Source organism: Dermacentor albipictus, chromosome 3 (assembly GCF_038994185.2).
Source record: "Dermacentor albipictus isolate Rhodes 1998 colony chromosome 3, USDA_Dalb.pri_finalv2, whole genome shotgun sequence".
Taxonomy (NCBI): domain Eukaryota; kingdom Metazoa; phylum Arthropoda; class Arachnida; order Ixodida; family Ixodidae; genus Dermacentor; species Dermacentor albipictus.
The window spans coordinates 6,165,020-6,453,377 of record NC_091823.1 but is presented as its reverse complement, the minus strand read 5'-3'; the positions used below and the strand labels follow the sequence as shown (position 1 = coordinate 6,453,377).

General features: G+C 46.3%; 7 protein-coding genes and 2 long non-coding RNA genes across 18 annotated transcripts in view; 3 read left to right on the top strand and 6 right to left on the bottom strand.

Annotated features, from left to right (window-relative positions):
* The window catches only part of LOC139057194 (glutamate receptor 1-like), a 235,920-nt gene extending 113,421 nt beyond the window's left edge, over window positions 1–122,499 (bottom strand). Inside the window, exon 1 of one of the 2 annotated variants that reach the window (XM_070535006.1) lies at window positions 122,416–122,499. The gene's annotated coding sequence lies outside the window, so the exon portion shown is untranslated. Of the gene's footprint in view, window positions 1–121,831; window positions 122,372–122,415 lie in introns of those variants that run through there. The other variant, XM_070535005.1, reaches the window with a different exon arrangement.
* LOC135920171 (uncharacterized) lies at window positions 6,515–8,374 on the top strand. The gene is made up of 2 exons (XR_010570186.2): window positions 6,515–6,578; window positions 7,693–8,374. It is a non-coding gene; the product is annotated as an uncharacterized lncRNA (long non-coding RNA).
* A 10,228-nt stretch (window positions 122,500–132,727) lies between the features above and the next one.
* Window positions 132,728–137,535, top strand: LOC135920195 (cilia- and flagella-associated protein 97-like). The gene is made up of 2 exons (XM_065454355.2): window positions 132,728–134,085; window positions 137,130–137,535. Exons 1-2 carry the CDS (start codon window positions 133,021–133,023, stop codon window positions 137,334–137,336), a joined length of 1,272 nt encoding a protein of 423 aa, XP_065310427.2. The 5' UTR covers window positions 132,728–133,020; the 3' UTR covers window positions 137,337–137,535.
* Window positions 137,536–144,493: 6,958 nt separating this feature from the next.
* Prps (phosphoribosyl pyrophosphate synthetase) lies at window positions 144,494–169,297 on the bottom strand. Of its 2 annotated transcripts, none has more exons than XM_065454356.2 (7): window positions 168,762–169,297; window positions 165,373–165,556; window positions 163,510–163,608; window positions 162,114–162,238; window positions 147,921–148,094; window positions 146,886–147,045; window positions 144,494–144,749 (listed from the first exon to the last, which is right to left on the bottom strand). In XM_065454356.2, exons 1-7 carry the CDS (start codon window positions 169,181–169,183, stop codon window positions 144,654–144,656), a joined length of 1,260 nt encoding a protein of 419 aa, XP_065310428.1. In that variant the 5' UTR covers window positions 169,184–169,297; the 3' UTR covers window positions 144,494–144,653. The 2 variants fall into 2 exon arrangements, with proteins under 2 accessions (XP_065310428.1, XP_065310429.1); XM_065454357.2 differs by having other exon boundaries at window positions 144,494–145,849; window positions 168,762–169,295.
* A 784-nt stretch (window positions 169,298–170,081) lies between these two features.
* Ubc4 (ubiquitin conjugating enzyme 4) lies at window positions 170,082–199,760 on the bottom strand. 2 transcript variants are annotated; one of them, XM_065454359.1, is made up of 6 exons: window positions 199,575–199,760; window positions 197,666–197,818; window positions 190,089–190,171; window positions 185,399–185,562; window positions 183,478–183,542; window positions 170,082–170,789 (listed from the first exon to the last, which is right to left on the bottom strand). In XM_065454359.1, the coding sequence occupies exons 1-6, from the start codon at window positions 199,635–199,637 to the stop codon at window positions 170,718–170,720; spliced, it is 600 nt and encodes a 199-aa protein (XP_065310431.1). In that variant the 5' UTR covers window positions 199,638–199,760; the 3' UTR covers window positions 170,082–170,717. The 2 variants fall into 2 exon arrangements, with proteins under 2 accessions (XP_065310431.1, XP_065310432.1); XM_065454360.1 differs by lacking the exon at window positions 199,575–199,760 and adding an exon at window positions 199,005–199,123.
* A 963-nt stretch (window positions 199,761–200,723) lies between these two features.
* On the top strand, window positions 200,724–236,045 carry LOC135920192 (uncharacterized). 7 transcript variants are annotated; one of them, XM_065454347.2, is made up of 9 exons: window positions 200,725–201,305; window positions 209,741–209,811; window positions 217,672–217,772; window positions 223,723–223,761; window positions 227,391–227,414; window positions 227,505–227,537; window positions 231,778–232,045; window positions 234,919–234,963; window positions 235,846–236,045. In XM_065454347.2, the coding sequence occupies exons 1-9, from the start codon at window positions 201,246–201,248 to the stop codon at window positions 235,883–235,885; spliced, it is 681 nt and encodes a 226-aa protein (XP_065310419.1). In that variant the 5' UTR covers window positions 200,725–201,245; the 3' UTR covers window positions 235,886–236,045. The 7 variants fall into 7 exon arrangements, with proteins under 7 accessions (XP_065310421.1, XP_065310419.1, XP_065310420.1 ...); XM_065454345.2 differs by having other exon boundaries at window positions 200,730–201,305; window positions 231,778–232,062; XM_065454349.2 differs by lacking the exon at window positions 227,505–227,537 and having other exon boundaries at window positions 200,724–201,305; window positions 227,391–227,415; window positions 231,766–232,045.
* Window positions 236,046–237,633: 1,588 nt separating this feature from the next.
* beag (IC cytokine homolog beag) lies at window positions 237,634–263,349 on the bottom strand. The gene is made up of 17 exons (XM_065454344.2): window positions 263,189–263,349; window positions 262,737–262,800; window positions 262,546–262,644; window positions 260,631–260,684; window positions 260,489–260,558; window positions 258,792–258,889; window positions 258,060–258,174; window positions 257,865–257,932; window positions 257,744–257,790; window positions 256,763–256,926; window positions 251,732–251,886; window positions 248,125–248,442; window positions 243,495–243,561; window positions 242,297–242,385; window positions 241,032–241,143; window positions 240,364–240,407; window positions 237,634–237,757 (listed from the first exon to the last, which is right to left on the bottom strand). Exons 1-17 carry the CDS (start codon window positions 263,205–263,207, stop codon window positions 237,724–237,726), a joined length of 1,617 nt encoding a protein of 538 aa, XP_065310416.2. The 5' UTR covers window positions 263,208–263,349; the 3' UTR covers window positions 237,634–237,723.
* Window positions 263,350–264,587: 1,238 nt separating this feature from the next.
* On the bottom strand, window positions 264,588–266,334 carry LOC139057802 (uncharacterized). The gene is made up of 3 exons (XR_011513002.1): window positions 266,211–266,334; window positions 265,637–265,657; window positions 264,588–264,625 (listed from the first exon to the last, which is right to left on the bottom strand). It is a non-coding gene; the product is annotated as an uncharacterized lncRNA (long non-coding RNA).
* Window positions 266,335–267,687: 1,353 nt separating this feature from the next.
* On the bottom strand, window positions 267,688–286,774 carry Tango4 (transport and golgi organization 4). Its single transcript, XM_065454310.2, has 12 exons — window positions 286,616–286,774; window positions 286,350–286,456; window positions 286,072–286,211; window positions 284,674–284,810; window positions 283,604–283,702; window positions 280,995–281,087; window positions 280,298–280,447; window positions 276,987–277,088; window positions 273,566–273,777; window positions 270,680–270,819; window positions 269,307–269,500; window positions 267,688–267,854 (listed from the first exon to the last, which is right to left on the bottom strand). Exons 1-12 carry the CDS (start codon window positions 286,619–286,621, stop codon window positions 267,795–267,797), a joined length of 1,440 nt encoding a protein of 479 aa, XP_065310382.2. The 5' UTR covers window positions 286,622–286,774; the 3' UTR covers window positions 267,688–267,794.
* Window positions 286,775–288,358: the final 1,584 nt, after the last annotated feature.

Below are 288,358 nucleotides of genomic sequence, written 5' to 3'. Positions count from 1 at the left end.
TGTTGAGTACCAAGTATTCTGCCGACGGTTGGGGATATGCTCCCTGTTCCGAAGGACAGAATTGCCCTCTTATAGTCGCAGTACGCCAAGTTCTTACCGTCTTCTGGGAGTGCAAGACTGATGGCCGCCTGCTCGGCCATCTCAGTACTATCAGTGTGAACCGTGCACGCATTGATGACCATGCCATCTGTGTTGACCACCGCTGCTACATAGGCTCGTCTGCGAGGCTCGTCTGCTAACACCCGTCCTCAGGTCGGGTGTTAGCCCGTAGCTGTTACACTCGATTTCTGGAGGCGCGACGCTGATTTCTCGTAGGATCCATCTGCACGCAAGTGTGCCGGACAGCCTGGTGATATGTGTCCGTTCCTGTGCCTCCGCAATCTCGCTCAGCGTGCTGTACATGCTTCCTCCGTGCTGGTGTGCGTGGGTAGACCCATGGCTCTCTTGGCGACCTTACGCAGGAGTGTTTCCAGCTTCTCTCTCTCCACTTTCGACCAATTGTGCATGGCCGCGATATACACGAAGTCACTTATTACGAAGGCCGGTGGCAGGCTAAGCAGGCTGTCCTCCTTGAGCCCGTGATGCCGGTTGGTCACTCGTCTCAGTAGGCGTGTGGTGTTCTCGGCCTTTGTGATGAGCTTAGCGACTGTGATGGTGTTCGAGCCGTTCGCCTCTACTGTCCTGCCCAAAATCTTGATGTGACCGACCACCGGAATCATGTTGCCCTAAGCAGTGTGTAGGCGGACGCATAGGTCGGCGCCTGTGTCCCATCCCTTCCGTTTGGCCCTCGTCTCTTGGTTCTGTATAGCAGCAGTTCAGACTTGCTCGGCGAGCAGCGCAGGCCTGTTGGTTTGAGGTACTGCTCAGTGGTTCGGATCGCATTTTGTAAAGTGTGCTCGATTTCAATACTTCAATAGAATTTTTTCATTAGAACCGGCTGTTTAATACCACGCGCTAGTCACTTCTTGTTCGCTATGTTTCTTCTAAATGGCAATGTCTTCTTTCCGTCATCGACCTTGCCGCACTCAGGAAGTGGCATTTTCCTCCCTTTCGAAGCGTGCATCATTTCAATGTGAAATTTCAGTGCGTGCATGCACAAAACATTAAAATACGAACTACTTAGGTAAGTATGGCTTTATACGCATCCCGATATGTGACTGCAATACAAAGTGAGCACGTATCAACGCTATGCGGTGCGTCTGTGACATCGCGTGACACCTCGCACGCTAGGCGATAGCTGCGATGGAGACCAGAAACCGGCGGTGGAGGAGGAGGCATCATCGCCAGCCGAAAGGGCTATTAGAATGAGCCCATAACAGCTTACGCTGTCAAATTTGATGTGCTGACTTTTGCGCCTTGAGAAGTATTCACAGAGGTCTTGTATACACATTCGCAGCATATGCGTGAACTTCTACGTGTGTGTGTGTGTGTGTGTGTGTGTGTGTGTGTGTGTGTGTGTGTGTGTGTGTGTGTGTGTGTGTGTGTGTGTGCGTGTGTGCGTGTGTGCGTGCGTGTGTGTGTGTGTGTGTGTGTGTGTGTGTGTGTGTGTGTGTGTGTGTGTGTGTGTGTGTGCACAGCACACGCACCGCGATGGACGAACCAGGCTAGCACCAAAGTTGAATTTCAAAGTTTTTTTCACGTACAGTTCATTTGAGGCTTACTTCAGGGTGTTGCGTACTCCAGGATAGCGTATCGTACTGCTGCCGACTTGTAGCGACGCCTGTTTATCGAAGCCCGACCGACGTTACTATTTGGTAGCGTGGCATTGTCGGCGGGCTGTAGGCATCCGGTAGACCATGGCGACCGGGCAAGGATGAGACGATTTCTAGTGCGAAATTTGCACGGTTTATTCAAAGGTTGGTGAAAGATGACGGGAAGAGAATGAAGTGTTAAAAAAGTACATTTAGGAGCCCCTTAAATAGGCTCTCTACAATCGTGGGAGCGATCTTGCTTCCGTCGACATCACGTGACAGGCACAGAGTCTGATTCGCGGAAAGAGGGCCCCGCCTCCGGTTATACCAAGCCTCTGCTTATACGAAGCCTCCTGTTATACCAAGCCTCTGGTTACATCAAGCCTCCGGGAATTGTAGACGCTTGTCCTTCTCTTTTGCGCATTGCTGGTTCGTGGAAGTTTTCCTTTAGAGTTTGACAGTTCGAGGAAAGCGTCCCTCTAAAGTCGCACACACACACAAAAGAGGCCTGTAAACACTGCAGGGCCCCCGCCAGACCGGCAAACACTCGAGATGACCATGGCGAAATAGGAAGTCACACTTCGTTTCGACGAGGCATAACGGGTGAAAATCCTTTTTGCACGGCGTGCTAGACGCCAACCGTAACAAGGGGAGGACGTGGGCCTTCGGGTCGGTGCATGTTGCTGCGTTTGGTGCAAGAATATGGCTAGGAGTAGGCACTGCATATGCGCAATCACTAGCAATATACGCAAATCATTTCTCCAAAAGCTGACGCTGAGCACGGGTAGCGCGAGTATCTCGTTGCGCTGACACGACGACTTCACTGCAGCCGGATTCCGAATACTGCGTGTGCGGTGAAGACAAATATATAGGCTTATTGATAGGCCATCTTTCACTTTATTTTAGCGGAGGCAGGATGACACGGACACAGAAGGCCCATGAGAGAATAGACAGCGCTAAGCAACCAGCTGCGAACTGCTGTGAACGTGCGCCATGCAATGTGCCATGCCTCATCGCATTAAACTTCACGAACCGCTGTTGCGACTCCAACGCAAATATAAATTTCAAAACGTTTTTAAATTACAAAACACGCGTATTATTTGCTGCTAATAATGACCTTCATCTAGGGCCTTTCTTCTCCTTCTCCCTGAAGAGTAGCATGTCGACAAAAATACGCCGGCTAAACACTCTGCATTTTCAATAAAGAGATTTCTATCTCTCTCTCTAATAATGGCAAGTCAATAATATTAAACTAACAGGCTTTATTTATTATATTAAAGAATTATTTGGCGCGTGCCACAAAACCAGCCAGCAATCAACCCTGGGCATCACGCCAGCCACATTGTTGAAAACGCAATAGTGTGATGAGATCGAAATGAGCCCCCAAACAATCACATTGTGACGCGCACAACTGCACCCATTTATGCCACTCCGCTTAAGTCTAAAGGTTGTTTCATATGCTAATGTGAAAGAGCCTTTATACTTAAACCAGCCCTGATCTGCCCCTCCGGTTTGGTGAAAACACACAGTCCGCGGATAGCTTACGCTGCTGTGAACATCTCAGCCAAATTTGGGACTCGTCTACAGCACGGGAAACTCCCAAGGCGAACGCGAAGTCAGTGAGGAGCAGAGACTCGCTCCTCACTCTTTTCTGCACGCTTTATTTCGTAATGGAGCAGATTCCCGTAAAAAGCTGTTATTGGCCAATAGCTCACATCAACCAAGAAGGGTGTTTAGATCAGTGCGCTTTTTCCTAGAATTAGTGTATATTTATTGACGCAGTTTAACAAACAAGATGAAGTAAGCGACCATCTACTTTCGACTATCGATAAAGACTACGTACTTAGGGAAGAAGCCGACTATCGTCCGCTCACCCTCAGCCGCGGCCGCCCGCGTAGGAACTAAACTTTGGCCACCCTGATTATCGGTATCGTAGCTATCGGGTTTCGCTAATCCTGACTAGTTTTGAATAATCAACTAGCCTGGACAAACGTGAAACTTAAGGTCAGACCACACGCACGCTTGCCAGCGCGCGCTCAATTGTCGCCGCTTCTGGTTAGACGTGTTGGCAGTCTTAGCTTAGACAAAACAAATCGAAACATCACTGCCTGACACCAGTCAGATGACCACACCAGACTCATAATAGAAACAGCGGCAATTGAAACGAACAATGCGGCAAGCAAGCATTCAATATCCCTATCGACCAAGGAGCTATCATATTCGGGATGCGCAAGAAAAGATGCGCCCGCTCCTTGATAATGACTGGTGTCGGGCACTGAGGTTTCGATTTGTTTTGTCATAGATACGAGCCAGCGCTGGTGTAAAATCGTGTACGTGCACCCCCTATATTGTTTTTTTTTTTCTTGAATAAAAATTCAGTCGGAAGTACCAGCGCTTGTCTATGTCTGCCTCTTTCGCCGTCCTTTGTCCAAGTTCGCGTCCAAGTTCATGGTCGACTTTCGTTACCACACACGCGCACAGACACACGCCCACACAGATGCCCACACGCACGCACATGCCCACACGCACACACATGTGTGCACAAACGCGCACACACGCGCATGCACACGCACATTCGCGTGCATGCACATGCACATTCGCGCACATGCACACACGCACCTACATGCCTAAGACATGTGGTCGCTTAATGTGTGGCGCGGTGTTTTTGAAGGCAACATCATCGGAACCACCTTTTTTTACAACACACTAACGGCGCAAAGCTACGTCAACGACATCCTCGATCGCTCCCTGAACCACGTCTCTTTCAACGTTCCACTAGCGCACCTTCGGAACATCTGGTTTCAGCACGATGGTGCTCCTGCGCGTAGTATATAGTAGTAAGTCTCGAGCGTGGCTCGACATGCTTTTTCCTGGACAATGGACTGGCCGGCGCGGACCTGCACCCTGGCCTGCAAGGTCGCCGGGCATGACACTGCTGGTCTTATTCTTGTGGGGCTATAGGTGAAAGATGGTGTGTACACCAGCGAAACTACCACACCGGCCGCCCTAAAGGAAAACGTAAGCAGAGTCTGCCGCGAGATTCCAATGTCGTTGATCAAAGCTGTAACCGCACTAGTGTTGCAAAGAAGAAAGTACCGTATAGCTTCAGACGGTGAGCTCTTTGAGTACGTGCTATAAGTGGCACTGGAAGATAATGGCTCAAAATCGGTGTAAAACATGACTGTTTAACACACCTTCATGATGTTACCGTATTTTTACGTTAAAAGAGCTTGCAACAAAGATAGAGATAGGTAAAGTCTGCTTTGTTATGCCTCTTTTCCGGAGGATACAGAAAGGCTAAGACGCCTTGCGTGCTTTTGGTTTATTTTTTATTGAAATAAACTCCTGGCTAGCCCTTTTCTGTTCTTCCGAGAGCTGCCTTTCTTATATTGTCGTGCTCTTTTGCACACTGTTTTTTTTTAACACTGGTTGAATTTCTTTCGTAGCTTTGTTTCATGATGCGCGAAGGTTAAAGCTATTTGGAGTGCCTCATGATCGAGCACAACATTCTTGCGTCCGCGGACGCTGACGCTTATCGCACCACGCTAGTTAGGTCGCGAAACCTCTCGAGCCATCCTACATGACGAAGCCTTGTACGATGCGGCGATGAAAGAATGCAGCCGTATATCTTTCAATGGTTGCTCGGAGGCGCTTGAGTAGCGGCGCGCGAGCACGCATCCATTTGATATTTCGCGTATTTTGCCCGGCTTCTGTTCTTTCTTGGAAAAAACAAGCAGGCACACTACAGCGCGAAATAAATGCTTGATTCGGAGGTTATTTAAGGTGCCCTACAGCTTTGTAATTGACATGTTTGCGATTCAAACAATAATTAAAATATTCACTAATTAGAAGCAATTAATTCGTACTTTGTGATTAGAAAATACTGGCTGTAAGTACACACGACTGCCGCTACGATGCAGTCGGTAAGATTTCTCTAGAGCTCCTGGTTTTCTTTTTTTAATATCTTGGTCTATGTTAACGGGGACATGCGGTATATATATATATATATATATATATATATATATATATATATATATATATATATATATATATATATATATATATATATATATGTATATGTATATATATGTATATATATATATATATATTCTTTTTTTTCTGTGTCGCACAAATATACCAGGGAGCATTCCGCGTTTTCTGAGCGACGTTGTTGCATTAGGATTGGTTCCATAAAAAATGTAATAAGTATTATGACTTCATTGACATATCTCAAAGTTCATTTCTTGTATTTTGTCTATATGTATTTAATCATGTGGTGTGACTAACTCTTTTTTACGCCGCTGCCTCGTTGTCTGGTTCCCTGATTGTTTCTCTATCTCACATTGTTTTGTCTGCCACATTTTCCTTCTCTGTAGTATTTTTCTCGCGTATTTCTTTTTAGGTGCAACGGTACGAAGGCTCCGTAGCTGTTCGTGGGCACTATAATAAACATTTCATTGATTGATTGATTGATTGATTGATTGATTGATTGATTGATTGATCAATTATTTGCTTTTCTTTTGTAATCGCGAGTCCATCGGAAGCTCGTCTGATCGGGATGAAACATGACGAAGAAAGACGTATGCCGACTAAATGCTTTTAATGTTTTATTTGGTCGGCGTAAGTCTTTCTTTGTCATGCATCATTTGTTTTTTGTGCGTTTCCCCGTATGATTATTGATTCTTACTGTTGTTCGTCTAGCTTAGCACATAATTTCACCTTTCAACCGCATTTACTCTATAGCGGCACTGGAAATTCGGTTTTGATTATAATTTTAAATAATCCACCCATGTTGTGGCTGACCATCTACAGTGGGTACGGGCCACATTACAAGAGCCAGTCGGGTGCGGCGCCAGCGCGACTCCGTGTCGTCGACTCCCGCAGCAGGTGAGAGGCCTCGCGACCCCGTCGCCGCAGGGAACGGCGAGCGGTGTTCCCGAGGATCCCTGGCTAAGTCCGGCCTCGAACACGGCAGTAGTTTGTGCTGGCAAATTAAGTAGGGCTGCAAAGGGCAACAACGTATGAGCACACATAGAGCGGAGAACACGCAACGGTAGCTTCCAGTAGTTTATGTCGAGGAGTGTAACGTTTCTGTGTGGACGACCTTGCGCATGGCAGGAAAACGGGACGTCCCGCCGAAGGTTGCGCACATTATCAAGTATGCACCAGCAAATGTTGACGCTCACAGCGTGTAAACACTCCCCGCGCATTGTTACAAAGCGCCGTTTCCTGGCCCGAAGCAAGAAGCAGCTCAGTGCCGACTAAAGGACGCGCTGTGTCAAAGGACTCGCGCGCTATCCATCCGAATATTGTGACAAATTTCCATATATGAAGTATTATCTTACTTACACGGATCGTGTATTTGTGTATTATGGGATATGCATTCCATAAATCTCGCAATGAGTCAAATATGGGTAAGCTTGGTGACGTGCACTAAAGCATGCAAGTGCGGAAGCGGCCAAGCGTCTTAGGAAACACATTCTTTGGTACTTCGATATAAGAGAGCAAGGTATTCCCAATAAACTGACGCTCACTGAGTATGTCTCGTATACAACCGCCGTCAAAGATGCTGACTTGGAAATTAACGATAGATAATCTTCATTAATGGCAGATCGTGCAAACAGCCGGTCTTAGTGAGAGCTGCAGATCCACGAAAACTACAACCGCCTGCACTGCACTAACCTTGCTGCACCACGCAGGACGCCACAAAGCCGAGTGCAACAACATAATGGCAGCTCAACACTGGAGCTAGGCCTCTAAAGCTGCGTTAGAAATCGGCAAATAAAATAAACGCCTTTTCAGCGCGCTAACTTTCCTTCAGCATGACGGCGCTGCCAGGTGCAAGCCAGACAAACGTATTTTTTGTCAGGTGGTTGTTCTGCGACAAACGTGTAGCACGTGCTAGTTGAGCCTGAGATAGCGTTACATAGCCCGCTACTTTGCAAACTGTGCGATCGCCAGGGCCGCGCGACGATACTGACCACGAGAGCTGGTGTTGCAGGAGGGCCGGGTGCCTCCCCTCCCCCCCCCCCCCCAGAACCCCACCCGCCCAGTGATGACCGCAGCGAGGCACTGGCTTCCCAAGCGGCTGCGGGCCTGCGCGCATCCTTTGCTGTTTTAGCCGAACGGAGAGAAAAGGTCCGGAGGTGATGGATCGCATCAAGGCGCGGGCATCGCACCGGTTGATCTTCAGACCCCAGGCGTTCGGCCAACCAGCAGTGGCATCGCCACAGTGGAACAACGCGCCTCAGAGCAACGACGTCGAGATGAGGGACTTGGAAGGCAGTCGCGAGGACGCCGTTATGGCGTCCGTAAGTGACAGCGACGTCGAGATGGAGGACGTCTCGGCTCAGCCGGTGCAACTCAACAGCAACAACAAAGTGGCAGTGGCGTCAGCGTCTCCGTGGTGTCGCCTGTGCGCCATCCTGGCGACGAGCAGGAACGAGACACACGGTGCTGGTCCTCCCGGCGTCCTCCATAACGGCTCGACGACCGGCACGAATGTGGCCACTATGGGACGGCGCCTAGGTGGCCGCGGTGCGCATTGAGACCGCACGTCTTCGGCGGTCGCGGCGTCGCTAAGATCCACAGTCGAGTTCAAAAATTGCGATTAAGCACGGCGCGCCATCCCAAAGGCTAAATTTCAATACAACCACGCTATGAACCTAAATATGTGCGCTGTATATGTCTTAGCTATCATTAACTTAAAGGTCACGTTTCGTATTCCACTACGTTGTAGTGGTAAGCTGTCCCAAAATTTGCCTTTTTCTTCATCGATCATTTCACAAGTTCATCCAGGTACCCGAAAATCATTATCAAGCCGCTGCGTTGCGTAGGAGTGCATCAGGGGCGCTAAAAGCGCGAATGTGCTCCTTATGTAAACGAATAAGAACGTCAGACTGCTATAGCCAAATATGGGCGTGCGAATGGCAGCTTTTGAGGCCCAATCGAATACCAATTGAATAATTCCAGAAGTGAATCGAGTACGAATCAAATAGCGCCAGGGGGAAGTCAAATTTAATGGAATATCGAAGATTTCTCCAACAATTGGCTAATAGCGTACAGCCTTCTCACCATTAATGTCAAACAATTTTCACATCCTGGTACTCGTAACATTAGAAAGTATCATTACACTGTCCATTACAAAGCATCCGTTATTGAAAGTTCAAGGAAATCATTAGGAGCAATTAACTAAGCAGTTCGCAAATTCAGGCTGTGCGGAGCATACGCCGTCATGAATTTTATACAGTTTATAAAGGAAGCCTTGCTCGCGAATTATAATACCTGTGCACTGATAACCTGCCGACCAAATCAGAAATGCGTCCCGCTTGCGGCGATGGCAGTGCGAGAAAGAAAGCTCTCTATTTTTCGAAGGGTCGTGGCAGATGCTGTCACTATTGTACAAATTATATTGGAATGAAACGTCTTAAGATTTAATAAAGTGATAGATCACAAAATCGGCTTCTATAAATAGTACCAAACATTACCCAGTGCCGAATAGCGCGTCTAACGAACATTTTATTGCGAGTGACTGTGTTTAGACGTAAATCTCTGGCTGTCCGAGCAACACAGCACGCCGTTTTCAGAGCAAGCGTGAAATGGTCCATTGAGCGAAAAAGCGAAAAGAGCGAAAAACGCCCGTGTATTTAGATTTAGGTGCACGTTAAAGAACCCCAGGTGGTCAAAATTTCCGGAGTCCTCCACTACGGCGTGCCTCATAATCAGAAAGTGGTTTTGGCACATAAAGCCCCGTAATTTTTAACCTGTAAGACTCTATACATCTGCTACAACCCTGCTGTGCCAGCGAACGTAAGCAAAATATTGCCAATGTGCAGCTATTTGCTGCTTCTACCTTTATTCTGAGAAAACCCCTTTGTGGCTTTGTGCCACATACACGGATGGTCATAATTTTTCCCTTTCGTAAACCTTCCTCCGCAGAACTGCTCTGCCTTATTCACTGTCCGTGTGCTTCCAGTTGTCGTTAATTTAGAATTCACACTTCAATCTGCTCTCCTCCTGGCTAGCTCAGGTGGTACAGCCACGTCCACGGAAAGGCGTTGGTGCCAGGCTCGATCCCCACACCAGGGCGAATTTTTCTTCAAAGGAAGCCGTACAGGTTTTCTTTGTAACGTCCTGCTACTTGCGGGTAGACGGTAATTTTCCCTTTCGTGAACTTTCGACCAAGCTTTCTTTGTATTAGTGCACGGGAATGACCACTAGGTGGTGGCGTTCTCCGCCGAAAATGTGGCTCATACCCGCTATACAGGGTGCTTCACGTAGCTTGGCTAGTGCCATGGATTTTAAGAAAGTGGTTAGCCGCAGCTGAATTAAACCAACAGTATATGGTTTGCCATCATGTGGTGCTCCTTAGAGATTTTTTTTATATTCCGCCTAATTAGTTAATTAACCAAGCCGAATTACGCAATATTTTCACTATGCAGGGCCAAGCGCGTTTCGTTGCGTTGTAAAGGGGCTTCAGAAACGACCTATCCATATTTTTGTGGCAACGTACATGCTCCGTGGTGATATTTTTCGGCGTTTAAAGAAAACCCCCGAAATGTGAAATAAGAAAATTCGCAGTTCCTCCCGAAAGGCGATGCACCGATCGCGATCGCAAATTAGTAGGTAGCTGTACGAAGTAAGGATAGTAGTTTCATCGGCCGTATAAACTTGTAAGCATTCGCTTACTAACTAAATTAACAATTATAGAATGTGTAAGCGTGACTGAACGAGGATGTACAAAGAAACACATACACAGAGAGACAGCGCTGTCTTAGTGCGTTTGCTTCTTTCTACGTCCTTCTTCAGTCGCACTTACACATTCTATCATGGATCAAACCAACTAGCCCGTCAGCGTGTTTTAACTTAGTTAACCAACACGGTGTCACGCGCGCACAGGTAAACATGAACACACCTCGCTCGATGAGCGCGGAAACTCCTTGTGAAAATTCTGGAGTTAGGAATCACGGCAGCAGCAGCAGCAGCAGCAGCAGCAGGCGGCATTAAAATATAATACACTTGTTAACCGATATTCAGTGCAGGAAAGGGCTCCGAAGAAGTGCAACACATATTCAGAGTGAAGTGAGGGAAGTTTCAGCGTGTGCACGAAAAGTAGAATGCCACGTGGAAGCTGAAAAAGACAGGGCAACGCATTTTGCGTTAGTCCGCGTTGTCCTTCATGGTCCCCAGATGTCCGCAAACTAATTTTGTAGCTTTTTTGACTGGGACCCACTCCCTAACTGAGTGGGGTGAATAAAAAAACATTCATGAAATTTCGTTCGATCTCTTTCGTCCATTCATGGCCGCTTCCGAGCGAGGCTCCCTTAAGGCACCCGTGCGCAGCGGCATGGCGATCAACGGCAGCCGCCCGCCGACGACAAAGTGCAGTGCGCGCCATTGCCGCGTGCCGCCCTGGCCCGATCCGCGGCGCAGCGCGTGGTGGTTTGGAAGCTTCGGTGCCAAGATGGCCTGGCTCCAGCCGGACCCAGTCTAGCACCAAAGGTCCTAGACGCCACAAGGTGAGCGACTTCCCGCTGTCATGGCCGCGCTGCACGAGCCACCCTTCGCGGAGCGCATGCGGTCGCGAGAGGCGGTTACGCAACGTCGTTGTACGTGCTTGTCTCTGTGGCGAAGCGTGGCAAGCTTTAATTACAAAGCTGAGCGTGTGAGCGCACGACTGCGTAGTTCCACTAAATCGTGGCGCTTGTCGCTGTTCGGAGCTTGTGTTTGCTTTCGGGGCATGTGGGCCTATAGTTAACCGGGAGATTAGCAATTTTCTCCGACGGATTACAAGTTGTGAAGCTTACGCTTGCGCGCAGAAGCCTCCGGAGAAAACAAAGCAACGTGCAGAGCATAACTCCGCGGTTAACTTGCATGTCCCCAACGGTAACGCCCAGCTTACTAAAGCAACTCCGATGCTTTGAGCGTATTCGTTTGTGTTGGCCGAATTCCTATACGGAGCATGGTTATAAAGGTTGCGTGACAGTCGACAGCTTGCGCGAGTACTTTCTCATCTAGCGTATTGCGCAGATGGAAAGCATAGTGCTTACCCATATGATCAGGTGTATTTATAGCATTGTCCAGTCGTATGCAACGAAACCCCGGCCATATAGCCGTTGTGCGGTTGCCCCGTCCCCTCTGGCGTATGAACGCAAGGTTGCTGCAGTTTTCATTAGCCCACTTGCCACCACGCCGCAACCTAACCTAATCTAACTTGGTATCATGGCGGCATAACGTGACGGCATAAAAGTGATCCCGCTGTAGTGTAGGGACGACGCCGGCGGAGAAGGAGACATACGGGGCCTAACAGCTGGAACGCGAAGCGCCGCAGAGAGAACGACGACTTCCCCGTTCGATGGCCGAACTCTTGCTGTATTGCTGCCTTCCAAAGGGTCTGGTCATCGCCCTCTAAGGATTCCCCGATGGAATGATCGACTCTTTTACTACACCTTTGACACAGAGTACTGCAGCGGCAACCATAACGTCATAGTCGATGCGTTGTCGTGCCTTCCTGTTCCTCCTGAGAGTGAGCCAAACCGAGATGATGAAATACGTCTTTTGTCAGTACATGCATCACTAAAGAGGAGTTTCAAACAGCTGCCCTTGCTGATCTAGTTGGTCAGGCCTTACAAGACAAAATAGTCAATGGGAGGAGAAATGCTGCTGATCTTTCGTCACAATTACAACCATGCACGCCACTGAAGTCGTTGGTTGGTCCCCGAACAAGAAAGTCGTCATTCTTCCTGCGGCGCTCTCTGGCCCCGGCCGTTAGGCCCCCTCCGTTAGCTTCCCCCTCGGCCGGCGTCGTCCCGACGCCCTACACTACAGCGGCCCAGTCACGTGATCATGTCACGGTAACCTTAAATGTCTCCCATCCCCGCACTGGCTGCGCTAGTTCCACGCTCTTCCGAAGAGTGGATTGCTGGTGCGAGAGGCAGTACTCGAACGTTGCAGCAAATACGATATACGTATAGACACTTTACAGCTGTTTGTTTGCGGAGGAGAGGACGCTACCGACGCCATACGATGCCCTCTGGGCGTCCCAATTGCCGCGACAGAGGAATGTGCCTACTCTCTTATCGTCTCCAACAGAAGACGGCAGTATATTACTGAAACCAGGCTTGCTTTCATTGCGATGTGCACGGACGTGCGCGGACTCGCGGTATCGACGCGGGTGTCCCAGTACGCTGGTCATCTCCAGGGACGCGCAGTGCGCTTGGCTGCAAACGCGGCGAAGCCAAGTGGACGCGCTGCTCTAACTAAGCCGGAGCGCGCTGGCTGGCATGAGCGCGCACGCGTTCCTGCTGAGCTGCTGTGCGCAAACCACACCGTGCTGCACGCGCTGGTCTGAGCCAAGTGGAAGACGCCGGTGGTTCGGTCATCGAGGTGCGACGCCTGCAATGCTGCAACATCACGACGTTTCCGAGACGCGCAACGCCTAGCTTGCTTGCTGTCGCTTTCGATGCTTCTGATGAAACTGCCAATTTCTCAATGGGCCTAACAGCGTACCGTTCGTTTAATTGAAGAGCCTGTTTTGTCGATGGCGTATCGTGCCTTCATTTCTTAGCAACATAATATTTGCGGCAGGCAATAGGTATCTATGCGATAAGCACTTCTTTGGACAGCTCTTCTAATGTGACGTGTAGGCGAGCTTGTAAATATATTCGCTGATTATTTAATAAAATTCCCTATGACTCGTCGTCTACAATAATGTGAATCCATCAAGAAAGTTGCCAAGAAATGCACTGCCGCTGCCCCTCTTTCTCACTCATTCTTCGAAGCACAATGCGAAAGAATACGACATGGCACCAATGTACTTCTGACATATATTTGGCAGCTAAATCTCCAAACTGATGCTTGTCTCGTAATACCAGCTAAGTAGGCATGCCTTGCACCCTGACCAGCTCCGAAACAACTTGTGCCATGAGTGAAATAGTTATAAATTTGTTCCGCTTGAATTCTATGCTTGCAACGCGCCATCATTGCTATATGTACTGTAGGACGAAGGCGCCTACCTCCAGTTACGCCCTGTTTAGCGTCAGCGGATGCGGTCATAGAATATATGTACCCGTCACGTTACCAAACCGAATCTTTTACCTTCACCAATTGCATTCCCCTTCCATTCTGTTTCTGTACCATAGACCTCCACAATTAACGCATTGCATGACCTTCGCAATGCCCCTTCTTTTCTCATAATCCTAACTGGAATACCAGGTCCACGCGGTTGCTATCCAACTCGTACCGCTGACTTGGTCTCAGAAAACAAAGCTTTACAATTTGGAAATTATTTGTCGCGTATTAGAAGTATTCGGTATTTAGTAATCATTACACGTTTCCTTATGTTTTTCACTAATAATGCGTTGGCTAAGGAAGGGTATTAGCACTGCAAAGTTTAGTTCAAGAAAATCGAAACACTTACCTATGCAACTAGTTTTCATATTTTCATAGACCACTAATGAATGTGAGCTCATTTGTGCGGTGCTTTATCTCTCTAGTAATGAAGTGCGTTAAGGGAGAACAATAAGTCGAGCCGAGGGCCTTCTTCCGAGGGCCACGTGAGCCGCCCAATTGGCTGCTCGTGGCCAAGGCGGCGGATGTATTGTTCCACGTATTGTACGCAGGCTTATAAGAGCGGACAACTTGGCAGCAAACCCTCCTATGTAGCCTTGCTGCGTCAAGGCTTCGAGGCCCTCACTATGCAGTGGGGAAGAAGAACAAAGAGACCGGAGGAGCTTGATTTTTTTTTTTTTGTTCGTCACGGGTGACAATGAAGCCACGGGAGAAGATAATTAATTTTACTTAAAGCGTAGAAAGAACGAGGGAGATGAAAGCACGCGAATAGACAACTTCTCGCAGGTGTGCGATCAACCAATATCGCCTCCGTCACGCGTTACGTCTTACTGCATAGCGTATCTGTGGGTATACTATTACAGAGATTAAAACGTGTTTGAGACAAAATATTGCTTGCAATAAGCTTTTCCTGTATCCACAAGTTTTCAATTACTTGCTGCTACCGTAAGCCGCAATGAAAGAACATGACCACGGTGGCACGGTTCTCGCGAAAATGTTGGACCGTCGAAGTGCTGATGATTGGATTACTGCAGCCGGTGGTCATTCCATGCTGGCTAGTCAGCATGGCATGTCTAAGCCGGACGGCGACGTTTGATCCCAGGGCAAGTTAACAAGCCACCGCCATGCCATTTCCGCACGTGCACATCCTTCACTTGTATGCTACACGGGCGATACACGGCTACACTGTGGTCATTGGAAGGCATCGCACTACGGCAGAGCTTGTGCGGCACGGTCAGCCGGCGACCGGCACAGAACAGCGTGGCCGAGATCAGTTAAGAGGAAGCTTTAGCTCGGGGGCTCCTATCTAAATACATGGAAAAGGAGAAATCGTTTTTCTCGGTAAATACTTCGTAAAATTTGACGAGGTTTGTTACAACTAAAATAAAAGGTTAAAATCGAGAAACTGTTGCTAGCGCATGTTTTATTTAGGCCCTCAGGTTTTTAATAAGAATTGCTCAAAATCGCAAATTTTCTGAAGACGCAAACTATCAAGTTTACAACTCTAACTCAGCAATGAAAAAAAAAATCACTGGCAGAAGAAAAAACTTCACTGGCAGTTGTCTGAGTATGCGTAAGCATTGTGCCACTTGCTCATCTCCACGCAGCCTGCTGTCACGATGTCATTATCAATGTTACGGAACATGACCCGACCAGTTTAAACCCTTATCCACCCTCATCGGCCGTTCGCTTCATGTTCCATAGCGAACTTGATAAGGCAGGTTTAATTAGGGTAGAGTTTATTACGGCACTCGAGCCCACGACCATTGGTGTTAAGATGAAGATAATTAGGCATAGTCAATTAAGATAGTGTTAATTAAGGCACTCGAACCCCCGACCATCAGTGGGAGTCAAACCCACGATTTGGTGTTAACTACGGTGAACTAGGGTTAATTTAGCGAAGCTGTTGCAAAACCACCCCTACGTTTGCTGAGGGGGATGTGTAATGTTGTTCTCTGAGTTGTCGGGCGACGGCGTATTGTTCCCGGTGACGCTGGGTATCGGGCGCTTGTATTTCCTTCGTTTGTTTTGCGTTGCGGCCTTCCCTGGAACGTCGTTGTCGGGCGGCAGCGGCACGGCGTCTTTGCTCTTATTGCTCGGCGCAGAGCCGTTGTCTCTGGCGTTCTCTGTGCATCGCTGCGTTTCTGTTCTTCATCAGTGGGTGGCTGCGTTCGTATTGGCGTCATTACGGTAAATGAGACAGTGCCCCGGCGGCACCAACTGCTGCGGAGCGACACTCAGTCATGTCCAAGCAGCCCAATGTCATTATCAACCTTATGAAACATGATTCGACCTTTGTATATTATGCAACGCTTCAGTGATGGTTCGGAGGCTTGTTTAGAGCTTGTTCTTTATTCAAGCGTGTGCTGTTGTGTTTTGTATGGTTGATTTAAATTAACTTGCCTGCTTGCGGGGGCATGAGCCACTGCGTTCGTCCTACGTGATGGACAGGTTTCTGGTTGGGTAGGCATAGAAATGCTTAAGCATTTAACGAGATATCACAATTCTTTCAATTGCATCTAATAGTACATCTAAAACGGACAAAAGAAATGTATTAATACTACTCTCCAATACACTTTTCCTACATGAGTATGATTTTTTGCAAAACCATTGTAAATATTGTGACAAATTCACGTGAACTAAATTTGTACATCAAATTTGTCCGCTTTAGATGTTCTAACGGATACGATTTACACTATGGAGACTTTTTTTTTCTGCAGAGGGCGGAATTTGCAAACTTCTGGCTCCCATTTCTTTAAAACTTGTAACGAGAATCCTTGTAAGAAATCCATGCCCTAAGTGAATATTTCACTTCGCACACTGCAACTCAACTTTCCATCGAAAATGCAATGAATGTAATTAAAATTGGCCCCCGGGGTTATCCAAGAAAAGCGTTTCCGCGTTTTGCATATATTTCAATATAGGCGGCTGGGCTCAAGATTCCTCTCAAGCGCTATTGTTCATTGATCTTTCTAACGTGCCGTCACTCGCTGACTGCTGCATACTGTGGGACAATGGTGGCGTGATGGGACTTTGAGGCTCGCTGTTTAAAGAAACGTGGCAGTTTCGTCCGAAAGCAAAGCAATGAAGCGACAACGAGATGAAGCGTTGCGCTCGCAAACTCTTCGGACGGTGTTCAAACAAACCGTGGAGTCAGCACGTTGACGCGATGTCGCACGCGAGACAACAACTGCGCAGCGTCTCGTCAGCGTCTCAAGACGCTGGCGTGATGAGGACGCCGCCAGCGGTGTTCCTGGCACCGCACCTCAATGTCACGTAATGAGGCCGACGCGAAACCATCGACGTTCGCCTGCGCTCAGTGAAAGGATCCGACGGCATTAGCTTGACGTTCCGTCTAGACTATAGTGTACGTGCACCGTGCTGCAGACAGCTGTTCAGCAGCAACGCTAGTGCGGGGACAGCACTCGTGCCAGCAGCAGAAGCCCTGACATGCAGAGCCGAACGAGCTTCGTCGTTTTTTCCAACCACACGCACTGCGAGTCTCTGAACACTCTGCAGGCGCGAACCGGACGTGTGCCGTCGACACAGCCCGACGGCTGCGCCTTGGGTGTCCCCGTACACTTGCTATACCTCGATGAAACAGCCTCCGCGCAGCCGTCGCGGCGCGGCTGTGCAAGAGCAGCAAAGCGTGCGAGCTAATCGATTTGTCGCAGCGGGCGCGCGGCCGCCGCCATGGCGTCGTCGCTGTCCAGCGGCGGCGGCGGCGGGCGAAACGGCCTGGTCGTGTTCGTCGAGGGCCATGCGTTCCACGTCGACCGCCCGTTGCTCACCAAGCACAGTCAGTTCTTCAGGAAGACCCTCGAGAAGCTGGAGAACCGGAACAAGCACAAGGTGCGATGCCGCGGTTGCGAAAGCTTCGACGAAACCACCGCCGCACACTCGCTGCATGCGTACCTGGCGAATTGCGAGCGAGGAAACCGTAGCTGGCCTTCCTCGCGCTAAAGAAATCCCCAGCTTTGCTGACCGGCCGCGGCTGCCTTCGCTGTCGTGCCGAGCGGCTCATGCGCAACACAGCAAATCCTCTTAATGCAGCCACTTGTTGCGCCTCTGCATACCGGACCTCCGCACTGCGGATGTGCGCGGTCATGTGCTCACTGAAACAAATACGCATAAGAACAGAGACGGACCAACTAGCCCAATGGCTCGCGCTTCTACCGGATAGCAAGGAACGTTGCCGCTTAGATTAGCGAAATTTTTAATAACGTGCGGATTATTATATACATACTTTTATTTTTCACCGCCAAGTTCTAGTGATAAAGTTTGTGTGCTGGTATGACATTAAAACGACCAAGCGGTTCTTCCATATGTGCGCGATAAGCAAGTCCGCTGTAGAGCCAAAAGCCCCGTTTTGCAACATGAGTGTTGCCACGTGGTACCGCAACATCTGACATAACGTTAATGACTAGTTTAGCATACTTATTGAGTAAGGTCAGCAAAATGTATGATAATTTTCCTTTAGAATATTTTTTTAGTAAAACGTACTTTCCATGCTTTATCGAGTGCTCTGCCGAGGGCTGAGGCTTAAGTCAGATATTAGATTAAAAATGACAGTTTTTTTTTATCTGACGGCTAATGACGACACCTAGCTCATACTCGTAAAGTTTAAATACAGGTAAAAATTGTAGCTTTAAGAAAGTATTTATTGGCATGTGAATCACGCAGAAGATTAAACGGTTGTCTCGAACTTCATTTGAAGGATGTGCAATTTTCCCAAATTTGTGAAAGCTTGCGCTGCCCGTAAGAATGTTAGGGATAAAACATCGATCAGATCGAAGTTAATGTTCAAATGGTTACATTGTATTACACCGATATGGCATACCAACGACGCTTGATAACTGGTGTAAAACACTGTCTATATGGCCATTCTAAATCATACATTTTATGTGTTACTTACAATATTTTAATGTTAGGAACAATTTTCATTTCAATGTTGCTATATAACAGACTCAAACTTTCCTCTTACTTATCGGCCGAGAAAGAACAGCTTTGCTTGTTTTTGTCTTTACCTCGAGTTGTTTAAAAAGGGTCCAGATTCTCAGCTTAGAAAGGAGTTGGTATATTATTTTTCATGTCGTAGATATGTTATATGCTGATGATTCTGACATCATCAGCATATAACACATATTTAGCATTATGGTGAACACGTGTTAGGCCATTTATATAAGCAATTGAAAGAAGAGACCCTGAAATACATCCCTGTACAACACCTTTCAGATTTGAAAACTTTTCATCGTTTAAACCATTCTTTTCGAATAACTTCGAAGTTCGTAACATTATAGTTTTTTGAGCAGCACGGAATGTCGAATTTTGTAGAATGATTTCTTAAAGTCGAGGTACACACCAAACACAAGATCTGTGTTATCAAATTTTGACAAAATAAATTTATTTTGTTCCAGCACTGCGTTTTCGTAGATTTACAGTTCCTGACCCCGAATGAAGGGGAAGCTTTAGCTGGAGGGCTCCTATATATATACATGAGATAGGAGAAATCGTTTTTCCCGGCAACCACTGCACTGAATTTGATTAGGTTTGTTGCATTTAAAAGAAAAGTTTGACTGCTAGTAGCGCATTCTTTATTTAGGTCGTCAATATGTTTATAAATATTGTTAAAAAGTGCAAGATTTCAGAGAACGAAACTAAAGTTTACAACTCAATAGCTCAGCAATTAAAAACGATGCCACATTTCTGTAAGTTGCAACTAATAGTACATGTAAAGGGGTCCGAATTGATGCATTATATATGGCTCCCAAACAAACTACTAATATTTGAGTAGGACTTTTGCAGAACCATTGCAAACAGTGTAGCAAATTCACGTAAGATGTAAATTGATAAATCAGATTTTTCCGCTTTAGACGCTTTCTAACGTATGCAGTTTACAGAACTGCGATATCTGTTCTTAGTGCAGAGATACGAATTTGTAAACTACGTGTTCCCAATGTTTTTTTTTTTCAGACTTGTCAGTTCTTGAAAGCTCCTTTTTAAAAAATTCGGGCCCTGAATGAAAATTCTGCTTCGAACAGTCGCTATAACTTAACATTCTCTCGCAAATTCAACAAAATTAATTAACATTGGCCCAGTGGTAATCCCAAAAAAACGTTTCAGCGTTTTACATGTATCTGAATAGGCGGCATTGGAGTTGGGCCCGAGCTAAAGTTTCCTCTTAAGTCTGTGAAATCGCCTTATGTTTCTGTATATGAGATCAGTACAGTTGGCGCATAATTTTTATTGTGAAACGCTAAACACAGGAAACACCCAACCGCTCTCGCCCTCTAGTAAGAATATAACTATAACCAATTTTGATGGTGCACGTTGATTCTTTTAATTATACAAAGATTTTTCAATGGTCGCATCGTAACCGTTCTTAACCTGATTATTAGAAAGTGGGGAAAGTGACTACACTACAGTCATAAATGAGGTAACAAGCTTACCCCGCTCATTAGCGATTTGATTTCTTCTGCATCAGTAAATTACCTTTCTACAACACCAAAAACACCATCCTTACCACGCTAAGGCGCTTGGTAAGGCAGAAAATGCGGCAGAACGAAAGACGGGTGGCGACGCCTCCTTGAAGTTCCCGCACCTGGTCGCTGTGACGTCATGGATTTTCATGGCATCTTCTAGGGCCTGCTTACATATATAGCGGTACAGATTGACTACATTGTGTTCTGAAGGAACCAACTATTAAACATGGCGAGTTTCGGGCACCTTTACTGAGCCAACGCGGCCCAAATGCGAAAACGTACTTTGGAATCCCTGACGTCACACTGACGTACCGGCGTCGAGGTTTCGGCGCGAAATTCAAATACTAATACTTCGACCTTCATTTTCTCGTCTAATAATCAAACTGTTATTTTGAAATGACTGCCCGCAGGGTTCCCAAACAATGGTTTATTACTCTAAACTGATTTATTGTTTCGCTTTAGTTTCCCTTTAAAAGGAAGCCTTAGCTCAGGTGCTCCTATCTAAATACATGTAAAAGGAGAATACGTTTTTCTCGACAACCACCGCACCAAATTTGACGAGGTTTGTTGCATTTAAAAGGAACCCTTAAAATCTAGTGACTAGTGGCTTCGAATTTTCGATTTAGCTTGTCAATTTCTTATTAAAAATTGGCGAAATATGAAAATTTTTAGAAACAAAACTATCACGTTAAGACTCTGTAACTCGGCAATGAAACATGAGATAACAATTCTGTGAATTGTAGCTAATAGTACATCTAAAGCGGACAAAATTGATATGACACACATGAATGTCAAAAAATTTAGTAATATGGAAATAAAGCCTTTGCTGAACCCTTGTACACGACGTAACAAATTTACGTAAGATATAAAATGGCATATTAAATTTGTCCGCTCTTAATGATCTAATGGGTGCCGTTTACAGAACCGCGATATCCTTTTTTTCATGCAGAGCTATTAATTTGCAAACTTCGTGCTTTTACTGTTTTCAAACTTGTGAATGTTTGAAAATCATTGTAACAAAATTCAGGCCCTAAATCGAAATTCAGCTTCCAACATTCACTACAATTTAACTTTCTCCCTCAAATGCAACAGATTTAATTAAAATCAGTCAAGGGGTTATCTCAGAAAAATGTTTTTGCGTTTCACATGTATTTGAATAGGCCGTGTCAGAGTTGGGCCCGAGCTAAGGCTTCCTCTTAAAGGGCCCCCTCACCAGGCCCCATAGCAAATTTTGGTTATACACTGGAAGTTGTTACGTGTCCTCTAGGGAGCGTTCTGCCGCAAAATTTTTCACATCGGCTCATTAATAGCCGAGATAGAAATATTTCAGTGCCGCGAACCCATCATTTCAGCAGGCGGGCTCCACTGCCAAGCAAGACGCTCTCTCCACTGGCCCCATCTAGCCTACGCAAGCGAAATTCCTTCCCTGCGTTCTCCCATACCGGACCTCGACGATCGCGTGACGAATACGTCACAGGCCCCACCTTCATTTTTTTTTTCTGCTCTTTTTTTTTTCCTGCGCTACGCATTTCCGCCGACGGCGTCAGACGCGAGCTCTTGTCTCGTTCACGCAGCGCACGATTTTGCGTGCTGTGAACAAGGAAACATGACTAGCGGTGTAATTCCGTGCTACACGAATACTGAGGCAGCACAAGCGGATCGCAGAGCGTGATCACACGCTGGAACAGGGTAGAAAATGGCATAGTTTCGGTACCTGCGCACGTCACCGCACGGGAACAAGCAGACTAAACGGAAGTAAATTGCTTCGGTGCGAAGTAAAACAATAAACATGCAGACGTTCAATTTTTGTGTTTTATTATTTCTCTAAACTTAAATTTGTCAATTCAAGCAACACATCGCACACATAATAGATGTCTTGAGTAATTCTCGAAGTCACGTGTCACCGCGAGCAACGTCACACCGCGGACACGATTACGTAGGCGCAGGAGCCCGACTACGTCACCGTCCCTCTCCGGGCGGATTCGCTACGAGTGAAAAGGGAAACGGAGTTCGGATTGAAATTTCAGGCCTTTCCGCGGCGCGTAGCGATGTACTACTTTGCAGACACGATTGTTGTCGCGCAATGTATGCTCTTCGCTTGTCATCTCAACATGGCCAGACCTGGTGAGGGGCTCTTTAAGGAAATCTTGTTTCCGAGTCTGATCAACTTTCTTGAATTCTAATTTTGATGCGCAACATCCTTTGGCGAGTACCCGAGCAACTTTGCTAGCGAAATCGTGCAAAACCGTGTCTGTAAGGCAAAAAGCGTGACACCTTTCCCATAGGAATACATAGGGCTCGATAGGAAATACGTGTGGTTGGGGTGGGCCAACTTGAACTTGGGAGAGAGTGGACATAAATTTGGGAGTGATATGGGCGTGGGCCAAGCTGAATTTGAGGGTGGGCTAACCAAAATTTGGGGGTAGGCCAACCTGAAGTTTGGCGGTGGGTCAACCCAAATTTGGCGGTAGACCAACTTGAAATTTGAGGTGGGTCAACAGTGAAAGAGAAACAGAAAGTAAGCTAAACACGGGGGGAAAAAATACGAGCCGAGCCAGAGAATGCTACGCATTAGGAGACAATTATCTGAATTTCTGTAATCTTTCACCCGTTTAGAACACAGCTTTCACAAAACCTATTCAGGTGAAACACAGTTCATACTATTCACGCACAAACTAACATGAGTTTGACCGTGGTTCCATCGCTGATTGTATATTCTTTAGATTTTTCGAAAGTGCGGCCGTGAGAGATTATTACTGTACAAATTGCATTTGCTTAGCCTAATCTTAAACTGTTTTTTTTTTTCGGCAACAACTTGGATCGTATGTTCACCAGAATTCGAGGATACAGAAATATACAACTAAAGTTTGTTTTTGCGTGTGTCTTGAAGCGAATTTTCAGCGTCATAACTACTTGACGATACACGCAAGCCGCGTATAACAGAGGAAGAACGTTAGTTCCAAGGTACAAGGACGACAAATCTATGCGAGCTGATGTTGTTTCTGCTCTTCGCTTCCAGCTCAAATTGTCGGGCGTTTCCGCAGCGACATTTGCCGTGCTACTCAAGTACATGAACACGGGTGAATTGCAAGTAACACCAGAAAATGTGGACGACGTGTTTAACGCGGCCTTCCGTCTTCACATGTCTGATGTTGTCAAGCATTGCATTCAGGTGAGTCTTATAGTGCCAAACACGCAAGCAGTGAAGTCGGGTTAACCCGCTGTCTCATGGTCCCTTTTTAATATCTCGGCCTGTATTCAATGTATGGTATAAGTCTTACACTACATTTACGTACGTGTAACTCGAACAATGAAAAGAGACGTATGAAGGAACAAAACTTCAATATCATATTAAAGCATGCATTACGATCATCCCAAAACCCTGCCTTTGTACGGGTTACTATATGTAAAACAGTGTAGAGGTGTCAAATGTTGGTAACAAGATTGTTACTGCCTCTCAAACGTTCTCCTCTGAAGCAGTACATCTGTGTTTTCTGCCAACGTTACACGTAGGCTCCTCGGCTCTGTCGTTACCGGCCTAGCCTGCTGTATATTCGATGACCGTATTTGACAGTTCAAGTCCACGCATCTCAGAAGTACAGCTGCGTTTGAGAGAGGTGCGCTAAAAAGTAGCGGGATGCGCTTGCTGCGGGCCAGTCTTCAAGACAATAATGATGGCTATACTAAACGACGACCATTTCGTGTCGTCATCGTGGGCGATGCTGATAGCGAGATATTTATCGAAACCCTAGCGAAAATGACGGGCGATCATTACGCTGATGTCAATACGGAGAATGTCCACGTCCGGCTAGCTTCGTCCTCGCCACTTCGCAACGGTTGCAGGAATCCAAAGAGGAGTCGCATAATTCGTCACACCCGGTGTGTGCACGAACAGAACGAAGCGTCCTTTCTCGACTCGTGGAACGACTGGTTCGCTGAAATACCAGTTTGAATGAACAAACTCGGGTGTAAGAACAGTGAACAGTTTAGGTTTGACCGCTCGCCACGGCGCTCACAGCTTCCCAGCTGCCTCATGCTGCAGCGCCTCCGCTGTCGCCGCGGTCGGCGGCTGTACCACGCAACGGCGTACCGTGACCTCCGAGATTGCGCTGGCGCACCTTTCGCTCAAGTGCGCTCAGGTTCTGCAGTGCGCTAGTGTCATCGTCGAGGTAACGCGTCGAACGCATCGAAGCGGCGGTTTCGGCTTGCGGTGACGTTTGGAGCTGTTTTGCCTGTGTTTTGTGTTTCCATAGTGCCTGTCAGTGGATAAACGTTAGATTTTCGCCATCTGCTTTGTCATGGGCTTGGTTTTACAGCGCAGCTTTTTGGCGCCCGTTTCCGCATTTCGCGTCGCCATCGGCCTCGCCGTAACTGAGGTCATCATCCATGCGCTCCTGCTGCCATATCGCGCGCGGTGCGAGTCTTGCTCTCCCCTTGTCCTCCAAAGCCGGATCACGTGTTCTCGCCTATCCTCTCGCCCAATTCCTCCGCGCAGCGCCGTTGCGGTGACTCTCGCTGCTACTGTCCATTCCGCCTTTACCGTCCCTTCTCCCGCTGTCGCGGCACTGCCGCGGTACCGGCGGCGGGCGCTCCTCCGTCTCCGCGTCGCGTGGCTGGACGGCTCTCAGCCGTGTCGCTCGCGTCCCCGTTTACGGGACGTATTCCCCAGTGGCATTTGGCTCCTCTGGCAGTGCTTGTGCCTGGCTGTCCTTCTCCCGCCTATACCTCCCCTTACCTAGAGCAGTGCCGTTGCGGTGATCCGAAATACAGTTATAGCGTTTCTTCCCCTTACTTCTACTTCCCACCTCAACCTTATGCGGCCATTGAGGCCTGTCTGTGAGTGAATGAGTGTGTGGCCTCTCCTCAATACCCCTGTTTTCCACCCTTTTCCTCATTCCACCTCAGAAGAAAAATTAAATAATAATTCCTAATCTCCTCCCCCTCTCTGCGGCGGTGACCGACTATATGATGGCGCGATGGCGCGTCGCCGGAGTGCCGGCTCGATAGCGGCGGATCGCGGTGTGTGCTGCTCAATGCAAAGCGCAGAACCGCTTCCGTTCGGCACTGCGTGTTCTGTATGCGGTTGCTTGTTGTTGAAATAAGGCAGAAGCTGCACTCAAAGATCGCATTACCAAGAAGCGTAATTGTCGGCCAATTTTTTATTTCTTTAATTTTTCTCTTGCGCTCGGTGGCGAGTGTAACCACCTAAATTGTCCCGTGCACCAAACACTCCATCACGGCACGCCGAAAGAAGTTGTGTGCGTTTCACTCCTTCCTCGAAACCATTGGTTCGCAAATGCCAGAGAGCTGCCACAGCATGTCGAATGCCGAGAGTAACCGTGCCATTTTCGTAGTACTGGCATGGCAGATAATCTACGATGAAATAGAACGACTTTTGTAACACCGTTACGAGCTATTAAAATGCGACAACTATACTAACGACGTTTCGGGAACCGCAGCAACTTCGACTCACTGCGTCAGATTACAAATCCTCAACAGAACGTAGCTACATGCTCCATAGGACCAAGTGGACCAAAGGCTCAGCTATAGTATAGGTATACCCCGACAGGTTTGAACTAATTTCACGTCGAGAGCTTGCTACAACAGAAACCGGCCCGTTATAAACGGCATCCAGAATTGATAGCATGAAGTCATGTGCACTTTGAGGACGCTCACACATGCGTTACATCTAAATCTGGGCCGGTATAATGTAATAATTCCTGTAACTCGTTTCTATGACTTATCATACACCGGTTTTGTCTGGTCGACCCGGGTGATAACAGAGGCAGGAGAACACTCTGACGACTGACGAAGCGCAAGAAGGAGTAGCATTGAAAGAGAATCTTTACAATATCACGGTCCTGTCTGCAACTCTTTCATGGCATTACGTTGCCCATATGTCCGGACGTTGTGTCATCGTGGCACGTAGTCCAGAACAGCATCTAGGGGCCCACCGCTATTAAATCAATTTGAGCCATATACACAGCTGAAAGCCAGCGCCACACTTCCCACACAAAAATTCAGCGCCTTGGAGGTCATTGTTCTTCGGAAGCGACAAGCTGACTTTCCTGTCAATGTTCCCAACTGTAAACACATTTTCGTCATCGATATCCTACTCCCAGTTCCTATAAACGTATAGCCTACTGGGGTATTATCACAGCTGAAATGATGCAATGATGACTGACTATTTATTGCCATGCGGTGACGGCTTTATATGGGGGCGTATATACAGCAGAAATCGTAATAACGATGAAGAACACGTCTTAGCACGCCACCGCATGGCGGCACCCGCGAACCGGCATGTCTTACTACACTTTCTTGACTCTACATTTAGCACATGCTTAGCCACTCACAGTGTCGTTGGCAACTTTCGTCACCACCAATGCTTTTTCAAGATGCGTGTCCGCACACCACCTGCCACAGCAGTCAGCCGGCGCTCAGCACAACTTCCGGACAGCCGGACTATGCTCTGCTCGCCTTCCCTTCGGTCTTGACGAAAAGTCATTGAACCTGCTAGATTTCTGTTTGGCAAAAACTCCAGATCATTATAAGTTGTCACTCATCATTCGAACCTATCGATGTCCGATGTCTACGGCAGGAGGAGCCCCACAGAGCAATCTGCAATATCCCTGCATTCCATCTTACCTGCAAATTATCTCATTTCATCACATCACCTAATTATCTGCCGTACTCGATTGCGCTTCCTTTCTCATGACACTCATTCTGTAACTCTTAATAGACCACCGGTTATCCGCCCTGCCCAGCTGTATTTTTCCTCTTAATAGCAGCCACAACATCGGCTAGCACCATTTACGCTCTCATCCACCAATCCTTAATGATACGCTATCATTTCTTTTTCTTCCATCTCTTGTTGAGCGGCCCTTCTCAATTTTTATTGCGAAAGCAATACTACGCCAGGTCTAACCGCTCGTCGCGTATACCGTGATCCCCCCCCCCCCCCCCCCCGGAGCCGGCGCTGCTCTTAGGAGGTTATGTGGCGTCAGCTCTCTCCGTTGCTATGACGACGCGTGATGTCAGCTTGCTCCCAGCCGCAGCTAGAACGGAGCAGTTCGTCGCGTGTGCCGTGGCCCCCGCGCCTAACAGGTGGTCTCTCCGTTGCTATGACGACCTCCTTACCTTGCGCTCGCTCCGTGGCGGCTTCACTGGCATATATAGCGGTGCGCTACGCGTTGATTGATCAGTCTCGCAATGGAAGTTACCGACGAAGAGTCTTATATCTGAATCTAGTTGCTCTACTGCTTCGGAACAGTTAAATTCTCAGGCGAAAGCTAAGCAAGCTAGGAAGAATGAGAGAAAGAGGTTTCAACGTAAGTCTTTGTCTTTAATAGAGCACATAGATTAACATCAGTATAATCGAATTAAACAAAACAAGTCCAAGCTAAACCAAGTCCAACATCAAGTTACATGACAGGCAGAACTACAAGCGTAGCCATACAGATATTGCAATTCAACCAGGTTTAACCAGAGCTAAACCACGGCCATTTTTTTTTGTTAATCTTCTTTATAAGGTTTACTATAGGCGTTAACTAAACAAGAAAAGACAAATTTGCAAGAAAGATATTGGATCTGGCCAGTCGGAAAATTCTTGCTGAGCGTGACCCGTATTCTAAATTTATTGACGGTTAGCTGAAGCGCATGTTGTTTACAATAGCACTACTGTAGTTTATTTAACTTATGACTTACCTACGAGTGTACGCTTGAACACAGGCTCGTCACGTTACGGAAGTGTAGTACTCAATTGGTTTGTTTGTTATTTTGTTTGTTTGTTTTCTTTTTTTAATTCAGACCGGCACCGGCGTATCCGGTCCTGCTGCGAAATGATTCACAAAGCTAGCACCTGCCACTATGCCTCCTTAACGTTCTTCTGTTGACCACGAGGTGCCGCAGGTTGGATTCTCGGCAGCGTTAGAATGTCGGCGAAATGCGAGAACGCTAATAATAATAATATTTTGGGTTTTACGTGCCAAAACCACTTTCTGATTATGAGGCACGCCGTAGTGGAGGACTCCGGAAATTTTGACCACCTGGGGTTCTTTAACGTGCAAATGCGAGAACGCTCTCCCGTATCGTTACTTAAGTGCAGTTTAAGGAACCTGAGGAGGCCGAAGTTATTCTGCAATCCTCCACTACGACGCATGTTGCAGCCTTTCTTTCGCTTTAAGATAAACGCCATCAGTCAATATAGGACTGCCGAGAACGCATAGAAATATTGGAGGACGCTTAAGCTTCGCCTTCAAGAGTGGAACGCGATAGCGTTATCGCATCCCGTTCGCACCGCCTCAAACGCTCAAACTCAAACGCGCTACGCCAGCCAAACGTCGCGATCGGCAGAGATAGCCGGGCCTCGACGCGCCATGAATGCGGACGCGGTCATGGGGCGAGTGGCGCGCCACGTGTCGGGGCAGCGCCCTACATTGCGAGGAGGGGGTCTTCTGTGTTTGCCGCAAGATGGCTCTGCGTGTGCGCAGAGCGCTGAAGAAATTTAGCGGAAACGTTCTTCGCTTCTCGTGAAACTGCGGCTTCTGTAAGTTACATAGTCATAGTTACCGATATACACCGCAGTATAACTTTCTACGGCACGTTTCTAAGGCAACACCGCATTCACTAGAGGCGATTTTGTCCCGTTTTGAAGGAACGAACTCGTGGCTGAGTGGTAGCGTCTCCGTCTCACACTCCGGAGACCCTGGTTCGATTCCCACCAGCCCATCTTGCAAGATGTTTTATATTTATGAAGTGCCTTCTGGGATTTATCGCTCACGGCCAACGCCGCTGGCGCCGACACCAACGACACCGGCTTTTCTGCGACGCGAGCTCCTTAACGCTGTCGCGTTAAAACTGCTTCATATCGTGCGGCTGGCTCGCCGCAGGATATACACAGAGGGCAGCAGAGTGGCGCGCCCTATGAAGTAACTTGGGTGGGGCACATCCTCCGTCAGAACTCTACGCACGCAACTATAGTGTATGTGAGTGCCCTTAATAAGCTATCGTAGCTTACGACCGAGCGCTCCAGTACAGCGAATTCTCGAAGTGTATCTGCTGGTCTCGCTCGGCGCCGCAGATGGAGACGGAGACAACGCCGACGGGCCAGCAGATCCTCATGTTCTCCGCGGCCCGGCGCCTGAACATGGCTGAGGAGGAGCTGCGCGCCTACCAGTTCCTCACGGCGCACTTCATGTCGGTGGTGGCCACCCGCGAGTTCCTCGAACTGGACGCCGATGACGTCGTCCGGCTGCTGTCCGCCGACACTCTGGGATGTCACTGGTGGGCGGGGCCTTTCGCAGAGGCCGCTGTGTAGTAGACGACGCACTGTGCGTCATTGCCAATCAATGTGATGACGTTTTTGACGTTCTGCGCAAGTACTGAGTGTTCTCAGACATAGCAGACCGATGCAGTATCATACCGGTTCTGACGAAAAGTGCACGTAAAGGAACACTATAATGGCGCTGCCTATCCATATATTTTTACCTGTCGATGATAAAATATAGACAACTTTCTCATTTCCACAGTTCCTCCAAGCTGACCGCATCCTGCTTATATGTGCTTAAGATGCGTTACCATCTAGAAAGATTTCACCGAACTACTCGTACCTCGCAAGCAATGACAAACATTTGGCAAATACAAATGTCACCAATAGAATTGCAAAGTCTCGAGTTCCGATCTAAATCAGAAAAAAAGGTAAATGATTACAAGTACAATTACTTCATTCAAAAATGTAATTGATTACAGTTACCAGTTGCTCCCCTAGAAAAGTAAATGATCAATTACACAGTGGTAATCGATTACCTTTACGTTACTTTGCTCTGAACCTTTCATAGCACCGCATTGATAAAGCAAACATAACGAGCTGGCCTGTGCTTTGTAGCCCTTCATACGTTGCTTATCTGCGCTAACAATAGCTTTTACAAAATTTCGTTCGTCCCTCCTCTTCGTTGTGAAGGCATCGACAGCGACACTGACTACGTGCTCGAGGAGGAAAAAGAGGGAAAGACACGGGGCCTAGCCAGTTCGCTCGGTGTGTGCGCTAAGGGTTAGGACGGTGGTGCAACGTATACGGATCTTGCGCCACAAGTCTGTGGTTACTCAGCGTCGGGGTCCTCTATGACGCGCAGCGCTTCATCGTTGCTGGGACTCGGAGAACACGCTCGCGGGTGGGCCAATGAAAAGCTGAAAAAATGGCCCACATTTCATTTGCTCCATAACGTCCCAAATGACATACGCCATCGAGACTTATCATCACTTGCCCAATTTGTGGGCCAACACCTGGTGGAGCGTGAATAAGATGAGGAAGCGGATACCGGGGTTTGACCGCCTCGAACGTGCGAGGCGGCTGCGTGGCACGATCCAGGGTCGAAGCTCTCGAAGCTGTGTCGTTTGTTACAGCTGGTCTCGTCAATAAAGTAACTATAGTTACATGCCATTGGCCAATGAAAAAGCAATTGAATTACAGTGAGCCTTAACGAATAAACAAAGTAACCGTTAAATTACAAAATTACTGAAATATGCAATTGATTACGAGCAATTAATTACATGTAGTTTATTACATGCAAGCCTGATCAAGAGGGACACGAGGTCAATGGTTGAGAGGACCGCCGCTGCTGGCAGCCGCCGTTGAGCTTTGACTGATTTTTTAAAAAGACGCTGTCTTGTCGTTTCTTCGAAGTTGAGGTATTTCAGCAAAGCTTTAACGGCCTTTTCAACCCGTTGCATACAATTGAAGGGCATGCTTCGAAGCGATATACAGTGTTTGCCACGTAACTTGTGTCAAAATTTAAAGATATGTAAGTACCACGTAGCTGGAAAGAACCAAGGTAATGTTGCTTGCAGTCGCTTGAGGCAAGTCAGATTATTTTTTTGCCTAATTGCATCGTTAGTTAATAATAATTCTTTAACAACTCAAATATTATAATCAGGGCAAAAATTCTCTGTCAGAAAATTGACGGCCATCGCGAAAAATTTCCGATCCATCTTTCTGTTGCTCGGTACGGGCTACAGAATTTTTTTTCAAGCGTTAAAGAAAGCCCGCAATATACGACAGTGTGAATTAATTCTGAGATATTCCCTGCCGAAACCACGATTTCATCATGAGTTACGCCGTACATGGGGACTGACCACCGGGACATCCTTAACGTGTCCCCTGTGCACAGACGTGAAAGAGTGCCACGCGGCTTGTCGAGCGGCACTTCTCGTTGTGTTACATAAAGGCCACAATCGCAGGTGAAAAGGAGCACATGACGGAGAGGCACATACCGGCACTGTCAGGGAATAAGTGTCACTTGAGGACGTTTGTCGAGGGAGAAGGACTTAGGACCAAGTCGCCTCGTGGTAACATAGCAACGTGACATATCAGTTTCTCCTATCTCCTCTAATAATGAACCGATTTGAAAAATTTTCTCTAAACGGTGCCCTACATCTCCCAGTGCATATTCAGACTTTGCGCTGGAGCCTGGTGATAATGGCCCTTCACCAACGTAGGCAATACTCGCACTTGATAATACCTTTGTTTCACGTCGATGAAGCGCCAGAAGCAATGCTAAGACGGTGACGTGAATACTAAAGATAGAAGCAGCTGGCAGCACGTATTTTTCCTTAAGCAGAGGTGCTATAGTAGGAGCAGCACTTTTGGCGTGTCAGTCTGAGCGACTCTCGCCTGGCAGCGCATTGCCTCTTACAACGCATGACATGCGGCTGCAAATGGTGAAAGCAACGTTGCCAATCATGGGGGCTCTGTAGACGTCACGTCAAGCTTGCCTCGTTCTGCACGTCAATAATGAAAATAACGCGTGCGTTACTAGCTCTGTTATACACACCCAGAACGCTAACAACAGACATTCTCGAGGAAGCAGTGTTTTCTTGTCATGGGGGCATCGCAATGTAACGACAACTGGTCAACGTAGCCAGTCTTTACGCCCAAAGTGCGCTTTCAGGCTAATCGTCAACGCCTTCTGTCTGTCCGCGTAGCGAAGAAGAAGTGTTTGAGGCGGCGATGCGCTGGCTCAACCACATTCCCGAAGAGCGGTCTCCCCACAGCGAGAAGCTCATGGCCGCAGTGCGCTTCAACCACATGAACCTGAGCGAGCTACACCGCTGCCTCGAGTATCCTGGCGTTGCCGAGATGGAGCCCGTCAAAAAGGCCGTCCTCGACGCCATCTAGTGAGTAACGTACGAGCCCGTCACCATGCCGGCTCGTACGGACCTGCGTTCTCCCCTAAAATTTTTGATAAATTATAATAATAGAGAGGGACCTTGCGCTTACGGCTGCTCTGTTCTTCCTCAAGTTTCGCATAATGATCGCATTTTATGATCGGTAAAACGAAATATAACACTTAGTATTGCTTCCCTGCGTTGTCTAGTGGCAAGATGGCAAAGTGGCCCTTAGTTACCTTAGTGACCAAAATAAAAAATGGCTGTGGCTTAGCTAAGGTTAAGCCCAGGATGCGAAGCATACTAGCCTTTATTTTAACGTGACAGCGTTAAGGAGCTCGTGTCGCAGAAAAGCCGGTGTCGTCGGCGTCGGCTCAGGCGTGCGGCGCTTGCTCAGGCGCACATTTCGTTGTCGCGCCGAACGCTGCGTTGCTCGACGCTCACCGCGTCCGATGCGGGGCGCGTAGTCGCTGCGCCGTAGCAAAGCCACCTAGAAACAGTCTCTGTAGCACGCCGCAACCTTCGCTTCTCATTCCAACGAGCAGCTCTGTCTCCAGGAGGCATCTCACCTCGTGAGTGTCTAGCAGAGGCAAGCGCAGCTGCTTATATACCGCCGCGACGCCGCGAGCGACGGCGCGAATTGGAGCCCCGTTTCTCCTCTGTCGTGACGTCACGGTGTCACGTGGTATTAAAGGCGACACCGCCGCGCCTGAGGAGCTGGGTTGAGCTCTAGTAATATGCTTCGCATAAAAATACAGTTGTAGTTCTTTTTTGTTAGAGCTTCTTTGTAAAAACGAGTAATAGTTTCTTTTTATTTCTATAAAGACTAACTATCCTCGCGAACAAACAGAATTATACTTAAAAACGCTCTTCATGCGGTCTACTGTTCTGCTTATGCTACTCCACGGGCTTCTTTCGAGCTCGGAAAAACACCTTTATATAGCACGTATTGAGCAATAGAAAGCTGTATCGGGAGTTTTTCATGTTTCTCTACAATTTTCTCGATGACACTTTTCATCTAAATATAATAATTGAGAAGTTGATTAAATAGGTAAGACTAATGTCCTAATTAGCCGAAATGCAAAAGATAATCTGAGCATCTGCAAGCGATGGCAAACAACATTAGCTTGGCTCTGTCCAGCCACGTGGCATTTGTATATTTTTAATGTTTGGCTCGAGTTACCTGAAACACCCTGTATTTAGGCCGAGATGACTTTGCTGCTTTTAATGTAGACGACGCCGTGGGATATGAAATAGGTTTTATTATTGACGCTGCTACGAAATGTATTAGACAGACTAACGGACTGTGGCTAATAAGCATGGCATCCTATGGTGGAACGAAGAATGTCAGAAAGCACGCAAAAATCAGAACAAGGCTTGGGGATTGCTTCACGATTCTCCAACCGCCAAAACTCTTATTAATTTCAAACAGGCAAAGTCGCAAGGCAAAAGAACACGTTGACGGGCAAAGCGAGTTCATCTCTGGTGTAAATGCTTACGCAGACGAGCCGAAAGTGTGGAATAGGGTGAATAAATTGGAAGGCCAGGAGTCAAGCCCCCTGCCCTTAGTAAGTACCCAATGTGATAGCCTGGAAGATCAGGCAGATTTTTTGGATGAACACTTGGAATATTTTTTGAGTGCATCGCATTACGCACACCTTCGTCCAATTCAACAAACGCGCAGAGCGCTAGCCCCTTGAACGTGCGGGAAATGACGCAGACAATTGTCAATTTACCCACATAAACTTGAGCTAGTTGGTGGGGATTCATCGTAAAAGAATGTAAGGCGTGCAGACACAGACACAAGAGAAGAACTTAATCTAGCTCAACTCCAGGCATCTCTGAAATGGTGCAATGAGTCCGCACCAAGTGGCGACCGCATTAGGTATGAAATGGTCAAGTGCCTTCATCTAGAAACACTGAAAGTACTCCTCTCTTCTTGCAATAGCATGGGGACGGCTAGGTATACGTCGTCTTGGAAAGAAGCAATTGTAATAACCAATACTTAAACAAGGCAATTAAGGACCTTGCTTTAACTAGCTGTGACAGACCAACGGTTTTGACAAGTTATCTGTGCAAGCTCAATAAAAAAAATGGTGAACCGGGGCCTAATTCATGTTTTTAGAAAGCAACAAAATACTACACCAATGTGGCTTCAGGGAAGGGTGGACGACTTAAGCCAATCTTGTCCGCATCGAGGCATACATTAGGGATGTTTTCATACACAAGGAGTTCTTTCTTTCTGTATTTCTCAATTTAGAAGAAGGCATATGACGCGACATGCATTATCAAATATCTGCCCGCCATGGGTGTCCATGGCAACATGCTAAATATAATCGAAAGCTTCCTGTCGAACCTTACCCTCCATGTAAGGGTTGACCAGGCCTTCTCCAGGTCTTCCACCCAACAAACTAGCGTTCCGCAAGGCGGCGTTCTTAGCTTTTCGTTGTGAAAATGAATTCTCTGCTGTTTATTTCACGTACTATGTTATACTCCATCTGCGTAGATGACGTGCAGATTGGCTTCAAATCATGCAACCTTGCTATTTGCGAAGAACATGTCCATGTTGGCCTAAATAACGAGGATAACCGAGTTAATGAAAATGGTTTTAGCTCGAACCCACAGAAGAGTACATGGATACTTTTCTCAAATAAGAGAGGCATCATTCTAGACCCTAATCTTGAGCTTTCTGGAAGTAGACGACCGAAAGTAGAGAACAAAAATTTCTTGGCATCGTTATAGACTAAATGCTCACGTTCATGCCTCATATTAAATATTTGGAGGCGAAATTCCTGATGGCACTGAACTTATTGAAGCTTCTCTCAGATACAACGTGGAATAACAGGAAGTGGCTCGTGAACCTGCACAAGAGCTTTGTAAGATCACGATTAGACTACGGCGCCGCAGCTTACAACTCTATTACACTCAATGCACTGATAATTCTCGGTCCAGTTCACCACTTAGGTATACGACTGGCGACCACTGCAATCACAAGAAGCCCGACACGAAGCTTCTGCGTATAATGAAATGGGGGGTAGTTTCATTTACACAGGGTATGTTTGAGTTATACATACCTCTTGAAAGTCACTTCTAAGTGTGAGCATCCGTGCTATTCTACAATAAACGATATGACCTCTGCCACACCATTTCGCAATCGACCGTCAGTGTGAGAGCCCTTTACACTTCGTGTGACGAGGCTGTGAGAAGAAATTGATGTTCCACTTCTTTAACGTCGTCGAATGTCTCAAGCGGAGATGCGAAGAAAGATGCAGAAACACCCTTGTTGGAGATGTTACAAATCAGTATACCAGTCTTGTTCAGCTCAAAGTACGTGAAAAATTCTAAGAACCTCATTTATCCAACCCAAGCAGTGATTAGTGTGCTTATAGAAGGTAAGGATCACTTTAAAACTTTTGCAGATATGAAGGAAATCATGGTACTCAAAACTCCATTTGAAAGCATTCTGAATGCCTTGTGCAAGGCTGTAAAAATGAATTTAGGTTGCTGTGAAACACACCGTGCTCAGGCAGGGAACATCCTCCTGGCAAAGTATGTAAGGGCAAGATTGAGGAACCATCTTCGACAGCAGCACGCCCAGTTGGTGGATGGAATGTCTAGTAAAACATGCGCCGCAACAAACATGGTCTGAACGTAGTAACATCATGTTTACATGCATTCAGTGAGCTGATTAATCATATGGCCTTGCATTCGTTATGTGTTTCTCTGTAGTCCAATACAACGCAACAGATAGTGGTAGGTGCCCCTCAAAGAAAACCTCGAGCCAATGGCGCGGACAGATTTTCATGACACCACAGTTAATCTCATTAAGCCATGGTCAACTGCTTTTCATTTGCCACCCCCGACGATGCCACACCTTGGCATTAACCGCAGTGTAATCAAAATCGGTCGAGCCAATTGGATGAAGGGCCTTCTTTGACTTCTTTGACGGGCACCTGCCACTTTTTTCTTGAATTGTATCTGACTGTAGCACTATGCCACATCAACTGTGTGTGCCATGCGTATTTTACTCGCCTGTAAATTGTTCATGTCTTTCAATATACTTCGTTTTATGTCACCTCTGCGTAGCATGCTGTTGCTTGCAAAGTGTGTGCACTGAGCAATGAAGCTGCTTTGCTTGCGTCAGCATTTAAATATAGCCAACTGGTTTGCAGTGTACACCACTAGTGTGTTCATCACAGGTAATGTTTTACAAGAGCAAGTGTTGGGGTCGGATGCAAATGTGTAAACCACTGGTTCCTGTCTGTTGCAAGAATGCATTTGGAGATGACCATTGAATTACAAGTCTGATGTAATAGTAGTTGTTGTCTTTGTCTGGCTAAAGCTATAGGCCATCATCACTTGCACTATTTTGAAGCTGTAAAGCATGCACTCCCACAGAGAGTTGCCGTGATGTTTGTTATTGTCATTTGGGTTGTTTGCATTACCAGTCCTCCTAATTTAGCTCATTTATTGTGTCCTTCGTAGTGCACTCATGTGCAATTTGTTCACGGCTATCAGTACGTTTTGTTTCATGCAGAAGTGTGCATTGAGCAATGAAGCTGCTTTACTTCAGTCCGAAAATGAAAATGAAAATGGTTTGCAGTGCCACTAGTGTGTTCACCAGATGTAAAGTTTTGCAGGAGTCTGTGTTGGAAATGGATGCAAATGTGTAAACCACTGGTTCAAGTCTTTTGACGAGGCAAGAGTGTGTTGGGAAGTGAGCAATGTATTGCAAGTCACATGTAACCACAGTTGTCTTCTTTGTATGGCTTGAGACGTAAGCCATCACCACCATTCCTTGCAGTACTTAAGAGCTGTAAAGCATACGCTCTCACGAAGAGTTGCTGTGATGTTTCTTGTTGTCATTTAGGTCGTTTGCATTACTAGTACTCCTAACTTATCCCATTTATTTTCCTTCGTAGTGCATTCATGTGCAATTTTTTTCACAGCTCTCAGTATCTTCTGTTTCATGCAGAAGTATGCACTGAGCAATGTAACTGCTTTACTTCAGTGTTTAAAAATAGTTAACTTGTTCGCAGTTACATCACTAGTGTGTGCACCAGCTATGTTTTACAGGAGTGACTCTGAGCCGTGTACAAATGTTTCTCTGCTTTCAAAAATGTTGATGATGGAAAGACGTATATTCAGATCCACTTTAGCTAGCTACTGGATGCTTCCATATTGTGTCAGTCAGTTTGCTTGATAAACGAAACGAGCGCCTCCCCATTGATTGAGAGTAGGCAATGGAAATGAATAAATGAAGCTTCTTGTGTGTTGACACGAAGGAGCTTGAAAATGTCATTTTATTTCTTGATTTTAGGTCTTCTCGCTTACTGGTGCCCTTGTTTGCATTGCTCCTTTTTCTTCAATATCATTCCACTAAACCTGATGCAACATTTGAGCATACTATGGAAGACCCTATGCAAGTTATTTTCTTAACACACATGTGAAAAGTAATAATATGCACTGAAACACTGCTTTAGTTAACTCAGTAGCAATCTGTGCAAAACTAAGATTCTTACAACACTTGTTCTTAACGTGTTAGATTCCCTAAAGTTTTCAAGTGCGTTAAGACCTTTTGCTCGAGTTAGGTGCGCTTGTTGACCATTACGTAGCTCACTGCATCGAGCGTGCGTAATCGCTCACAGAAAAGAAAAATGCAGGAACTAATGAAACATAATGAAATGCCATTGCGGTGTCGGTAAAAAGTTGGTTTTGTAATCACTCGATTACCGTCATACAGTGGCGTAGTAACGGGGGGGGGGGGGCGGATACGTGGGCCCCGGGTGCAAGAGACCAGTGGGGGGTGTCATATACGTCTGAAGACACCAGGAAATTGATATCCTTGCCTTCCTCGACTACACTCGGGAGGGGGGAGGGGGGCGACAGAAGACCTATGGGCCCCGGGTGCCAGACGACCTAGCTACGCCACTGCCGTCATAACACTAAATTCTGGACGCACGACGTCAAAGCTTGGGTGGTGCTTATCGTGACGAGGAACCCTTTCGCGGTTTCTTGAGTAATTAATAAACGCGGCCTCTTGGCGTCAAAACGCGCGCAGACATGACACGCGTGTCGAAACGACGTATTCAATGTAAAGCCCTATCACTGACAAACTGCTCTATAGCGTCGGAACAGCGTTTTCGGGCGGTACTTACTTCGACAGAAGCGTCGAAAAACGAGATCAGGAACTAATGTTGAAGCGCAGCCCTGCGACCCGGGATATGGTAGCTAGAAGGCGGGGTGCTTCCTATCTGGGGAACAAGATAGCTGTAGGTCAAGCTTAGCGGCCGTTTTAGGCAACATTGGGAGAGATGTCACCACCCTAAGCCGGGCGAAATGTAAGCTTCCTACAGGGCCGGCCTGTCGTGCGCTCTACACAGCAGTGGACGGGACTGTACCTATTCTCGCCGCTATACTTCGGCGGCACGACAGTCACTGAAAAGTACTTGGACAGCGCCACAAGCCGAGACGTTAGAACGATTTAAAGGTCTCGAAGAGCCTCTGTGCCTAATCGTGATCACCATAACACTGTCTTCTGGTTCTGTGTTGGTACCATGGATCGCTCGTTGTAGTAAAGTAGGTCGCGAAGTGATAAGCAAGCAAAGCGTTTCTATAAGCACTGTCATAACATTGCTGAGACAAAGTTCTGGACGGAGATTCTAATAATTGTCCTTTTTGCGCTTCGGCCGGTCATGAGCCGTGGATGACAAGCAATAAACATTGTCACGTGGTAGTGATTGTGCCGAACACAGTAGCAAAACTGTAAATGGCGAAACTAAATCTTTATTGGGCGAACTTGTGCCCTCAAAAGCATGTTACACTTAAAGCACAACAATAGCGGCAAACACAGTCGGCGATCGTCGGAAATTTGATCAGCGGGTCAAGAGCGTCGGCTTTTATACATCAGTCGTCGAATGTTCCAGAGTAACCGCTGGGACCCGCGCGTCTTCCACAAAGTTCTACACCATTCGCGTCGCGCATGCATGCAATCAAATTACACAAGGTTTGGTGACAGAGAGCTGATGAAACCATCGATAGCATTCCAGAAACATCCGATACATGCAGGCGCGTGCTGCGCAGCAGGATGTTCTCGACGAAGAATTTCGCCACTTCGGCTGCCCTACCTTACGGCATAGCTTTCGTTTCAGTGAAGCGGGTGAGGCAGTCCGTCGCCACGACGATCCACTTATTTCCGGTTGTTGACGTCTGAAAGGGTCCCAACAAATTCGTCCCGATCTGCTGAAATGATCGGGAAGGAGGCTCGATCGGCTGTAGTAATCCCGCTGGCCTTGTCGGTGGTGTCTTGCGTCGCTGACAGTCTCGGCATGTCTTGACGTAACGGGCAACGTCGGGGATCAGGGGCGGCCAGTAATACCGTTCCTGTACCCTCGGTAGCGTCCGGGAGAATCCGAGGTGCCCAGCGGTTGGATCGTCATGCAGGGCGTGCAGTACTTCTGGACGCAGCGCTGAGGGAACAAAATAGTTGGCGCGGACTGGTGAGAAGTTCTTCATCTCTAGTAGGTTGTTTTAAAGCGAGAACGAAGGCAATCCTCGCTTAAATGCCCTAGGGACAACGTCTGTAGGCCCTTCCAAATACTCGACGAGGCTTTTGAGCTCCGGGTCTGCTCGTTGCTGTTCAGCGAAGTCTTCCGCGCTTATTATTCCAAGAAACGCGTCGTCATCCACGTCATCTTGCTGCGGCGGGTCAACGGCGGCGCGTAATAGGCGATCGGCATCGAGTGTTTCATAGCGACAGCGTTAAGGAGCTCGTGTCGCAGAAAATCCGGTGTCGTCGGCGTCGGCGGCGCTGGCCGTGAGCGAGAAATGGCGGAAGGCAATTCATAAATAAAGACAACATGCAAGACCGGCTGGATGGGAATCGAACCAGGGTCTCCGGAGTGTGAGGCGGAGACGTTACCACTCAGCCATGAGTTCGATGGTTCAAAGCGCACACACACAATCAGATTATACAAGGTTCGGTGACAGACATCGGATGGAACCATCGATAACATTCCAGAAACTTTCGTTACATGCAGGCGCGTCCTGCGCTGTGCCATAACATTAGTTAGGTGGTCAAACGCGGTCACCTGATAAATATAAACAATTACACGTGTCGATGTGATCGAGCGGAAAAATTCTTACGTTATGCTGGCTATGCATGTGCATCAGTTTTTCATGGCCTCTGAGATCGCAGTGGTAATCTGGAAGACCATGAGGATGCCATTCTGCGTACGATGTCGCCGCTCGTCCTCGGGCAAGCGGCACGCGCTGCACAAAAGCCGAAATGAACAAAAAGCCGACTTCGTTATTTCTACTTCAATTTAGAGCATCAAAGACAGGCAGTCGCCTAATGCGCCTCTGAAGTTCCCGAGCGTTGGGTTCCAGACCTGTTGGACCGCCAGCCATGAGCCAACTGCTCGTATCAGCTCGACAGGGCATCGAAAGTTTACAGTCACTTTACCACATGCTAAAGAGGGTGGCGGCGGAAGCCTGTGCGCTCACGAGACATTCGTTAAATTACTTTACTGTTGTTACTTCCTATTACTTGTTTCCTCTTTACTTGCTCTCTTCTTCGGTTGCCTAGACATGGCAACGTGAGCACGAGGTCGCGGGATCGAATCCCGGCCACGGCGGCCGCATTTCGATGGGGGCGAAATGCGAAAACACCCGTGTGCTTTGATTTAGGTGCACGTTAAAGAACCCCAGGTGGTCAAAATTTCCGGAGTCCTCCACTACGGCGTGCCTCATAATCAGAAAGTGGTTTTGGCACGTAAAACCCCAAATATTATTATTATTATTAGACATGGCAACTGGTTCTGGGTGGTTAATGGCACGCTAGAACGGTCGTGACAAGTCCTTGAAGACCATTAAGGCACATACGCAGGTTCACTGCATGCATTCTATTACGATAGCAATTCTATAGACACTCGATCCAGGTGCATTTCTGCCGTCGGCGTCGCCGTGAGTTTCCGTATAAAGTCCAAGTGCGATAAAACCGTAGCCGCGCGCCGTATGCTGCGTGTGCGAGTGAGAGCATGTGAGGGTGAGCGGGCGAACGCGGTTCAGTCCAACTGTTCAGTCTCGCGTGCGCGAGGGAGAAACGCTTCGTGCCCTCTCCGGTCGCGCGCGAGGCACGGGGTCAGGCGAGGGAGGAGGGACGTTCTTCTCCGGCGGCTGCGACGTCCTACTCGCCCGCCGCTCCGTACAGAGTGGATACAACAGCGGCGTCTACTACAGCGTTGGACACGCGAATCGCGGACGCAGTAGTAGACGCCTATGGCAGACGCCGGAGGGACGGGTCGCCGGCGCTCGTGTTTCTTGAAAACGATTTGCGACGTGGGAAAAGCGCGCGCCCGCGCTGGCCTCATCTTTAAAGCGGTCTGCGATTTTTTTCAGAGTGCGCGTAGTGCCGGTAGCTTAGTATGCGCTGTGCTTTCGACGTTTCGTTCGCGTTCAAGTGAGAGACGCAAGAAGGGCAATACGCTTGCTGCTTCCGCGATTCCTCACTCCAGAATTCTGACAGCGAGTTTCCGTGCTCATCGAGCGAGACGTGTTCATGTTTCTCTGTGCGCGCGTGACGCCGTGCTAGCTAATTTAGTTAAAACACGTTGGCGGCCTAGTTGGCTTGAATCCATGATAGAATGTGTAAGCGCGGCTGAAGAAGGGCGTGGCAAGAAGCGAGACACAGAAAAACAGCGCTGTCTCTGTGTGTCTGTTTCTTCCTATACGCCCTCGTTCAGTCCCGCTTACACATTCAAACATTACTAATTTAGTTAGTAAGCGAATGTTTACAAGCTTATGCGACCTCTAAATCTGCTATCCTTACTTCTTACAGTTATCCACTAATTTGATATATCGTAATCGGTGCTTCACCTTTTGGGCGAAACTGCGACTTTTTTTTTTATTTTAACACTTCAATCGACCAAGGACATAGGCTAGTGTATATATGGTGCCTTATACTTTCTCGTAGCGCAGTCACAATGAGAAGGACATGTAAAGGCAAATTTGACAAACACCACAGCGCTAACTTTCAACAACATAATCATTCCCATTTCTCGCAGGCATTGCTAGGCAAAGAACAAAGCCGAAAAGCCACCGGCCACACTGATCATTTAGGACGGTGTCCGTTCAACGCGAACCTAGATAATCAAGCTCTGTTTTTCTTTTTAATACGAAAGCATTATATGCCCCATCACGCGAAAATCCGGCGCTGTAGTCGGCGGCGTAACCTTATGATGGTACCAAAAGCTGCCTATGGAAATTAGTAAAACACATCGAAAAACACTCTAATTGACGTCAAATTTCTCAGGGAGGTTCCAGTAAATAAATTGCTTTCGGGAGCATATTAAGTAAATCTCGGTCTGGGTGGGAATCGAACCCGGGCCTGCGGGGTGCGAGACGAGCATGCTGTCCCGACGCCATGACGGCGTTGACTAAATGCGCGCCTAGTGAGTGCGTCATTGCGTACGTCACGTCGCGGTTTGACTAAACGTGTGGCCTACTGCGTGCGGTCATCGGGCAGGCGACGGCTCAGCCAATTGGTAGGAGGTGGCGTCACGTCATCATCATCATCAGCCTTGTTACGCCCACTGCAGGGCAAAGCCTCTCCCATACTTCTCCAACTACTCCGATCCTGTACTTATTGTGGCCATGTTGTCCCTGCAAACTTCTTAATCTCTTCCGCCCACATCACTTTCTGCCACCCCCTGCTACGCTTCCCTTCCTTTGGAATCCAGTCCGTAACCCTTAATGACCATCCGTTATCTTCCCTCCTCATTACACATCCTGCCCATGCCGATTTATTTTTCTTGATTTCAGCTAAGAGGTCATTAACTCGCGTTTGTTCCCTCACCCAATCTGCTCCTTTCTTATTCCTGAAAGTTACACCTATCATTCTTCTTTCCATAGCTCATTGCGTCGTCCTGAATTTAAGTAGAACCCTTTTCGTAAGCCTCCAGGTTTCTGCCCCGCACGTGAGTACTGGTAAGACACAGCTGCTATACACTTTTCTCTTGAGGGTTAATGGCAACCTGCTGTTCATGATCTGAGAATGCCTGCCAAACGCACGCCAGCCCATTCTTATTCTTCTGATTATTTCACTCTCATGATCCGGATCCGCGGTCACTACCTGCCTTAAATAGATGTATTCCCTTACCACTTCCAGTGCCTCGCTACCTATCGTAAACTGCTGTTCTCTTTCGAGACTGTTAATCATTGCTTTAGTTTTCAGCAGATTAATTTTTAGACCCACCCTTCTGCTTTGCCTCTCCAGGTCAGTGAGCGTGCATTGCAATTGGTCCCTTGAGTTACTGAGCAAGGCAATGTCATCAGCCAATCGCAAGTTACTAAGGTGTTCTTCATTAACTCTTATCCCCAATCGTAACTCTTATCGCAACTCCCTGACTGACGCCTTTTTTTATCGGGATTTTGTTGCTTTCTTTATGGAGGACTGTGGTGGCTGTGAAGCCGCTATAGATATCTTTCAGTATTTTTACATACGGCTCGTCAACACCCTGATTCCCTTATGCCTCCATGACTGCTGAGGTTTCGACTGAATCACACGCTTTCTCGTAATCAATGAAAGCTATATATAAGGGTTGGTTATATTCCGCACATTTCTCCATCACCTGATTGATAGTGTGAATACGGTCTATTGTTGAGTAGTCTTTACGGAATCCTGCCTGGTCCTTTGGTTGACAGAAGTCTAAGGTGTTCCTGATTCCATTTGCGATTGCCTTAGTAAATACTTTGTAGGCAACTGACCGTAAGCTGATCGGTCTATAATTTTTCAAGTCTTTGGCGGCCCCTTTCTTATGGATTAGGATTATGTTAGCGTTCTTCCAAGATTCCGGTACGCTCGAAGTCATGAGGCATTGCGTATACAGGGTGGCCCGTTTTTCTAGAACAATCTGCCCACCATCCTTCAACAAATCTGCTGTTACTTGATCCTCCCCAGCGGCCTTCCCCCTTTGCATAGCTCTCAAGGCTTTCCTTACTTCTTCCGGCATTACCTGTGGGATTTCAATTTCTGCGCCACGTCATGAGTGTATAAAATGAGTCTACAAAATAAAAGCACAATTGTCTCATTGAAAGCCGTTGGGTGGTCTTTCGAGTCATTAACTCCTCGCGGGCAAGCGAGTGCGTTGAGACGCTTGGCGCGTTTTCATTTGGCCTTACCGAGGCGCAGTTCAAAACGCTGGCGAGAGCTTGTGCGGACAAGGAATGCGCAGAAAAAAAAAACATTTCACCAAAGCGACTGTAATGCTTTCGCATTCCCACACGTAAGCAGTCTGAAGTTGCCGAATTTTTCTGACTGATAAAAAACTGGCGCATGCGCTTGAATTTTGGTGCCTTAACGCCGGACGGTCCATTTTTCGACCCACTAGTACATTGTACCATGAGGCACCTAAGGCTTTTGCCTCAACACGAGGTAGCAGGTGCTGGAAGCAATAGACAATGAACCGTTCGAGGTGTTTTGAGAAACGTTAAATGGGTGTCGTAGCAGTAGGTTCTTGGCCATACCGGACGACCACAAAAGAAGTACACATGGAAGCAGCACCACTTGTCGCAAGAGACCATACTCATTCAATGTACTGTCATGTAACAACTTGCCTAGCAACGTGATACGTGCCTTGAGTACTACGCCACTGGCAGTGATGTGTAATTCCTCTGGAATAACTCAAGCTGCCCCGCCTTTCAGCTCCTGCGTCGCCAGTGAAAATGCTTCCAAGGACTTCGACAAGAGGAACGTGCGGCACTACACACCGCTGCAGGAATGCTCCAACGTGAGTGCCACTGTCGCCATGTCGTCCCATGTGCCGTGAAACCCTCGCTGCTCTATGATAAGCCACTGGAAGTTCTTGAAAGATGGGCCTCTCGTTTTACTACTGGCAAGGGCAATCGTCCCTGAAAGACAGGACTTAACATACCGTAAAGTACGTAAGTTAACGCAATACTTATTTCGCCAACTTTGAGTTGTCGTACGTGCTAATGGAAGGGGACCCGGGGATAAGATTTGAAACGAGGATAGTCTAAAAATGTGAATTGCAAGTTTTCAAGGACGTCAGGCGTTCGTGATTTTCAAAATTAAGTGTCAAAGATACAGTAATTGGGGGTACTATAATCGAATGACGTTCATACAGGTTACATGAGAGACGATAGGCAGAGTAAAGAGAAAGCTTGTACAGCAGTAGCAGTGAGGATCGTACGAAAACATGTTAACTGCCGCTAATGGCTAACAGCTACAAAGGACGCAATGAGCGCGTCATTTTAGTGTGAGGCACTCTTTGGCTCATGCCAGACACGTTGACGCAGACAGGTAAGTTGGTTCCTGTTTCGCTTCGTTCCTTCAATAAAAATAATTCAAGTGTCCGATAGAGAGATTGAACCTCAGCGGAACAGCCCGATGCTCTGACCACTAGGCAACAATTTTTTAAGGACAAGGTCCTTGTTGTCGAGTTCATATCAATTTAGGATCGGTGGAATTTGGGTATGTAGTCACTTTCGTCTCGCAAATTAGATGATTTGAGGCCTAGGTCACGTGGGACAAAAATATAGCTTTACAATTAAGCTTTAAACGAAAAAAAAAAACGCACGATGAGAGCTATGCAGCGCGTCAGTAATGCATAACTAGCGAAAAAAAGTCCGAAATGAAACCTTGATGCGCTAGCTCAAACTTTGTGCGTAAAACCGTAACGGAAGTGTGCTTTACTCAACGAAAAATTTGGGCCTATCTCGAAGGTATTGCAGCCTAAAATGCGAGGAAAGCATAAAAAGTAAAGGAGTGTAAGAGTGATACTAAAGCACGGTAAGAAGGCGCGGGTGAAGACAAGGAGACCCAACAGCGGTTGACATCAAAGAAAGAAGTCTTCCCTGTCTACACTTACGAAAAACAAAAATAGAAAAACATGAGACAACACCACAACCTAGACTAATGCGCCCCAGAAGAGCTTGTCTCCCTTCGATGCCAACCACTGTTGACATGCCTTTTCTGCTTATTACATGTACATTTTAATGCGTTAGCACTCGGAGTGTCAACATCGAAAAAAGTGTTAGTCTGCGAAGTATGAAGTGTGAGAAGCCGGTCACCTGGCAGAGAGGGGATGCGAGAACTTAGAAGAGCGTGTGTATGCGTGTGTATGCGTATGTATGTATGTGAATTGCAAATTTTCAAGGACTTCAGGTGGTCGTCATTTGCAAAAGCAAGCGTCGAAAATACAGTATATAGTGCAGCCGACGGTGGTCTGCTCCGGACCACGGTTAGTTGCACTTCGCTTTTCGTATGTGTGTCGAGCTAGTTCCTGAACAAGCTTGCAACGGGGTGAACGCGGTTTAAATCGGGCATCCGGGACCTCAAAGAGGTACGACGTAATCCTAATGCATTTCTCTCGCGTTCACCGCTAAATCGCAAATTCTTCTTTTATTTCGTGCCAATGCGAACTGGCACTTTCAGGCGTCTTGTACGTAGAGGCATAGCGCGAACGAGTGTGCGTGTCAGCGCCAGTTTAAATTCGACCACGGAATGAGAAAATTTCTACGACGCTTAAGCTTCGCCTTTAAGACTGTAACGCGATAGCATTAAAAAATCTGTGACTGCTTGTCATACCTCCCGGCAACTGGAGCGTATGTGACTGTAATGTTTACCGGGAAACGCTGGCCGCGAATGCTATGCAAGTAGGCGGGCTTTCTGGTAGAAACGCGGCCTCTTGCGTGGGCTGCGGTGCGATGAAGGCAAGCGCCAGCTGGAGGTTGTTGCGTGTGCCGAGGTATGCGTGGCCGGCAGGAGGTCTGGACCCCACTTCACGCAGAGTCAGAGACGAGGAGAGCTTTCTCGGCGAAGAATTCTTTATACAGTATGTACAAGTTTGCGTGGTTATGAGGAGAGACCAACCGAGCAGCTCCAAGCTGCTTAAATAACACTTCCCGTCCCCAGATTCCCCAGATAGTCCCTAAGGACGAACAAGTTCGAGAGAGAGAGGGTCCGGGCAGCCTCCGTGGTCCCAACGCCGCTTTCAGTGGCCGGCGCCTCCGGGCACTGCGCTGCGCCGTCAGGCTAATCTGGCGGTCGGTCGGTATGGGGCGCCGAGCAAGTTCAATGGCCCGGCATACGACAAAGGGAACGAACGACCTGCAAGGCAAGGTGTCGAAACATAGTCCATGGGTGGTCGGTAAAAGGGTTGCCCCTGGCGCCGCCGCACGAAGGAAGGGGTGGGGTGCACTGCTGTCCGCACGAGGAGGGGCCGAAAAGCAGTCGGTGGGCCGACGGCCGTTTCCGTCGTTGACGCCGTGCAGCCGCGAGGACACCCACGTCGTCACGTGCCCGAAGCGGGCACCATGTGGGGATTAACGCTGCCTCCACGGTCGACACACCACAGCACTGGCCTCCCGTCAGGCAAATCCCAAGGCACAAACATAACAGCTCCTCCGCCGACGGGGAAGATCTCGTACGGTGAGAAGTCTCAGCTGCTCGACGGAAGAGATCTGCTTCGCCTCCTGTCTCTTGATTTTCTCCTAAATCACGTAGGACGAAACCACTGGCTCGGCAGTGCAAGCCGTACTCGCCAAGCGACCAAGCTGACATTGAAAGTGAAAACTCCTAAACATGTACTTCGTTAACTTCTGGCAGTCACACAAGTGTTCTCGCTTCTTCACAATGCAAATAAACAAAACTATACAGTTGCAGTCAAAAGAAATCTAGTACAAGCTGGCAAGATAAACTAAAAGGCGCGGCTTAAACCATCAGCATTGGCGTTGGCCGCTCCCTTTCGATAGCGCACGCTGAAATTCAGCTCCTGAAGTGCTAGACTCCACCTTAACAATCGGGGGTTCTTGCCTGACATTTGAGCCAACCACTTTAGCGGGCAATGATCGGTCACAAAGACAAATGTCGTTCCGTAAAGGTAGCAGGCTAGTTTTTGAGATGCTCAAACAAGGCATGCACCTGCTTTTTCCCATGAGCTATAGGCCTCCTCTCGTACTGTGAGCTTTCGGCTCGCGCATAACACTGGGTGCTCTTCACCATTGTCACCCTCCTGACACAACACAACCCTTAACCCACGATTGCCTGCATCGCACTGTACAATGGAGGGTCGGTCGTAGTTCGGTGCACGCAGCACGGGAGAAGCCGAGACAGCCGCTTTTAGCCCCTGAAACGCGTCCCCCTTCGCGTCATCCCAAATTACTCTTTCAAGAGCCGATTTCCTTAGGGCATCGGTCAGTGGAGCCGCTTGTTCTGAATATTGGGGAATGGGACACATCTGATCTTCGGTTGTCGCATTCAGCTTCCTATATTCAATGCTAGGCGGTGGGTCTTTACCCGGGACCTCTACAAGAATGAGCGGAGAAGCATAGAAGCTCTCGCAAGGCTCGATTATTCTAAGTTCCAGCATCCGCTCAATTTCTCTTTTTAACATTTCCTGCTGTCTCGGTGCCGTCCTGTAAGCTCGTGACTTCACTGGAGTCTCGGATGCGAGTTCTATGTCGTGAGCCATCAGTTCCGTCTTTCCTGGATTTTGAGAAAACAAATCCATGTTCTCTTCTACCAAGTTATTTGGATCAGCCAATCGCAGGTCTGTCAAAGCTTCCCAAGACGCAGCGACCCTCTTCACATCTTTCGCACCCGTAATTTCCTTCATTTCGCTTAGACGCGGAATTTCTGTCGCCACTTCCTCCGTCATGTTGAGAGCCAAATTAACTGTTTGCTCCTTCATGAGAACCTCTCTCGTCACTTTTGCTAGCATGCTATCTAGTGAAATAGAGCACGGCAGGACAAACAGCCCGTCGACACATTCGACGTCCTTCATCAATGCGCTCTCGAACTTGGTTTGTCCGCCTGATTGCCCAAGAGCCTTCACCGCTGCATTTTCTGCAATCTCTCTCTCATGCTTAACAGTCTCTCCCTCGTTACTCACAGATACTGAAGGGTTCTCTGGCTCAATTTCGCACTCATCGCCGAGTGGATTGCTTACTTCCACGTCGGTATCCCGTTCTTTCATTTCCAGCTTAGCAGCCAAGGCACGCGCTTTAGATGTCGTTAAAGCCGGAACGCTACCCTCTACCCAATCTTTACCCTGGTCCCTCAGTAGGCGATCGGTGCGGTTAGAGAACAAGTAAGTGTACTGCGGCGGCAGCTTGTTAGAAACAGCCGCCTCAGTACACACTTCACCGAACGGCCCGCTGAGCACCACATCTGCGACCGGAAGGCAGACACTCGTGTCCTTTAACACATGCTTTATCCAAGCGGATTTGCCATTGTACTGCTCCTGCTTCACATAATCTGGGTGCACCAAGTCAATGGTTGCTCCACTGTCCCGCAACACGTTGCAGCTTTTCCCATTCACCTGCAGTTTAGACAGGTGCGGTTTGAGCAGCTCATCATTAGTCTGCGAGTCAGAAACGTACGCAAACACAACCCTTGGTTTGCGGCAGCCGACAGCTATGTGACCGGTTTCGTTGCAGTTAAAGCACGTCACCGGCCTCCGTTCTCCGAACAAGCTCTTCTGTGAACGCTTCTCGCGAATCTCTCTCTCTTGTTCCCCTATCGGCTGCTCGTGAACCTTCGGCTCCACTTCTTTCCCAGCATCTTTCCCATTACTGGGCCTAGCTGTACCCTCCCAGCCTCTCTTTTCCCTGGCACTGGCGATCGTAGCCTCCTCTTTAATTCCTCTGCGTGAGGCATACTGATCCGCCAGGTCAGCGACTGCCTGCACCGACTCGACACGATCCCTGTCTTGGATCCAAAGTTTCATTGCCTCCGGCACCTTTGAATAGAACTGCTCCAAGGCAAACACTTCTAACGCCTTTTCGAAGCTGTCAAAAGCTTTGGCGCCCTTTAACCACTCGGCCAAATTTACCTTTAACTCATAAGCAAACTCAGCAAAAGTGGCGCCCTGCCTTTTGTTCAGACTTCGAAATCTCTGCCTGAATGCCTCTGCTGATAAATGAAACCGCTTCCATAGGCTCTCTTTTACCTGATCATAGTCGTCAGAATCATCCGCAGGCAACCTCGCAAGCACATCTGCTACCTCGCAGGGCAACAAACTAAGCAAGCGCCGCGCCCAAGTGCTGCGAACAAATTTTGACTTTTCGCAAGTTCTCTCGAAGTTTACTAGATACAGGCCTATGTCTTGTCCAACCTTGAAGGGCTGCATAAGTTTAGATAGATCATATAGGTCATGTCTACCTGCTCCCTCTGATTCCGGAACCACACTTGTCTTTCTCAACTCGACTTCAAGTCGAAGTTTCTCTATCTGAAGCTCTGTTAGCTTATGCTCGTCCGCCTTGCGCCTTAGGATTTCGTTCCACATTTCTACGATTTCCTCTTTCGCAAGATCCGTGCTCTCAATCGCTTCAATTATACTTGCTTTCGTCATTTGAAGCTGAACTTCAACGCCTAGCTCCTCGCAAAGGGATATGAGCTGAGTTCTAAGCAACCGTTTGAGATCCATCACGGAACACTGGTGTGACAATGCCTCGACCTCTACCCAGAAGTACCAAAACACACGATTCTGCGGCAGGTCCCTACCAGCGACTAGGATTACACCTCTATCCAGTCAGCCTGGTCACTCAAAAGGCCAAAGCCAACACTCACCAGCCCTAAGCTGTCCGTCCCCGTGATCTCGGTGTGCTGTCGTCCGTCATACTTCAGGCTCGATCCCACCGCTCGCCATCCAGCTGTTGCGTGTGCCGAGGTATGCGTGGCCGGCAGGAGGTCTGGACCCCACTTCACGCAGAGTCAGAGACGAGGAGAGCTTTCTCGGCGAAGAATTCTTTATACAGTATGTACAAGTTTGCGTGGTTATGAGGAGAGACCAACCGAGCAGCTCCAAGCTGCTTAAATAACACTTCCCGTCCCCAGATTCCCCAGATAGTCCCTAAGGACGAACAAGTTCGAGAGAGAGAGGGTCCGGGCAGCCTCCGTGGTCCCAACGCCGCTTTCAGTGGCCGGCGCCTCCGGGCACTGCGCTGCGCCGTCAGGCTAATCTGGCGGTCGGTCGGTATGGGGCGCCGAGCAAGTTCAATGGCCCGGCATACGACAAAGGGAACGAACGACCTGCAAGGCAAGGTGTCGAAACATAGTCCATGGGTGGTCGGTAAAAGGGTTGCCCCTGGCGCCGCCGCACGAAGGAAGGGGTGGGGTGCACTGCTGTCCGCACGAGGAGGGGCCGAAAAGCAGTCGGTGGGCCGACGGCCGTTTCCGTCGTTGACGCCGTGCAGCCGCGAGGACACCCATGTCGTCACGTGCCCGAAGCGGGCACCATGTGGGGATTAACGCTGCCTCCACGGTCGACACACCACAGCACTGGCCTCCCGTCAGGCAAATCCCAAGGCACAAACATAACAAGGTATACTGCATGCAAGAAACCGGCCGCGTGGTTCCATAGCCCCCGACAAACCCGCGCGCCGGCACGCGTAAATGGTGGACGCCGCGGCTAGCTTGCACATGGTAGAAACGCTGGAAAATGGTTTTTTTTTAGTTTTCGCGCAATAGAATTATGTTTTCTGCTGTAGTGAAAGTACAATCCGAGAGCTGTCATGTCTGTAGGTTGTGTGCAAGTCATAGTTTACGATTCTTCCACGTATTTTAGCTTGAGAAATTAAATAATTTCAGTAAACTCCTTGCGTCACGTGGAGGGCCTGGGCATCAGTGGTTCCAAAAATATTTCGCCGCAACAATGTCCGACGCCAACACCGGATTTTCTGCGACGCGGGCTCCTTAACGCTTATACCAGTCGTAAACAGCGCTAAACAAGAGGATGAAGTGAGGGACCGTTTGTCCCTTCTTCGTCCCGTTGTTTAGCGCTGCTTACTGCTAGTAATCATGAACCAACCAGCCCCAATGCGTACTCTTCTCCTTAACTCTATCGCGTTAATACGGAGGCAGTCGTACCACCGTCTGCCGCGTGAGTCACGACACATATAAAAATGCTGCTTAGAAAGAATTGTGCAGACATCATAGACGACGAATGTCAATCTAAGAGAATAGCCAAACGCTTTTAGAAACCTATTCATTTTATTAAAGGAACGACTTCCGTTGTCGGCTGTTGTCGGGTGCGAGCCCTTTCGGAGCGCCCCACCGGCGCCAAGGCGTATCCTAAATTTATCACGCAGTTACTTACGCACGACTGCCAGCTTTGCTTCACGAAGATTAGAGAGCTGCATGGCCAAAACATGCGAGTTTTTTTATACCTTAAGGCCAGATAAGGTCTCTTGAGCGAGAGCGCGGTACGGGGGTGATAAGCCTACTGTTAGGCGTAGCCTCATAACTAGTGCAAGTACGACATGACCACCAACGCCGATGGCTCACCACTACCGCCAGGGTCAGCGGCAGCCTCAAGTGCCCGCTGCAGCATCTCGAGTGCTTGAACCTAGCACGCCGCGGCTAGCGTGCGATTCCAATGCGCTTATCCCGTTAGAGGCGTGGTTAAGAGGAAGGTTTAGCTCGATCCCAACTCCGACGCGCCCTATTCGAATACATGCAAAACGCAAAACGCTTTTCTGAGATGACTCCTGGACCGATTGTAAAGGAACTTGTTGCATTTGAGAGAGAAAGTTCAATTTTAGTAACTGTCCGAAAAAGAATTTTGATTTAGGGCCTGAATTTGGTATATAATTTGAAAGAATCTGCATGTTCGAAAAAATATAGAAGCACGAAGTATATAAATTAATAGCTCTGCATCAAAAACAGATATCGCGGTTCTATAAAGGGCATCCATTAGATCATTCAAAGCGGACCAATTTAATATGTCCGTATATGTCCGTAATATGTCCGTAATATGTCCGTAATATGAAACGCAAAACGCTTTTCTGAGATGACTCCTGGACCGATTGTAAAGGAACTTGTTGCATTTGAGAGAGAAAGTTCAATTCTAGTAACTGTCCGAAAAAGAATTTTGATTTAGGGCCTGAATTTGGTATATAATTTGAAAGAATCTGCATGTTCGAAAAAATATAGAAGCACGAAGTATATAAATTAATAGCTCTGCATCAAAAACAGATATCGCGGTTCTATAAAGGGCATCCATTAGATCATTCAAAGCGGACCAATTTAATATGTCCGTTTGTATCTTATGGGAATTTGTTACGTTGTGTACGAGAGTTCTGCAAAAGCTTTATTCCCATATTACTGAATTTTCTTTTTTTTATTCATTTGTAAGACAGGAATTTTGTCCGCTTTAGATGTGATATCGATGTTATGATGTGATGAGAGATGTGATGAGAATTCTGATATCATTTTTTCTTGCTGAGTTAGAGAGCTCTAAACCTGATAGTTTTGTTTTCTGAAAATTTTTATTGTTGCCAATTTTTAATAAAAAATTGACGATCTAAATCAAATTTGAAAAAACAATCATTAGATGCTAAGTTTTTCTTTTGAATGCAACAAACCTCGTCAAATTTAGTGCAGTGGTTGCTGAGGAGGAGGAATAAACTTTATTAGTTGAAATGAGCCGACGGTAAAATCGTCCGAGGTGGGCGGCGTCCCTAGTCCAGGATGCCGTGGGCCTGAGCTGATAGCTTGGCCCTGCTCACCAGGCGATGCTGGTCTTCAGAGGTCGAGCTTGTCAGCTGTGCCTCCCACTGCTCGACGGTTGGTCCGGTGATGGGCGGTGTCGATGGGTTTTTTTTACATTCCCATACCATGTGGTAGAGGGTATTGGGCGTGGAGCAGAAGGCGCATTTGTGAGTATAGCTCGTGGGATACATGGCGTGTAGCAGGGTGCCGTGCGGGAATGTGCCGGTCTGTAGTCTTCGGAAGATCACCGCCTCTTCTCTCGTCAGCTGGGGATGCGGGGGTGGATAGATCCTTCTACCCAGTCTGTAGTGGCTCAGGATATCGGCGTATCTTTTCGGGACGCTATCTTGTTGGTCTACCGGAGCTTGTGAACCTGGTGGGATAGCCCGGAGAGTGTGATCTCGGGCAGCGGCATTAGCCGCTACATTACCCGCCAGGGACTCGTGTCCCGGGGCCCAAACAATGTACACTTCTGGAAAATTGTCTCGTTTTTCGAGGATGCTGAGGGCTTGTTTGGAAATGCGGCCCTTTTCATAATTTCTACATGCTGTTTGTGAGTCGGTGATAATTGTTAGTAGATCTTCCTCTCGCTGTCCCGTAGTGGCCGCCAGGGCTATCGCCTGAGAAAAACGAATTCTCCTTTTACATGTATTTAGATAGGAACCCCCGAGCTAAAGCTTGCTCTTAATGCAATTCGCAGCATTGCATTCTCCTCGGCAGCATCCGGAAAGTACGCTCAGGCTTACCAAGGGCGCAACCACAGATATACCGCAGCTTGCAGGATGCCGAAGCTTCAAGAAAAAATGTCGCAGTTTCACCCGGAAGGGGAAGCACCGGTTGTGATGGCAAATTATTTGATAGCTCTACGAAGTAAGGATATAGTTTTAGCGGCCGTGGAAACTGCGCCGCAGGGTAATGGCAATTTGTAGACAACTCCCCTGGCACAAGGATCGAACGGGCCTGTGTGCTTGATACTGCAATCATTTTATCTTCCTTCTGCCTGTGCACCCGCGAACAGATTGCTGTCAACTTTCGAGGGGCAGAAAACACTATCGCAATGTTGTAACGCCCTTCTACATACTTAAGGCCATGTGCCAGTCTGTGCACGTATGGTATAACGGCAACATTGCGACGGTCTGTTTCCTGTAGTTTATGTCGCGGCCCTGCCTTGATCCAACATGCCAGTCTCCCACAAGCTTCGACAATTACATGCTGAAGGCACCCACTCCCTTTCAGCCTTTTCAACTGGGACGCAACACTGATAGGGAGTTTCGGTTCTTGGCCAATTTTGTTTTATTGTGCCTTGTTTATTGTGTTTGTTTTATTGGGTTTCAGTTTTCCTACTTATTCGTGCATGTGTTTGGAATAAACTTGAGTTCTGAGTTAGCGCTCGTCCTTGTTTTTTTTCTCGGCTTGTCCTCGCTTCTCCGCGCAAACTTTTTCAGTGCGCATTTCAACCAACTAGCCCAACTATCTGCTCTCCTAAGTATTGTTTGGCAGGCTTCAAGTCGAAAACACGACGGCGCGTGAGCAATTGTTCTGGTACCTAGCTCAGGTTTCAAGCGCATGTCGCCGCGGAAAAGACGCTCGGCAGCGGTTTCGGCTTCAGAACTGTGCGCCTCATGAAAATGCCGTCGGCTGGAGGATGCAGAAACCAGCGGGCGTGGCTTCGCCGATTCGCGGGGGCGAGCCTTTCCTCCGCTGTAGCTTGTGCGAGCCTGTTTGAAGATGTTTCAGCCCGTCTTCACGATACTTACGTGAGGTCAGTTCACACAAGGTCGTCAAAGAACCACTATGCAGCCTTTCGGCGCAGCAGTAACTAGAGTATGCGGAAATTTCTCTTGGCTGCGCAAACATGTGACGCGCATCACATAGCCGCGGTGCGTGCGTGTGTGACTTATTTTGGCTGGTTTTCACTCGAAGAGAACCGGCATCTGTGAACAGTTCACAGAGGCTCATTCTATAACTGGCGACGAAGTTAGAAGGGCCTTGCAAGACATGAAAGGGGAAAAGCGGCAGGAGAAGATGGAATAACGGTCGATTTAATCCAAGATGGAGGAGACACAATGCTTCAAAAACTGGCGGCTCTCTGTCGGAAATGTCTATATGGACTTCAAGGTTCCCAGAGAACTGGATCGAATGCCAGCATTATACTAATCCACAAAACGGGAGACGTCAAAAAATGTTGTATAAAATATTCTCCAGGATAATTGCCAATAGAATAAGTGCAGCACTTCAGTCAACGAAGAGAACAGGCTGGCTTCAGTAAGGGATACTCTACATTGGATCGCATCAATATCATCAATCACGTTATCGAGAAATCTGCAATTACAATCAACCTCGATGCAGGGTGTCCCAGCTAACTTTAGTCAGAGTTCTCGGGCAAAAACCGCGTCCAACAAGCGAGATATTCGTATAATGCGTCTTCAGATAAGTTTGAAGGCATTTGCAAGTTACAGCTTAAGTTAATCCGCAGCAGAATGGTGGTACCCACGCTGTTAGGATCGTCGTATGTTTCGTAACTACTCATTGCTGCTAAACCACAGCTTAGAATTACAGTGATAATGCCGCAGTAAGATCACATTTCTGAAACATATTTTCGTAAATACACAACTGATCTCCGAGGGTAAGTGTATAGGCTCAATTAACCCGCGCGCACACATCGCGCTGGGTGCTCCCGTCCCCCTCAACGCCAGCAGAAACTCCGGCCATGCCGACCTGTATCACTTCAGCAAGTCTCACAGAACAGTTTACCACGTAGAAGACGCCACGTCATACTACATGCACCGCGCGAACGCGGCAACAAACAGAAACTGCCTCCGGGCATATGCCTGGCAAACACAGAGGTCTTGCTCAAGCCGCAGGCCGACTGCGCATAAATGGCGCCACCGGCTACGCAATATGGCGGCGCCCATTAAAAAGAGATTGAGATAGTACATAGACACTTTCCACGGCTATCCAGTGGGCACTGTCATGTTTGATCACGCGGTGACGTGTCCACTGCTTGCCTGCGCTGCCCCCGTTGCGTCCGTGTTTTCAAAGAATGTGCATGACGCCGGTGCGGCTCAGCAAACCTCGGTTTGCTGAGCCATAGGCTGCACGAAGGGTGGATGGCACGAAGCTTTGGCTGCAGCTTCAGAGGACATGTAAGTGTTTTCGGTGTTCATTACGCCTTGTCAAAACAGCGCGAGCTCCGTATACGGTGCTTGTACTTCCGGCGGGACAAGAAATTTATTCCTAGCTGTGCAAACTTTCTGCTTATGAAGTAAATAAGGATCTCTGTGTTTTACTCTTCGTTGTTTTGCTTTTTTGGCAAACACTTTAAAGCAGTGACTTGTCATGTTTCAGTCTCAGTAAGGTTCCTCGGTGCAGTCACTATCTGGTTAATTATTTTCTACCTAATCGCTCCCGGGTGTGCTCAGTTGCGATAGATTTGTTCGTGCTGCGCACAAGGCTTGGAACGTAACGCCATGTACGTTGTAGTAGGTTGTAGCAACGACTTATTGTCGCTAATCACTTTGCTACTCTGTGGACCATCTCGAAATGTTCATCTTCGAACATTCGTCTGTAGTCGGTCTAGTAGCCGTCACCCATACTTCGGCGCATTCATTCAAGTGTGCGCCCGTCCATTATTCCAGACACGTTGGAGATATAGCGAGCGTAACTTTGCGTGTGACTTGGGTTGGATGTGTGTATATAAAGTGCGAAAAACGTGCTATGCCAGGAAGCGACGATACTCTCTTTGTCACTCTGGAGCGAGCGGTACTGCCAGTATGCCAGTCACTATTTTTACTTTGAGCTACGCGCGCGCGCCTGTAGCCCCGTTCTAGGCGACGTTATGTTCTGTTAGGTTAGGTTAACGTTACGTTAGGCTGGGTTAGCGTAAAAGCCGTCAGGTTGGCGCGGCGTATTCTCGCAACAGTTATGTCGTGATTATTGTCTCCATTAGATTAGGTTAAAGTTAGGTTAGGTTGACGTAAAACGCGTTAGGGGGCGTGTGTGTGTGCGCGCGCGCTTGTGCGCATGCGTGCGTTCGTTTCGTGCGTGCGTGAGTGAGCGCTGTAAAACTGCACTAACCCGAACGGGGACGACAAACCGAAAGAGGGAGAGGCATTCAATGGTAATAAAGTCAGTGGGACTTTATTTACTCGGGTTCATCGAGAGAGACAGAGCGTATATAGTCACTCGCTGACCACCGATGCGTAACAACGTATGTGTCACTTATGCACAAATATCATTTGTTTCTTTAGAATCAATTTTTAGAGCTACGACGTGCTTCAGCTCCAGGAATCCGGATGCCAGAACTCGCATGGAGGCTTATGTTCTAAATTTCTTTTTTCTTAAGTGCAAGTACTTTACAGTAGTAGTTGTTTTGTAGATTCACTTGTGCAGAGAACGGAACACAATGTGGTGGCCCTGCAATCACCAGCACTCGTTTATTCTGAGATTACGAACAGCTTTTACCAAGCATAGGTACAGGCAAAGGTTTAACACGACCAATAATGTGTACGACAAGTCCTACTCGGTTCCTATAGACTGTTGATTGCTCATGACGTTGTTCAGGTCGTGTTACAAGCAGCTGTGAGCACACCGTGGGAGTCCCCTTTTACGCTGCCATGACCTCACAGTTACCTATACTGTAGCTTGCGTGTGTCTACGTACATATAACAAGTGCACGGCTTGCGCCTCAATTGATTGAGCCGTTACTTTGCGCTAATACTTTACGCGCCACCAACTATATGGCGCACGTGATTTCTGTACTTTGGCGCAGGTCTCCGTGACCGCAGAGAATGACGACCTACCTTCCAACTCAGCGATGCCCACTTCTCCGGACCCGACTAGTGGCACGTACACCGCGTCCGACCGGTCTCTTGCCGACAAGCCAGTGTACAGGGCGGGCGGCGCCTTCCTGGTCCCCAAAAACCCGGTCAAGTCCACCCCAAGTGCTAACACGCTGGGCGCCAGTCAAGGGGACGACCGGGACCACATGTCAGCCAGTTTCGTGGGTCCCATGTTTCGCGGCAGTAGCTCAAGCTTCCTGTATGGCCAAAGTGCTGGCGGCTCAGGGCACAACGTAACTAGCGGTCTGGGCGACAGCTCGGGCTCGTTCATAGAAGAGGAAACTCAGGAGCGCCGGGTCACTGAGTCTCGGACCGAGGAAACCCGCACCGTGCGTAGAATCCGCAGGACGCGGTCTCGAAACCAGGCCGCAACTGAGCTTCATCCTCTTGCGATCGAGGAGACTGTGTGGTACAGGACAGGAAGTGGCCACAAGGTGGCCCGGCCTGGAGGGCTGCCGCCTATCACTGATCGCGAGTCGGCCATCAGTCGGTCCATGATCAGTGGACCAGGGAGGACGGTGACCGAGAGCCGACAGTCTGCCGAGGAGCGCACCGATATAGACAATGTCAGCGAGCGCGCTATGAGTACGAGCTACGCATCGTCCCAGTACTCGTTCGGTGAGGTGGCGTCCGCCGACAGGATGAGGCTCATCGAGGGAACCACGCCCGTAGCCGAAGATTCCTCGCCTATCGCGTCGGCGCGACCTTCCACCGTGTCAGTGGGCGAGTTAGGTGCTTTCTCGGACAGAGCCGACTCGGCGGCAAAAGCGGTGAGCAGCACATCCTCCATGTACAGCCTACCGGCGGAAGAGCAGGACCTGAACGCGCTTGCTCCGTGGAAGCCGGCAGTCCCCGATAAGTCGGTGCGCAAGGAAAGCGGCGGATTCGAAAGCAGAGCCTCTGACAAAAGTGGATCTGAGAAGTCTTTTCCGGCCGCCTCAGTGGAAAGCATCGATATATCAGACTACAAGACCATTTACGGAAAGTCCCAGAGCGAAGAGAAGCAAGTGAAGGACGAGCTTGACACCATCGACGAGACACCATCGACGAAACAAAAGACACAGCCATTCACCAAGTTGATGCCACTAGATGAGCTCATGGATCTTGAAGAAATCGCACAGCTTTGCCCTGAACACGCGGCTGCTGAGGTGCATAGACTAATGTCTGCTGCTAGCCTCCGCGGCGAGAAACCTGAAGATAAGCCGCCAGCCAAAACGAAGACAACAGATCAGAGTGCAACGAAGAAACCGGGCGCAGAGCCTGTCACCGGGACTGACGACAGCACTCAAGCCAAAATAAAACTGGTGCCCCACACAGACACTCTGAGTAGTGTACAGCCTGAAAGAAGTAGCAAAGACGCTATAAGTCACCCAACAACAGACGCAATGTTGAGTATAGCCGGGCAAAAGGCCTTTATCGAACCGGGTCATGTGCAGCCTGAGCAGGCGCCGCCTTTATCAGTTCTAGAAATCAAAGAGGTCCAAGAATTTGCGTCCTTCGAGCAGAGAACACTTAAGCCCAAGAAAGCAAACCTGACCAACGCGGTCGTCAGCGAAGCCTTGACACAACCTACTGAAGGGGCAAGGACAGACGCCGGCGCTAACAAGACTACAGTGCCGGACAAACAGCTACATACAGCAGAAGGTCCAGAGCGCCCCACAACTTACGTTCCTCGCGAAGGTGAAACGAGCGGCCCCAGCGTACCGGGAGTGGAAAAGCCGCGTGCAGCTGAGGAAACCACGGATGACGGATACAAGCTCGCATTTTATCCGCCGAAGAGGCAGGATGTTGAACAGAAATCTGCAAGTGATAATGATAGCCAAGAAATCCCGTACCTAGAAGTCGAATCACCGGCAAGCACAGACAGCGGCAATGCCGATAGCTCCAACATTCCGCTGCAAGACGCAAACAATGTCGACCATGATAACATTTTGGAGGAAACTGTACCACATGCAGCTTTGAGCGACCAGTCCGAAGTGTCTGAAGGTAAACCTTCCAAGGCTGCCTCTGATGAAAAATTGGGACAGTTGGGAAATGCAGAGCGCCTGTCGCAAGCTCCGCTGGCTAGCGAGACGAATTACAAAAGTTCCCTGCTCGAGTACCATGAAAAAAGCCTGGCGTCGCGTGAAAACGCTGCCAAGTCACCATCAAAGCGCTCTTCTACCTCAAGTTCAGTGAGTAGCGTACGCGGAGAAAAGTGTGCATCAGACCACAGTGTGACGGAAAGGGGCACGACTCATGATGAGTACGCCGAAATGAGTAACGCGACCGACAAGAATGAAAGTTCTGATCTCGATATTGACAACAAACGGCTAAATGAGACAAGGGCTGACTCTCTGTACGAGGCGAGCGATATTGGGCCCCAAGAGACGTCTAGCGAACCCGCGCTTCACCGAGAAGAGACGGCTGAACTGCGAAAGAAGGTGGTCGATGCTGCTGACATAGATCAAGAAAAAATGCCATCAACTGCGTCGGCGCTTGTTCCTCGTGGTGAGCTGGCCTCAAACGGTAACCTGGTTGAGAAGAAATCAAGCACGGAGATAACTTCTGCTGACCGAAGCAGAATCTCATCCTTTGAAGGTGGCTTTCCGGCAGAAGATATCTACAGAGGTGTATTCGTCGGACTCAGCCAGGCCGCAAGTGAAGCGTTTTCTCCGGAGTCCAGCAAGCTCAATGCGAAAGTGACAACTAGTGAAGCCAGTCCCTCGAAATCACGCTTGCTCCCTGGAGAGAGAAGTGAACTGCCACACAGCCTTATAGGTGCTATCGACAAAGAACGTAAAGAAGTACGTTCACACGAGGCGCTCGTTCCACTTTTTGAACACGCCTCTAAGGGAGACTTGGTCGAGAAGAAATCAACTGCAGAGGCGACTTCTACTGACCGAAGCAGAATCCCCTCCTCTGAAGGCGGCTTTCTGGAAGACACGTACGGAGCTGTTCTTGGTGGATTTAGCGAGGCCGCAAATGAAGCATTTTCTCCGGACTACAGCAAGCACGACATGCGCGCGCTGGCTAATGAAGCCAGCGCGCACGCACCGCCGCCTTCCTATGATGTAGCCGACATACATGAAGAGGAAGAAATTAAATCAGGCATTGAGACAATAAATAAAAGAGAGCGGAGTCACAGCTGCTGGCACTGTCAAGTAGAAATGGCGCTATTGAAGTCCAGAAAAGCGATGTTGGCTCGAAGCCTGGAGAGCCTTTCAAAAAGTTCGGGGTCGACTGCAGCCGTCACAGAGGTGAATCTGCAAGGAATTTCTGGCGTATCCGACAGAACCATTGCGCCGGACCGAATGTTAGCTGTGAGTCCCGAGGCTCATTTGGCAGAGGCGATGACCGTTGTGACAGAGGTACCCAGAAAAGCCTCCGAGGGAGCTGCTTCCAAGGTAAAGTCTTCAGACGACTCTGCGGTGCCGGATAATATTTCACGGAAAAGTAGTTCTGAGCATCAGCAGATAGAAGACCTGCCTGAGGCGATCTCTGCTGTTGCAGTAGACCACCTAGAAGTATATAGTCCAGTTGAAGAGCCGGCACCGCCAGAGAGTGCATACAAAGCGGTCGAAGTTTTCACATACCCTGAGTGGGTCTCCCGTAAACTTGGCGAAGGGAAAAGTAGCTCGGTGTTCAGCTCGGATGCCGAAATGCAATCCGGATCATCCACAGTGCCTACAATCGGTTCTAACGGATTTTCACCACCTCCAGGAGACGTTCATTCCGACTCTGGCGAAAGCATGTCAACTGCTTACGGAAATACGGTACCTCAAGGTGTTGATAGTGGAATGGTCTGTGAAACAACGTACACTGCTGAGGACACCACAGCAACTAGGACTGCAGTACCTTCAGCAATGTCGACAGCCTCACTGGCGGGTAGTGCAGGCACTTCTGCATTTTTTCCTTCTGCAACCATCACCATTGACATGTCCAGCGCAGGAAGCGAATACAAAGCAGGAGTTGAAGTACCTTCAGGCGGGCTCGAAAAGAGCGCTTGTAAGTCTGCAGCGCTGACTTTTTCGAAAACTACCGAAAATGTCCCGTCTGACTCATATTTAGCTCACGGTGGAGCAACAGAGACGCCTTCAAGCCAGAAGCCAAGTATTCCTGCTGTGGTGACAGTAGCGGAACCAGAGACACTGTCGCGAAAGATGGCAGAGAGCAGCAAGCCTCATTACGTTTTACACAAAACGCGAATTTTTGCGACGACCCCCGCCCAGTCCCTTGAACTCGTCGAGGAAATTGTTACTCAGATCGCGTCCTCTGAGCTAACTGAGAATGCTACTATCACTAAGGATCACCCGGTAGAATCAAGACCACAAGAATGTGTGACAGCGCAGGCATCATCTGAGAGGCCAGTAAACCAGGCGTCAATGAACCCGTCACTAGCGAAGTGGGAAACATTGCTCAAGAAGCCATCATCAAACTTAGGAGGCGCCGAAGAAGGAAGCATAAAGGAGTCATTTGGCTCACAGACTCAACCGCTTAAAGAGCGCACGACAAAAGACAAAATAATACGCTCCCAAAGAAGTGCTGCCACAAAGCCGCCTTTAGTACAGCGTACTCGCATTTGCGCAGAGGGCTTGAGCCATTCCGTGGAACTAATATCTGAGCAGTCTTTAATGAAAGATCTCAACAACGATTCTAATACTAGCTATTACCGTGTTCAAACACCGTACCACGAAAGCGCTGGACATCTAAGCTTTCTTAGCCGGCTCCCAGGGCTCAAAGACGTCTTGGACATTAGTAGCGTAAGTGAAGAGGATGAAAAAGCCATCAGTGCCACTTCTAAGGTAGACGTGCCCAGGAAGATGGAAAAGATAGGTAAAAAGATATCTGAAGTCAATTTTAAGAGGGCGCTGCTTCAAGATGCCTTCGACATGGAAAAGAATCCAAAGCGGGTCGACAAAATCAAGATGATGGTTGACGCGCTCAACAAAGCAGAAAGTGCACTGCAGCGGAATTTAAGCACCTTGGCACACAAAAACGCTTCTTTTGCTGCATTTGGTAGCAGATCTGAGGAGGTTTTCAGTGCCACTAACCGAGACGACACAATAAAGGAGTCAGAGCCAATCCAGACTAGATTCCCTTCCGATGTATTCCGTGACAAAATGGACCCACTTCCGACAACAGTGAACACGCTAAAAGCGGGCAACATATACGAAGATACAGTCACGTCCTCACACGAAATAATGCGTGTCAAAACCGCTGCTCTAGGTCAGGGTCAGTTTGAGCAGGCCATAGAGGTCTTTCCTACAAAAGTGTATGCCGCTACGAATTACCTCACTGGCCCAGTCGGAGACAGAGCGAAGGCGCCTATTGGCAGCGGCACATGCGAAAACCAGAAGCCAGGGGAAGCTAGCAGTGATTCCGACGCATCAAGAGCCATTAAGGACATTCCAGAAAGGAAGACTGTGTCGGAACCAAGCTTTTCAAACTCCAAACAGCCGAATATGGATGGGGAAACTGAATCGCTGGGAAGTGCGGCAGGTCACGGACAGCCGAGTCAAAAAGCAGTAACTCCAGCTGCAATTAAGGAAGAGTCGTCGTTCACTGACAAGGAAGCCTTCAGAATGCACAACGGCACAGAGACGTCAACAGAGCGATCGTCTACGCATATCAAGGTCACAGACTCTGTTGTTAACTCCGAAGGTCCAAATGAGCAAAATCTCGCTACCGGGACCAACACGCGTCCACAGTGCAGTTTGAGTGGTTTCACGAGCGGTGCGGCACCGGTGGCCGTCCAGGTACCTCTTTCATCTCTGAGCCAGGTCTTATCTCAACAGCCTCTCAAGGTAGTGAAACGAAAGGTGGTGCTAGAGACGGTCACAAAGACAGTAACGGAAAAGAAGGAAAGTGTGAAGGCCGTTACGAACCAGAGTACGGGCATCGAGCACAAAGACTCACACCTGGCGTCCACCACCAAGGAAGAAGTGCAGAGCAAAAGAGAAGAGGAGACCATCGAGTCGTACGACTCAGTCGCAAATGTGGTAAGGGAAGGCACCGTTTCGAATCCGATCATAGCGTCCATGGTTGAAGACAAGCAGGCGAGTATTGTGAGCAGCCCACTATTAAGGAGTAGTCCGAAAGTGGTAGACTCTCCAAAGGAAAGCGCTGCCTCGCAGTCTGCGCCCGACATCAAGGGTGTCAAGGAACAGATTTGTCAAACGCCCGAGAGAGTCAAGCGAGCGAAGCAACCAGTGGCGATAAGAGTTCACGACGACACCTTGGCCGAGGATGAAGAGATCGCATCGCGCAAGGAAGAACACGGTCACGTGGATCTCGAACCAAAGTCTATACTGAAGCCGCTTAATCGGCCGGCAGCGCACGAAGCGCAGGATGCACCACCGGATAAGAAGCACTTGGGCTTCCACGAAGCTGAAAACGCTGAGAGCGCACCACCACCGTCAGTACTGCCAACAGCCAGCACAAAAAATGATGAAGACGATGCAGAGGAACCAGCTCTACCACCACCACGCTTCAAGTTCAATCGCAAGGATTCTATCGCAGTCACAAAGCTTCGTATGATGAAGCAAGCAGAAGAATTCTCGGAGGAAGAGGATGAGGACAAGAAAGATTCCGAGAGTTTTTTAGCCAGTAGCGCGGCTGCGGATGACAGGAGAGGTGAAAAGCATACCGTGTTCAAGCCACCGGTCGTGATTGGCATCGAGGAGCCGCAGCCGGCAAGTACTACAGACACGGCCCAAATCGACAACGAAGGAGTGAACGCCTCAATATCTAAGAGCACCATCACTACACAGCCATTGGTCGAGTTAACGGTTGTCAATGCGAAGGAGGGAGAAAGTAGTGCCAAAAATAAGACCGAGGAGAACAGCGCTGGAGTGGCTCGAATGAAGCTCAATGATGGAACAGCTACTGGTGGACGAGAAAGAAGCCCCAGTGACACTCGCAGCTCGTCAAAGGAAACGGAAGATCCAGGGAAAACTTCTGACAATACTCAGAGTCTCGAAAAAAGAGAGGAGGAAACAGAAAAAAGCTTCAATGACACCTTTGGCAGCACAGCAGGAGGTATAAGCACGTGCTCTATTAAAAGTCAGAAAAAGGCAGTACACGCGAAAGAGAGCTTTACCGAGACCCTAAAACATCAGAAGGCAGACCATGCGGAAATTAACCTCGCAGACAAGCATACAGAACGCAAAGAAGCCGTCGTTTTTGGAGCCCAGGACGAGGATCATAACAAGGGGGTATCTGAAACCAGTACTGAGCAGTCACGTCCGATGAATATGCTTCCCATCGTGCTGGACGCAAGTCAAACACAAACCCAAGCAACAGTGGCAGACGAGAAGGCAATCATGGAGCCTTGTATCAACAGATCCGTGAAAGAGGTGAAGAATGTTGAGAACTCTGTCGTTACATCCGAAACGGAAGAAGTATTCTACTACCCGAAAGAAAAGGTCACCAAGAAGCATATATCGGAAACAAAGGTTCTCACGGAGACGCGGTCTTACACAGAAATAGTAATAGAGCCGAACTACAGTGGATCGTCACTGATGCCCGCTATACCTGAAGAAAACGAGCAGCTGCCTATAGCAGCTGCTTCGTCTGGGGAAATCTTGGCTGGTGGAAGTAGCAGCTGCAGCCTTTCAACAGAAGCAAAGGAAACTGAAGGATTTCGGGGAGTGGCTTCGACTTCCAAAGCTTTGTACAGAGAGAAAGAAGCAAAAGACGCCGAAGGTCCGCTTGCGCTTCGGAACCAGCTTGCTCTCGATGACAGCTGTAGCCGCGTTGCTCGGAAGACTGATTCGTTCCAAACGCTGACTGACTTCGCCCCTTATGAACCAGAGCGGCTACTTTCCATTCAGTCTACGGCCATCCAGGAAACAACCAAGCCACTTGACCGTGTTGGAGATCAGACGATGGTGGAGCTTCCCTCGAGTGATTTTGACACATGCAAGGGAATTTTTGACATGCCTCATCACGAGCATCGAGAGCTGCGTTCTGTTAGCCGCAGTGGCACCAAAGACGACGATGCATTGTCCGGCCCCACAGAATTGCTTTCAACTGCAATGGACGACATGGCCATTAGCGCACTGGAAACGACGAGGGACATAGATAGCTCTATTAGGCGCCAACCAGACGTCAGATGCATTCAGACCCGTCAGCAGCCCAAGGAGATAACTGCGACATCGTCGTCCGAATTAACTAGCCGAACCAAAGATGTAGCGGTTGAAGAAACATCTGCGCCATACGGCACAGAATCAGAAAAACCATGGCGCACTTACGATTCTGAGAAAAGCGGAGGGTATATTGAACAAGATGCTTTCAAAAATTACGGGCGACTAGCTCCTCCAGAAGTCATTGCAAATACTGTGTTGGACACACACACAAAAGAGGTGACACCTGAACAGGTTGGACGCGCATCTCTTGATAACGAAGTCTCACAGGAACTTATTCCTCGAGAGGAAACCACGCACGCTGTTTCTAAATACCCAGAAGAAAAACGCCCTGCCACAGAACCAACATCCCAGCCGTTGTCAACGACGCCCATTTCCACAACCTCGGAAGCACCAACAGCATCTGCGTCTTCAAAGCTAGTCCTCTGCGAATCGGAGCCTCTAAAAACATCAGCAAAAATAGCCGAATCTGTTTCGGAACAAGTTAAAGAGGAGAAAGTTGTAGCTCATAGGAAAATATCATTGCCGGTGGACTCACTAAGTCGCCACTCAGACGCCATAGTGCCGGAATTTGGGGCACTGACAGCAGACGTCCGCAGTGTGCGTGCAACGGTGCGAGAAGGCACGATCAAAGCTGCAGAATCTTCGCCCGTCACGTATGATGATTCCTCAGCAAATGCTTTCGCAAGTGGCATTTCTGGCACCTCAGTGACCACTTACGAATCTGCTGCAGACTTACTCGGAGAAAGGCATGGTTCTCTCACTATGGAAGTGATATACGACGCAGACAAAAACCCAACCATTACTCAGGATGCGTTTCCCATGTCACCACAACGAAGTGAGCAATCTCACCGGACTGTTCAACTCCCTCAGTTCAAAGCAACAAGTGTCGGAGCAGAAGATCAAATAGAGAAGCTTTCGCCACCCGAGATAACGCCGAAATCTGAACAAAGTCAAGGTGAGATACAGTCTGTGATCCCCGTGCACTTCGTAGGTGGACTTCACATACCCTATGAAGTACCAGCCCATGCAACAGGCTATACGTCCGATAGAGTCCCCGCTACCTTTTCTGTAAATGCTGAAGAGAAAGATTCGTCTGAAAAATACTTCAGTAGCGGGTCTCGCGAATCGACAGCTGTCATCCCTACACAAGAAAAAGAACTCATAATTAAGAATTATGAAATTTCAGAAAACTCGAAAGAACGCGATGACGCGGAAACAAGATTGTCTGAAAGGACTGCGTCTGTATACACTCAGCACGAAGTGTTTAAAAACGCTACAGATAGCAGTGCTTCACAAAGTGCACTTGGTACACTTGCGCCCTTCACTGAGCAAAAGGCGTTGCTGTTGGCAGATTCTGACTCTGTTGCATTAAAAGGAATGGTTTTGGAGTCATTAGAACAAATGCCAGAATTGCTAACACCGGAGCAAAGACTCAGAGATAGCGTCTTGAAAAAGGGCGCAGTTACCACTTCTGCAATCACAGAAGCACAAGAGGTTTCTTGCCTGGCATATGTAGATGTTGTGCCAGCGGAAAACGCTGTCAACGGCGAGACTACAGTTCCCACTTCCATAATTTCAGCAGCAGCGACCGACTCGCAAGGCGCGCTGATGCAAATAAGTGCTAGAGGTTCCTTTAACAAAAGCGACGCTTCGCCTGTATTGACATCGACTGTGGATGAGTCGAACAAGGAGATTGCAACCAAGTTAAGCTCTCTAATTGAAACTGTGGAGCATACTTCAGCTTCGCAGATAACTGTTCCCGCATCGTGTACAATAGTTTCAAAACAACAAGCACCAAGCACTGAAGAAAGAAAAATAGAAATAACACATGAGTCAGCAATCATTGCTAAGCCGGACCATATTGTCGAGAGACCGTTGGTTCATGACAATAATCTAAAAGACACGGGGGAGTTTGTGGTTTCTACCGGGTCTTTAGTAAACCCAACGATAGTATCCACCACGACAGTTTCCAAGCCGACAGCTAGTGTTTTTGAAGGAAACAGAGAAACAAGTACTGCACCGTCAACATACATGTCTCAGCGATCAACTGCCGATCGTTCAAAAAGTAGTCATGATTGGAACTCCGTATCGGTGTCTGAGACTGCTGCCAATTTCACGGAAACTGATACAAGCCTTGTCAGTTACAAAACTCCGCTAGCCATAAGCGAAGCCGCTCCAACGCTTTCAGGCGAAGGCCGCTCACTACCCGATAAACTTAACGGTAAAGAAAGGCAAGTGGTAACACAAGTGCCCTGCATGACCTCTGAAGCTACATCTCCCACTGGTGAAACGCTCGGAAGTTCTACAGAGGCCAACCTGCCGTGTGTGAAAAGAGAGAGGACCATAGACTCGGCAAGCATACCAGACGTTAATGCGTCGTCGTTCATGTCACAAATACCAACCACGCCACAATCCACAGACACAACTTGCGAGAGCAAAGCACTAGTGTCCATAATCGAACATTCTTTGTCCGATGGCGTAAGGTCTCTCCAACTAACACTAAAGACCAGCAATCAAGGGTTTCAACAGCAGGCAGCCGAGGGACGAATAGTAGCTGTTCTCAAGAGCACGGAACCGACTAATGTCAACGGAGAAAGTACAGGTGCTCTTGAAAATATATCAACGTCTCTGGTAACAAGTCAGCTGAATGAAACCTCCCCCGCAACCCGCATAGAAAATAATGAAAAGCCGCTGATAAGTTTCGCAGAAAACATCGAGACAATGACTTCGAGTCTATCCACTATGCGTAAACGGCGGTCAGAATCGGATCAGAATCCCAGCGTCGCTAATGAAAACGAGCCAGTCGGACTCGTAGCATTGAAAAGGACTGACAGAGTCGCAGCGACAACTGGAAAGTTGACTTCCGGAAAGAGCAGCACTGCGAGTTCAGTAGTAGAAGAAGTATTGGATATAAGCATTGTACGAAGGCCCAGTGAATCTATAATAGAATTCCGTGACACAAGAACAGTAGCGACAAGTGGTCGGCCGAGTATTGAAACCATGGCATCCATTTCTGTAAAGACAGCAGCGGCTGCTGAAGTACCCAAAGCCAGTGGTGAAATTGTTCGCGCAGAGGATCATATTGCAGATTCAGTGGTGGACGTACGAAGTTCCGGTATCGTACGCAGAGCTAGTGCGCTCGCAGCTGGTAACACGGGAGCAATATGTACAAGGTTGCAGGCACATTTCACTGCCCCTGAATATGGTGGTCATGAAAGCCGCGAGACTGAGATCACGTCGAGCATGATTGTGGATTACCGCGAAAAGGCTGGCAACGATACGAGTGATATCGCGATCACCATCTCGCAGTCTCGGCCAGGTACGGCAGTGTCGAGATCAAGCGGTGAAATAAGGTTTTCGGGCGAGAGTAAAACAGAAGCAACCCTGGAATTTCAAGAAACAAGCATCACGCGAAAATCATCTGATGTTGGTACCAGCGTAGCTCACAAGTCGCATTCAATTTTGCAATCTTCGGCATCTGTTGTATCTCTACGTCCCTTAAGTGAATGTGTCAGAACAGAAAATAAGTCAACTACGCTTGTCGCAATGCCGGAAATGAGCGTTGTGAGGCAGCCAAGCTTTCCGGCAAGCATCGTGCAATACACGGCATCAGGAAGCTTGGCGCCAACAGAGGATGTTTCGCACGTTGTGGACGCCATCGAAGAAATCAGCACACTGAGACCACCTAGCAATCGTTATAGCGCATCAGTACCACCTGTTATCGAAGCGGCAACAGAAACCAACGTTTTGTGCATATTGGAAACAAAGCCTGTACTTACAGGAGTCCCTTCATCCCAAATACCAATCGTGAAGAGAAAAGAGTCTGAACAGAGGGCACTTGTTCCACTGAGCATTTTATCTAATCATTTGGTCGAACGAAGAAGAGAAACTGTACTAAACGATCCTGTACAGATATTGGAACGTACTACTATAGCCGGAACAGAAGCTCAAGGTGCGGTCGAAGCACTGAACAGAAATATTGATAGAACTGGCTCAGAGGCTTCGTTGTCGCTTGGGGCAGCTCCTGCATCACATTCCCTTGTACACAAAGTGTCTGAAACTGAGACCGCGGCTTCCGACGGCTTGGTGTATGGTGATGCAAAAGAGCGCTCTATTCATGACATATCACAAGAATTGGCTGTTGACGTAGTAAAGAAGAAGCTAAGGTCCGTAGTCGATGTCTCGGCTACACAGGACAAACTATTATCCGAGCATAATTTAAAATCTCATGAGCAGCCCTTTTTGGAAAGAAACGTCCATCCACAACAGGAATATGTTGTGGCAGAAGCTCAAGTTTACGAACTTGAACGTGCAGCCCACACAGTATCGAAAACCAGTTGTGAATTGAGCCACGCTAATGACAGCACATCAACGACAACCGGGAAGTTAATAGAAAATACTGGTGCACATATAGCCAGTGACGCTGTCGGCGCCGCAACTGACAACCAATCCAGCACTACTTTTCAAGGAGTCATGCTACCAAGCTCAGGGGACGCAACAAACCTTGCAGCTGAAAAAAGATTAATCGCTTCGATAGAGACTCCAGCAGCTGCGCTTATGGCTAATGCTCAGGCAAGCTCCAAAGCTGACGCTGTGGCAACCGGCAGCAAACCTGAGAGCAAAGTGGCACCAGCAAGTGAACGGAGCGTTGTAACCAAATCGGCGTCAAAAGCCCTATCGATTGGTCGTTCCCTCGCTGACGTATCACCTGCATTAGAACAACAGAAAGTCATTGCTGATCTTTCATTGCCCGCACTACAGCTAGACGTCAACATTGCGAGGCAAACAACTGCAGCCCATGAAGAGGTATCTACGGCGTTTGCACTTCAGCAGACAATCTCTTTCAAAGCTGAAACTATAGCTGACACAACCGAGACGCCAAGCATACGTAGAACTGACGACATGGCTACAGCACATTCGTCTTCGCTTGTCACCGCCAATGCCTCCGCATCTGTGGATGCTACAGGAGACTTGGTTGAACTTATCAGCCCTGAAGTCACCGAAGCTTTCGAACAGCTGCAGTATGCTTTCGGTGTGCATCTCGAATACACCAGTTATCAGTCGCCGTCAGCTGAGGTACACCCATTGCAAGTTCCACCAGAAGTTCCGCTCTCCCTTGAAGTTCTTGGTAGGCCACTCCCCGCAGATCCCATTGATATAAGGCGCCAGGAACCCGCACAAATTAGTACTTCGCCTTCGCCATATTCCGCAGTAGGCTATGCCTCCCCTGACGTTCCATCCGGAGAGATCATTGAAAGAAAGGTCTCGGTTGATGCTGAATCTATACAAACAGGCAGACCTAAAACAATGAAAGACCTAACGGCGTTGTTCGAAGCACCCAGGTCTATAGAGCAACCCTCTTCTAGAATGTCTACTGGGGACGAATCTGAGCGACGAAGAATTAATTATAAGCCGCTCAATAGGTTCCAAGAGGAAAGAACGGGAATGTTTGCGACTTGCAGGCAGGACACTACTTCAATCATGCTGTCACCAGGTACCTTCGGACCCCTGGTGCCAGGTCCTCAGAAGCAAGAGACACGCTCTGTTCCAGAAAGCACCTTCCCTTCTGCCTGTTCTGCGGATGTGCAGAGTGCCGATGGTAAACATGGAGACGCGACCCACCTGGTTAGGGATCGAACCGATGCACTTTTGTCCAGTCCTTTTGCATCGCCCACAGGCACGATGACAGGTGGTTCATCAATATTCGCGGCCAGCGAGAAGCTAGCGAGCATGTCAGAGACAGAGACTTTCAGGTCATTTAACACAGACCGAGACAAAAACAAAGTTGTCGCTGCTTTTCAGGGGACAGAACCATCGGCCCCGGAAGTGAGAACGCCGGTACAGTTGCGCAATGAAAGGGATCCTCGTGGCTTTATAGAGTGGATGCCAGTGGCGAAAGAGCAAATAATGACCATCACGGATGACCAAGATGTAGCGAGAACAGCTTCTCAGATGTACAGTGCTGCTCAGCAACAGCTTCTCACAAAGGGTACTTCTCAGGAACCATCTTCAAATGCTGCGGATCTTACTAGCGAGCCATCTACCAGCAAGGACTCCACGGAATGGTCACCGTCTTCGCTCAAACGCAAAAGCGCGAGTTACAATGCTCCTGACATTGAAGAAAATGTCCTTCACCATTCCTTACACATCCCTCATAGCACTTACTTACGGCGAGAAAGCGCAATGTCCGCAGCATCTGAATCGGCGGACAATGAACCACAAATAGCCGATGTCCGTGGTTTCATTCAGTTAGATACGATGTCCGCAGATGAAACTTTCGCTGCCCACAGCGAAAGGAGAAAATCCTCCCTATCGCCCATTGCAGATATTCGTGGCTTTGTTCCAGTCGAAAAGGTCTCTGCAGACTATACCACGAGTGAAAGCGAGAAAATAAAAATGTCGTTAGCACCAAAGGCTTCCGAAGACACAGTCGGTGAAAAATCGTCGGAGACAACTGTAGAGCCGGCAGTAGGTGATATTTGCTGTTCTTTACCAGTCGCTGACGTAGATTCTGCTGCTGAGACGCCGTCATCCACAAAACCTCAGAAAAAAGGGACCTCAGAGGAAACACTAAAGGAATGTGATGACGAGCTGCCAGAGCTACCGATTATCGGCGCACATGCAGCCTACGATTTAGGTAGCCGCCCACCTCCGACGACCCGACGCGAAACGTATTCAGCTCTGGACTCGAGCGAACCAGAGAGAAAAGTGTCTACTTCAGTAGTGCTGAAAGCAGCCCGCGAGAAGGTTGAAGCACTCTCCCAGTTCAGAAACGAGGATTCAGACAAGGTAGAGCAACATGCATTGCCGGCCGATGTCCCGATCAGCGTCCGTGCTTTGATTCGGCAGATGAATTCACAAAATCAGCCGCGCATAATTACTCCTGCTCCTAAGGATTTGTTGATTGCTCGTCAAAGGGAGGAAGTTTCGCAGTTAGTGGCTCCCGAATCTAGCCAAGAGACACTTACGTACGTCGAAGCGCCGCCGGTGCCACCAGATGCGCAAGCTGAAGCATTGCCAGCGGAGACGCCAGTAGAGACCACAACCATACCTGTTCCACCCCCAGAACCTAATTTTCAGACCTACGCAGTACCTCGATTTAAGCCGCTCGTAAAAGTGCCACAAGCTGACGTTGCTGATTTGGAAGGCTTGAAGAGTTCTGAGGACGCAAAGCCAGACGCAGGGCCTGCCATATCTAGTAAAAGAATGGAACATTTTCCAATGGTCGACGAGAAGTGGAAACTGATCGGCCTTCTCGCGTCTGAGGAGGCGAAAAAGAACGCGGGCGTGCGCAGGGCTTCAGATGGCGCCAGCAGCATTACCCCCTCCGAGACAGCTCATGCGAAGGACTCCGAAGGAATGCGCTCTCTATGGAAGCTCAAGCCTGCCCCCAAGAAGGGTTCAGAAGACGAGTATTTTGAGAGTCTCAAGACAAACAAAAAGGAGGCCATTCCATGGAGCACAAAGCCTTCCGAGAACAAAGCAAAGCAAAAGAAAGCACGAACAGCGGACCAAGCGTTGGCTCCGCCGGAACACCTCCCCAAGCCAGAAGACCACAAACAAGAAGAAATAGCATTGAAACCTGCGGCTAGCGAACAGCAAGCACACTATCAGGTGATGGAAGAGCCGAAACCGTCCGATAAAATACAGCTTGCGGCACTAGAAGCAATGCCGAGAGAATCTTTACTAAAAGGAGCTGCGCTTCAAGCGCCGTTGCTGCAGGACGCAAGAATACCCGGTTCATCATTACAACAGCATACAATGTCGCTTCACACAGAAGTTCGGCACTCAATGTTGAAAAAGCCTTTGATGCGATCATTGCTCCAGGAATCAGTTGCAACACCACCTAAAGAACCCTTGATTGCACCGCAACCCTTGCACAAAGAGGATGTTCCGACCAGGAAGGGCCTCGAAGCGTCCGTGTCCGATGTGAAACCTCCTACAGAAGTAACTAATGTTATGCGACCAAGGAATGCTACAATCGACAGCTCAGTTAGCGCTAAGGAATTTGCAGATGAAGACAGTCTTGAATGTTCTGTGAAATCTGTAAAGAGATTGATAAAAGCTAAAGACCGTCAGCTTATGATAATGAGGTCCAGCCAGGGACAAAGTGTAGGCCCCGACGACAGCTTCAAGGTTGTTTTAAATATTGATACTCCGAAGTCGGAACGCATTGTTTTCAAACATGAAATACCGCACAATTTCGGAAGTACTTCGACGCAGTCAGGTGCTCACAAGGTAGACTACTTTTGGGAAGCAACACCAAAACCCACCCCAGGTCCTTTTGTAGATTCTGACGATTACGATCTCACAAAAGAAGGAAGCGGTAAGCTTTCCATAGAACCCAGCAATGCCGAGACTGTGGTTGCTCGTTGGAGCTACTCGCGAAACCTGTCAAAATCAAGAAGTGCCGGCGAAGTGGACAAATCGAATACGTCACTATTTTATTTCGTAGCACCGAAACAGCAAAAACCCAAGACTGCAGCATCTGCAGAGGCTAACCAACAAATTCACTTTTCTCATTACGAACATCTGCCGTGCGCTTCATTCAAAGACAAGGCGATGAATACAGAAAGTCAGTCGTATAGCGTGGTTTCAAAGGTAAATACCGCTGTAAGGACAATTCCTGGAAGCGGAGTGGGGTGGTCTAATGAAGACGGCACACCACAAGGACAAGACCAGCCTGGTGGTCAAGAACATGGTAATGTCGGTAACGACAACGCGGACGCCAGTGCGGACTGCAACGCGGACGGCGAAATGGTCACAAAAGAAGAGTTGGAGCGCTATATGAAGATAGCAAAAGACCTCAAGCTCAGACGTGGTTCACTAATGCCACCCTCGGGGACACTGCAGTCGTCGGAACCAGTAGGCGTGGGAACAAAGAAAAAGCCCAGTCTCGTGATGGAAACAAGGATAGAGCTGTACGGCAAAGGCCACGTCACCTTCTCTTTCGACGCGGTGGCAGAAGAGGGAACTGTCACGGGTAGCATGTACCCGGATGACTCGCAAGGCAGTCTCGTCCGGCGCGGTGCACCCTCGATGACTCACACGCCGAAAAGGATGAGCATCGACGTGCGTGCGCCACCGGCCACACCAGCACCTTCGATGGAAGCCATCTCGAAGCGCTCTAAGTCAGTCGATTTCGGCTACAACAACGACGACGAGAGCATGCAGTACGAGCCTCAGGAGCCGCCGAACGCCGTCAGCCAGGCCGCCAGGAGGCGACACTCTGAGCACATCAAGGCTCAACCTGGAGAAGAGCTCAAAAAGCGGAGGCACTCGGAACCTGGTACTTTATCCATGTCGAAAGATACGGGGGAGGACACGTCTAAGGCCTTGTCTGCCACCGACTACCAGTCAGAGCCCACTGTGGTTGCTGAGGACTACCAGGCGCCTCATGCACCATGCGCACCATGCGCGCCCTGCGAAGTACTGCAAGAAGCAGAAGATATGGCCACCGCGGCAGTAGCACTGGCGGCTTTCGAATCTCAGATGCGCAAGGCACCGCTTGCCAGCGAAGAAACCATTTCGGTGCCCTCTCTTCTCGCCGAAGCGCCTGCGAAAACTGCATCTGAAATGAGTGCAGCGCCAAAAGAGCCAGCGCCGACTGCCAGTGAAGAAACCATTTCAGCGCTGTCTCTTCCCACCGAAGCACCCGCGAAACCTGAACTGACTGAAGCGCCAAAACAGCCAGTGCCTCTTGAAGAAACCGTTTCCGTGCAGTCTTTTCCCACTGAACCACCCGCCAAAACTGCGGCTATGCCGGAAGCAGTGTCAAGGCAGCAGCCTCTTGAGCTGGTGGAAAAAGCAGAAGAGAGGCCCGGCTCAGCGCTTTCCATGAGAACTACGTCACCAGGAGTGGTGAGCGACGAAGATCTGTCCGGCTACGCAACCTGCGAATCGCGCATGGGCGCAAAGTCTTCCGAGGCTCAGAGCACTGAAGACGTGCTGACGCAAGAGCACAAGATTGCAGAGTTTCCTGTGAAAGTTCAGATGGCGCCACCACAGCCTTTAGCGACAGGGTTCCCCGAGGAAGCTGAGCAAAAATACGAAGTGGAACCGGCACCTGCTGTAGAGGCTCCGATTCCAGTTGCGTTGGACACTCCAGTGGGACGTGAAGAAACTAAACAGGAGGTGGCCGAACCACCAGCTATGGAAGAAATTAAGCAGGTGTCAGAAGTTCCTGTCTTCGAGGAGCCGAAAGAAGCGGAGCAGGAGGTAACTTTAGCCCTGGCTGCAGAAAAACAGGAATCTGATGTACCAGAAAGGTTACCTATTGAAGTAAAACCACCAGTAGAAGCAGCACCGATGACTGAAGCAGCGCAGATATTAGAAGCTCCTACTGTAGAGACCTTTCAACATAAAACAACAGATTCGGCTATTCTAGAAGCTAAACCAGCCAGTCAAATAACCGCAGAAGAGGAGACAAAACAGGTACTTGAAGTTCCCCCAAAGGAGGAGCCATTCACAGAGCGAGAAAGAGATGAAATGTCAAAAGAGACAGCGGAATCAAAGGTGAATTTAGAAATACCGGAATTAGAATTTCAACCAACATCAGAAGCATCGACTGCAGAAGAAAAACCATTGTCGCACGCACTGGTAATGGAAGAAACGGCAGCAATTCCTGAACTGCTAACTGCAGAAGGAGCAAGACAGGCATCGGAAGCAGCAGCAGAAGGCGAACAGAAAATAGTAGGGCCATCGACAGAGGAAGAAAAGAAAACGTTATCAGAGATAGTGGCTCCGGAGGGAACAAAAGCGTTGTTGCAAGCATCACTCTCTGAAGGACTCAATATGGTATCAGAGGTTCCTTTTGCACCAGTCACGGAAAAAGTTACGCCTGAGATAGAGCCACCTGCTGCAGCTGCAGAGGAACAGATGTCAGATTCACAGAGTAGCGTTATCATGGAGTGGAAAGAGAAGCAGGTTGAAGCTCATCACTCTGAACAGCCCCAAGCAATGCCAAAGGCGACTACAGCAGAAGAACGAAAACTCGGGGAGACCCCGGCCGTGGAAACTGCCGCGGAGGAAACGCACGTAATAACGGAGGCACCAGGCATGGAACAGCCGGTACACATATTACAAGAGTCGAAACCTGCTCTGGAAAAAACAGAAGAGATAGCAGAGCCACCAGTAGCTGCAGAATTGATGCCTATATCAGAAGCAGCGGCACAGGCTGTGCAAGAGACAAAAGAAATAACAGAGGAACCAGTCTCTGGAGAATCGATGCCTACATCTGAAGTGCTCCAACTGGTTGCGGAAGAAACGAGAGAGTTAGACACAAGACCGGTCACGAGAGACTTGGAACCAGTGTTAGAAGCAGCGGTGCCTGCCGCGGAAGAAACAAAGAAGACAACAGAGGAAGCAGTCACGGGTCAATCGAAGCCCACATCTGAAACGCTGAAACCGGCTGCAGAAGAAACAAAGGAGTTCGAGGCAGCACTGGTTGGAAATGACTTTGCACCTGTGTCAGAAGGAGCCGTACCAGCTGTGGAACAAACCAAAGAGATAACGGAGGTAATGGAAGAAGAATCGAAATTCACATTAGAAGCGCCCACACAGGCTGCGGAAGAAGCAAAAGAGTTAGAAGCAGCGCAGGTCATTAAAAGCTTGGAACCAGGGCTACAAGCAGCGGTGCCGGCTGTGCAAGAAACAAAAGAAATAACAGAGGCACCAGTTGCGGGAGAATTAATGCCCACATCAGAAGCACTCGTGCCAGCTCTCGAAGAAACGAAAACGACAGCAGAGGCACCTGCTCCAGATGAGCTGCAACGTGTGTCTAGCTTACCGGGTGCGCAATTGCAAGATGTAACACCACCAGCTATATTAGAGCCATCAGCCACAGAAGAAACGAAAGCAAAAGTTGCCGTAACATCTCAACTAGAGGGGGAAGGTGTACCAGAAGTACCAGTCATGGGTGAAGCCACGCGCGAACTAACAGAAGCAGCTGCTGCAGAGATTAAGCCTTTGTTGGAGGCACCGACTGCGGAGCTTCAGCATGCCGAAGAATCAGTGTCAGAAAAGCCAGTCGTAGAAGAAACACGACTGCTGACAGAGGTGCCAAAGCTAGAAGCAACACAGGTACCAGAGCAACCAATCGCAGAGCCAGAACAGCGAGAAACTGCTAGAAAACCGGCGACGGAAGTGGCCAGAGATGAGCCTGGAGCAGTAGTCGAGCTAATGGAGACACAAGTTGGCATACCTGATACTACTACACTACAGCAGTCACCGCCAAATGATATTGTTGACCATAAACCGTGGTCCGAAGAAGTGGAAATACTAGAAGAGCAGATACCTGGTATGGATGCTGTCGAGCCTACTAAGAGTATGCAAGATATCAGGGCAAGTCATAAAGCAGACTCTTGCACTGAACCAGAAGAACAAGAACCAAGACGACGTTCATATACATACCTTGGCAGGTTCCCTCCAGCAACTTGTGTCATTGAAGACATTCGCGAGAAAGTACAAAAAGGTGGAGAGCAGGAAGAGCCTCGTCCAATAGTAGACACCACGGTGGCCACCGCAGTAGAATTGGGGCATCCCAACGAAGTTAGCCCGCTTACTACCGCAAGGGCACTACAGGAATCCAAACCTGAAGTTGCTGCCGTAGAGAAGCAACTAGAGCAAGCTGCTCCAAAAGACATGCTTGAGAAGACAGAGGAGGTGCTGAAAAAGCCGTCGGTGTATGCATCGTTGCCGAATTACGCGAAACTTACATCATCAGACATAACGGAAGCTGTAGCACACGAAACCACGAAGTCAGAGGAAAAACTGGAAGCTACCGCGCCCTCAACGGCATCCTTACCGATTCTGGAGACAAGACTGTTGCCTGACATTTCACGAGATACTTTTGTAATGCCAGTAGTTTCACAGCCAACCACTGAACGCCACGTAACCGAAACAGTACCAAAAGATGATGAGCTTACATCTACTATCGAAACAACTAAAGCTGATATTGAAGCACCATCAGGAAGAGCGGGAATTATCACAGCAGTAGAAAAGCTAGAAGGGGTGGCTTCAAAAAATGCATTGGTAGAAGCTTCAACACCTCCCTCACCAGTTGTGGATACAAGACTTGTCCCTAAAGATTCGCAAGAAGATTTTGCAATGGCACAACGATTACAGCAATACATAAGATTCCCAGTAAGCGAAAGGGCATTGGAAGACGAAGAAAAGGTTGATGAGGTTGTTCCCGAAATTGAAACAACAACAGCTCAAGTGGAAGAGCTATCAGAAAAAGCAGTAACTACAAAACAAGAAGAAAATCTCGCAGAGACAGCAGCGACAGAGGCAACTGAAGAGCCAGAAGTTCATACTGTAATTCCTGTGGAAACAAAGCCAACAGAGGAAGTAGAGGTTGGGGCTGTTTCACCTTTGATTCAACCTGCGCCTAAAGAACCATCAATAGAGCCTGGAGAACCAGCGGCGAAGGTAGAGACGCTGGTTCAAGAAGCAATACCCGTACGAGAAGAAAAGCTCGCAGAGACAGCTCCGACAAAAGCAACTGAAGAGCCAGAAGTTCATACTGTAATTCCTGTGGAAACAAAGCCAACAGAGGAAGTAGAGGTTGGGGCTGTTTCACCTTTGATTCAACCTGCGCCTAAAGAACCATCAATAGAGCCTGAAGAACCAGCGGCGAAGGTAGAGACGCTGGTTCAAGAAGCAATACCCGTACGAGAAGAAAAGCTCGCAGAGACAGCTCCGACAAAAGCAACGGAAGAGCCGGAAGTTCATGCTCATATTCCTGTGGAACCTACAGCAGAAAAAGAGACTGGGCCTGTTTCATCTTTGCTTGAATCGGCAGCTAAAGAACCTTCAATAGAAGCGGAAGAAGAATCAGCGGTGAAGGCAGAGAAACTGGCTGAGGAAGCAATACCTGTACAAGAAGAAAAACTCGCAGAGACAGCAACGACAATGGCAACGGGAGAGCCAGAAGTTCATGTTCCGGAGTCTGTGCAAATAAAAGATTCAGCAGAGAAAGAGACAGAGGCTGTTGCGCCAGTTCCGGAACTGGAGTCTAAAGAAACAACAAAGCAAGCCGAAAGACAGGTTCCAAGTAAAGAAAAAACAACCGACGAAAAGGAACAACTACCACAAACACTCGAGGTAGTTCCAGAAGTGCCCAAGGAAGAGGTCGTCGCTACATCTGTGCCATCTGAGCCAGTTGCGGGCGAAGAAGAGTCATCGGCTCCACCACCCCCGCAGGAGCCCGTAGCTTCTGTAACTGGGGAAGGCGTGTCAGTAGAGCCAGACAAGAAATCACCAGATTCCAGCCTGGAAGCCGTTGCAGCTCCCAAGATTAAAGAAACAGAAATTTCTGAAGGGCCTGCTCAAGAAATGCTTCAGCTGAATGTGATGATCGAAATAAGTCCAGCTTCATTGCAGGAGCCTGAAAAGAAAGAAGAGGGTGAAAAGCCAACTGCCACCGCAGCATCCGAGATTGAAGAGCACGCAACAAAGGAGGGCGAAAGTGCTGAGACAGCGCAAGCGAAAACTGAAGCGCCAGAAACACCCGAAGTTGTTCTCGACGAAGAAAAACGGGTTCGCGAGATACTGGAGTTTGAAACGAACCTCTGCCGAGCACGCAACCTCGGTAGCGCGCTGCCGAAAGCCGAAGAGCTCTTGCACGTTGGTACGCCAGTCAGTGAGCCTGCGGAGTCTGCGGAGCTGGCGCTCCTTGAGGAAAAGCTTTCTCAGCCTCCAGGAAAGTCGGCGGTGCCCACGGAATCTCCTAAAGCTGACACGCTGGCACCGTCTACACAAGAAGGTGGCCAAGCAGACACAGAACCGGCAGAGCCGATTCTCGACGCTTCGGATTTCAACAAAGGACCTATGTCGGACTGGGAAACGGAGCTGCAGCAACTCAGGGACTCCAGGCTTCATGGTGCGCCGTACAGGGCAGGCGAGCAAGGAAAAGCACTACCGGCTGACGTGGCCGTGGGGGCTCGAAAGTTCATTATTCCGGAAGGCGAGGGCAAGAGAGGTCCTGAGGAAAAGCAAGTTACCATTCCACCTGAGGCTGAGAGTGGCAGCCCAGGACCTGCCGCGCCGTCCCAGAGTGGCTTAACCCAGCGCGAGTCTGTCGTCATTGTCTACGAGAGCGACACGCTCGGAATGATTACGCCCGACTATGAAATTCGGCTGAAGAACGAGCGCGAGATTCGTGTTAGACCACCCGAACAGCCCGACACATCTGCGCAGCCACATGAAGGACCACCGAGATCATTCCTTCAACTGGACGCGGGTACTGAGGGAGGGTACCCCGAGTCCCCAGTTATCCACCACGTGAGTTTCACGAGAGAAGAGGGCGCTCCTCTTGGTGAAAAACCAGAGCCTGTGAAAGAAAAAGAAGTCAATCCTTCTATGCTAAGCCTTACCGAAGGAACGCTGGATACAGATCAAGTTGCAGAACCTGTGCCGTCAGCTTCATCCTTCGCTTTGGCAGCAGCTGCCGGGCCCGATGAAAAAAGGAAATTTCTTGGTGCAAAAGAACAGTCTGCTGACGAAGCGCACCCCCAAGACGACGGGCTTTCGAAGGTACCCATTAGTGCTGTGGAAAAAGAAAGTGAAGTCATGCCAGAGCATCGTGGTGTCGAAACTCCAGAAGAAAAAGGGAGCGCTGAGCCAAAACCAGAAGCCAATATTTCTTCACGTGTCTTTCTTCCAACACACAAGGCCTCGACGGAAGGCGAATCTGGGCCGACAGCAGAAGGCGAGGCTCCGGCACCTGACAAGGTGAAAGGAGAGGAAGCCCCCCGCACTTTCCTGTCAGCCAAGGAGCCATTGCCGCCGGAAGCCGGAATACAGCCGAACCTGGAAGACAATATCGCTCAGGAAGCACGCGAAGCCATGGTTTTACCAGAGCAGCAGCCCGAGGAGAAGGCGGAAAGACCCAAAGATCAAGACACACTGCTCTTACCAGGAGATGAGCTCCATCTCATGGTGGAGCGACAACCTGAGAAAGAAATCGAACCTTCGAAGATAGATGAAACAATGATGATTGTACCTAGAGAGGAGCACCCCAGTGGTGCGCGAGCGACACCGCCAAGCGACCTCGAGGCACCCCAGGGTGTGGCAGCCGAGGTAAAAACCACAAATGTAGCTGGAGAGGATGAAGGGAATGCACCGAGCGGAGTCCTCATTGAGTTTACTGAGTCCAGACAAATAGCACTGCCAACAGAAGAGAGCCAAGCGTCCGTTTCGAGGGCTCCTGTCGTAGAGCAAGTCGTGATTCCGGTGCACAAGAGACCCTCGGACACCGAAAAGCACGACGCCTCGGTCATCTACGCCATAGAGCGGGACCTGGTATCGGCGGCGGGCCCATCTGTGGAAGAGCCCAAAAGAAGCACCCCTATGTCCAAGGATGACTTGCACCATGTCGTCAGCTCTGACTGGGACGTCATGTCTAGGGAATCACTGCAGGGAAGGCCCGGCACCAGGACGGCCGACACACAGACTGAGCTGTCCACTGATCTCAGGAGCAAGGACGTGCGCGAGGCCTCGACGTACGCATTCCTTTCCGAAGAGACTGAGGAGGTCAGAAGGGCGCCAGACGACTACCTGCCGCTCTACTTGCACCGGGTGACGCTTAACGACAAGGTGAGCCGGCGCGCTGCGTGTGCCTCCACGTGCATTTAGCCAGCGCCATGTAAATGCGCATGCTCTGTCCGCCATCAGCCGCGAGGTCACACACCACAGCGTTTGCGATCGTATGGTAACAGCAGTAAGCGTGAAGCGGTGATTATCGTGTCTGTGTTCTGTCACGCCAGGCTTAGCGATGAGTGAACGTTGCGGCTCCAAGCACTCAGGCCCCGGGCTGTGCGTGTGGGGTCAGTGTGCTGCGGCTGTGCGCTTGAGCATGCAGTACTGTTGATCCGTCAGAAGCAGGAAAGCGAACATTTGGTAGACACTTTAGCATGCCTTAAATAGGATGAAGGCAAAAGCCTGCGCACTCACGATACATCCATTAAATTAATTTGACATTCTCATTCGAATGCATTGTTACTTCTTATTACTTGTTTTCTCTCTACTTTTTTTTCTCTTGTTCTCTTTTTCGGTCGCCTAGACATCGCCGCTGGTTCTGCTTGGTTAATGACACATTAGAACGGTCGTGGGCAAGTCTATAAAGATTATTAAGACACATACGCAGGTTCACTAAATGTTTTTTTATTATTATTATTGTAGCACTGTATTCAACGAGGGAAGCTACGTGGGATTGTATATACGGTGTCTTCTACTTTCTAGTAGGGCAGGCAAAATGAGAGCGACGTGAGGAGGCAAATTATACAAACACGCAGTGCTAACTTTCAGTAACAGATTTATTTCCAGTTCTGGCAGGTGCACTTATACTCCTCAAAACGCCATGTGTACATTTCTCGGCAAAGAACAAAACCGGAAAAAAAACCATACGCAGACACTTTTTTGGTCGCACTGGTCCACAAGGGTGTCCGTTCAATGCGAACAGAGATAATCGAGCTGTTTTTTATTATTATTGATAAAGAAATACGGGCGCATGCGCTTGAATTTCGGTGCCATAACGCCGGACGGTCGAATTTCCGACCCATGAGCCATTCAAGCCTTTCGCCTTAATAAAGGAAAGGCTGAGAGGCTAGCCACGCATTTTCCCGCACACGCCCACTTTCCTAAGCTACACAGGGATAAGGTTAAAGGAAGGAAGCAAACGCATAGAAGGAAAAGCAGCTGCGGAGATCGAAATGTCAATGAATGGTCACGCAAACCTATGAAGTCCAACACATTTTACGCTGCCTTGTGTGCCAGCGACACAGTGGTGATGGTCGAAGAGCTTTTACCACTGGAAGTTGTTTTGAAATAAGCAAACTTAGCCCGACCGGGCGATGCCGAACCCCCCCCCCCCCACACACACACATACCTAAACTGCCATTACCAGAGATTTGTCACCCACATCATTTTTTTTTTTTACGTTCATCGACCTTTTCACTTGCAGTTTTACTGGCGCTAATAGCTTACTGCATCATTGATGGCGCGGACGTGCACGGCTTTTAATTCATACTTTCGCTTCATTTCTACAAATCCTGACAGTATGAGGACAAGCGCATTCGAAGCACTAGCGGCGGCTGCCTCATCCATATTTTCTCACTTCAACATTGTTTCAAATTTCCACTGTAGACACCATGTACATACACAATACGCGTATATTTAAATATACACACACGATAGAGTTTATTATATTTTTGAATGAGATGTAGGTAGCCAGGTAAAAATTATTTCGAAAGGTATCAATAGCATATGCCTAGAGAATTAATGTGTTGCTGTATGTTCACCTCGCCTCAGATTGCGTTGCGTGCTTTTTCGACCATGAAAAATCCTACAGACTTCAGGGACCCTTCGGCAGAGACCTTTGTCAATGGCGCATAAAATGCACGTGAATGTTCTGAGGCTCAGTATTGCTACTCTTTCCAATAAACAATGCTAACGACTCATGAAAATAATAAACTTCTAATTATTTACAACATTTAGAGAAGATGGAAACATCGTCAGTTGCATGCAAAGGTAATAAATATATACAGGGTCTCCCAAATAATTGCCATGCGCCCAGATTTAAGATAGAGCAGTTGCGTTACTCGAAGAAAACCTAGTGCGTATTCTTTACAGTACAGTGGAGTAGCTGCCAGTAAATTTTTCGTTACTGAGATTAAATTAGGTAATTGTAATTAATTATCTATCTCGAGACGTACTATCATAATTATCAAGGTGTCAATGAGCATTTGAAGGCACAGCTAAGAGACATCTAACTGCGGTATCCTTAGCGATGTGCTAATTGCGAACTAATTTTTTTCCGACTGCTAAGTAAACCCAGCGAAATATAGAGAATACCACATGACTGCGCTGCCACACGGATCATAAAGCAGTGCCCTCGAACAGGCTGCGCCTGAGTTATCCAGAACGAAATAAAGGAAATAAAGAAAATCATCGTGACCGAGCAAGTGCCTTGTCTGCCGCGCCATGGCCGAAGTAACACGTCGCGTTTGGTGTTAGAAACAAGTTGTGACAGCTGTTGTCTTAGCGTAGATAAAGTGCACGGATGTTTGTTTGTTTTTTTTTTGCCACAAAACCTATCACCGCAAAAGCGAATTGACAACGTCAGCGCAAAGGTTTAAATGTGCGTTTTGTTTCGTCCCTGTCGCCATGTGTTTCTCGAATGAGCAGAAGGTAAACATGATCCTCGCCTTGGGGTCTCCAAATGGAGGGCCGCAAATATATATATATCAGTCATGGAAGTGTGGCGGTAGACCAAACGCATCGACTATCATCAGAAATTACGAAAACCTGAGACAAACCAGCAGCTTCAAGAAACAGCGGCGGAGGACTTCACCTTTGAGTCCTAGGCTACGCACGGATGTTCTAGCATTTATGGCCTCAAACCCTCACACTAGCGTGCGGAATGTGGCCGCCCAGGTACGAATTCCCAAGCTATCAGTTTGGAGGATTCCAAATGACGGCCTTTCACCCGTACCGCCTTAACCAACACCAATGCTTCTCCAATTGGGTCCTCACAGAAGCCGATGAGTCGCCGATTTTTTTTAGCATTATCATGTGCACAGATGAAGTCAATTTTCGCAGAAACGCCTAGGCATAAAGCATAATGCACACTATTGGAGGGACTCCAATCTACACTGGGTAAAGCGTAATCGCACCAGTACCAGCACCAGTACCAGCGAAGTCCCACTGCCACGTCTTTCACTTCTGTGGTATCAGCAAGAAGGGGCACCCGCACACAGCAGTTGTCGAGGACGAAACTGGCTGGATATGAGTTTTCATGCGCAATAGACTGGAAGGCGTGGACCTGTAAATTGGCCGGCTGGGTCACCTGACCTCTCTCCACTCGGTTTCTTTCTTTGGGGTTATGTGAAAGATCGTGCTTAACATGATCGAGACGGACGTCAGATTAGTTCAAGGCAAGGATAACGGATGTCTGCCCTAGAATTCGAGCGTCAGTCACCAAGAAAGCCACTGAAGATGCGACAAAACAGACACAGTACTGCGCAGTTGTTAAAAAGGAGACCTATTCGAACATGTTCTCTAGGCTGGTGTTCAATGGAGCTTACAAATTCCCAGGTAATAAGGACGCACTAAAATCTAACGGCGTCTTTCCTATTTTTTTTTTTTATCAGACATCCTGATGGCTAATTCGGCTCATTTAGAAGTGGTACATTTACTTCCTTGAAGGCATCGGTTTTGCCTTTTCTCTACGCGTTGGTCGCTTCCCGGTTTGTCTACTCCGCTTTAAGTTTTTGACACGAACCTTTTTTGCAGCACGTGTGCACTTTCATGAAAAATAAAACGGTCTCTTTAATTTGGCTTTGGTCCAAAGCAAGCTTCTGGCGCGAAATGCAGTTGCGCGGGCACGCGGTGGGAGCAGAGCCGGGATCTTGAAACATGCTAAGCCTATTACATTGCTTTTCGTGTTTCGTGCGTGGTTGAAGCGGCGCTTCGGCCGCATTATCAAGGGGCTTTTGTTGTCAATGTGATCAGCTGGCCTTTAAAGACGGATAATGGGTGTGGTGTAGAAAGGAGAGGAAGGCACAGCTGCAAAGCCGCGAAACCTGCTGTTTCTGCTCCTTCCATACCATTATCAAGGTGATGCGCTGTCTCTTCGGGCTTGCGACAGGCAACGTAGTTGCTTTCAATCAGCTTATTCGAGGGTGGCGCTTTATGGTGCAGGTGGGAGCGCACTCACGTGGTATTTTTCAGACGCCGTGAGGTTTCTTTGCGAGTCGGGAAAAAATGTACACAATTAGTACGTCGATGAAAAGACCGCAGTTAGATGTCATTTTGGCATGCTTACAAATGCCTCAGTCACACTTCGAAAATTGGTACAGTACTTCTCGAGATAGATAATTAATTGCAATTACCGAATTAAATCTCGGTAACGAAAGCATTACTGGCGGCTGCTAAACTGTACTGGAAACAATATGCACTAGGTTTTCTTCAAGTAACGCAACTACTCCTTTTTTAAGTCTTGGTGCATCATAGTTGGGGAACACTGCATAGTTCACTCATGAGGCCACGCCGCATTCGCTTGAAATCAGAATCAACGGCAGTCATGCGCAGCGGACTCACAGAAAAAAAAAAACGAGAGAGAGAGAGAGAGGCTGCAGCTTCTTCGGAAAGGCGAAGCAGTATTAGTGATAGCCAAGTATGCGACAATTACACGAAGGAAGATTACACCGCCGATAGGACTCCGGCTGTGAAATTGAACTGTCTCAGACTATGAGCTCTTGTATATACTCACATAACGCCGTCACTTCAGCGCTAAATTTTTCGACTATATATATATATATATATATATATATATATATATATATATATATATATATATATTGGTCCGGCCCCAGCCTCCCTCCCCCCCCCCCCCGGATAAATGAAACTTTTCCTCCTATGGGCTTTGCCGTCATCTAACATGGCTAACGAATCTTCTGGCTATGGTCATCCCAGCAGACTGGCATCCACGGATGTAGAATTCTCCACGTAGAATGCGGCACTTGATTCAAATTTTCCAGCGCTTACTGCGGAAAGCAGGAAGCAGGCCAAAGGGATAAAAAGCAACAGGAGAAAATTAAATTAAATTATGCGGTGTTGCGGGCCAAAACCACGATCTGATTATGAGGCACGCCGTAGTGGGGTACTCCGGAAATTTGGACCACCTGGAGTTCTTTAACGTGCATCTAAATCTAAGTACACGGGTGTTTTCGCATTCCGCCCCCATCGATATGCGGCATCCGTGGCCGGGATTCGATCACGCGACCTCGTGTTTCGTAGCCCGATAGCATAGCCATCAGCTATTACGGTGGGTCTAGCGCAGAAGTAACGCTGGCCTTCCCTCTCAACCCCGCGTTCATTCTGTCCGGTTGCTTTCTACCCTTCTGCCTTATTCCCTCTTTTCCTCTAAGCGCTGGAAGTGTTTTAATAATGTCACAGTTCCAACAAACTTCTGTACTTACTAGAGAGCGCGCGATGTTCTGGAAGAATGCGCACATAAAAAAGTCGGAGGACGCTGCTTTCGAATTGTTGTTCTTTCTTCCGTTGTTGCTTCAGGTTGGGTGATGCGAGGAAATTCCCTATCACATTCTAGTCCAATAATGAGCCTCTGCAAGAAACTGAATGTCTGAGATTGAATACGCAGCGAACGCGTCCACACAACGCCCAGAATTGCATGCGCGGCGCACGCGTAGACGTCGTGTGTTTGCCACGCACCCCTGTTCTCTGCGCAGCCTTCGATAGCGGAAATGATGCGCAAGCTGACGCCGGCGAGCGAGGAGTGGGAGGAAGCGGTGCCCATGAACTGGAAGGTCAACCCGGCCAAGGATCTCGAGAAGTGGCCGTCGCACTGCATGCAAGACGTGCGCGCTCCGACCATCGTCCTGCTCGGGGGCATCAACCTGTCGGCGCTGGGCGAAGTGCTCACGGGTGAGTCGTCGTGCCGGCGACGCCTCGGGTTGCGCAACGTGCAGTTGTGCACAGTGCCGCCACCGAACGTACTCTTCTTTAAACACAAGCAAAGCACTCGCTAAGTCATTAACAATCCCTGTTAATTCAAAGCAAAGATATGTTCCCTATATGGGGGTATATGAGGAGTGCTTGTTTCGCATTTGCGTCCGCAGCAGAAAGACGAACTGTTGGCAGAAGAGGCGACAAGCATCGCCTGAAATGTGTGCGTCTCTTCTTTCTGTAATCCGTTTCCTTTACGCAGCGGATATGAAGAGTTTCTAGCATTTGGATATAGTCTTTGTGCCAAGTTTTATTCCTTCAATCGCTAAACGTTGATAGATTGAAGAAAACAAAATCAGCATTACAACCACGAAAAATATTGGTCTGCAGAACGCAGCGGTAGTTTACGAAACATCGCAGGTTTACGTTTCCGCTTCCGAGAGGGGAGAGCGTGGCGGCTTGGGCGAGTTGCTATTCCACGACGTTTTCTCGACATTCGCGCGAAAATAGACAAGGTTTAAAGGAGCTAGGCGCTGTCCCTTAGCGCACCTCTGTCTCCGTTCTGATGCGTATTGGCTTGGTAAGGTGCCCGGTGTCATTTTCTGCTCCGTTGCGTTCGTCCTTCCGTTTCGCGCCCTAAAAAAGATCCATAGCGCCCTCTGGGCTTGAATAGGTGGATTTCTGTGAGTTTCCGTGCGCTTACCGCCGCCTTCTCTTCGACGCACGAGCCTCCGACGCGATATTTTGTCAGAAAACCTCCGGGTGCCGACACACGGTCCCGAAGGCCCAAATCGGAGAGTTTCGATACGGCAATCACCGGAGGGAACTCTGGCGCCCACGGGGTATAGTTCAGCCAGCATGGGATACACGATGGTTATAGCTTCATGTATTTGCCTAAACATCGCCCTTCTGGCTTCAAACAGCTTCGTGGCCATGGAAACTCATTATCTTAAACAAAGTAATGTTCTATAAATAAAGGCCATCGACATTCTCTGACGGCAGGATTCGAACACACGTCGTCTAGGCGCGGTGTTGCAGCCGTCACGCCACGGACGCGACAAGGGCACCCTTGTGGATTTCTCGCGCGCAAGGCTTGGCACCCAGGCGAGAGCGTGCGCGGCTAAGGTAGGCACCGAAAACGCAAGCAACCAGATAATTGCGTCTGCAGCGACAAGGTTCTATAGAAGCTTCTGAAGAGGACGCGTTGGAACGAAGGCGAGCATGTCGGCGGGCAAATTATGCGAGAGAAAAAGCACTACAACAACGTCCTTTCATTTACCAAACACACAACTCGTCGTAAAAAAAAATCACGAGCCATTCCACTCTGTGAAGGTGGATGACCGGCGAAGCCGTTTAGCGCACGACACACAGGTGACCCAGGATATTGAACAAAGGTACGAACATATTTATTGTCCTAATCTGTGGTCGTCGTGGTGACATAGCTACGCACGCACATTCGCGTATCACCTTTGTTATTAAATGTGTCCGTCACAAAAGACAATGAATGGCTCGCGCCATTTTGTGCAGCTCTCACGAAGAACCACATTGATAAAAAAGTGTATACGCACGTTCTCTGCGCATTGAGACTTTGTTCGATAGTTTTGCCAGCGAATGTTAACTTTATTTCTCTACGGTAGACCAACTTCAAGAAAATTTCATTCGCGTCAACTTTCAGTGACGCCTTGACAGAGCAACCTAATTTACGAGCCTACATGCAACACCGCATTATTGTGGTATAGACGTTAGCCAGATATCGGCTTAGCTTTTGCTACAAGCTGTTGTGATCGGCGTCCGTTGATTCCAATCTGCAGCCTTATAGTGACTAGCTATCACCCTCGCTTACATTTATCCTGCGCATGGTACTCCAGTGTTCAAAGGGACTGTGTGGTACGATCGATACGGACGGTAGGAAACGCTCGCGTTAGGGCTGTCATCGTTAACGGGAGCAACCCATTCGCAGGCTGCCTGATGCTGCGTTACAACCTGGAGGAAAACGAGTGGCGTCGTTGCAACATGATGCCGCTGCCTCGCTACGGCCACCGCTGCGTATTCCTCAACAATGAAATTTACGTAATCGGTGAGTGATACTGTTAGTGAGCACGGCAGTCGAATACACGCCGGCCGTATGTTGTAATACATCGGCGATGCGTGCACGGGTTCCGTTGCTTTGATTTCTATCAACGACGACGATGCGTCGTATTGAAACTAAATTCGCGGTAAATACCTGAAACTATTCATATGTGCGCTACAGCCAGTCGTGAAGTCAAGCAACTACTGGGTAATTATCGCTGGTCCGAAGTTTTAACGATCGTTGCTTGGAACTGCACGCGTGTGTGCTCTCCTTTGATCTTCCGGACAGCTGCAGCGAAATTGTCGCAAGGTATGATACGGGGATGATTGGTGTTTCATGTTATACTGTTGCTGATATCGCAAACCCCGGGCAAGGACAGGAAACGATGAAGAGCTCACTTCCGACTGTTCATTTTTTCATTTCTCACGAGTAACATATACAGGGTGCTTTTTGTCGTTGTTTTTTAGACAATACATATTTTTTTATATATATGTAAACAAGGTTATAAGAGCAGTGAGCGCGGAGTTTTTGCGGAGGAGTTCCTACTTGAGGCGGACATATTTTGCCGCTAATAACGTGAGCTTGGGAAGAATAATCAACAAAAATTTATGAACTTCTTTATTTGTGCTTTTGGGTTAGCTTAAATGGTGAACTTGAAGGCGGTCACGTTTTAAAGCACCCTCTTCTTTTTTTTTCCATCTGGAAAGTCACATCTAATTCGAGATAGCTATAATCGAATTTCAACGCTAAACCCGGGAAACATTGAAACCGAGCGCCGCGGGAGCGCATGGGAAGCTCAGCCCCGCGATCACTACGTCAGACCGAACCGCCCCGTGAGGACAAGCGCGAGGAAGTTTGCAACCGAACGCCTCGGGAAGTCGCAGCCGCTGCTGACGCGGCACGCCTGACCAGCACTTGCCGATGTGTGTCGGGTCAGGATTTGCCACGGATTTGCCATGGCATTCAAACTTGGCCCGACGCTTTTTTACGGGGCATTGCCGTCCGACGCGCACCGGTACGCGTTCAGTCTCGATATTGCCTCGATTGTGCTTTGGAATTTGATGCTGAATGTCTCGATTTATTTGCAACTCTCAAGATTATTAAAAGATGAGTGTGCATACAAATTTCACTGCCTCCAAAGTTGAACGAGAAGAAATTGAATGGAGGGACCCGATTTTTATTATTCATATCATAAGAAGCCAACGAACAAAGAAACCAGGGAAAACCTTGGTGTCATTGGCGTCTTTGGTCGATGGCCTTTTTTGTGTGTGTGTGTCTTGGTTTGTTGGTTTCTTACGATAGGCCTCCGAATTCGCCATTTAAACAACTGCCCACAAGGCAAAAATAAAGTGAATAATTAATGTTTCTTAATTAGTCTGAAGCTCACGTTATTAGCGGGAAAGTATGTCCACCTTGCCTAGGAACTCGTCCGCAAAAGCTCCGCGTTCGCTACTCTCATTAGACTTCTATAAAAAAAGCTGTATTTTCTAAAAAAAACACCCAGTATATGCAAACGTGAAACTCCAAGAAAGAGCTTCCAAAATACAGACGTCTCCAAGAACAGGAATTCTTCGTACTATAATGTTCGGATTGCAGATGCGCCCCTCGGTTTCAAAACAGCGCAGTAAGGCGCATGGACGACCAGACGATGATCATTGTCGAAGTCGCGGCCATTGCTGAGGGTGGTGATGTCAGCAAGCGTTCCACCGCTCTTCTGCAAAAAGAAGTGTCTTATTTAAGATGCACGGAAAGCGGTGCGCCCACTTAGGGTGTTTCACAGTCGACACATAGTCACGCTCCTGTTATCAGGATTTGGTTGCATCATTTCATTCATTACAAACTTAACGTGTGCACACATGAGTTACTGGCGGGGAGTAGAGAAACAGTTGGAAGCCAGCTCCTCGTCGTTTCCTGTTCGTGTCCCGGTGTGTGTTGCAAGTGTTACGGTCGGCCTGCAGGGGTACTGCTCTGCAAAGCTATTTCAGCCGGCTGCACGTGCTTAGATTGCCCCGCGGTGCTGGCGCCCGTCGGAGAACCATCGAGGACGACAGCGCTAACCAGCCATTTGCCTCGTTCGGAGAATCGGTGACGGCAGCAGGGCGGCCACGTTTGGTGCCCAACGTACTGTCGGTTGATTTGCCGGGTCTTCATGGTCTCTCTCGGCAGCAAGAAGAGCTTCCCTAACAAAATGGCGCTTTGCGGTACGGGGGCCCCAGGATTCGTCACAGTCTGCTGACACTCGTGGCGACTACAGGAGAAAGGCAGCTCTGGAATTAGAGGTGCGATACAATGGGCAATCGGCAGCTGCGCTGCGGGGGTCAGCTCGGGGAACCGACGCGCCTTTCAAGACTCAAGATAATGGACAACCGGCGGGTCAACTTCGATAACTGGTCGAATGGTTGTCTCACCTAGGGAACTAGGGACCAATGGAGTGTTTATAAGCGGCTGTTGTCGGCTGCTAGAGTGTGCTCATGCTCGTCTGTCATCGTGCTCGTTTGCTGTATGCTTCGTCTTGCGTGCTCCATTTGGGAGCCACGCTAGACTGTCAATGTATCTCTTGTTTAAAATGTAAATACTGTAAATAAACCCTGTACGCCTAGTTCCTCCCAAGTTCCTCTCTACGACCTTCAACCCTTACAAATTGTGGCAGCGGCGAGATCGTCCGACAACTCCTACAACTGTATGCCAGCGGTGGGATCGTCCGACAACTCTAATACAAGTCAGTCCCAAGGCGAGGTTGGCTGGTTTCCGCCGTAAAAGATTATATCGGTCGCTTCAATTCACGTGGTGTCAATCTGAGGAATTCTAAGCGTGCAAACGTTGTCCGCCTTTCGTTTGTGCGATTTCACAACATTGGCTACTCTTGCCAGGATCAAAATAGTTAGAGTGCGATACCCAATGCCAGCGTACACACAGTTCATGGTCATGATGCTGCCTAAATATGACACCGCGAGGGCACCTCACTCATACACAAGCTTTTCCTAGTTTTGTCTTCCTCTGGTTGAAGTAATTTGTCGGAAAAGGATGTGCCGCGAAAACGAAGATTTAAATAACAGAAAACTGTCCGACGATTACGATACTCCGCAAAGCGAAATTTCAGCGCAGCATTGCGTGTGTGTTTTTTTTTCGCGATGTATTAAGGCAAGGAATTTGACACAGAAATCACCGCACCGATTGGCAGTGGGCCAATGCCGGCAGTGCCTTCGCAGAGGGAGGTGCAGTATGGGAACGCTGGCATGTTGAGCGGCATCGTAGCCAGCTGTGGTAGAAGACGACGACGACGTACGCGCGAGCGAGCGAGCGAGCGGTGGCACGAGCGCGTTCGCGCGGTTACGCCGAGGGACGGTGACGCTTAACCGAGGATGGGGGCCCAAGAGCTGCGCTCCAAATGTGATTCCCAAATGGCAACGTGAAGAAGATGCGCTTTTCACATGTGCGTTCATATTTAACCCTTTCAAATCTAAACAGATGATAGTGATCTAAAGAACAAAAACTGGAGGACGCTTAAGCTTCGCCTTCAAGAGTGGAACGCGACAGCGTTCCCGTCGACCCGCCAAGGGATGTAAGACAATGGGCTACGGCGCAGCGACTACGCGCCCCGCATAGGACGCGGTGAGAGTCGAGCAACGCAGCGTTCGGCGCTGCAACGAAATGTGCGCCTGAGCAAGCGACGCACGCTATAGGAACAGCTCGTTTCTAAGGCAACACCGCATTCACTAGAGGCGCGTTTGTACCGCTTTGGAGCATCGAACTCGTGGCTCAGTAGTAGCGCCTCCGTCTCACACTCCGGAGACCCTGATTCGATTCCCACCCAGACCATCTTGCAAGTTGTTTTTATTCATGAAGTGCCTGCTGGGATTTATCGCTCACGGCCAACGCCGCCAACGCCGACGACACCGGCTTTTCTGCGACACGAGCTCCTTAACGCTATCGCGTTAAAATGACACTTCGTTTTGCAGCCCCTGAGGGAGCACGGCGAAGCGCCGTCAGGAGAGAGGGGAGTGGGAAATGAAAGTGAATAGTTGAATAGCGAGGGGACTCCACCATGTGCAAAAGAGGACAGGTGGTGGCCTTCAGCAAAGGGGCCAGTGTCGTAGCAGGTGCTCACAAGGTGGCGATCCCAATTGAATCGACAAACTACACGAAGCTTCGCAGCGCAGGGAGCTGGGGACGCAATGGGAATAGCAGGTCAGTCTCTGTGGGCGTTGGAAGTGCATGGCGTCTCCTGGATGGCGACGACTATGGAGAAGAAGAATCAACTTTATTGAACGAAGGAACTCCGTGTGGTTAATCTCGGGTGGAGCCCTCTTGTAGAGCCCCACTGGGCCTGGTCCAGGATCGCCAGTTGGCTTCCCAGTGCCCGCATGGAACGGAGCGTTCCCGCGCAAAGGATGGCCAGGCACAGAGAAGAATGCTCCAGTGCCTCGGCGTCCCCACGCTTCTTGCAGGCAGGTGACGTGGCGCGGCCCTTGGCGCATTGCTGCACGTGCAATGCAGTCCTTGGTGCACAGCCGGGCCGCATTGCACGTGCAGCAAGTAAACCCAGACAGAAGTATGTCGCTGCACGCGCGAAATGACATGCGAGATAGCACGTGTGATATGGCATGGTTTGCCTAGCGGATATTATCAGTGGATTTTTTCTGCAGGAGTCGAGAAGCAACGCTGCCTATTGGACATTGGTTGACACTTACAATTGGTGTTTGGCACCCAGTGCTAATATGATTATCGAAAAACCCTGCCGTGCCTAATCGGAAAGCGCAAGGCAGATCCCAAATTCCTATGAGGATCTCGGGTGGTTCCCGGTCGGACTGGCGCCCCGCAGTGATTACGAGCCCCTTTGTGTGCATGTGAGACAAGGGGGGCACGCCTTTCGCGAACTGTCGTAATTCAATGTGTCAATCACCCCGAAGAGCTTGATGACCCGGAGGGAGAACTGCACACACGGGTTACCGCCAGCGGAAGCAAGAAAGTGCAACGTCGCCTGAGAGAGAGAGAGAGAGAGAGAGAGAGAGAGAGAGAGCAGCCGCTAATCACCGACCGGACTCAGTACATACCACGTGACGTTGGCGTGAGCAGACGCCCGCCTACGATTTTAGCGGGCCTTTTTAAGCGGCCCCGCAATGTATCTTTTTGCATTCTCTCCTCTCCTACATCGTCACGATGAAATCTTCTCGCCCCTGGCTTGTCGCGATAGTCGCCCAGACGCCTGCCGACAACGCCACGCTGCCCAGAGGTAACGCCGGTAGAAGTCAACCGACGTTCTCGTAACCGGTGTCGCAACAACACTAAGGGACGCCCACTAGGCAATTTAGAAGCGCCGACCTGCTGTGCTTCACGCTGCTCACTTTTAAAGCAAATTCGGATTTTACGCCCGCTCTCGTGGTCTGTGGTTGGCGGTCAAGCGTTGTTGGATGGAGCGAAGGCGCCGACGCAAAGGGCTCGGGGTCGTGGAACGCCATTGTTCATTGAGACGCACATGGTGTCCACCTGTGCTACTACCAATGTGCAATGGCTCTGCTCTCTGTGGAATTACGCAATGATACAACAGACGCTACCTAAATATTTTTACTGTAACAAACATATGTCGCCAAGCGCAACATTCTTCGAATAAAGCGAATAGCCATGTTGAAGCGTTTGGCTATTCGCTTACATGACAATCATCATCGATGGTCTGCACAATTTTTTCAGAAGAGTTGTACTTATCCCAATCAGAGTGAGGCAATGGACTGTGGATAAAAACTACAATAAAGTAGCTACAATACAGCAGTAGTGTTTCAGAGCGACAAGTACTCTGCGGTCATCATACACAGCTTTACTTTGACAACGTACAGGCGGTAATGTGCCGGCTGCACACTAAACAGGAACCAGCTAAATTTGCTAGGTAACAAAAAAAATCAAGGGGGAATACTTTATATTAGCAATAAAGTGTAACTTAAAAAAAATGATGGTTACTCTAAAAATTTGTGCCGTGTTTGTTCGACACCGTACACGCAAACTGATGTGTGTGCTCAGTTTCTCATAAATAGTCCTCCCGTGCCGAATCACAAATCTGCAGTCCTTCTGGTAAAAACATTTATTATTACATATGAGATAAGTGTTTCCATGTATTCAGGGACAGAATACTTCGAAAATTAAAGAAAAAAAGTTGATGTGTATACGAACAGTAGATGAATACGGAGAACGTTATACACGAGAAAAGGAATACTTGGAGTGCGTCCTGTAACTGACTCCGGCAACAAGTCTAATTGATCGTTTTATTTTATGATTGAAGAGTGATCGCTATATCATGTTGTAAATTCAGTTTCACAAGAGAAAATTCATTGCATCTAGTAAAAGCTCGACTGAGCACTATATTTCCTTCGCAATATATCTTATATCTACCTTCCATCTCATAAATTCACCCAACACAGCGTCAGGATATTTGAAACTGTTGCGATCTCAATACTGTTAGGTATGGCCGGACGCCAAGGGCCATACGTCATCCCCTTCCCCTCTACTTGGCCGGACCCCACGGCGCCGGAGAGGTCATTCACCTGACCCTTTCCCCGGATTCGTCGAAAAGAGGATCGACATCCCCTTACCCTCTACTTGGTCGGGCACCGTAGGTGCTACGTCATCCCCTTCCCCTCTCATGGTCGGGCACCGTGGGTGCTGCGTCATCCCCTTACCCTCTCATGGCTGGACCCCACGGCGCCGGAGAGGTCATTCACCCGACCCTCTCCCCGGATTCGTCGAAAAGAGGATCGACATCCCCTTACCCTCTACTTGGTCGGGCACCGTGGGTGCTACGTCACCCCCTTCCCCTCTCATGGTCGGACACCGTGGGCGCTACGTCATCCCCTTACCCTCTCATGGCCGGACCCCACGGCGCCGGAGAGGTCACTCACCCGACCCTCTCCCCGGATTCGTCGAAAAGAGGATCGACTTCTCGTTCCCGTGCTCGGTATTGCAGGAGGAAGGGCCTTCTCTCTGTGCCTGTCACGTGTCATCGACGGAAGCAAGATCCCGCCCACACGATTGTAGAGAGCCTATTTAAGGGGCTCCGCAATGTACTTGTGATATACTTCATACTTGATACTTCATTCTCTTCTTATTTTCTTTCAACTACCTTTGAATAAACAGTGCAAGTTTCGCACTAGCAAATCGTCGTCTCGCCCTTGCTCGGTCGCCATGGTCTACCGGAGGCCTGCCGCTCGCCGACAACGCCACGCTACCCAATAAGGAAAGGTCGGTCGAGCTTCGAAAGGCAGGCGCCGCTACTTCTCGGCAGCAGTACGGTACGCTACCCTGGAGTACGCAAGAGACAGGTCGCTAGCAGTGGGATCGCCTACCAATGCAAACAAACTGGTTGCTAACGATGGGATCGCCCCTGATTTGCAACAATACCCGTCATGGAATCGTAATAATTGATTTACAGCTACTCTGTTAAGCACGCGAAATAATGCTGTTTTTTTTCTTTGTACTAACACGCAAGCCGTTTGGTCAAGACAAGTCTTTAAACGCACCAAGAACGGTAGTGCGGCAACTTACAAGATGAGCTACCGAAGAACCACTAAGAAAAGGGCTCGCGTCATACAAGTATAAAGCACTTTTTCTTGTCATACATGCATTGTTATTGGCGAACATATTAAAAAGAAATCACCCTAACAGACTACGCCGAGAAACCTGTCATTTTACAGGTTAGTCATATATCACATTCATAGTTAACAACACAAACATTTGTCTTCGATGGCCTAGGTAATATCGACGAGGAGGACTGCGAACACTATTTTTTTTTTAAGTTTACGAATTGAGATATTACGATTATTGAGATTAAGATTATTACGAGTTCGAACGACTTTTTAAAGAACAACATATACGGAGTGATGCTTATCTTAATTTTTTCTAAAGTAAGCTCTTTCTATGGCTGTACAGCTGATTGAGCTGATCTACTTTTAGTATATTCGAAATGACATTCCGTTATAAAATTCGTTTTCTAAAGATCTATTCCGTCGGTTACTTTTACGATTACTCCTTCAAAAACTTATCGAAAATACTTTAGAGAATATAGGTAGGACCAAAATACAGGGACAGTTGCCGCCTGCTCTAAGTAAAGCCCTCGTTTCTCCTTAGTACGCTTCTCGAAAGTCGTGCAATAAGAATGTGCCACAAACATTGTACTACATATAAGTGCTAAGGCGAGGTACTGCAGCCTGTCAAAGACGAGGATGTCACTAGAGCGTTCCAATGTCACCATAGCTAGATGCGCTGCTTAATCGCGCCACAGGAGGAAGCGCGCTGTTTTCCAGGTCGTAAAACCATTGTTGCGCCCTCAGACACTGCGCACGTGTAGGGATAATGTTTCACCGACTATTAGGCGTCGCAGCAAGCAAACCGTAGTGTCAGCCACAAACTTTGCCGCCCTAATTTGAAGGCCATTATAATCAGCACGGCATGTAGATTTGAAATTCATCATTACACTACCTCTCCCGCATCAGTTACTTAGGATTGTTCAACTGCATTGCCTACGAAGACAAATGCATGTGTGTGTCCGCTCGTAGCCCAATGTCCTTAAGCAATCCCAAGTGCGCCTTACCAATAAGGCCATACGTCAAAGCTTGTCAAACGCATTAATTAGGTGTGAAGCAAACAATTGAATTTATCTGTATTTACTAAGGCTGAGGACAGTGTCAGCGCAGTCTGCTTGTGAAAAGCTTGTAAAAGAAATCAATAAATATCTGCAATGCATTTCAGTCCCGAGTCATTACAAAGTTTAGGCGCTGTCTCACGCGGTGAGACAATACTTTAAATATCTTACGCCATCCATATCAGCAACGATGACTTAGAGGAAACACTATTTATTTATTTATTTATTTATTTATTTATTTATTTATTTATTTATTTATTTATTTAGAGGTGCCTCAGAGGCCCCTGGTGGCATTTTGTAAGGGGGGAGAGTACACTCAAAGATTATACAATAATTAGAATACATGTGTCAATACATATACAAAAAATATACAGTATAAGAGGTGCCCTAACATACAGTAATGTGGTGTTGTACAATGGACAAACCGATTACTTTTGAACGCGAGACGTCACAATATAATCAATAGAATTACGGAGCGAGCGGGACATATTTGGCTATAACAAAACAGTATTTAGGGGATAGTAGCACAATATTAACGAGAAAGGCAAGAAAAAATAACACGTTATGTTATGTTGAGTTTGAAAAATGCGTTGTTAGAAGATGCCGGAATTTTCTCTGGTCACTCTCATAAGCGATGGCGTTAAGATGGTTGTTCCGAAGGCGAATGGCTCTTGTAAGAGCGGAGCTGTTAAATGAATCAGTCTTTACGTAGATGCGCTTAAAATTGGAACAGATTGTACAACTGGTGCGACCTGTATAATGAGGAGCTTCAAGAGGCAGAACTGATGGCGCTGTATTATGGACATATTTATGAAATAATGATAGCAGGGCTATATGCAAGGGCTGTAGCGAGAGGTCGAGTTTAATTTGTGTTATGCGTTTGTTAAAGTCACAACAACGTGAAATAAAACGCGCAGCCCTATTCTGAATAGATTCGAGTTTTTCGATCAAGTGTTTCTGATGGGGAGACCAGACGGATGCGGCGTATGCATCTTGGTACCCGGGATCGCAATTGTGGGTTCGGCGTTCCGAAATTGCACAGTGTGCTATGAAGGACGCCGTAGTTCGGATCTCGAGAATAGTGTCGACCACCCGTGATTCTCCGGCGTGCGCCTAAGAACGCGAGCATCCCGTGACCACCGGATTAAGGCCGCCGGTAATCAAGCCCACCACCTCGTGCACGGATGACGACAGAGCGATTGCCCCTATTGCGACTAGCACTGTTTGCCTACTTGAGGCACTTTGTGCCTGTCTTGCCCCTTACACCGACACGGTGACCCAATTTGTCTGAGCCAGTGGGTAGGGATCGTAATGCCGCTCCATCGTAATTCGTTCCAGCTTTGTCGTCCGACTCTCGTCGTGTAATCGTCGCCGTCACGATGTCGTCGTGCCATCCCCATTTCAGAAACGCCATCTCATTGTAGTCGCACCGCCTTCGTCATTCTTTCTCTATCATCCCATCGTCGTTATTGCGTCGTCATCATACAGTCGTCGTTAGGTCATTATGGTCGTGGCCAACCATGACAAGCGAGTGTCATGTCAAAGTGGGCTGATCCCGGATGCAGTCTATGTTGCATATAGCCGACGCAATGAAAACCTCAGAATTACCACTAGAGATATTAAATAGAAGTGTTATTCAGCATTACGGTGTGTCGTCAGTGTCGTTACACTGCTTCATTGCTAATCGCATTAACGGCGACAGCCATCACGAGGTTCTGCCGAAATATTTCCTTGCAAACACACTGCTAGTGGCTTAAAACGAGCGTTCGGCGTTGGTCGTCGAAAGTGGCTAGCTGCACACCGTTAACGCCCAAAAACTGGCTGTATAAACTTGGCTACGAAATATCTTCCTTCGCAGGAGGCTTCGACAACCGAGACGCGACATACGGCTTGCGTATGTCGACCAGTTTCTGCTTTCGCTACCACACCCAGAGCGGCGAATGGAACGTCGTGGCGCCACTGAGGCACGCTCGGGGTTACCACAACGTAGCCGTGCTCAACAACGCCATTTATGCTGTCGGCGGAGTCGACGCCAATGACCTGTGAGCGGGGCTGTTTGCACGTAGTTCCTCCGAGCTTGTTCGCATGTTACGCACATTGTCTGGTAAAATCACCTTCAGCTCCTTTTGCCTAGGGAAATTGTTTATTTCTTCTTTTTTTTTATTCTCCCGATCTCCTGAAGATGAAAAAAAAAATTCACCGACGATTACGAAACTCTCTAGTCCAAAATTTGAGCGCCGCTCTATACGTGTTTTCATTTAGCGTGCCAACATTTTGCATTATGGTTATATGGGTGCACGGTTTATATTAGGAAGAGAACGCGGTGAGTAGCGTAGCTGGCACGTACAATCTGTCTCATGTGGCACATTGCAAATGAAGCGAAATCTGGCGCGACTGCCTCGCTAATCGGGAGATCGCGAGAGGCAGCGCGAGGGTGACGCGTGGACGCGATTCACAGTAGCCGCCGCAGACAGACCTCCGCTCGTGCAGCACTTTGTTTCCATACAGACGACGCACACTGCTCTGCCGCCATATCGTAGCCATCGTCTCCGCACAGCCCGCCTTGCGTGGCACTACGCTTTTCTTCTCACGCTTTCGTTCTAGCAACGACGAGAGCGGCCTTTCGCCGCGGGGAAATCGTGCCACCAGTGCCAGCGACGACAACATCTAAGAAAGCGTCACATCGAGGTACTCGTAGCCGCTCGCCATCGCCCCTTGCAGGTGCAGTGAACCCCGTCACGCACTCTGGTACCGCGGACTGACCTCAGTAGCTGACGCCACACCGAGCGTAGCTCGCCCCACCTGACGCCACCCTAGGCCCCTTCGGAAGCGCAGACCAGATTGCCCACGCGGCTGCGAATGCCGTGGCCGCCGGCAACTCAGCGCATGCGCAGGCCGTCTCCCCTCCGCGCCTCCTCCGCTTTCCGCCTCATGCTTTCACTGTAGCCTCCTCCTCCACTTACCTCCTCGCGCTTTCTTCTTTATCTCCCGCTGCGCTCCGCGTTCGTTTTCATTTTTCGCTGTGCTCGTTCGCTCGGTTACGAGGTACGACGCCGAGGCACACCGACGCTGAAAAATCAGACCCCGGCATAGGTTTATTGATTCGACACATCCACATTTTGCTGACCTGTGTTTATGTTGAAGACCAGATTATCTTGTCAACAGTAAATTTTCAGTCAAAGTTAGTTTCAGCGTTACGTAGCTGGAAAGCGAGAGGGCAACGGTGTACAAAAGGCACATGCCGTTTATCACGGTGGGCCACCAGGACTACACGTTGGCGGTGACGCTCATAGAAATCTTGCACCGCAGGCTCTTGTCGAGCGTCGAGCGCTACGACCGCGAGGAAGACGCTTGGGTGGTGCTGGAGAAGGGCCTGTACTGCGGTCGCATGGGCATGGGAGTGGCCGCCTTCCAGGGCTGCCTCTGGGTGGTCGGCGGCATCGTGCAGATCGCCGGTCTGCAGACCTGTTCCACGGCATACGTCGAGATCTACAACCCCGCGACAGACCAGTACGTCTGCACGCGCGATGCTGCATGACACACGCGCACTGATCACCACGAGCGCCACCTCATCTCCGACTGTGCGAGTTGGCATAATACGTGCATTGACGCGATCAAGTTGTCCGATCATCTGCTGCCCTTTCACGCCTTTCAGGCGTTGCGCATGCCTCTAAGCTTAATATATTGGCTAGTGCCGTCGACACAACTCATTTGCGCACTTGTGGTGTTGATAGTTTCGTGCGCCATTCTGCTAAACTTTCGTTTCTGCAGACAGAATAACAGCCAGCTAAATAAGGGGCTAGAGTATCCCGAACACACGGGCGATGCCTGTGTACAGCTGACATGAGGTGTAGCATGCTGTTCTGGGCATGCATGGCACGGTTGCACCTCTGCCCTTATCCGCCGTTGTGGCTCTCTGATTAGCTTTCTCTTTAGAGCAACGCTTTTCTTTCTTTTTTAGATTTTGTAGCGGGAAACGAAATTTTTAGAAAGGGTTACCACGATTTCGTCCAAAGGAATAAACGGGACGTGTGGCAGCGCACCCTTTCACGGCAAAAATTTCAACTGCTCACGGTGATGTTAGCACTGAAAAAGGAAAAATTTGGAGGACGCTTAAGCTTCGCCTTTAAAAGTGAAACCCGATAGCATTCAAAGATTCCTATCTGCTTCTCACGCTTCCCGGCAACTGGAGCGTATGTAACCGTAATGTTTACTGGGATACGCTGGCTGCGAACGCTATGCACCAAGGCGGGCTTTGTGGCAGAAACAGGGTTGCCAGATTGGGCTGTTAATAGCCAAATTGGGCTACTTTTTGTCCGAGTTGGCATCAGAATTTTTCTTTTGGCTGTGTGGCTATTTTTGGGCTACGTCTTTTTCTTGTGTAAAAAAAAAGTAAAAACAGTTAAGCAGAAATGAAAAGCACGCTGGAATCAAAATGCAGAGGACAGGTTAAAGAAATTGAGCGCGTCTGCTACAAAATCAAAATTTGCAAGTTCTATGTGAGAGAACACGCGCCAGCGAACATTGACTGTTGCTGCCTCCACACGTGAGCTTTTGGCGTCCTACGTTTTAATCATGAGATGCTTTTAGCTGCCGTTGACGGTGCGCCGCAGGTGATCTCGGCGCCAGAACGCAGGGAGAACACCGAGCTGGACATAACCGAAATTTGCCGAATTTTCTGCTTGCCTCATGGCGCCTACGTGGCGATTCGCTCGGACCCTTCCTGCCCAAATTGTCCCTGCTCCAACGCCAACGTAGACCATATCCTCTTCCGTTGCACCACAGCCATCCGCTCCCTACACAACTTCAGACCCTCTTCCTGTATTTGCTATCACTACCCATATCAAATGCCGCCGTCGAATGAGTGTTCAGCCAGGTTTCGATCATTAAAACCGTTCTTCGAAATAGATTGTCGAACGAGACATTGGTAGCACTCCTCCACGCGAAGTTTGGCCTGGCCAGGAACGGAGGCTGCTGCAAGGATTTTAAACCGGGCCAAGAATTTCTGTCCCGTTTGGACCAAGCAGTTCCACTTCGGAATATTCGCAATAAGCTCGTGATGCTTAATCATAGCATACTTTTTGTGTTTATATATCGCACTAGATTTTGTACCAACCGCCATCTATGTGTTTGACTTTGTCTTCAAATTTTTTGTAGTTTTTCGTTTAGTGCATTGTGTGGTGCTAAGCTAAATTATCATGTGCTGTAAGTAATACTGAACGCCTGAATGCATGCCATTGCTTAGCGTGTTTAGTGTGCGGGGCTATTTGTGTGTATTTCTTTTCGTGAATTTTTTGGTGCTCTGGGAAAAACAAAACAGTGCATTTGCAATGAAGATCGCATTTGCCTTATCATGACTTTGCCTGCATGCCAGCATTTCTGCACTTCTTGCACTTGTGCAGCATCTGTTTTCCGTGCCGCATGGCCTCCGTGACGATGCGCGCGGAGGTCATGCGTGGTCAAGCGTGGAAAAACTAATGTGTTGGTATTCTTGCCGAAAATTGAATTCAATATGCTTAAGAAATGACTTCACAAAAAAACAAAGCTTTTTGGCTACATTTCGGCTACCGAAAAGTTTCGCTTTTGTCTACATTTGGGCTACTGCGGAGGCCAATTTGGCTACCTGTAGTTGGAGCGACCTGGCAACCCTGGGTAGAAACACGGCCTCTTGCGTGTACCGCGATGCGACGCAGGCGCGCGAGCGCCAGCTGGAGGTGTACGTTGTTGCTAGCAGCCGGGCGCGCCGCGGCCGGGCATTGAATTGGAGAAACGCTGGAAAAGTGGTTTCTTTGAGTTTTCGCATAACGTAATTATGTTTTCTCGTATAGTCAAATTACAATCCGAGAGCTATCATGTCTTTAGGTTGTGTGTAAGCAGTAGTTTACGACTCCTCCACGCAGTGGCGTAGCTAGGTCGTCTGGAACCCGGGGCCCATAGGTCTTCTGTCACGCCCCCCCCCCCCCCGGCTGTAGTCCAGGAAGGCGAGGATATCAACAAGTTCCGGGTGTCTTCAGACGTATATGACACCCCCCACGGGCCCCTTGCACCCAGGGCCCACGGCCCCCCGCCCCCCCCCCCCCCCCCCCCTGTTGCTACGCCACTGCCTCCACGTATTTTAGCTTGAGAAATTCAATTAGTTCAGTAAATTTCTTGCGTCGCACGGAGAGCCTGACTACGCGTGGTCCGAAAATCTTTTTGCCGGAACGATTTCCAACGCCGACACCGGATTTTCTGCGACACGGGCTCCTTAACGCTATCGAGTTAAAATGTGAAAAAGACCATCCCCAATTTCGGCCTGACAAGCACGGCTCTCAATGTGCTCATTCAGCACTTTTCCCCGAAGCTGCCAAAACAATTGGAACCGTTCAACAAAGTGGCCGAATGACGGAAATAGCACTTGGTCTTGACATATTTCCTCCATGCCAGAAGTGCATTATTCATGTCACGTTTCGCACGCTGGTTTCTGCCCATAAGAAAAAGAGCCTTTATATCTGCTTAGGCCGGTCTCGAACAAAAACTGCCCATTTTGTAACGCGAGAGAAACACCTGAGCACATCTTTTACGGGTGCTTAATCCCGGCAGCATTAATTGAGAGAATGAAAAATTTCTTCAAGCTGCCGGGAGTGCCATACCAGGGTTTCCGATACTTAAACACACTCCAGAAAGAAGGGGTGAACCAGTCCGCTTTACTGATGACTGAGCGTAGCTATCAGGTATGGCTTGCGAGATGCAAAGCGACGTTCACGGAAAAACAGCCCGGCTTCCACTAAGTACTGTCTAAAATAAGGAAGGAACTGTGGTTCCACCTGGAAAGGGAGAGACGTCATTTGGGTACACTCCAATTCTCCCAAACATGATGCCGACCGATGATCATTTTCTCCGAGAAACAGTCAAAGATGCTGTGGGGTTCTGAAGAACTTGATCGCCATCTACATAGGCGCTGGTAGCGCGCTCACATGCGGTGAGCCGCCACAGTATGGTGGCTCAAACTCGTTCGGTATATAACCTCCGCCTCGGACCCAAAATCTCTTTCACCCCCGTGGTGTTGGAGGCCTTGCTTGAAGCGGTTGTATGGATGTTGATGTTCGGCTGATATCTGAACTCCCATTAGGGGACAGCACTTTTTGAGCTGCCCTCTCTTCCATCTGACAAAGCAAGGTCGAAGACATGCTCACATAAAGTATCATTTAGTTCTACAAACATAATGTGATATAATATGTGAAAATATTGTGATAATGTGGCAGCCCGAATGGTTATCGCTTATTGAAGAAATATCACCTGAGTTACGTTAAAGGAAGGTTCTCCTCGTCAACGTTATTGAAGTGGTGCGTGAAGTAGCGGCTATCTGCCATTTACAGAGATTTGCCGCTATAGTTTGGACAGCGGCGAGCGTTTCATAATATGCTAATGAGCGATCATATGCAGTGACGCCTGACAGGCGAATATGCCGTCACTGTAAGGAGTGAATTTCTTGAAGATTCATGCGCTTAGCGTTTGCACTGCTGCCAGGAGACGCTGTCATTTGTTTTCTAAGCGAACACACATTGAAAATAACCCATTGACTTGGAAGATGCTCCGCATTACAGACCAGTTATGACTTCTCCAGCGTTTCACTGGTGCCTTCGTGTTGTCATCGCGATCGTTTTGATTCACAATGAGATGTGCGCAAGGCGTTGCCTCCGAAGTTTAATCAGGCGATCAGACTGAGCGAAAAACGGATGCACGCCGCCTCTCGACGAGTTTCCGTTTCATGAAGCCATCGAGTGTGTCACTCGTGGTCAAGCTCGAGCGCTCAGGTTGTACCAAGACAGATTGCACTACGACGACTGTGGCGAACGACAGCTTGCATTCAGCATATGACGAAATAAATCTGGGATTTACACGGATGGCATTGCCTTTGTTGAGTTAAATATTTCACTCTGTCACGAGCGTAAAGTTCTGTGCTCCCGTGGCACTTTGATAAGCAAAAGGTCAGGCGACATGTAAATAGTACGTCTTGCTTGAAATTTAATGGTGAGTTTGTGTTGCCCAAGACACCATAATGTTCGTGTAGAATATGGTGGTATGTCCCGAAGAAAAAAAAATTATGGTGTTTTACGTGCCAAAACCTTTTTCTGATTATGAGGCACGCTGTAGTGGAGGACTCCGGGAATTTCGACCACCTGGGGCTCTTTAACGTGCACCTAAATCTAAGTACACGGGAGTTTTAGCATTTCGCCCCCATCTAAATGCGGCCGCCGTGGCCGGGATTCTATCCTGCGACCTCGTGCACAGCAGCCCAACACCATAGCCACTGAGCAACCACGGCGGGTGTGTCTCGAAGATTCCCGCGCCAGATAAGTTACGGCTGTTTTCTTTCAATTCTTGTGATAACCTTTGGCCTAGACATGGCAGCATGAGCACGCCATTGCAACGTTGAGCGGGCACTGACCAAACAAATCCAGCCGCGGTAGCGCGTAGAGTGGCTTTGGCGTTAGCGCTGCTGCTAAGCCCGAGGGCGCGGGTTCAAATCTCGGCCTCGGCTGCCGCATTTCGATGGGGGCGTGTATACGGTGCACTGGATGCACGTTAAAGAACCTCGGGTGGCCAAAATTAATCAGGAGCCCCCACTATGGCGTGCCTCATAATCAGATCGTGGTTTTGGCAGGTAAAACAGCAAAATTTAAAGGAAGAATGACTGAACGATACGCGCTTCAAATACACGCTACGTTTTGCCCAAATTTAGGAAACCGCAATCGCATGTGTGCATCGCTATCTCGGCCCTCCTTCGAAAAACGACCGTCAGTGTGTATATATATATATATATATATATATATATATATATATATATATATATATATATATATATATATATATATATATATATATATATATATATATATATATATATATATATACATGTTTATTTATTTATTCGCGAATTGAAGTAATTATTGACTTTAATTACGCCGCAGCCTTTCTCATCATAACAGGCCAACATAATGCATGAACAAGCAAGCGCTGTAGTTTACGACTATTGTTAGTCATGAAGGACGCACTAAGAAACAATCAACACGACCAATTCCTTTGCTACTGTTGTAATTAAGGTACTCAATCAAAACAATAGCGTAATTGGCTTTGCATATAGAGGGGGGGGGGGGGGGTCATATATTTATTCGCAATATGTCAGAAAAGACCAATTTGTAAGTCTAGAATGCGTTTAGTTCCACTGTAAATTTGAGTATGCTGGAAGCTACTGCTCTGAAAGAAGGTAAAATTCAAGAACAGACTTGAATAAGGTTTTGAACAAATGCGTTCACTAAAACCTCGTCGTGTTTCTCTTGTCTTTTTTTTTGCCAGAATTAGAGTTCAGGATAGCTATTGAAGGCTTCCTCTACGTACGCGAGACGAACCTGACGACTCTTACCATGGAACTGACGCTAGCTCACAGAATCAGAATTTCAGAATCGGAATTTATTTTTATTTGTAGTTGGGTCACATTACAAGTATTTAGCATACAGAAGGAGGTCCCATAGTCAAAGACTGTATCGGGACCTCCTATCGAACTTGAGCTAGGTGAAATATTTTGACTAGGCGAAAGTTTTAACGCGACAGCGTTAAAGAGCCTGTGTCGCAGGAAATCCGCTGTCGGCGTCGGACGTTGTTTTGGCTAAAAGATTCTCGAACCCCACATGACCAGGCCCTCCGTGTGACGCAAGGAATTTACTGAACTGATTGAATTTCTCAAGCAAACATAAATGGAAAAATCGTAAACTACGACTTCCACACAACCTACAGGCATGATAGCTCTCGGTCTTTAATTTGACTATACGAGAAAACAGAATTCTCCTACGCGAAAGCTCAAAGAAATCCCTTTTCCAGCGTTTCTACGATTTACAAACCGGCCAAGGCGTTCGCCATTTGCGCGCGCCGGCGCGCGGGTGTCTTGGGGGCCACGGGGCGGCGCGCCCGGTTCCTTGCAACACCTGCAGCTGGCGCTCGCCTCCGCCGCATCGCAGCCCACGCAAGAGGCCGCGTTTCTACCACAAAGCCCGCCTTCGTGCATAGCGTTCGCAGCCAGCGTATCCGGGTAAACATTACGGGTACACACGCTCCAGTTGCCAGGGATTTTTAAAAGCTATCGCCTTCCACTCTTAAGAGGAAGCTTTAGCTCGGGCCCAACTCCGAAGCGGGCCTATTCAAGTACATGTAGAACGCAAAAACCTTTTTCTGGGATGACCCCTGGATCGACTTTAATGAAATTTGTTGCATTTGAGAGATAAAGTTAAATTCTAGTAACTGTTGGAAGCGGAATTTCGATTTGGGGCTTGAATTTTGTTAAAACGATTTTCAAGTATTTGACAGTTCGAAAGAAATAGAAGCTCAAAATTTACAAATTAGTAGCTCTGCATCAAGAACAGATATCGTGGTTCTGTAAACGACATCTATTAGATCATTCAAAGCGGACAAATTCGATGCGTCAACTTATAGCTTACGTGAATTTTTTACGTTGTGTGCAAGGGTTCTGCAAAAGCTGTATTTCTGTATTACTAACTTATTTTTTCGTTTCACTCGTAACATATAAAGTGTGTCCGGTTTAGATGTACTATTAGATGCAATTCAGATATTTGCGATATAATTTTTAATTGCTGAATTACAGAGTTGTAAACTTCACAGTTTCGTTTTTCTGATAATTTACAATTTTTCCCAATATTTAATAGAATTCGAAACCAACAGTCACTAGATTGTAAACTTTTCTTTTGAATGCAACAAACCTCGTCAAAGTGGATGCAGTGATTGCCTAGAAAAACGAATTCTCCTTTTACGTGTATTAAGATACGAGCGCCAGAGCTAAAGCTTCCTGTTAAGCTTCGCCTTGAAGAATGGAAAGCGATAGCCATCAAAGGTCCCTGACTGCTTCTCGCGCTTCCTGGCAAACGGAGAGCATGTAACCATTTTTCTTTCTCTATGATGTAACCACGATGTTTACCGGGAAACGCTCGCCGCGAACGCTATGCACGAAGGTGGGCTTTGTGGTAGAAACGCGGCCTCTTGCGTGGGCCGCCATGCGGCGGAGGCGAGCGCCAGCTGCAGGTGTTGCAAGGAACCGGGCGCGCCGCTCCGTGGCTTCCGAGATATTCACGCGCTGGCGCGCGCAGATGGCAGACGCCGAGGCCGGTTTGTGAATTGTAGAAACGCTGGAAAAGGAGATTCTTTGAGTTTTCGCGTAACAGAATTGTGTTTTCTCGTATAGTCAAATTACAAAGCTATCATGTCTGTAGGTTGTGTGTAAGTCGTAGTTTACGATTATTTAGCTTGAGAAATTAATTAGGTCAGGAAATTCCTTGCATCACATGGAGGGCCTGGGTATGAGCGGTTCAAAAATCTCTTTGCTGAAACCACGTCCGACGCCGGATATTCTGCGACACGGACTTCTCAACGCTATCGCGTTAACAAATGTGTCCGAGATGTTGACAAAAACAATTCGCCGGTTCGATGAACACTGTTGCCTAAACGCGAGTATATGACTATGCGTGTCGAAACATCAGTGTATATGTACCAAATAAAAAAATGAAAAGTAAGAAAATAAAGAAAAAGAGAAACGAGGAAATAGAAAATGAAAAAGAGAAATAAAGTATGGAAAAATAATTAAGAATAGACATTTTTTAAAAATTGAACGACGAAACAAACAACGGAGTTATGTGTTAGTTCCTTTATTGAATCAATACAGCATAACCGTCATGTAGAACTTAATATAGCTATTGAGCAATACAGCTTCGCTGGTCTTCAATCTTCACATAGTCGATTAGCGATCGGAGACGATCGAGCGTCACTGCAGTCACTAAACTTGAAGGCCCAGCCTCGTGACCCCACTGGCGCTTACCGGCTTAACGCTTAACGTTTAACGCGTTAACGTTACCGCTTAACGCGCTTAACGTCCACCCACGCAGGTGGACGTACGCGGCCAACTACCTGCCCTCGCCGCGCACATGTGTGTCGCTGCTGAACGTGGACGACACAGAGCTGTACTGCTTCGGCGGCATATTCTACAACTGCGTGGGGCCGACGCGCAAACTGCTCACAATCGACGACATCCTCGTCTACTCGGACAACAAGAAAGTCTGGCGCCAGGTGGCGTGCATGCCGGCTCCCCGGCACAATGCCCACGTCCTCCAGCACCGTGAGTCACGTGACAGCTGGCGCCCCGCCCCACAATGAATGCGCCCCGCTGTCGTTTCCGTGATGCCCGAGACGCAAATAGAAAATACGCACCGTATATACTCGGTTCTCACGTCCCTCGCTTGTAACGCACACCCTTTTTCCGTGACCCGCCGTGGTTGTTGGGCTGCTAAACACGAGGTCGCGGGATCAAATCCCGGCCACGGCGGCCGCATTTCGATGGGGGCGAAATGCGAAAACACCCGTGTACTTAGATTTAGGTGCACGTTAAAGAACCCCAGGTGGTCCAAATTTCCGGAGTCCCCCACTACGGCATGCCTCATAATCGGAAAGTGGTTTTGGCACGTAAAACCCCACCAAAACAAAAGTCGTGTATGGTACCGCGCACTTCATGCTTTCATACAGAAATACTTTTTCTCATTTCAAAAAAAAAAAAACAGGCTCACTCCCAACGCACTAAGGTTGCGATGAATAATAAAAAAAAAGTCGCAGTTTTGCCCGAGAGGCGAAGCATCGATCGCGATAGCAAATCGGCAGATAGCTATACGAAGCAAGGATAGTAGTTTGAATGAACGAACGTGGTGTCGCACACGCACAAACAAACATGAACACGTCTCATTCGATGACAGCGGAAACTCGCTGTGAAAACGCTGGAGTGAGGAAGTGTGGCAGAACGAGGGAGCGAATTCGCCTTCCTGCTGCGTCTCGCTTCAACGCGAACTAAGCGTCGAAATCACAGCGCACACGAAGCTACCAGCACTCGGCGCACTATGTGCACATCTCAGATCGCTGTGAAGGTGAGGCCCGCGCGACCGCCCACTTCGTCCGCATCGCGAACCGCTCTGGCGCGACCGCACCGCACGCAGCAGCCGCCGCCGAAGTAGAACGCTCCCCCCCACAATGCCCCGCGCGGGTGAGATTCAGCCGCGATCATCTGCGCACCCTCGCACGCAAGTTTCGGGAACGCCCGTGGTGCGACCCGATGTCCGTCCGTCTCCGCACACGTGATCACTTTTAATTTTCAGTGCGGCGTCATGATGAACTCGGCGGGTCGTCGCAGTCGGCACTGAGCTAACGCATAATACGGGAAGACAGAGGGTGGGCTAACGTAAGCACACGTACTACAGCACATAAAGGAAGCTACGTGGAAGCTACGGACGAGTGTCTCATGTCAGGAATCGCCAGCCGCTTCTGCGCAGGCGCGAGTACAAGCGGGTGCGAACGAGAAAATCTGGGGGCTTTTGCTTCTTGATTGTCTGACTTTGCCTAGGTACTACTGATGAGAAGTTTTTTTTTTTTGCTCGTTTTGTATACGTACCTAGGCGTGCCGGCATTGCGGTTTGAGGTCGTATGTGTACGGCACGTGTACCCAGCGCTACTATTAGAATTATGCTATCTCCAGCATCCGATTCTTTTTTTTTTCTTCCGGAAAGCTTAAAAATGGTCACCCCGTACATATATAGCTAGTGTCGCTTTTTTGGGATGCATTTCCAAATTCCACCACAACGTGGAATTCACCATTTCGTCAACTCTGATTGGCCCAGAGGGCCGCTACGGCCTCTCCGATTGAAATGTCGACAATATGGCGGAATTTGACAATGTCCAGAAGACGTGAGGAAGGGAAAAGCCCTTTTCCTTTCTACATGATAGCACCCCTGGATGGATAAAAGGATTTCATGAGTATACTTTTTGAAACAGCGTCGTGGCTGGCGCTACGAAGCTCATTCCTTTTTTTGGGTATTGTTGCATCTGTTCTCAGCCATTTAATATTCGCATTTCCTTGCAAACGAACATGTAAATCCTCAAAAGTTTAATGTTCCTTTTATTCTATGTTTTCCGTATCATTACGCCAACAACCTATCGGCGTTTTTTTTTTTACTGCTCTCCATCGCGAATTCATTCAATTTTCCCCAACTTTCTTTTTCAAAACCCAAAGCCTTCGTGCTTCCGGGTACGGACCATCGGTCATTTACTTCTGGCTGGATAATGCGACATGCTGAACCAATCATGCTCCATGGTTTCTGCGCTGTCTTCAAACGGTATTCATGAACAGTCATCATATCCCTTTTTTTTTTAAACTCCACTTTCTCGGACAGCTTAATCTGACTTCGAACAAAAGGGCATTGCCTTTTGAATTAGCCAAAAGTGCTTTCTCTGCGACTCAAGCTTTTGCCGACTTACACGCACAGTTGCGCGCGGCTGGCTTTTATCTCCTTCGCGCCCGTCCAGTGCGCTCTTTCCGGGTCACCGATTTCTCGACGCTGTCCACATCTTCAGTGTGCTGCTTAGTTTCCCTTTCTCCGCTGTGAGTGATCGTTCTTTCACACAGGTATTCCACAAAGGAAACCATTCGTGTTTCTCGTTTTGATGCTCAATTGTGCTTCGAAGCCAATATTGCTTTCCTCACTTGGAAAGATGTTCAGCCGTGTTTTTATCCCCGTACTAATGAACATTTATTTACTTACATTACTTATTTATTTATTTACATTAATTACTTACTTATTTACTTACTTACATTATACTTACTTATTTACTTACTTACATTATACTTACTTATTTACTTACTTACATTACTTACTCGCTCACTCACTCACTCACTCACTCACTCACTCACTCACTCACTCAGTCACTCACTGAGACATTAGAAAAAGAAGAGAGTATCAATTATGAACATAAGAAGTCAAATACTGAAGCGAGAAATGAAAAAATATGGCACCATACTTCGATTAGTCTAATTTACACGTCGTTATTGAAAAAAATTGGAAACTACGACAGCACAAGGAAGAATGGAAATGAGACAGAATGGAACTGAGACACACAAACACTGACTAACAAGCGTGTTTTACAGTGCACAATATATAACGTATATGCGTCCAGGTTTTTTATCTCTTTATTTTTCTTCCTGCAGACTCTTCAAGAAAAAAAATCGCCTTTGCCAGCGTTGATCCGTGTTTTCAAGTGCACTTATGGACGAAGCGCAAACTGCCTCTTTGAGAAGTCTTAAAGGGACACTAAAGGAAAATATTAAGCCGCGCTGTATTATCAACGTATTCGTACAGAAGTCCGTCATCGTTTTTTGTTTGTCAATATATAAATTTCGTGCATAGGAAATTGCCGTCGACGGGCCTGCAGCTGAGGAGGAGAAAGAGTGAATACGAGGTCATTCACAGCAAGGCTTTTCTTCGGGGTCAATCCGCGGGTGCATGGACTGGCTGCGACAGCTTTTCAAGGCTTAAGTCTGTGACGTAGCCGCGACGAGGCCACGCGTAACCATCTCGCCGCTTTCAATATTTATAGCAGATGGCAGGCCTGCATACATTTGCGCTTGTATAGGTGATAGTGTTGTTTCTCGCTGTTGCCGCTCATATCGTAGGCGTACCTTTACGTGCGAAGTCGGGGTGAATTTTTCTGTAGCGAGATGCAGGAAAAACCACGCGAAAAGAGGTGATTAAACGCACGATTTTCCCCGTTTAGGTCTTGCGAACACATTGGTATCGCCTTGCGAACGCTAACAGTGTCAAACTGACGCGACATTTGTTGTCATATTTTTCCTAAACTGACCGTCACAACTCAACGTCACAATCGGCAGCGTGAAATGGCAGGGCGATAAATCGGACACACCGAACGAGCCTCGGCGATTCCATCGGGCCTTCCGATAACACCTTGGCAACCTTGAGCATCACAAAAATAGGCAAGCAGGTCGAGCATGCGAGACCCTTGGCGATCGCACTGGCTGGTGCTTGCGTTTGTTGACGCTACAGTATCTGCGAGGCCTTGAGAACGCACAGCCCCTTCCGAGTGTCCCGTCGCCGTCACTGCTTGGCGCCGCGCGTGCTGTGGGCGGCGCGGCTTCCGCTCGGCACGCGAGAAAGTCCTCGGGCCTTTCGTGGTGCATTTCGCCGCGCATTTTGCCACCGTGCGTCCATCGCCTGCGAAACCGTTTTCCTTCGCAGAGAACCAGGCGTACATCATCGGGGGCCAAGACGTGGAAAAGCCCGACCACCCGTTGAGCAGCGTCATCAAGGCGGCCGTGCCCACCGAGAAGTTCGCCTGGGGCCCGCTGAAGGACGTCCCGCTGCCCGTCTCGGCCTATGCGGCGGTCGTTCTGCCGCCCATCGAGGAGGAACCGCAGTCGGGTCAAGCGTGAAGCCCCGCCGACGGCCCAAAGCGGCACTGGGCCGCCACAGTCAGAATGCAGCGGAGAACATGAGCGCATAAATTCTGTTGTTGAAACCCTTACGCGTCTATTAGTGCCTGAATATCAAACTCCCACTACTGGCAGCAGAGATGCACCACCACCGACCGCAAGCACGTACGTGTGGTCATGGAAAAGGAACAGCTACAGGCATAGGCCACCTTATAGCAAAACTTGCTGCGCAAACGAGTATCAGGAATTGGGAAATAACGTGTGTCAGTGAGGGGAGCTTCCTTTCAACCAAGCTTTTCCCAAGGTTACTACAAAAAATATCAAAGCCGATTGACGTGTTCGTTGGCAAGTGGTAACATCAAAGCGGTATACTCTCTCTCGACCGCGACAAGCGTACAAAGAAGAAACGTCCGGACGCGTCCACCCGCGTGCTCTCGGTACGCAAATATCTGTCGGCGGTCACTGTTGGTAATTTGGCGGGGTTTCGATTTATTTCACATCCATACAGGTAGACGGCACAGAACAACAGCCAAAATCAATTTGGCTTGACGTGTGTCCGCGCCCCTATCGAAGTTTGTGTGCAAAATAAAGGAATACAATTGGCAACAGCAATCGGACCTTGTTAGGTATAGCATTATACAATGGCTAGAGAGTAATCTAAATATACGCAAAAAAAGTAATTCAAGCAGTCTAATACAAGGACAATCATCACTGTTGCAGAGAAAAGTGGGTTGGAAACAGCAATTTGACATTTTTAGGTAGCACTTAAACTATGATAACAGAGGAATCGTAAACGCAGTGAGTGACTACAGATAGAATTTATTGACAGCAAAGAAGGAGTCGACCTGAGTTAGTGAGCTCTAGTCTGCAACTCTGCACTGGGGAAGAGGGAAGGGGAGTGAAGTACTGGGACGGGTGATGTCGATAAGAGAAGTCAAGAAGTGCAATTCAAGCAATGTAACACAATTACAATCATCATTGTTGCAGAAGCATCAGGAACGAAGTAAGTAATCAGAAACCAAGTGAATTAACAAGGACAGTAATGAGTAGGAAAGTAGTTGCGTTTCCTAATTTGTGCGTGTGCGAGGTATGAACCAGGTCGCATTATGACGAGTATTGTATTTTTTTATGCTTTTCGATAACTTGGATAAGTGACTTCCTCGCTTTTTATTTCTGTAAGGTGCAGTTGCAAAAGTAATTCTGTGAATAGTAAGTTTACAGGACAAACTTGAAGTTTCATAAAAATGGGTTCAGTGTGTTCATCATACGCTGAGTTGATAATACCACGCACAGCGTTTTCTTTTTTTTTGTAGTAAAGATAGTTTAGTAATATTTGACCCTGCAGTGTTGCCCCAGACAAGGTGACAGTATTTTAGGTGTGAAATATTTAGTAATATTTGACCCTGTAGTGTTGCCCGAGACAAGGTGACAGTATTTTAGGTATGAAATTCTAGGTGTGAATAATTTGACAGAAGTGGGCAGAGACAAGCGTACCTTTGCAAGCGCACCCACGACGCCTGCAAAATTACCGCTGAGCATGTCTAAATGTTTATTCCAGGCCAAATGTTCATCAAAAATGACGCCAAATCATTTCACTGAGGAGGTATATGCACAGGCGACTTTCCTACAATTATACGGTCAATAATATTAGCCCTGCATATGCGTATTAGCCCTGCATAATCATATTAGCCCTGTAATATGCAGCAGACGCCGCATCCACGACTGACCACTTTTGGAGATGCACTCCAGTTATGAAAAGCGTCGTCCACTAAACCATCTTGTCTACGTCCTCTGATATTTCTTAAAAATATTTCAGCGCATGCACGCCACTTCGCGCAGTGGCGTTTATTACTCCTGAAACGTCTAGAATGACCGTAGCCTACCACCACAGACTTCTCGTATTAAGATGAAACAGAAACGGCATGTGCCAGCATGGCGGCCCCTAGCCTGCCTGCTTCAGGCAAAACGCGTCCTGCCTGCTTCAGGCCTTCAGGCTGGGCGCCGGTGGTCGGAGCGTAATTGTCTGCACGGGCGAGGCCACAACAGGCATTTCAAAGCTGCCGGTCTGACGGTGAAGCATCCTTGTCCAGAAGGACCGTCTGGCACAACACCATGCTTCTTGTCACACCAAAGCGCAGGCGGCTTCCCAAGTCGCCTTGGATTGGCGTAACTTCAGGCAGCTTATACGCTGTCCTGTGCTCACGGAACCTCGAACACATTTCTCTTGGCGGCTTTTTCAAGTGAAGCTTATATTAGCTCACAAGTGACGTCGTGGTCACGCAAAAAAACCCGCTTGTTCCCAGAGCAGAGCAGATGCGGGAAACGGCCGTTTGATGAGTTGACATCTGCGCCGGTACCGGAGCGTGAGTCAATAGGGACTTTTAGCGTGTCCGGTATCCGGGAAAGCGCGGGCGGTTTTCCGGTTTAGCGGGGGCGTAAAGGTGAGCGGCCCGATCGGTGGCGCCAGCTGGTGGCGCAAAGCTCAACCACACAACCACAGAGCTAATTACTGTGTTCTGCTTAGCTGCTGGGGTAAATATTCGACAGTGGCGTAATCGTGTTCACAATTACGCCGCTGCCAAAAATTTGCACGAGTGGCGAAGCAGGATATGGTGAGTTACTGCAGTTTTAGCTATGCGTTTGTCTGGTTGAGCTCTACAACACCAGGCGGCTTCACCGCTCTCGTTTACGCCCCGACCATCCGGTAACCCGCCCAAACCGCTCCCGTTTACCGGATTAGCGTACAAGCTAAGGGCCGATTTACGCTCAAGCCGCCCATCGCCGCAAGCCGCACCGCACGCTTGCGGCCGCGCGAAAAATTGCACGTATCCAGTACTTGTGCACAAATTACCATTTACACTGTGCGCACCAATGTATACCTTACACACTGTAAACTTAAATTTGTGCACAAGTGTTTGATACCTGCAATCTTTCGCGCGACCGCACGTGTGCGGTGCGGCTTGCGGCGATGGGCGGCTCGAGCGTAAATCGGCCCTACGCGCACAACCAATCGGAGCCGTTTCGCTCCTGGCGGGGAGGGAAAGGGCACGAAAGTGTTTCGCGCGCGCTGCACCGACTTCGTTTTCGTTCAGTTGGCACTGAGTGGTGCTCCCTCAAGGGCAGCCGGAGATAGCGCCAAGCTTTCCTTCCACGTCAAACAACTGCTCTCAGTTCAGTCTCGGAAAACGGATGGGACAGCCACGCGTTGTGCGTTCCCCCGAAGAACGGGCAGCGTTCGACGAGCGGCGAGAACTCGCCCGTGAAAGGGCTCGCCGTCGGCGCGCTGATCTAACCGTTGGAGCCGCCCGAGCCCATGCAATCCGACAGTAACGAGAAGAAGATCCCGAGCTGAGAGAGCAGGAGGCCGAAGCAATCCGGCACCGTTCCCTGTGGGTTACATAACGGTGACGAAGGTCAGGAGCACGCAACACAAGCTTCGCTTACCCCCATTTTCCGGTAGGGGAAAGGAAGGACATTCTTTCTTTCTTTTTTTCGCTTTTTAGTTCAGTAGGATAAAGTCGCAGTTTCGCCCGGAAGGCGCAGCGTTGACAGTGATTGCAAAGTATTAGACCATCACACGAAGTAAGGTTCGTGGATTTATGTGCGGTACAAATTGCAGTAAACACTCGCTTATCTAACTAGGTAAACAACCCTGGTGTCACGCGCCCAAAGACGGTGAGGTGATGAGAGCCATCATCGTGACCTCCATCAGATCACGTGTCTAACGCAAGGCGCGCGGGTCGCATGTATAGACCCTTTTCCGCCGATCCCGTGGGTGCCGCGATGTTTGATCCCGTGTTTACAATGGATGAGCATGACGCACCGGTGGGCCTCGGCGTACCTCTGCTTCGGTGGATATTATGGATGGCGACTGGGTCAACGACAGGAAGCTTTGGCTGCAGCTTCAGAGGACATGTAAGCGCTGTCTGAACTCAATACACATTGTCCAAACGGCGCGAGCAGCGTATACGGTGCTTGTACTAAAAGCGTGGCTAGAAACGTATTCCAAGCTGTGCAAACTTTCCGCTTATGAAATAAATCAGAATCAGAGTGTTTTGCTTTTCGTTCTTTATTTGGCAGGTACTTGGAAGGAGTGGCTTGTCATGCTTATGACTCAGTGAAGTTCCTTGGTGCGGTCACTATCTGTGCATTTGCAGCCTAATCGCTCGCGGGTGTGCTTAGTTGCCATAGATTTGTTTTTGCTACGCACAAGGCTTGGAACGTAGATGGAATGTACTTGTAATGGCTTGTAGCAAGACGTAGTATCATTAGTCAATCACTTAACCCTGTTTCACATCGTGCGATTTCGGTCGCATGAAACGGACATCGCAGTCGCAGCTGTCGACCCCCATTCACAGTACACTAACAGCGCGGGACACAGGACCAGAAAGCAGACGACGCCCATCTCTGTTTGAATGCTGTGATGCTACGAACACAAGTGACTGCAGCTCCTAAAAAAATGTGTGGTGTCAACTTTCGCGGCTTTAAAAATATTTAAAGAGGACTTCTATACATAATTACGGCACAGGCGCCGCGATGGACGAAGCAGGTTAGCGCTAAGATTTAAGTTCACAACACGAATTCCACTGCACCTTCAGTAATCACACACCGATCACTTGCGACTTCCTTCAGGGGCAGACGTCAGTTTTCTGGTTGGTGCTTGCTGCTAAGTTTGGTGCAAGAATATGGCTAGGAGCAGGAGCCACCTACGTGCAATTACGAGCAATATGCAGACACCATTTCTTCAGAAGCTGACGCTGAGCACGGGTAGCGCGAGGGTCTCTCCGCTGACACGACTTATTCACTGCAGCCGAAATTCCAAATAGTACATATGCGATGAAGCTAGCTATATGGGCTCTTTGATAGGTCCTCTTGTAATTTGTTGTATCGCGGGCAGAGTGACACGAACGTAGAAGGCACACGAGACAGCACACAGCGCTGAACGACCAGCCTGGACCAGCTGCGAACAGCTGTCTACGTCTGCCTTGTATCCTCCCACTGAACTTAAGGAACCACTGTTGCGCACTCCAAGACAAATTTAAACTTCGAAGCGTTCTTAAGTTGCAAAACACGCGTGTTATTTGTGGCGCATGCCACAAAATCTAGCAGTAAGCAACCCTGAACGTCACACCAGCCGTATTGTTAAAATCGCAATCGTGTGAAATGAGCCCTCTAGAAATCGCATTGCGACGCGTGCGACTGCACCAACTTTCTTTCGCTCCAGTCGCAGCATGTAAAACAGTCTTTACTGCGTGGACCATCACGAAGCGTACAGCTTCGAACATTCCCGTCTAGTCGGTGCAGTCATTCAAGTGTGCTGCTACTCGCTATTCTTGGTACGTTGGCGATAGAGTGGGCGTAAATTTGCGTGTGAGTTGAGGTAGATGAGTGCAGATAACTTGTGAGAAACTTGCTATTCCAGGAAGCGGCGCTACTCGCTTTGCGAATGTATAAGAAGCGGTATACTCACTCTTGCCGACGTTCCGAGGGTTCAAGTCCTTTCTTTGGAGGTGAGCGATACAACGCTGGCGGATGCGTGGATTTTTTCCACGCTCCGGGAAAGCCGTGCAACGTGAAGGGTAGCCGGCAACACAGGCAGTTTTTATATAGCAGCAGTGCGTGAACTTCGTCACACGGATTCATTTCACTTCATAATATGCCAGTCACTTATTTTTTGCAGCCAACTGCAGCACGTACAGGTGCTCTCTCTATCACTCCACATTTTGCAGCAAGAACGGAGCACAGTGCGTTAGCGAACCCCCACATGCGTTTGCGACAGCTGATCATACAGTATCGGGGCAGAAGTAATGGTTTCGTAGTCGTAGGCTTTCGCTGGGACGTGTAGCGCGCCACGGAAAGCGCCATCTCATCCTTCTAGAGCAAACTGCTTCGCAAAAAAATGGTCGGCATGCGCTGGGCAGAGCTTGCTGGGCGGGCTGGCCCCCGCGGCCCGCGCATGCGCCGTCACACCTATACGAGAGCTATACTGTGGCGCCGACGCCTGTAAACGCGCCTCGGAGTTATACCAATATGAATATTTGAAATGGCGCGAACCTGTGATTTCAGGAGGCGAGCGTCACCGCCAACATAGGCTCTTTCCACTCGCCCCGTCTAGCATCCGCCTGGGGCATTTCTTCCCTGCGTTCTCCCATACCAGAGCCGGAGGATCGCCTGAAGAATACGCCATGGGCCCCGCCTTCCTTTTTTTTCTCTCTCTCTCTCTTTCGCGTTTTTGGTGAGTGGCGCATTTCCGGTGACGGTCTCGCGCGCGAGATGTTGCCTCTGTCTCGCTTCGCGCAGGGGACGATTTTGCGCGCTCTGCATGAGAACATCTGATTGGCAGTATAAGTCGGCGCGACAGTTGCAAGCACTGACGCGGACGCGAGATGCTAAAAGAGTGTTATGGCGGCGCTAGAACGCGTTATAAAATAGCATAGCTTCGCTCTCTGCTCGCGCGCTACTACAAGACGGGAACAAGCAGATGAAACTGAAGTACATAACTCTTGCTACGGTGGGAAAACAAAAATGCTCAGACATTAGGTCTGTATGTTTTATTATTTTTCTAAACTTCGATTCGCCCGTTGAAGCAACATATTGAGTAAGATTGAGTAACTGATGTTGCCTCGCATAATTCTCCAAGTCACGTGTCACTGTGAGTGACATCACAACACTGCCGTGTTCGTAGGCGCACTTGTGCGATTGACGTCGTCACTCCGGCTGGGAGCGCGGCGCCAGCGAGGAGAAGGACAAACAGCATTTGGTATTAAATTTAAGCTCTGTCCGCGGCGCGTAGGGACGTAATAGTTCGCAGACATGATCGGTAGTGCGCCTTGTATACACTGCGCTTGACATCTCAAAATGGCCAGACTTGGTGAAGGGTCCTTAAGAACACTCGGCGACATCTAGCGCCACCGCCGCAAAGCATGCGCACGGCCTCCGAAATGCATGGCGCGCCGGTGCGAGCGAACGCTGAGAAACGCGCCAAGCGGCAACCGGGATCGTCTCACGCTTCTCTCTGGACACCTTGTGCCATCAAGTGAGAATGCGGAGTAGTCTGCGCGTAGCCTCCGAGACGAGAGGCGTGGGTGCCTGCAAAAGAAGTGAAAGTTCACTGCGGATATCGATCGGTCACTTCGTCCGGATCACAGACGGTGACTCAATCCGGTAGCTTTCAGGTATCACTGCAGCGCTTTTGTGGCCTTTTGTAGCTGCGATATGCGAGGCCATGGTCCCAAGATCTTGTTCAAAGTGAAGGGTTTTCTGTCTAACTGATTCAGAGCTGTGCAGAGGTCACGTCTTTCATTTTCAAAAGACGAGCACAGTAGATATTCTATGGTCTCCTCAACACCGCAGGCACTGCACTCGGCACTATCAGCCATTCCAATCAAACACGTATATTGGCGTAGCCAGAAATTTCGTTCGTGGGGGGCTCACTTTGCAGCTCGGCCTCCCCATTATAATTTAGTCGAGGGATAAATAAATAAATAAATATATATATATATATATATATATATATATATATATATATATATATATATATATATATATATATATTTCTGTCATTCAACAACCTTGTTTACATTTTCGTACATATGCAACGACCAGGGGAAAATCTCAATGACGCTGTCCTTTGTTAAAATGTATTGAGCAGGAGCAGCTGTCACCGGTTGTGTATTGCGAGTAATTGCTCGGAAATTATAGTCGCAACAGAGAGCACATATAAAAAGCAGGAGTTCTGCAAAACATACGAGGGCGAGTCAAATGAAAGTGAGCCAATGCGAATATATGAGAAACGGGGTACTTTATTTAAAAGAAGTCACCATGAGTATTTAGACACTTGTCCTACTAACGAGTCGCGTGATTCCCGTCTCATAAAACTCCTTGGGTTGCTGCCTCAAAAATCTGTAAATGACTACACGTCATCTTCCGACACGAATGTGGTTCCCTTGAGCAGTTTTTTTTTTCACATTTTAGCGAATGTGGAAGACGCCAGGCAACAGGTCTGGGCTGCATGAGGGATGTTGAAGCGTTTCCCACTTGAACTTTGCCAGTTTTGTATTAACCACATCAGCGACGTGGGAACGGGCAATGTCGTGAAGCAAGATGTTCCCAATGCTCAATTTTCCACGTCGTTTGTTCTTGATTGCGACACGCAGCCGATTCGACCTTTCACAATATCTGAAACGATTTAGAGTTTCTCCAGGTTTAGAAAATTCGATCAATAATGGCCCCTGACGATCTAAAAAGAAGTCAACATGACGGCCCTTGTTTCCCTTGGGAATGGTGAATTCAAATGTTTCCACTGTAAGCTTTGCCGTAGTGTTTCAGGCTAGTAGTAGCGGCACCACGAGTCATCCCCGGTCACAATTGCAGACAAAAAGTCGTCACCCTCATTTGGGGTTCTTTGACATGCACCTAAATCTAAGTACACCGGTCTTTTCGCATTTCGCCTCCATCGAAATGCAGCCGCCGTGACCGGGATTCAATCCCGCGAACTCGTGCTCAGCAGCCTAACACCATAGCCACTGAGCAACCACGGCATTTTCCATTGTGTTGGGGGTGATTGTACGCTGGCTTTGGCCCCGCCATGGATCTTCTTTGTAACTTTCATGTCCTTCTTTGAACAGTTGGCTACAACGCTTCGCAGTGGCCAATGAAACGCAATGTTCAACGTATACGGCAGCCATACGGCGAATAATTTCTTTTTGGGAAACATCTTCATTTGTCAAAAACCTCACTACATCAAGCTGTCCCACTTTTGGAGTGTCCATTATGCCACGCATCCATGTTCAACCCAGTGTATGAGAGCATTAAAGAACATTTAACCTCACCTCTGCATGTCACTTGTAAATGAGATGTGTATGTGCTACGCGCATGCCTCGAAAATAATGAACCGAACCATTATTGCGCGGGGTGAAGATACAGCTTGATACAGGGCAAAAAATTGCCACTGGAAACAAATTTCACTGCGCATATGCACAAAACCTCGCAACAAGATATTTAAATATACGTATAAGTCTCCAATAAATCTACGTACCTAAGAAAAAGTCGCTATATATAATGCGTCAAACAAGGCAGATAAACAGGTTGCGCAACCACAGATTCACAGATCACCCCCCCCCCCTCCCTCCACTCCCAATATGTATCGCGTGCGACGGAAGGCGACGCGGTTCGTCCCCGCTTTTCTCTCTTGCGCACACAAGACTCATCGTCGGCTCACCCCCTCCCCCTTCCCCCCCACGCTTTCATTCGCACATAGAGCATGCGGCGCGTGGTCAAGATGTTATCGCCCTTGGCCTTTATTTATACGGAACATGCGGGCAACAGCAGGAATGCGCCTGGAGTCTTCATATAGCTGCTATCGCAATAATATAATAGTATCCGGCAACTGAAGCGTCCCGTGGCCCATTACTTTCCGCAAAAGAAGTAACAAAATCGAACTTTCACCATGCGACAATTCGCTGCGCCGCAACAATGTCTTCCTTTTTTTCTTTTGTGGCGGGGGGCGGCGAAATAGAATAACGCAAAGGAACGCATGTTGGCTACAATCGAATGCCTACTTTGGGCACCTAGTGTGGCTACCGAAGCAATATCGAAGAAAACGTGTGACGCTTGGTCCACAGAAAACCATACGCATAATGCTCGGTATCCTACACCGGCGAAACAAAATTTTCCGGAGAGGTTGCGCTCAAGCGAACTCGTTGCAATCCGTCGAGTCCCCGCAGTGCTGGCGGCGAGCGACTATGCATTGTTTCTTTTTCTCGTCTGCTAGCCAGAAAGCGTCCAAAACTCTGCCAGGCAAAAATGCAGTCGGCCAGAGAAAAGGAACGCGCATCCAAGTGCGTAGCGTGGTTGTCGATGCAGCACGAGAAAAACGCATGCGCTCTGGCTGGATCGGCAGCTCGCGCGTTACGAGAACAAACGAAAAAAAGAAGAGAAAGGGGCTCAATGTATCCTCGCGGATAAAAGTCTAGGTAGAAAAATAAATAAGAACGGCGGATTTAGTGTCTTGACATGGATGCTTTGGCGCAGGTGAAAAAAACGCTCATATTCTTTTCTGTGACCTGACGGCACAAATGAACCACCACAACGCTTTGTCTCATCGGACGTCGCTGCGCGCTTTGTCAGCTTGTCTGATAGCATGTTGATTTTGCCTGTCTCGTTGTATGGCCCGATGTACGACTTTAGAAAAGTCGATGCACCTTTGGCGTCAAATGTTTACAACAGCATTAAACCCACAAAGTTCAGTAATTGAAAATCTAAAGCACGACTTCGGAAATGTCAATGCACCTTTCGCATCAAAATGTTATGAAACTTTATACCCACAAAGTTTCAGAATTGAAATCCAAGCGCTCCGTATATAGATTCCGCGGCCTCCGCGAGATGCCGAGACGAGCCCGCTCGCCATCAAAACGCCCTTGAAATTTTGTGCTCGGTGGGGCTCCTTGCGTTACGATATGTGACTCCCGATGCATGGGCGTTGCCGCGATATCCAGCCCGATTTCGCAATGTTCGCGCTGAAATGTCTTTTCGAGCCTGAATTAAGGGCATTCTAGACAAAATTGAGCATGCTTTCCGGCGCCGGGAGTTGTTTTGGTCGGCGGCGCATGACAGCACGAATAAAGTTAAGCACGAAAAAATTTCGGGGGGGGGGGGGCTGAAGCCCCATAAGCCCCCCCCCCCCCTGGCTACGCCCCTGGTATATGCATTGGTGAATGCGACGCACAAGCGTAAGCGGGACAGCATTGTTTCCTCATTTCGCGGAAGCCCAGGTAACATCAGCAGTTGCATAGATAGGTCCCGGCGCAGAATACCGGCGGGTTCAAAGGGACAGTTCGCATTGCTTGCACATCCGCTGCAACGTAAGATCCGCCGGCAGGACGGCACCCACTTGCCGACAAGCGCTGCTCTACAATCGTCGGCAGACGGCCGTTTCATCCGACGCCCGCTCACCACAATCTCCGAGGTCTCCGATCACTCGTCGGTGTCGGATGTGGTTTGTCTCGCAGACGCGACAACTTGGGGTCGCGTAGCGCCAAGGGGTGCATGGACATCCGGTGGTCTTGCGAGTCAGCTGGCTGAGCGTGCAACGAGCCGTCAATGCCAGTTGTTGATGATAACTTTTTAAAGCGAAGCATTCCTTGCCTCATATCAGGCACTTCGCCTTTGCCTATCACTAGTTCATGCTGAACTGGTCGGCTAGCCCAGCATCATTTATTAGGAAAATGCTGTTTGATGCATTGAAGCACAAAAGTAGCTGGAACAACAATGTCTTTCGTCGGACGCTTTGAAAATTAATATATCGAAACTGGTGCCGCCCTGAGAATTCGTTAAAGTAGATACGCCTTGCGAACTCAACAGCTAGCTACAATTCGTAGAGTAAAATATGTTCCGTATTATACTTAATTAAAAATTCAGTGTAATTATGTTATTTGTGCAATTAACCAAATTTCTCATAGAAGTAATGGCCGCCTCATCAAGTTACTTTGATCAAGTGTTAGAATTGTGCTGTCTGCCACAGGCAATTTTTTTAAAAATTTGGTGCAACAAAAGAAAGCACCTTCTATATGATACAGCATGCAGTTAGCGGTTATGTTGTGAACGAGGTGAGAGATTTGTTTACTTGCGAGAAAGTAAGTTCACCATTATTGTGGTGAATATGTCAGAAAATTAAAATGACAGCAGTTTTTACGATAGACGTAGCGTGGGCACAGTGCCGGTCTTCCAGGAGCTAAAGACAAGAGCGGCAGCAAGGAAAAGAGCAGTAAGAAGGTGCTATTTCTGCTTGATTCAAGCTCCTGAAGACTCCGCAAAGCAATAATTCACATAAAGAGAGGTGCACTAATGCATCCGGTTTGAATATTGAAGCTTTACTTTATTCAATCAGTGATTATCTCATCAAATATTTCAAGAAACGTATACTAACTCGAGCTGCAAGTAAACTCCATTTGTTATTGATAGTTTCGTTTAAAGTTTTATCAACGTCTCTAACATTTTTCCACGTTTTCTGCGATTCGAGTGTCTTTTGGTTGCGAAATATATACTCGTAACTGCGTGGTGTATCGTATATGATACGCGGCAGTTCTTTGTTCACAACATCACAACCAACCAGTAAGGGCCCTATTAATAATTCATTTAAGAATACTGTAGGCCTTTCCCGGTTGCCGCTCACTCGCATTAGTTTCATTCGCGTAGAGAACTTCATTTTATTTAAGCTTTAGCATGGTGCATTATACTTTGCAGGGTGACTGAACTAAAGTGCACTGCCTTAGTCGCGGGGCAAATTTCCCCGCAGGAGTCAGAAAGACCAGGCCAGGGTGGCGAGAGAGGACGGGTCGAAAAAGTCCACTGCGGGGACGCGCGTCCTCCGATTATTTCTGTGCACGGCTGGCGTCTCCGACTGTGAGATGTGGAAGAGCCGGGCATCCGGCTATCGCACATAGCACACGCGGCAGAGGAAGTCGCTGTCGTAGTGGCGCAGTAGTACGAGAGATGGCGTGGTGATGACGATTATTTATTGGCATCTCCTTTGAAAGGGGCTGGGGCAAATGGCCACCTAGCCTGCTTGAGTTAACCATGCATGCTAGACATGTTTTTTTTATTCTAGCACTTTTGTATGCTCTGCCTAAATCTCAAAAATTCTCCATCTACCTTGCACCGCTGCCTATGTTTGCGACGTATCCGGTCGTATCAAACTGCTCCCTGCTATTTTTCCACCAATACTCTAAACGCCCCTTGCTTTTCTCTATTGCTGACCGGTTTACGCTTTCGTCCACTTCAAACCCAAGCGCTTCTGGAAGGTGTACGTTATCTCCGGGTCTCACTGCATGAATTCCTTCGCATTCCATGAGTATGTGCTGAGTGGTCTCCGGATTTTCGCTCCAGCGTAGACGTGCATCATGTTGTGGAAAATATTCACTCCGGTACGCTTTTGTCCCGTGCCCCGTTTGTCATATATTTGCATTGGCTCACTTTCATTCGACTCGCGCCCTAGTACATTTTGCAAAACTCCTGCTTTTTATACGTGCTCTCTGTTGCGACTATAATTTCGGTGCAATTACTCACGGTACATGACCGGTGACAGCTGCTACTGCGTAATACATTGGAACAAATGACAGCATCATTGAGATTTTTTCCCTGGCCGTTGCATCTGTACAAGAATGTAAACACGGTTCTTGAATGACAAAGATATATGACAAAAAATGACATTAACATATTTGTCCTCAACTTGTTCATTTCATGGCCTTTACATTTTTCATATCAACGACGGTATGCACTGCTTTGCTAGTTTCGAACTGATATAGTTCTAAAGTTCGCGTGATGTATTCTTTACTTATTAAATAGACAAAAAACGTGGAAGCATTGATATCAGTTATTTCGGGCAAAATTTTTGGCACATACGAGTACATTCTGTTATGAAAAAATGCATATCTTGCTTGTTTTGACAGTGCGTAGCGTTCAAGAATTAGTTTGCAGCATCTTTGGCAATGGCAATGCAATTATTATTCATGTATTTGATCCCTCGACAAATTGTTTAAGAGGAAGCTTTAGCTCGGGCCCAACTCCAACGTGGCCTATTCAAGCACATGCAAAACGCAAAAACACTTTTCTGAGATAACCAGTGGATCGCTTTGAATGAAATTTGTTGCACTTAAGAGAGAAAAATAAATTCTAGTGTCTGTTGGAAGCGGAATTTCGATTGAGGGCCTGAATTCTGTTAAATATTTCGAAACATTCGAAAGTTTGAAAAAAAAATAGAAGCACAACGTTTACAATCTAATAGCTCTGCATCAAGAACAGATATTGCGGTTCTATAAACAGCAAAGCGGATAAATTTGGTATGTCAATTTGTACCTTACATGAATTGGTTACTGTGTACAAGGGTACTGCAAAAGCCGTATTTCCATAATACTAAATTCTTTTGAGATTCATGTGTAACATATAATTTTATCCGCTGTAGATGTACTATTAGATGAAACTCACAGAAATATGATATCATTTTTCATTGTTGAGTTACAGAGCTCTAAACTTGATAGTTTCGTTTTCTGAAAATGTGCTATATTGTCCAATTTTTAATAAAGGATTGACAACGTAAATGAAAAATTCGAAACCAGCAGTGAATAGAAGTTAAGTTTTTCTTTTAAATGCAACAAAGATCTTCAAATTTGGTGCAGCGGTTGCCGAGAAAAACGAATTCTTCTTCTACGTGTATTTAGATCGGAGCACCCGAGTTAAAGCTTCCTCTTAAAACATGACCCCACCCCCCACTCCCCCGAAAGAAATTTCTGGCTACGCCACTGCATACAGGGGCCTTGTTCACAATGTACTCATAGTCGAGGGTAAAACGGACGCCGATCAAAAACATTAAAAGAAAAGAAACCAAGACGGTTCGACTCCCATACAGGCGCCTTTTCCACATAAGGCCCATGTATGGGAGCCGAAACGTCTTGGTTTCTTTTCTTTTAATGTTTTTTGGTCGGCGTCCGTTTTACCCTTGACTAAGGTTACCTTTTACATAAATATGCCTACCTATAGAATAAAAAACCACAGCCTTTCTTTATTTATCTTTAAATGCTTTTTAGGTGTCGTGCTTAATTTCTCTAAGACGGCATTAGCGTTAATGGGTCCCTGAAATGGCTCGCACAAATTTTGTAGACGCGTAAGGTACAGATACAGTAAAACATTCACGCCACAATTTAAGTGAAGCATCTCATATTAAAGAGAGCTACGGACGATTACAAGTTACCTTTCTCCATAACCATGAATTTTCACCTCAACTCGTTCGCCGAGTAATAAATTATAAATGTGACTTCTGATGAAATATTGACTATAAGTTATACATTAAATATCAAAAGGCTGAGAATACTACCCTGGGATACTCCTAAGATTATCGGCTATATGACCAAGACCATTTCATTATTCGATACAAACTGACGTCTTTCTGAAAGATAACTTTCTAGTACCATCAGGGGAAGCTCACAAATGTCACACGGCGCACTTTTGATCGCGATGCGGATAAAATTTCTCGGTCGTGATTGGCTCCTTTGCGCAAGCTGCGTGAGGGAGTCGATCACAGTCGATAATTTCGATCCGGATAGGGCTTGATCGCGATCAGAAGTGGTCGTGTGACACCGATATATATTTATAACATTTTATGATTTATGTAATCAAAGTTTTGTGTGAAATCAACAAAAGTTCCAAGAATAAATCGTTTTTGTTTTGTTTTTTCAAACTTCTCCAATATGTACTCTTTCTGGTTGAGGAGAGCAAGTTCTGTTGATCAATTTCTTAGAAAACTGTGCTCACAGCTCGTCACGTTATTGTTACAGAAAGAATATAATCGGTTATAGATTCCAATCGACTGATGTGTAATTCAAAACTTTTTTTTGTCCCATTTCTTACTACTACACGAGCTACTTGCATTTTGGATGAAAAAGAACTTTGAAATATACATAGGTTAAATACAGGGTTATACATAGGTCAGCACCAGTGCACTTTTATTGATTACGTATTTGACTGCCTTAGTTGTAGCCATTCTTGTAGCTCATCAGCATATCGCAGCTACGGCGGTTTTGAGCCCCAATAAGAAAACCGCACAAACATCAGGTTCTACTTCTGCTTCTAAAGAGAACGTGTGTGCGTTATCTGTGCCTAAGGTGGTGTAGGATGCGCGTACGTGGTCTAGCGTCAGAATCTCTGTACACAAAATAGTCGTTGACCATAAAATCACCACCGACTAATTAACCCCAACCATGTAATGTTTCTGTCACCGGTTCCTCTTCCTTGCTACGCGTTCCATAACATATCTGTTCGTTCGAGCAGGAAGAACAGATCTTAAGCAGCATTTAGAATTGAGTTGTATGAGTGATTTACGATGCAGTCCGACTCTGCAGTGCAGGCAAGGTATGATTAATTTGGGGGAAGTTTTGGTATACAGTCAGGCTACTTCTAGCTAGTGTGGCACGCTACTTCTGAGAAGGGATGGTCGCTGGCGTAGCAATGCGATGCAGTGTCTCGCCCCCCTAGCCAGCTCATCAATATGGAGATTCTTGTCGAGCGGCTTGACCAACAGCTTGAAATGTGAAAACGAATGCCATATGGCGATGCGCCATAAGGAGCGTCATATCCTACCGTTCCCCATAGTATTTTCGGCACGTCAGTAGTGGTAGTTGACAAATGAAAGGCACAATGGAGCATAAGTGACAACATAATCGGTAAAAACTGGTAAAAACGACGTGAAAGCGGCGGCCGCGGCTGCCGCCGTTCGCGTGGTAGTGACGAAAACATCTATGACGAAAGCACAAGAGCACGATGACGTCAAAAACAGAAAAATAGACGCTGCAGTCGCCGCCGTGGCGCGGGGTGGCGCCACAGGGCGCGAGGCGAAAAAAGAACGGACCACACAACGGACAAACTTGTCGCTGCCGAGAAGCAGCCATGGCGATCGCAAGAGTACGCAGCGGCCCCGCTCCGACGGGTTTCTAACGTAATGTTGAGTGTGACATAGCTACATCGTGCCCATTTCTGTCTCCGCGACACAGCGAAGTCAGGGCGAGTGAACGAATTTTTCTAGGATATGTCGTGATCGCCCGCGCTGTTGATGGATGTGCGCGGAGACCGTATGCATTCATCGGTCCGCTGGGTACAGGACCGACCAATATGTCTTGGAAAGCCGACTTGGCCGGCGACGACGAGGACTTGCAGAGCGACATCGCTTTTTTCGACTCTGAAGCTGCCTCCACGTCTCAGCCGTGTTACATCAAGGGCAACGGCGTCGAGAACAAGCCCCCCTGCAGCGCAGCAGCGGTCGATCTTGGGAGCCTAGGTCAAAACATTCGCGATGCCGTTTCTTTCACTGCGCAGGGCGCGCTTTCGTCTAGCAGCAGTTCCATTGGGGGCAACTCAGGCCTGTTGCCATTTGAGTCGTCGTACCGGCTACCGAGCTCGAGTTTCTTTGCTAGAAGAGTAAGCCCCCCCGTGGCGCCGCAGAACGTTTCCCTGACCGACCGCGACATGAAAGAGCCGTCGCCTCCACTGCTCCGAAACAGTTGCATGGAGCAGGACGATGGAAATGAGGACGTGGATGGTCAGGACGCAGCCAGCAGCCCACGTTCGAGTGTCACGGACTCGGAGGGGCTGTCGTCACTCAGCGAGGGCTCGATGGAGGACCTGTCGGAGTCGGAGTCCATCACGGACGTGACGCCACTTCATTCGCCTTACATGTGTGACAGCCCCGTGCCCGTAATGAAACTACCTGTCAGCAAACTGACGATGTCTGAAGCAGGCATAAACGGCGTTTCCCGTTCCGGCGACAGCAGCAGCGGCAGCGATTCTGATAGAAGTTCCTTCAGTGGCGCCAGGCGCAAACGCTCGTCCGCCGGGCCATTGCCTGGCAAGGTGCGCCTGGGAAGCAAGCACCAACAGCGAGAACCCGTTGACCTGCAGCTTCTCGTGGACGCCATCAGGCGCCTCGAGGCGCATCAATGCGAGCAGGGCCAGGCCAACCGGGCACGCGAGGAACCCCGGGCCAAGGGGCGCAAGAATATGTCATTCTCGAACGAAGAAGTCCAGCGTATCGACCGCGAAAACCAGCGACTCTTGAAGCGGATCTTGGCACAGCAGAACCGACCGAGGCCAAAATTTGACTCAAGGACGCCGTCCCGCCTGGCGCCTTCGGCCATCAACCGGCAGCGACAGCAGCGGCAGATTGAAGTGGAAAACCTCGTAAGTTTTAGTGCCAGCTTGCGCCATCCGCTCAATTCGTTTCTCGCCTCGGCTGCTTCCTGAAGATGTGCGGTGATGTATGAACGAAGAAAATCGCCCTCGATGAGGTGGGGGGTCGGCTACCTGTGGCATTAGCGCAGGCCAAGCTTTGCCAGTGCTAATGTGGTAACTTAAAGCTTGGAATTTACTTTGCAGGCAACATTTCGAAAAGCCCGCCATTTTGTGCTGTGTGCTTTGATTTGGTTCTAAAAACTTATCTACGCAATGATAGGAGAAAAAGTTTGCACAGTTTTATATTTGATATTTGATAAAGTTTGATATTTAAGTTTGTTTGCCTCCGAGAGTGGCTCATACCCACTATGGGGGATTGGCCAAGAATCCTTAGTTTGTGTACGTCTTTTTCACATTGATGCTTCTGCTTTGACTGCAGTGCTGTAGTCAGCCAAATGTGGATAATTGGCCCTTGATGTTGAATTTACACAGTGATAAACAATTCAGCTGAAACGTGATTAGTGAACTCAAGGTGAGTATTAAAATTTGGACCACCATGTCTGTCACCAAATTCAAGTAATAAAGAAGTATACATATCATCGAGTCTGCGTTAAAAAATTACTGCAGAAAAGTTGTTACTAGACGTAGTGTTGCATTTTGGATCAGCTTGTACAACACTGGCGCAAACAATCACAGAGGAAGGAGGAGGAACAGCTTGTCCTGTCATTTTTGTTGTTCTCTCGGCCTTCACTTTTTTTGCTAAATGTAATTGATCAGAAACCACTGCACACAATATGACTGTATTCTCAGGTCCTTGCTTTTACAAGACATGATATCCATCATGCCTCGCTTGAGCAGTGGGCGTTTTGCCTACTAGCATAGCCAATCAACATGCGCTGAAAATGATATCCCCAAAGGCGATTGAGCTAGGGGCTGCATTCTCAGGTGATAACTTTTGCAGATGATTTTGCGTGGTGCAACACACAGCGTAGTGCCTCACTGGAACAACAGGCACCCTACCCTGTGCATTGGCTCAGGCTCGCCCTAACAACATGCTCTGCCAGTAATAGCTTTGAGAGTGGTGGGTCAAGAAAGTGTTTCCTTTGCAGGATGGCTGGACAAAAGGAAAAAAATAACTTTAAATCCTGAAGAGTAGTCAAAATGAAGTTAACCTACAGTAGAGACGAGAAAAGTGGCTGAGGTACATCTGAATAATCGCCACAGATACACGCAAACTATGCCAGTGAGGGGCGACTTTAGATCGGTGCTGATGACGGAAATTTGTAGTGTAGCTGAAGACATGCTGTTGCCATGTTGTAACGCTTCACTATATATATTAAAGATAGAGCATATAGAATTCATTTTGCAATTGTGCAATGCTCACTAAACAGTAGAAAAAGAAGTGCACAGGACATGTGCTGTCCTGTGCACGGGATTTGGTGACTTGGGACATGGTGTAAGGCATGTGTTGAAACTCTCAGATAATAACGTAGGCATTGTTTTCCCAAATATTGCTATAATGCAGTAACATACATAGGACACAGCAGACAATGTGTTAATGTTAGACTCAAGGAGCACCAGCATTCACTGTCTGAAGTAAAACTTTATCCCCTTGCTGCTCATTCCAGTAAATGTGGCTGCTCGCCATTTTGATGACAGAGCAGGTCCTGTGCACTACCTTTTCTGATGTTTTGCGAGTACTGCACAAGCCAGAAGATGACCAGTACCAACTTGCTCAGTTTTTTATCCTAAACTAGTGTAGAGAAGTTGCATGTTCGTAAACAAAGTGGCAAAGTGCAGGCAGAAAGAGAAGGCAAATGCACTACTTAGCTGCATGCCACATTGAACAACAACCCCTTGTAAAGCATTTTAAGAAATATTGTTAAATCTGTCTTACCGAGAAAATTAGTGCTCGTAGGGTTTGTAAAAAAAAAAATTTTTTCCCTGCACAGAATGTGATGACAGCACTGCCATACCTTTGCTATTACTGAATGTTTTTTCAGTAATAGCTTGTTTGTTACTGACGGTTTTACTCCTAGTACCAATGCCTGAGGTAGGAAAAATATATCAAAGTGATGCAGAAGACAATTCACAGGGAAAGAAGTGATGCATCTGAGATGGGCACAGAGTGAAACAAGACACGCACATGTACTTTTCTCTATACTTGTCTCTAGTGCACCTACTTCCTTCCTCGGAGTATATTGAGCCAACTAGTACAGCAGCAAATCTTATTAAGCCCAAATCCTTGCAGCTGAATGTTCCAAATGTAGCCACACTTCGCAACCTTACTCTACAGGCGTAAACTGAAATGCAATTCCAGTCAGAACAAATTAGAATTTTCGCACATAAGTGTTTGCCTGTATGTGTGACTGCAGCTTGTTTAAAAATTCTCTGCAAAAATATTGCATTGGATTGCCCTCATTGGCTTTACCAAAGAGGTCTGCCGACTTGTCATTTCTACGTCAGTTTCCAATTTGCTTATGGCACAGTAATTCAGTGTCTTTGTGGTGCCGTGCATATGTTGAGGTGTAAGAGTTTCACTGTTACGATCTAGTAGCAAGAGTTTGGTATTGGCACAAAGACAACCTGCAAGAAAAGAACTCTTTTCCCAACTCAAAATTGAAACATTACCGTAGGTTGTTATGTGCAGATTGAACATGCATGTAATTACACCAGTAATGACCAACTGAGGCATGTACCAACATTTCCTTTTACGAATATAACCTTCACTTCATGAATTTCTGCAGTGATTTGATTAATGACCTGCAATAAGAAGAACAACTTGTTATTGAAGTAATATGACTTAACATTGTGTAGAGATTAAGCATGCATTGCTATTTCTGAAACAGCTGCTTCCTGCAGCAATCACGCTGAAAAAGCTTTCTATATGCACTCGCATTATAGCAAGCCATGCCCAAAAATTGGGATTTCAAGCTATCGTTTCTTTCAGTGCAGAGGTTGTGGACCACTCATTGTGCAGAGCGAACAAGTAATGCAGCAACTTGTCCTGTGTGCAGAGTCTCACAGTGCACCATTCTCTTCACAAACCACAGGCACTTCTCAAGAGAATTGAGTCTGCCAAGCCATCTCGAGAAGTGGCACCTTCGCAGGACCTCAGCCATGTGCAGAGAGCACGATCCCACTCCCTCTCTCTGACGCGACATACTCTGCAGACTCCTCCGGTAATGGCGACAGCAGCAACACCACCGCTTGCAGGGGTCAAGCATTTCCCACCACGCCAGAAGCATCACTCCCACTGAGCTTGGCTGTCCTTTCGCCTTTGCAATGAAACAGTGTTGTGAAGAATGCAGCCCACCAAAGTTCCTCTTATGGCATTGCAGTGGACTTATCCTTACATTAGCTGTCTGTGTAGCCACACCCAGTCACACACATTTGTGCTGAGAGTGCACACCCAGCACTCTCAGCTAGTGGCATGGTGATAAAGGGCTTAAGAAGGCATTGTCTGGTTTTGTTCTTGCCATCTTGTGCTGGGTGTCCTGTGTCTTAAGCCAAGCTTTATGCTTTGGCTATTTATTTGCCATGTAAATTGATTGTATTGTTTCTACTACAATTAACATATTATACAAATTTCCCAATAGTCGTCTAGGCATATACAACAGAACTGCATTTCGCCACTGTTGTGGACACTTGGTGGTCAGCTGTGGATGCTGTTGGTTTTTGTACCTCATCTGCCATCCCAAGTTGTGGGTGCATGGCACTCACTGAAATAGTTTCAGCCGAGTGGCAATCATGGTCAGTGAAAAAAGTAGCACTTGCAGTCTGAGCAATGCTTCATATTTCACATACTTTTATGCAATCGCAGCAATGCAGAAGTTTATGGTGCTGGTGAATACTGCACTTTGATCAAGCTTGCTATTGTACTTGGTCAAGAATGTTGCCTGAAAAATGTATTGTACAGTATGCTTCGTTTCTTTAATGGAGCATGAATCATTGATTCGACGTTTGCAGTGCTCACATGTGGCATTCATTCCCTTCAGCAGTGCTAGTGAAATAAGCCTTTGTAGCTGACAAAGCATGTCTGCTGTGCAACACAACAGCTAATCCACAGTTTGTATGACTGAAATTTTGTATGCCTAAATCCTTAAATATCTATTGTTTCTCTATGTGTCCATGATGCACCAATGTGCAGGTTTTACAAGGTTCATTTATTACCCCCTAAGGTGTCGCTGCGTATGGTCTGAGAGCTTTAATGTAACGGTGCAAAAGCTTTATTGTGGAACAGCACTGGCTATTGAAATACTTTGTGTGGGAAAATACCTACATGTTACACTATGATGCTGGCATTGTGTTACTGGCTATGTCTACAACACAGGTGTCCCAAACAGATCTTTTTGCTCGCAATGCCGGAACCGGTCCACATTTCACAGAAACAATGTGGCGTAGATAAAAAGTAACAGGATACATTGACGCAGTGCCACTCAGTCTTACAATGGAAGGCATGTACAATACATCTTGTGTGAGGAATGCTGTTACACAGGCAATGGCACATGCTATATTGACATTGCAATGTGCATGAAATTTTCAGCCTGCCATGGCCAGCATTTGTAAATAATTTTGTCAGAAGTTTTAGCTGTGCCTGTGCACGAGGCAGCTTCTTGGCAACTGCTCAATGGCCTTGCAACCTTGTGGAAAGACATGTACATAGGCATTTTCTTTCTTCCTTAGCAACGTACATACAAGAGCTTGGCGCATGGCATTGTGAGGCAAACTTTATTTTTGTACATAAACCTACTTTATGCTCGCGTACAGTTGCATCCAAAGGCTCAGTGTAGTTAGTTTTACATTGCGCGTGTGAGCTACATAAAAGTAGGCTCTTAAACTATGTTAAGGGAAACTGTGGCAGTTCCTTGGCCATTATGAAGAAGCAGTTGTCTTATATTTATCTGCAGCTGGATGATGCATAAGACAGATAAAGTTGTATAGAAATGCTGAAATTTAAGCAGAAAACGCTATGTCAACACCAAACCTGAATTGAGCATTTTGGAGAGCCAATTATGACATCAGTTAGTGTGTTGAGCTACAACAAATTCCAATTGTTCTTGTGTGACGCAGCTCTTGTTGGTGCATAAAAAAAAGGTTGCTTTGTGAAGGTCATGTTATTGCCGAAATCTCTCTGGTGGCAAAAAGGCTGAATGCAGTCTGCGATTGTAATAAGGATTCTGTACCTCTTGTTTAGAAGCAGCTTTACAGGATGCTGGGGCACTGCTGCTCCCATGCTGGCACTATGTGGCTGGCAAGCACGAGGCAGGAATTCACTTTCACATGAAAAGATTGTGGGCGCACATCATACCTTGAAATGAGTTGGCGAAAAAACTATGCAGTCGTGCTATTTGGCCAAAGTATCCACGAGAACATACATCACAGGTTTTGTTCAGATATACAAGCCTCAAAAGATCACTGGAATCTGCACACACCTTGCTGCTATCTTGACATTGATTTGGAACTGATGGCAAAGCTAGTGTGCCATCAGCCTGCTAGTGTGGAGGCTGATGTGCCTGTTAATACGAGCAGCTTTAGGAATGGCACAGTATGCCAGGCGCCATGGTAGCATATGTACGTTTCTCTGTTTCTGGCATAAATGAATCGGTTTTAGTTTCACTGACAAGCTATCACTGATAAGAGGAGTCTTCAGCGCCAACTACATTTTTATGCACCAGCTTAGACTGAGCAAATGTTGGATGCCCTGTCCACATAACTCAAGCAACATTCCTAACTCATTTTCATTTAAAGCTAGTGGTGTACAAATATTCAAAATTTCAATGCAGGTCTAATTGTCTTTGCTATTCAATTTGTATTCGATTCAACAATTTATTATTAGATATTGCCGAATATTTATTGATGTTAAAGTTAAAATAATAACAATGCTCATTGTAGCTTAAAGGGAGAGAAATCAATAAAAGAGGACTGTTCTGAATAATTCACTGGAGGAGAAACACCGTTGTTGTGCAGAGTTCATGAGCAAAAGCACACAGCATTATCTTCTGCCTAATCATTTCCCATCATTGACTTTTGGCCAGCGTAGTACGAATTTGTAGTCAACGAAAATTATGATTGGCCGATTCCACCATGTTCACATTCCTTTAAAACAATGTGCAGAGCTCTGTTATTCTCTATTTTAACACAATACTCCATGCGCATCTGGTAACGTGCTGTTCCCGTTTCACTGTTGTCATAGTCGTGACGCACTATGCAAGTGAAAGCAGTTGTTTCTCATCTAGAAGCTGCTCGATTGACCGAATATCCAATTACAACAGTATTACCGGAATATGTAACAAATAATGTAGTTAAGCCTCTTTATATATATATATATACCAGATGCACTTCTCACAAAAGTTGGATTTCATTTTCTTTCTTCTTTAATATTTGATATTCTGAGGTCCCTCAGAAGTGCAGATGTAAACCAAAGTGAACACAAGCTTGCATGCATTTGGGCTCGAGATTTCCAAGGGGAGTTCAAACATAGTATCCAACTGCTTAGTTGAACAGTCTTGGTAGATATAAGACATGCAAAACTTTATGGCAATTTAGGTAGTGTTGTTTTTTGCACCAATGAAATGCTATATATGTCTAAAGCCACAGGGCACAAGGCCCAGGCTAACCACATTTATTATTGATACAGTTGACTTTCATTAATGCATCAATGACATGCAAAATAAGTTTGGATTGATAGAATGTAAAATTGGCAGTGAAATGTAATTCTATTCGCTTGTAGTACCTTACAGTGGCGACCAGCCCTTGCATTTTGAAGTCAGCAGTGTACAGGAAGCTTGAATTGCCAGTATGGGCAGCAACACATGACCCACCTTGTCACTGTACTAAGGATTTTTGGTCCATCTTTGATGTCACTTCTGAGCCCAGCTCAGACTGCTAAGTCATACGCTGTTGGTAGCTGTGAAGAGGTTGCAGTATACAAGGTTGTGTTGAAAAAAAAAAAGGTCTGTTTACAAATCAGTACGTACATTTGCATTTGTTGGCTTTATTTCCTCTACACTTCTGCATCTAAAAGCACCATTTTCATCCTCCTGCTCCTCAATTCTCTCGTACTCTATGAATGCAACTTTTTCCACTCATTTTTGATGCACCTGGCAGGTGGTGTCTGTGCTGCAGCCCCACTACTTCATTATAGAATGTCCATGTTGACACATTAGCATGAGTTGCAGAGTTTGTATGCTACTCATAGGGAACTATTTTATTAGAATCACAGTGACATACCTTTTCCTACATGGAAAAGTAAAGGCTTGAATTGGGACTTTCAGATGCATTCAACCGACAGATTAACCAATGTCAAACTATTGTACTAATGTTTGGCACTATACAAATATTGAGCATTTTAAGAATGGCAGACAGGAGCATCGTTACTTAATTAGCACAGCCAAGAATTATTTCATAATTGTGATAAGTCATGCATTGCATGACGCTGACTTATAGAGGGAAAAAAAAAATGAGGCCTCAACAATCCCAGAAGCACTGCAGAAACCATGGCAGAAGTTGCATGTCATTTTAGGCTTTGTTGTCCTCACTTACAGCCGAAACAGCAATGGTTGTGCTCTGTGGTTGACATAGCTATGGCTGGCGTGGAGGCAGTAAGGTCAGTTTTGAGATTGGAAACAGGTAGAGAGGACGAGGGGAGTCCTCGTAAAGTTTCGAGATGTTGGGGCCTCTCACGACTTTTAAAGTGAAGCTTTCTTGGCAAACCCTCCTAGACATTCCCCGAAGGTGGCTGCTGGCTTGCCAAATAGGTCGCATGCAGGACCGCACTGCTACCTTTACTACCCTCGTAGGTGTCCAGGCTGATATTTTCTACAGAATTACTTAATAAAACAATGATGCCCAAATCCTCATTGCAACAAATATAAGTCACTGAAACAATTTCTTTAATAAAGCAAGCCTTTCTATGTCTACTTTCCTAACCACTGGGCAACAATTTCGTGTAGACTTCTATCGTGCCAACACCAACTACCTTTGTGATGATTGCAGCGTGTCGATTCTCGTACTATCGTACATACCCATGATGATGGATTGAACAAGCAGGCAGTACATTTAAAATAAGAAATGAAAAAATACAAGGCAATCCAAGAGTTGTCGCATTGCATAGTACGAATGCACAATAGCACGTGCCAGTTCCCATAATTTATGCCAAGGATGCAGAAATGAAATGGGCAAATTTATAGTACTCAAGTAACCACTTTACGAAAGCTTCGCTGCACATATTAAAAAATGTGCATTGCATCTGTATTACTTTTTCTTACTGATATGTGGCCACTGCTTTTTTTTTTCTTTTTCAAGCGAAGCTTGTATTTTATTGGCACACAAGCGGTGTTGTCGTGGTCATTAAAAAAAAAAAACCAGTTGCTCCCAGAGCAGAGCAGGTGCGAGAAATGGCGGTTTGATGAGTTGGCCGCTCCGCAGGCGCCAAAGTGTCATTAGCAAGGATTCCAGCTGCATATGTGCACGCTCACGGTATGCGCACAACCAATCGGAGCCATTTCGCTTTCATTTTGGAGGGAAAGGGAAGGAAAGGGTTTCGCATGTGCTGCCGCCGGTTTCATTTACGTTCAGTTCAGTCTCGAAAATGGATGGGACAGTCACGCGCTGTGTGTTCCCCCAAGGAACAGACAGCCTTCAACGAGTGGCAGCGCGAACTCGCCCGTGAAAAGGCGCGCCGATCCAGCCATTAGGAGCCGATCCAGCCGTTAGGAGCCGCCCGTGCCCAGGCAATCTGACAGCAACGAGAAGATCCTGAGCTGAAGGAGCAGAAGGCTAAAGCAATCCGGCATCATTACCTGCGGATTACTTAACCGTGACGAAGGTCAGGTGCACGCAGAACAAGCTTCACTTATCCTACTTTCCAATAGGGGAAGGGTTGGTCATTTATCTATTTTATAATAGATCAATGCCCGTTAGCATTTCGTCTGGAGCACTTGGAAAACATATTAGTGCTAAGGACATTTTGGTATATCAGACTGACGTCGAAAATGTATCACCTTTTCTCAAGTAAAACTGGCTATATTTTTTTATGTCCACTGCAGAACAAATGCCTCTCTCAGTGACCTCCAATTACCCGTCATGCACTAGCTAATTGCAACTTGCGCCTGTGAATTTCCCAATTTCATCACCCCACCCAATTTTCTGCCATCCTCGACTGTGCTTCCCTTCCCTTGGCATCCATTTGCAACTCTAACGGTCCACTGGTTATCTGCCCTACGCATCTTCATGTCAACTAGAATATTGGCTATTCCCATTCGCTCACCAATACACACCGCTCTCTTACCTGTTGCAGGAGTACGTTTAAGTCGATTACTCACAGGGATTCTGATCATGAGAAGGACATTTACAGAATAATAAAAATGGGTTGAAGCACATATGGCAGGCATTACCAAATCCATACTGGGAGCTTGCCACTATCATAGAAAATAAATGTACAATCATTGCATTCTACCAGTGCTAACACATGGGGAAGAAACATTAAGGCTAACGAAGAAGCTCAAAAACAAGTTAAGGACCATGCAAAGAGCAATGAAACCAAAAATACTAGGCATAACAACCAGAGTACTATACAACTACAGGAACTCTGCCTCGAAAGAACAATACTACTGCCCTGACTAGTCAAGCTGTGTGTTGCAACCTTGGTCAAGTTATGCTGCCATGCTTGTAGAGCGTGTACATAGTGCATTGAATGTGCAATGGGTTGTGTTTCTGGGTATTGTGCTTGACAAAGACTGCCAGTTCAATCTCTCCCATTGTTCATGCACAATGTCTGGGCAAAGCACTTTCATATCAAAAATTTTGGTGTGTAACTTATGGATGAAGGCCTGCAAAAATTGTAGCTAAACCTGCAAGAGCTTCATGCTAATAGTTTAAATAAAGTTTTATGCAAGGCATACGAGATGCTGCTATTCTTTGAGAAAAATATCTGTGTGGGGAGGTGTTATGTCACAGCATAGCATTTTTGGTCTCTTGGGCTTGGTTGGACTCTCAGGCAAAGCAATAGCATACACAAACTATGCGTGATCCCTAGAACGCTTGTGCCTTTGCAGGAATTTGTAAGAAGCATTTATGTAACCTTGGACAGAAATGTTTTTCACTAAGTGTTATCTAACAAGTGCAGCTTGTCATTCAAATATGTTCAACATAAATGGCCACATTTGTTAATCTGTACAATACTGTGTATGCAAAGACCCTCGCGCCATGCAAGCCCAGTAAAGCTGAAGTGCGGGCATCTTGTGTAGGCAAGATGCCCACATGTGGGTTCCACATGTGCAGTTGATTCACAATTGGAGTGTTGGAAAAATGGTCTCATGGTAAAGGACATGTTTGCTATTTGCCGTTTTTTCAAAGTGTTGAATAAAAAGTGCTTCTAACTCGGCTCTCAAAGAGTGATACAGGACTTCACAGAGTAGCTAAAACTCTCATTTAATGCCAAAGACAATATGAAAAGAATGCCCAAGTAGAATGCCTAGCGCCTGCACTTCTTCTGGACTATAATGGAATGCATCACAAATGTACAAAGCAATCTGCTTGTCTGGGCAACGACTTTGCAGCAAGCAGTCTCTGCATCACTTGGCAGATCCTTCGGTGTTAACAGAGCATAAAGAAATGCCATGGTAGTTCTTCAGTATTGCTTCACTGAAAAGTGCTGAAATATCTGTCAACTGGAAAGTAAGCAAGGGAAACAGCAGAGACATTGCACACAGTGAAAGCAACAAAGTGGGGGCCACTTCTCTACAGCAGCCTCTCGTGATGGTACAGATATGCAATTTAACATGACATGTTAGTCAGTGCACAGCTGACAACAAGAACGTGTTTGAAATATGCTCAGCATGAGTGGTAAAAAACAAAGTAACATTTTTGCAAGCAATTCAAGCAGAACCTTCCTTTCTCCATCCTTTGTCAAGCAATAAGGCAAGCTGTGCACAAATACCAACTGTTTGTGCTACACTGAACAAAACATCATATAGCTACCGCATGCTGGGATCATTGAGTGATATAAAAACTTGCACTATTCCAATAAAAGCAAAAAGACATTTGATAGTCAAACACATTATCTGGTTTACGTAACCTTACCCCATCCCTCTTCCACTGTGTAATGGGGAGAATACCTATGGCCACTATATGCCTCAGTTAAAATAAAGAATATGTCAGATAAATTCCACCAGGTTTCTTGTCGTGCATGGCACTCGCTTTTGTCAGTACCCTGTTATTTATATTAACACACACCAGCTGCCTCTGCTGACAAAACAAAGCAAGAATAGAAAATGAGAGAGAGCGAGAAGGGCACATTGCAGAGTCCAGCCAACATTACGTGACAAGCAGGCTAATCAGAAAGGCACGGAAAAATCAACACGAGTGCAGACAGTTGGCAATGGCTGTAAGCACAGGCTAGTCTGTTTCAAAGCCGCTTGAATGGCAGCCCTTCCAAAGTACCCTACAACAGCTGGTGCCCATTGGGAACAGAAAATTGCACCATCTGTGGCAATACCCAAGTGAAGAGGGCAGCTCTGCAGAAAATCACAATGATTGGAAGGTGGGGAGGGTGGGGGTCATTATCCAGTGTTTGAAAAGAAAAGGCCATCATCACCAAAAGCAAGATGCCATTTGGCGAGATGGAGGAAAAAAAGGGGGTAATAAACCTGCAATGGTGTGTGCATTGTCCTTCCATTTACATTGGCACATGACTGAACAGGTATGACACCGACTCTCCGTTGTGCGTTCTGCGAATCGCCTCAGCAAGGATCATGGAGACGTCGATACACTGCAAAGACAGAATAAGAGCATCTGATGTCACTTGGACTGAGGAGCCAAAGAATTTGAAAGCCAATTATGGGACAAGGGAAACAGAGGCAATCTTCAGAGAAAAAAAAATGTGAGCACAAGCAGTAAAAGATGCACAAGTATTTAAGAGCAGGATCATCTGTACTGAACTGCCCTCCATAAATGATAGGCTTTGTTAAATGACAACTAAAAAACAATTCAGTTCACAAATTCGAGGCAAACTGGTGCATGCACTTGGAATCTGCTAGTGCTGTTGCGAATACTTGCATAACCCAAACCAGAGAGAGCAGCATCACATATGCCATGCTCGCAAAAGCCAAGCTTCTGCAGGTGGAGGTGCATGAGCCAAAAAATTTCCAACCTCGACAGGAGATGAACCCTATACATACTGCCAAATGCTTTCTATGTTACACTATGGAGGTAACAGTACCTCCAACCTACTTAGAGAAGGACCAAAAGCTAGCATGGCTACAACGGTTTCATACGACAAGCTATTGACGAAAGGCGCCTCAATTACGTTCACACCCAAAGTGCTAGCTGTTTCTGCAGCCTACTTGCCTTAGGTTGACATGAACTCACCTGCAAATAAATGGCAAAGAAATTGCACTGGGTTTTTGGAGTTCCAACGCTGACCTTTGGGGCTTCCATTTGCTCCCAGAATGGCCGCTACATACATTTCCTTCACTGCTGCACTGCAATCACTGCCCCTTTCACTCTTCACTCACATATGAATCGTGTGCATTTTCATTTCTTTTATAAACCGTATGTGGCCCAGTCCCCTAACAAACATTTTTTTAGGAGTTGAGCATCTGGGAGACAAGGACAACACTGACAGCTGGAAGAGTTCCTTCAGGCCATGTAGTTTGTCAGCCCTTGCACTAAATAGCAGAAACATAGCCCTGCATCCATTGAACATGGCTAGCGCTGTGCACGTCTTGCTAGTTTGTGTCTCCCTCTCTTTCATAGATATGCACTAAGTGGGCCAGCAACCAGCATCTCCAGGAATAATAACCAACCTGAATCTTGGGGCACTCTTTCATGTGTTGATCCTGTGGTATGGTGTTTGTAACGACCACAGCCTCAAAGCAGGCATTATTGATCCTAGATATAGCAGGCCCCGAAAAGATGCCGTGAGTGAGAATGGCATACACCTTGCTGGCACCTGCTTCCATCAACCTGCAAAGAAACATCTGATTGTGAAGCATTGCAAGCTGAATGCATCACCTCATTTTAGAGCACTGAAGCCACCAAATACCTGTGCTAAGCGAACAACCAAACACCAAGAGCTGCTTGACGAAGCTGTCCAAGAAAACTGCAAGGTGCCTCCCTACACAGCATGTTCCTCTAATCTTTATTCTAGCTTGTCATGCATTCTGTAACACCACCCCCAGCAAGTGCATGTGATCACTTGATAACCGCGCGTGGCTGCTTCCAAGATATCAGAATGCCCGTGCATTCCCATAATTTTCACTAGCCCCTTTTTGGTAAGGAACACAAAAATATGAACAGCGATAGAAAAGTTACCATCAATAGGTAAAAACTCCAAAAAGGCAAAATCCAAAAAACTTCCAGCCCATGATGCACTGTAAAAGGTATTTGTTCGTATGATGCATAAAAGATTTTTCCACAAGTGTTTGTATGATGCATAAAATATTTTCCCACGAACAACTGCTTTTTAGAAGTAAAAAAAGTGAGTTGAAAGATGTCAAAATAATGTCTAAGGCAAGCAAAATAAAGAGGGCAAAGAACTGTTTTCTTTCCAACTAAGCTAGACATTTCACTCATGGACACTTCCTTGCTCTTCAAGCAAGCAAACATTGAAAATGTTGGGCGTGGAATCTGGATACCACTCGCAAAGATATAAATGTGCTTCACAGTTCTCGCTTGATACGGATCAGTATGAAACTAAGAAGAAAACCCAAAAGGGCCATAACAAGGCAATTTGCTACACTCAACTCGAGTTTCCAGCCATTCTTTCATAACAGGACATTATGTGAGTGAAGGTGTGAAGTGCCCCCTTTTGAGTCGATGTGGACAGAGTAGACACCTACTTGTCGGCTGCATGAACAATGGTGCCGCAGGTGTCAGCCATGTCGTCCACCAATATGGCAACTCGATCCTTGACGTCTCCCACAAGCACCATGCTGGCCACCTCGTTCGCCTTTTTGCGCTCCTTGTGGATCAGAGCAAATTCCACATTGAGACGATCCGCTATGGCTGTGACCCTGGTGCAGAAAGCATGACTGTTAAAGAGGACTCTTGAATGGGGCTATGACATGGCCATACTGCTAATAACAGTTTCTCATTGTAACAGAGTAGAGGGACCAATATTATCATATACAATGCCTGTTCCAAAAGATTGTGAAGTATGTTTAAAATAAATTAATTTTGCAAGCTCTTACATCAATTTGGTCCATTTCAAAATACTCCCCTTTAGACACTGGCTACCCCTTCTTGCATTGCTGGAAGAACCTTTGGGAGTAGTGTTTTGTTAATGGGGCACTAAAGGCAAATGCGTACTAAGTCGACATGGATTGTTGAAACACCATTCCAGAAAGCTCGCAGCACTTGTCTCTGGCCAAGAAAAGACGCAGTTTACGAGAAGTGGCGTCTTAAGGGCCCGTTTAGCTTTAGCGCAATTCAACTCGCCCACCTCCGAGCGGGGAGTGGTAACGTTGCATACACAATCACCACCCTTTATTGAAGTTGGTGAGTAAAACGCCACCCAACAGACGACGCTACAGTTATCTGTGCAAAACGCAAAGGCGTGGCCGTGGAGAAACCAAGCGAAGATAGAGCATTGGATTCACTGCTGCAGCTGCTCTTGGTCAAGTGACGTGGACCGTTCAGGAATCCCGCTACATCACGTGAATGTGGCCTTCTCTGTACTCTGCTATTTGCAGTTTGTGCAAGTTGACTGGAGCGCCAGGTAAAAGAAAAAGTTACGGGATGCTGAATCTGGCACAATGATGTAACTGCGTGCCAAAAAAGTAATGTGCACACTACCGATGTAGAGTGCACAGGAGCATATTGCAGAGCAGAATCCAGAGCCCGTCTCTCTCAATAAATTTGGTCGCACAAGGCACACAATCATTTAGGCGCTTCAGGACCCCCATGTAGAAAGCTGCATCGATAGCTCGACCTTCAGAAACAAATCTGCAGTGCATAATTCCAATGCAGTCAAACACAATCAAGAGAACTAATAGTTGCTTTGTTCTCTTGCACTTTTATTGGCTTTGACTCATCTTTACTTTTCTTGCTCAGTGCCGTTTAGCTCAATGTCTTATTCGTAAATTCAAGTTCTGTCGCCGGTGATGAACCTTTACAAGAATTCGTGGTTGTTGCCAGAGGCTTTCCAATCAGTGCAACATTCTTTTCATCTCAACTTTTACTCGGGAGTCAGCAGTTTCAGCACCATCTTGGTGCATACCTTTCCATTTCCAAGTTTTCTGTAGAAGTTCGGTGAACAGAGACCTTACCAAACTGAGCGCATCTGCTATTATTCTTAGTATTCAGCAGTCACTGACCACAAGAGAAAGCGCACAATTGATGACTCATGTGAAGCACAACTTCACATAAGCTAAAGGGGCGCCCTGATCTTGCATAATTGATCTACGAGGGTTGATCCAGAAATGAGGTTCCCAAAGAGCTCCAGCAACACTGGAAAGTGCGAGGCGAAATCTGGCAACACTGCTGCGCGCAGCTGTTCCCCCACTCTCAATTCCCCCCAGCCGTGCTTCACTACACCACCCATACTTGGCTCAGCAGCCGTCCAAATTGAAGGTTCCCACTGTTGATCCCGCCAAGTGCGAGATTCTTTCCATAATTCACTTTTTGCATGCCAAGAAACTCCACCCTTGGATATTCATCGTTAGTTGACAGAGGTGTACGGCAACAAGTTTATGTCCTTTCAACACGTCCAAAAGTGGTGCAGGGAGTTTAGTGCCAGTCTGAAAGAAGCCCACGATGAAGAACAGAGTGGAAGACAGTCAGTTTCGGAGGCGGTTATCGAGATGGTCCAATGCAAAGTGCTTCAAAACAGGAGGAGAAACAGGAGAAACTGTCCATGAACTTGTTGCTCAGATTTCTGGGAGTTCTTACGGTACAGTGGAAAGACCTTTGACTTAAAAATTGGGGTACCACAAATGTTGTGCTCTACGGATACTGCGACTATTGACATGAGACCACAAGAGGAAACGCCTTGACTGTGCTGGCCAGTTTCTTCAAAGGTGTCAAGAAGGAAGGATTGGTGAACTCCATTGTTATGGAAGACGAAACGTGGATGTTTCATTTCGCTCCCGAAACGAAACAAAAATCCAAACAGTGGCGTCACCGAGATTCACCAGTCACAAAGAAGTTTAAACAAACTGCTTCTGCTGGCAAAGTCATGGCCAGTGTTTTTTGAGATCGTAAAGCGACACTGCTGATCGATTTCATGGAACGCGGGACAACAATCAACTCAGACAGTTATTGAGCAACACTAAGAAAACTCAGGCGAGCTATCCAGAACCACCAGCCAGGACAACTCGCAGCTGGTGTAATGCTGCTTCACGACAACGCCCGAGCTCACATCTCCCATCAAACCCAAGAACTTTTGACAAACTTTGGGTGGACTGCCATTCCCCACCCACCGTACAGTCCAGACCTCACAACTAGTGATTATCACTTGTTCCCGAAGTTAAAGGAACATTTGAGTGGCCAACGCTTCCAGAGCGACTATGAAGTCAAAGAAGAAATGAAACGCTTCCTCAACAGGTTGGCGGAGGAGTTCTACGACATTGGGATACAGAAATTGGAGCACCGTCTAGAAAAATGCGTTGAATAAGATGGCAATTATGTAGAAGAATAGAAAAAGCTTTCCAATGATATCAATTTCTATGAGAATAAACAATGTTGTCTATTTCTAAAGTTGATGGGAACCTTATTTCTGGATCAACCCTCGTAGTAACTCAGTGCAACAAAAAACACAGAAACAAGCAAGACCTTTCTTGTCTACATTGTTTTTATTGCGCTACGTTACTAGTTCAATCATGGAAAACCAACTAGCCCAACAATCAACTCTTCTGATCTTGCATGATCTTTGGAGTCTCGACAGCCTTCCCGAAAAAACTGGACACACTCGGAACACAGCATGTTCCTTTAGGGGAATCCATTCCATAGGCCTCTTGCAACATTTCAAGAATTTCTGTCCCTTTATTACCCAATTTCACAACAAATCTGATATTGATCCTTGTTACCTCTGTTTATCGATCTCCATTTTGACAAAGATTAAAAATAGATTACTCAAAAAGTTTGCACCTAAAATTCTGACTTTCCACAAAGCAGTTTGGCTCACAGGTCAAATGGGTCTTCTTTAGAGTAGAGAGTGGCACCGCAACTCCCACTTTTTTACTGAATCACTTTTGGAACAGATCTTGAACACACACACACACACACAAATTACTGTGCTTTCACCACAAATTTTTTAAAAATTTGATATCTCTATACTCCATCTCGCAGGATGTTTGCAGCACTGCCAAAGACACAAGGAGTACACAGGCAATATCACAGCGCAGCGGTACATAGTTCTGGGCATATCTGTCTGAATAATGGCAGGAAGAGTTATTTTTGCTTGATACAAGATACACTATAGCGATATCCAGGAAAAACACGGGGAATGCTGGAGATGTAAATTCAAAACGATGAGCAAAACGAGAACAAGGTGAAAGCAGGAGCCAATGTTTCGACAAGTGGGCTTGTCTTCTTCAAGGTGACGTATGCTTTCCTTGCCACAGTATATATAGGTGAGGTTCTTCTAAATTCTCAATTCGACACGCTAACACACCTTCCCTCGTTGCCTCACCCACCCGCCTTACACCCTCTCCCCTTTAGAAGAACACATATGTCACATTATAGGACCTTTGTGCATGCACCTCATATACCACAAATTTAGGAGCCACTGAGCAGGTACCGGGGTGCGGGAGAACATATCTCAAGGGGCATTCGGCCTTCCTATTGGCTAAAGAGTCCTGCAGCTTGCACAGTGCTGCAAACAACTTGCGAGATGGGGTATGTATACAAGTTCTCCGAATGACATTTGCTGCCATTCTGACATAAAATGACTGATATCAAGAGTCAGGGCTGCTGCCGTGTCATCTGCTGCAAAACTACAAAACCACGACATGCCACGCCAAGGGGGGTGGATGCTAACAGCAACAGAGAGTACTAGCTTGCCCGTAAATCTATTAACCTTCACTGAATACCAAGTTTTGCCAGAGACATTAATGACAGCAACAACACTGGTAGCAAAATCTTGCAACACTTTGTCCCAACCACAATGTGATAGGCACGTTTTCATGTTACACGTTTCCTTGTTAAAATAAAATAAAAAAGGCTGCATGCTAACAAATATGCCACTGCCCAAGATGCACAGCGGGCGTAAGGTATTTGAAGACACGGCTTCGAGTCGCCATAAACATTATCGATCTGTCCTGGCACTTAACTTCGTCATCCACGAACTCCGTCGCCTATCTAGCACAATTACAGAATATCAACTTCCAGTTGGCCACAAGAGATGACTCCGTACGCTGTCTTGGTCACCTTGCACGCAGACTCCAGCAACTTCTAAATGAGAACCTTCATGAATGTCACCAAAGCCTTTCTTTTGTGGTAATTAGACAACAGTTTATGGGCAATTATCTTCCCAAGGATCAGATTCCATTTAGGTGGCTCTGTTTCTTCAGCAGGTGAAGGCCATGATAAGTAAGAACACTGAAAAGCCAATTATAGCCCCTTTGTGGTGCAGCTTGAAGTGGTAGATTCAACAGCCAAGTTTTTTGTGCTTGACATCATCAGGTGCCACTGCTAATACAGTAAAACCTCGTTAAACCGTACCCGCTTAAACAGTAGTTTCGGTTTAAAAGTAGTAAAGTCAATTCCCCGACTCAGCGGCCATTGAACATAATGTATTTTGTATCCGCATAAACCGCACCAGCCTATTGCGTACGCATCGGTTAAAACGTAGCGTTTCCACTTTTCGTCGCGCGAACACGGCGGTGCGTCGTCTCCATCGGGCGGCCCGGCAGAACAACAAGCCTCAGAGATCGGTACAACGGCCTCCAAGCGCCCTGTGCGTTTGCACGTGAAGCCGCATCAACATCAACATCATTTCGACGCCGCATGGACGCCGTGCCAGAGAGCGTTGCGGCGTCGTGCAAGCGAGGACTCGCGTCATGCCGAAGCTAGGATAAAAAAGACACCGGGTGCTCAGCATAGAAGAAAAATCAGACATCGTCCGTGCTGTCGAACGTGACACGAAGAAGTCGGCGCTGGCCCGCGACATGGATCTGCTGTTGACTACAGTGTGTGGCATTTGGAATGCGAAGTTGCTCGGCAGCGCTGCTGCGACCGCGAAGAGATGTCGGCTACGAGGTTCGACTTTTCACCATCGTTGCCGCTGTTGTTGCCGAAGTGTCAACTAGCGACAGTGATGAGGACGACACGGAAAGCGACAGCACGGGCTATTCAGGCCCAACAGTGGCAGAAGCTGCGTGTTACGTCAGCCTCATGAATGCGATCGTCGCAAGGAGAACAGGGGCGCGATAACGTAACTATTCCAAATGAAAAGTTTTCCGAACTCCGGCACCCGGCAATGAAAAAGGCGCCCCGGGACTTATGCAGCACTACTGCCCGCGTGCACGGACGTAACGCCAACGAGGAATCTGCCGTGCGAGTGTTTGCCGAGAGGAGGGGGGTATGGGGGCTGGCTGAGAAGCTGGCACGCAGCTTCAGAAAGTTTGAGGCCGCTGTCGTCGTGCTAGGCCATCGCGACATCAAACGAAAATAACACTTACGTCCCGCGAAGTGAATAAATACTGCATGTTTTTTTCCCTTTCATCGCACTCTCTCCGAGTTCCGTTTTCGACAGGTAAGTAGGCGATCTCATGCTATTTCGCTTAAACAGTACTACCGTTTAGTACGTACTTTTTCCCAGCTCCGGCCGACTACGGTTTAACGAGGTTTCACTGTAATTTATTTTCTTGCTCCCATAGGACTTGCGCCTTGCGTGATAGTAGTGTCACTGTGGTGACACTATCAGTCACAGGGGTGGAGTGGATGCGAAAGCGTGGCCGGCTTTGCTTCGTACTGCTCATGTGACAATATCATCGACACAGCATGAAATTGTATCTTTTGTCACCAACTCTGAAATTGAACAAATTTGTTATCCTAGTGTTTTTTTACTGCCCAATAACTTGGAACATTTTGCAAGCCCTTTTGTGTAGGAAAAATCCATCGGCAACAGTACTTATCTGCATAAACGGTTAAATTTCAATATAGTTAAATTTCGATATAAGAAAGCAAATTGCAGATTGTACCAGCTTCATTACATCAAGGTTTAACCATATTATATAGTAGTAGTAGTATTCAGATATGCAGGGTTCATCAATTGCACTTCTGAAATGTCAAAGGTCAGTCTTACCATGAGAAGAGGCTTAGATGGGTGGCAACACCACAGTGGGGTTTCTATATCAGCTAATCGTGACAAGCACTAGCTAACTGTTTAAAGCTAAAGAACGTTTTCATTGTACAATTGTATCCTTAGGAAACCAAGGACAACCTAGCAAGCAAATGCTGAGAACGCTTTCTTGGTAAGCGACCTCTGGAGAGGGAGCTTCACAAAAAATTGAAGCACTCGATAGACTTCTTGAGCACTCAATTTGACACCATAACCACAAAGTACTCAAAGATAGAAAAAGAAAATGCTGCTCTAAGGAGAGAAAATGCCACTCTTTCTTTAGGCTACGGAGTACTAGAGGAGCGATTGAATGCCGCCAAGGCAAAATTAACCAATATGGAACAGTACTCGCGAAATCTATTGAAATCAAGGGTGCTCTTGCCACTAAACCTGAAGCCCTATCAACAAGCCTAAAACAACTGGGTGATGCCATCTCTGAACCAATAACTGAGGCTAATGTAGATTCTTGTCACCGAGTGCGAAGAGAGGATGGAGGCTGTCCTTACATGGTAGTACAGTTCACTTCTCATGCAAAACGAGATGCTGTCACTGAAAAAGCTAGCAAAAAGTTTGTTTCTATCTCTGATTTTGGTTTCGAGGGCAGCACCCCAGTCTCCGTCAGTGAACACTTATGCCGAGAACTAAAAAAGCGGCTCGCACACGTAATCGAAAGGAAGAGGGCAAGGCAAGGGAAACATGCATGGACTAAGGGCAGAAAAATCTTTTACAGAAAAACAGATGACTCAAGAGTGCTTCTGGTAACATGCATGGAAGATCTTGACAGGATAGAATAATGTAGTTTTCATTGCCCTTGCTGCATCACAGGCCTCCGCCATGGTGCTGACACCGTCCGAAGTAGATGATGCTTACCAGTGCAATCCTAAACGCTTATCTTTCTCCCACTTAAATGTGCAGTCTGCTCGCAATAAACTTGACACTTTGCTCTCTTCTTCTGGATTTACCTTTGACGTTATAAGGACCTAACATGGTACCAGAGCGAGGCCAAAGTACCGGATATTCCTGGTTATAACAGTTATTACTTGAATCATTCTTCTGGAAGAGGAAGCTGTGTGTTCCTATTGGCAAACAATGCCTTAAAGTATAATATAGTTGAGAACTTCTACTAAACCCACTAAACTTTGAAGTGTTAACACTTGTTTCAAAAAGAATACGTTTCCTGTTGCACATCGTCCCCCTTCTAGCTGTATATCGCCATTCTAAAGGTTATTGGATGGACTGTTAAGATGGGTGAATGAAAATACATTGTCATATTAGATGGTGATCCTAATATTAACATACTCAATGCAAGCAAGTGAACTAAATCAATTATTAGAATCTAATGTCTGCACTAGTACCATATCCATCTTCACGAGCGTTCAACACAGCTCCTGAACACCTCTGGACACATTCAACTAATATTGATTCACAAGACGTACATTCTGGCATAATTAGCAGTGCCACCAGTGACCACATGTCCATATTGCCGATAGCAAGAGAATGCGCAGCATCCGCAACTACTAAATCTAGTAGTGGCGCCTGGTGGCGGCGAGAAACGTTATCTGGGTAGTACCAGCTTGGGTAGTATTGAGTCCTGGCTGTGGCTAAGCACATTTCCAGCCCGAGCTTTGCGTCGATTCGCACTTTTTTCTGCCCTGTTGCGAGTGCAAAAAGGCTCGTCCCTTCTCACAGACCGCGTCGACCACGCTGCGAGCTGGCCGCAGCCTATAGCTTAACGAAAATGGGCTCTCCGTGGGACGTAATGCTGGAAGCAGAAGGAATCGGCGACGCCAATCCGGAGAGACCTAGCTCAGCCTTGAAAAAGCTTCACCGTCATTACTGCTGCGTCGTGGGCTGCCATGAACAAGAAGGCCTGAATCCCAACATCAGATTCTACCGTTTTCCTTCAAGGCCTTAGAAGCAGAGCATCAGGCGCGCTGGATAACTGCCAGTTCGTCGTGCTGGGTAAGTGAAACTTCGCGCCATGCTGACTGCTTCGCCTGTCTTGAAGCTTGCTTGATTATCTGCGTTCTAAAATTCGGTCTTTTGCACCTACAGTCCCGACTGCAGACCTACATAGGAGCAGGCATGGCTGGTGATTCACGGTCCGAGACCCGGCCACAGCGACAATTAATAATTCGACTGGTGCGAAGTGGTGAAGTGACCAGGTGTGTGCAAATGACCACAAACGGTCAAGCTGATTTGGTGACAATTCACTACCCTACAACAAGCAGCACAGGTTAGAGAGTTAAATATGCTCATCCTTGACCTCAAGCCAGCACGCTGAGGCAGCGCAGCAAGTTAGTATTGATTGCAGCACATCGATGTTCGAGCGCTGTCATTAAAAGCTACATCAAGCGAGCAGCGCACGAGCTCGTGCTGCAGTGCGTTGTCGACTATAACCTACAAGAGGTGGTGTCGATGACTGTCCGCACTGCCAACGCCCTCGTAGCGGAGGAGACAGCCATCGCCTTGGCCATCACCTCTAGTCTGACCAACGAGTACATCACAATTATTACCGACTCCCAGGCAGCTTGCCGTAGCTACGCGAGAGGTCGAATATCTTCAATCGCCCACCGACTCCTCAAACAGGCCTCCGCATTCCCGGACGTTGAAATAGTGTGGACTCCAGGACACGAGTCCCTCCGTGGAAATCAGCGTGCGCACGCTGTAGCCCGAGCTCATGCCACCCGGGCGCCACAAGAGAGGGATACGGACGCATCCATGGAGCCCGTACCTTTACAATACAACGCCATACTACAACACCACAGATTGAACAGACGACAATACCCACCTCCACACAAGACCCTCTCACGTGAAGACGCCGTAACATGGAGACAACTACAAACCAATACATACCCACATTTAAGCAGACTACACGCAATCCACCCTACACTATACTCATACAAATGTCCTTTTTGTAATGATTACGCCTCCCTATATCACACCACATGGGCGTGCCCCAACGTGAAGGCGGCCCCACAAATACACAACCCCACACCTGAGCAGTGGGAGGCCGTGCTGACTAGTTCGGACCCTCGTAACCAGCAGCAACTGGTGCGGCGGGCCCGGGAGACAGCAAGAGCCGCAGGAGCCCTGGACTAAGGGCGCCTCCCGCACAAGCAGAAAGACATCTGCTTGTCCTTTCTTTTATTTTTTAAAATAAATGTTTCTCCTCCTCCTCCTCCTCCTCGCACGTTTGTTACTGCGAGCTCATATCCATTGTATCAGTTATTTATCAGTGGCTAAAGGGACAGATGGCCGCTACTACAGCGCAGGCATAACTACTTGTCTAGCGGCATGTAGTCAACAAAGATTGCAGGAGGCCTGCCGTTTCGCGGCATGTTGAAAGACAGCTGCTGTCGTGGCGCATACGATCGTGCGTTCGAGCAGTTCGTACGTCGCGGCATGCGGAAAGACCGCTGCCATCGCGGCGCATACCGTCGAGCGCTCGAGCAGTTCCGTACACATGATGTCTGCTTATCGCTGCTGTGAATTCATTTATGGCAAGCATTTCCTCACGTTTGTGTGCCTGAATCTAGCAGCGTGCAAACCTTACCCGAAGTTTAACTAATTCGTACGCGACTTGCTTCACTTGCGATTGACACCGCGCTAAAACTTCGCCCCTTATTTCTTGAACGGCGTACACGTATTCGGCGTTGCATAATTTCTTGCCTTTACGCAGCGTACCACCCCTGCAAAAATCTTCGGCGCTCAATATTCGCTGCAAGCCATGGTACAACATAACCGAAAGTGGCGGGTCCATATTGTAGACGTGCTTTCCGAAGCAGACGACCGAGCTTGGTACTACTCAGTTCAGGACAGAGGGCGCTTTTTAGCACCATTTTCGCAGCGCCCCTTGGGCAAAGCAGGAGCCCCATAGGTCCCGAACATTTCACGACATTAACCCTTACAAAGTGTTGAACAGTTTTGCAATCATATAGCAAAAATTAACTGAGAAACCTTGCTGCTACTAAGTGACTTTAATGATGCCTATAACGAGCTTCTACCTAGCTTTAAGTCAGCATATTTCGAATATTTCCCCTTTAAGGAGCTACATTAAAAAAAAAGAGGCAAAAAAGCCATGGCTAACAAATAGATGTTAGGCTTAACAAAGCAGAAAGGTGCCCTTTACAAATGCTTTATTTAAGCTCGCAGTTTCAATGATTTAAGAGAGTTCAAAACGTTTTGCAATAATGTAACAAGCTTCCTCAGGCAATCAATAAGAATACCTTCATAATCTATTTAATAGCGAAACCTTAAAACGCAGTGATGCTAATTGGCAGCAGCTGAATCTGATACTTGATCATAGGCCGGTATGGTCACAAGTTACTCATGAAATAGATATAGATGGTATAGCAACCTCCAGAAAATTACTATGTGATAGCCTTAATTTTTTTGACTCATTAGTTAACATTAGTGTAGTGTATCCGATTCCGCCGCCGCCGCCGCCGTGAGCGTCTGCACAACGAGCGGATGTTTATGTTCGCGGCGCCGGCCTCCACGGCGTGGAAGTCACGTACAATAAAGTTTCAGTTTCACCGCTGCTCGGCTGCTCGCCGGTCGCTCTCAAAGTTCGTTCGCTTCTCTCTGCGCGCGTCTGTCTATAGCGGACGCATTTCGCGCCCCTATAGCTTGGTGACCCGGACGTAGCAAGCTCACGCAATGGATGAATCAGAAAGTGGTTTTGGCACGTAAAACCCCAAATATTATTATTATTACACGCGCTGGCCTGAAGCGTTTCCCGTACACGATATTATGGCGCCAACCGTGGCATCCGTTTTCGTAGCCGGTTGGATATCTCGTTTCGGCTGCCCCAGCGTGGTAACTACCGACCGCGGACGACAGTTTGAAAGTGAGCTCTTCGGAGCGTTAACAAGCATTCTTGGCATCCGCCACATCCACACAACTGCATACCATCCGTCAGCAAATGGAATGGTGGAAAGGCTTCACCGCCAGTTGAAAGCCGCCCTCATCGCCCACGACGCTCGAACTTCATGGGTCGACGACCTGCCGCTAGTTCTACTAGGTATTCGGTCGGCCATAAAAGAGGACCTCGGGTGTACTGCTGCCGAAATGGTCTACGGGACGACACTACGTCTACCCGGCGAATTCTTCGCACCACCTGCAGTCCCCAACCTCTCGCCTCCTGCCTACGTTGAGCAACTTCGGTCGCTCTTTGAGCGCTTGCGACCTACATCACCTCGACAGCGCTCCACTTACGACGTTTTCGTAAGCAAAGACCTAGCTGCCTCAACTCACGTTTTCGTGCGCCGCGAAGGCATCCGACCCGGCCTCACTGCACCGTACGACGGCCCGTTCGAAGTGCTGCAGCGCGGAGAAAAGACTTTTACTGTTTCTGTGAACGGCCGTAAAAACGTGATTTCAATCGACCGTGTGAAGCCTGCGTACATGGCAAACTTGTGCGTTCCTCTTGCGCTCCCCACTCGTTCCCCGCCCGATTCTCCCCCATCCGTACCCTGCCCCGTGAGCAAACACGTGTCCTGGGCATCAGCGCGACAGCAGCGACCTTTGTTTCTACGGGGGGGAGCCCTGTAGTGTATCCGATTCCGCCGCCGCCGCCGCCGCCGTGAGCGTCTGCACAACGAGCGGATGTTTATGTTCGCGGCGCCGGCCCCCACGGCGTGGAAGTCACGTACAATAAAGTTTCAGTTTCACCGCTGCTCGGCTGCTCGCCGGTCGCTCTCAATTAGAGACACTAAAAAGGCGACAAGGACAAGCGTAAACTTCCAACTGGTGTTTATTACAAAAAGGTATGTATATATACTGTCGCACACTTGATCAGAATCAGTTACAATCATGCAAGTCAACATCGTCATCACAAATAAACAAGAGCGTAGCACGGCCGCGCCAAGGCCTAAGGCAGCCTCCCACAGTGTCCACTCTTGCGCTAGTCACTTCAGCATGGAATACCAACTAGCCCAGTCTCACACCTGCTCCTGATACAGGTTGTTTGGATTATATGCAAGCAAGGTGAAAGTGCTTTCCTAAAGGTCACTAATCCGACAGGAGTGTTCCATGTGTTTTCTAGTTTCCGCAACACGAGAAGCTGCGACACATTGACGACTTACAAATTTGACCAGTTAGGTATGTATTAGATATCTTTTGCCCTGTCCTCAACCTAATCTTCATGCATGGGACATTTCCGCAAAAAATGCAATTAGCCAAGGGAAGTGTCCTGGACGGAAATGGAAATAATCTAACCAACTACAGGCCCGTGTTGATTCTCTACCATTTTTCTAAAGGCCTCGAAAAATTAAAGACAGCATGACATCTTTTTGTGGCAAGCACAGCCTAATAACAAAGTCAGTCTGGCTTTAGGAAAAGGCTCTCCGCTGAGCTGGCACTCCTAACTCAAAAAGAATTTCTTATACAAACGTCATTGAGCATAAATTACTAACACTGGGGATATTCATGGATTTCTCGAACGCTTTCTCCATCGGATAATCATGAAACCTTGTTAAGGAAATTCGAAATATACCGATTCAGGGGCGTCTTTTTAGATTTAATCAATTGCTTTCTGAAATTTCGCCATCAGAGGGTTATAATATATATTAATGAAGCTTTGGACAATCTCGTAGTCACGTCAGGTATACCTCAGGGAAGTATTCTAGGGACACTTTTATTTAACCTTTACATAAATGACATGGTAAACATTGACCTCAAAAAACTGTTTATAATCTATGCAGACAACGCCAACGCCAGCTTATTCTTCACCTAGACAGACGCAGAAGATTTAGTGTACAATGCAAACACTAAGTTTAGTAAATTAGACGCATGGAGTAAATCAAACTGTCTATTAATTTATGCTACCAAAACCAAGGTATTCTTCTTTAATACAGAAATTGTCAGGTAAACATTGAGAGTGCCTTAAAATTTGGCAATTCTTACCTTAATGTTGCTCCATCAGTCAAAACCCTAGGAGCTATAGTTGAGTAACATTGAACATGGAATATTCATAGCTTTAGGCTCGCTACTAAACTTGCTCATGTTGCTGGCATCCTCACCAGATTACACTTCTTTCTTCCTCAAAATATTGAATCGCCCATATACAACTCTCTTTTTCTTTCACATATTGCATAGTGTCACCTGGTTTAGGCTACTACAACTAAGACCAATATAATGAAACTTTTTTTTGTTGCAAAAGAAAGCACTCCGTGCAATAATTCCAAGATTTGACCCTCGCACTGAGCCTCTCTTTGCCTCTCTTGGAATCAAAAAGGTGCACGATCTTTAGAATTACTTGCTCCTAAACAGGGTGTGAAAGGGAAACTCTGGCTATCTTGAGAGATTAGCTTGTCTCAGGGAATATCATATCGCATGCAACACACGTAACCAACAAATCTGGCACATTCCCGCCTCACAAATGCAATACGGTGACGAACGATACAGTGATACAGTAACGTATCGGTTACAGAGTGCCATTTCTCCTAAACAGATAACAAGACCTATGCACTTGCATTTCGCTTTTATTTCAATGTGATGTGCTCGCTGTGTGTGTGTGTGTCTTACCCTTTTACCATGCATTTCCTTTGCACTATGTAGTCATTGTGTAAATGCTGCTATTGCTCATGCTGCCAATGTGAATTTTTTATGGGGTACAGACATCGTCAAGCCTATTTTGTGCTTTTTGTCTGTGCTCCTGACAACTGTATTTTTTGCACTGTTGTCCAATAAACTTTCACTTGAAGTGGTGCCCCTTAGGGGCCAAGAAATTGCTGGAGAGGACTACCTCTTGGCTCCTCCAGCGTCGGGAGAGACAATGATGCTGTTGCGCCATTCGGGTATGTTCTCGCGAACCCACTTGAGAACAGCAGGCTCAGCATATAGGTTGTCCACCGGAATGTCAAAGAAACCCTAAAAAGCGAAAAGTTTAAAATTCCACTTTCAGGCCCAACTTTATGTTCAAACACTTGCCCTGTATCAGTCTGTTGTGATCACTTGCTTTGGGCTAAACTCTATGCAGAAGCTACACCTATCACGTGTTGTGGTGTCCTTAGTTTCTCAAGTTTGTTATCCTCTACATTTCTACCACTTATATTAGTACCAGCAGAATGCACCAATTATGATAAGTTGCAGTTAACCAAACAAGAAGCCTTTATGACCTGTGATGCTGGCAAGTTTACAGAAAGAACAGCACTAACTGATGGGATGATAAAAGACTGAACACGTAGCACCCCTGCTTATATTGTCCTACCAGGTCATACATCTTTCTGTAATCACGAATCAGCTCACCTGTCAGTCAAGCCAGCAAATTTGTTACCTTAATTTAAGCAGTTCTTTCCTCTGGAGAAATTCACTTTGTATGCATAACGGACGTGATGTCTGGTGTTACACTTGTAATTTCTTTTCTTTCTTTAACCAGGACATACCAATAGTAACTTATATTTCAATTTCACTTTGCCTTTTACTGTTCCATATTTTTAATGCAATAGCATTAAGGGCCCCATGTCACAGAAAATGCGGTGTTGGACGTCGTTTCAGCGAAAAGATTTTCGAACCACCCATGCCCAGGCCCTCCATGTGGCACAAGAAAATTACTGAACTAATTGAATTTCTCAAGCCAAAATACATAAAAAAATTGTAAAGTACGACTTACACATAACCTAAAGACATGCTAGCATAAGATTGTAATTTGACTATACGAGATAACATAATTGTTTCACGAGAACTCAAGGAAACCCCTTTTCCAGCATTTCTACCATTCATAGACCAGCCACAGTGTCTGTCATTTGCACGCGCCGGCACGCGAGTATCTCGGGAGCCACGGTGTGGCATACGCAATTCCTTGCAATAACTCCAGATGGCTCTCACCTCCGCCGCATCACGGCCCAAGCAAGAGGCCACATTTCTACCAGAAAGCCTGCCTTCGTGCATAGCATTCACAGCCGGTGTTCCCTGGTAAACATTACGGTTACATAGGCTTCAGTTGCCAGCAAGCATGACGAGCAGTCAGGGATCTTTGGATGCTACCACGTTCCACTTTTAAAGACGAAGCTTAAGCGTCCTCCAAATTTTTGCTCTATGGAACTGACCAGCAACTGACAGTAATCAACGCAACATTCAAAGGCTCCACTTTTACTATTTAAGCAGCCCAACAGTATATCATAGAGAGCATGTCAATGCACCTGTATTTGCGAGGCATGTAGGTCCATTGTGATGATGTGATCAGCACCAGCGACAGACAGCATGTTGGCAACAAGCTTGGCTGAAATTGGTGCTCTGCTCTGCAAAAGGCAGAATTAAACTGTATTAACGATGGCATGGAATACACCTGGTCAACACATACATTAGTGTATGAATTCAAGCATTCATTCACTTCAGTATCTCTGTGACAAAGTCAACATGACAGACATAAAAAGATTCAATTCCTATAGTACCATCTCCTATGCGATATGAGAAATACATACAGATAAACCCTGATACAATAAAGTCGGTAAAATCTGCAATTTGCTTCATTATAACGAATTGTTATACTGAAATCAGAACTTTTATGCAAACAAGTACAGTCGTTGATGGATTTTCATAAGCGAAAGGGGCCACAAGATTTTCTGAATAATCAGGCAAAACAAATATAAATGACAAAAAAAATCATCTTGTAGAATTTGAAAGTTGGCAATGAAACATACTGTTCCATGCAGTGTCAAAAACATTTTCATATCGGCAATATGAAGCAAAGTCAGCCATGCTTCCATGTGCGCTCTGCTCCCGTGACTGGTAGTATTGCCCGCAATGGGAGCTGCAACATTATCATGAAAAACGCTGGCAGCAGGGAGCAAATGCATAGTCTGCCTCTAGCTTATGTCCCCATCCCCCACAGCCCCCTTTTCACTACCTTGTGCGGAACACTGCACTCATCAAGCCATCATCCTCCTCAGCTCACCCTCACAGGCTTTCACTCGCACTCAAAAGCATACAGCGTGCAGGGAAAGAACTTCTATGGACAAGAAGCTCTAAGTTCAATACTTCATTATATCGAGAATTTCGTTATGTCAAGGTTTGAGTGTATTTCCAAGAATTAAGTGACAGCTTTACAAGTTAAAAAGAACAGTGAAAGATTGGGTGCACCAGAAAACTGACCCAAGGAAACAGTGACCCCCCCCCCCCCCCTAATATAAGAATTACCTTATAGGTCAATATCTCCTTGCCTTTCACCTAATCAATTCTTCTCCGCTCTCTTATAAGTCAATTGTATGCAGCAATTGTATGCATCAACATCACATGTGGCCACTGCACATCTGTATGGCTAGTGGGCATTCACTGGGCGAGCACACAAGAGAGGCTCAAGCCAGCCAGCCATTGTGGACTGAGTGACATTCCAGAAATTTGCAGGGGAAGGGGGTGAGTGGCACCTAGATCACAGGCCAGTGCCTTTTTTTTTTTGTTGGGAACGCACAACTTCCCATGTGCCTGGCCCACCTCCCAGGCACATACACCGATGTCTCATATGTAAAGACAAAGATTTGCACAAATACATGTAGCGACAGGTGCACACCGATTACAGGAGAGCACAAAAAAACTTCACTGAAGATGACGAAGGAGTGAGAAATGTGTGGCCAGGTTCCTGTGTGACCAAACTTTGTGCAGTGGACTTTGCAATAGGCAGTTGTTATGTCTCATCTTGCTTACTGAAATGTTGACGTGTGTTTGCAGCCTGTTGAGGACCCCTCCCAAAATAAATCTCTCGCTATGTCACTGTACACATGACTAGCAAATTACAGCACAATGTAACAATACTAAGAGATAAGGTAGACATGAGACAAGCAGCATCTCGCAACTATTTGTTATAGAATGAATGAATAAATGAATGAATATATATATATATATATATATATATATATATATATATATATATATATATATATATATATATATCCTACATTATAGTTACATACAGACCTATACAAAGGATGATAATGAAAGCAATCAGAGATTGCATAAAGAAATGCTCTAGTCATGTGGCGAGTAAGCATGATGCAGCCACCCCTTACCTTGTCCTTCTTGTCTTGCCTTGCATATGGGAAGCAAGGTATGACAGCAGTCACTCGGGATGCAGAGGCAATCTTGCAGGCATTAATCATGATCAGCAGCTCCATCAAGTTGTCATTCACCTCCCCACATCCACTCTGGATGATGTACACATCTTCACCACGAACACTCTCCCCTACCTCTACACTGCACATTAAAAGAAAAATTAAGATCTCACTAATTTCACTATTTTTCAATTACAGGTTTAAATGTCCAATGCAACTACTGGGGGCTATGAGAAACTATAACAGAAGTGCTTTGTATTAACTTTGACAATATGAGGTTCTGCTCTCAATGCATGAGCATTTTCACATTTTACCCCAACCAGAACATGGCCAGCAGCCAGAAATCAAACCTGCAATCTCGTGCTCAGAAGCAGACCAGGCCTTCTAAAAGCAATGTGGGAGCATGTCATAACTGTCTTCTTGCTCACTGCATCAAGTATGCAGTCAGTCCAGTGCAATAAACCTGTCATGCCAGACAATCTACAAACTGTATGCTTTCATTTTTCCTTACTCTATCTTAACAAGCCACTTACCAGGGAATGTCCACGTTATTAAAGGTATTACATAGAACCAGTGCAATATTGGCCCCTAAACAAAGCAAAGCTTTCGTGCTACGCTTAGATGTCTGTCAAAGTAACACAAGGTCCCTTTGAAGGCCACACGCAGCATACATTGATGGTGCAAATGAGTGACCTTGACTGACACACAGAAACAGCAAGCTCATCATTTATTCATTGTGCAAAGCAGTGTCTTGGAATGTACAAGTGGTGTCATTTTTGCAATTCATGAAAGTGAATTAGTAGTTGCACAAGCATATACGTGGGGTTTCCGGGTGGCCAACTCCACAAGGTGCACATTCAAAGAGGCAGACAAAGAAACGAGGGCAATAAAAGGACTCTCAACCACTGCAAAAGCTTGCATACTTTCCTCATTTTCCCATTAGGGTGGAGCATGTGGGAATGCTGACATGATGCTCAAAAACAATGCTCAACAACAATGCTCAAAAACTTTCCTCACTTCAAAAACAGCAGATGCTCCGGAGGTATCAAGTACAATGCCATTTTGAAAAGGTCGCATGACAACAATTTTGTTTGCTTCTGTGACTGGCTGGCGGAGTAACACAACCCTGCGCGGTGCATGTAGCTTGGTTGCCAACTGCTGTTTTAAGTTGTATCCGACTATAGAACATACAATGAACAATTATTTTTTTTAAGTTCGATAGCTGTAGTCACTAAGTAAAACCAACAAAATTACCAAGATTTTGTGGAATATGCCCTCAACCTGCTGAAAGATGAATTCAGGCAATAGCTAGGCTGTCTGGCCAGCATAGGATCGACATAATTGTTTCCCTACTACTACGTACTGGGTGCATAGCAGAATGTCAGTTTAGACAGTGAAAGCCCAATTGTGGATGCACAGCAATGTCAACTAGGGCGTTCTACAATTTACAGGTGGTCCAAAATGGCTTGTTTGCATGCAAGCTTCATAAGAATGCTATGCTGTACTATGTGAACAGACTACCACAAAAACTGCACCACATATGCAGGGTCTTTGTGCACATTCATTGCAAGGCCACAAGTGCCTTATCACCATTAATCTCTTCTGGTCACTCATTTGTTGAATAACAAAATGGAGAGTATGGGGGCACAAGCAAGGAGGCTATAAAACCTCAATTGCGTGGCAGCTCTAACAGCTTCTCATCAGCAGATGTGAAGCCAGTGCTTGCCAATACTTAGAACACACTACACACAGACAGTTGCACTAGGCTGGAGCTCATAGACAGTTCAATTCTTGCTGTGAGTGTAAATTCTAAGATAATTGAAAAATAAAAGCTTCTTGTTTCTGGCTAAACTATCTTTGGCTGCACATAGATCCCATGACCTCCCATAAAATTTGTCAAAATGTTCAATTTTCAGACTAGAACCAGTGACAGAAAGCTGTATGTTGACAAGCATCCATAAGGCAAAATTAGCTATCTTAAACCAGCAGAAAGTGGGAAAATTAAGCTTCCCATAATCTCTGCTATAAGCTAACCTTCTTTCGGCACCTATGGTAAGGCCATGGTGGTCTGACTATACCCTTGGGGCATCCTCATCACTCCAGAAAATTTATTTTAAAGGCCCCTTGGGCAGAAGCAGTCAGTTCATCAGTTTTAAGAACTGTTCACAACATTCTCTGCAAATCTCGTTACCAATTTCGAATTGCAACAAATTACTTGTTACTGCGTCAGTACCTGAAACCAGTGAGTGTAAACGCAAGTCTAAGTGTGGTGAGCCGTGGTCTGAGCCAATCCTGATTTCTTTTCTAGATCGTTCACTAGGCTCTCATGCGACTCTATATGTCGTAGCAATTGGTATGCGAGTCCACTGCAAACATACTATTAGCTATGGGGCTGCTACCGGGCTTACCTTAGGTCGAGTACTAAAAAAATACATCCTACTGTGCCATGTGCAATGACGTGAAGCAGTGAAGCGAAAGCTGATACACGAGGATAACAAAAAAATTGAGGAAATCATTCAACCCACATGTACGAACTCTCCTGAGCAAATGTGATCCATAGCCACGACTCATATCCCGCTCGTGCATATGACGGGACGAACGCACGAAGAGTACGCTTGCTATTTATTTCTCTATGCCGCAGACCGCATATGAAGTTTTCACATTTTACAAGCACCTTCGGCACTTAAAAACACAAGGCACCACTACGGCCGGTAGAGCGCGCGAATTACGTGCGTCACGTTTACGCGGACGTAGTTTCCTTTCATCTTTCGCGATCTTCAAGGCCAGCAACACCACGAAATAGCCAGCGATCCTGTGGTGTCCCCGTTGCAGAAACGTGGTTCAACAACAAGCGATTGCGCAATGCTAGCACATGGAGCGATCGCAGAACGGTTCTGGCACGCCTTCGGAGAAGTTAAAGACGACTGTTGGAAGAACGCAACAAGTAGTTTATCTTCAATTTTGCTCAAATGTGAAGGTCGTGACTTTGAGACGCGACAGACTTGTAGGAGATAAAGAATGAGTTCGGCGCCAGACGATAAGGCGCCGGCGAGCGCTATCAGCGCTCGAAGGGTCAGCGGCGAACGGGGGGTTTCTCGGCTGTGACGAAAAGCACGCCGAAGGAACAGCTGATAACGCAAAGCCTTGGCACTTAACCAGCGGGACACGTGTTGCTCTGTTACGTTAAAACACCGGTATAGCATCTAAGCAGCGATACTAAAGTCATGCGCATTACGCATTACAAGCACCCGCTATAGCTATACCCTGCTCGACCCGACTGAGCTCACAAACCCCTTGACGACACAACCTCGCACATAACTTGTGGCACGGCGGGAGAAGGTACTTACCATGTCTCTTGGTTGCTGAATTTCTTGAGAACTACCTTTCCGAGTTCAATGCCGAGCCTGTCGACCACTTTCTGGGCGAGATCGCAGTGCGACGACCCGCTGAAAACCTTAATATTGGGCATTTTGCGGCAGAAATTGACTGCTCCGTTGTGGCAAGCAACGCAACAGTCGGGTGCTTCCCAAGTGGTGCCTGAAACTGACTTAGCGCAGCCGAAGCCCTCGCGATGCTTGCGCTGCTTGAGTTGGTCTTGCTCCTCGCTCGTCGACGGAGGAGTGGACTGACCACTGTGGGCCATGGCAGAGCCGTTGCCATCTAGCGAGGGCGGGCAGAAGTGACACCTCTCGGTGTGATGTGGTCTAAGTGGGGCCCTCTGGAGCGGCGACGCGTGGGTTGGTCCGTAGTGCAAGAGGCCGTAATCCATCCTATCGGCGCGGGCGCCCCAATCGCATGTCGCATTTTAACTAGCGCTACGGCTGCGATGGCGGCGCCTGCCAGGGCTCATGCTCGGAGCACGCGTGCCTGGCGGGGCTCGTGAACTGCTGTTCCGAGCATGCGTGCTTTTCGCGCGCACTTTGGCGCAGATTTTACGCGAACATTTAAAGCTTCTTTTTCGCAACTTGCTGCAGAACTGGTATTTCACCTCAAGCTGCACCGATTATCGACAACCCGGTTTTCCCTCTCTGCGGTGTAATGTGAAGTAATCGAGGAACGGGCATGCTCGCCTCAAGGCACACAGCAGCGGGAGGAATCTTAAAAGCTCGCAATGGGGCATTTAGCGGACCATTTCAACTTGAATTTTCCTTGTTGCGCTTTGTACTATCGGTAACTAAAGCTCTGTAGATTCTGACTGAAAGTCAGTGGGAGGCTTTGCCAAGAAAGTTTAGAAATTGAATTTCGCCAGCCGCGGCAAATACGCCTGTATTGCAATTTATACGATACGCAAAACGATTAAAATTGCAAAACCTTCTCTTCCTTCTTTCACTTCATCCAAAATTCAATTTTAACTTTTTTCTGCACGGTCAGCTCTCACACATGCTTTCATAATCAAAGCTTTAATTTGGTTATAATGTTCACACACAAAAAAAAAACTGAGAAGCCCCTTGCAGCAGCTAAGCGCCACATTTTGGAAACGAGAAGTGCCTCTCTAGATAGACAGCTCTGTCAAGCTCATGACAAGCATCCCTCTCCACTGTAAATTGATTTCAGTTGCATTAGCAGGCCCACACAGTCAACAATGGTTTACTGGTTACCCACTGTCTAAACACAGAGGAGAAAACATGTATGCTTTATGGACACATCAAGAAAGAAAACAGCGCATGTAATGGTTTAAAAGCACACCTTTAATGCTCATCACAACGACAAAAGAAACAGGGCAAAAAAGGGGCATTTTCAAAGTTGCTCAATAGAAAAATAGAATTTCTGGTGCAGACTCTTAGGTAAACACGCAGTTTCAGAAAAGGGAATGAAAATGCATATCAAGTCCATATAAGAGAGCCTGAGAACAAATGGTCACTACTTTCAATCGCATGCAATTTTTACAAGAACATAATCTTTCACAATGGTATTTACCATCATAGTGGATCACAAAAGTTCGCTCGCTGTTCACAAACCAAATTGGCACTAAGAGCCACATTTGCATCCAAGCTGTAAAAACGAAGATCAGATTAAGCAGGCAAAGTCTTGAGGGACAAATTTCTCATTACAGCCTATTCAGTACAAGCAAATTTTTACAGTGCTCCTCAGTAGACATAGTGCAAATGCTACTGGCATCTACGGTTGTACCGCGAAATTTGCCAAAGGCACACCTCTCACACTGTGTATCTCCAAAAGACATGAAGTTGAATGAAGTGTACTTTCACAAGCACTGTTGGCTTAATTGAAAGCACCTGAGGAAGAGAAAACATCGGAACGAGCAACAAAGAAACAGTCCGGGTTAGATTTTCTTTCAACCAGCTTTAGCTGAAGATGGCTTCCGTGGCTTTCTCAAGGTCCCACGAGTACGATGACAGTGCGACGCGTGCACGATGCTGCATGGAAAAGAGAAGCAACATTTCATTGCATCAACAAACATGATCTTTGAAAAATAAAAAACATGCACCACAAAGGCCTGACAAGCGAAGGTAGTTCTAGATCTCGCAACGAGAGCTCCCTGGGTGTCATCATAACACCCTTTGGACTGTTGTAAGCACACCTCCCACCCCCTCAAAAGCGTTGCAACATTTCTGTAACAACAGCCCAGAGAGGAGGTGCTCTTTATTTTTTATTTTTTTAATGGAAAGTGACCTGTACATACAAAGCTTTAATTACGAATTTGTATGTGTAGGTCAGTGATTCAAGTGCAGCTATCTGTAGATGCTTTAGCGCTCTTGGAGACCTTTTTTAGAGTCCGCAAAGACAGTACTTTTTTGAAGCCAAGCCCTAAAGCAAGCAAGCAGGGGGGGGAGGATGTTCTGTAAGTGTCCACTTAGTGGACACGTCCCTTCCATCTGCTTCTGAAGTTCTGATTGGCTGGGCTGCAGTACTGTGCAGACACGATCATCAGTGCGTGATATAAACGGTGCACTTATCCACTTAAAATGGCCAATCCTGGTGAGGGGCCCTTCAAGAGCTTTCAAGAACTTGAGAATGGTGGTTTGACCAATCCAAAGTTTCTTTTTTTTTTCTTCTTTCTATAGCTGAACAGAATTTTTATAAATTGCTTGTGGAAGATAGCACCATTATAATCGTTTACATACTCTGAAAGACGGCAAGCCTCAGAGCATAATGATGTAATGTGTGACACTTGTTCATGAAAGCACACCGATAATAGAGTTTCTAGGTGTCGCCTAAAGTCTATTTTGCATGCACATTATGTTGTTCAAGAAGCCTCTCACAAATTACATGTTCTTTCTAATTAAATTAAGTAACAGTGGAAGGGACAGGACAGTCAGAGTGAAATGAATGAAGTGTTGTCTTCAAAGCAATGACACTTGCTTTAAAACAAAATTACACGATTATTTTTATTATGCATTTTTTCATTCACACAAACTACTTTATTGTTATATGGGTTTGCACAAACAAAAACCATCTCCCTTCTGTGCTAACTTTCCAGGAAAGAACTCTTCACATAATAGTATCTAATAAAAAGTATACGAGAGGTAAGGATTTGTCAAAATACTTCAGTGTACTAAATGTACGCAATCTAGCAACTCATACTACTGCTTTCATAACATACAAAATAATTATTGGTAATTGAACTTAATGACATCCCTTTAATCAGTCACCTCACACTAATAAGTACACTTACCATCATCGCAATTTGCTACCTAAAATGAAAACTGATTACCGTTTCCAAACTTGAGAATTCAAGGATGCTGCAATTTCGCTCGAACTTCAATCATTTGTGAAATATATAATGAATTCAATCCATAAAATAGTAAGCTTTTTTTTTCTTAAAACGATGTATAACCCAGAAATCACATTGTTAGTTACTGTTTAATATCTGATGTCTTGCTGTACTAAATAAACATTCATGCATGCCCATAGACTTATTTTCATGAATTGTTAAATAATATCTTTGTTTCACATACTTTCGAATGAAATTTTTTATATGTTGTTAGATCTGCTAACAATTTTGAAGGGTTCTTAAAGGTGTCCAAAGTGTGCATGTACTGTTTACAGAAGCCTACGAAAAACATCGAGCTATACTGCTCAAAGAAGCAGAAGGTACTTGGCCAATAAATCAAAATGCATAATCAACTAACTTGAAATTCACTAACTAAGAGTTAAACTAATTACTTAATGACACACATTGCAACTTACAAATAGCATCCAGTGAATTCACAAGGCACTTGTAACAAATTATCGGGACGACATCAGTTTAAAAGTATGCACCGTCAGACTGCCGTTCCACTTACTTCTTCAACAAAATGCCTTTTGTGGATTGAACCAACGAAATAACTGGAATGCCAATGTATTTAACTGCACACTTTGGGAATGAGTACCTCAAAAATTGTGTCATTCTCAGAATTCATTTCAAGTAGACATGCCTTGGCTACAATTCATAAAGTAATAAGCTAAAGACTTGAATTAGTCAAACATGTATTTTGATTTTTCACATAAGTGATGTCCTAGTCTTCAAGTATTCCAGCTCCAAAAGTAGAATTATGCTTTCTGTCACAGGTGATTTTTAACGATTCTCATCCATTTTTAAAAAATACACAAGAGATAAAATTTAAGTAATTTGAGGCAAGGTGTCCTTCAATTAAGATAATTCCCCCCCTCGCTTTAAAGGGACTGACAACCAATTTTCATGATACGTGCCCACTTTTTTTAGTGCAATGGAAAGCTTACGGGCCAGAGTGTCTAATCATGAAGCAGTAACGCAGAAAACACCATGGAACATCTTTTATCAGAATTTTTCTATCTGCAGTGAGGATGAAGTCGTTCACTGGAAGCATGCTGAAAACTGCGATAGGTAAGCACGATAGGGATTATAGGCCTGCACTAGCGGGAGGTAGACGACAAATGCGGCCGTAGGTGTGAGAAAGTATTTTCTTTATCGAGTCGATGTTCCTGCAATTCATGTTTTCCAAAGTATTTCTACGATAATAGCTACATGTTCTTGTGGTTTCCTGTCCAACTGCTTTGGTATTTGACTGGTCAAAACAAAACCAAGTGCACCAAAAACAAAACGACGCTTCTACATGTGATACACAGTTCATGTTGCTGTAGCCAAGCATGCGCTTCTGATATCCGATATCTCTCGAAGACCTGAGCAAGATGGACCATAGGATTTTAGCTTACATGCATGCTCCGAATTCGTGTCCTTATGAAGTAGCACCTGAACGTCAATGGACGAAAGCGGCAGCGGAAGCGACGCATCCGACTTGCACTACAAGCCACCATCCCCGCCACAAGCAGCGCGCCTGGAGAATGCTGATTGGTAAAGGCTCACTCACTCTAGGCCAACCCGACACCGATTTCACTCTGCCGACTGTCGGCGACAACATTTTTACCTTTGTGTTGGCGCGCCTCTGTCACACTGTACTGACGCCGACAATTTGCTGACAGTTCGTGGAGTGCTCGGCATCGGTAGAGTGTGACACAGGTGGCGACACGAAGGTAAAAAATGTACCCATCTATGGCAGAACTCGTTGATAGCATCTTGTATCACACGGAGATCATAAAACTCCGAGTACCTGCAAACTTGTGCTATACTCACATGCATACAACAACAAGTCCGCCGCCATGCATGTGGGACTGCAGGCGCCGCTGCATGGACTGTGAGCGCCGCTCGTTAGCGTGGACTTTCTTTACTTTGTAATACCCTTAGGATAAAGCACAAGTGTCTGATAATCTACTGTCTGCAATATTAAGCAATGATTGTACTGTACCTAATGGCAGTCGACTTACGTAGAAGAACCTCTTGACTACATTTCGAAGTATCAAGATTTCACCGCCAGGCCTCACCACTTACTAGTTTTTCTGACTTTCCTTGCCAATTTAAAATTACATTTCCTACTTAAATCCCGAACAGCGTGCCACATTCTATCACTACAAATTATGGTAATTTCATTTCCATCAACGTCTCACAAAACATTCTGGCCAATTGTCAGTCCCTTTAAAGAGAGTACAGGTAAAAAGAGTTTGCAACATCTGGAACACCAGTAAGTATTAAAAAAGAAGTTTACAAATTAGTAAAGTACTGTATTAGTACCAGGCACGTACCCAGGATTTTTTTTCGGGGGGGGCCCGCCACCTCCATCATCATCATCATCATCATCATCACCACCAGCCTGTTTTATGTCCACTGCAGGACGAAGGCCTCTCCCTGCGATCGCCTCTCCCTGCGATCTCCAATTACCCCTGTCCTGCGCCAACCGATTCCATCTAGCGCCCGCGAATTTAATCGCTCCACCTAGTGTTTTGTCGTCCTCGATTGCGTTTCCCTTCTCTTGGTACCCATTCTGTAACCCTTATGGCCCAACGATCATCTAACGGGTGCTATAAATGACCTGCCCAGCTACATTTTTTCCTCTTGATGTCAATTAGAATATCGTCTATACCCGTTCGCTCTGTGATCCAAACCACTCTTTTTCTCTCTTAACGTTATGCCTAGCAATCTTCGTTCGATCGCTCTTTGCGTGGTCCTTAACTTGTTCTCAAGTCTCTGCCCAATATGCACTGGCAAAATGCACTGGGAAATGCACTGGCAAATGTATTGGCACTGGACATATTGCACTGGCAAAATGCACTGATTGCACACTTTACTTTTCAATAATAATGGTAAGCTTCCAGTCAGGAGCTGGCAACGTCTGCCGTATGCGATTCAACCTATTTTTATTCTTCTGTGAATTTCCTTCTCATGATCAGGGTTCCCTCTGATTAATTGACCTAGGTAAACGTACTCCTTCACAGTCTCTAGTGGCCGACTGGCCATCCTGATCTCTTGTTCCTTTGCCCGGCTAATTATCATTATCTTCATCTTCTGCATAATAATATTCAACCCCACTCTTACACTCTCTCTGTTAAGGTCTCCAATCACTTGTTGTAACTCGTCTGCATTGTTGTTGAATAGAACAATGTCATCGGCAAACCAAAGGTTGCTGAGATATTTGCCGTCAATCTTTACTCCTAAGCCTTCCCAGTTTAATAGCTTGAATTCTTCTAAGCACGTAGAAAATAGCTTTGGAGAAATTGTGTCTCCCTGTCTGACCCTTTTCTCTATAGGTATCTCCCTGCTTTTCTTGTGTAGAATTAAGGTAGCTGTAGATCGATATTCTAACGCGAAAGACGACTCAGTAAGACGAGAAACAATTTACAGATTATATTTACAACGGTTGATGCGCTGACCGGTTAGATTCACAGCGCGAGCCCAGTTCGTTCTTCCTCCTCTTTTCTGGAATGATGGCGCCCACGCGCCTCGTTCAAACAAACAAATACCTCACGCATGTAGCAATATTTTCCAAGCTTTTTACGTAAGCGTTCTGTACTCCTTGATTACGTAGTGCCTCTACGATTGCTGGTATCTCTGCTGAATCAAATGCCTTTTCGTAATCTATATAAGCCACATAGAGAGGCTTATTGTACTCTGCAGATTTCGCGATAACCTGATTGATGACATGGATGTGATCCATTGTAAAGTATCTCTTCCTGAAGCCAGCCTGTTCCCTTGGTTGACAAAATCCAGTGTCAACCTTCTTCTATTGGAGAATATTTTGGTAAATATTTTATATAATACTGGGAGCAAGTTATTGGTCCCATAATTGTTCAATTCTTTAACGTCTCCTTTTTTTGTGAATTAGTATAATGTCTGCATTCTTCCAGTTTTCTGGGACCCTTGCAGTCGATAGACACTTCGTATAAAGAGCCGCCAGTTTTCCAAGCATTATGTCTCCTCCATCGTTGATTAAATCGACTGTTATCCCACCTTATCCTCCCGCTCTTCATCGTTTCATCTCTTGCAGGGCCCTTCTGACCTCATCGCTAGTTATAGGAGAGTTTCTGTACCCTGTTCATTACTGTTTCTATGTGAACTATCGTGACTCCTCTGGGTACTGTATACAGGTCAGCTTAGAATTTTTCCGCTGCTTTTACTGCATCTTCGAGATTGCTGATGATATTATCCTTCTTATCTTTTAGCGCATACATCATGGTTTGTCCTATGTCCTACTGATTTCAGGCTGCGTTCATTTTTTACGGCTTCTTCAGTTTTTCTCATGTTATAGTTTCGAATATCAGTTATTTTCGCCTTGTTTATCAGTTTTGACAGTTCCGCGAATTGCGCAACGCTGTGCGGCCGCCAGTCCTATACAACCGCGTAGAGCGCAGGACTCTGCGATTCTAGATGTACTGCGCTCACCGCGAAAGGTTAGAAAAACACCCACATAAGCACAGCAGAGAAGTGGCTACGTGAGGCAGTTCGACCAATAACTGTAGAAGCGTCATTCAAAACAATTGTTCTCCACTTCCGGCGGCATTTTTTCTCTACTTCCTTTTTAAATAAAAAGATGTTGATCCATAAATATTCTCATAAACATCGGTTAACTTTTTTATTATTCGCTTTTGCTTGCAGTTTGGTTGTTGCCCTGGCTCTCCCCCTTAGTAGAACGCTTAATTTCTCAACTCCTTGCGATTTTTGTTTCCAGTTGCCAATTTTGCAGGAAAAGTGCTATACAGTTAGGGAAAAACAGATGAGCTAACGGGGGACAGTCATCTTGCTTATGGGTTTAAGGTTATTGCAGGGTTCCATGATGGACGCTCTTTCACATTATTTTATTTCCCACTTTATCTAACCCATATCACGTCTGTATGGCTCCGGACATCTGCCAGCGTCGCGGCAAGCCGTAACTCAAGGAAATAATGAAGCAAAGGCATAAGTTAAACGAAATTGGCGTTTTCTCCGGCCGCAACTCGTTCCATGAGAGCACGGGCCAGCTGAGTAACAGCCGCATCCCTCTCCTGGTCCCAGGATCAGCCTAAACAAAGAAGGTTGAACTAACAAAAGCAACAGCTATGCGCGTGACGGTTGAATAGATGGTGACAATTGAACGCATCTCACGTTAATCGCGCGGGTGCGGAATCTACGAGAAAACTGTCCTTCACATTACAAGAGATGGCGATAACTACCGCCATATAAAAGGCATGAGAAAGGCAGCATAATGCTGACCGATGATCAGCTGCGAAGTCTCAACATTGATCTGGCGGCGCTTTAGGAATGTGTGAGGAGTGGTGGCGTGGGTGGGGAGGGGGGGGGGGGGGTATGCCACTTTATTTCGGGGGGGGGGCCCGGGCCCCCCCGGGCCCCCCCCTGGGTACGTGCCTGATTAGTACTGCAAAAATGAAGCTAACACAAACTGAAAACCACCAAAAATCCCACTGTTCATAAAAGGGCATTTCTTCCAAGTGAACAACATGAAAAACTAAAAACCTAGCAAGCAGGGACACATCTAAGTTGGCAACACTGCTCCTGTCAGAATGAAATACTTTCACTGTGAGCCAATATTCCATACAAATAACCACTTCAATAAACACAATCTTCGATTAATGCCAAGGGCTCGCTAGTCGCATCTAAAAATCAGTGTTTCAGTTGTTTCAATCATTTAGTCTACCCAAGGCCCAAGAAAGAAAACATATAAACAGGCAGAGCTAGAGTTTGTGGAGACCCTTGTATACCAAGGCACCCATTTTGGGTAAGCATTCCAGACCAGGAGGTCAAGAAGACAAGAGGAAAATTGATCTAATGGCTTAAAAGAATGATGACGCATCCTTTACTCGTAACTTTCTTGCGTTAAATGAAAGTCCAAACCCTTTAATAATTGAAAAAGATATTGGAAAGTGCCAGAGTGCCATAAATAATTTGCTGCTATTACAGTTGTCTGCCTGAACTCGATTCGGTTTTGGTACTGAGGTGGATGACGTCACGATACACTGGCTCACTCCATTCACGTGACCGCAGCCGCATGCAAAAAGAAATGCGTGCAGCACTGTTGTTTACTTTTCTATTGCAATGGCACTTCAGGCGCATTTCCCCCGTCAGCATTGCGGTGTTGTTCCATTAAAGTCTAGAGCGATAACAATGTAGCCATGTGCCATACGCTGTGGGTTTGTGTGAAAGTGCGCAAGGGCGAGCGAAGAGGGATGGATCTCGCGCACACAAGGCGGGGAGGAAACGCACCACCTTCCACTGCGCACAACACAGCAGAGGGTTGTTCTAATCCTGCAGTGGCTGCGCATGGGCTTTATCTGATCTACGATGGGGACAGACTCTAGGCATGCTGACGGCTGATGACTTCGTGTGCACTGTGTTCTGTCTGTTTAGTTAGCGCTGAAACAAGAAACAGCACGAAGAACAATCCGCACATTGCTGCTCTTCACCACGTCAGCTTTTTGACAGCGAGTGTCGTGCGAGATGTGTTCATGTTTGCCTGTGTGTGTGTGACTTGTTAATTTAGTTAGTAAACGAATGTTTCGAAGTCTATAGGGCTGATAAAACTACTATCATAACTTCGTATAGCTGTCTAATAATATGCTATTGCAATTATTGCTTTGTCTTTCAGCCGAAACTGTGACATTTCTTTCAATGAATAACCTCGTACATAGCCCTACCATTACATGAAGCTCTGAAGTTTTGCTCTGCATCAAAAGCATGCCAGTGATGCCAAGCCCAGCATATCGAGACAACTTTAGCAAGAAATTAATATATCTTGCACTTTCCAAACATCATACTTGCCGAGTGCCATCTTTTTACGTTTCTATAACTTCAAAAATATGTATGATTACTCCTTCAACATACTTGCATAGCAACAGGTGCCATGGCAGGCTGTACTCCTCAATACATAGCACATTCTCTTCAAGGAAACACTCAGCTACAGTTCTGCACAGCTAGCTGACCTGATCAAGTATGTAAGCGAAAATGTAACAAATGTCATAGAAGTGTGCACACTGCTATTGCCATTTGTTTCCGACTCCAAACGAAATATTAGTTGTCGAAGAGCCATGTGACAGACCCGGTGTGGAAAGCGCCAAGTTGTAGGTAAACGGAAACCTACAAGAGTGTCATTCAGTAAGCATCAATTTGACACACAAATGAAACTTCTAGGGCATTAAGGACATTATTATCTCTTGCCAGTTCTAACAGTGTTCAGTGCATAATCATTTACCACATATGCATGCCCATAGGAAGTGCATTCATAGCATTATTAGAATGTGAAGAAACCAACAACAACCAATTCAGCAACATAGAAAAAAAATAAGATAAAGTAGTGCTCCTATACTCCCTAGTGGATAACCTTGCTTATGAGGAGGTCAGCAAGTATACTGAATAATTTGGCAGCACCAAGTTTCAGGGTGCTTACAGAATTGATGCTGACAAGTTTACATAAGTGCTTCATTTCTTACTTTTATTCTATCTTTGATCATCTTGACACTGTCAGTGTAAATCCAATATTACTGCCAGCCTTCAGCAATCTTTGATTTGCATAATAGAACAGATTATTCACGGACGCTGTAAAGTTTTCCTTTATGTGGGCAATATTTTGGATGTTAAATGCACCTATGCACCAGACAAACGGTGACCAAGAAACAAGATCTTTGATGCATTTCACTACGAAATTAAGCAGCTCATCCCATTGTCACAGCTTCCAAATGGCAACCGATGCACAACTTTTAGACATGCAGATAGGTTTTAGCAGTAATCCAGTGTGCTGATTGAATCAACCTTCAGAGCTAAAGCTGAGCCTTCTCAGCTGCATACTTATGAGGCATGCTTGATTACGGTGAAGTGCAACGCACAGGACCAAAGAAAGACGAGACAGACTGAACAAGACAGGAAATGCTTGTCCCACCTCTCATCTTTCTTTGGTCCCATGCACTGCACTTCACCATACTAAAATATGCTTCACCAACTCACCCAAAATACTCTTCTAACGCTCATATCTCAATGAAGCATCAAGGCTTCAGAGCATTGAGGGTCTGTCCAATCGTCTCTGTTGTCTCATTTTGTTTCATGCGTGGTCTTCAGCTACGAGTATGTACCAACCAGACCAGGGAGCGTATTCTGCAAATGTCCACCTAATGGGCACGTTCATTTTGGCTGCTGCTGCTGAAGTGCTGATTGGTTGGGCTGAAATACCAGCAAGAAGGAAACAGGCACCAACAGCCAGCCTCCTTCTTGCTATTTCAGCTCTAGCCACTATTAGCAGCGGCCAAAATGTACAGTGCACCACGCGGACACTTACGGAATAGCCCCCAGCAGTACGCTTTACTAAGCTATGTGAACATTTCATTTCATTTTTTCACAGCCCTTTCACGGTCTTGCCATCATCGGCAAGTGTTACCAGCATACAGTGTGGAGGCTACATTAAGTTGAGTTTCTGCAGAAACTGCTGTCCACTGTCAGTATTTCCTGACAACTATTAAACAACTAAAGAATGATAGAAAGGCAAAGAAGCATTTCCTTTCAGGCACAACAGAGTCATTCCTTGCATTCACAAGGCCCCGCACAATCTAAGGAAAGTCGCAGAAAGAGCCAGGGTAGAAGTAGGCTGTGCTGCACAAGTTAACAAAGATGTCCCTACAAAAGGATGTAGTCCAAAAAAAGTAAATGAATGTGTGACAATTTGTTGATTGTTGGGGCAGGATGATTTACAAGATATCGGTTTCTTGTGGGCATTGTTGCAGGGGCCAAACAAGGTGCTGCTCTTATGACCGACTCGCAGGACAAGAATACTCGCTAAGGGATTTTATTGGATGCTATTTGGCTGAATCCTACAAGAAGTGTTACCATGACCACCTGTTTATACAATGTGCCAAACAGCAACAAGCACAATAATGTTTCTGAAAAATTCATTAAAGTGGCGACATTTGTGCCAGTTGGTTTTATAACTGCTGTGCTGCCACAAAGTCAGCTACTAATATAGCACATAACACCATGTACATAGTAGTGGCAGTACTGTTTGTTCTTAGCTTTTTTTTTTCTTTGAGTTGTTTTGTAGTGCTTGTTTTTTTACTACACAGAATTTTCAAACATTGCCAGTGGCATATAAAACAGTTCTAGCTCTTGAGATGGATTACTCAGAGAGAAAGAGATGGGGATTACTTGATTGAGAAATATAAATGCATAAACTGGGATACATAGCGCATGAATGACACAAGGACGAAGCAGGAACACAGTGCGTGTTCCTGCTTCGTCCTTGTGTTGTTCTTGCGCTATGTATACCAGTGTACGATTGAGCTACCAACACGCCCAAACTTCTTCCCTGATAAATGCATAATCGACTAATCAAGAAAACTTCACTAATTCAATTCCAAACTACTGATTACTTCATGACACATATTGCAGTTTACGAATTGTAGCAGGTGGGCTTCCAAAGTGCGTCCATTTAGAATTCTCAGGATGACAACAGGCTTGAGATATGTGCAGTCAAACGTGCAGTAAAAATGTGCTGTTGATCCACGCAATTTTCTGACAAGACCTCGTTTTCTGTTTTGAAGAACAAAAATAACTGGGACATGATTAAAGAACGCAAAAGAACAGACACAGCACGAAAGAAAAGGGCAGACCCTACACAAGCACTTGTCCCATTGTTCCCTTCAGTCATGTCACACACACATGCATGCACCAACTAGGCCCCCTGAAAGCCCTGTTAAATAACTGGGATGCCAATGTATTTCATCGCACACTTCAGGAATTATCTCAAATCTGGTGTCACCCTCATTCTCAGTGAATATATACATTGTGTACTTGCCAACTACAATTGGTAAATTACAATACATGCCATAAAGTAATTAGTTTAAAAATTATTCAGTGAATATTTGTTGATTAGTCGATTATGCCTTTCGATTTCTTATGCAAGTAATGCTCGTCTATTCAAGTAATCCAGCTAAAAACTTGGATTGTGCTATCTAGCTTTGGTGATTTTTTTAAAAATTCTGCACAGTCATAGAAAAAAAACTGTAATTGAAGTTGAGGCAAAACAAAATAGCAAGTTGGTCAGCATTGTTTTCGTCTATTGTTTAATTTTGTGTGGTTTCCTTTAAGTTTCAATAATGCAGCAACTAGCCCAATTATTATATGCTTCACTGGATTAAATTAGTGGCTAAAGAGGAAAACACCACAAAAAACTATCGAGGCTGTCATATTACCATGCTGTCTGGTCTATGAGGAAAAAAAGAGCACTGTTCAGCTGCCTTTAGTTTCATTATGATTAGGTACTCTGCTTGCGTTTCTGCTTTTGGTTGATTACTTTGCCAAGTTGCAACACTGTTAACACTATGGTTCCTGTGCTGCAAAATTTTACCTTTTCTGTGACCTCTACGTGGTGGTGAATAAGAAACAGAAGACATGACACCCTTGACTTTGTACTTGCTTAACACAGCCATTTGAACAACAAACAAAGACATTTTGCTGTGTAATATAGAGACATCCTTGGCACAAAGCAGCTCTAGTGGATGTTAAATATGCCACACAGTTCTTAAAATGCACATTTTTGTTGCAATAATTGTGTCATGCCAGAGCAACATCTCTTCCCCTAGTTGCAGAATATCTTGCTCATTGCCTGGATTGCTGCACCAAGCTAGATTAAAAATCTAGACTTAGTTGCCATTAAAGGCTAACTGCAACAAAATTTCACTTTGGCTAATTTTGTTTTAAATCAATCAATCACTCAATGAAAGGAAGGTTTACATGTATACTATTCAAGCAACCTTGGAAAAGCTACAGGGCTGATAATTGCCCAATTTTCTTATTAGCAGCCTTTAAATAGCACTTGAGCAGACAGCACCTATGCACGGCAGTTAGCGGATATGTGTAAATGTGCCAGTACACCACTGCCGAGATTTTTCAAAATGCCATAGGCATGCAAGGGGCCGGAGGTCATGCTGAGGAGCCATGCTTGATCCCTATTGTCCTGGGTGATGCTCTCCCCATCTGGTGAATGGTGATGGTGGCCCTTTTTTTTTTGTAGTTTTCGTATGAAAAATGTCTATTTTCGCTAACATCTTGTGACACATCAACTCTCATTTTAAGCGTAAAATTTTTAATGAAGGCTGCTACATGTCTACACTATCTGAAATCGTGCTTTCTACGTGGCCCAGAATTTCACTGAAGTTGCCCTTTAAAGCAGATGGCACGCATCTGCGCTGTTCGGACTGCACAGTGAGGCTAGAGTAAAACCTGCGTAGAATAATGAGTGTAACTGGCTTTCCAAGTATTTCTTTAGAGACATGACACACCTCTTCAACTCCCATGTCCAGAAGCCTCTTGATCTTTGTGTCAAAATCGGGGAAGTGCTTTGGACCTGCAAAATTCAAGTTAGCATGAAAGGAGAGCTAGAACAAATCCCAGGTACTAAATAGAGTTCTTGCGAGCACTTTACATTAGGCAACCTTCATGGGACATGCTTCTCTGCTTTTTGTTGCTGCTGTTTTTACAACTGATAAAAAGACAAACATATTGGTGGCTTGAAGGTACTGCCAGTTTGCCATTATTTCCAAGTCTTGATAATTCCCAATTGTCATTGCTTCAAAGAAGGCACCAAATGTACGTCGGCCCAACACATTTTCATTTTTTCCATGCTTTTCAGAAGCAGCCAATTCCAATCAACATTTCAGTTGACTTGCCATAGCAATCAACTGCTTCAGCTTCAACAGTCAGAGGCAGCTAAACAAAAGACAGTTAAACAAGGCAATGAACAGGTCTAATTGGCCCTCATTTTTCTTTTTGCACCAAGTACAACAGGCATAACATGAAGGGAAAAAACTGAAGAAAGAATGAAATAGAGCTCTCTGTTGTTTCACACATTTCTTGTGGTCTCAGGCTCCTCCTCATCAAGCCAGCTGGTGTTGTGGCTGCCACAGTCTGACGGTAGTTTGTTGGTTAAATGTTCAGTTTTCTCAATTTCTGAACTATGCTGGAGTGTCATAAAAGAAGGGAACTTGATACCACGAGCATGCACAGACGCCATTTGTCACAGAAGTGGCACAGTTTATTTGGCCAGATTTCTCGCTTTGTAATTCCAAAACGAAAGAAATGATGGAACACATTTTTTTCAGATTACATTAGTTCAAATCAATAGACTTAGTTTGGGAAAATTTTTAACCCTTTGACGGTCAATGATGTAAATATACGGCGCTGCGAACAAGTCTGAAAATGGTCGATGCCATATATTTACGGCACCGTCTGTATGTTCAAAAAGCACGCCAATTTCCTAACTATTTCTTTTCTGTCATGTGCTGCCACTATGTGGGAATGCACGTACAGGGAATTTTTTTCGCGCACCTCTCTCTCTCTCTCTCTCTTTTTGTTACATGGTTTGTTTTAGAGCTAGTTTGCTCTGGCGCATTTATATACTATCGCTCGCACATTGGCGCGCGGGCTGGCAGGCGGCGGTTTGGGTTTTGTTCCGCATGCGGTTTCGGCTTCTTGCACTTGCAAAACTGATGGCTATCTCGTTACTAATCGCTCAAAGGGCGACCACTTGTTTCTCGCTTGTCGATCACTCACAGGGGTGCGCATAGGAAGGATGCCGCCGTGCAAGCGTTTCCGTTTATTTTTATTTTTTTTGGAGACTCACGAAAACTAATTGCCTCTGGTAGGCGATAAGATGAAGATTAGCGGAAGTTTGTCACACGTTTTGCTTTTTTGACGGGCAAACAACCACACAGTTTTCTTGAGTGCGCTCATCTACGCAGTTTGATTATGCTATGGACGTACATATTGCTGTAAGAGCAGGAACATTTGAGACTTGCGAAATATTCTTGTGTGTGCATTTTCAAAGCCTCGAACTGTGTGTATAACAACAAATCGAATTTTTATTTCTTATAAGTTCATTTCCTTTGTTATTGTTGTTATTCACGAATGAACAGTACATATATACGAATGCAAAATATTTGTTTCTCACTTTACGGTCACCCTAGAAAAATTACAGTAAATTTTTTTCGAAATAGGTCCCTAAGAAGAATTGGAATCTGCAATAAAGAAATCAACCCTGGGCGGTCGCATATGGGGAAAAAAATGAACCCTGAAAGGGATAAGTAGCACCTTTCTTTTTATTACTAGGGAAATTTTTTTAAAAACTGACTTTACAACAAGTGAAGGGGCATGCCGACAAGAGACAACGGCACGTAGCTGATAGCAGTAAGTAGTAGTAGTTACCTCCAGCATAGACTTGTGCCCAGTGCTGGGCTGTCAGCTTAAACATCTCGGGGTTCTCTTTGAATTGGCGAGCCACCACAGCATCCTGGGGGTCGTCCGGCTCAGCTGCAGCAAGCAGAGCTTGCAGAGACAGCAGTACCGTCCGCAGGGTCATTGCTGCAGCCCTAGAGCAGCAAAACAAGTCCAATCAACGATATGGCCATAATATTACACTCGATAACATACTAAAAACACAATGGCACACATTGCTACAGCGACGGTTCTACACAGTATGAATGGAGTTCCGACTGGTAAACAAGACACAGAAGCATGTGATGTGCTGGTATGCAGAGCAAGGCAGTTGACCACATCTACGGGAACACTAATGCATTCAACTGGTCGGCGCTTACTCATGCCATCCAGCTATGGAATTACCTCCTTAGTGTTGCCAAAACGAAGCTAGAAAAAATTCCACAAGCACGTAAGCTTGTATTTCCCTGCAGAATGACATCAAGTGGCATGATGATTCCTGCTTTTGCTTCCTTGCTTGTGTATCAATTAATTTGCTGAGTTCCAGGCACTTTTTAATAGATATCTGGCCTCTGCATGCCGAACGCGCTTAACGGGATGGCGCCATCTAGGAATAGTGCAGCGATGAATTAGTTTACAAGTTTACCGTTTCAAGCACACAGTTTCATACAATTACTAACCAGAACTGTGGTGCTAGTGTCTATGGGAGCTGCAAGCAAGGGCAATTCAACCATTGATGGTTAGTACATGGATTTGCCTAGACTCCGTCTTTCTGGCTTCAAACAGCTTTGCGACTTTGCAAATTCATCATTTTCAACAAAGCATGGTGTTAGAAATAATTAAATCAACATTAATAAGATTGTCCGATGACAGCATTCGAACACAAGGATCTATAGCACACAAGCCTGACACTGAAACCATTGCGCCCCGGATGCACGTTTCGACAAGTGGCATAGGGCACCCTTTCTCGCGGCAAGCCAGCGCACTGAGATGCTTGGCACGTTTCAATCCGCAGTTGCACTAGAAGAAACGGATGCATCAGAAGCACCACTAGTGCAACAGAACACTATGGACCCCACTGAAAACTTAAGTAAATAATCTATACATGATGTATTGCATGTAGGTATGTGTATATAATATCCAGCCTATCTGTAAGTCACTGCAAACAAAATCATTTCTTCGCATAACACGCTGCTCTTTAATACTCATATTTATACCTCAAAAACCACACTTCGTATACACACACACACTTCACAAGAAGGATGCTTCACTTTAACGTAGATGTCAACTGGAGTTGAGTTTGCCCGTTTTTTTGTTTGGCATTGGAGTGACCACTTTCATTCACTTTTTCGTTGATTTCACAAAGGTTTTTTATTTTTGTTTACTTTGTCTACTAGCATTTATTGTCCAATGCTATAGCAAACTTTCCCAATTAATGCTCTGCGTTTATGCACATTTTAATGTGACCCCCTCACCCCCCTTACCCAAATCCTATTAAAAATTAAGGGGGTTTACATGCCAAAACCACGACCTGATTATGAAGCATGCCGTAGTGGGGGACTACGGAATAATTTGGATCACCTGGAGTTCTTTAATGTGCACCTAAATCTAAGTACATGGGTGTTTTCACATTTCCCCTCCATCAAAATGTGGCCGCCATGACTGCGATTCGATCCCGCGACCTCGTGCTCAGCAGCCCATTGCCATGGCCACTGAGCAACCACGGCAGGTACCCAAATCCTCATACTTGTATGAGGCCTGTAAGAAATTTTGATACAAAATAATAATAATAGTAATAATAATAATAATAATAATAATAATAATAATAATAATAATAATAAAAGCTTCAATACCTCAAAGTGATGGTACTTTCTTTTTTCTAAAGACTTTTGAAACCTAGCCGCTTCCAAACATAAACGTTTATGTTTGGAAGGCTTCCAAACATAAACGGGAGCAGCAGAGTATGGCTGAGTGACTGTGGAGGTGTGTGTTAGCAACAAGCAGTAATTTACATAACCAACCAAAATTTCAACGTACAATGCACAAGACTCGAGAATGCGCAAATTTTTAATTGTTTCTTGCTCACACTTTGTAGCTAGGTAACTTCCACTTTACAGACTAGGTAACTATGTAACCTGTTTGAGCTCTTTCGTATCTAAATGCTCCTCCTGGCTTTCCCTATCATAGGTACAAAATAAAAGGAGGTGCTTATACCACATGTACTTAAACCTAAGCACTTTGTTGTTGTTGTTCATGTCCACTATAAGCACAGTTGGTGAGTATCATTTGACTTGAGTCAAATATTAAATTGACACGCACATTTTCAATCTCATTCATTCTGTCTTACATCCCAGGTGTGCCTAAATTTCGGGGAAATACAGCACCTCAGTACTCTATGGTATAAAGGTTAAAAACAGGGATAAGATGAATCATAAAGGCTGGCCAATGTTTCGATAGGAGGACATATCTTTGTCGAAGGTGGCCTCAACATCCTCAGCATGTTAGTTTTAACGGGTTAGTAGAGTGACATCACATGCAGTTGTCGCCGGTGACGGCTAGTTGTAAAGGGAGAGACTGCAAAGAAAATGAACACTGTTGCCTGTAGGCGTGGTTTCTAAGACGAGGGGACAAGTGCGGAAGAGTGAGAAAGTGGGGAAAAAGGGAAAAGGTGAAAAAAGAAAAAAGGAGCAAGCAGGAAAAAATTAAAAAGCAAGAAAATAAAAGGAAGGGCATAGCAGAATGTTGGGGGAGCGAGAGGTTAGGGAGCATTCAGGGGTGTCGTATGCTTTTGTGACTTTAGAAGAGTCGGTCAGGCAGTCAGTGGGCGAGTAACAAAAAAGATCAAAAAAGACATCACATGAAAGAATGGCTTGAGTAGCGTAGCAGCAACGCGTCGGGTAATTTTGAAGGAGTTAAGATGCTGACAAGGAGCCCGGGGGGCAATGCACAAGGTAGCTGGAAGGCAGTGGCTTGGTCTTTCAAGCGACGTTAGCCACAGCAGCCCAACGCAGGCGTCATCACGGCGGTATACAGAAATGGCAACACCGTGTGTGACTGAGGCACCTAAAACGGTATCCTGGCATCTGGGACTTTGGAACGCGTTGGTGAGGGTGTTTTAAAAAAATGAAAACACACACAGAAAAAGAACAGCCAATAAAAGGGGGGAGAGGGGATCGAAACCGGATTAACAAATAGGAGGGTGACATGAGTAAAGGCAGATGGGGGCAAGTGGGTATGCGAAAAGGGGTCCTACAGTTGAATATGTGTAAAAACATGGAAGAGTATGTCAAATTCAGTAGTAGGCAGGAAAAAATTGGAAATGGAGGAGTAGGTAAGTTAAGAATTAAGGTCAGCTGGTGGCATAATGTGTTTTGTGCCTTGGTTGGTGATATGAAAATTTCAGATTTAAGTTACAGCTTTAAGCGGTTCTATGTTGCCACGTGCCAGATTAACTCCTGTCAGGTGTAGGCATTTAAACTTGTGTGTGTATGAGGTATGGTTCCGTATACTTACTCTCGCGAGGTGAGCGGAAATTGGTTTGTAGTGTATAGAACCTTGCTTTGTCGAATATATGAACAAGTTCATTGAAGTGACTGGCTACTGCTTTAGGTAAATTGTGTATTGTATCTGTGCGGTGTCCGTTAAGTCTTGTGTGAATTTGTTGTCCAGTCTCACCTATGTATTGTTTGCTACAAGCGACACATTCTGGACAGTAGACTACGTTGCTTGATGTGGAGGTAAAACTTAGTTACCTTGTGTGAGTAATTCAACGCTGTACTTTTTACTGTAGTAGTAGATTGAATATGTTTGCATGTAGGGCACCTGAGGCAGCCACAGGGACCGGATGCTTTGTGTTTGTCCTTAACTTGGCATACACAATAATATCCTTAAAATTAGTGTTGTGTGTGAATGCTACTCAGGGTAGGCCGGGAAAAATCTTATTAAGTTTCTGGTTGCTGGTGAGAATTGGGTAGTATTTACTGAAGATGTTCATCACTTTTGGGAGTGCATTTGAGAATTTAGTAGTAAGAAGAGGCGTTGTTGTTCTTCTGATCCTAGGGCAGGGCTTGAGGACCTCGGCTCGATCAAGTTTGGTTGTATCGGTGTGGGCTTTCTGAAGGGCACTGTTTGGGTGGTTCCTGTTTGATAGGCATTCTTTAAAGTGATTGAGTCTATCAAAAACAACCTTGCAGGCAAACAGCCACCTCATGCCACAAGAGGGACCTCGAATATAGAAATACCAGACGTGGCGTAAGCTCCCACAAAATTAAACTAGTCTAATATTGCACACATTTCAAAAACATTAAGTAAAGAAGAAATAGGCACGCTCAGCAAGTGCCTAAGGTTTTGTCCCCCGAACAACACAATAAATGAATTCGAGCTTCACAAGGACATTTCAGAAATTTTATGTTTATTTTATGAATTATGTTTGACTATGCAAGGTCTGTCAGTGGCGACAAAAATATCAGTAGACAAGCATTTTTTTATTCATCCATTGCACACAAGGAACCAACAAAAGCCCACATCATGCTGCTACAGTTCGTTACAGGTTTCAATAAACTTCAAGCAGAATTGCATCACAAGCACAGCCGCGAAATGGTGCTAAGCCTGCCAAAAATTTATGCTACATCCACAATGTGGTAGTGGCAACAGTGCCGAGGAGATAAGACATGGGCCTCACCACTGGTCCTTGAGAATGTCCAGGCATATAGCACCTGTCACTGAGCTGATGTTTGGATGCCAAATTTTTGTAATGAAGCGAACCTGCATCAAGAAGAGGTCAATAAAAGCAAGCAAGAGGTCAAGAACAGCGTGCATATAACAAACTGACACAACCCCGTGTTCTAGAATGCTCTTCCACTCGACACTCTGCCTCAACTCAAGAAAGTCGATGGCAGCGCCACTCCTAAACAAAAACAATCACTGCACTTCACCGATACTCCTCGGCAATTCCCAAGACGTGTAGTGTTGTTTACGATCAAGCGCTGTGCTCAGCTCGGTCAAGTGGAGGAAAAGCTTCGAGTTGAGGATCATTTGAGAATACGAGGGACAGTCTCTTTATCACCATCTTTATTCTACTTTAAGAATGCAGTTCGATGCAAAAAAAGCATTTTGGTCTTTTGCAAGGGCAACTTAAGAAAAACAAAGTAAAGCTGCTAAGACAGAGCATTTCTTTCTTTTTACATGCAAAGACTATGGCTAGCCTTAAAGGGCCCCTCATCAGGCCTGGCCATTTTGAGCTAACAAGCGCAGTGCACACAATGCGCACTAACGATTGTGTCTGCCAATTATTACACCACTATGTGCCACAAAACAAGTTGAAATTTCAAACCAAATGCCATGCGCCCTTCTCCCACGGGAGTCGTGCTCCTAGACAGAAAGTCAACGTCAGTCGCGCAAGTGCGCCTACGTAAATGGCAGTGCTGTGACGTCACTCACAGTGACACATGACTTAAGGATTATTCAACGCAACATCAGCGTTTTGTTTGGTCTGTTGCTTCAATAGGTGAATTAATGTTTCGGGAAATAATACAACATACAAATCGAATGACTGTGTGTCTGTTTTACTTCGTAGCATAGCAAGGTGGATGTACTCAAGCTTCACCTGCTTGTTCCCATGTGATGCAGTAGTGCGTGCAAAGAATGAAACTATGTCATTTTGTACCGTGTTCCAGTGCACAATTGTGCTCTTTCATCCACTTGTGTTTACCTCAGGGTTCATGCGGTACTGACTTATCATATTGCTGGCTAGTCTGGTGCCCGTAAAGATGTCGCAATATCCTCCACGCGATAAGGAATCCATGAGCCGGGCGAGCCTCTCCAAATATGCATGCACTGAAGGAACCATTTTGCAGAAGCAGCCAGACAACAATGCAGGTGTTCTCATGCAGAGCTCCCATGATCGTGCACAGAGTGAAATGAAACAAATGCAGCGCAAGATTGTCATCGAAACTGTGCCATGCCGCAAGAATGCAAGAAAAAAAAAAGACTGGGGCCATGATGTGTACATAACTCGATCCTACTGCTCCGGTACGGGAGAACACAAAGAAGGAATTTTGCTTGCAGAGTCTAGGTGGGGCAAGTGGCGAGAGTGGCAATGTTGGCAGTGAAGCTCACCTCCTGAAATCATGAGTTTGTAACACTACAAATAATTCTATCTCAGCCAATAATTAAGTAATTTGAAAATTCCGTATGGTGGAACTCTCTCTAGAGGGGATGTGACAACTTCCAGCATATAACCAAAATTTGCTACGTGGCCTGATAGGGGCCCTTCAATGAAGACTTCACCAGGCACCACTGAAAATTTTGGTAACACAATGGAAGTTGTGAAACGCCATCTAGCAAGCATTTTACCAAAAATTTTTTTTCATATTGGTTCATCATTGGGGAAGCTAGAAAAAATTGAACCTAAATGAAAATTAAATTCTGAGGTCTTACACGCCAAAACAACAATTATGAGGCACGCTGTAATGGGGGACTCCACATTAATTCTGACTACCTACGGTTCTCTAACATGCACCCAATGCATGGAACCATGGTCATTTTTGCATTTCGCCACAATTAAAATGTGGCCACCATGGTCAGGATATCATCCCATGCCGTGGGGCTTAGCAGCGCAACACCAAAGCCACTACGTCACCACAGCGGGTAAAATTTAACTTCCTGTTAAGCTACCTCCAGGAGGCAAACGTCACTGTAAGCACAGACACGCTCTCCCTTTGCCCTGACTAACATTCACAAGCAGCGTTCTCTCCCTGCTTTCTCCCATGTCGGAGCCTAGGGACCATGTCAGGTTCACGTGATGAGCCCCGCCTGCTTTAATTTTTTTCTTCTTTCCTGCTACGCAGCGCATTCACAGTGCCAGCATTGCACCTTCCATATTGGATGATTAAGAAAAGTGACATGTCATGGAGAGCGACGTCGATAGCAGTGCGTTACCCATAAAGGCAGGCATTTGTGCGTTGTTTGCCCTTGATGCTCTGGCTGGGAGAAGCTCCACTGTGAGGGACAGTGCATGGGATTTGGTGCAAAATTTCAGCTGTTCTCACAGCGCACAGCGCTGTAATACTTAGCAGAGATAATCATCAGCAGGTAAAGTATGCGCTGCGCTTATTTGTCTAAAATTGTCAAACCTGGTGAGGGGCCCTTTAGTACCAGCACAAACCATTATTGAGGCATTAAGCAGTGCCTCATAAAATGTTGCACACATCTGAACCTTGGGTGGTATTCTGTAAGTGTACACCTAGTGGACATGTCCAATTTGTCTGTTGTTAAGTTCTGATTGGCTGGGCTGTGGTACGTGTCAGAAGGAGACAAGTGCCCCCAGCCGAACAGCACTTTAGCAGCAGTCGAAATGCGCATGTCCACTAGGTAAGCACAGAATACCCGCCTGCTGAATACACACACTGGTGCCCCACTCAACCGTCAAGATTTTAAAAAATATTTTCAATATATCCACAGATTTGTTGACAAATTAATTTCAAGCAAATGTTCAATTTATTACTGTTTGTGGCACAAGACGAAACATGGTGCACAAGTTTAACCACTACCATTTTGTTCCTACATATATTTTTCTGATTTATTAGCAGCGTGTTCATTTGGGCTAGTTGGTACATCTTGTCACAGCGTGACACAGGATGAATAAGAGAGGTACCGGACAAAAGTGTGATTCCTTGGTCAAACAACTCAGCCAAACATGGCATTTAATTGCATACAATGTGACATGCCACACTCACATAACCAAGCCAGCAGTTTAGCTGAAAGGGTCCAGTATACCTTGTGATCCTGTCTACACAAAATCTGTTACTTGTTCTCACGGCACAGACAAATATCTTATGGGACATAAGCATTGGGAAGGTATTCTTTTGGGCCAATTGGCAAATCATTGCAGGACAAAGGTTTCAAAGGACTACACAGCAACAAGGTAAAATGGATGGGACATCATCATATGGTTTTTGGTAGTGCTTTCTGTCTCGCAAGGCTCCTATGAGTTGGATACAAATAATAGTCTCTACATCCTCCTCAGACCCAAAGCGTGCTCAGGAGCACAATAACTTTTGAAGCCAGTCCTTATTACCACTGGTACATTAAAAACTCGAAAGCACCATTTTTTGTTTGAATACCTCGGTTAGGAGTTGGATGCAGCATCTACATGTAAATGGAGAAAGTAACTGTTTCCTTATGATTCCCGCCATAAGAACCCTCTTTATTGGCCAACAGACATAGATGCAGATCTGACACCACATGGTGCATTGGCTTGTTGATGCTGCATGCTCTACCTTTGTGTCAGCTCACAGTAATCGAAAGGCACTTGATGGTTGCCTTCTGTCGTCTGTGACAAAACAACAGCCTAGACCGAATATGTAGGGATTTTCATGAAAGCTTAAAGCAATAATGAGCCTAAACCACTTTCACACAGTTCTGCACACTTCACACAGTTCTGCATGCTTCACACTTTGAATCAGGGTTGGATATTTTACGGAACTGCAGTTGAGCTGATTCTGAAAAGGAACAAAAGCAATGTACCAAATTGTGTACTACGGGTCCGAAGAGGCTATAAGCTGCCAAATGAAGTAGTCGCTTTTGTGTAGTTTTGCACCGCGATAACAGCAATGTGCATTTCCCAATGCTGTCCATTATCGAGAAATTATAAACACCTAAAACTATATTCTGTGGTTTTACATGCCAAAACCACAAAATGATTACAAGGCATGCCGCAGTTGGGGTCTAAGCATTAATCTAGATCACGTGGGGTTCTTTAATGTGTACCTTCATATAAGTACACGTTTTTGCATTTCACCCCTATTAAAATTCTGTCACCGTGAGTGGGAATCGGACCCGCCACCATGTGCTTAGCAGCACAATTCCACTGTCACTAAGCCACAGCAACAACTTTTTTTTGAAAATGTCTTGCCCCTTACAAGACCTAGGGATGAATTGCCAAGACTGACCACACTGCATGGTGAGCAGAGTTACACCATGTGGATGCTTTTTGTTCTTGCCTCTCTGTGCATCTGCTGGATATGTGTAATGCCAGTTTCCTATTCAGAGATAAATTAGTTGGAAGTGTGCATCTGTCCACGTCATTTCTGTAGTCTGTGTCCTTATTGCTGCACCACAATTGTGGTCAGAAACATGCATCAACTAGCACAGTTACGTAGTTTTATTATAACCACTCAAAATTTAACAATAAGCACTGCTAAGTGGAGATGGAATGATTACAGTAACGAGTACACTTAAATGTTGCATCAGACATTTCCAAAATGCAATGTTAGGGTAGGCGTTCACAATGGCTGACATGTGAGAATAAACCAATAATTTCTTACCTTGACTGCAACCAATGTGTAAATGCAATGTGCAGTGACCTACTTCTTAGCCTTACTCGTATAAATTGAGCTATTCTCAGTCAAATATACAGTCAGCTTCTACAATACTGTAAGATCACAAAATTTTAAAGTAATTCTCTACACCCTTTTTTCTTCTACACATCTTCCTAAAATATTGAACCATAATATATTAATACCAAACTTCACGCAGGGTATGATGCACTGTTTTCGGGCTTTCTGGTTTTAGCCAAACACTCCAAGCCCATATTTATCTCTACACTTAATACTCCTACAACGCCTTGATTAACGGTATGCATAGTGTCTGGCGTTAGCAATCATGTCCTAATCAACCTTTTCCACCAAAACATTTGTTAACCTGCCTTGCATGAATGGAGCGGTCGGCTATGAAATGTGCCAGAGCCTCGAAGACTTCCTTTTCTTTTCTTCATTCCAACTGCACTCAAAGCTGTACCTCTGCACAACAATGTCCAGCTCCGATATCGCTTCACTCTGCCACTAAATCTACAAGGCCACAACATCAGCACAATGCTTGTTTGTTATCTGTCACCAGATGGTGCCACTACAGTAACAGAAGTTGGTTTTCATCTTTGGTTCAGCCAAAAGTGCACCAAGTCGCAACGTCCAAAGAAACCCAGCCCACGGCACCACATTTATCCAGCATGAATAAACGGCAGGGAGTTTTGACGTAATAGTTCTGCAAAAACCCGCAAGGTGGAGAGAAGTAATTAAATAAAGAGAAAATCAGACATCCACCTGTTCGTAGCAATTGCTACAAAGGAAACCCATACAGGTTCCTCGAAAGAAAAGCCTCGCAGTTGAAGAAAAATCCATCCCGGTCCGGGACTCAAACCTGGGACCACCGCCTTTCCGGGGCAGCCGCTCTACCATCTGAGCTAACCACCAGGCGGCCAGCAGATGGTAGGGCAAAGTCGAATTTGTCAACAACTCGAAGCACAGGCAAAAGTTTTGACGTAATAGTTCTGCGGAAACTTGTGTGGAAAATTGCTACGAACAGGTGGATGTCTCATTTTCTCTTTATTTAACGGCAGGGATTTCAAAAGCCTTGTACAAAAGAGCAGGTGGTGATCATGGGCTTCCTTCCCACTGCGAGCACAAGAATAATACAGTCGAAACGTGATATGAAAATTTGGAGGATGCTTAAGCTTCGCATTTAAGAGTGGAACGCGATAGCATTCAAAGATCCCTGACTGCTTCTCATGCTTCCCGGCAACCGGAGTGTATGTAACCGTAATGTTTACCTGGAAACGCTTGCCGCGAACGCTATACACAAAGGCAAGCTTTGTGGTGGAACCGCGGCGTCCTGCGTGGGCTGCGATGCAGCAGAGTCAAGCGCCAGCTGGAATTATTGCAAGGAATCGGGCGCGCCGCTCCGTAGCCTCCAAGACACGCACCGCGCCGGTGCGCACACAATGACAGATGCCGCGGCCAGTCTGTGAACGCCGCGGCCGGTTTGTGTATGTGAAGGGGTTTCTTTGAGTTTTCACACAACAGAATTACATTTTCTCATATAGTCAAATTACAAACCGAGAGCTATCAGGTCTGTAGGTTGTGTGCAAGTCGTAGCTTACAATTTTTCTACGTATTTGAGATTGAGAAATTCAATTACTTCAGTCAATTCCTTGCATCATATGGAAAGCCTGAGTATACGTGGTTCAAAAATCTTTTTACTGAAACGTCTGATGCCGGATTTTCTGCGACACAGGCTCCTTAATGCTATCGCGTTAATAAACATGGATACAGTGAAGCAAATCTAAAATGCTTTTCTCCGATATCAGTGTGTAATGAATATATGTTTACAATGAATACCAGATATGGTGAAGGTATTTTTGTGCTGGATGTGGATGTGACTTTGTTATGGAGTCGAGAGGTCTTTATGGCAACATTGCCTAGCAACTACACCAGTTTATTTGAAATGGTCAGGGCCCCTTTTATAAGGTCTCTGGGTTGTTACTGCTACCACGAAATTTACCACCTTTATTTTCCACAATTCTGCCACCTCCTTGCAATTAGTGTTGAGTAAAACACAGCAACAACAAGATTTTATCCTCTTGGGCAAAGCAGAAATCTTCCTAGTTTGTTTTTTAACACAGGGCTTGGGTTTTGAAGTGCGAGCCCCACAATCACTGATAACAAAACAAATATGCAGGGTGTTTCTCTCTTCATGCCAAAAGGTAGTATCCATGCTTTAATGTAGTTGGCAAAAATGAACTGTGCATGCGAAAACATCACGTTATCACACTTACCTGAAGTTCCATACAATGAACAATTTTATTTTTATGCACCTTAAATATGGAGAAATTCCACGCCATATATACAAATCTAAGATGGACTCCTAAGCTACGCTTCAAAAATATTCAAAAAGATCAGTTTTACTGTCAGCGGAGTCTTTGTAAGCCAGAAAAGACGTAAAAACGAATGATGTGCTTGAAGCTTTCATGCTAGCTCCTCACGATGGCATGAGATTTCTACACTGTCTATTAAGGACTAGTTAATAGTTTTTTTGATAAATGGGATCGCAACAAATTCTAAAGGAACCACGAACTCAAAGCAGTTTTTTAGAACATCTTTTTTCTCACAAGAACAACCAAATTTGAAAAAGACATTGAAATCCATGTCAACAAACTTATGCGCTGACACTGCAGTCTAGGCGAAAAAATTGAACAGGTGGGAGCTCTGGCCGTCATTGTATTAGCTAGTACCTACTAACTACCTTCCCACCAAATAAATGTAAATAAAGTCTTCAAAAATTGCATTATCCATCATTAACTGGTTTAGTGTTGTTCTTTAGTAACCATGTAACAAAGTTTGGGAAGTGTGCCTGCAGCTATACTGAATTAATGTCCAGCCTGCAGTCTTATGATACAGTAAGCTACTGCTGCAGCAGACGTACCTTAGGTGGGTTGAACGGGTACGTCTCGGGGACATGGATTTCCAGGACAAAGGTGCCTCCTTCATAGGGTGTGTCTGGCGGGCCTGCTATCTCACCGCGAAGCTCTGTATAGTTGTCATTCACCAGCTCTACTTTGATGGCACACTTAGCAACCTGCACAACAAGAAATTAAGGGCCTGCGTCAACATACAAAATGCCAAGGGAAGGCTAAATGCAAAAATAAGCACTATCACATGAATGACAGAAAAGAGGAACCCTCAGTAAGCACAAAGCAAAAATGACATGTGAAAATTTATTTATTCCAACTACAGCTAATCACCTCCAGTGTGTATTATGTCAAGGTGTTGTGATAAAAAAAATTACAAAGAACTGTGATGTAAAGGGCCCAACATTATCTAAAAGTATTTCAGCAAGCATTGCATATATCAAGTGTGAACACACACATTGTAAATGTGCACATGTGAAAGTTAACATGAAAGCAAAACCATGCGAGAACACTTATGTGCACGCAAAGACACCAAGGTACCAACAACTGGCTAGAACTACTTAGAACACTATGATGGAAGTTTGAAGCTGTCCTTTTATGGCGACCAAATCTGGACAGAAAAAGCTGCACAACACCCAAAAGGAGCGATGCTCTGTGACAGTACTTTTCTAGCAAGCAGGTACACACGACCCCAAATTGCTTCAGAATGAAGTTGCAACCAAGGTATATGTACTTTTTTTAATCACTCATAATCATTTATGCGTATTTTCCACTTTTGTTCGAATTATTAGACTCGGTAGCACAAATTTCGGGTGCAGTGTTTGTGGCACAGTAGTCATTCACTGAGCAGCGAACACTCAGAAGCGCCACAATTTGCAGCAAACTTGAACTAAAAAAAAAATGAATAATGCGTAAATATTTTCTGAGAGTTTTCACTTTTCCTTCAGGCATGAGCCTTTGATTGCTCTGGGAAACTATAGACGTCAAGAAGTGAACCCTCTTCGTTTACTGGTGAAGCTGCGCTTACGACGACGGGAAAGTAGCCCCGAAAGACATGGACGGAAGGACACACAGAGGCCTCACTTCTTCCTTCTGCCCAGTTTAACATTTCAAATGTCGAAGCAACTAGCCCAGGCTTTCATACTGGGGAGGACATAGCGTAGTTCTCCGTGCGCCTAATCCACGTGCAGCAACATCCGGTCAACTGACACCTTCGAACGGAATAGAAGTCAAGAAGTAAGCGCAGGAACAAACGTGCGGCGTTCGCGCGCATGCAGGACACTGCCAGTGACTCGCACGACGACCTTGGAGCACGACGCTGGCTTTTCTCGCGGCTCTGCAAGACGAACTCACGTGCTCGAGTCCGCAGACGCCTTCACGGCGCACCACGCTGCCACTCTCGCAAGTCATGATCAAGCCAGTTCTTACACTCCTTCGGCTGAAATTAAGCGAGGCGTGTCAGAGGGGCAGCAACGGTTACGTAATTAGCTCCCGACGTCTGCAACGAAGTAATACATAGGATAGGTTCCTCAAAATGCGACAAATAGCTATTTCGCCGCCCTCAATACTTCCATAGTGCCAATTGATAGGCTTTCTGGGGCATACTGAGAATGACACCACAAAAATACACGCCTACCGCGACTGCGCGTCGTCGATTTCCAGGTTAATTTGCGCACAGGTAGAGAGATCGAAGCTTTCTCAATGCGACACACAGCATCAGACACTGAACAGGTTCTGGGTTCTTTAAGCGCTTTGAATACAGACCTGCAACGCGGTGCCATATGTAACTTGCGCATAACTCTCTTCGCGATAACCGCCCGGTGAACGCGGTGAATAGCAGAGTACCGTATTCAGATAAAAATACCAAGAGCTTCGAAAATGCAACGACAACGCTCGTCATCGGCGCTCACCAAGGCTGCTCACCTCTTCACTTTTGACGACTTCCTTAAATTCCCTTTTTATTCTTTGCACGGCGATGTTAGCCATCGTATCGTAGAATCCATATATGTTTTAGGTTAGAGCTAAAATCTTCTAAGGTGTGAAGCAACTCAGCTGGATCGGCTGGGTTGACGGCCTTCGCCGACGGCCATTAATAAAACCCGAAAGAGACGGCAATGCTAGCAATGCAGTGCGCGGAAAGCTCAAGATTTTATCGTTAAAACGACTACTTATTTATTTTATAAATTTTGACTTTGGCTTTCTGGTGTGGTTTTTTTTAAATTTATTGTAAAGATTTCTTCTCGCCTTTTTTTTTCCCACGTGCACAAGTTTCAGTTTTGATATCGATGCTTCGACAGTGTACTTTACTGTTTTTTATTCCTGTTTCTCATTTGTGAAGTGCTTTGATTATTTTTTTTGTCAACACACATTCGCGTGTCACCTTTGTTATTAAATGCGTCCATCATATTATATGTGTGTGTGTTATTTTAATAATACGTATTGTGCTAAATTACTCTGAGACGGACATTACTTGTACGAGAAATCATAATTGTTATTGAACTAATTAACAAAGTTTCGTTAATTACCTTCTAAATAATTACTTCACCGCATATGTTCCGATCCACGAATTGTAGCCGGTGGCTTCGAAATTCATATCCACTTGGAACGAATTCTCAGAGTAATATGTTTCGAGATTATTATAATAGCTTTTCTAGAGCCAGACTCGATACTGTGTCGTGACGTCACGACACAGTATATGTGGGAGCTAGACAATGCCACGTTTTCACACTCGCTCCGCGGGTCACTCTGTCGTCCGTTGCTACATTAGCCCTCACAGCGAGTAGCAGCCTACGGTTCAACCAGGCAAGCCAGAGCGAGCATGAAAACGTCGCAATGTCCTGACGTCACGACACAGTATACATTCCGGGGAAACGAAACAGAAACGAGCTGTAGAAAAGCTAATATGTTATGTAGTGGATCCGATTCCGCCGCCGCCGCCGCCGTGAGCGTCTGCACAACGAGCGGATGTTTATGTTCGCGGCGCCGGCCTCCCTGGCGTGGAAGTCACGTACAATAAAGGTTCAGCATAGAGAAAGGAATATACATATTCCTTTCTCTATGGGTTCAGTTTCACCGCCGCTCGGCTGCTCGCCGGTCGCTCTCAAAGTTCGTTCTCTTCTCTCTGCGCGCGTCTGTCTATAGCGGACGCATTTCGCGCCCCTATAGCTTGGTGACCCAGACGTAGCAAGCTCACGCAATGGACGACGAAATGAAACTGAACCTTTGTACGTGACTTCCACGCCGGGGAGGCCGGCGCCGCGAACATAAACATCCGCTCGTTGTGCAGACGCTCACGGCGGCGGCGGCGGCGGAATCGGATCCACTACAGTTAAATTATTTACAGACCTCTGGGGCTTGTCGCTCTTTTCCCTGTGTTTTAAAAATCTAGGCCTTCATTTAATGCAATAATAATAATAATAATAATAATAATAATAATAATAAATAGTCGAAAATATAATGTCAGTACCCTTTAATTTGCGACCCGATATAGTTCTGGTGTAGTAATAGCGAAGAAGTAAGACTGGTGCATCTCATGTGGCTCCACAAGGAGTGGGTGTTCCCCCAACGAGCAAGGAAAAGAAGAAAGAGAAAGGCATGAATCGGCGTTCTGGTACAAGGGCCTTGGCAGAAAATTCGGAAACCATGTCCGAGCCGGTAAATATTTCTTTCTCTGCCTACTCACGGCGCAACCTCTAGAACGTACATTTCTGGTCGTGTACCCATCAAATACGGCAGCTATATCGGCGTGTTCTTAATTCAGGTCCCGCAAGCAGGGCGTTGAACCGAAGAGTTTTCGGGGTTCGGATCGGGCTCATGTTCCGTCTTCTGCATGTTCCTGTTCGGTTCAGGTTCAGCTCCGGCGCAAAAATACGACGGTTCGAACCGGTTCGCAACGGTTCAGAACTAGAATGAACATTTTTAGAAAACGTTTTTCAGGGCCTCACTCTCGAATTTATGAGAGCGAAAGATAGCTTGCCCTCACGTGACGCGGACCGATGTATCACTGGTGTCTTTAATATTACTCAATACGTTCAATGCACTGGCGACCCGAAGCGCGCGCACCCGTATACTGTGATTGGTTTTTGAAAACCCACAGGCCAAATGCGTTCAAAACACATTTAATTGCATTTAGTTGCGACGGCTTTTTACCCCTGCGTCCACCGTGGACCACAGGGGAACTAAACTTTGGCAACGACACAGGCCTTTGGGACAGACAGACAGACAGACAAGAAACTTTAATTGGTCCTAGATGTTACTATTGGCGTAGCAAGGAGGAGGGGATGTGTGTGTTCGAACCCCCACCCCGAAATTTTCTGACAGCCCCCCCTCCTCCCTTCCCCACGGAACAGAAAGTTTCAGGAGGTGGACTCCGAAAGAGCGACATAGATGAAAGGAAAAGTTTGAATACTAAAGCAAAGCGAGGGCTAGTGGCCGTTCCCAGGTAGCACACAAAGTCTTGAAAGCGTCGTATTAAGGGATTCAACGTCTGAAACGGATTTTTGACCAAAATCGCCCCTCCAATTGGGAGCGAAGGAGCGCAGGTGGTGTGAGGAGCGGCGGCCACGCCGCGAACGTATTGGGAGAAATTCCCGATCTAAACGACTCGATCAATCAGTCATTTTAACGCGACAGCGTTGTTGCAGAAAAGCCGGTGTCGTTGGTGTCGGTAGCGTTGGCCGTGAGCGATAAATCCCGGGAGGCACTTCATGAATAAAAAACAACTTGCCAGATGGTCTGGGTGGGAATCGAACCAGGGCCTCCAGAGTGTGAGACGGAGACGCTACTCAGAACTCAGCAACGAGTTCGATGCTTCAAAGCGGTACAAAAGCGCCTCTAGTGAATGCGGTGTTGCTTTAGAAACTAGCCGTAGAAAGTTATACTGCGGTGTATATCGGTAACTATGAACGTGTAACTTACAGCACTCGCAGTTACACGAGTAGCGAAGTGCGTTTCCGCTACATTTCTTCTGCGCTTTCCACACACGCAGAGCTATCTTGCGGCAAATACAGGAGACCCCCTCCTCTCAATGTACGGCGCTGCCCCGACAGAGGGCGTGCCACGCACGCATTGGGGCTGTGCGGGGACCGGTGCGAGGCGCGTCGCGACCCGGACTTGAGGGGGCACGACGCTTCGCCGTGCCCCCTCACGGGTTGCAGAATCAAGCGTCCTTCCTTTCTTTAGATCACTATCTGTCTATCTCTCTGCCCGTGCCGATCACGACGTTTGGCTGGCGTACCTCGTTTCCCCCTCCGAGACACCGAGTTCTTTGGTTCGTTCCGCTTGCTCAGGCGCACGTTTCGTTGCCGCGCCGAACGCTGCGTTGCTCGACGCTCACCGCGTGATTGGTGGGTGAAAAGCCCGATGCGGGGCGCCTCTTATGTGATCGCTGCGCCGTAGCGCCATGGTAGCGCATTGTCTTACACCCCTTGGCGGGTCGACGGGAACGTTGTCGCGCTCCACTCTTGAAGGCGAAGCTTAAGCGTCCTCCAATTTTTTATTTCGCATTCATTCATTTACAAAAAGTGAACGCTAGGGCAAGAACTAAAATCTGCTTTTTTGCAGCTTGACAAGGTTCTTGCCCGTATTCATGACAACGGGCACACAATAAAATTAAGTTTGTCACTTTAGTGTCTGCAATGTACGAATATATAAGTGAAAATGTGTAAGGCGAAATTTACAGTCAGTGATACAAAGCAGTGTGTTTAGTCAGTACAAATGACATATATGAATATACACTATATAACAGATACACATAGGTATTTTCAATTGCCGAAAAATTTATCATATGACATTCTGTTAGCATACGAAAACATATATAGCAAATGAAGCTGTGTATAAAAGTCTTGCTGGTTACCTCCTATATGCGAAAATGTGATCAAAACGTAACACCACTTAAAGGAGGTAAGTAGTGACTTGCCCTAGCCAAAGGAACGTTTAAAAATAATTATTCAGTTTGAATTAGGAAGTCTCGTATTGTTTTCCTAGTAATGTCAGTTATCTCGACACCGTTTTCATGAAGTTTATTTAATAAAGATGGGACGCGATTGGATAAATGATTTGATCCATTATTTGTACGGTAGAGTGGCAGCAGCCATCTCTTTCTTTCCCTAAGGTTATAGGATATATCTGTTGATTCTGTTTGGTTGCACAACCCCAAGAACGCTTCATTGTTATACTTAAAGTACCTCTGGTATTTTAGGGCAATTGTAACTTCATATAAACTTGCTAGACAAATGATATTAAAGTTGAAAAATAGTTGAGATGTATGTGCGTCGAATGGCGCTTTTGCGATCTGACGAAAAGCCTTTTTTTGCAGCAGTAATAATTTACTGATATTTTGCTTTGACGTGGTACCCCACACAAGGTGGCAATAGGTAAAATGAGATGAGAATACGCACGCGATTCGCACGCAATTTTTTGCAGAATATGCAGCTTCAACGCAAATAAAAAATCTGCGTCTACTGATTTTGAAAATCGTGCCTATTGATAATTCATTTACTGAAAATGCATATCCAAGTGATGAGACGGGCGGGCGAAGAGAAACCAGACAGACGCTGGTGCCCGGTGTCCAAACAGATTGCATTTCTCGCCGAGCCCGCCCAATCGGGCGCCAGTGCTTGCGCATCGTCGGCGTGCTGGTCATGTCGTCTAGCTGTTGTGACCGGACCACATAGTAACGAGGAAGTCGTGAGCTGCACGAATGGGGAAGCGCGGATGGTGGGAAAACGCGCACGCGGCGAGGCTAGTCGGGGCGGAATGCGACGGCAGAAGTGGCATGAAGCGTCAGAGTCCAAGTATAGGCAGGCTTCAGACGGTCGACGGAGACCGTATATTCGCGGCCATTGGTGAGCAATAGAAAGTGTTTAGGTATACACGCTTGAGTGTACTTTCAACGGGAGCATTCGATGCCATGACTGACTGGACAAAACGCCGGCTGTGAAGACAGCGGGGGGCTCGAGTTCCTTGCGGCAGTGGGCCCAGCGAATCGGCTGAGGCACCCGGAGCTGAGAGTGACGACGCGAAGTCCGGAGTCACCAATTTGCGGGCGAAGAAAAACGAGACAGACGCTGGTGCCTGGCGTCCACAATTTATATTTTTTTTGCCGAGCCCGCTCTATCGGGCGGACGCCAGATACCGCCGTTTCCACCGCCCGCGTGCCGTCGGCGTGCGGGGCGTGTCCTCGTCGTCTTACGTCACCGGACCATAGTGGCACGTAGCAGAGCGCTACAAACGTGTAAGCTTTTGCATAGAATGAAGCGATTTTGCATCAAATTCTGCAGCTCAGTTTTTGCACACACACATTGTTGACGGACACGAAAAATCCACGGAACCCTAGCCATAAACGGCTTTGCCGTAAAACACAACACAACAAAGCAGACAGACCGCACAAGACAACCGCTGCCAAAATTATTGGTCGCCAACTCGCCCAACTGCCGACATTTCTGGAGATCGTTTTCCCTAACACATCTCGGATAAGTGGTGGTTCCACAAGGAAATTACATAGCCTCTGGACATACGTTTAATCCAACAATTTCGTGCCACGCCATCGTTAGGCGCGGCTGGTTATGGTACTTTATAATCCCTCGCCCTTAGGTTAAACCTGGCAAGCTAACTTTGTTTTCAAATATGATGAGCAGGTCCCAAAGCACTGGGCATGATGGAAGAAGCATGACGTGAAATTTGTTATGGCGTGAGCTGTTGCCTTCTCTACAATGCCAGCGTGTATGGCGCACCCCGTCTGCTGTAGCTCTTCGCGGCGAGGCACGAAAGACAATCCTTACTGTCGAAATAGGGGATACGTAATAAAGAAAAGCATTACTTAAATGGCTAATGCATTCATTTGGCCTCAGCTGTTGTTTTGTTGGATTTTCCAGCATGCAGCCAAAGCGCTCGTTGTAGAAAGTGTGTGTGGGGGGGTCAAAAGGCACACTTTGCCCCTCCACTTCTGACAGTGGGGGGCAAGTGCCTCCCTCACCTGCCGCCCCCCCCCCCCCCCTATGAGCGCGGCGTGTCCATTGCTGCGGAACATCCGAGGCACCATGCACCGCATATCATGTCAGTGGCATTTGTATATGAAAACAGTTTCTTGAAGCTACGAAGGACGAAGGGCAGACGAAGAACGCTTTTAAAGCAAATCTTTATTTAACTTGCAACACTTTATCTTGCAACGTGCACTTCATGCTGTAAACAAATTATTACACAGACGTGCAAGTAAAAAAATATCAGCGCCCTTCCCCTCTGTGAAGAAGGATGACCACGATGACTGGTGTATGTGGGCCCCTTATGGCAAACTGCATCTCCGCCGCGGGCCGGCTCGGCATTGCACTATCTTTGGGATCGGCCCACGTACGGGGAGTGCTTAACCCCTGCTTCACCTCCGCCGCGAGTCGGCCCGGCATTGCCCTATCTTCGGGATCGACCCACGGTTTTTGGTCTTCGGACATCGATTCGCTGGAAAGTACCCATGTACAGCATCGCTGGAAAAATTTGCAGTTTCGCCCAAAGGCGAAGCATGATCGGCTTCGATATTAGCGTTGCGGTCGAGACGCAGCAGGTGAGTCAGAACGCTTGCGCGATCAGGTATGTCGGCAATAGCAGCGTGACCACCGTCGCACCTCGATTGATGATGCACGTGATAGAAAACTGTCGGTGTTTGTTAGCGCTAGATCTTGCTCGACGTTCGCTGTTCCTTCCGCCCAAAGCAGCGTGTCCGACGACGTCAAGAGCTAGACGAAGAGGAGGAGGCATGCAGCGCGAGCGGTGCCGAGAAGAAAAAAATGGCTTCCTTAGCAATGCATGAGAAGACGATGAAGACAGCGTGGAAAAGAAGAGTAGTTGACATGGCCTTAGGAGATGTACGCTTGTGCACTTGATGGCAACCGCTTCACTATGGAACAAGAAGCACAAATGGTGGGAAGGAGGCGAACCGGTGGCGTCGGCACCGAATGCCTATATTCGGAGGAGGACACCCAGCGGCACCGCACCGGTCTCGCTTTCTGCTTTACGCCACGCGGTCGTGCCCCGTGGTCCCCGGCAAAGGCTCGCTCCGACAACAACGGGACCATCCTGTCCTACGGGGTATTGCGTTCTCCAGGGTAGCGTGACGTTGTCGGCGGGCTGCAGGCGTCCGGTAGACCATGGTAATCAGGCAGGGAAGAGGCGACTTCTAGTGCGAAACTTGCACGGTTTATTCAATGGTTGGTGAAAGTTGAGAAGAAGAGAATGAAGTGTCAAAGTACATTGCGGAGCCCTTTAAATAATAATAATGACAACAACAACAACAACAATAATAATAATAATAATAATAATAATAATAATCCTGGTTACGCCCATTGCAGGGCAAAGGCGTCTCCCATACTTCTCCAACTACCCCGGTCATGTACTAATTGTGGCCATGTAATCCCTGCAAACTTCTTAATCTCATCTGCCCACCTAACTTTCTGCCGCCCCCTGCTACGCTTCCCTTCCCTTGGAATCCAGTCCGTAACCCTTAATGACCATCGGTTATCTTCCCTCCTGATTACATGTCCTGCCCATGCTCATTTCTTTTTCTTGATTTCAACTAAGATGTCATTAACTCGCGTTTGTTCCCTCACCCAATCTGCTCTTTTCTTATCCCTTAACGTTACACCCATCATTCTTCTTTCCATAGTTCGTTGCATCGTCCTCAATTAAAATAGAACCCTTTCCGTAAGCCTCCAAGTTTCGGCCCCGTACGTGAGTACTGGTAAGATGCAGCTGTTATACACTTTTCTCTTGAGGGTTAATGGCAACCTGCTGTTGATGATCTGAGAATGCCTGCCAAACGCACCCCAGCCCATCATTATTCTTCTGATTATTTCCGTCTCATGATCCGGATCCGTGGTCACTACCTGCCCTATGTAGATGTATTCCCTTACCACTTCCAGTGCCTCGCTACCTATCGTAAACTGATGTTCTCTACCGAGACTGTAAAACATAACTTTAGTTTTCTGCAGATTAATTTTTAGACCCACACTTCTGCTTTGCCTCTCCAGATCAGTGAGCATGCATTGCAATTGGTCCCCCGAGTTACAAAGCAAGGCAATATCATCAGCGAATCGCAAGTTACTAAGGTATTCTCCATTAACTTTTATCCCCAATTCTTCCCAGTCCAGGTCTCTGAATACCTCCTGCAATAACGCTGTGAATAGCATTGGAGAGATTGTGTCTCCCTGACTTATACTCCTTTCTTTGTTGGGATTTTGTTACTTTCTTTATGGAGGACTACGGTGGCTGTGGAGGCGCTATAGATATATTTAAATATTTTTACATACGGCTCGTCTACACCCTGATTCCGTAATGCCTCCATGACTGTTGAGGTTTCGACAGAATCAAACGCTTTCTCGTAATCAATGAACGCTATATATAAGGGTTGGTTATATTCCGCACATTTCTCTATCACCTGATTGATAGTGTGAATATGGTCTATTGTTGAGTAGCCTTTACAGAATCCTTCCTGGTCCTTTGGTTGACAGAAGTCTAAGGTGTTCCTGATTCTATTTGCGATTGCCTTAGTAAATACCTTGTAGGCAACGGACAGTAAGCTGATGGGTCTATAACTTTTCAAGTCTTTGGCGTCCCCTTTCTTATGGATTAGGATTATGTTAGCGTTCTTCCAAGATTCCGGTACGCTCGAGGTCATAAGGTATTGCGTATACAGGGTGGCCAGTTTTTCTAGAACAATCTGCCCATATCCTTCAACAAATCTGCTGTTACCTGATCCTCCCCAGCTGCTTTCCCCCTTTGCATAGCTCCCAAGACTTTCTTTACTTCTCCCGGCGTTACTTGTGTGGTTTCATATTCCATTATCGTCGTTGGTGCAACTGGTACTGTATAAATCTCCATATATATATATATATATATATATATTAGCCTAGAAGGCTAAATCGTTGCCCTTGTAGGCTACGCTTTCATAATTACATGTACACTCTTTACCGCAGCTCCCCCTCCGCCTCGTCAAACATGTGATCACGCACCTTCGAAAAATTTCAGGCCACTGAATTGAAATCGGGTACCTCCACTCACTACTACGGATAAGCTTGCCAGTCATTTCTAAGTGGAGCACGCTATCTAGGAGAATTATTGAAAGCACAGGTAGGATGAAGTCTATGCTCAACTTGCAAGAGACGTGCTTCCAAGATTGCCGACGTGTTTGGTGAACCAATAAATATTTTTCCTATTATTTTTATGCATTTACTAACGATTACATATGCTATGCAATATATACCATACTTATGGAGCTAAATGTATATTTTTCACATAATTTGTTAGATATTCTTCTCGCCATTCTGTTTGTTGATGTTTATTACTTAACTATGTCATATATAATATTTCATTTCTTTATTTTATTTTACATTACATACACGTATAGACTTCGTATAAAAAGCAATCACAAAACGTTCCCCATATGCAAAGTGCTGCACTAGTTGCGCCTTTCCATGTATTTCTGACGCCCCTCTCCACTGGACAAGACTTAATGTACGTCTGTTTGTGTTCGTATGCGCTCAACATCTTTTTTCCCCCACCTTCGCAGAGAAGAATGTATAAATTGAACTCGGCATGCTTGCAATCACACTCTTGATGAAGGCCGGACCCTGGCCGAAACATCGAAATTAAATGTTTGTTTTACATTTGTACGTGCGCCTGCGCGTTTTCCAAAATATTAAACACTGCATCCGCATAACTAATTCCGTCATATTTACTTGAAGCGTGTGTGCGTGCGTGCGTGCGTGCGTGCGTGTGTGTGTGTGTGTGTGTGTGTGTGTGTGTGTGTTTGTGTGTGTGTGTGTGTGTGTGTGTGTGTGTGTGTGTGTGTGTGTGTGTGTGTGTGTGTGTGTGTGTGTGTGTGTTTGTGTGTGTGTGTGCGCGCGCTCAAGTTTCGGACGTTGTGCCATGTTTGTGTAAATCAGAGAACTCTGTCGTTCTGCGGTTCTTCTTTAAACGGAGGCTGTCAATATATTCTTAACATTCTTGTATTACTGAAGATCTGTATGGTTCCACCTGTCCACTGACGCCCTCTCACCTTCCCTCTTGGCCGCCCACATTCGTGGTGCCATTTAATTGCGCAGGTGCTACGCAACGACGACTTCAGTGGCGTAAACAACCAGCAGCAAGTCGTCCTCGCCAACAATGCGGCCAAGTAAGCAACGCGCCCTTCTGCGTGAATTAAGTGTTCGTAGCTCAGTTCAAGGGCGGGCTTATTCAGCGTTCGCTAGTGACAATCGTGGCCCCTCCCTCGGGGCAGCTTGGCGCGCATCCACACAAAGAACGACACATGGCGAAGGCACGAAAGCGCACCGTACCTTCCTATGCTGTTACGTACAGGATGTACCAAGGGAAGGACGCACTCTGTGAGTCGTTTTGAACGCTCTCTCTAGTCCCGCCAACGCTTATAGCAAAGGACAAATGGCACTAGTCGGTGCACATCCACAGTCTTTTTGCACTGCATGTTACACGAGAAAAGTGTTGCACGAAACGACAAAAACGAAGGTACGAATAAGGCGCGCTGTACCATCGTGTTATTCTTTCATATCGTCTAATCAGTGTTTAAAATAATTAAGGGGTATGTCCGGGGGGGGGTCTGGTCCCTCCTCTTTACTTTAAGAAGGGGCTCCCCTTCCGTAGGCAGGTGAACTGTAGCACTGCGGCACCCATTCGACAGGCGCCGAAGGCGATTTTATTAGCAGTAGTGTCCTGTGCGGGGCAATTCTTACTCTTCAATTTTTCGATTAATCATTTAAACGCGATAAATCGGTCGATGTGGCATGAGTAAAAACATGAAAGCAGATGTAGTCGTACAGCTACATGCATTTTCCCGAATCACTGCACATGACAGTCGCCACCCTTGCCCGACTAAGATTCTTGGCTCAGCATACTGTTTCACGAGACACTTGAGCGTGAAGCTACGCGCTCGTGAATTTGTGAAGGTTCATCTTTTTATCTGTAGGTTACCGGTTAAGTTTCAATCGTTTTGTTTTGAATTATGAGTGCTGTGTTATACCAAACGCGCATGCATTTTGTGTACATTTATAGGTAAGTAAATGTGAAACCATAAATATATATATTATTTTAGTGCCTAAGGTTGCCAATGAAGCAAGGCAACTAGTGTTATGTGTTGCAGCTAGACTTATTTGCTTCACATATCTTCAACTTTCACATAGTTCACATATCGTTAACCCTTTACATGCCGAGTTATTTTTTTAAAATATTTCTAAAACGTCACTTTCTCGTAAGTGCTTTATTGAATCGGCACTGTAAATAAGTGTTGGAAATATTCTCAGAATGATATATTTGTTTGCAGAACACCAATAAAAATTTGTTTATTTATAGACAAAGTTGGCTTCAGTACATTGCTTGAAGATGGGCCGTTTTCTTCAGGGCCAATAAAGTAAACAAAAAGTGAACATCCAAACACAACTTCTATGACCTGTGAGAGTTCTGGCGAAACGGACTGGCCAGTCCTTAGTACTGCACACATCAAACTCAATATTAAAAGGAGTGCCATTCTACAGTCTTCACAGCGCTTATGCGCTTCCTTCTTTTTATACTTTTCTGTGTCCGTAGTATCACTGTCACTTTCGACACCAAGTTTATTTGTTTATTTATTTATTTATTTATTTATTTATTTCAAGGTACCTTACATGCTCCGAGGGGAGCATTCAGTAAAGGGGGCGTCGTTGAACAATGACAACAGAAAACGTCTTCAGAGTGCATGCATATATATATATATATATATATATATATATATATATATATATATATATATATATATATATATATATATATATATATATATATATATATATGCGCACGTGTCTGTTGTTAGATATGGAGCTGTTGCCTGCGATTACTTCGAGTTCCCCAGACCACATCGGATGGCAGCACAGCTAATTGAGGAATGCAGAAGCAGGAAAGTGCATTCCAGAGAAGCGGCCGAGCAAACAAGTTTAAGGCAACAAGTTCACGTGCCAACAAGTTCGTGCGTCGCCGGGATTAGAAAGGGGCCTCGTACAATGGAGCTCAATCGTCCCCCTTCGGCTTTGAAGAAGGCATCTGCTACCGCTGCGGAGCCGAGCCACCGGGTGCAGGTGGGCCCTTGTGCAATGAAGCATGAGCGCCCCCCCTCCTTCTCCAGCCTAGAAGAAGTGGATTGCCAGTCTGCGAGGCAAGACCGCAGAGAGCCGCCAGGTGCGACACCGCGACACGGGCGCCTACCATTGGCTGAAAGTGGCGTCATCGGAGCGGACTCTCCCATTGGTGAAACATGACGTGACTTACAGTGCTCGAAGGGTTTATAAGAAGCCTTCCAGAGAGACCTGAGGATTCTGGGACATTCCCTGATTCCCGGATTCACCTCTCTCGAACTTCTTGCCGCGGGCCGCAGCGTCCGAGTTGCTGCCGGCCCGTAATGAGTGTACGACTGTTAATTGACGCTCACCTCCTTGTAAATAATGTAGAATAAACACCCCCAAGTTTGGGTTTTCATCCCGGAGTCCGTACTCCAACCCCTACATCTGGTGGCAGCGGTGGGATCGCCTCCGAATGCATCAGCTGGTGGCAGCGCTACGGATAAACCTTCGGCAAGAGAGATCCTAAGGAACCGGGAAGAGCGAAGAAGAGAGAGCCTTCGTCGAAAGAGGTCCGAAGAGACTGGGAGTATCGAAGAAGGAGCGAGCCTTCGACCCAGGGAGTCCGGAAGGAACCGGGAACAGCGGACAAATGAACCGGATGGCAGAGTGCTGCAACCGTAAGTGAGCGCGTGGTTTTTTTCCTTATGATTCGCCAGACTCAAAGGTTGTGTGTTCAATTTTGATAGTTCTGGGAATCGGGAATTTGTTGCATTGTGTGTTCGCACAAATTAATTAAGGAAAACAGTTTTAACCACCTGTCGGGGCAGCTGCCATGGATCTTAGAAGGTTGACGAGGTTAGACTTGTTGTTGGTGTGCGACGATTTGGGAGTTGAGGCGGACGAACGGATGAAAACGCCAGCTATCATAAAGGCGATTAATGATAGTGGCAATGATGAAAAAAGCATTGAGCTTGCTTGGGAGGTGATACAGGAGCCACGGGAGCGTGTGCGTCGTGTACGTTTGCGAGAGCGTCGTGAGCTTAGGAGTGAGCGTCAGCGTGAACAACGCGAGAAGGAACGGAAGCAGGAGCTTCAAGAACTTACTCTTAGGTGTGAGCGTCACGGACGTGAGAATGAACGCGAACGTGAGCGAGAGGAAAAGTATGAGAGAGAGAAGGCAGCACTGATCAAAGAGATAGAGTATTGTGATCAGTTATTGGCACAGAGACAACGGCTGTCTGAGAATTCTGTAGGTAATACAGAGCGAAAGAATGCGGCAGCATCGAGCGGATTTTCGCCAGAAGCCGACGAGAAGAGTAGTGCCTGTGAGATTAGCTGCAGATTCATAAGTAAAGGGAAAAGGCTAGCTGCTAACGATGCCTTAGTGGCAACAGAGGCCGTTAAAGGCCGCAGTGAGAGCGACGAGGTGCTGTGCCAACAGATGACTGTAGAGACAGCTAGGCCAGCTGCGAACAAATTGGCACAGTTACCGCGTGTGTGCGTCGCTGGTGATGTTAGCGAAGTTGCTAGCGAAGAAAGGGGTACTTCTGACCCGACAGAAGCGAGCACCCATGTAGAGCCAGATGTGCGTGCAGAAGTGAAGTGCGAGCTGAGCGATGCAGTTGAGGGTAATTCTCAGGATTGCGAGCCGCGTAGCTCAAGAGAATACAACTGCATTGTTCAGGGATCGGTGCGGCTCTCCGCCAGTCTAGATAGCCTAGATAGGGATGGTTCAGTTATTAATCATTCGGACTGCGCGCGTGAGACAGCGATCGAGACCGACGGGCTGTGTGCCGATGCGCAGCGTGAGCTGGGCAATGTAGCAGAGGGCAGTTCGCAAGAGTGCGAGTTGTCTAACTCGAGTAAAGCCTGCTGCATTGTGCCAGAGTCGGTTGAGCTGTCCGCCAGTCGAGGCAGAGCGAGTGTTGATTTAAGTGAGAATCACTCAGACTGTGCGGGTAAGAGACCGATCCGGGCCGACGAAATGTGTACCGGCCAGCACGAGGCACGAGAAGGCGACATGAAAGCGAGTGCAAAGAGAAAGCGCCTTAAAAAGAAGCGCGGTAAAAACCGAAAGTCGGTAATTAATGTAGCGCCGCCAAAGATGGCGAGAAACCCAAAAGGGCAGGGCGCGAGGAAGAAGGTGCGGTCGTCTAGGACGATGTTGACGCATCCAAAATGGTCGAGCCACCGGTCAAAGGGGGACCGCGAAGAATGTTCTGCGCGGACGCGGACAAAGGGCACGGGGCAGTTAAGCTCCTCGTCGTTCCGTAGTTCTTTTTATAGCTCAGCGTGCAGTTCGAAGAAACGCAAGGTGGCAGGACGAGACCAGGTGGGGAGTAGCGACGCGGTCAATCGAGTTCTTGTTGAAAGCGGGGCGCGGGGACGCAAATTGGCAGGAGACCGTAACGTCTTGGGGGAGCTGATAGTTAGTCAGCCCTTTTGTTGTCTCTCGGCAGCCAGAGCAGCTTTCAAGCCGCGACCACCGCGAGGACGGCTCAGAGTAAGAGTCAGACATAAGCGTTCGGAAAAGGAGGCCAGGAGAGCTTCCGTAGAAAGGAAGTGTTTTGTTTTATTTTTGAGCATCGGAAAGTTTTCGCGATTTGAGACTGGGATTTCTTTCAATGTGTAAGGTTTGAGCTTGTTTATGTTTTCGTTCGAGAAGTCCGAGATTTGAAAGATGCGTTTTAAGTAAACCTGTAGTCTCGCGAAATGCTCATTAATGAGTAAATAGGCTTTCTTTTTTTGTGTGTGTGAGTAACCTGAAGGTCAAGGTTATCGTCGAAAGGCCTATGGTAAAGCGCGTGTGTTATTTAACCTTTCTTTTTAAGTGTTTTGAATTTTCTAAGGTTAAGCGCGTAGATTTTCAGTGAGTGCATGATTTGAACGGAGAAGCGTTCTTAGTTCCATTGGCGCGTGTCCTGTGTGGACGGAAGGAAGCAGACTTTATGACTGGGTTGCTAGTGTGTGTGGAGGGCACCCGTATTCTGACTTCTCTGATAAGTACGCGTGGAACGAGTTATTAAAAGACGCATTATTTTAAGAGTTCTGCGGAGTGTGTAAGTCCCGCGAGTTTAATTGTTCGTTTAAGTCACGTGTCCTAGAGGGACCAAAGGAAGAAACGTGAGTAAGCGTAATGAAGAGTTTGCCTACGACACAAGTATGCGTTCTGGATAGTGACCACAAGGCTAGCGCGCTTGTGATTACGCACTTGGGAGCTTGACCAGATTGTTCAATGGCACCAATACGTGCGATAAGTACGCCACTGCGATAGATTGGAAACATGCCTGTTCGTGTAGTTAGGCCACTTAAGTTATGTTCGGCTGTTTTCATTTGTTGTTTGCAACGTCAACGACATTTTGTTTTGCAGCAACAATAGTACTCTGGTCTTGTCGGCAATCGAGGAGAAATGGATAGCTGTTTGGAAGGGTGGTTGGAACTGCTTTGTCAAAATTGGGGAAATAAAAGATCAGGGTTCATTTTGACTCAGTAATAGCCTGGCGAGTCAGGGGTGAAGAGCCTGCGCTTACGCGTGGTGCAGCGCTGTGTTGTTTTGTTTGTTTGACGCATGTTCTCCAGGGCCCAGGATCCCGAGGGTTGTCAAACGAGGCTTGACCCCAGTACCCTGCAGCTTCTTTCAGCGTTCCTCATGGCCAGCGAATTGAGTTCACCGGCCATTCAGAACAACCGGGGCGAGGACGAGCTGTTAGATATGGAGCTGTTGCCTGCGATTACTTCGAGTTCCCCAGACCACATCGGATGGCAGCACAGCTAATTGAGGAATGCAGAAGCAGGAAAGTGCATTCCAGAGAAGCGGCCGAGCAAACAAGTTTAAGGCAACAAGTTCACGTGCCAACAAGTTCGTGCGTCGCCGGGATTAGAAAGGGGCCTCGTACAATGGAGCTCAATCGTCCCCCTTCGGCTTTGAAGAAGGCATCTGCTACCGCTGCGGAGCCGAGCCACCGGGTGCAGGTGGGCCCTTGTGCAATGAAGCATGAGCGCCCCCCCCTCCTTCTCCAGCCTAGAAGAAGTGGATTGCCAGTCTGCGAGGCAAGACCGCAGAGAGCCGCCAGGTGCGACACCGCGACACGGGCGCCTACCATTGGCTGAAAGTGGCGTCATCGGAGCGGACTCTCCCATTGGTGAAACATGACGTGACTTACAGTGCTCGAAGGGTTTATAAGAAGCCTTCCAGAGAGACCTGAGGATTCTGGGACATTCCCTGATTCCCGGATTCACCTCTCTCGAACTTCTTGCCGCGGGCCGCAGCGTCCGAGTTGCTGCCGGCCCGTAATGAGTGTACGACTGTTAATTGACGCTCACCTCCTTGTAAATAATGTAGAATAAACACCCCCAAGTTTGGGTTTTCATCCCGGAGTCCGTACTCCAACCCCTACACTGTGTGCAGGAAAGAGACGACGAACTTTTTGGAAGTACGACGTGTTTACTTAACGTTTACGGCTGGTGGACCAGCCTTCGTTAGAGTATAGAGAGTACTCCGGCAGCACCCTGCGAGGATTCCCCCCCCCTCCCCTTTAAGGACTTTAAGCCCTGGTCTTTCCACGGAGCGCAATACAAATATGCAAAACAATCCCCATTTCCTTTTTTTTCTTCTCGTTCGTAGCATAGCGAGGGTCTCGACTCGGGCAGGTTTGATGCCTTTAGGCAGCATACGAGCGTTTAAATTGGTCAGCCGTCTGCTCCTAAAGCTCACGCAGCGTGTGACGCCATCGGTCAAAAGGATGTTTCACATCCACTGCCATAGCCGCGAGTGCCGCTGGCTAACACTCGCAAGGTTCACGCTCTACGTTCTCGTGTTATGTCTTTGTTCACACTTTGTGCTTTAGGCATAGAAATACCACTGGAAAACTGTGAGTTAGGATTTGATTTATGCTACATGCTTAATGCGAAACAGCTGCAAGAGGATGCAACAGAAGATTCCTGGGCTGATGTATACGGACGACCTAGTGTTGCTAGGGAAAATGCAGGAGATTTACAGAGATTTGCGGATATATATGTGGCAACGCAGCGACAAATCTATATTTTAAGTTTAGCACAGAGAAATCGGGAATTAGGATCTTTAATGAAGGCTAGGGGAATTCATGCCACCGTCCCGTTTCAAAGGGGACATCCAATAAAATCATCATCATCAAGGTAAAATCTTGTAAGCGTACATAGAAAAAAATATCCAATGTGGACGTGGAAGTAGCCGGCTCCCACCGATCGGCAATTTTTTTCGTCCACTTTCATTTCCCTGATCATTTCTACACTTGAATTAAAACAGCAAATCATTACACTACGCTTTCCTTGGCTTCATTATCTTTTCACTTCATATGACTGATCTCTGCATCCATAGTGGATACGCGGCTGCGAACCTAGCGTCATGACTGCAATGCCGCATTTGTCCGTTGCGCTGGCAGAACACAGCGTGTAGAGTTTATACAGCAACAACAGGAAATCCTCCTCGCCACCTGCCCTAACGTGCAATATCACGCGGCCATAGACGCATTGGAGCACACGGCACCGGATGTCGCCATCATTGCGTGTGGTGGTGGCCAACCGCAATATCGACCTAGACGTGCATTGAGAAAATATAGTCATCCCGCTGGCAAACACGACAGCTATAGTTCGCAGTCCTTCGGAGGTGGGCAGCGGGATTCTGCACCGGCTTACCCACGCGATAACACCACGCCCCCACCCGATACCAATGTCGGCCGTGAGGTAACGAAGTAATGGACATACATTTTGCTCCCACTTCATTATAGCGAGGTGTTAGTGTACGCAGGAGCTGTCCTGTTCATGCCTTCAATGAAACAGTTGGTATAACGCCCATGACTGAATGCATATTGTACTCTCTCTCTTGTGCTTTCGAGAATATGATTGAGTTGAACGGAAAAAAAAGAGTCCAACGAATTGTCATTCCACCGCAGCCACGAGTCCCCATGGAAGACGTTCCTGTGTGCAACCAGCGCCTTCGTGGCCTTCACCATCGCCACAGCCGTCATACTGTTCTACTTCAGGAGGTCGCCAGGCACGTGCACGCCGAGGGCCTGCGGCGCTCTCGCGTCACTTTTGTTCCTATCTTGTAGCACGCCACGCTTGGCAAACAGTTTAAAAGCAGCAGAGCAAGATATGACCGAGGTGAACTGTATGTATGCGTCAATAAATAGGCCTGTGTGAGCGACACTTTTTTCGAATAAATATATCCATAAAGTACTAACCACTCAGCTCAGAAAAACACTTGATAATGAAGTACAAACGACATGAAAATCGTATTTCGTTACTTGAAGAATACTTGAAGATAACTGTTGTTCTCAAGTTGAAAATAAATGCTTAACCATGCACTCCCGATCTCGGAGGCCACGGTTTAACGTAAAGAAAGAAAGAAAACGGCAGTCTACAGTGATAGCAAGGTTGCGTTAGAACTATACTCCGTTTCATGCATGGCATGCAACTATACGAAGGCTAGAAAAGCTCCTCTCGCTGCTCGTACCTGCGACCAAAAACATTGTGTCCTACATGAAGCCGCATGCAGGCTCCCTAGTGCGTCCCCTATGAAGAGAGCTATAGGTACGCGTCATGTTATTCCTTGCAAAATTAAATCTAATTCTTTTAAGATCACAACACGCGACATATCTATTACATGAAAGTCGGACGAAGATCTGAACCTATTTACCAAAAAACGAGCGGCGTGGCATGTTTCTGCGACCAGCGGCCACAGCGCATCAGCTGCTCCCGCGACCAAAACATAGCATGCCACAGGCTATGAGCACAGACAAACAATGCGTCATTTGACGCAATTTCGCGCCCACAATTTGTAACATATGAAGTAGTTATTCTGTAGAAAGCGTCCCAGATTAAAAGAAAAAAGTCAGTCAACCAAGTGTCTACGCTAAATAAGACAAAGTCAACGTTCGTGGGGATTCAAATGATTCGCTGATCAAGCACAAACACCATGTGATCGATTTTGTACGCGACAGTGACGAGCGACCAACAGAGCGACGCGAACAGAGCGTTCGCTCTTGTCGCTCGATCGCTCGGTTTTGGAAATCTATAATTCGTCACTCGTCGTCCGGACGTGCCAGTCATGAGCGACTAGCGAATCGCGCCAAGCTGGAAAACGATGAACATCAGTCGAGTACTACAGGTTGTCGCACGGAACGAACAATGGACAAATTTTGATAACGTGAAAAAGTAAAGAACCTACTACAAGACCTCCAGAAATATTTTATGCTGCGCTGCACGGCAAAATATCTTAAATTATTATATCATGCGTCACCCCAGTTTCGGTGAGTATTTCCTGACATCAGGCCGGTAACACGGAGAAGACGACGCTCAAAGTCGTCGCTCTCTCTCTCTCTCTCTCTCTCTCTCTCTCTCTCTCTATATATATATATATATATATATATATATATATATTTCACGTTCATTATTGACTTATTTCGTGTCTTATTGGTACTGTATTCCACGCGCAATCACGTAGACCTTGTCTTATTTAGCATCGACACTTGGTTGACGGCTTCTATTATTGACCAAAATATCTCGGATACACTGCAGGCATTGCGGTAAGTTTAGGACACAAATTACACCCGCTAATTTACTTACCTTTACCTCATTTACTTACATAAACAAACGTTAATTGTGTAATTGCACTTTGCGACAAGTTCCCGCTTCATGCGAGCGCCGCCGAAGCACTTTTGATATCCCATCGCCGCGCGAGAGCCCTGCTTAGTACAAGCGAACTCCCTCCATTTCCCAAAAGTGTGCTGTAGGGCGGCTTTGCCTCATGATGTTTATATCAACGGCGGTGCATCCTTTACAGAAGCGTGGTGCCATGTGGTTATTTTTCAACTCCATAGGTAAAAATTACGCCCGTTAATCCACTTCGTTATGTCTTTACCTAATTTACTTACATAAGTTAACGTTAAGTGTATAATTGGTAATTGCACTGTGCGACAAGTTCTCGCTTCATGCGAGCGCCGCCGAAGCACTTTTGATATCCCATCGCCGCGCCAGAGCTCTGCTTAGTACAAGCGAACTCCCTCCATTTCCCAAAAGTGTGCCGTAGGGCGGCTTCGCCTCAGGATGTTTATATCAACGGCGGTGCATCCTTTACAGAAGCGTCATGTCATGTGGGTACTTTTCGACTACATGGGTACTAATTGCGCCCGTTAATCCACTCAGCTTTTAGCTTGATCTCATATATATATATATATATATATATATATATATATATATATACCAGAAAAAAAGCAGTTCTGGGTCCGGGTAAATATTCACAGTGAAGTAGACGCGCGTATGAAGCGGTTTATTGACGTTTCGGCCGGGGATGAAGGCCGGACCCCGGCCGAAACGTCAATAAACCGCTTCATACGCGCGTCTACTTCACTGTATATATATATATATATATATATATATATATATATCCGAACCCACAACCTTCGCGAAATGCGAAGGTTGTGGGTTCGGTTCCCACCTGCGGCAAGTTGTTTTTTCATCCACTTTACTTTCTCTTAATTTATCGTTTCTTTATTTCATTTATTAAGCACAAGTAATTTCCCCTATGTTGTCCTTGGTGTCAGTGTTTGTCGGCTTCTTATGATAAGACAATACATACATACATATATATATATATATATATATATATATATATATATATATATATATATATATATATATATATATATATATATATATATATATATATATATATATATATATATATATATATAATGTGTGTGTGTGTGTGTCTGTGTGTGAAAAACATTAGCGGCAACTTTGAATCACGTAACTGACTCTTTACTGGGCGAACTTGTGCCCAGAATAGCAAGTAACATTCAGGCACAACTATAGCGGCAAGGAAAGTCGGCGATCGTCGAAAGCCTGATCAGTGGGTCAAGCGCGTCGGCTTCTACACATGAGGTTCCAGACTAATCGCTGGTGCCCGCGTGTCTTCCAGCCGGTACTACATAATTCGCGACGCGCGTACAATCAAGTTACACAATGATTCGGTGACGACAGACAACGGGCAGAGCCATCGATAACATTCGAGAAACTTCCTATACATTCAGGCGCGTCCTGCGCCGAGCGATAACGCTTAACTTTCTTTTTCGCTTTGCCAATCCTAATGCTAACGCATCAATGTTAGACAGCGTTAACGTGACGCTTACCAACTGCTCAGACCGGAGCACGCACACTCGCTTCGCCCTCCCGGATGATGCCGTCTGCTCAGCACCCCTTCCGCACGCTCCGCACTCGAAAACCACGAGCGTAGCAGAAATTTGCTCGTCTTCCGGGTGCTAAGTTAAATCACAGAGGACGCACAAGAATCCCAGGGAAATCATCGTTCTATGTGCAGCGGGCTGAAGTCGAGAGTTGGTAGTGCGAGAATAAATCATTAGAGTTGACCACCTTGACCGCGCGAAACCGAGGAGAAGAGGGGCAGCACCCCCAGGAAGGGGGCGGTGGCCCTCTCGGACCCGCGGAAGTAGCGAGGGACCAAGACCTCGAGGAGCACAACGCACGAGACTGACGTAGTGGCCGCGTCGCGGTAATAGAAGCTTGTCCTCCCTGCGTGGAGGGAGCCTAACCGATTCTGCAAGCATTTTCAATAAAGTTGTTCTCTCTCTCTCTCTCTCTCTCTCTCTCTCTCTCTCTCTTGACCGCCTTGAATATCTGCATCGCGATAGCAATTATACGGACGCTCGAGGCACATTCAAGCTGCCGTTATCACGCTGCCCCGCTAACGGCGCATGCGTGGCTCGCGGAGAGAGGGTCTGTTTGGCTGCAAAAAACGAGAGAGAGAGAGAGAGAGAGAGATGTAAAATATATTTAGATCGAATTGCCGATGGCCTTCCTAGGAAAATCCCTCCGCACTGAGCGCCTCTGCCACCTTGTGGTATCCCGGCGTCGTGCAAGGCCAGGAAGCCACTGACAGCGGCTGAACAAAACCCGAGCCAAGTGGACGCTTCTCTCAATCACCCCGGCGTTCTGCCTTCCGCTACTGGCATTTGGGCACGCACGCCATAAGTACTTTACGAAAAAAAATTAAATTATGGGGTTTTACGGGCCAAAACCACGACGTGATTATGAGGCACGCCGTAGTGGGAACTCCGGAATAATTTGGAGCAACCGGGGTTCTTTACCGTGCGTCTAAATCTAAGCATGCGGGTGTTCTCGCCCCCATCTAAGTGAGGCCTCTGTGGCCGGGATTTGATCTCGCGACCTCGTGCTCAGCACCACAGCCACTAAGTACCCACGGCGGGTGAGTACTTTGCTGGCGTTCCTGCTGAGCTTCTGTGCATACGCTCTGCTACATGAGCAGTAAACGTGATGCTGACGTCGCCTAATATTTCCCCGCGCCGGTCTCATCTCGTGTACCATCGAGATGCAACGCCACCGGCTGCGGTCATCTCGCCAGCGAGACGCGTGGTTCCTTCTGCTCAGCCTTGCGTGTTGCCAACATGTCGCGCAATTTATACAGTTGGAACACCGTCCGAGAAGTTGAAGCGCAACGCTATATATGGGATATTGGCAATTTCTTTATTGCGATAGCGGACACTCCAAGCGATTATTTGTCGTCGGCGTCACCACGAGGTTTCATATATATTTAGGTATATGTATGCTATATGCCATGCCACGCTATATGACATGCGGTATATACGGGTTATATCGCCACACCGTTCCATCACTCAAGTTGTTCACAAGAGACCTTACATTCTTTACAAAATTATTCCTCAAAATTTTGAGAATGGCAGCCCACAAACAAATTCATGGCACAATATACCGACAGCATACGCCTTTATTCTTCAATATTATCAGACTTAAATATTAAAAGTTGAAAACAATAACAGAGCGCAAACCTGAAAATGATGTAACTTTATTGGCGAAGCTACCCCGGGGACCGGCCCAGGAAAGAGATTTGAAATATACCCGATACGGAAAAGTGGTGGTAACGTTCCTAATGAAGATGATGGCTTTAATTAGTAAACATAAATAAAATTGTCCGATGGCACGATTCAAAAAGGACCTCTAGCACAACAGCTCGTTTTTACTTAGCTTACTTCAATTCATACTGCTACTGCAACCACGAGTCTTACACTTGGCGTAATATTCCAATGCGCTGCTATCGCATTCATTGCTTCGTCCTTGAGGTGAAAGTGATATGTTTTTCTACCAACTGTTCAACAATTCACCGCAGTATTTTACCGGTAAGCTGATTTTTTCTGGACGTATCATGTCACATGTTCAACAGCAAGTTTCAAACATCCATGCATTACTTGCTTATTTTCCTTTGCCCACGCGATCATTGGTGACATGTACGGACAGTAATCATGCCGTATTACGGCCTAAGATAGCATTTCTAAAATGATGCATTGGCATTATTACTTATGCGGATGTCATCAGTTAGCAGTAAAGAAAGAACTCTGACCTTATATTATCAGTTATTGTGGAGATCTCGAGAGCCCGTCGAATTTATCTGCATCTACGAGAAGTTGGCCGAAGCGTGACGCCGTTGTGAAGCTTTGCTTGCGCTTTTAATGCGGCGGCTAAAGCACGTCGTGGACGAACGCCCTGATGTTTGTTCTACTGACACGTGATGAATACGTTGTTCGTAACACGGCGTTTTCTAACACGATTATTGTAGAATCAACCCAATGCTTAAGAATGCACGTAAATTGTCCTGTCGTCTTTTTGTCCTTGTACCTTTCTTGCGCCCTTAACATTCATTAAGTACGTAAGTCGAGTTTCGCCCAAAAGCGAGAGTTGGGACTCTATTCGCATCCCATAACGTAGAGCGAACAAGGTCATCTACGTTGCCTCCGTTTAAATGTTCTCAAATGCTGCAACATATAAAAAAGTTTTTTTTTTTTGCGACTTCCTGATCTGACGTCAAGCGACGCCTCATACGTAAGAGAACATTCAAATGATCGAGACAGCCATGGCGAGTAATTTCAACCCTTTTGTCTTGTTCATTACAGCTGTGCGATCCCTCGTGAAATTTGGCACTTCCACACCAGGTAAGAATTAAAGCACGCTACGTACTTCGGCTCGCGGGATTTTGCCAGCCTGCGGCACATTTTTACAATTCGATTGCCGCCGAGCAGTGAGCGGTGACGCTTATTGCAATTACGATTTCATCACTGCGAAGCATGACGATATAAAAATTATTCCACTAACCGTCGGCGCGACTGCCATGCTTCAAGGTATATTGCTGTCCAGTTGACACAGGTGTCAGCTGCATGTGTTCGATATCTCACAGTACGATGGTCATCTGGCATAAGCTTGCAGGCTTGTCATGTTTGTGTTGTCCGTAACTGTGACTTGTAGTCTGTTGAGTGCCCCCTCGGAGCATTAGGCCGAAATTTTCATAATGAGTTAAGAATGAATCAGCGATACTCCGTCTTACTTATTTTTATTTATTTATTACCTCAAATGTCCCAAGGCGGGCCATTACATGAGGCTTGATGGTCAATAATTGTGTATCATCAAGAAGGAATTTGAATGAATCTAAGTCGGCTGTAGTGGCGATGAGAGCGACGTTGTTAAACAGCTCGAAACCGGAGCAATGAGGCAAACAGACAAAACGTTCGCTGACCGCGAATCCGAAAGCCAGGGTTTTCTCCCCACGCACTGCCGTCGGTGCGGACAGCCACACGTAGTACAATGGATGTCCTCTGGACATCAGTGTAGTATATATATATATTAGATGTAAATATCTACTGGATGTTGCGGATATCTATTAGATGTAATAAATATCTATTAGATGCTGTGAGTATCTAGTAGGTGTAATGTAAATACTATATCTACAGGATATTGTTGACGTCAGTTAGATATTACATAAATCCAGCCCTGGCATCCCCACAACATTCCACTAACATGTTCTGGGTGCATTTGCAATGATCAATAGTACGTCAATACAACGTTTTCTGGATAAATCTGGATATTTAATGAGTGTACTGAATGTCGAAGCTGTACCATATTATGCACATCTAATGGATGTATCTGGCTATCTGAGTAACGGTCCTTCCGGTCGAGTTATTTTGCAGTACATTGTAAAGCTTGATGCCCGGGTGCCAGGTAAACAATGCTTAGAAAATCGTACCGCGAAACTGTGAGGAGCACGAAAGCTAGCAAAACGTGTTTCCTCGGAATACCTCGGAGCTTTGCAGTTACCTGAACGGGGATGTAGGCTGGTGAGGCACACCGGATAGCACACGGAGACACCTCTGATTGTTGTCACCTGGGTGGTGCCTTAATTGTAGTTCAGGGCTAGACACAATAATAGCATGCTGAACGTGTGTTACGCATCGACAATGTTCAGACTTGACTCGCCTCCTATATCGATCCCGGGCCGAGTTGCGGCACCCGTTCGATGTTGCGGCTATATCGAAGCCTAGTAACGACGGGCTAAGAAGTTTCCCAATCCCGAAAGTTTGTCGAAACCTCTCAGGAAAACGCGAAAACTTGCCACTCGTCGTCAACAGCACGTTCGCCGAGCGCCCTCGAGCGCGATCCCACATATTACCACCATGGCTCAAACGATAGACGGCGTTGTGATTGCAAAATGGCGGCGCCCTCAATAAAACGTTCTATAACGCGTGTCGCATTTCTTAAAGCATCCCACTAATGCGACTGCATTTACCTGCGGGGCATTCCCCTTCGTCCGAAACAAGCCGGAACCTCTTTCCGGCACGAAACCGGCGATCTGCGTTCCACCGGCAACCGGAGGAGAGTTCACGGCGGCAGCCGTCTCACTTTTCCTCTCTCTCCATCATTACGATAGGGCGGTGGTTTAACATACACCGCGCTAGGCGATGCGATTCGCCTTACTTGCGCATTATCGCCGTTTGCATATAGACCCGATGTGCTAGAAATGCGATACAAATGCGCCACTCACACCGGCGGAACCGGATGGTGTTGCCTTGACCAACACCTATAGAGGCTACCCTATATGTCCGTCCCTGGCCACTTGTCGCATTCGCGTAAACGCCCTCTATCTGGTTATATACACCGACGGCTGTGTCTCCCTCTACCGGATTACGTGGAAAAAACCCTGACTCTCGGATATAAGTTTGCGGTCAGCGCTTGTTTGAGTCTCGCATTTGTCTCGTTTTTCATTTTCATTTCACTTTATTACCTTAAAGACCCCTTGATAGGGGTATTACACAAGGGGTCTGGTTTCGCACTGTTTAGCGAGATGGAACACCAATTATAATCCGGTCTCATACCTCATCGCGAAGAGTGGCAGTTATCGAGCGGACGTATGCGGCAATACAATCCTAGACGCTTGATATTGGCGTTTCGTGTTTGCTAAACGGCGGCTAGATTCTTGTTCTTTTGTATGATTCAGCCGCGCTCTCTGCCCGTTATCAGAGCCGATGGCTTTGCATAAACACACAACACGGTAACATGTCATATGCAGGAACCAACAGCGAGACGACCACAGAACCAAAGAGCTCTTGTGCGTCGCGCTGTTTTCCGAGGGCGTGATGAAAACTGAACCATCATTCTGTGCGCAAAACGTCAAGCACCCAAAATTAAGTTCATCGCAAAACGACCGGACATCTCCGGACTACCGGACGTCTCCGGAAGTCCATGTTCCAACAGCATAAGAAAAACACATGATGTACAGGCCAAATATGTACGGTTGGCAACTCTGATAAGCCTGTTCAATGGCAAGGAGGGTATCTGAATGGCACGTTGTGACAGAGAGCTGGGCTAGTTGGAATTTTGTCATTTTGCGCCTTTCCAGTGTTTAAGGGAAAGACAATAGGGCAGTGGACTCCCTGTCCACTTTTCCGTGTTGCCTGCGTCCTCCCTGTTCTGTTTTACTTTGTTGCGGTGTGGTGACCATTTCACCGCTTTTTCACTGTTAAAGGGGATTCTTATTGTACCACTTAATTCTTACTGAAGTGCAGGCATTTGCAGGTAAAATAGGCTATTTCAGAAATGCTTCGCCGCAAAAATTACTTCAATGGGTTCAGCAGAAGCTGAGTTATTGGCAATCAAACACGTCATTCGCGGTGCTTCCGCTCCTTCTTCAATACCTTGCGCTGCGAAGGCTACGGCGGAGCGGGGCGTGCCCACATCGCTCCCGGCTACTGAAAGTCACCGTGGCGCGCAGTTCAAATTTGATTTTGCCTGTTACCGCAGACGCGAGTGCTTCCGATTTTGGCGCCTACGACGCGCCAAACGCGGCGGTCCTCAGCGAGCCGCAGTGCGCTTAGCCAGTATTTAAGCCAGTGGACTCGTCGCGACACCCCGCGGCGGCCGCGTTATCTACGCTACGCAGCAGACCGCAGCTACATGCAACTGTAGTGCGCATGCGCAGCGTTTGCTTTGTGCGCGACAAGGCTTGAGTGCGTGCTCGCGCTCACATGCTCATCTGAACGTGCTACGTGGTGCGGACTGACTTGGTCCTTCACCAGTTTGACCGACGGATAGTAGCCCCATCCAGCTTGCGCACCTTTGAAACGCTATCAATTAGTGTACCAAGCTGTCTAACCAGGAGCGGCCAGGAGGTCGAGCGCGCGCTAGTAAGCGTGCATGCCCTTAAGTTTCGTGGGGTTCGAGGCTAGTTGAGCGTGTCATTTGTGTCAACAGTGCAAAAATCAGTGCAAAAAAAAAATTTTTTCCCCTCCCGCAGAGTACACAGAGGAAAGCTCCGTGGGTAAGTGGCTGCCTCAAATTTTGGACGTGTTTACGGAGGTCACGGTGTACTGAGAAATTTAGTTACTCTTTCTGCTGCCAACTCTTGCAGTAAGCCCCATAACTGTGCCCTACGAGAAGCAGCGTAAGTACTGGTTTGTACTTAGTACGACCATGACAAATTCGCGGTGTTCAACAATTAATGCCTCAGTGTATACACGTGCACTTTGACTCTAGGAGGCGGATATAGAAAGAGCTCATCAGGCACAAGGACATAATACATGCAACCTAATAAGCTCGCCGGAATCGAGAAATAGAGAAGAAAGCACAGTCGTATGTTAAGAGTGCAGACATATATATTGACGGCGTTTGGCCGCGATATCGACGGTATACGACAGTGATGATGTGGTGTGAACTGTTACCTTGCATGCAACAACTGCGTTTGTCTAAGTAGTACACAGCGAGGCGTCTTTACTCGAGCCGTTGTTGTCCGCCTTTGTTCGTAGCTTGCGAGAACGATAGCACTGTCATTCGCTCACGCGGCACATCGCATGGTGGGTGATATCGGTAAAAACTTGCATGCCTTAGGAGAAAGAGCTGTCCCGTGCGCGACGGGCCAGTGCCCGCAGGACGCCCGCGGGCTTCCGTCACGCCGCCCTCTTTTCGGCTTTTTTTTTTTTTATTTGCTGCCTGTCGCGAGTAGTGTCACGTGCATACTCGCTCGCGCGCGCGAACGCTTGCAGCGAAGCATGGACGGAACGCCCAGCGAAGCGTAGACGATACACGCGCAGCGATAACTTTTCTTGACCGCGAAACTTCTTGCGTAGCTTCCACAGCGTTGACTGCCAGGCATGAAAATGAGTATAGGCTCATGCAAAACCCCTTGATAATTTGAAAATAGCGACAACCTCCTCCTCACGCGCCGGCTGCGCGCGCTGCACACGGCACGCTATTTCGTCTTGGCTCCCGCGGACGGGCCGCAGCATTCGATGGAGGCACATGGTTTTGGGTCGGTTGCGTGACCTAGTGGTGTAGAATATTGAGGAATTGTGATGACGGCATCGAGAACGCTGAAGGTAACGTTTATGAGGAGGTTGGTCTCTCCTTAAAGCCGCATGAATCGGGCATGCTGATGTAAAAGGAGCTTTGAGGCGATTTCTATACTCAAGACATTTTTCTGCCACATATGATAAGTTGTTTTACTTTGTGCATTTGATCTAGCATTGATTGTGGCACATCGCTCCGTGTGTGACTCAATAGGCGCATCTCAACAGCGTAACGACGTCGCACCACACAATCTCACAAAATAGTACACGTAAATCTCAAGGAAAGGCGACGACTTCGGCGTTTAGAGTGCAGGCTAATCCTGTTTCTTTCACAACAAAATACGCACAGAAGAAACTTTTCCTAAGAACACACGCAACAAATAACTATCCCGCGATACATCTCGTCCCATCCTATATAGGTGCAAGACAGCGTATCAAAAATTAGCAAGAAAATACGCACAGGAGTTTAAGGTACACAACAGCTGATTTGACGGAACTATACACTACGCTCGGGCATACTCTGGACGGGCTTCGAGGTGAGAGCGCTGACTAACCTCGGTGGTAAGCGCAAGTGATGCTTTGAAAATTATGTTGTCGTGGGTCTGGCTCCCCAGTCTTTCTCCACGTTTCAAGGCAACGCATTTGAAGCGAAGAACGACACCCGCGGTAGCAGAAACTCACGCGTTATATTTCCTACGTGCCTCCATGCCTTTGACGGCAGGTGCCATTAATCGCTATCACGTGCCAAACAATCACAAACGGTCCGGCAACAATATGGACCTACTCCTACCCAAAAGGCACCGCGCACAAGGGCCCGCACGCGTTTTTACAATTGCTGGTAGGTACAGTGGCGCGTGGCGCTTTTGACGGCGCTCGACGTTTCTGCGCAGGCGCGAGTAAGAGCGGGTGCGAGAGAGAAAATCTGGGGTCGCGTATTGTATGCGTTTGTCCCCTAGGCATGCCGGCATTGCTCAGTGCGGTTCAGTTTGTTTACGCTCTGCCGCTGGCTGCCTGCGCGGCGAAGCGGTGGGCACGGACGCATCATTCGGTGATCGCTGTGTCTGAAGGTGCAAGGTTCTGACTGGTGTTGTAAAGTCACGGGTCGCTTTTTTAGTCGCGACGATAGATTGCATTTTTTACAAGCACTGCTCCAGGAGGGCACATGTAACCGGCAAACGGAGGCCTCAGGAGAGCACCTGAGGTTATATCAAAGCAGGCGGCGCAGAATCTCCGGTGCACCCAAGCGATAGCGGGGAGATCAAAGCTGGAAGCAGGGCGGCACGTGGGTTGGGGCCGTGGAGGCCGAAGCGTGTCAGGGTGTGTTCGTATAAAAAATTGGCTGTCCGCTATCGCGGACAGCCGGTTTTATACTCCCCTGGCACTCGCAGGCCCCTGCGAGCCCCAACCCACGGACCAGTCCGGTTTCTAGCTTTAATGTCCCCGTTGCCGCTTTGGTGTCCTGGAGGCGCCGCCAGTAATGCGAAATAGTGTCACGTTGTTGTAATTAGTAAAAAAAATTACCGACGATTACGTTACTTCCTAATGCGAAATTTGAGCGCAGCACCATCGGTCGTCTCGCTCATGGCTCAGAAAGAACTGGCAGATAATTTCGCAGTGGCGAACGGCAGCGGCAATTTCGGCTCGGGCGGTGCACATATACAGATCCGCCGCCACCGATCTGGCTCTCTGATTGCCACCGCACAGGGGTTGCATTGGAGGAGGAGCGAAGAAAGGAATTAAGTTCGAGCCGGCGCTTTGACAACCGGAGACTCGCAGGAAGAGGGGGGAGGGGGGCGGCGTGTACACCCAGCGGCAAACGATGGGGGCAGAAGCGCGCGCAGCAAGCGGACAACACGATAAAGGGAGGAGGGAAGAGATAGCAGCGACTGACTGATGCCGCTGACGCCGATAGTGAGTCAACCCCAGCTGCGGAGTTGGTTTCAGGGACAACGCCGCCGATGCCGACACAAACAATATGATACCCTCGCTTCCGCAGCGCTAAGAACCAGGTCTAGCCGTGGGAAGGTGGTCACGTATTCGTCGACGTGCCGGGGCCTACGTGAAATAACCGGCGCGTCGGCAACTGAAGAGCACCCTATCCGCCACACAAGAACAGGGGGGGAGGGACCCTTTCCTCCTCTTTCTGCATGGCGGCGACGGTGTTCTATGCAGTCACGTTATCTTGACTCTCTAGCGGCGTCAGCGGCATCCAGCGGTATCAGTCGGTCGCTGCTAGCGCTGGGGGGATGAAAGGGGGGCGGAGCTGGTTACGAGGCCGACGACAACGCCGACGACGACGCGAAACCCAGGAACGGACGCCAAAGAGCTGCGCTCTAAAACATGATTGAATCAATATAATTGCGTCGAGCCGCCATCTTGCGATGCTAAGTTCAGCACTACCGCGCCCCGCAACTTCTGCCGGCACACCTATAGGGACAAGCGCATACAATGCGCGCCAAGAAACTCCTCCGTAGTGCCTAGGCAGAGTCGTATATTCAAGGAGCGAAATTCCTCACATTTCCACGAGACGTTCATTTGAGGGATTGCCAGCCGTTTGTGCGCAGGCACGAGTAAGAGCGGGCGCGAGATAAAATCTAGGGGCTTTTGCCCCCAGATTTTTGCCCCCAGTCGTACGGGTACTCCAATTCGTACGTGTGCTCAGACTCCTACGTGTGCTCCTACTCATGCTCGTACTAGTACTCGAACTCGTGCTAGTACATGTAAGCTCTCATCATGCAAATGTGTAAAAACCCTTTTGCTCATCTCTTGGACTTCGCCCCGGACCTCTGGATCACGCAGCACCTGACACGTCACCATCCACGGAGCCGTGCTCGGACGCAGAATCGCAATAACTTCATGACAGCGGTGGGATACGCTACCCCGGGTCCCAATAATATGAAGTATGGTTTTAAAGGAATAACTATTAGTATTGAAGAGCAGCATGTTATACGAAGAAATGATTTTATTTGGAGTTAAAGGCAGGCTGGATACTACAGGTATATACACATATTTGCGCGCACTACATCACACATGTATTATTTGCTAAAATTTGCAGTGGTTATCCATAGTGTCGTATTGCACTCGTCGTGTTTCTTATCCGTCGGATTCTTCAAGTGCAACTGCGGATCGAAACGCGCCAAGCGTCTCAGTGGGCTGGCTTGCTCGCGAGAAAGAGTGTTCTATGCCGCTTGTCCACGCCTGCGTCCACCGCGTTCGGCGTTAAAGGTCAGACACGTACAAAAAAGCGCCTGGAACTCGGCACGGAAGCTTCGCTTTAGGAAAGCTCAGCGGCGTGGTGACCCGCGTGTTCTTTTTTCTCTCCAACGGCGGCGGCGGCAGGCATGGGCCTGCGGATGGCGTGCGTCGAGGACGGCGACTGCCAGGACGAGGCGCACCTGGTGTGCGGCTCGGACGGCTTCGACCGCGTCTGCCTCTGCGACAGCGGCTACGTGGAAGGAGGCAGCGACTGCTCCGAGAGCCCCTCGCAGCCCGGGGAGCCGTGCGACGGCCGCATGCGCTGCGCCAAGCGCACCAACATGGTGTGCGACCAGTTCCTCAAGCCGCCGCGCTGCGACTGCATGGCCGGCACGCTCTGGCAGGAAAACAAGTGCGTCGCACTGTTCGGTACGGAACCCGCTGCCGCACTTGCTTTGAGGCAGAACAGGGTTTGCCGGTACGCTGGCTCGCTCCAAAACACACGTGGGCCCTGAACGCCACCGTGCATGCTTATTGATGGGCTAACAAAACACCTCTGGTGGATAGCGCACGCCTCTTACACCGTGCCCGGAGCCCAGAAACCGAAACCGAAATCGCTAGGTATAATAATGCTATCATTAAATTATTTATCTGGTATATATGAATCCCACGGTGGGGTGTATCGTGCTTCCTGAAGCAGTACGCAACGCTTGAATTGAATGCATGAACGAAAATTTTCACGTCTCCACCCCTTTAAACATTCGCAAAACACGTCCGTAACCGCCCTGCCTTTCTCTCTCTCCGACGTTCTAGTGCTCGTCCGCTTTCTAAGCATGCAATGGCGCAGCCGAAGTCGCTATGTAATCAGCACAAATAATAGAGCGGTGTTTGTTCTTTATAAGCCTGCCCCAATGTCTTCAACGACAAGGACATTAGGTTTGTTGTGTGAAGCAAGCATTAATTGCTGCATCATATGATAAAGCATGCAGTTATGAGTTGTTTTGTAGAGTAGAGCACATATTTGTTTCACCGCAAGAACAAATTTGGCGGCAAAACATGCTTGTATAGGCTTAGCTGTTTCTTGTCAGCATTATTGTGATGACTATATGTAAGGAAATGAAAATGCTAGCAGTGCTTGCGATAAACATAGCACTGGGCCTGTCCTGCTCCAAGAGCTATTGGCAACAGAGCAACAAAAAATACGCGGATGAAAAGCAAGAAGGCATTTTTTTGGCTTGCGTCAGTCACCGAAAGACAAAAAATTATCGTAAAAGAAATCGCCCTAAAGGTTCCCGCCTAGATAATTAGGCTCCCAATTGGCCAATAAAGGATGACGTCATCAAATTTTACAGGAACTTGCACTTAATTTAATTGCGAGGAATACGTGGCTCCATTTATTACGGCAGAGTTTCAAGGTATTCCTGTAGCTCAGGTACTTTTTTGCAGGTCTTCTGCAAATATACTCGTAACTGCATGGTTAATGTGTCTCATTAGAAACTTGTTTCTATTAGGTGATATCTAACGTTGTTTATTTTTAAGGGGCTATAAAAGGAAGTCCTCGAAGTGTAGTACGGCCGGTGCGACCTCAGAAGCCGCGGCATGCGTATCGTAAATGAATAAAACGATCGGACACGACGTGCATCGGCAGTGCGAAAATCTACGACCACCACTGTCCCAAATAATAAGAGATATATCTGCCGCTGGACGCCGAAGTACATAAACTGACGCATGCAGACGCGAAGTTATGTCAGCAGCTTTTTTCTTTAGTACTTCGTTGTCTTTTTTTCAGTGCCCGAGAGAAAGAACTATGTAAACGATAACGTCAGACCACGTTTTTTCAAATAACTACGACACACGCCCTAAAACGGATAGTTAAGATAACCTCGACTAACGGTCTATATAAACGCACTTCAATATATTCTGAGCAACTCAAGACGACTACGGACGATATACCGTTGGCCTCATTCGTGGAAGGTGTACCGCTCTGTATTTAAAGTTTGCTTCTATAGTTACGTGAAACACGCGGTATGGTACGCGACGACTTATGCTTATAAAAACGCCACCATGCATTTCTTTAGAAAAATTGAGATTTACTTGGGATTTTCCGGCCTACACAAAGACCTGCCTAATTTCCTCACGAGAAGATAAAAATTCGTGCCGTATAAGGGGGTTAATCCTCTCAAGCGCGTACGCAATCCCCCAAAAGACACGCAAGGCTGGCTTCTCCGCAATACGACGCTTTGATGGGAGAAGCTTGTTTCTGCAGGCGTTTTGGGGTCACGGGATTTGAGATAATTCTCGTAATGAATAACCTTAAATTCAAGGTTTCAGTGCGTAGTAGCCTTTGCCACCGAGGCAGTGATCAATTAACTTAAAAGAGTGATGACTTCGCAGAGTAGAAATTCAGATTTGTAGCGGAGCCCGTGTCTCATAAACTTTTGCCGCCGACTCTACGTACTTTGTGTGTCTGCAATACCTATGAGTCAATTTAACTGGAAACACGCACTTCTTTTAAAATACTTTTCCTGTTGCAATAAAGCATACGCTCGTGCAGTGGATTTTTTACTCTTAGCGCAATGGTGATTGTCGAATAGATGTTCATATTACAAAAATACTTAGCATATCTTAGCATAATTTACAGCGATAAGTCGTCATCACTGCTCATGCGCTGTGTTGTTCGCGTCGCATGAGCTTTGGCTTCACCCGACCACCAATTATTCCGTCTCTGGCACTCCGCCATTTAGGATTGCCTCCTGTCGAAAATTTTCACATGTTTAGATTGATTGACTCCCTTTTATTCAAAAATTATCTTCTATCTTTTAGACCATACAAACACTCGAGCAGACGAAATGATGGTCATATTAGGTTCCGTGCGTCATATACAGCCAAACCCAGATCCTTAGGACTTGTACGCTTGTTGAAGTAAAAGCTCCAGTGCAGCCTCAGTTATAGAAGAAAGCCGGTGAGAGCTTGAAAATGTTCCTTCAATAACTACGACGCACCCGTGCGATGCCGCAGGGCACGTGTACACATCGAGCCTCACACACGAGCACGTTCCGTGGCTCTTTACACCGACAGCTGTCGCACTGTTTTCTTTATTTTGGGAGGGGGGGGGGGGGGGGGGGCTAGTGGAACCTACAAACCCTCTCCGGTTGTATACCACAAGCTGCGAGGTGGGGTCGGGTACACGTGAACGAAGCTTCAAATATGCGTGGACACTGTGGCAGGCTGGTGTATGGTCAGTCTCGTGCCCCTCTTGTGACGCGTGCATCTTTTGTTCCGCAGAATTGACTGGCAATCAAGAGGAAGAGCGACCGCAAAACGCGACAGGTAAGCTGACGCCGACAAGCACAGCGCGGTAATGATGTGCAGACACACGGCACCGCGCCTCTCCTCTACACACTCTTGTCCTCTCTGAGGTAGTAATTCGAGCGATACACTGCAGCAAACAAGAATAAAATGTTTGACTGCGATATCAATTACATGGACACTCCAGGCGCGTGTTTGCCGTCGCCGTGACGTTCCGTATAAAGTACAAATGCGATAACACCGTCGCCGCTTCGTATGTGCTAGTGAAAGCACGCGAGGGAAGCCGATCTCGGCTCAATCTGGCGCGCGCGAAGGAAGCGAAGAGCAAACGCGCCGTGTCGTGCGAACGGCTGTGGGGGAATGGGAGGGAGGGGACGATGAGCTGCGGAAGCAACTGCGCATTTCGCGACCGGGCGCGAGAGGAACTGACGATCGCGGTTCAATCTCGCTCGCAATATGTGCAGGATAGCGGGTGGGCCGCACAGGAGGAGGAGGGGGGGGGGGGGGCGGCTTCGACTCCGCCAACAAGTGCGCAACAAGTGCAGCTTTCTTGTTCCCTTTTCTGTCCCCCGCACGGCCGGCGTAGGTCGGCGCCGCCGCGACTGCCATCTCGTGGTGCTGCAAGGAACCCAGCAGCGCAGGCTTTCTGCTGCGATTGGTTGAGTTTTTGGCTACGGAGACGAAGAAATCCCGGTATTTGAGTTATATACAGCCTTGCTGTAAAAAAATGCCCTGATAACACTCGAAGGAGCATTATGGCGACGCCCGCGGGGAGCTTTCTTTGGAGAGGCTTACCGGATACAGTTGATGATTTCCCTACTACAAAAGCCACCAGCACATTTGGGCTCTACAGTGGAGAATCTGTAACCAACGTCTCTAATTCAGACCTTTTACTATTTGCAGCCGAAGACAGCGAAGAGACGTTTACAGTTATGCGCAATGAATCGACGCCGCAGCTATAGAGGACGCACTAGGTTCGGCAGCAAAAACCCTCACGACGCCGTGGACGACACTGATATTGATTTTTTACAATTACAGTTGTACCATTCAGGTATACAGTGCCTGTATGTTCCTGTGTCAAATGAATGCTGACTGAAATATCATTTCCGACTTCATTTTCTTCCTATGAATAAAGGTTCTGGACCTTGAAACCTTAAAAAAAGAACTTCCAGGCATTTCTTAGCGCTCCCTAGCTTTTATACAGGCAAGTTTTGCTTTTGTTTCCCAGGATGTGTATGTCTTGTGATAGAGATGCAGAAGGTGATCAAACATTGGGTTACACAATACGTAGCAGCATAGTAACCCACCGTTACAAAGCGAAAGCGGCTATGTGAAGAGGCCTCTACTGCAGGAGATACAACTTTTGTAGAGTCTTAAGTCCTTCTGGATTTTATTAGAGCATACCACGTGAAAAATAGGGAACCAAATCAGGAAGTGCGGCTTGTTGCAATACCTTGTGTACTTGTGTAGCAATACCACATGATAATCTACATGGATGAAGTGGCATCACATACGCCACCTCAGCAGTGTATTTGGCCACATCCTTGGATCAGCTTGTAGCAGCCAGTGTTGCCTGGCATATCATCCATGGCTCAAGAAAAGTGACTGCTGTCACCTCCAAGGTGTAAAAGAAATGACACAGCTCCTTCCCATGGTGCCCTGTAGCTTATTATTGTGAAAAACACTGTACACATTTGTTTATATGTACCGTGTGACTAGTGAATCAAAGATGCTACACTTAACTGTTATAGTTAGTGTGAAATACAAACAAATAGTTCGCACGGCCACACATCTGCCGAACTTACAGGTGAAATCGGCGTATTATATGTCATACTGAATTATGCAGTTGTACCTTACGGCAGGAACTGCACACGTAGACCAAGTGCTAGCATAGGTCTGCAAGCACTTGGCTTGCGAGCGCTGCCACAATAGTGCAGCAGAGGAAGGAAGGGTAATTAAAGGGCAGAGGAAAGGATATTAAATAGCCCTTTGTTGCTGACCTTCTACTTTCCTGCAAACAGGAAAGTGAGAATGTTGAAGAAACAAAGCAAAATATAAAGACACAGATTGTGCTGTCATAGGGGCACTAAATAGGAAGGCAGTATCAGTTAAAACTAACAAAATGGTCTTTTAAAACTTCATAATAATTAGTTTCACAGTAATAGGTCAATTTTTAGGAGATAAAATGAAGATGAAAGCTCCATTTTTGAATTTCAGACCAAAGCCCCTGTGCCAGTATGTCAGTGTATGTCACAGAATACAAAGCATTTTCTTGTAATATCCGACTTCGTGAAAGTTCTTGAAGCTTCCAAAGTCCAGTCTTTGGCACTTTTAGAACACAATGTAGTCCATTTTCTTCTATAAACATTTACCCGACATGCGCAGACAGTGTCAAAATTCGCGACATCACAGTTAGCTGGTGCAGGAGCTTCCAAGGTGGTGGCACCTGTCTTTTGTCTTTGCATGTTTTCTGGCTCAGCAGGTCTCATTACATGCTAAGAGTGCCCTTTTGGTATTATAGAAGTGCAATTTTGCCAATGCAGCTCAAATAATTTTGCTCATTAGTGTACCTTTGGGCACTAACGTATAAAACATGCTTTCATTCCTGTTGACATTTCAATTAGGTAGATTGCACATAGCAGTGAACTTCTAAACAAACCCAGCGGTCATTCCGAACACTAAGGTGCAAGATTGATGTGGGGCTAAGACTTTCACTTTATTCTTCAGTAAGATTCACAGGACAAAATGTATACTCGTTTTATGCACAGATGTAGCCAAATTCTAGTATTTTGGTCTCTTGTACTCTGGTGTGGCACTGTAAAAAAAAGAAAACAGCAGTTATAACGAGCAGTGTGCACAATCATGAGAACAAATTAATGACCAAATGGGCTGGCAACAGATTTGACATCTAATACAAAAAGATGCAGGATGTATGCTTCGTCATTTTACAATCAAGAAACCAGCAGTACTCACTTTTATTTAAAAAATTCAATCTGTCTACACCTTACCAGGTTACAAGAAATGTGTGTTCTATGACATAGTAGTAACCCACAGTCCTGCGGCAACTGCAGTCGGTGCCCTGTTCCAGAGAGTGCCACAATTGGGCATACAGGAACAGATAAGCAAGAGTGCATAATGAGCTATAGTACATCAAATATGAGACTGTTGTTTGATATCGCCATGCTCACGCAGTAATTTTGTCAATTTGGAGCTTCAGGCACATGATTACTGGAGTGTACCTTGAGGGGATGCTCGACTTGCATGCACCCCCCCGATATTGTTTTCCCCACGTGGCTTGCATCTCCTGTAAACCGGCTTCACCACGTGACTCTGCGCTGCCGGCGTCAGTGTGATTGCAGACTAGCACGAGAGATGACGCACATGTTGCACTGCTAGTGCCACCTAACGGCAAGGTTACTCGGGTAGCCTGTTCCTTTTTGCTGTGTCAGCTAGCTGCGCGGACTTGTTGCACGCTCTCCAGCCATTCGCTGGACCGTCCTGCAAAAGGCTTAGGAACAGGACAACGGAATGGATAAACACAATCATTTGAACACGTCACCGTTTGCGTGACCGTACACATGAACGATTAGGCATTGGTGTCCAGCATGGGGGCCAACATATTTGCTTGCTATCCCGTTGCGGTGAGTTGGAGTTCATCGATTTGTCGTGCACCCATTGGCATGTTCGAGTGGCAGTAATTCGGCTGACTAGATTGGTCTATAAAAGGAACAATAAATGCCCTTGCGATTGTCTGCACTACCGTGTTGTCGTTCCTCTGTCCCGAGAGCACATTTGAGACTTTACAACCTATGTACACACAGCATAACCTCTCGGGCATGCCTACTTAAAGCAAGTAGACGAAAGATTTTATTTATAATACATAAAATCTATGTGAAGATACCTAGGGCATTGTTGCACAACAAAGACCGTTGGCCAACACTGTCAAGTCACATCCACATGGATTGTGAGGAAAGATATCCTGATATCCCAAGTGACATGCATTGATGGCAAGGGCACTGGCAGCCTTACTGCTGCGAATTGTTTTATCGCTGCTAGTGGCACTTTTATGTGGCCTAAACTCACCCTTACATTTCTACTAACAAGAGGCCACAAAACTGCACCTAACGACCTCTAGTGGCTTAAGTTACATAGTGGGTAAAATACTACCTTAACAAATCATACACTAAGAAAAAATTCTGCAAGTGCACTTTCCCTTGAAATTCCCAATTTTTCACATAGCTCAAAACAAGATTTAAGAGGCTGGCTACACCACAGCCACATAACTGAACTCGAGTGAAAAGCATTGAGTCAAGCTGATGCAATAGATGAAGTGCATCCATACTGTTAAAAAACAAAGCAAGATGAGAACATAAAACCAGCCCTCAATGATGCCTACCTTATTTACACTTGAAAAATGGTAGTCGACCGCTGTGAATAGAAAGCTAATTGCACTGCATGTGGATATGAGACAAGATGCAGACTGGACAACTTTATTCAATCTTCTTACAGATGCCATTTCCTAGTATGGCCCATGTGACCCTACCCTGAACAAGGGCACATGGCTGAGCAGAACTGCCAAGCCAGAGCAATGCATGCACTGCACAAAAGATCCATCAATTTATCTCAGCTATCTCGATCAGGTTTTTCATGTCCTGTGTTATCTACAAGAAGTGTGCCTTCTTTAATAGCAATTTTCTCAGCAATCAGAATGCATATCGGTGCAGAACAAATGCTCGAAGATTTTGATAAGTACACGCTATCACTATAGCTAGACTCGATGCTTTTAAACACAGTGTAACAGCAACAGATTCAATCGGATTTCATTTTTAACTTACTTGGTACATAATTAGGAACACAGACAAAAAAGCACTTTGCGTCATTCATGACAACTATAAACAATAAATAGTTCATTTCATTTTGTACAACTTTTCCTCAAACCATGGGTCAGTTTATGTACAATATCCAGAGATGATGATGATGTACGAAGTTTTGTCGCGCAAGGGCTAATGATGACCAAAGAGCACCAAGAAATTGTGCGATGTAGTCAATCATGCAATCAATCATAAACAGTATTTGTGACATGGGTGTACAGTGGCCTAAAATTTTCACTGTAAATAGGGTAAAACATGCTATATCTGTAAAAAATATGACGATGACATATGAAGTGCAGCTATGAAAGGTGACAACAGTAGAGTGTTCTGTTTTGTTGTACATGCCTCTAAAATTTGATGGTCATTCCATCAAATTTTTCTGCTTATGAGTGGTCAAAAAATGCAAGCATGCACTTCATACGGAATTTAACTGTGCATTCTTCTTTCAGTAATGCCTAAGGGTGAAGAACAGGCGCCTTAGCACCTCAACCTCGGCTTGACTTAAGCCTTGCACAAACAAAAAAATCCAGTAGAAAAGTGAGGTACATACAGGCCCACAAAGCTGTCTCCTTCAGCCTTTCGACGAGCAATAATCTGCAAAAAAAAACAAATAAATAAATAAAAGCCATTTATTATACCAAGTAATTAAGAGCACTATCTGCGGTATGAAGCAAGGGCAGTGCTAGAAATTTTTGATGGAGGAGAGGGAGGCACCCCTCTTTAGATCTCCAATCCGGGTATGAAGAATACAACCAACTAAATTACTATAGGTTTTAATGTACTGAAGTTGCACAGTCAGCTATGAGGGATCCCTTAGTGGAAGGCTTCAACCAACTGGGGTGTTCTTTAACTTGTACCAGAGGCACAACACACAAGTTTTTTGTATCCTACACCCATTAAACTGTGGCTGCTGCCGCTGAGAATTAAACCTGCAATGTTGTGCTGTTATGTATTTGGCAGCAGAACGATTGCCGGCTGTTGAGAAACGGATGACCAGCACCGAGGCTTGGAAGACAATCCTACATTACTCTTGTAGACCATGGTTTTTGTGCAGTTTTTGACAAGCCACAGATGGGCAAAAATTTTTGAAGAGACGCAAGTCCTGGCGAGCGTGGCAATCTTGTCTGAAGGAACCATAAACAGAAAGCAAGTACCACAGATGGATAAGCGCACAGCAGCAGAATGCCACAGCCACCGAGATGAACAACATGAACACACCTGATTAATTTTCTGCAGCTCTCGGTCGAGCTTGGCCTTGTCATCCTTTTTACCAGCAGCACGACGTGTCTTACGGCCATCTGCCATCTTGACACCATACTGAAAGGCCGCCCTAAAGAAAGAAACCGCAGTGCCAGCATGTATGATTCAAGAGTAAGCAGTATGATGGTATGCCTTGCATCAGCAGCTTCACTGGACCGTTACATAAAATTTTGGTTGTCATGTTTACCAATTTGTTTAGTCACAGTGTCCACTGGTGGAGCACACAGCTGAGACCAGGCAAAAAATCAATGTTACACTGTATTGTGAGCAATGCTGCCATGTGGAGGAGCCTAATTCAGTGCTCTGGTATCATTTTTTAATGTTAAAACGGACGTCTTTGCAGCACAGAAATGATCGAAGTATTCAGATTGTTCTGTTATACATGAATTGGTTCAGTCCTTATACATTGGTGCAAGTGCCCTCCACATACTGGATGGTAGGTCTAAACAAACACGTCCATTCAAGTTCTGTTCACAGGTGGTGTTTAAAAGATCCACCATTCAGTGGATGTTTGGACCACCACCTGCTTCAGCCTCTGCTGAATGCATTCTGCAGCGGAACCTTCAACAATGATCAGGAGCTCTGGAACTGCTTTGTTGTCTTTTTCTCAAACAAATACAGCAAATATTTTTTCAGGCGCAGTATCAAATACCTTGCCAGATTTTAAGAGCACACTCTGATGAATTTGGCAGCATACACAGGTGAATGTATTCGTGGGTATTTCTGATGGAATAAATATTTCAGCCACAAGAAAGAAAACGGCTTGTACTTATGCACCAACTCAATACATTGCAGAGAGCACGTCAGTTTCAGTCCACAGGCAGCACGCTACTGTATTGATTATACTGAGCCAATCTTATGGCACCAGCCAGCTGGTCATTTCAGAGCTCTCAAGTGTGTAACATAGAAACTAAGCTGTACTGTAAATGTACTTCAAAAGTGAAAGTGAAGGCACAATATCACTATGGACTACAGTTGATAAAGCTTGCGTTCTGCGTTACGGTATTTCTGCAGTGTTCCAAGAGCCCTGAAACAACACGCTGAAGATGTTATTAAAAGGACTATCTTGCTTTCTTTTTTATGCACTAGTGCCACATACCACACAGGGTTCGATGATGAATTAATCTACTTAGATGTTTTTCCATAGTACATTTACCGCTTCTTGAAAAGTAAGCACATTTTACAGCCCTGATGCTTCCGTAGCAGCACGAGGCAGTGCTTACTTGGGCAAGGCCTCCTTGTGGCTCATGTACTCGCTGTACTCCTCCTGTGTGTCGAAATCCCATCGCCCAATGGGACCCTTCTTGTTACCCTGCACAATGTACGTACCCACATGGTCAGTGGCCAGTTGCTCAACTTATGCCCATCTCACCAACAAAGCATGCCAAGAGCAAAAGTGAACACCCGAATGTCAAAGCTATTTGTTGGTATTGTCATGCTGAGTGACGATGAAGAAAACAGTAATAAAACTGTGAATGACGAAACTAGCTTTCTATTGGGCGAACCTGTGCCCACAAAAGCAAGTTACACTCAAAGCACAAGAATAATAGAGAACACAGTCGATCTGATCTGCGATTCAAGCGCATCGGCTTTTATACATGAGTCATCGAAGGTTCCAGAATAATCACTGGCGCCAGCGTGTCTTCCAGAAAGTACTACACAATTTGCGTCGTGCATAGAACCAGATTATATGAGGTTCGGTAACAACAGACAATGGATCGATAACATTTGAGCAACTTCCGATACATGCAGGTGCATCCTGTACTGAGCAATAATGTTTAAATTTTGTTAGCCGGTGATAAAGCGGTCACCCGAGAAAGATAAACAACTACACATGTAAGTATGAACAATCGCTCACACCTTGGCAACCACTTGTCTGACTGCTGGGCTCATTTTATTTGATGCTTCGGGGACAAATTATGCATGAATTACACAGGGTGTTGCCACTATTTTAGCACTTTAGCCACTCTTCTTTCCAAAGTTCAGCCGTTACAAGCTGCTAAATACAAGAACGCACATGCTTCAGAGGAGTATGTCCGTTTGTTCTGCCTACATAAAGCAGGGCTCTACACTCTGTGACAAATGCACTCACCACAGCATGCAGAACCTTTACCGATTCTGGCAATAAGTGTTTTACCAAGCACGACTACTACTGCTATTTAGAAGGTTTGTCTCTGCTTATCATTTCTTTTCCCCATTCATGTCCCATGCCCGTTTGCCACTACTTTTAGTTACAGACAAAAATGAGGTATCTGTACTTGATAGTGCAATTAGTTGGCGTGCAATTCCAAATAAATATTCTCCTGAATTCTGTAGCACACACATTGATACCATCTAGTCCTTGTAGGCTCTTCTAGACCACAGCCTCTTTAAACTAGAGCAAGCACATACGAAGAACACGCAATCAATCAACCAACTCACAAGGTCCATTTTTGTGTAGTCCACTTCATCATCACTGTCTGCGACAGCATCTTCATTTTCAGGGGCACTGTGCAGGCAAAAAGGATGCACAAGTTATACAGAGCAAGGTGGAGGGGGTGACAGGTCGCGCAACCTTCGAGAAAACATCATCACAAGCCTGCTAAGTAAATGAGTGGATGTTTGCTATTATGCCTAAGGGCAACGTTCCAAATACAAAAAAAAAATATGCTTGCATTTTATGCCTCTGAGATTAAAATAACGATGTGAAACTTGAGTGTAGAAACTAGGGAGCAGCATAAAAAGTATAAGACAATGGGTACCCCGCAGAAGCACAGAGCATCCAAAGAATCTCTACTAGAGTGCAAGCTCAAGCTAAAAAAAAGAAAAAAACATTCACCAGCGATTACAATACCCCTAATGCGCAACCTGAGGACAGCACTATACATTTTTCATTTAGTGATATATTGGCTGGCATAGACGATCTGTCTCGTGCGGCACGTTGCAAACGGAGTGAAGTGTGGCGCAACTGTTCACTAGTCGGGAGACCATGATGGGCAGCACGTGGGTAACGCATGAGTGCGATTCACAGCAGCCGCCACAGACAGACCTCCAGTCATGCAGCACTTTGTTTCGATATATGGTATCGGTGGATGAGCTCGCCGCGTGCCTTATCAATGGCATCATCCGTGAACCGACAAAATGTGCTACTTGGGCGCCACTACGCTTTTCTTCTCAGGCTTTTGCTGTACCCTCCTCCTCCGCTTTCCTCCTCACGTCCTCCTCGCTATCACCGTCTTTCATCCCCCGCTGCACTACACATTCCGTTTCATCCTTCGCTGTGTTTGTTCTCTCAGTTATGCTGAAGGACACCAAGGTACGCCAATGCTCAATGCAGGAACAGATGCCCAAGAGCTGTGCTCTAAAGATATTGCCCAAGTCACAGAACTAATGCCCCCTTCAGGCCTGTAGCGGTGGTGCAGTTAATGTGCTACCAGTACAATGAACAAAGAAACAGTTTGCACTTTTATATAAGTGCACGAACAATGAAGGCAATATGTATCAAGAAGAAAAATACAGTAAAAAATTGTGACTCTCATTTTCACAGAAAGAAAGAATGGTGGAGAGGTAGAACAATGACTCAGGTAAAACAATAACTAGAACATAACATTCAATTGCACATGAGATACATTAAAGGGCCTCACACCAAGTCTGGCCATTTTGAGCTGACAAGCACAGTGCATACAACGCTGGCTAACGATCGTGTCTGCTAAGTAATACATTGCTTCGCGCCGCAGAAATAGCTGAAATTTCAAACCAAATGCCGTTTGCCCTTCTCCTCATGGGCACCTTGCTCCCAGCCAAATAGGTGACGTATATGCACAAGCTCGCCTACAAACATGTACATGTATGCTGTGATGTTGCTCATAGTGACTTGTGACTTCGAGAATTATTCAAGGCAACATCTGTTACTGACACCTATGCCACTAGTTCTTGCAGGCACTGCAATGATATCGCTAGCCTAGACCATATGCTCTGGCGGTGCCCCTCGTTATGAGGCACAGAACAAATAAATGAGGACAAGTGGCTCTCCGCTATCAAGAGCCCCAATGCTGGGGCGCAACTATGGGCTGTCCAGAGGGCCCACGATGCGGCGGTCGGGCAAGGCCTGACTGTCCCAACATGGGAGCAGCCAGCAGCGCACTGAGTCACGTACCTCAGGACCTTATTAAAGTTTTGCATCCATCCATCCAACATCTGTTACCTGTGTAATCTGTTGCTTCAATAGATGAATTAAAGCTAAAGAAAGGTGGTGGTCCTGGGTTCGAGTCCCAGACCAGGATGAATTTTTCTTCAACTGCGAGACTTTTCTTTTGAGAAACCTGTATGGGTTTTCTTCGTAGCAATTGAGATGATTGGGAGGATGTCTCATTTACTCTTAATTAATTACTTCTCTCCACCTTGCGGGTTTCCACAGAACTATTACATATGACAAGAGTGTACGACGAACATAAATGATAGGTCATGTTATCAATGTTATGACATGCGTGTCATGTAGGTCACGAAACAGCCACTTTCATATTGATGCTTTCATGGTTATTTCGTTAACTTGGTATGTACCAAAATCGGCATAGTAGGACAAGAGTGTATGACGAACATAACTGACAGGTGGTGACATCAATGTCATTATATCTGTGTCACGTAGGTCATGAAACAGCCGCCGACGTCTTGGCGCTCTCATGGCCGTTTCGTTAATTTGTTAGGCTCCCCTCCCCGTATACTGCTTTGCATAACACTCGTTACGATTCCCACAGGGCGCTGGATCTGCTGGCTTTCTTATTTGTTGGTTCCTTCACACATTACAGTGGATTATGAGATGGGAAAACGTTCACCGCAATGCATTAGATTCATTTTCAGCTAGTCATCACAATTCACCCACAGAACTCATGAACAGTGGTATATCAACTGTCAACACAAGAGCAAAGTTCCTACAGGAGTCTTAAGTTTATATTTCTTATAATCAATAATTATTTACTTAGTGACTCATTAACGCGTCTCACACTTTCGAGATTTAGAAACACAAGAACCAAACACAACAAGCATCTTACAGAATATAGACTTCATGGTACATAATCTTTTCCAATTTTAATTTTTTCCTAGGGGTGTAGGAAGTGGAACTTACCCACAATTGTCCTTGTTAATACTAGTGCCTTTTTAAATTGTTTCTTTCGGGTCTTGCGAATTTCATTTCTACTAATCACGACATTGCTTCACCATATTGTGCGTTTTTTTTTTATTTGTATGGCGATTTACTATTGTAAGTGGCTGAGCATATTCGGAACGCAATTTCAACATATGAAATCCCTGTAATATCTATATAATATGCCTCACATTATTCCTTGTAATACGTTCAAGCCATATTTCTATTCTTCTTTGCAATTTATTATCAAACCTCTACGCTACTTTGTCACTATGTATTATGTGCATCTCATTTTTGTTTCTTTCATCTAATAGTAACCTGAATTTTAAGTGTTGCTGAACCCTGTGAACAGAAATTATGCATGTGACCTCATACAATGTCTCTATTCCTGCCACAGCGACCCCTGGCAGCCTAGCCCCGGGCACCAACAGCAATACCCGTTGGAAAAATAAAGTTTATTCCTATCCTATCCTACATAAAGGCTAGAGCAGTATGTTTAAATAATAATAATAATAATAATAATAATAATGTGTGGGTGTGTGTTAGGGGTCCTCACAGTTAAGCACTAATTTTAATAAAAATATGATGCTAGCTACACAATATCTGCTTGAACAGGCAGTTTATGCACATTGGCAGACAATTTTTGTGAATAATTTCAACCATAAGTTAATTACCAAAAACTTACAAAATTTTTTTTTAACACAATTATGACCGACAATCTTATTTATAGACAACGTCACTTTGATTCTCTTGGAGTGCTTCTGTTCCGAGATATTGATAATCAAATTTGATGCTCACTCAGCTAATTTTTCATTCAGGAGTATCGATCTCGACACATTGTCAAGCAGTGAGGAAACGTTAACGTTAGGAAAAGGGAGAAAGTCAGTCACTGCTTGTTTTCACCAGCCAAAAGCATGAGCACCGTTGCTATCAGCTTCACCCAGCTTGCAAACAATGTGCCACACATAGTAAGCTAGGTCACAATAGGGGGCTTGACATGGACATAACAGAAAGCCATTCTGAATACAATTTGTTTGTTCCAAGGTACTACAACAAGCAGCACGAAATGTGTTTTTCTTCAGGTTGCCAATGTGGCCAGCTCACTGCCCCTCACGTGTTTGCCCTGTGAGCCACTGATGCCTGCTGAAATGCTTCAAGCACCTACAGCTGGGACACAATGCATGTGCACTCCAGTTATTCAAAAAGTGAATGAACAGCTCACAGACATTCATTTAAACATGTTACTACCTTAAGAAAAGCACTTTGAGATTACATATGCAAAAGTGGTTTATGCCACCTGCTACCTTTGGGTGAAATTTGTGGGCTTGTTACAAGAAAGCGAAACAACGTTTCTACCAAATGCTAAGCATGCTCAGCATTTGGTGAGCAGCTCCTGCAATCAGGGCTGCGAACTATTCTCCTTTCGTTTTTCTATTTCCCTCCTTCCAGTATATACTGTCCACTGGCAATGTGTTAGACAGCAACAGTGCAGTCAGCAAGCCGTTCACTATCTTCTCAACGACTTTCTCCAGAATTATTCTCTTCAGTGAGAAGCAATGCGTTTACTGCATCTTTCCTCGCTGTATCTCTTCTGAAGTAAACAGTCTTGCAATGGGAAACATGTAAAACAGTTACTATTGCAGAGAGGATGACTTCAATTTAGGCATCTGAATGGATGCAGGCACATGAGTTTTTTTAAGTGTTCAGCATCATTGGAAGCTCTACGTGCAGAGCGCTGTTTCTAAGTTAGAGATGGAGACATGCTGATATGTTCTAGTGGGACTATGAATGCTATCAGGAGCCAGCTTTCTTAAGCGTACTGTTTCGATTTAGCAACGAAATCTTCTGAAATTGATAGTCTCTAACTTCGATTCTTAATTTTATATTTTTAACAATTATGATTACGTAGTGCAAAATATGGTCAACACTCACCCAGGGTAGCACTCTGCATAGCTCTCAGGCAAATCTCGTTCCAGCTTGCTGGTCAACTTGGCCTTGAGGCGGCCACTGTCCTCGCGCTGCTGAGCTACTGCAGCTGCATCAGAAGCACTGGACCAACGTGTGTCGTGACTGCGGTGTCCGCTGCCGCTACCTCCACTGCTGCGTGTCGCAGCTCGCTCATCCTCCAGGCTGGGCTTCTCAAAGTAGGATGACCGCTTGCGGTCTCGGTCACGCTCACCCTCCCGTCTGCTGCCATGCTTTCCCTCTGTGCTGGCCTCAGGGACATAATCGCCTGCATCCTCAAAGATGCTGCAGTACAAAGACAGTGTAGTCATCTATACAAGAGATCCCTCAACAGAAGAGACTTTTTCATCACACCCAAGTAGTGGTGGTTTTAGATTTCTCTGTGCCTTCTAGCAAACTTTAAGGCTCCCTGAAGCAGTTTTTGTCGTACACCTAGACAGAGAGAGTGATTCTCAAGTAATGCTTTCTCACACGAATTTCGTGCACGATAATAGCACACATAATATGTAACTATAGTAACACAGGTATGAGTGGTGAAACATTAACTTCCCCTCAAGGCACGGCATTACCCTCAACATCTATGGTGTGCGGCCATCGCTACGTCCGGCCTCCTTCAAGTGGTGACGCAAGTGTTGTCTACTTCAGATTGATGTGAACGGAGCGGGTGCCCACATCCCTTCCCTAAGCAGTTTTTATCGTTAGGCGTGGGCTACATGGAGCAAAATTTAAAAAAAAAAGTGCGCACAGTAGATGCTGCTGACGCAGCGGCACTACAAACAATGCCCACTGGCTTTTTTTATTTTTTATTCCTACATAAAGCGATAAGAGACAAATGCTGCCGCGGGCATTCGCCACATTGCTATGAACGTATATGCAATGTACAAACTACAAAGTAGTTAATAATCACCTGATAATATCTAATACGTACATTTACAGTTGTTTCTATATTACACTCATAAGATTTCTTTGTAGCTGCGAGCAGAAAAGAAAGTGCTGCCGCTCACTTGTGAATGTGGTGAAATGGGCTATTTATAACATATTCGCCACTCTAAAATCTAAAAAAAGAATTACACAGAAAGAGAGCGTGCATCCATTGGAAATCGAACCCATACTTTCCGAGTGGGAGGTGGAGACAGAACTACTACGCCAAAGTCCAACTCAAGATTGCGACTTTTTGACGGACATCATGACACATTATGAAGCACATCCAATTTCCTTCGAAGTGCTTTTTTTGCCAGGTCTTGGCTTGTTAGGATATTTCTCTGCTGCCATTCTGGGCAAATGTACAAAACTTGGCTCTCTGATAAACGCGGAACCTGCAGTTACCGCTGGAAGCGCCATTCTTTTCAAAACTGCAGGTGACCGCTGTGTTAACCAAGGAGGCTGGTGTTGACACTGACATGCAGCACTCGCATCTTATACAGTGTGTAGTCACTGCAGTTTACTCCCCGCACAGACATTCAGTGCAAGACGAGTTTAATACAGCGCTGGTACTATTGATGTTCCTGCCATCAAAAAAGACATCGATGTTCCTATTTTCGTGTGAGAACCCCTCTGGCTTCGTTTGCCTGCTCTACTGCCAGAGCTGTAGCAGATAATCTGCATTCTTCCTTTCTGGTGTGCCATCCCGTTGCGCTATATTCCAAGAGGGTTCTTGTTACTTAGGGTACACCAATTACTATGCATGCATATGCTATTAAAAATAGGATTAATGCAGCGGCATGCTTCCAGCATTCCCGATGACGCAATGTGGGTAGCCAATCGGATTAGCTCGCCTGACTGATTTCACGCATGCCTGCTATATAGCAGGGAACAGGGGTGGGGGGCTGAAAACCTAGGGAAGCAGCACCGCTGCAATCAGTAGCAATGCACATGTTTAAAACCTTATAATAAATTACACACTCTGCGCAGAACACTTTTATGTACCACTTAATGATCAGAAAGACCTACCCTAATGACTCAGTATGTTTGTACAAAATCATCAATATAGTTTTAGGATTCCTTCAAGATAACTTCAATGTGCAAATGTGCAAAAATATGCAAAAAGCATCACATCATTACGAAAACTGGACCGGTCAGCTCCTTGTAAAAGCAGTGATCATTCTAGCAGGCATGTGCTGGAATGCAGGCCCTAGCAGAGGTATCTCAGGACATTGCGTTGAACAACAACATATTCTGAACATCTCTGTGCCACACAGCTCATCTTAGAGAAAAAACTTCTTTGCTTTATGAAGGTTATATCGCTGCCTAAATCTTTGATTTAGTCAAACATAAGCTGAACACAGTCGCTCCTGGCAATAAAAGTACTACATATGTTTAAAGACAGCTATGCAAAATGTCAGCAAATGTGCTGCTAGCAGCTCCTGTGTTGGCATCAAGCACAGGGTGAACAGTAGAAATAATCTCTTTGAGGGCACAAATAATGAGTGTGCACCCTGATGTGTGAAAAAACTATACTATACAACTCTGCGTTCTGCCATTTGGCACACATGACCAAAGTGCCCAGGAGAGGGTACAATACAAATTTTGTTGAGCTCCATAAACCTATAATGATTGATGGAGTTGCCTTTTAACCCTTTCAGTATCACTGACACACCAATACATTTTCCTGTTTCTGTCCTGTCATGTCACTATACCTGTACATTGTGATGCACGCCACAACACAAAGTTGGCAAGCTTTGAGGTGGCTCTGCTATCTATTGCTCCGTAGTGCAAGGCTACCACTCTTATATGTTTCCTCCATCTGTCATACGTTTGTAGAAGGTTATTTTTGACATTGACAAGGCGGCTCTATCGCAGAAGCATGCGCACCAGAACAAAACTAGGCAGTAGATACAAAACGAAGAGAGGAATGTGAGGACCATGCTGAAAGTGCCATTTGCCATTACCCCTGTCATTTTTTGCCTTCTGCATAACCGAAATAAACCATTGTGTTCATTTTATAATATAATAAAAGCAAGGAACTGATGCTGGAGGTGCGTCACGTCTCAAACAACCTGACACTCAAAGGGTTAAGTGGAGTGATTGCATTTGCTTCACAGAACTGTTTTAACAGCCAAGATTTGTTGCTGCATGCATGATGCATCCTCAGGTTTCCCAAAAAAAGGCAGTTATCAAAAGTCATTGGTATGTAGTCAGCATAGAACCAGTACTATTACATATGCTGAAATACAAACAAGTATAAAAATAAATCGAGCTGTGCCTTTCTATTCCCACGCAACCAGTGCATGATATTCTGTCATTATTCAGCCTCACGTACTGAATTTGCTTAGTACTGCCAGCTACAAACCAATGGTACACCCTGCTAATCCCGTAATTGGGGAAATTAATGGCATTTAATGTCCAAAAGCTACATAAGGGCTGTGAGTTGAGTGCGTAATGCACGGCTCTTGATTAGTTTTAAAAGCGAGGGTTTTCTTTACCAAAAGCATTCTCGCATTCCACCCCGACTGGGAACAAAACCCATGACCTGTCCTAGCCGCTGTGATAGGCGGTTCCAAAGCAGGCCTTGACACCTACTCTCTGTCCTTAGTCAAAGGCACACCACCGACTGTGCTGCAATGCAGGCCCTTACGCATCGTCCGGTGCCACCTTGCTGGAACCTGTTGGCTTGTCAGTCACCTTGCCCTTCTTTTTGCCTTTGCGATTGTGCATTCCTTGGCGGAGGTATGACAGGATCTGAGTGAGCTTGTTGATCACAATGTCATTGGTCGTAAGGGTGGTGTGGCTCTGCAGGGTACAAAGGCACAAGCACCTACTTCAGACCACATCCAATCCACTCAGCTGAACAAACTCAAGGAGGTAAAAATAATCCTTAGAGTGCCGATTTCCTTAAATTAAAAAAATAATCTCGCAAAGAAGACCAAGAGCTGAGTTACGATGACCTAAGCAGCACTGATTTCATGCCTGTTATAGTGTCACACAATGCCACAAGAGGTGGAGATGACACTATACACTACTATTACTCTGAATGTGATGGCTTTGCATGCAGAGTTGCCAACTTTTACGATTTTATCATAATGCCAATATTTCAAGTTTGTTTACGATCGCCATATAGACACCAATGATTTTACTATTTTTAATTTGCATCAAGTTTAGGGCAGAACCTAATAGTATTTCAAAAATTTAAACAAAAATAGTCGGATATTTTAGACCCTCTCGATTATTTGCACGCATGCCCACAGCACTGCTGCCCACTCCACTGAACCAGTGTATGAGGGATACCAGATTTTTAGCCACTGTTATAAGGAATTTTCACAAATAAATGTCACAAATATTTCTAATTTTGATACAGATTGTTCTAACTGTGACCATAGGGAAGAATGCCTGTTCATGGGATCCCTTTTGTACAAGATCCCTTAATTATTTTAATAACTAGTTATCTTGAGTAATAAAACAAATTTTAGTATATGCAACAAAAATTTTGTATTTTGGAGCTTCGAATGAAGCATTTTTTCGAACACTAAAGTTGGCAGGTATGTGCACGCATTCCTGGGCAAGAATTTGTGCACACACATACAAGCCTTAGGTGCCCAGAAAGGCTGTAAGTAATGTAAACAAAGAACAATGACATTCTTTCTTGCACTCTAGTTACAATCAATTTAATCCTCAACACATTTCAAGTAAAGTCATATTTTAGGATTTTCCCGTCCAGTGCTTGACCACAGCTTTGGATAAATGAAGTCGTTTCTTTTTTCTTACTCGAGTTATACGAATAGTCTGCTGCAACCACAAGAAAATTATGGTTTTCCACTCCTTCAGACAATTATGGACTGCCATTTCTTCAGACAAATAGCCAAGCATAATAGACAGTGTGGGAAGTTGCTAGGCCAAAAAATTTAATTCAACATGACTGCCACCTTTGCATTTATTAAATTAGCCTAACTGACTGTCTATCTAATTACAATAATGTGCAATAACTTTTCCATTCCCCTGCTATCTGGCTGACATTACTGACATGCTGTGATGTCGTTGTACAACTTTGATTTAAGTAGCAACTACACGACTATATTCCCAAGAACAAGCACAATCTGCAATGTGGCAAATGCTTGAATAACTAGAACAGATCACCTTTTAGAGCAGCAGCTACTGCAGAGCAACTCAACTGAAGATAGATTTTAATTATTGTGTTTAATGTAGAAAACTGTACAGTGGGTTATGAGGGACTTTACAGTGATGAGCTTTGGGCTAATCTGTAATGAAATAATAATAAATGAAATGAAAAGGTGTGTTTACTGCTGCATAAGCTGCGTTGGCGCCGAGTGTGCCTTCATAGCTGCATAGTCACCAGTGCTGGGCAGTATCAAAGATACATGCATCTTAGATACTATCTTAGATACTCTTTGGGTATCTTGTATTTGTATCATAATACGTCTGGCAAGACATGTATCGGTATCTGTATTTCCGATACATTAAATAATGTATTGTGTATCGTAAGATACAAGATACTGCTATTGCAACATCACCATGTGAAACTACTGATGGTGGCTGAACCTCGCTTCTCAAGCCGATATTGCTGCCACTAAGCCACCTGAATAAAACCAAAGTCAGCGACATTCTTTTATCTTTCTGCCAGATCCCTCCAGCGAGGGCAGGTGATGAGGCCTGCGCATCCCTATGGGAGCAGAGTCACGTGGTGGCACTCGTGCCGTCTCAGCAAAAAGAAGCTCCCAAAGTTTGCATGCAGGAAACTTTTTTTTTTTTAAGTTGCGTTAGTGCCATGACACTTGCTCGCAGCAATCATATTATGCTGCATATGCCAAAGCATGCAGCGTTGTTCGTGCTAATTCTGACGCTGCGTCAGTGTCGTTACTGAAGTTTGCTTTGTTACTAAGTCTGAAGAATGCAATAACAGGGTTGCCTTGCGTCCAGTGGCTTTCACACATTTGCTGCTACATAATATAGATCTAAAATAAGAAATTTACGAATGTATTGAAGAACCTTAAGATACCAATGGAAAATATCATATCGGATACCATAGTTTCGGTAGTATCTCGCATTCATATCACAAATACTTGTTGCCCAAGTATCTTGTATCGTATCACGATACAATTGCTTAGTATCTTTGCCCAGCCCTGGTAGTCACCATCCATTATCGCATTGGTAGCCACCACGATTTTGTCTACAGCGGTTACAGCAAACAGTACTTTCGTTTTAACTCTGCACACGCATCAACCGCTTGACTTCATAACTGCGTAGTTGCCATTCATTATCACGATGATAATGATGACTGCGGTTTCATCCGCAGCAGTTGCAACAAACAGTAGTTTCGTTTTGACTTGATCCAAAGCTGTCGAGCATGAAGAGCACTCATTACATCGTGATGAATGGTCGATCTGTTGGTGACCAGCTTCCTGGTAAAAAAATAACTGGGATGTATGCATGGCAGTGAAAAATGTATCTCAGATGAAGGCATGCACCGCGGCTGCGCTGCAAAGGAAGTCGCGAGGCCTTCGTCACTGCGAGAGCCACTTGAGATGACTAGAATTCCAGCTTCTGCACTACTTTTGTACAAAATAAAAAGAGGATTTGCTAAGTCATTCCCTAAATAAAAGCGTCTTGACGTAGTAAGCATTTGTTTATTGTTTTCTTGATACCCTGGTTAATTCGACATTGGGTTAATTCAGACATTTCCTTCTGTCTTATCAAATCCAAATTAGCAAGGTTTTAGTGTATGACCTAAGTGGCAGCTTATACGTACGTGGCTAGTGCACATGTCATTGACATGACATCAATGGCGATTTTAACATTTTCTTTTGAGTTCCCCCAAGTATTTGAAGTGTGTGCTCAAAGCTTTAATTCCATTTTGTTGAAAGCACATTGCTGCTTCCTACCTTGTTTATGTCTTTTTGCTTCACGCCTCAGTTGATAATTTTCTCATCACTAGTAACCAAAGCCTTACAGGCCACCACTGTGTCCTGTAAAGCTCTCTTTTCTGTTTCAAGAATGAGCTGCTCTGTGGCAGCCTGCGCCTTTTCGTTGCTTTCCGTTACGAAGCACGGCCGCGACTTTCCATTGCTGCGTCTCCGCGACTGGATTGGATTGTCAGCATCTAACACACACATGAGGATGATGGCAAAACTGCAGGGTGCCAACACGGCTTTTATTTTCTGCTAAAATAAGCGTGACTGAGAACTTTTGCAGTTAGTTGGGACAGTGTGGCGCAGTGTGGTGTTTAGGTGCAGAGGGTGCCATTTCAACAAATTTCGCACCTTCGGCGCAGAAATGCGCAATTGTGATATAGCGCAATTAGAACAGCTGTTGCACCCCTGCATGGTTGGCAAAGTGCAGGGGTGGTGGAAGCTGGTGAATGCATGGTGGAAGCTTGCATCATTTACCATGCGTACGCACTTTGAGCAGACCAACGGCAACTGGGAAACTTGGGCAATAATATGACAAGCAAATATGTTTTGTAGCTTCGAGTATCATTACTCAATTCAACAGGCAGAGGCTGCATTCCATACCACAAGTTGACAATGAAAGTAAGTACTGTAGTGGGCGTTTGTTCCAGTTCCAGCATGGGCACTATCTCCATATACTGAAGTAGCATGTCTAGCTGAGGACATTCGCAGAATAGCACGAAATTTGGTAACTATGCTGCCTTTGGCTCTGGATTACTACCGTATTTACTCGAATAATGATCGCTTTTTTGTCAAAAAAATTGACGCAAATTCAGGGGTGCAATCATTACGTGGGTTGAATTTCCCGCGAAAATAAAAACATTTTCATCCTGCATTTGCTGCGGGATGACAACAAGTCAACAAACAGGTGGCTGCCACTGTAACAGTGCGGGACACCAAAACAAAGATGGCAGCTGGCGGGGCAAGCCGAATGCGCCGAAGAAAACTTTTATTCTTCTCGTGGGTACATTATGTGCATTGAAGCAGTTTCTTCCATTTTCAGTAATGAATAACATTGTTAATATCGGCAAGTATGCAGCAATAACGTAGCCATGTCCACTATGATGGGACAGAAATGGAGATGGGCGCGCTTAGCTGCCAGTGACGTAGAAACACATGGCAGGCATGCTGCGAAAACTGCGCCATTTGTCTTCACTACTATCCTAATATGGCACGTTTCCGCTAAGGGTGGGCGAATATGTTAGCTGTGTTACAAATGTCGGCGTATGAATAAGGTATACGTCTAACGTATCAGTGTAAACGTGGCTACTATCACTGCCGCTCACAATTTGATGCATGCCCACGAGTGCAGACGAGAAGAATCGAAAGGCGCCTTTTTTGTTGTTGACCACAACCATTATAAAGCCTACCAATACTAAAGCCAAGGCAACTTTGCTTGTAGCTTTTTTTTCATGGAAGTGCGGAAAGTAATGAAAGGAATGAAATCAGGCATCAGCTTAAGAATGTTTGATGCGTGCAGACCACTTGGTATGTCTTAAAGAGTTGTTCGCGTAGCAGTCGACAGCATTAAACAGATGGTAGTGCGATCATCATTAGCTAGAATTGGCATACAACATATCGCTGTGGCAGGTTCAGGGTGCGATCATTATGCAGGTAAATATGGTAATCTGTACACGGGGTGCCCCAACTTGTTTAGGAAACAAACCAAAACCAACACTGTGGACAACTAACAAAGCAGCACTCGCCTCCAGGTTTGGGCAGTCCTTCTTGCTGCGTATGAGCGTTGTGGGAATGTCACTGTCAGCATACTCGTCATCCAATTCAATGACATATGCCATCCGGTTGGGCAAGAACAGGTCGTTGCGTTCCACTGCTCGTGGTCGGAAAATCTGTCGATAGATGTTGCGTCCTGGACACAAAACAAAGGCCCTCTTTATGAAAAAATCTCTTAGAACAGTGGTATTTTGCTGATGACTTCTGCCAGCTGATCGACTCCCGGAAGCCTTTGCCACCTTTAGATAAGCAGCAACACTAGTCTTTGTAGCAGGAATACATGCCTTCAAGCATTTTCAATGAAATTATATAAGGCCTGGATTTCTCCAGTGTGTAATTAAATGCAAGACAGAAATTTTGCTCAGCACAGTCTTCATTTATTGTTGAAGTGACTTGAATAAAGGCATGACAAAGAAGAAAACATAATGGAAGAGATAGTAAACAGTTGGTGTAACAGTTCTGCCTTACTGATAAATATAAGATTAAATGAAAAAAAGAAGCTATTTAAATAATGTCTACAAACACAGACACAAAAATATGTTCTATTGTAGTTGTTATATTTCCCTGGTATAGCGCCATGACCTTGTCAGGATAAGTGGGACTGATATATCCCACTTTCAACCAGAGGTACATACTAGATGTATCAAGCGAAATGGAATGAATGACAATGAATGTAGACAGGAAGGTATCAGGCAAAGATGAGTGCCGACCTCAACTGAGTCATTTTTGCATTTAATGGAGGAAGGGTGCTTGACTACCAAACTTGCAAATGTCACCCTTTGTCCACAACATGGGCTAATGTGGACATGAGAACAAACACCTCCAGAGGCCTCATTCTACAAATGTAGACTGTTGAAGTGCCACTGACTGATATTACAGATATTAGTATCATCTTTACCCACATTAGGAAGAAGCATGAGAGCAATGCAAGGACTCTCATTTGGCATTCTCACCCATCACAGTCTTGAACTCCATTTCCTCCTCCTGTGGTTCATCCTTGCTGCAAAGTAAGTGCATATCTCATAGACCAGTCTCTATCGCTAGTGTCTAGCATAGTAAAACTGAATGTCTTACCTGTGTCGTGTTAGGGTCTGCTCCAATTCCTCATCCTCTTTCTCCTTGTTGGAGATTTCACTGCGCACCTGGAGGTTGTCATTGCGATTGTCACTTCAAGAACACAGATAACTGGAAATGCTCATTAATTCATGCATGCTTTTACACGGATGCTCAGAGCATAAGGCACTGAGTGCCCCTACGAGTTGTTCTTGCCTTTTGCAGAAGAGCATAGTCGAGACCTTTCACCAAATGAGTGTGCTCCATGTCACCACCCAAGAATTTGGATTCCTGAATCATCTGACGACGACGCTCAGCAGCATCCAAGCCTCTGTTGACAAGAACAAGCCATCTGCTCTCAGGATAACCCTGCAATGCTTCATCAATTCTTTCCTGGACAGCACCATGTGTTGCGGTACAATGAACATTATATAAAGAATATGCTGACTTTAATAAGGTCCATTAACTTCTAGTTCGAGGGAAGGAAAACACATTGGTGCGTTATAGATAACAAGCAAGGCGTCAATGAAATGGGCTCTTTAATCCGACACTGCACAGTCACTGTTGACACTACAGGAGAAGACAATGCAGAAAATGCATAGTTTATGCTGCCTCTATTTTGTAGCAACTCCCATAATTCTTATTTTAATCGTATTAAATTCTGGGGTTTTAAGTGCCAAAACCAGGATATGATTATGAGGCACACTGGACTGGGGAACTTCAGATTAATTTTGACCCATGGGGTTATTTAATGTGCATCCAATGCAGTGTACATGGGTGCTTTTACATTTCGCCCCCATCAAAGTGCAGCCACCATGGCCAGGATTTGATCCAGTGCCCTTGGGCTTATTAGCGTAATGCCACAGTCACTATGCATCCATGGTGGGTAATTCTTATTTCAGTGGCTCTGTAAGCATGAGCAACCAACAAATGCAATGTAGAACATACGATTTTGCATCAGGGGCAACAGCTCTGTAGCCTGCAGTTGACGAAATGGGGTCCTCATTTTGGTAGTCTGGGTTGACACCTTCTCTTCTCTCCCGAGCCTGAATATTTCAACACAAACACACACACACCTTCATAAGCATTCCTATAATCATCATCATCATCATCCTATTATACGTCCACTGCAGGACGAAGGCCTCTCCCTGTAATCTCCAATTACCCCTGTCCTGTGTTAACCGATTCAAGCTAGCACACGCAAATTTCCTAATTTCATCACACCACCTAGTCTTCTACCTTCCTTTACTGCACTTCCGTTCTCTTGGTACCAATTCTGTAACCCTAATGGTCCAACGGTTATCTAACCTGCGCATTACATGACCTGCCCAGCATCATTTATTTCTCTTAATGTCAATTAGAATATCTGCTATACCCGTTTGCTCTCTGATCTGAACCACTCTCTTTCTGTCTCTCAAGGTTATGCCTAGCCTTCTTCGTTCCATTATCTTAGATAACAGTTTCAAAAGTTACTCATTTTCTTGAAGACTAATGAAGCTTTTATTCATAGTCCTCAAATATTTTTGACAATACGTAACATAAAAATTGTGCAGATCCCACGCACTGTGGGAATCTAGGTCATGTGAAGCACTGTGAAGGCCCCTGCTTATCCAGGATTGTTTTGGGATCTGCAAAGTGATACCTGGTGGAACAATGTGTTCCTGGAAATTGAGAAGTGTATATGGGTTGTGAGTGCATATGTGTGTGACGACACCAACACAACCACAACCACGTCCTAGACGATTGTATGACGACAATGGCATGATTTCTACGCTGCCCATTCGATGCAAGCCTACAACATGATGATAGTTGGGTTCTACATATGTAGTCAACAAGCATAAGGAAGAGAAATACGGATCGTTATTCATCAGTGACTACATTTTATACAAACATATGTACAGATTACTATTTTATGCGGTGCATGTTAAAATGACAGTGGCATTTGTACTTCGGCAAAGAAATGTTAGAACTTAACATGGGCAATCGTGAAGTCTATACAACGTCGCACAGTTTCTACATAGCATCAGCATTTATGAGAAAAGTACTGGGCAAGGTGGGCCGGTCCTGGAGATTGTGCAGTCTAACATGGCACGTCAAAGCATGAGCTGCCACAAGGAAAGAAGATGACAAAATGGCACAGGGTGCACGTGCCGAGTGTTTCAAGTGAGCTGGCTGGCTTTGGAAAATCGTGGCCTAATCGTTAGAGCACCCAGCTGCTGCGCTACATGGCAGAGGTTCAATTCCCACATCGGCCACACATTTTATTTTTCTTAAATCTAGGCAAGACAGGAACCTACCCACCTACCACAAAATGCCAAGAATGAGGCAAAGACTGCTCCACATTTAAAGCTTTGTCATGCACAGCAGAGAATAGTTCTAATTCAGCTGTTTCACAAGGTTCCTACGTATAATGGACAAAGAGGTTTGTCAAGATTTCCACATTTCCCCTTTTATGAATTTCATAAGCTTAAGAGGCCAGGCAAGCTTATTAAGCATACTATTTGTAAAAGGCCAACAGATGTATATTTGCACCTGTAGGGCTTATGGACACTGTTATTGCTTTCAAATTTTTTTTTACAAACTGCTCTGTTTGCTATCTTGACACCTTCCATTACATCCTATGAACAACAAGGTGCCCCACTTACTCTGTCTCTGTATTTTTCTGCGAGCTCAGCCAACTTGTCCTCTTCCTGTTTCTTGAGCGATGCATAAAACCTAGAAGATAAGGAAACTCAGTGCCCACAGATTGACATAAAGCATGCAAGTCAAACAGTGAGTGCTTCTCACATCTTCTTCTTGCGCCTCTGGTCACCTTTGTCATCATCTTCAGCTGTGGGTTTTCTGGAAAAGAAGGACGAGTGCCACAATATTCAACACTGTTCAGTGCAGTAAACTTGTGACAGCTCATAAAACAAAATAAAAAATGGCCACACCAACACACTAGTGTTTGGCAATAGGAGGTATGTGAAAAAGCTGTGTAAGCAGACTTTCCTATGCATCTAGGCTGTCTTAATTAAGATCACTGTCTGCAACACTGCCAAAGCTTGGATGGAGCAAGGCATGCAGACTGGCAGGGGCAGTAATGCAGGTCCATCCACTGACACATTATTTGCAATTCTAGACTGAAGCCTGTAATGTTTGTTAGGCTAATGAGATGCATTAAAAAGAAATCTTGCAGAACTTCACTGAAGCAAAATCCCTGAGAAAGTCCATTTCTTCACACATCAATTTCCTCTTCTGATACCTGAAACTGAGGGACAAGCTCAGTAACACTGTAAAAGAATGCTAGATTTGGCCAGCTGGTACATCTTGAAGTTAAATCAAGTAACAGCACAAGAGATACAGGGCAGACAGTAGGAAAGAGACGAAGTGCTTTGTTTGTTTCCTTCTGTCTATCCTGTTTCTTGTGCTGTTACTGGATGGAGTTGGAAAGAGGATGGAGATGGATGGAGTTGGAAAGATGGATGGAGATGGAAACTATATGTTTCTTCTTTCGGTAGCTGTGCTCAACTATCAAGGCAACCTTCTTGTCCTTTACAATGACTATTAATTTTATGTGTTGAATCTTTCTTCATAATGTCTGTCTTGGCACACAAATGTAATCTGAAATCCCTATATGCTAGTGGCATCAATAATACAGGCAGCTGCTGCGACCTTATCAGCGAGAACTTGAAAGAATTAAAACTGAAAAAGAAAATTTTATTGCACACAACTTACTACAATGTTTCAGTTAGGAATAATTGGTTATTTCATTAATTGAAGGAAAATCTAGGGACAACTGACATGATGCTTCTTACCACATTTATTTCAAATATCACATTAAGAAAAAGTTATGCACAATTAATTACTATGCACTAGGTTGCACGCAATTTTGGGAAGTTTTATTTCTCAAATCTCGCTGAAAGTGAAACTTTCTGAAGCATCCTGACATTGTCTACGTCAACAAAACACACAAACATTATTGCTGCATCTGGTCAGGGCATTCCTAATGAAAGAAGTTAACTGTTTATGTAATGTGCGGTGCAAATGTGGTGCTACTAATGTTTCATCGGCAGTGCAATGTTATCTCCTCCGTCGTCTTGCATGCGACATTTGCACTACACATAACATAATTTAACAATAGCCCGTCAGTCTGTCCTGGTTTAGCAGAGGCTACTGGCAACAAAATAAAGAAACCTATCTACAGGTCGTAACATCATAAAAGCACTTGTCAGCAATTAATTTTTTTTCCTAGGCTGTTTTTATGTCTTGAAAGTATTAGGAAGGTTTGGTTTAATAATAACCAAGTCCTTCATCCTCTGAAATTCAGCTTACCGCATATGCACGTCACATTATCCCTTGCCCCTGTAGTGTTTTTAATACACTCGCTGGCCAAGCTGATGCTTTATAGATGTCCAGGTGATTTCGGAAAAAGCTCCGTACCTTTGGATAGAACTTTCCAGACCAGTTACTAGTTACGCACCAGGAGGAGGCTAAAGCTGATGACGTGCGAACACTTACAGTGATGCACTATCTAATGAAATCCATTAAATGTTGTAGGAGCCGGGTTAATTAAATTCAAGCTTGGTAAAACATAGTTCAGCGAAGATGAATTGACACCACAGAACAAGGACAAACTGCGCTCAAACAAACTTCACCATACAATCCTGGTGAACATTTCAACGGAATATCGATACTTGGAAAAGTGTGCCTAACGTCTTACCTATATGTTTCTTCTTTCGCAGGAGTCGGTGTCGCCTGAGGCGCGGCTCGAGGTGTCATAATAAGTTTCCGGAAGTCATCGTTCGTCATCGGATGATGGCTAGAGCAAAAAACCGAAGCGTAAATTTGTATTTGCCTCCTGCTGAGTTGATCCAACATATCATTCGGTCTAACGCAATATCATCTATTTACCTTTCATTTGAGGGCACGTTTAAGCCCGGTGGGGCTATCGGGTTCGAGTACGACTCGCCACCACCTGCAAAAGCAAACAACTGTACAATCACGTCCCAAACGGTACATTCCTCAAATAATATGACGGCAGTTCACACTGTGGATACATAGAAGGGAACATGGTCTACGTAGGAACGTGGAATTGCAGTACGCAAAGTAGAAGTACATGATTTAGCTTAAACGAACACTTATATAGTCATGCTCCAAACGGTACTTAGATTTAACAGTACAATCCTTTAAAGTTCCCTGAAGTAATATGACTGCCGTCCACATTGTAAAGACACGAACACGGTCTACAGTACCAATGTGGAATTGCAGCGCAGAAAGTGAAAGTGTTTTTTAGGCTGTATGTGGAGATCATCGTCTAGGACGATATAAATAACGAAAACCACAAGAAATAGTAAGGCGCATACCTTCCCCTCGTTCAGGCATTATGTCCCTCCAGCAGTTAGTCCAACGTGCAAAGACACAAACTCCGCGGCTGTAAACACGGCACGCACAGGTAACGCTGTCACACAGCAAACGCAGAACACAGCCTGCTACAACACAAGCAACAATCCAGCTATGGCTGTGATTGCCAACGAGGCTTCGGCTATTATAACCTGCATCAATCTGGCAACAATGAGCTATATGCTTGGTTTCAGTTCCATAATCCGTAGAGCTTCCCGTTAGAGCCCGTATTCTAGAACACTCTACTTCCCGTACATAAAGGGAGGAAAAAAAAAAAACTTTATTTTCCTTCATCCATGGTCCCGTACACCGTGGTCCCGTACACCGCGGTCCCGTATGTTCGTTTTCCAAAATTTCCAGAACATATTGGGGGCGAGTTCCACCACTAGAAAAGCTGGCGCCTCCGTCGGCGTGACGTGTTATGAGGGATCATGTGGACACAGCGGCCGTGTCGGCTGCTTCGGAAGCGCCAAAACGAGCTGAAAACAAAAATTAAGATTATACGTCCCACCTGCGCGGCGGTTCTGTAAGCGGGGAAGTTTTCCCGAAAACATTCTAACTCTCGCTTTTCTTATGTCATAAATAACACCATTCTCCCTCCGACATCGTCCTATCGACCTTGGCGTCGAACTTAAAACAAATCTTTCCTGGAGTACACACGTGCACATAACAGTTACTTGTGCGAAAGCCTCTAAAACCTTGGGTTGTCTCTGACGGAACTTGCATAAATCCCCTGCTACAGTTCGTAAATTGGCATATCAAACTTCTGTTCGCCCACAATCAAAATTATTTAGTTTGCTTGCTAAAACTAATTCAAAATAGCGCAGCGCGCTTCATCACAACTACGACAGAACTTGCAGCATAACGCAGATTAAAGCAGGTATTTCCCTCCAGTCACTTGAAATTCATCGCACAATAAGTCTTCCTTGCCCTTTTCATATACGTTCATGGCAATCGATCTCATATGTGTTGCCTCTTGAGGCACCAGCGCGCATGTCCCGTCGCCTTAACCATAGTCATAGTTTCACGCGCGCCTTTGGCAAATACACTGTCATTTAAAGCATCAGCACTGCCATGCGTCATAACAGTATGGAATGTTCTTCCTGATAACACTGCGTGCTTATAACAAATCGTGATGCCTTTCATGAAAAATTACAAAGCTGCATGTTGTAAGGATGTTTTTTTTTTTTACTTGCTTTCCTTCCCTGTTATGTGTACTTGTGTTATTTTAATTTTAGTGTGTATGAATACATTATTGTGATTACGCTGTCTAACGCTTACCCTGGACAGACATAATTGAACGTTGTTTTTCATATCCTGTGACTGCTTACATGTATTCATATTTATATTCCAGAAACACTTACCTTGTATCCCCCCTTACTCAATGTCCTTAAATGGGCCTGTAAGGTGTTTTAAATAAATAAATAAGTAATTAAATAAATAAACTTGAGAAGAGCTTGCTGTTAGGTTATAGTTTGTACATGCTGTTAAGAGTGAAAACGGCAAGAACGGGACAAGAAAGAAAGACCTACAGAGTGCTGGGCCAGGAAACTAAGAAACCGCCACAGCAAAGAGGTAGAAGAGCAGGTAGGTGAATGGCTTCGAAGTCCACGAAGAAACAGAAATATAGGAATGTTAGGGGCCGCCATGCCGTTCAACACGGTGAATGTTGAGTGCAACAGTAATTATTGGAAAATAATTTTAAGGATTGGAGTAGGTGGCGATGGACACGAGGAGGCGGGGGGCGGGCGGGGATGTGCATAAAAGTCATCAAGAATGAAGTTGGCAGACAAGTATGGACACAGGGAGAGCGTCGTGTTGCTGCCCGATCGCTCAACTCCAAATGGCCGTGGCCAGCTGGCTCACCTACCCCATCGCAACACGTGCTGCTTGCTGCGGAGAGTCCATCCTAATGGAATGTTTTGGTAATTTTCAGAACAGACTGGTGTCAGGCGACACGACACTATCAAATCTCTCGGAGCTACTGGCCCTGATCCTACTGTGAACTATGGATGCCGTAATTTTCACAAAGGCTTCTAAACAGGAAGCAGCCCTGCTCCAGACTGTCTGCGTCATATCAGTTCCCGAGTCATGATCAAATAACAGCTGTGTGTAGCGTTATGGCTACAATACCATGATTGCAAGTTACTTCCAAACATCTCTTCAAGTAAGTTGGACAGCAGGTTACCGAAAGTGAGTGAAACTGGCATCATGTGGTACTATCGAACTTCTAGCGGAAAGCTTCATTCCTGCATTTTTAAATCTAGAATAATATAGCATGCCCAAAACGCAGAAAGTGCGATTGAGTGATAGGCGACTTGAAAAATAGTGCCCGCCCTCTTCCATATGTAGCCATGGCCGTACCACTCACTGGCAGATGACTGAAAAGCAATGATTATCTCCACTGTTACCTGGGCTACACCAAGTCTGGCCTGCAAACAAGAAGACACACAATATAGTGCACCATCTTGTTTTTCCAAGTCATCTACCAGCTAGGTCACTGACATATATTATATAAATGCATCAATTCATAAATGAAAAATTTTTTTAATATAATTTTTTAAAATAACATAAGGATGACAGCATAATTTGATACCAAGTGGCTGCACGCCTTAGTAATGAAAAACTTTTGTCAGAAGTTAAGCAAAGTTTTGTTCCGGCAACACATAAACGTGTATCCTCAGTGTTTTTTCAAAAAGCATTCTTGTCTGGGGAATGCTTGATCATATACTCCTCATGGAAGAACCATAAGGTTCCTCCATACTTCCAAGTGTTGCTATTGCATCTTCTTCAGGTCAATTAAGTGAATACAGTAGACTTCCGTTTGTTTGATTCCGGTTAATTCTATTAATATGATCCCGAACGAAGGTCCTGGCCGGCGCCCTTGCATGCATTTCTATGGGCACAAACTTTCAGTACTTCGATCCTAAAATTGGCCTTCGCCAGATAATTGGAACTCGAGCAGTCAGCACGCAAGTGCCTTACCTCTGTCCACAACAGCAAAAAAAATTTAGCCGAAGATTGTTTGCGCGGTGCAGTCGGACACAAAACCAAAACCTCCTCTGCGGCATTCATAAGCTTTCCGCAACATCTACGTATTACGGTAAAGCTGACTTTAAGAACCATGCAGCAAACCTGACAGAAATCGGACAAGATTGTGCAACATATGTTAGACCCTTACCCATTTTTTCTTGCTAAAAAAATTGGGTGTGCGTTAGATTTCTACTTTATTTAGGAGCTATGTTGTCGTTTCTATGTTGGTTTTTTTACTTTGGACACATGGAAAGTGGGGGCGCATTTGATTTGGGGGCGTATTGAAATAGGGAATATACTGCCAAATGAATAAGACAAAATGTGTTTTGGCATTATTTCTGCACTTTTTTTGTTGGATCCGCCAGATAATTCAGTCAAGCTTTTCAGTTTCCAGTTTTTTTTAACTCGACCCGTAAGGGTCGAGTTAATGGAAGTCGACTGTATACACAGCTGCCACATATTAGTTTATTTCGTGGAGTCATCTAGAGTTCCAAAAAATATATGAGCCCACAGACTAGGTACGAGCACAAAATCTTAAGTTCTGCTTTACTGGGTATTGGGACTTCCACACTACAGTAGAATTTTGTTAATTTGATTTTTTGGTTAATTAAATCCTGGCCGGTGCCATGCATTCCTATATGGGCCCAACATTTTGCTATTTTGATCCTAAAATTAACTTTCACAAAATAATTAGAACTTGACCTGCCATCACGCACGTGCCTCACCCCTACGGTGATGGTAATAGCGACCCCTTTAGTGGCAGCGTCTGTCTCGGCGGAGCGTAGGAGCGTGAATGCCACTGCCCGAGTCCCATTGTAAACTGCGTTGAACACGTGTAATCTCTCACCGAAAACGCCTATTTTCAGTACTGGCCCAACAAGATTCTTAAGTAATTGACCGCTATTTACAATGATCTGATTACGGTATTTACCAGATTCTAACATGTCTTTTTTTTTAAATTGCGCCAACAATTGCCTGCTCGGTGTTGACGGATACGAATCCAAAACCACCTTTGCAACATTTGTATGTTTTATCGCATAACAAGGTTGCATTGCGACGAAGCTGACAAAAAAAAATTTGTGCCGATGCTGACTTTAGGTAACCAGCTGCCATTAAGCAACAATGTTTTTTTGTTATTGTTAAGAAATCGACTGCGTGTTTGATTTCTACTTCGTTTAGGAGCTTCAATGTCATTTACACGTTTGGCACATAAAAAGTGGGCACGCATTTGATTTGGAGGAGTGTTGGAATCGGGCAAATACTGCCAAATGAATTGGCTGTGTTTTGCAGTTTCTTTCCGCATATTGTTTCATTCAACCCGCTGGATAATCTGATTAATTTTTCCAGTTCCGTCAGAGTTGAATGAATGCAAGTTGACTGTACTATCAGCTTTTTCTAGCATATGGATGAATACACCAACATCCAGAGGTTACACAGTGCAGCAACATTTTATTACAGCCTCAGATAGTATGTTTGCATGCCACCAAAGGATTTTAACTGAGATGATGATGAAACAACGATGAGATCTGGTGAACATCAAAACCGTCTTCGTTTTGTGATGTCTGGTTTCCAGTTGATCGGGTGGGTCTCCTCAGTCTGCAATGTAAAGCATATAAACCCTTTAATGACATCATACAGAAACACGCACAAAAAGAAAAGTTTATATGTGCAAAACGCATAGAGAATAAGCAGAATCAAGGAAAAGCAAGGATATTTTGCAAGAACATTTTCGGCTATCGGGAGAGAACCCCAGGCAGAAAACTGTAAGTGAGCTTCACCCCAAGCCACCTAAGGCTTTGTTTGCAATTTGCACCGACAGCTCTCATCGCGTATGAACCATAGGTGTACATTTCGTTTGCCTTACATCCAATGTGTGACACCCCTGCAGCTGGATATTGTGCATTCATCTGTCTTTTCTGACTGTGCTTTCAAAGGAAAGCGAGTCACCTGCCAAACTTCTTCCTTATTTAGTATTTCTATTTTAGACCAACAAATGATGCTTGCTGGCTGTCATTCAGTGTTGACCGAAGACATATACCCAGAAACTTCGGACTCAATACCAAAAGTTAGCAAGAAAAAAAAAGAATGCTCTAAATTTAGAATTAAATTATGGGGTTTTACGCCCCAAAACCATGATATGATTATGAGGCATGCCACAGTGCGGGACTCCAGATAAATTTTGACCATCTGGGTTTCTTTAGTGCGCACTTAAATCTAAGTACACAGGTGTTCTTGTATTTTGCCCCTATCGAAATGTGGCCACCGTGGCAGGGATTTGATGTCGCCATCTCACACTTAGCAGTTCAACACCATAGCCACTAAGCACCACGGTGGGCAAGAAAAGCTTTTCTGGTATGTTGCCTATAAGCAAAACTTGTCAATAAAGGGTTAATGTATCATGACAAATGTTTGTTCAATATTGTAGTAAATGTACACATGCAATGCTGATGCAAGAACCCATGTAGCAGGAAAAGCAGTCTTGAGTTGTGCCACTTGAACATCACCACACCCAAAACACATAAGAACACAACTGTTGCAGTCCTTCATCCTGCAGTCGCAAGAAACCGCGATGCCCAGCTACATTTCTCAAATCTGCTTTAGCAGCTGACTTCATTAATCTGACTCTTCCCCTGCAAGTGCTTGTACAGCACGTCCCATCAAGCACACAAATTTAGGGGGGGATCAGGACATCTGGCAATCCCCCCTACCCCCCCTTGGATCCACGCATGCACATGATGTATAGTGCATGAACACAGCGTGCAGCTACGCATCTTATGGAAGGATATGCAACTCCAAATTTCACTGTCACAGTGCTAATGGCATTTTCTCTCCTGTGGCATTTTTACAATTATTTAAAGATGGTATTCTGGTGAACCAAAGCTGGCACTGCTCCCTTTTGGCACAGGTTTGGATCAATAGTTGAAAATACGCAGCCCACAGCAGGACCTGCCTAAGGACACAGAGTGGCTTCCACTACAGTTAGTAAACTATGACAATACGCACTGTTCAGTGAAATAAAAGAAAAGGCAAGCAAGAAGCAACACGTACAGCAGTATCATCTTCACGGAATATTTTCACAGTTTTGTCAGCCTCAGCGGTGATGAGGCGGCTGCCACTCTGGTCAAATCCACAGGCGAATATCCCTGCCTCGCTGTCAATGGAGCCAGGCTGAACTGGTGCTTGGAGTCGCTGGAAGTTGTAGCCAGTGCGCCAATCCCAGAAGAACAGTGTTCCGTTATCCCCTGGACATCAAGACATCATCCGCTCTATTGGTCAGGGCAGCTGAGGCCGAAAAGATTTAAACACTAGGAGTCGGCAAATATTCAAATTCAAACCAAACAGTTGCTCAATAGTGATCTGCATTTTTGTTCGTACATCAAAAATATATCCTCCACCTTTTGGTGTCTTGCTTTCACCCAAAATTTGCAAACATCGCAGAGTATTGTTTGTGTAAAATACTTGGAATTACTGTTTACCTGGTGTATCCCAACATTTAGTAGCAACAGGCTGCAGGACCAGTCTGCATCACTGAAACAACTCCATTTACCAATGGCACGATGTGCATGGGTGACAGTTGTTTTTCACCTTTTTCAGAGAAGCAAGCCAAGCAAATATGCCAACAATGTAGTGCCAAATGATATGGTAAAAAAAATAGGCCTGCTTCTAAGAGGAGACATAACATCAAAGAAAATAAAGACGTCGCAGTCGTCAATCTGGATGTTTTAATGATCTTGTCAGTGTTCTGGATGTTGGCAACGCTAAGCTTCTGCACAAACATCAACAGCTATGCACCAACTAGGCCAGCATCATACTTTCCGGTTAATATGTTTGCACTTGAAAACCCTAATAGTGATAGAGTGTGAGCAGACGGCCATAGTAGCAAAGTACCGATCCACAGGGGGTCTTCTCTGTATCTGAGAAGTCTGTTGGCGATGATGGCTTGGCTTGGTCAGACTGCAGCAGGCAAAACAATGTGTTTATTCTGTGTGTATGTTATTTATTGTTACCCTGCCTTGTATAGCATGGCAAGGTGCTGACAGGTCATCAAAATATGCAGGAGATCCTTTGCCGTAGGAGACAACTCCCCTCTGTTTCTTTTCGTAGACCTAATCGTGATTCTTTTTCCACCGAAGTCTAGGTGTATGCTTATAATGATTTTTTATAAATATAATGAAGGTATTTTTGAGCTCGATGCAACTTCATTATAATGCGGTTTGGCTGCATGTATCACTTCAGCCAAACAGAATTCCTTCACATCTTAGATGTCATGGTGCCCCTTTGATGAAATGCCTGATGAATAGAACAGTTCTGTGTGCTTAAGTGTGTCTGTCAGTGACTCTAGAGAGGAAAGTCAGGACCACAATTTAGAATTTCCATTGCAGTTAGCACAAGTTTACTGTCGGACTGTGTCCCCTACTTACCACCAGACACAAGGATGCCATCGTCATTCATGCCAAGACAGTTGACAATCGCATTGTGGCCCGAGAGATTCTGGATGAATTTCCCATCGGGGCACTTCCACTGTTTGATGTTGTCAGGACCACCAGATGCAAAGGTGTACCTGCACACAGAGACAACAGCACTGCTGCGATGACATAGTACTCATTACTTAACACTTTACTGTCTGTGCCTAAGCCCATAGATAGCCCACTCGATGGCTTCAACTTCAAATTTTGCCACGCTCGGAGTGCTTTTGGACAGCTAGCCCTATAGTCTAGCACATAAAAGGGGAACCACTTTTCTAGTTTCACTTTCATGTTCCTTTTTTTCACCACGGGTGGATTTTTAAAACCGCTTTTAACTGGAAGTGACAAGCACTTGGCGTTGATGTCACGCATAGCTGCCCTTCAGAAACGGCAAATTTCGACAGATTCTGATGGCTCTGCGTCAGAATTTTTTTATAGTGGGAGCAGCACAGATTTGGAAGATAACTGATTCATCGAACTTTAGCACGAACAGTGAAGGTGCATCAAATAGCCCTGGAACATCAACAGATGTCTGCTGGTACAATTTGTTTTCCACTCTCAACCGGTTAGACACTGCTGTGCTGAAATCTAAAGATATCCAGTGTGTCCCAAAGGCCACAGTTCTGATCTGCAGGGTGTCAACGTCATTTGGCCAGGCGTCACTTGCCAGTGGCAATGCAAAGAGTGGAGCTTTGCGCGAGAAGGCGGCCGGAAGTGGACTTTGGCATTACGCTATTATTAGGCTCTGCAGTGCCGCGCAACGGCTTGAGCACGATAGCCACTAGGGCTAACATTTCCCTTTGTATATACAGAGTTTCTACAGATAGAAAGCTTATATTTGCACGAATCTTGTATATGGCCTTTTATTGTGATAGTAGCAATTATATGGACACTCCAGGCGTATTTCTGCCGTCGCCGTTGTCGTGAAGTTCCGTATGAAGTCCAAGGGCAATAAAATCTTCGCCGCGCGCCATATGCTGTGTGTGTGAGTGAAAGCGTGCGAGGGTGTGCCAACGATTGTGGCTCAATCTAGTGCAATTGAAGGAAGAAAGCGAACTGCAAACCGGCTGTATTCTGTTGTGCAAAACGCCGTGGGGGGATGAGAGGGAAGGGGGCAACGTTGTGCTCCTGCAGCAACTGCGCATTTTGCGACCGGGCACAAGGAAAATTGACGATCGCGGCTTGATCTCACATGCCATATACGGAGGAAAGCAGGAAGGCAGCGCGGGAGGGAGGAGGAGGGCGGCTTCGACTCCTCCAACAAGTGCATAGTTTGCATGGCTACGCACGGTATTGTGCGCTGTATCTTGAAAGGGATTTGCAAATGGCCCATTGCTTTGTGTGAAATGTGGTCTCGCCGCTCTTGTGTTGAAGCGATAGACCGCATGAAGGTCACTTGGCTTGTTTCTGCTGCCGTGCTTGCTCACGCCAGCGTTTTGACAGCGAGTGTCCGTGCTCATCAAGTGTGATGTGTTCATGTTTGCTTGTAGGCGCTGACACTGTGCTTGTTAATTCAGTTAGTAAGTGACTGTTCCCAAGTTTACACGGCCGACAAAACTATTATCCTCATTTCGTATAGCTGTCTACTAATTTGCTATCACAACAGATACTTCGCCTTTCGGGTGAAACTGGAGCTTTTTGTTCAAAATTTAGATTTTGAAACTTTTTATGTTGTTTTGGTGCAAAGCAGCATCGATGTTATTACGGAGATTTCTCGTTTTCATTATACAAGTTTTCTCATTAAATATTTTTTCAAAGAATTATGAATAAATGTCTGCTGGAATATAATACAGTAAAACCTCGTTAATTCGACCCTCATTAATTTGGAAGATCCCCGGCAGGCGTATGCATTGTTTAATGCAATGAAACTCTCGTTAATTCGGACAAATTTGGCTGCACATCGGTTAATTCGGACAACTCGTGGAGCTCGGCAAGTGCGGAGCGGGGCAAATGTGCGACGCAACAGAGCAGGAACGGCGTTAGCGTTCACCAAAACGAAGCGGCGGAGTTCGCATCGCAATAGTCATCAGTGGAAATCGTATGTGAATCACACCGACGCCAGAATGCGTCGTGCCTATTTATCCCTTTAAAGCCTTTCTTCTTGCATTTGCCGCCACCCTTAGCACCGCATTGGCTGCTCGCCTTCACGACTGCATAGCTGCCACACATGATCGTGTCGATAGCAACCGCAGTTTTGTCCACAGTGGTTGTGGCAAACAGTAGTTTCATCTTTACTTAGTGCGAAGCTGTTGAGGATGAAGAGCACCATCTACATCGCGATGGAGGCGACGTGGAGACACTGGCAAAAAAATAATTGGGTTGTGCACGCGGTAGTGAAAAGTGTCTCAGAGGAAGACGCGCACCGCGGCCGCGCTGTGAAGGAAGTCGCGAGACCTTCACTGCTGCGTGCGCTAATCCGTCACGAGATGAAGATTGTAGCTCCTGCATTGCTTTGTGCAAAATAGAAACAGGATTTGCTGATTAATTCAGTAAATGAAAGCGGGGTAGTTGTCGCTATGTTGCAAGTCCCAGCATGCTGCCACTGAGTTTTCAGTGCACTGCAGGTGCTGCGTTGTTCCTGAGGTTATGCCGATGGGCTGCATCACACATTTTGCGTGATGCAGCACTTCCAATGAGCGGTAATCACTGCAATTTTTTTCAATTTCGGCGTCAATAATGGCTATTCTTGCAAGCTTCTCGGGATGCTTCCACTTCTATTTTAAATATCAAATTTTACACGGAAACATATCTCTACCTAAACTATCTTAAACTGGGCTATTTACATGACCCAAATTTTGTTTTAGTTGGCCTTCAATTTAACAGAAAGAGAAAAGTACGCACAGCCTGGGGTGAACAACGAGTGCCCGCACACTCTTCTTGTGGTGAGTGAGAGTGACCCGCGAGCGGCCAGCCACCAGGTCCCAGAGGCGGATGGTGCAGTCATGGCTGCCTGTCAGCACCTGCGGCTCGGATGACTGTGTCTGCACACTGGCCACTGTGTTGGTGTGGCCCACCAGCGAGTGGATGTTCGCCTTGGTCCGCATGTCCCACACCTGCAAGCAGTCCCTCGCACATTCAAGAGATGCGCACATTCTATAACTACCAAACATTAACCATAAACCATAACCCTAACCAGACACGTGATAGCCTCACGTGGAATGAATGAAACCACGTTTATTCCACATTAGCATGCGCCGAGGGCACTCTGATGGAATGGGAGGGGGTATTTGTTACATAGTTACGACACACGTGGCGTGTCTTACTGTATACGACAGCACGCAGTTCGAAGGTTGGAACATGAATATTTATTGCTTACGTCTCGGAGCGTATATATATATATACGAAACAGAGAGGGGGAAGGGGAAAGGGAGAACAAGGGAAAGATATCAAACGATAAAAGCATTTGCCGTCAGCGCTTGCAAGGCAGTCTGATTGCGGCTGACGTCACTTTACAACAGTATTATTGCAAAAGGGGAAGGGTGTGAACAAACTGTAGAAATACAATGTACGTGCTCAAGCTGGTGGAAAGCAAATGAGCCTGAAGTGGCAGTGTACCTAACCTTCTCAACTATCTGAAGTGCTGACAATGACCATGCCTCCCTTGATGCCCTGGGAAAAAGATATTTTTCTGCAATTGCAGAGTAGTGCTACAATGAATCCATGTGACATTATCTGCCATTATCACTCCAAAGTGCCACATCTAGGAAAAAAAAAAAAAAACATCTGCTGTGGCGAAACAGCTGAAGTGGCACACTGGGCACACATTTTATGAGCAGTATTCTTGTACTGCACCGTTACTGAGTGAATTGACAGGATCGACAGAAAAGTGCCACACCAACAAATTTTTATCACAGCAGAGATGCGTTACATGGGATATCATGTTGTACAAAAGTGATGTAGGAAAATGTAGAGATAATGTCACAAGTTCAGCCTTCCTGCTTTCAAGGAAACTACAAGGACAACCAAAAGAAGACATGCACAAATCTTTTTATCATATGGCAACAATAGATGAATATGAAAATTTCATAAATGTACAAAGTCTTGTTAATTTTATGATAATTCATTACACAACGAAGGCTTACAATTATTCAACAGAGCATGTGGGAATGTACCACTAATTGCATGATGTCTATTTGGAAAGAAAACAAGAAACTTAATTATTTGGCAAGGTCTGAGCAGCAATATCAAGAAAATACAGTAAAAGCTTGTTCATTCGAAATTTTTGATAATTCGAAGCAGCTGCCAAAGTCCTTGCAACAAGGTATTGAAAGCAATATATGCATCCGGCTAATTCACTTTGAAATTACATGTGTGCGCTGTGTCCGTTTTGACCGGCAGCGGCACGGTGGTCGTTTCCAGTCGGCGGCGGCGCCATCGGTGTGGCACTAGGTTATTATTCGGCGGCGGTGCACGGCCACTTTACATTGGCGGCGGCGTGGAAACCGAAAGCACAATTTTAACCCTTTGAGGGTCAATGACGTAAATATACGGCACCGCGAATGAAGTCCGAAATGGTCGATGCTGTATATTTGCGGTGCTGTCTGTATGTTTAAAAAGCGCGACTTCACGACTTCACGACTCCGCCCTATGCGCATGGTGTGCGAGGAGGTTACGTGGCTTGGTGCTCTCGCAGGTGGTTGCTAGGCAACGTGAGGCGGCGCACAGCTGGGCTCAGTTTTCTGGTAACGCTCCATGGCTGAACAAAGGCTTAAACAGCTCCGCTGTTCAAAATGAGAAATTCTAGCTGCCGAACGATGGCCCTGACAGCCGCCACGCATTCATATTCCAGCCTTCTATATGCGCCTCTTTCCCGTCGCCCTTCCACCCCTCCGAACAGGAATGGGCTGTGCCCACAGCTCTACGCTGCGCAACCCTACAAAACCCAAATGGACTGCGCCAAGTGCCCTACTCCCAGATTGCTCACTGGCGTCTCATTCAGTGCAGTTCTGTAAACAGCTTAATTGCTCGCATTTGTTTTTATTGGTTGCGTTGAAACTGTTCCTGGCCACGTGGTTTCCCAGCCTCATTTTGACATGAGACTCGTTTGATTCGCCGCCGAAACAGAAGATGGCTGATCCGTCCACTGTTCATCGGCAATGCACAACGTTGCTAGTGAAGAGAAGGCACACGGCTATAGATTTGGAAACTAGTGCTTCTAACCTAGTGCTTCTAACCAGCGAGGTGGTCATTGTGAACATGCTTGTATCGGATAGCAACGGCGACGATGGCAGCGATGACGTGGTATGAGGCTGCCTCACAGGAGGCCCAGCAGATGATTTAGTCGCTTCGGTGCTTCGTTTTCACAAGGAAGCCTCCGCTCACTACGTGAAGCACCTGGATGCCTTGGAGAAGGATGTCGGCAAGCTTCGCATAAAGCATGCAAGGCTGACAGACATAGGGTTTCTCGTGCAAGCCAGTGAGAAGCACATTGCAAGATGCTTGTGGCGATCTCGCCTCAGCGTTTCTTCTGGATATCTCAAGCTGACAGGCTGCTGTGGCAACCTCCTCGCACTTTTTGAAAGTCCCCTTTTGGGGCCACCAATGCGATGCCTCGGCGGAGCTTGCATATTGATTGCCACCTGAGACCCCTTTCTGCAGTTGTTAGATCAGTGCCCTTTGTTCCTTAACGCTGACAGCCGCAGCTTGTTACACGCGATCGGAGTACCCAGGAAGCAGCTAAACGAGTAAACACAATCAGCAGTCGGATAGAGGAATGTGGCGGGGAGGCGCACTGGCCTTTCTGCCATTAGTTTTCTAACAGCTTCGCCATCCCCCTATTTAAATTTTTTCATGCAAGCCAGTTATTACAATGGAATTTTCGTGGATCTTGAATATTGTTATAGGTGGGTTCCACTGTATTATGTTTCACAGCATATTGATTCACTAGCGCAGTAGAACCTAGTTGGTACAATCCCCGCTTTGTACGATTTCCCAGCACCAACATTCACGATTGAGAAAACATTGAAATGAACCAATACAGTTACATCTTTCTTTCTTTCTTTCACCGGTTAATACATTCTTTCTTTCTGCGCCAATGTTCAGTACATTGCCAAATTGCCTGTGGTTGCACGATCAATTTTTCTGGCCACGAGATGCCCAGTAAAGAAGAAAAGGCATGAGCATTACCATAATAGAAGTTCGCATAACTATAGCACAATCAACTGCTTGAATTCTAATGACGCCAACATCTGGTGCTGTCTTTCTGAGCAGACTTCCACTTGTGTAAAATACTGAAGGATGAAAAAGAGATGAGAATGCTTACCCTTGTTGTTGCATCCCGACCGCCAGTGACCAGGATGTCTATGGTAGGATGCAGAGAGAGAGCGTAGACACCACTCAAGTGGCCGTGGTAGTGTCGTATAACCTGCGAACAAGGTCAGCATAGAAGCAGTTACAGTGCTGCTTCTATATTGCAAACACTACGATTCCCTGTGCACCAAAAATTAGCCGGTTAAAGAGACCTTTCAATTATTACTATGATTTTCTTATTTGGGGAGCAGGCATTGCGTGGTGCTTGCAATTCATCTGGCCATTAGATCACCTCTACCGTTAAACCCAACAGAGTTGCTTGAATACTGTAATACAGGCACGTCTTGCAAAGCCTCTACGGTAAAGCCTTGTCGATTTCGCAGGGCCAGAATAAATTCACAAGCTACTGGCATGTCAAATTATAAATATGCCAGGAAACAGATCAATAGATCAACATGTCATTATTTAGCGAAAAAAGTCTGTTACCCTTGTTTGCACTTTACATGAAATCTGTGCAGAAACTCCAATTTTTGTTGTCTCGTGCAAATGATAAATGCTCAAAGCCTTTCGGGAGACCCTGCACAAAATTTCTACAGCATTTGTAATATTCAAATCTTTATCCTAAAGGACACTCTTTTCCTTATTATGCATGCCTCTCAACTGTTACATCGCCAGTGAGCCAGGTGACAACGATTGGCAAGAAGGTGGCAATGTAGCCTCTCGACTTTGAAGGTAGCATGTGGAAACAGTCATCCTATTTGCCAATAACTTCCACCATGCTTTTCACATCGCAAGCCTACATATGAAACAACTGCTTGCTGCAACCTCTGTCTCCACCAAAGGAAAGCAAGCATTCTCACGAGTTACTTTAAGCGTGATGATGATGCACGCTAAGCTATTAGGGTTTGGCCGGATGTTAGCAACACTTTTGCATTGCACATTCACAGTGCATGACCAAATACCTCTCAAACAAAATGGCAAGATTGAATTAAGGTAGAGTTTCACTAATTTGACTGATTAATTTCATCTCTAACTAAGGTACTGGCCAGCCCTCATACATTTTTTTATGAGCCAAGATTTTCATTCTTTCTAACCTGAAATTTGCTCTGACCATCCATTCGAACTTGACTGGTTAGCAAACACATGGTTGACTCCGATGGCGAAATCCATGATATCAAGTTTCAGCAGAGCTAGCAGACAGTGAATGTGTCGAAGACACACTATCTCCCACTGAAAACACATTTTTGCACAGCCGTAAGCAAATTTTCAATTGAAGATGGCCGCTTACAATGAATGACTTACTTTTGATGGCCACTGTTAAGCTGAGTCACCATAGTAAGCCAGTGTTTACAGCAGCAGCTGCAAAAGCCTCACTGGAAAAGTCTGCAGACTTTTCCAGTGAAAGCTTCCTAGATGTCGCCATAATGCAAAACCTATATGGCTCAAAAGCACTAGAGACAGGAGCAACACACTTGGAACCCATGCATAAGACACTGGTGTTCTTGTTCCCAGGTTGAATTTCCTTCAGAAATTCTAATACAGGAACTAGAGGGAGACTATGCACACCTTTTCTTGACAGTGCAGCTTCCTTGTGTGGCTTCCTTCCTTGTGTTGCCGGTTTTAGGTAGACTTAGGTCAACTAACTGGGCTCTTGGCCTTTTTGTTTTCTTAGGACTTGCTTTTATGTCTTGTCTGTTCCAATACAGTTGAAACTCGATTTAATGAAGTGATGACCACACTTGAATTATTTTGTTAAATCAGGCAGTTCGTAAAACCGAGAAGAAAATTTCGTGGTCCTTCGACATCTAAAATTGCAACGTAGTGACACGCAAAGGCTACCGTGGCATTGTATTTGCCATTAATCCCGCCATCTGTCACTTAAACCATGCAATAATGAAAGCAACCACCACCTCCCCTACTGAGGCGGTGTTGAGTGGGCTGTTCTGTGCCTAGGCGTTGTGTGCAGTCTCATCTAAATAAAGCAAGGCATGTGACCATGGCACCTAGATGTTTCAATGCGATAGCTTTAGAGCGCACGCTCGAAGAACCCATCCGTGTCAAAATTACAAAGAAATCGCCACTTTCTTTACTCATTCATTTCAAGAAATACCGGTACTTCGTTAAATCTAGTTTGGCCAACTTTGTTTCGTTAATTCGGGTTGATGATAACACTGAACCCTATGGGTACCTGCTGGTGAATGGAAATTTATTCATTCATACATATTTAAAACAGTGCCAAAAAACATGGACAAGGAAGGACACAGGACGAGCGCTGTCCGATGTCCTTCCTTGTCCGTGTTGTTTCGGCGCTGTTCTAAATATGAATGATCCGTACCAACTAGCTCGCACCCAAACCCTTCTGAGAAATTTATTCGTTAGGTCGGGAACTTCGTAAAACCTGGTTCTGTAAAATCGAGTTTTAACTGTATTTATTTCTGCTTTATAGTTCAGCAGTATCTCAGGTTAGGACAGGATGGAGTCCAAGTATTAACGCCATGGCTTTGCTGTTTGTCACTGCATGGTATCTGTTTGCAATTTGCCTCACTTTGCTTTTCTGGTTTTCATAATTTTTAGTTTTTAGAGAGCTTTCTAATTATGAATGTTTGGCTTTCTTCAACGAGTTTGCAAGTCTCACTCGTATGTGTTCATTATGCAAGAAAGAAGTGAGGCGTGCAGACAGCACACAAGAGTACAGAAGTGGACAACACGAACGCCGAATATCAACTGAAGGGAGCACTGAGGCGAAAAAAGAAAGAAGACACAAAACTGATCTGCGCAAGCTCAGGAATGGTAACACCACGTGTCAGTCGGGTACACCTGCCGGTCTACGTGAGAGATAACTGTTAAGGCACTTAATCTCTTCTTTATGTAAAGTAATCAAAGGCTGACTCACGCAATCACTTCCACCATTATAGATATGCCATGCCTCTATGATGAGATGTGTATCTTCATTCTTATGCCTGTACAATATCGCACATTCATCTAACTCTGGCGTACAGTTACAATCTCAGCAATGTAGCGAAAGATTAGAAGGCGATCCACCGGTTAACGACCTTTTATGTTCCATTAGCCTCTGATTGATACACCGTCTCGTTTGCCCTACGTAGAACTGGCTGCAGCTAAGGGAAATTTTATAAACCACACCCATACGACAGTCAGTAAAACTGTTGTTCTTATTGTGCTTCACTGGACAAACATCTGTTCGTTTTTTGCCCTTTACGCGCTCCTTTTTATTCTGTATGGCAGCGCATATCTCACGTATGTGTTTATTTTTCTGTCCACTTTGCATAACTTAATGCACAAACATTGCTGGGGAGCACCTGCCTTGTTGTACTCGAGGTCCCAGCACTTGACTTGCTTGTCCTCACCGCAGGAGAAGAGGTATGGCTGGCGTGGGCTGACAGCTAGGCCTCGTACGCCACTGATGTGTCCAGTCAGGGACAGCTTCAGCTTCCCTGTAGCCAGGTCCCAAATCTGCACACATGACAAGGATGGGTCCTCATGAGGAACACCAAACAATGGGCTGAACAACATTGGGGGAAGCTTCAGCTCAGGCACAACTTCAATTTCCTTATGCAAATACAGGTAAAATGCAGAAGTGTCCTCATCAGACAACCTCCCTTTGAGGTGTGTTTACCGCTGCATGCTTAAACCTGTCTGTGCTTGGTGCAATTTGGAGCAATTGAAACCAACTGGTTTTTAGAGTGCCACACCACCACTATAATTGCAGATGGCAATGTCCACAGTATAGTGTACCGAAATTGGTGTGGGGAAAAATAGAAGGAAACCTGAAGCAAACTATGCAGGTGTCCAAATTTCCCATAACCATTTTAAAATGTCTCTGTGGGTCTCACGGCAATGCCCTAAAGGATTCCAAATACAATCATGTCCAAGAACAGAGTCAACGATTGTACATAGTGAGAAGCAATGCAACAGCGTGACCATTCCTTCTTATATAGAGCTCCAATTTTCACAAATTCTAGTATTGGTACTATGCTTGAGTCATGATCTGTGCTCTCACCTTAATAATCCTGTCATTCGATCCTGTGCAGAACCACTGGTTTCCAGGCTCCACTGCAAGGCAGCGAACCCAGCCAGTGTGCCCACTGATCACCTGCAAGAAATCATGCAGGACAACAGAAGACATGAACGCTTAGGTCAAGACTGTGTATCTTGCCCCGAGTACAACTGACAGCCTACTTGAGCCAAGCAGTGAGAAAAAAACTTAGTCAGCAGAACGACGATACAGACACAGCACCATGTCCTCTTCTCTGTTCTTTCTGTCGTGTTATATTTCTCGCGCTGCCTGCCTCAAGAATGGAATACCAACCTGCCCAGCAAATCATCCTTTTAGCGTCCCAAACCACACAGTGGGCTATAAAGGACACAGTAGTGGGGTGCTCTTGACCACTTGTACTTTCATAACGGGCACGCAAAGCATGTTACAAGAGCGTTTTTGCATTCCGCCACCATTATCACATGGCTGCCACGGCCAGGATCAAACCCACAATCCTGTGATCAGCAGTAGAATGCCATAGCCAATGTGCTACCGATCATATTCACTAAAAGTTTGATAGTGCAAGGAGCCAACTACAAGAAACAATAGCATTATGCGTATAACTAGCGACAAAAAAAGAAACGAAAGAAAACAATGAAAAAGGTAATGTACATCACTATGGCAGCTACTAACACCTAAGGCAAGAGGCATTGCATAAAGACGAATAGTGGCTCAATATTAATACAAAGCATGACATGACATAAAGCAAACGAATTAGAACAGCATTGCACCCATGACTTTGAACAAGCTAATTTATATGAGTTTACAAAAGATAAAGATACAGGTACAGACTAAACTTTATCCAAGACATAAGGATAAAATCAAATACAACTTCCGCACGGTACATGTAGCTTTGTATTGTTCATAACAGACATCATAACATCCACTTCGGATTTTCCTTTGCTGAAAGAAGGTCAGAAGGGTGAAAAGTACAACCACAAAATGCATAGCTATTTCAAAGTTGCTATATTAATATCAGAAAAGCCCTTCAACAGTGCAGGAGTGCTGGAAAAGGTGAGACAGACACACTCATTACTGAGAACATGACATCTTTATTGTTGACAGCTTCAATAAACATGCAGGTTTCTACAGAAATCTGCATGGAAGTTTGCGAGAGGGTTCCTCATGTAAAAGCTGAGCTACTGCAGCCTTGGTGCCTTGGCTAGCACAGTAAAAAAGTAGGGGTATGAAAATACTCTAAATACAACCGATTTGAATTGAATATCTACTATTAATTTTTTGATATGGCGATTGTTGCGCAGTACCACATGTCGCATGTGGTGCGAAGCCCCTCGTGCTCGAAGCTGCGCAAGCGAACGTTTTACTTCGGTTTCGGTGCAAATGGAGCGCTCATGCCGGACTGTTTCTGCGAGCTCTCTCCAATGTCGGCCCAATGCAGGATCGCACACACCGCACCCGACTGCTGCAATTCGCACAAGGGCACCCCATCGGCCAGGTCCGTCTCTGTCGGTACAAGGCTCGTCCGGGTCGACAGGACCGACCGAAATGATAATGCGACGCGGACAGAGGGAACGGCAGTAAAGCAGCGCGTATACCGTTTAGTACGAAGACGGGCGAAAATTGGGCCGATTAGGCACGCGGATTGTGTTGAACACACGGTGACAAACTTCACACCACCGCTTCAAAAGTCGTCAATCCAATCCGCATGAACATTTTAGCGGCAGTCCTTCGGCGACGGCTTGAGGCCCGTTACCACATCGGCCAGAGGCGAACAGTGCCTAGGTCATTAGGCCTAATCGGCATTGCTTCGTCGAGCGTCCGCACTGAAGTTACGGTTTGATGCCGAATTGACGCAGTTGCATTCGCAGCAGTCGCGCAACACTCGGAAAGCCGACAAAACGCTTAGCAAACGAAAGCAAGTGTACGCGAGTTGTACATGGGCGCCATACTTACGAAACTGTGTTCTGTTAACTGCATCTCGAGGGTCAAGATACAATTACCAAGACATGCACTCAATCGAAACAAAGGAACGCTCCCCTTCGAGTAACACGCGGAGCTTGCACCACATGCTAAAACCTATTTAAATAGGCATTTCAACCTTTTTTGCCCTATTATGAGCAAGGCTTCCGTATGGAAGCCAAAACATATTGTTTAAGAAGTTGTAACTTGGTTGGTGTACGTCTTTCTTTGCTATGTTTCATCTCCACCAGACAGGCTTCTGTCAAACTCGATTACACTATTATGGTGCTCAAGTTTTACTTCACTACTATATATTTTCACTGCAAGCACCAGTGTTTTTTTTTAGGCTACTGAACTCGTTACTAGGCATAGAATGACATCCTCACAACTCCTCTCAACTGCTGGTCGTACCTGAATAAAATGCACACGCTTTCACGTTTCCACACTCATCCTCATGCCTCTTCTTGGAGTGCTCGGCAATAGGCCAACCAAAAAGAACTGCTTCACAAACTCCAGTACTAAAATACAGGGTGCATTTGCAGTGCACTCCTCTCACCGAAATTTGGCTGCAGTGCTCAAACAAGGGATCGTGAACAGTAACACAATATGCCTATTTTTGAGACTTCCACAAAAATGAAATGCATGTACGCTACCCTGTATAGCTTCCATGGTGGATGCCACTGAGGCTTTGGCACAGTCACTGGTTTTCGTTGAACTTGTGATAACTGTTGTTGTCCTGCGAGCACAAGAGCCTAAAAGGAGGTGGGAGAAGCATAAATAAAAAGACTAGGAAATCACACTAGCAATTGTCAACACATCACATTGAAGCAAAATGACGACATTCTTCACTACGGGGCTACCCATCCTCGTCATATATTCCCAAATTAACAAAAGTCCCCCAAAATAACTACTTATAGCAAAGCTGCCAGCCACCAAAGTCTATATATACTTATAAGCAACACTTCCTTTAAAAATGTTTGCTACTTTAACAGAGCACAATACCAAATTATTACACATTAAAGTTGGCTGAGCATTATGGCTATCTATGCAAGTGTTGGTGAAACCAAGCAACAGAAAGAAACTGTAATACAAAACCAAATCGTGAAATCTGCTACTTAAGCTTGTAACTTGTGCACAATGAATCAGTCTGCACTGGATGCAAATTAAAAGCTGTCGTACAGCTTACAGAATGAACCCAGCGCTGCCAGTTATCATAAGCAGTGTTAATTTTTTAACATATTGAAACTCTACATTGCTAATTTCTTTCGGTGACTACTTTCCACAAGCCTAACCACTGTTATGTTATCACTTGGCACAAAATGTGCCTTCATGTATCGAAACTTTCTTGAATGCTGTCATTGATGCTAGAATAAAAGAACCTTGTCTTATCTAATTGCATGTGCAAAGTAAATAGCAGTTTACATTTTAGAATGTGTGGGAGCACCAGTGATCATGCTGGAATGTACAATGAGTCATGTATAAATAGCCAACACTTTTGCTGTAGATTATATTTTGATGACCACCAACTGTGCTTGCTGCTATCGTTGTGCTTTGAGTGTTACTTGTTTTTTGGGGCACAAATTCTTCCAACAAAGAGCTAGATTTGAAACTCACAGTTAGGTACTGTGATTTTTCACCTACAACATGACAATATAATTTATTCCATGCCATGAATGAAGCTCAATGCTGCCTCAGACCCCAAGTGAAGATATTAGAAGCGTACCTGTGATGTTGGTGGTGGTGCAGCTTTCATCACTGCATAGTCATCAACACCTGGTGGTGGGGCATCATCATCGTACACAGGCAATGGCATTATGTCCATGCCCGAATACGTCAACTCTTGCAGCTTCATTTCTTTACCTAAAGGATAGAAACATGACATTTTCATTGCAGAGATTTAATCAGCAAGTGCTGCTACTAGTGGACTGTGGTAGCATCACAAATTAGTAGACGAATGTGTATACCATTGGTGCCAGAGCTTATGGGACACAGGATGATTAAATAAGCTGAAATTTCCATGACAGCCACACATACCACATAGAATAGGGGGTATATAAAATCATTTGAACAGGCTTCGTCACACATTTCAGTTACTTGGATCAAGATGGCGGGCCCCACTGCAGAAGCTAAGAAACACATTCTAAAAACTGGGATAAAGCAAGGAATGCAGGGTGCCAGCTATCTGCACTCTTAATTTCAAATACGTCCAAGGTTCAATATCTCTGTTAGGTCATATCAGAGCTGTGGTGAAGTGCACTTGCTGGATTTGGCATATCCATTATTCAGAGCTGCAGTCTGCACTAGTGCATGCTGATGAGAGAGAATACACACATGACATGGCCAAGTTGCAGAGACATCAAATGTTCTCATTAAATAGAGGGCCCACAAGATAAAAGATATATAAAATGCTGAGCTTCTGCAAAGTATCTGCAGAAAGCAAGTGTGTCAACCAACAGGATGCATACTACTAAAAATAATGAGGCAGAAAGATCACTGACAAGGAAATAAACATAAATATGCTGTTTTCCAATTCCTGGCAATCCCTTATCAGTGTTACACATACCTTCCAAGATGTGACAAAATGTATGCAAATTTATTTAATTTTCGGATACCACATGACACTGCTGCAGTAAACTTTCTCTCGTATTTCTGAATTACGTGGCACGACCATTCAGTAGCGCACACTAATGCAGCACTGACATCAAATTTCGAAACACCTGTGTCATTCAGCCCATCTGTACGACGTGTATATTGTCAACTAAACACCAAACATTAGCGTTAAAAAAAAAGACAGAAGGCTAGCACATATTTCAATTGGATTCTAACCGGTGTTGACGTGTTTGACTTAGACTGCAGCACCTTTTGAAACAGACACCCAAGTGACGTGAAGGCATCCCGCGGTGTAGGCAATGCCTACAGGAGAATGACAGACTGAGGAAATCAGGCCAGCTGCCGCCATTATCCCTCATTAAATCTGTTAGTCAGATCCGCACTGCTGTTTAAAAAGGGTAAAAGCAATGTAGCGCATAACGTGAAATGCGCACCCGTGCGTAAATTGAACAGAAGTCTTTAGCTCCAAATCATGCACAACGTTTTATGTAGCGAAAATTGAAGGACTCACTTTTTGACACTTCGTCATGGTAAGATGCTCCTGTGCGGTGCCCTTCTGTGTTATGTCTGTACGTTTGTGGGTTTGACTTTACAAGGTGCATCACAAGGCCATATTCGTCTTTCGTCTTGACAGTCATCTTGAGTTTCTCACTGAAATAAATGGGGCAAAATTCATTTGCGCCAACTTCTTGTTGGCCGACATGAGGTACGTGCGCAATTTCGCAAATACTACGTCACAACATAAGACCAGACAGAGCCTTGCATGAGTGTTTCAGTATGACCACTCACCATGTATCATCTTGCGGTGGAGGGTTCGCTTGGTCAGACAGGAACATGTCATGCGTGCGTTTCAGAGACCGGAACACGAGAGTGTGGACAGAGTGCTTTTGAACGTCCTGCAAGAGCAAAGGAAACAGACATGCACAGCAGAGAGCGCCTAAAAACAACTGTGCACACTCTTATGGAAAAGCCATGCGAAAACAGTCTCGAACATTGTGAACTAAAGGTACGCAAGATAAGCCGCAATACGAGGACATTGCCCGTGCGCTTCTTACCTCCATGCTTAAGAACAATTATCACAACGATATGCGTTCACCGCTGACGTTTGTGTATTAAACCATTCAAATGGTTTAATACACCTACGATCCTGCTACGGTCCTGCGCTCCTCTTCATAAAATGTTATTGCATTGTGGCTATGTCATAGGATTGTACTGGATTAAGTTGCAGCATAGTTGCCAGATGCCATTATTTTGGCGCACCGTTCATTGTCAATACATGGTGTCCAACATATACAGTTTCATTGCAGTGAAGTAAAATATATTCTAGTTCACTATAGTTTCATACATGGTTTCATACGATGCTTACGAGAGGGGACTCTGGCGCTGCGATCGTTAGAAGAATGTGAAGATATCTGCTCAGTGGTAGATCTGGATAAAGTTTCCCATAGAGTAAGTATCCTAGGAAACTCTATGGTGTTTCTAACGTTGCCTCTGGACATGGAGGAAGGACCTCAACGTGCCTCTGGATGAAGTGTACTACTATATGTACTAGACAATGGTCGAGTGCATCCTTCCTTCATGGTCGAATGGGATCATGGAGGAGTGGGACCAACGTTTTTAGATCTTCTAATAACGTTGAGTGGGACGAACGGCGCTGCGTGCGGAAAAATTTTGCTAGAGGCAAAAAGTAGCGATACTCTCCTCCACTCGCGCTTTCCTCGTCGATATCCCCTCCCGGCCGGCTGTGCGCTCTGCGCACTGCACGCTGAGAAGGCCACCATGCGGGCGCCAGCCCTATCGTTGGCTGGCGCCTGCGAACGCGCCTAACTATTCTTTTTTACGGTCTATTACAAAATAAAAACGCGAAAAAGTGGTGGGACACGCTTGACCCTCCCATGAGCCCCTTTAATCATCTTCTCGTTTGCGCAATGAAAGTGTGAATGTTCCAAAAGGACTTCTGGCGCTTCACTGTCTCCCTTTCTTCTGTCCCTTTTCCAGAAATGTATTTTGCGCCACAAAGTATACCTAGGAAAGTGTGAATGCTTGCGGCATGAACAATACAGAGCTTTAGAATAGGGGCCTGTTAGGGCTGGCATCTGGCACCACGTGCAGAAAGGAATTTCAACCGACCGTCTCACCCTGTCTCGTTGAAATGAGGCGTGACTTCGCCTGCTATTGTTGGCATGCGCACCTCGTGCACAAAGAACTTCTTCTCACCCGACCTTCTTCCACCAGGCGTCGTCGAAATGAAGAGTGACTTCCTAATTCGCCATGACCATTTCGAGTGTCTGCCGGAAGGCCCGCAGTGTACAAGCCTCTTTTGTGTGTGTATGTGTGTGTGGGTGTGCGAGTTTAGAGAGACCCTTTCCTCGAATTGGACCTAGAGGAAAACTTCCACGAACCCGCAACGCGCAGAAGAGGCGGAAAGGCGTCTACAATTCCAGGAGACGGGACGACCTCTTCCTTACAGCAGGCACGGTATAACCAGAGGAGGAGGGGCCCTCTTTCTGTGCCGGTACCGTGACGTCGACCGAAGCAAGACCCCGCCCACGATTGTAGAGAGCCTATTTAAGGGGCTCCGAAATTTACTTTTGATCCCTTCATGCTTTTCTCATTTTCTTTCATCTACCTTTGAATAAACCGTGCAAGTTTCGCCCTAGAAATCGTCTCGGCCTTGCTTGGTTGCCATGGTCTACCGGATGCCTGCAGCATAGAACTGGCATAGAACCGGCTAGCATAGAACTGGCACAACTTTCCAAGTTAATCAACAAGCATAAGGCAGCTGACATAATGAAGTA

Coding starts and splice junctions, on each gene's coding strand:
- LOC135920195 (XM_065454355.2), top strand. CDS start 133,021: ATGTCTTGGAAAGCCGACTTGGCCGGCGACGACGAGGACTTGCAGAGC. Junction 134,086..137,129: donor AGATTGAAGTGGAAAACCTC/GTAAGTTTTAGT, acceptor CACAAACCACAG/GCACTTCTCAAGAGAATTGA.
- Prps (XM_065454356.2), bottom strand. CDS start 169,183: ATGGATTACGGCCTCTTGCACTACGGACCAACCCACGCGTCGCCGCTC. Junction 163,609..165,372: donor GGCAAGACAAGAAGGACAAG/GTAAGGGGTGGC, acceptor TGCCTTTTGCAG/AGCAGAGCACCAATTTCAGC. Junction 148,095..162,113: donor GACGCTGGAGGAGCCAAGAG/GTAGTCCTCTCC, acceptor TTTCTGCACCAG/GGTCACAGCCATAGCGGATC.
- Ubc4 (XM_065454359.1), bottom strand. CDS start 199,637: ATGGCTAACATCGCCGTGCAAAGAATAAAAAGGGAATTTAAGGAAGTC. Junction 197,819..199,574: donor AAGTCGTCAAAAGTGAAGAG/GTGAGCAGCCTT, acceptor CTTGTTGTGCAG/GTTGCTAAGTGTGCCATCAA. Junction 170,790..183,477: donor TGGACATGGGAGTTGAAGAG/GTGTGTCATGTC, acceptor TTTTCCATGCAG/CATCGTGCACGCGTCGCACT.
- LOC135920192 (XM_065454345.2), top strand. CDS start 201,246: ATGAATCGGCGTTCTGGTACAAGGGCCTTGGCAGAAAATTCGGAAACC. Junction 201,306..209,740: donor CGGAAACCATGTCCGAGCCG/GTAAATATTTCT, acceptor TTAATTGCGCAG/GTGCTACGCAACGACGACTT. Junction 209,812..217,671: donor CTCGCCAACAATGCGGCCAA/GTAAGCAACGCG, acceptor ATTCCACCGCAG/CCACGAGTCCCCATGGAAGA.
- beag (XM_065454344.2), bottom strand. Junction 257,791..257,864: donor CAGACCCTAACACGACACAG/GTAAGACATTCA, acceptor CTTACTTTGCAG/CAAGGATGAACCACAGGAGG. Junction 237,758..240,363: donor GGAGACAGCTTTGTGGGCCT/GTATGTACCTCA, acceptor TTTTTTTTACAG/TGCCACACCAGAGTACAAGA.
- Tango4 (XM_065454310.2), bottom strand. Junction 269,501..270,679: donor TGGCATCCTTGTGTCTGGTG/GTAAGTAGGGGA, acceptor CTTGATGTCCAG/GGGATAACGGAACACTGTTC. Junction 267,855..269,306: donor TCCGTGAAGATGATACTGCT/GTACGTGTTGCT, acceptor TTTACATTGCAG/ACTGAGGAGACCCACCCGAT.